General features: G+C 36.8%; 5 protein-coding genes and 1 non-coding gene across 18 annotated transcripts; 4 read left to right on the forward strand and 2 right to left on the reverse strand.

The window, feature by feature from the left end:
- The first annotated feature begins 242 nt into the window (after window positions 1–242).
- LOC105443457 lies at window positions 243–15,099 on the forward strand. The gene is made up of 4 exons (XM_011676618.2): window positions 243–356; window positions 9,948–10,046; window positions 10,933–11,755; window positions 12,181–15,099. The coding sequence occupies exons 2-3, from the start codon at window positions 9,984–9,986 to the stop codon at window positions 11,590–11,592; spliced, it is 723 nt and encodes a 240-aa protein (XP_011674920.2). The 5' UTR covers window positions 243–356; window positions 9,948–9,983; the 3' UTR covers window positions 11,593–11,755; window positions 12,181–15,099.
- On the forward strand, window positions 11,996–32,239 carry LOC590138 (alkaline phosphatase). Its single transcript, XM_030987709.1, has 10 exons — window positions 11,996–12,100; window positions 12,181–12,415; window positions 24,078–24,298; window positions 25,559–25,733; window positions 26,164–26,333; window positions 26,870–27,071; window positions 27,797–27,937; window positions 28,859–29,050; window positions 30,377–30,514; window positions 30,975–32,239. Exons 1-10 carry the CDS (start codon window positions 11,996–11,998, stop codon window positions 31,226–31,228), a joined length of 1,833 nt encoding a protein of 610 aa, XP_030843569.1. The 3' UTR covers window positions 31,229–32,239.
- A 4,031-nt stretch (window positions 32,240–36,270) lies between these two features.
- LOC584498 (alkaline phosphatase) lies at window positions 36,271–49,560 on the forward strand. Its single transcript, XM_030986711.1, has 9 exons — window positions 36,271–36,433; window positions 41,200–41,420; window positions 42,231–42,405; window positions 42,894–43,072; window positions 45,969–46,164; window positions 46,631–46,765; window positions 47,150–47,341; window positions 48,033–48,167; window positions 48,773–49,560. Exons 1-9 carry the CDS (start codon window positions 36,370–36,372, stop codon window positions 49,051–49,053), a joined length of 1,578 nt encoding a protein of 525 aa, XP_030842571.1. The 5' UTR covers window positions 36,271–36,369; the 3' UTR covers window positions 49,054–49,560.
- A 10,936-nt stretch (window positions 49,561–60,496) lies between these two features.
- LOC584464 (intestinal-type alkaline phosphatase 1-like) lies at window positions 60,497–63,217 on the forward strand. Its single transcript, XM_030987710.1, has 4 exons — window positions 60,497–60,560; window positions 61,185–61,376; window positions 61,934–62,071; window positions 62,943–63,217. The coding sequence occupies exons 1-4, from the start codon at window positions 60,497–60,499 to the stop codon at window positions 63,215–63,217; spliced, it is 669 nt and encodes a 222-aa protein (XP_030843570.1).
- Window positions 63,218–63,712: 495 nt separating this feature from the next.
- Window positions 63,713–200,568, reverse strand: LOC576875 (kinesin-like protein KIF1A). 13 transcript variants are annotated; one of them, XM_030986712.1, is made up of 44 exons: window positions 200,451–200,568; window positions 190,596–192,045; window positions 172,670–172,749; window positions 153,162–153,241; window positions 144,074–144,173; window positions 143,206–143,450; window positions 142,576–142,765; window positions 134,120–134,185; window positions 133,235–133,270; window positions 128,376–128,396; window positions 119,855–120,012; window positions 119,206–119,455; window positions 118,748–118,827; window positions 118,085–118,160; window positions 117,595–117,674; window positions 116,846–117,021; window positions 115,799–116,042; window positions 114,153–114,225; window positions 113,420–113,534; window positions 102,382–102,461; window positions 101,428–101,496; window positions 100,425–100,603; window positions 99,173–99,319; window positions 98,362–98,572; window positions 96,894–96,996; window positions 96,211–96,394; window positions 94,145–94,247; window positions 92,637–92,755; window positions 91,608–91,660; window positions 91,243–91,351; window positions 89,955–90,106; window positions 89,173–89,278; window positions 88,631–88,745; window positions 87,959–88,092; window positions 87,010–87,071; window positions 85,160–85,192; window positions 83,021–83,110; window positions 77,883–78,028; window positions 77,086–77,370; window positions 76,352–76,680; window positions 75,329–75,340; window positions 73,083–73,296; window positions 70,230–70,348; window positions 63,713–69,661 (listed from the first exon to the last, which is right to left on the reverse strand). In XM_030986712.1, the coding sequence occupies exons 2-44, from the start codon at window positions 190,693–190,695 to the stop codon at window positions 69,610–69,612; spliced, it is 5,376 nt and encodes a 1,791-aa protein (XP_030842572.1). In that variant the 5' UTR covers window positions 190,696–192,045; window positions 200,451–200,568; the 3' UTR covers window positions 63,713–69,609. The 13 variants fall into 13 exon arrangements, with proteins under 13 accessions (XP_030842572.1, XP_030842574.1, XP_030842578.1 ...); XM_030986714.1 differs by lacking the exon at window positions 94,145–94,247 and adding an exon at window positions 95,508–95,595; XM_030986718.1 differs by lacking the exon at window positions 133,235–133,270.
- Window positions 200,569–218,422: 17,854 nt separating this feature from the next.
- TRNAM-CAU lies at window positions 218,423–218,495 on the reverse strand. The gene has a single exon. It is a non-coding gene; the product is annotated as a tRNA-Met (tRNA).
- Window positions 218,496–222,731: the final 4,236 nt, after the last annotated feature.

Raw genomic sequence — 222,731 nt, forward strand, 5'->3', positions numbered from 1 at the left:
ATTTGAAACTTGAATCGTTTTTTCCCCAATTGTTAAGAAAAATCAAGGCCACAGACCGAATTTTTGTTCTCGATTTCGTTCCGGAGTGCGACCAACAATGAGAATGACCACATTGAGGTGGCTAGGCTCAAAAGTGGGACTTTCCCCAAATATTGATAATAATAACTATGACGTATATGCTTTCATTTTCCTTGCCGCTAATTTCACATTCTCACGCACGCCTACAAAGTAACACTCATAAAATTGTATTCACGGTGCGGAGAGCACCAGTCAAGCGAAGTTGGAATCATCGATTTCCTTGATTTAACATTCGGATTAAGCAACACACACTGGAGGAGGAAGCGATAAAGATCGAGGTAATTTATTTCAAACAGTTTGATATCAGTTTGAGTAATTTATTATTTTTCTGATTGCTGACGCGTCTGTAGCTTTTTAGATGAGATAGACATTGCTTGCTAACAAAATGGAGTAAAAAAAACACTGGAGATCTAAACATTACCAATCTTTTATTTTCTTATCATGTTTTCGCAATAAAACACTCACAGTTGGGATAGAAAGTCAAGAACAAACTTTATGTGAAAGATAACTTTAGCTTAGATGATCAAAGAATAATTGTCTGTTTCACACGTTTTAAATATATTGTGTGTTCGATTACTTTTCTATTTCAGTGTAAATATAATATAAAGTAATTGTTGTGTCATTATAGTACCTCTCACTTTTTTGTTCTACAATGGGATATTTTAGTTTGACTATAACCACATGGTTAAAACAGCATAATGGACGATAATGATAAACTCGCCGTTGTTCTCGCAGACTGATGAAATGCATAATGGAATCAGTTGTTTATCTGTATATAGTAGATTTAATAATTGAGATATTCTAAAAACTCAGAACTGTAAATAATGCAGATGTTATATTAGGTTTGTCCACTTGTAACTTTTAGAAGTGTTGCATATCTTTATTGAGTTTACCAGGGAGGTGAGACAGGGCAAACGGTGTATACTATTAAAGATAAAAGTGAGTTCTTGTCATGCGATTGCATTGTGAAAGAAACGGTGTGGAATCGATCAGAAAAGGTTGATCATCTGGCATATAAGTATGTGTGTGTATGGCAAGGTTCTAGAATCATCAAAATGATAAGAAATTTGGCCAAGTCTTGGTAAAGTTACAAGCACTGTACACAGAAGGATGTACATGGGACGACACGAACACGTGGCGTAAAAATCCGTCCCGATTTTTACGATGTTACATGCCATATTTAGACTATATGAAGGCATTTGAAGAGCCATACTTTTCAGGGAACATGTTTTATCTGATGTTCTTCCACCCTTGCATAAGAACAATGATAACGCTCACAAAGTAATTTTCACCTCTTCCAAGAACTCAACCTTCTCTTTAAACAAGCTAGTACAAGTCCTTCTTTAGATAGCCATACAGACTTACCGTTACCATAAATAGGACGATGAATATTACTCATCTCAAATCAGTGATGAAACACGCGAGGGGGGGGGGGGGGGGTGGTGGTATTAAACAGTTATCGTCCTCACCACAGGTTTGTACAATGGAACAATTTCCTTTCCTCTCAACTATCAACAAGTTAACAAAGGAAAATTTTCCAGCATTTTTATTATGGATGAAGGGTTTGGAGAGGTGATTACCCTTTGATGGTTCGGTCGTCAAGTTATCTCTCTCTCTCTGTGCGTGTCTCTCTCTCTCTCTCTCTCTCTCTCTCTCTCTCTGTCTCTCTCCCTGTCTCTCTCCCTGTCTCTCTACCTGTCTCTCTTTGTCTCTCTCTCTCTCTCTTTGTCTCTCTTTTTCTCTCTATCTCTCTCTCTCCTCTCTCTCTCTCTCTCTCTCTTTCTCTCTCTCTCTCTCTTTCTCTCTCTTTTCTCTTTCTCTTTCTCTCTCTCTACCTCTCCATCTGTATCAATCTTTCTCCGTATACGATATTTTCTATCTCTCTCTCTGTCTCTCTCTCTCTCTCTCTCTCTCTCTCTCTCTCTCTCTCTTACCCTCTTACCATACCCCAGCAAGATTCTACGGGATTTATCTTTCAAGACAGTGATAGAAACGATTTGACTTGAGAACCGTTATTTCTCTCGATTTCCACTTCCTTGGTATTACTATAAAAACCCTCATTGTAAGAAAGTTCCATTGCCCATACGGTTTTCAGATAGCTGACAACAAGCAGCGTGATTCTCAGACAGAAAATGTCTGATATTAATTGGAAACAGTGTTTGCTTACAATACAAAGGGTGTTGGCCTAACTTAATATGAGGAAACTCAAATAAAGCGAATAGTATCGGGATATCTATATTCAATGACACGAAAATTAATTAAATACACTGAGCTGGAGAAACCTAAGGAAGGGGAAAAAAAGTTCATATACGTGTGCTAAATTTTAAGAGCAAATTTCACATATTTCCCGTGGATTTCAGAACAACTACGCCACATACTGATCTTGATTTGAGCCACAGATATAAAAGCAGACAAGAACATATTTTGCTTTTTCTATAGAGCGGTCATAATAAGAATAACAGAATATCATATTTTTTTAATTTTTTTTGGGTAAACTGTTTGACAGAGGAGTTATGATTTACCATATCTATAAATCATTCAATATATTCGTATTATATATAGAAAGATCGGTGCGGTTACATTACTGAAAACGTCATGTCGACGGGATGAATAGAAAACTATTTAGTTCGCACTTTTAATAGGCTCGATCGTTTGACCATGGACCCTAGTTTGACCTAAGAAGAATAAAACCTAATGGGCTGACATAATTAATGATCTGAATAAATGTAGAGGAAGTAAAAAAATATATAATTTCCTACAGCTAGAATGTTTTTCATCCTTTTGCCTTTCGTATTTCGCAACAATAAATACACTTGCTTAAAAGGAAGTAAATGAAAAATAAAATTGCTCCAATAAATTTTGGGGGCTTGTTGGTTTATTGGGAGCGGTGATTTCGACATCATCCAACAACAGACTATGTGAAACGATTTGCTCATTTTCTGGCGCGTGATTGGTCAAACTGCAGGACGGTGCGCAAATACAATTAATGAAGGCAACACGATGCAAGTCGTAATCCTGAAACTATGTCTATTTCATTTTCGACATAATTGTTTCAGACAGCCCGCGCATTTCATTTCCCTGAGAGAGAGGGCAAAGCATGCCAAAGGAAAATTAAGCTCTCTTGTGGGATTCTTTTTTTTTTTTTTTTTTTTTTTTTTTTTATGTGTTTTATTGGTTTTCAAGATACAAATCAACACATGAATCAAAGAAATCAATTTGAAAAAAAAAAAAAAAAAAAAAAAAAAAAAAAAAAAAAAAAAAAAAAAAAAAGCAGCAATACAAAAATGTTAACATAGAATTGTCGCCAGAAGAATAAGACAAAATGATTTTCATTCATAAAAAAAGACATGTTAGGTGTTTTCCGCGTTACTTATATAACAAACATGGTACATAGTACATTGTACAGGGTATTTTTTTTTTTTTTAAAGCATGTTAAAAGCAAAAATACAATTTGCAAAGGAGCTCAAAGGTAACATATTCAAATGTTAAATCTCCATTTCCGAAAATGAATAGGGAGTTTGTTATTTTTTTTGGCAATACAATACTCGAGTTCTTTATTGGCCGTAATATAGCATTTATAACCTTCGAAGTTTGGTGGTTTGCTTTGGAATTTGCATATATAAATATAATATTTAAGTAAAAGAAACAAATATGTAAGGAACCTATCAGATTCGCAACCGAACATTTTTTCAAATGTTGAGACATTTAGAGGTTTATTAGTTTTCTGAATAATAGCTTTAACAGTTTCCTCCCAAATAGGCTTAACATTAGGACATTCAACAAAAATGTGACTATATGTCTCAGGGTCAGTATTACAAAATGAACAATTGGGGGAGACCTTCCTTTTAATTTTATACAAAAACTCATTCAAACCTATAGCTCTATGAAATAACTTAAAGTAGAAAGAGCGAATACGAGTACTTATAGTGCATTTAAAGTTATTCACATGAGTCTTTTCCCAATCAACTTCGTCAGGTTCTTGGAGGTCATTCCAAAATAAGATTTGACGTTCTGGAGAACATGACTCTAGCATTGTACTGTATGCATATTTTGGAATTTTTAGAGTTTTCAAGAGCTTAGTTTTAACGTCATCAAATATTTTGTCAGGGGTTAAGTCAGAAGTGACTAGCAAGTCATTTGGTATATTTCTCAATAAAAAATTGTATTTCCGCCTGTCTTTTTTACCAATATCATAATCCAGAATAAGCTCTTCAAAAAGTTTATTACCTGGGTGGGGAGGGTTGAGTAAATCACTGATATAGACAATTCCTTTGTCCAACCAATCTTCATATAAAAAATAATGTTTTGATTTTGAACAGATATTTCTGTTAAACCAAATACACTGACAAGAGCCAATTGCGGAAAAGACTGTACCGAACTCAGTTTTAGCAAAATTTTCTCTAAATATATACCATGTTTGAAGGGATTCAGCTAATTGACATGAACCTAATTTGTTTAATATACTTTGAGGAGCATATGCTTTCCATAGTATATCCTCTCTGCTACTGAAATTATTTAAAATAGACATTTCAATGGACTTCCACACGCTTTGATATTTATCATCAAGAAGCATTTTGACCCATGACATTTTTTGAGCAATAGAGAATGTGTATGGATCTATCATTTTTAAACCACCCAAAGAGTAATCATTACACATGAGCCTTCTTTTGACCCTATCACTGCCACCATTCCATATAAATTTATACAGTATTGTATTTAACTGTCTAAAAAATTTCTTAGGTATTTTAATACACAACACAGAAAAAAAATAAAGAACTTGTGGCAGCAATAGGGTCTTTACGACACAGATCTTCCCGACCAGAGATAAATTTCTTGCGCGCCAACAATTTAGGGTGTTTTCAATGGATTTGAGTTTTATCTTATGGTTAAGGTCATATAAATGATCTGTGGTCAAAGAAAAGTGAATGCCTAAAGTCTTAAAAGTAAATTTATTCCACTTCAGACCTTTCTCACAAAATGGATACCTTTGACAACCCTTCAAAGAACCAATCCATATTGCCTCTGATTTTGAAATATTAAGTTTACAGCCAGAGCTCTCAGAAAAAAACCCAATAGTGTCGAATAATGATTTAAAAGAGTTATCTGAGCCATCAATAAAGCACGTAGAATCATCTGCTAACAAAGAAATTTTCAGTTCATTTTCTGCAACTGGGATACCTTGAATATTAGGATTTTGTCGAATAGCAAGAGCCATAGATTCAATAACTAGCAAAAATAAATATGGGGATATGGGACACCCTTGGAAAATACCTCTTTCCATATTAAGTGGTCTGGTCAAATTACCATAGTTAGATACATAACTTTTCCTACCGGAGTAAAATACTTTTATCCAATCAATGAATTCATTACTGAAATTGAATTTTCTTAGTACACAACATAGGAAATCATGGGAAACACTATCAAAAGCTTTTTGAATATCAAGGAGAAGGATTGCACCAGGAATTTGTTCTGATTCTGTATATTCAATTATATCAATAATTAATCTCACATTGTTTCCAATATTCCTTCCTTTTAAAAAACCAGATTGGTCTGGATGAATCAAATCTGAAAGGATTTTTTTTACACGGTTTGCTAAAGTTTTGGCTAAAATTTTGTAATCTACTGTTAACAGGGATATAGGTCTGAAATTTTTTAAGTAGGAGGCATCCCTGTCTTTTTTTGGAATCAAGGTAATAACTCCGTTTCTTTGTGAGCTAGACATTAGTCCATTCTGTAAGGAGAATTTAAATGAGTCTATAAGCATATCAGAAATATCTTTCCAAAACACAATATAAAATTCTACAGGTAATCCATCCAAACCTGGTGACTTGTTATGTTTCATTGAAGCAATTGTATCAAATAATTCCTTTTTAGAGATGGGTTTATCAAGAAGAACCTTATCAACTTCATTTAATTGAGGGAATTCAATAGAGTCTAAAAAGTCCTCCATTTCATTATCTGAATTATTGTCACCACAGTGTTTTGTGTAAAGGGTTTGATAAAATGAATTAATTTCCTCCAGTATAGCGTGTTGATTAACAATAATATCATCATCTTCATTCTTTAATTTGAAAATACTTTTCTTCTCTCCAGTTCTTTTTTCTAAATTACAAAAATATTTGGAGCTTTTTTCTCCTTCTTCAGCCCATCGAAGTCGTGAGCGAATAATTAAACCTTTGGTTTCCACATCTAAAATATCATTTAAAGCCTGGGTTAAAAAATCCTTTTCATTAATAAGCTCATTGTTATTTAAATCAGCACTTAATTTTTTCTCTATATCTTCTATTTCCGCCAAAAGGTATTTTTTTGCAAAATCCTTTTCCTTCTTTTTACGTGTACAATATTCTATACAAATGCCAGTAATGGTGCACTTTAAAGAGTCCCATAAAATATTTGGATTGCAATCGCTTTTGGAATGAATTAATTTAAAATCTTCTATTTTGTCAATGATAATTCTACTAAAGTCTGCATCATTATGTAAATATTTGCAATTCAGTTTCCAAAATCCTCGGCCCCTTAGTGGTTGAGCACCTTTAAAATTTAATGTAACAAGGGAATGGTCGGATTGGATTCCTGGGATTATTTTAGATTGCAAACAATTGGTAACAAAATTATCAGAAACAAGAATGAAATCAATCCTGGATAACACTCTAGGTTTTTTTTGATGTCTCGTATATTGCTTCAGGTTTGGATGAAAACTGCGCCAAATGTCACAAAGATTAAATTCATCCATAAGTGTTATTAACATTTCCTTTGATTTGAAATTTGAGTGGGTGTCCCTACCCCCTTGATAATCCATGGGCCCCAAAACAGCATTAAAATCCCCAGCGCATAGAATGGAGGTGTAATCGAGTTTATCCACTTTACTGAAAACTTCAAGAAAAAAATTGGGGTCATCATTATTTGGACCATAGAGATTAACTAAAATCACAGGTACCTCATTAATGGTAACAGATAAAATCAGGTATCTCCCATCGGGGTCAATAAAAGAAGAGTTAAGGACCAATGACACCCGATTTCGAATCAAAATGGCTACACCTCTACTATTTGAAGCGTGGCTAGAAAACCATGCTTTTTCACCCCATTGTTGTTTCCAAAATTGTTCATCTGATTTAGAAGAGTGAGTTTCTTGTAAAAATATTATGTCACTATTAATTGATCTTAAGTAATGAAAAATTTTTCTTCTTTTGACATGATCTTGTATACCCCGACAATTAAAAGTAGCTAACCTAACATTCATGGTATATACACATAAATACACACCAAATCACTACACTTGTAGATGAAGATAACACTGAAATAAAAATTGTGGTCATAAAAACCAGTCCTATGTAACAAAGCTGCAAAATACTGATTGCTGCATGATCATTTGAAATTAAAAAAGTAATTGACATACATGTAGATGTAAGCATCATCAAAACGACAAGATTAAGACAATAAAAAAGAGAAAAAGGTTGCACGAGAACGAACGGCAAAGGCTTCAAATCATAAAACAGCCCAAACCAAAAGTGCAAAGGCATGCAGAACAGTTCTGAGCAGAAAAAAGGGTAAAGTGACTTTTCGAACTCCAAATCTAACTAGGAAAAGAGCATTCTGCAAACATATAACAAAAAATGTCTTGTGTTGTTGGAGTCAGAGGGAGAAACAGTAAGAATTACAGACAAAATGAAAATGGCACAGAACTTTTATACTGTTGTAAATTGTAACTGACCAGGGCCACTTAAACTCCACATCTTGTAAAATAAACTTAAATTACACTCTTATATGTTTAAAAGTTCACCCTCACCAAATAAAGGAGAGTTAGACATCTGTCAATAACATCCAAGTTACTGTCAACTAGCTTGTTAATGCAAGTTCTTTTGTACAGATGACATGAACGTACGGATGTATATTCTCCAAACAAAGTAAGAAACTTTCAAATAATGTGATGAATAAAAAATGTTGAGTGCTGTAGACTCCACGGTGAAATAGCCAGAAGCAATTAATTCACACCTACGTGTATCTCCATAGACCTATATAGGAATTCTTCAGCAGAACGTCATAAAACAAACATAATAATCAGGGATGAAACTGGAATGTCACATGAATGATATTATCCCATAAAAGGAGGACAGCAGAAAGTTAAGCGATGATCATCTTTCCATCTGGATTCCTATGACATAACTTGTCCGGAAAAACGAAAAAAGGCCTTTTGCCCTCTTCCTTGAGACGCTTGAATGAACCAGCCTTAGCTTTTCTGAGTTGGAGAACACGTTGCGAGAGATCCTCCGCAACGAAAACCTTGTGGTCTTGGTATAATGATGTAGTAGCCTTAAGCTTCTTAATGCAGGCTTTTCGGGCCCTCTCTTTCGCAGTGTAGGCGCCAAAACCTAAGTGGATCCTCCTGGGATATTGTTGAGAATTCTCCTTTACCTGGGGCCGAAATGATGGTGTACGGTGACATCGTTGAATATCCTTGATAACATCCTCAGGCACCTCTGCAAAACGCATGAAATCTTGAATCACCTTCCTGCAGTCTTCCTTGTTATCTGATTCCTGGATCCCAAAGACTACGAGATTATTTCTTCTAGAACGATTTTCAAGATCGTCTAACTTGCTTTCCAGCTTTCCATTCTCTATTTGCAAGGCCTGTACAGCATCTTTCATATTATCAACTTCAAAAGACAGACATTTGATCTTCTCTTCATGATCTGCGACTTTAAAAGTAAGGTCACCCAGTTTTTTGTCGAGAAGTGACTCAATACGAGCCTCTTGTCTATTCTCAAAATCAGCAAAGAATTGTACGAACCATTGTGGTGGCTTGTTCATTGATAGGTCGGCTACTGCCGCTGGGGTAGAGTGGGAAACTGATGAGAGAATGTTCCGTTTCGCTGGGGGTCGCACACTGTAACGTTCCCGGCGGTTGCCGGGGAAGCCTGGTGAGGAACTGCTGAGTCCGCGTGCTCATTGTTCAACTTTAGTTTCTTACTGAGTGGCGAGTTATTCTCCATGATTACGCATAAATCTGCTCGTAATATTGACTATAAGTTTAACACAGTATCACAGAAGAGTTGAAATTGATAGAATTTACCGTTTATATAAGTCACACATATTCGTCACCGGTGATAAAATTCTGCTCAAAACTGCTCTCGACGCAAATCACGTCCACATGCGAAACGCGGCCATTTTCCTCCTCCTCTTGTGGGATTCTAATTGCAACGCTTCTTTAATGCGATTGATATACAGTCATGTACTCTTAAACATATCGTTTATTGAATTGTCGAACTTTAACGGAATATCATAATCTGCAAACACGCTCTTCATTTTTCGGCTGTAGCTACAGTAAGTTTGACATGCGGATACGCACTTTATGTTTGGCACAGTTTTGATTTTCATAGTGTTTGACTGATATCATTGATTAACCGTGATATTTTAATGTTTTCAGCTCTTCGCTAGGACTTTACAGGAATATTTACAGATATAAAAGGAGTTTGTAGTTTTCAGCAAGTTTGTTTTAATACAGTGTTTGTGTCTATTTTTCCGAATACACAAACCATTCTTCTAAATTTTGACAAGGATAAGAAAAACCAAGGGCCGGTCTATTATTCGATTTCCTCCCCTGTTAAAAGTATTTAAAAAATCCTGGAGTATTGAAAAGGATAAGCATTGTGAAGGGACGGTATTTCATGTCTTATTCCCCATTTCCACAAAAATAATGCAGACAGAATCTGTCATTGTATTGATGAATTTTACAATGGAATTGAAACGTTACGTGCATGTGTAGTTTATTCATCGCGATAATACATCCACGATACGCGAGGCTATATGATATTAGACTGACCGGCAGCTTACAAGGTTTTCTTCTTCTTCTTCTTCTTAATCATTTTCAGATTAAAGCGCTGTCACTGTGAATTTGGACGAACGCCATGGCTCCAACTTTGTCAATAATGGATACAAACACAAACGGCACGATGAACGGTAGTGATCATGTAAGTACCGGTACTGATGATGATGATGATGATGATGATGATGATGATGATGATGATGATAATGATGCTGCTGGTGATGATAATGATGATGATGATGATGATGATGGTGGTGGTTGTGTTGACGATGGTGGTGGTGGTGAAGGTGATAAAGAAGACGATGGTGGTAGTGTTGATGGTTTGGTAATGATGGTGATGTTGGTGGTGATAAGGGTGGTGGTATTGGTGGTAGTCATTGGTGGTGGTTATAATGATGGTAATTTTGGTGGGGTTGGTGTTGATGGTGGTAGTGGTTCTAGTGGTGAAGGGTGGTGATGTTTGGCGATGCTGCTGCTGTTGGTGGTGATGTTGGTGGCAGTGGTGATGATGTGTAGACGATGCTGGCGGTGGTGAGGATGATGGTGGTAGTGGTATAGTCGTCTTAGTGATGCTGGTGGTGGTGGTGGTGGTGACGATAGCAATAGTGGTGGTGAGTGATAATTATTTGCAGAATTGCTTCCACAACTTTGCTGCATTGCTCAGAGATATCTACCACGTGTCTCAATCTCTCTCTTTCTCTCCCTCTCTCGTTTCTCCCTTCCCCCTCCTCTTCCTTCTCTCCTACCTCGATCTTCCTACGTCCTCTTCCCTGTCCCGTCCCCCTCCCCCTTCTCCTCCCACCCTCCCTCTATTTCAAACTCTCTTTGTCTTGAATATTCTGTCTCTCCGTAATGATAGTGACTTTATTTCTTACTTTTCTTTTCTTTTTATATATCTCTCACTTAGTTTATTTGTTTTCGCATTTCGATCTAATTACCGTCTCTCTCAATTAATCCTCACTGTATACAACAGTAAGATGAATTATTCGCATTTTTAATGATTGTAATATCTTTTTATCTCGACATTTCAGACGTCTGTCCAAATGTGCACCCACCCGGCGCCGTTCAGCGCAACCGAGTTCAGCCCAGTGCTCCTCGCCCACTGCTACATTCTCGGTACAATATTCAACCTCCTCGCTGTTACAGCCGCCTTCTTTCTCTACCGCCTCGTCCAGATCAAGGCACGCCCTCTCGTCCTCTCTGTCAACATCCTCCTCGTCATCATGGCCACGTTACGCTACATCTACCTAGCCGTCGACCCCTACAACGTCCGCATGTACTTCCCGACGTGGTTCATGCAGGCCCTTGAAGACATCGCCATCCCATGCCTGACGTCGGCTTTCGCCCTCATCCAATACGCGCTGTTCCAGCTCTGCAAAGTTCAGCGTCTCAACAAACAGAGCCCGCACGTACTCTGGGGCATCGTGGTGTTCCACTTCGCTTTCGTCATCGTCATCGACATCCTCATCATCTTAGAGGTGGCAGGCTGCTGGCTGCTCACACTCTGTCACGTTCTCACACTCGTCTGGGGACTCGTGCTGTGTATAACCGTCTCGATGGTCGCGCTAAAACTCGTCAGCCGGGACAGGGTAGTAAAGCGGACACTCCGGGCGACCACGAACCCAGGCTCGAAAACGGCAACCCGTCATCGTCGATTCCGAACAACATGCGAGTCGAAGATCCTGCCGTGAAGAAGAAATTCAAAGACCATTTGAGGAAACTAAAGAGGATTTGTGTCTCGGCTAGTATTACAGGATTGATTTGTTTCGCTGTTTCCTTGGTTGGGGTGATTATCCCTGCTGCGGGTTACAACTTCAACAAGGTGGGCTGGATTATGTACCAAACTATGCAAAGGTAAGTAAAGGCCTTGATAATCTTAGGGAAATATGGGACAGAGCAGTTCATTATCAATATAAAAGAAGTATATAAATAAACATGATTAACATTGACAGTAGGCCCAGAACAGCGTCGAATCACATGTTCGTATTTTGTGTGTATAATGTACGTGTTCGAGATATACATGTAACTGTATGGTTGAGATTTATTTAAAAAAAGGATAAATTTGAAATAATTTTGTTGTGAATCAATCATCTAATGTGCAGTAACTTTTCGTCTCCTCTTCCTATTCCTCCTCCTCCTCCTCCTCCACCTCCTCCTCCTCTTCTCGTCTTCCTATCATGCTCCTTACAGCTGACAAAGGTATGCGCATGCAAAGTACACCATCTCTATGCCCCGCCCTCTACGTTCTAACCGAGCTTCTTTGTTTTCTTCGACCACAGGTTGGTGGAGATCGCCTTCGGGTTCATCCTCCTCTACACCTCATGGCAAGAATCGGATGGACCATCGCCATCGGCATGATTGATGACGAAAACCTTCCATCTCTACTTCCCTTATCATCAGCCAATGTCAAACAATCGCATGTACTCGCTGAAAAGGAACCACAGCCCCACGAAATAATCAAATACCTCTACAACGAATGTCGATCAGCAATGGGAAAAACCATCCGTGATCCGTGTGATGAGGAAAAACAATTTTTAATGGCGTTTGTGGGTGTTCAACAATCGCATGTACTCGCTGAGAAGCAATCATAGCATCACGAAAAATATATAGAGACCAAATGAAGTGATGGGGTAGGTTCATATCTGATCCATGCATCTACTTCAAAAAGTGCAAAAGCAGGCAGCAAAGCTAACTTTGATTCATGGCTCGTCAAAATGGCCGTATCACCTCGACGTATCCGCCATTGCATAGTGTTTTAGATCTTGATGCCTCCGTCACACCAACTAAACCGACACCAGACAGAACCAAAGATTACATTACCACAAATGGCCTACAAAACGGTCGCTTATAGAGTCGTTTTGGAGTCGGTTTAGCGGTGTGTCTGAGGTATGTCTGTCATATACAAGCGAAACTCATTTAGATGCATGGCCCATCAGTGATAGCCTGCAAACATGGCTAAACATGTCACTCCTCTGCTGAAGCAATAATTCGTCGCTGCTTTCACGAAGTGACGGTAGTGAAGAAAAAAATTGCATTCACTTTGTGTTACAATTTTCCTCACTACCGTCACTTCGTGAAAACAGCGACGAATTGTCTGCATTGGCTCCCGGCCCATGTCAGCACCCTGCTCATGGTATTCTAGAGCTTGAATACTTGACCATTCAGTTTAGAGTAGGCTAATATTTTACGCGGTCTATATTGAAGCTCAATTTGTTGGGCTCGTCTATATATCAGGGTTAGAAGAGACAATAATAGAATATGATAATTTGATATGATAAAATTGCTGAAATATGAAAAATTGACAATTTATCCTTTGTTCATATGATAATTGTAATACATGTATATATTTCCTTATTTATCATTAATAGTAAGAAAGTACTTCTTGGTATTTTATTTTTGCCATGTTACTAATTTGTTTATATTTATATGGAATGGAGAAGAAAATTAAATATAGCACTGAGTGTCAATGATTAGGGGATTTGCTAGCCCCTGTAACATCACGTACATCATCTATTTTATTACTGGTACACAGCCAACCTATGTATAGTAACAAATCAACAATTTCATATCGTCGCAGCGGTAGGATTCATCGACATGGGGAAGGGGAGGGGCACAAACAGCTGTTGCCCCTTTAGAAATCCAACCGTGCAAATGACAAAAATTGTATCTAATAATATTTTTGGGCCCTTAAAAAATCATGTGACCCAAAAGGCACTGTAATAGATAAGTGTGATAAACCTTTTCATACATGTATAACTTTTTAATGGTGCCCGCCCCCATTTCAATACTTTGCATCCACCCCTGATTTATGTGTGGCCATGAGCAAGGGAGCCCCTAGACCATTGTAAATGGGAAGTTTGAAAACTTTGCCGACCTGTAAGCCTTACATTTTCAAACAAGTATCAGATTTGGTCACTCAAAAGTTTACTGACTAAAATAGTATGTACAGTTTATAGCTACGTATGTATATTTTGTGTTCAACATTTATGTATTTCTCTTTTATTTTTCAAATATCGCAATATTCCAGATATGATTTGCTAAACCTTGGTATGGCAATGTGATCCGAAGAATACAAAGCACAACAAATTGTGTTGAAGTATAAAGCAGTAGCGTAGCCCATTTTTAAATATGGGTGGGGGGGGGGGGCAGCGACCCCATTGTCCGAAGTCTACCAATGACCAAACGCAATCTTGGGTCTAAGATTATATTTAGCAAAGGACATAACCATCCTTTTTTCACATCCTGGAATGAGATGCTGGTAGTAGTGATCATACTCTGTTGCCCATAAACTGGGAATATAATTTGTTTTCTTACCTCTTTTTTTGAAAAGGTTGTGACAATATGATTTATTCTTGACTTATAGAGTTTCTATCTTCTCAAGTATCGATCAATCTATGGAGTCATAGAGATTGATGAATACGATTCTCAGAAGATAGAAACTTTATCTATCTATCAATAGTAAGTCATAATTGGAACAATCATTTCATAAAAAGGGAAAATGTTAGTATGGGCAACAATGTAAAACAGGAATTTATAGTGTACTTCGATTTTTCACCACTTCTGGGTCATCTTTGCTGTAAACAAGGATGTTTACGAGCAACTTCCCAATTAGGCTTACGTTTCTTAACCGATATCAACTTTCCATTTTTTTTTTTGGCGGGATCGGGTGCAGCGAGCGAATTTATATATTTAACTTTCAACGTAATATTACTTATTAGCAAAGGTATCTTTCATCAATAATGGGCCAGAGCTTCGTCTTATTAAAAAGCGTTTGGATTGATTAAAAATAATTTACGATTGACACAAATTGCAACTAGGTAGACCTACTCAAGTGATAGGAGATGCGATTGGTTATCCATTGTAAATTATATGTAATAAATCGAAACTCTTTAACAAGGCGGGGCCCAGGCTATACGTACGTAACAGCACAGACTCTACGCTTTTGTATAAATTCAATTCACCGTGTAACTAGGCTGAGGTGGATAATTGACTAATTAATCTGGGTGCCGCAACGCATCAATATAGAGAAAATGATGTTGACAATCCCAAATCCCAATCTAATTACATTCATGCCTTGACGTACGAGTACTGAAATTCATTGACCCGCTTTTCACCCGCTTTTTTACCAGTCACTTTTAATACGTGATATTTATTTCCTGTTCGAGATATTTATTAAATAGATGTTCTTAAAAGAATAAGTGGTTCGTGTTTTACGACGTGGGTTAGTTTGTTTTGTTTTGTGTTTGTTAGTTTTTTTTCTTCTCTTGCTCAATTTCTCGATTGAAATATCGAAGCATTTGATTTTAGCCATTATATAGCTTTAAAAATTGAAGAGATTTGGGTACCTTTTCCAGCGCAGGATTACGACAATTCAAGAAAAGGGGCAAGAAAACTATAAAACAGAGAGGGAGAAAAGGAAGGATGAAAGGGAAAAAGTTACTGAGCCAGAGAAAGAGAGAATGGCAAAGATAAAGAGAGGAAGAGAGAATGATGAGGGGAGGAGCTAAGAGAGGGAGAGAGAGAGAGAGAGAGAGAGAGAGAAAAAAAAAGTAGATAGAAGACAGACAAACAAACAAACAGAGAAAAGGGAAAATTTGAGAGACAGACAGAGAGAGAGAGAGAGAGAGAGAGAGAGTGGGGGAGTCACTTTTAATACGTGATATTTATTTCCTGTTCGAGATATTTATTAAATAGATGTTCTTAAAAGAATAAGTGGTTCGTGTTTTACGACGTGGGTTAGTTTGTTTTGTTTTGTGTTTGTTAGTTTTTTTTCTTCTCTTGCTCAATTTCTGATGAAAGGGAAAAAGTTACTGAGCCAGAGAAAGAGAGAATGACAAAGATAAAGAGAGGAAGAGAGAATGATGAGGGGAGGAGCTAAGAGAGGGAGAGAGAGAGAGAGAGAGAGAGAGAGGAAAAAAAAAGAAGATAGAAGACAGACAAACAAACAAACAGAGAAAAGGGAAAATTTGAGAGACAGACAGAGAGAGAGAGAGAGAGAGAGAGAGAGAGAGAGAGTGGGGGAGTCACTTTTAATACGTGATATTTATTTCCTGTTCGAGATATTTATTAAATAGATGTTCTTAAAAGAACAGACAAACAAACAAACAGAGAAAAGGGAAAATTTGAGAGAGAGAGAGAGAGAGAGAGAGAGAGAGAGAGAGAGTGGGGGGGGGGGGGGGTACATGCTAACTCCTGGGATGTGATAGCTAGCCCATTAAAATATTGGCACAATTTTGGTATTGTAGAACCCCTGCCGATACATTGTAAAAGTAAATTGAAAGCAGATTTTAAATCTCTTTCGGTAATTATGAAAATCCAATTGACGCCTATCACCGATATTCGCTTATAAATAGGTTCATGGTCAGCTTTCTATTTATACGATGACGTATGAAATCAAATACGTGCTACGTCAGTTACGATTAAGAGAAATTCATTTCATTGATTTCGCCATTATAGGACTGCACGGGGAGGGGGCTTCCCTTGCATGTATATAATTTCCAATTTAATTCTTTTTGTTTGCAATCGACTGCAGGGATAGAGTAAAACATTGTAGGCATATTAGTTGTAATGACATTAATTATTGTTCATGGGTTATGTTTCCCATTTCAGCATTTCAAAATGATTTTGTAATGATAAAGATAGATACAAGAAAAGAAGATCAGAGAGATGGCCCGAATATTGGTATTTGTTTAATTCTTGAGAGGGGGAGGGGGCAATTGGGGGGGGGGGGCAATCCACGCCCTAGGCTCCGATGAGAGCCAGAAGGGAGTAAACTCATCTAACTTAATACATATTTTACTCCTTTCTGGCTCTCAAAAGATGCAGCCATAGTAGGACCATGGAGTTACTAGCCATGGTAAGACCTATCTAGGATTGTTAGGCTTTATTCGTTCTGTTGTATTTCCATAAAAACTAATCGCAAGAATAATTCCATCTCAAAATGATATTGAATGCTTCACATGCTTAGAAATTAGCTCGCTGACACACCATAAAAGACAGTATCTGTATACATACATGTCCCGATTTCGATCCTTCGGTTTAAACAAGCTCCTGTCCAATTTAATAATGATTTTTAACCATCATGACAAACTTATTCGAACGAAACTTAAAGCTAAATTATGTGAAATCACATTCTCATTTGGGAAACATTTTCATGGACTTTAAATGGAAATTGAAATTGTTTTCAAATCTCAGCAATCAATTCCTTGTAGGGCTACCAGCAAATTTGATTGGCCAATATATTACCCGTTTAAACACAATCTAGCATTCACGAACTCAATTCCTTGCTCGTAAGATATCGTCAGTATATATTGCCCATGGAAACGCCCCTGAAGGACAGATCGTTTCCAATGCCGCACCCCCACCTATTCACCCCTCACGCAAAACCTGGAGCCGCCCCTACAAAACATTTTGCTATTTCCTTGTTTGGAATTTTCGGCACCCATCCTTTACAAACAAAATTGATACTCCCTGCAAGTGTTCTAGTAACTTGATGAGAACAATAAATGGTGGCCTAGTTTTCCTTTCAGTAATTTCCGGCCGCCTTCAATAAAGAGGTCTACTTTAAATTGGCTCCTCTCTACTTACAACAGCTTCTCAATGAGTATCATCTAATTACGCAGCTTCGTTCTAGTTCCAAACAGTTGTTTGTCCCCCTTACGGTATCTACAATATCATATGGGTAGCTTTTCAACATCCAGTCACTCAACTTTGGAACAAACTTCCTAGTAATATCAAAGAATATTCTTCTCTTGATCTATGTAAGATTTATGTTAATGTCTTACGTTTTTCAAACGTAGTTTCGTATCATTCTTTATTAAATACAATGTATTGTACATGTATTTTTCAGTTTGGATATGTATCATGCTTTTATGTTCTGATTATTTCAATTCTTCTGTACTCACTTCTTGATTTTTTTTCTATTTCCACAGCGCTTAGAGACTTAATTGTAATTTGCGCTATATAAAAACTCAATATTATTATTATTATTATTATTATTATTATTACTCTGTTAAGAGAGTGATGTCAACCCAATAAACAGAACACCAAAAAGTAACCTCTTTTGGGAGAGTATTTTAAGTGATTTTAAAGTATAGTGCCTTTTGTACTAGATTTAAACGTTATCGACACGTGCCTTCATTTAAACAAAAAAGGTACTCCTGTTCACGTTTTCATCTAACCTAAAAACCACCAGTTTATCACGCGACTGGAGTAACGTGATTCCACTTACCTCTGTAAATCAAGTGTTTATGACCAAATAACCACTTGACCAAGCAACGAGTTTTTTGTCAGTTAACCGATGGTGGCGATAAATACGTAATTATTTGGTCTTGTAAGCACCTTTATTGATTGGTTTCACAGGTTATCCAAGGTTGATGGTAATAATCACGTTACTTACACCGGCTAATCGTCTTATTGTTCTGTCCGTGAATCTCTGGTTATATTCAACTAGTAATTCTGAGGTGTCTTACACACCTCTTTAAAAGGTTTCAAAGTTACCATAAATTTCTTGGTTATGATCACGTGGCTCAAGCTGATTACTAATCTAAGCTGTGAAAACGTGATATGTAGGTGTGAAAATTAGTAATTATTAAGTGTTTTAAAACACCTTTTTAAAATGGTAGTCAAAGTTGCCATAAGTTCCGCGGTGATGATCTCGTGACTCAAACGGATTATTGATCTAAGTTTGTCATACGTGACTTTTAGGAGTGAAAAATTAGTCATTATTAGGTGTCTTAAAACACCTATTTCAATGGTTTCAAAGTTACCATAACTTTCTTGGTGATGATCACGTAGTTAAAACTGATTACTAATCTAAGCTGTGAATCCGTGATATTTAGGTGTGAAAAATTAGTCATTATTAGGTGTATTAAAACACCTATTTAAATGGAAGTCAAAGTTGCCATTAGTTCCGCGGTGATGATCTCGTGACTCAAACGGATTATTAATCTAAGCTGGGCATACGTGACTTTTAGGCGTGAAAAATTAGTCATGATTAGGTGTTTTAAAACACCTATTTAAATCGTAGTCAAAGTTGCCAGCAGTTCCGCGGTGATGATCGCGTGACTCAAACGGATTATTAATATAAGCTGGGTATTCCGTGTTTTCCATGTGTGAAAATGAGTTATTCTTGGGTGTCTTGATGGTTTCACAGTTACTATTTAAGTTCCGTGGTGATAATCCCGTGACTGTTGGCATATTTCTATGTTCACCAGTTGATAACTGACTGTTGGCATATTTTCATTGCACCAGTTGATAACTGGAGTGTGCACATTTCCAGTTGCACCAGTTGATGACTGAGCGTTGGCATATTTCGAGTTGACCCAGCTGACACCAATTTATTTGCATATTGAATATGGGGTGCGTGCAGATCTATGTTTTTTAAACAATTTATCTGAATTTACAGCATATTTCTTAATTACTGATGATTTAGTTATATGCAATTCATTTCGAAAATACTACAAATATAAATTACCAGTTATTAGGACATTTCGCTACTTCGTATAAATAGTTAAACATGAATAAGGGAAACATTAACTGTGAACTAAAATAATTTCAATAAAGTACAAGTATACGAATTTTTTTCTCGATTAATTCAATTATGTAAGTCTACTTATTAACAATGCCCTTACATTGGAAATACAGACGTACCAGTATTGAAGTATTGTTGCTGTTCAACTGGTTGGAAGTTTTACCAAATGGTTCTAATGGCTCAGCTAGACCAGTTGAATTATAACTGGCCTGGATCAACTGGATCATTTAGCCCATTTCAATTTCCAGGGTTACCAGTTGGCATTAAAAATGGTTCATCAACTGGACCAGTTGCAACTAGCTTTCTCTTCTGGGATGTTTGCACCCCCCCCCCTCCACCCAACCCCCTCTAATCCCAAACTGCTTCCGGCGCGCCTGGACGTAATTATGGAAGATCCAAGACACGATGTTCAGAAACAGGATGAGAACGTCATTATTTTGGTTCATTTATTGTGTAACATTCGCGTAATTATTGGGTTGAACGCGGGTTACAGTAACATACTTCCTCTTCGACGTAAATTTCACGTGAATGAAGAACATGATTCATCTCAAGTCAGCCTCGTAATATTCACGTGAATTTCACGCAGATATTTTGACTAAAACTATCATTAACGCTTCACGTGTTTCTGTGACGCGATAATTTCGTGTATGAAGATGTAATTTTATAACCAAACAAACACGGGAGTATTAGGTTTACAAACCATGTCTCAAAGGTAGGGATAATCACGTTATTATAATGGTGATATTGCAGTGACAATTGCGTGATTTAGTGTACGTGTGTTTTAAGTTACCTAGTGCAATAAACGTATTAACACATTTACGTAAATGTACGGTGTTTGAAGAACGTAACTCTCCTCAAGTCGATACCTTGATATTGACGTGATTTTCACGTGATTTTGTTTATTGGGAAGTGGAAAAAAAAAATCCTTGATCCACCTTTGCTAATATTCCGGAGCCAATGGTCAAACACAGTGATAGAATCTTAACTGCGTCTTTAATTAGAGAGAATTATAATTGGGTCTGACTATAACCCCCCCCCCCTCTCTCTCTCTCTCTCTCTCTCTCTCTCTCCTCCCTCCTCCCACCCTTCCTCTCTCTTTCTGCGCGCGGTACAAAGATATTACTATTTATTGTAACTATTCTGATCACCAACAAGCATTAATATTGTCGTCCATAACGATAGGAGTAGCCCCCGAAAATGTTGACATCAAATTACATACTTGACATAAAATGCATTTCCTCCGAGTCAAAGGGGGATTCGAATACTGTCAATACGAGGATGATTCAACAAATCGATGTTCTAAACCATTACGTAACATGTAAACATAAACCACTACAAATAACAGCTATTTGACGAGGGCAGAAACGGGTCGATATACATTTAATTGACCAAATACTATTTCGAACGCGTTTCGAAGGCTTCATTTTTTTCCATTTAGGGTTAATATTAGATGAATATACTATATATAGCGTGAATGAAACGAAGGTTATGGGTGTGTAATCAGTTATGACTGAATCATTGAGTTTCTCTGCTTGTTCATTAAAGGGACCCTGATTTAAGTGTTTGCTCAGGTCATGAGCAGCTGGTTGCCATGACTACAGTAAATGACTAATTATATCCCAATTCATTGCATGGTGACCTAACCAAAATTAGTTAATGGCGTTGTGACGTGCAAATACTAGGCTTACTATATTTACTTGCTGTTGACAACCCCTTCTCTCTCTCTCTCTCTCTCTCTCTCTCTCTCTCTCTCTCTCTCTCTCTCTCTCTCTCTCTCTCTCTCTCTCTCTCTCTCTCTTTTTCTGTCTCTACGTTTCTCTGTATCTCTCGTCATCCGCCATGTAATCTTCTTCCCACATATCTATCATACACTCCCGACCCCCACTCACTCCCCGACCCCCTTTCTCTTTCTGGTCCTAGTCTCTGGGATAAAATAAAACAATATCCTTGACTTATTGAACTGAAATTCTGCAAGATAGGTGAAAATACTCGAGCATAATTGGGGGGTAGACATTAAATTCTCTTCATCTTTATTTATCACGCACGATTCTAATCTTCTCACAAGTGCTTTCAAGAATATCTTTTGTTTACATCCATCGATAAGTTTTCCATTGTAAACCTCAGCTCGGATAATTTACCTTTCTATTCTTTTGTTCAAATGCTAATGAAATTTAGACCAAATACCAAAGTCCGCCATAGATTGCAAATTAATATCATAACTTACCCCCCGCAAACGTTTTTTTCCTTCAATTTGAGCGCCGACTTTATACGCTTGGACCGCAAACAATCCTTTTGGATTCTACTGAAGACAGGTTTGGTGAAGTGGGAAGAAATAAAGGCAACAGAATGAAGATTTTGCTAATAATAGCGGTTTGTATGTACGTACCTATACAGGGCCAATGTAAGTATATAGAATTCAGTTCATTTGAAAAAATAAAATTGTTGACAATTTTTACTCCAGTTAATAAAACTGCTATAATATGTGGAAAATATGTCACCATTTACCATTTTGTGTATCCTGCTTATTTTCGTAAATTGAGTAACAGTTGGTTGCAGTTTCAAGGGGTTGAGTGGAGGAGGATTTTTTTGCAATGAAACAGAGCGACCGAGGGGTGTCCCCTTCCAATTTTTTTCGGAATTTTGGTATTATTAGAATTGAAACGGCCCGATTTTTGTTTCAGAAAATACCTTTTCTCAATATATCATAAGTAAGCAGCAATTATGTATGATATTCCATTTTGCTTTATGTCGGTGTCGTTTGCATAAGAGAACAGTCACATTAAAAACGCAAAGGCTTACAAATATCAACATTTAAGCGCCCTAACTTTGCAAACACGCAGTAGATGGATAACAGAAATTTCTATGAGTTTGGATCTTAAAATCACAAACGCAAATTTCTCACAAAGTATGAAAAAAAAAGAATAGTGAATAAAACTTGTTTAATAGCGCTTTAGTTAAAAATAATACCGGCAATTGCAAAAGGCTTATTGGAAAATGCAGGCCTTTCTATAATTTTCGAATCATTCTACTCAACGCCATAGGCGTATGGGCACATTTTCTAGAGGAAGGGGTGGGTTGGGGCGGGGGCCGACGCTTTTTTTGCCCAAATATCGACGCCTTAATTTTCTAGTAAAACAACTCGCGAGCGAGCCGAGCTCACAAATTGTTCTCACTTTTTGTAGTGAACATTACAACATTAATATATATTCTGGCATCTCAGAGTCTGAATATAAGGATATTAGGGCATCTCGCTACCCGAATATGAAGTTGCGGTTGCTCGAACAAAGGAACTAAAAATAAAAAGTTTTAAAAGGGTCTTTTTAGGAGAAAGATGTGAATATAATTTTGCGACAGTAGTGAGAGCAGCAGTTCTGAATAGAAAAGGGGGAGGGGGGTTGTTACCACCTCCTTGCAATGTTTAAAAAAAAACATTATTATAGTATTTTAGAGAAATAAATAAGAGGGGATTTGCACAGGACCGCGGTTAATAGCATCAATTTATCTACATAATTGTACTATGTGATTTCAAAGTGAATATATCATATTAACAGAATTGACATAATTATTGCAGATATAGCTTGGTGAGTGTTTGTCCAAGTTATCGCTTATGCAAAGTACTTATATATGTTTAAAAGCTCGGATGATTGATAACAAAACAATGGACTGTAATCTTCACCTATGACTGTTCATGAGGCCTTCAAACAGAGGAGGGTTCCTTTAAAAAAAAGAGCAAAATTCAGCAAATAATTGCTCTTCTACAAAGAGATATGCTGAGTACGACACTGATCTTTGATAATGGCAGTACATCACGACGCCAAACATGCCAAAAGAATATGAAACTTTGCAGTTATTCAGATACTGCGCCCCACACTTTGTGACAAATAAAAAGTTTAATTTGATTAGATCACCCTAAAAGCTACGAGAGGTCGCAAAGTCGGAGTTATCCCGGTGGCCGAAAAAATCTGTTATTCCTCTTTAAAATTGACATTATTCTCCTTTGCATTTCCGAAATGTTTTACTATTATTTCATGGGTATTATATCTTGTTCATACCTGTGCAAATGCCTTTATTTATTGATTTACGTTTTTGATGTTCAAAGCAAAGGTGTATAGTGGGCACGATTTCGACCGAAAACCAATGGCATGTTTTGAACATTTAAATAACAATATAAATTATCTACTATCCGGCAAGCAGTAGATGCAGGTTCAAGTCCCGCTGGTTCCAAAATTTGTCTGACTTGTTTTTTAATACAGATCGATCAATCGATCTTATTCATTGGGTGTAAGCCACAAATATGTTTAAATAAACGTAAATCATATCAGCTAATGACAATGCCATTCCCTTCTCGTCAAGTACTGTATGCTTTTATGTTAAAACGTCATTATTTCCCCGGGGTCTACTTAATACATTAAAGTCGATTAATGTCTTGCCATCTTGCCAAAGGACGTTAGTGCTGTGATAGGGAATCGAATCCCGTAACTTCTGATCTACAGTCCGGACATTTTATCCACTAGACTACAGTCACACATAATGAATGAATTCGTATGATTTTATGAATTTCTGGAAATGGAAATTTGACAGTAAAATATAAGGACAACGCAAATACAAAACAAAATCACGCCATAGCTCTCGAAACAATTTCAGCTCCGGACTTCTGGAACTCGCAAGCCCGTTCCAGCATCGAACAAGCTCTCGGGCTCGAGGTCAACACCAAACCGGCCAAGAACGTCATCGTCTTCGTCGGCGATGGCATGGACGTGTCCACCGTGGTCTCCTCCAGGATACGACAGGGGCAACAGGCAGGCGTTGAGGGGGTCAGCAACGTCCTCGCTTGGGATGCCTTTCCCCATGGCGGTCTCGTAAAGGTTTGAACGAAAATCATATTTTTATTTAGTTAATCGTGAATATGAATGAGGACTGTTTTGGTTATTTACAGGGGAGGGGTCCGGTCTCATCATCACCACCCAATGTAATATGATATATTATATTGTGCCCTCTCATGCTTATATACTTTCTAATGCGCATTTCTCTTCTTCTCAACCCCACATACAGCTCATCATTCTGTATTGTTTTCTGTACCCCCGATCTCTCACTTCTTTGTTGGCATTGTCTACTTTTTGTATTATGACAGTGTTCTTCTATCTTTGTCATGGAGAGTACTGTCTTTTCCTGCTCTCATCTTTGTTGACATCCTCCTTTTCCCCTATTTTGTAATTCTTTTTGTAGTTACGGACTTGTTAATCTAATTACTCATTATTCCGAAGTATCTTTTGAGGTGTTCACACTTGTACAAGCAAGTATTTCTACATTTATTGTAAATGTTTATAATTGATTGGTAATGTTTTGTTGGAATCATAAATAAATTGAAATTGAAAATTGAATGGCGTAGTGTAGGATCGGATATATATGATGGGGCACTTGCATACTGGGGGGGGGGGGGGGGGGGGGGGGTCCATCGATGTGACTGTGTGGATGAAATGCGAGTTGAAATGGCTACCGATCAGAGGGAAGGTGTGGGTATGAAGGGAGTCTTTCCTCTTTAATTCTTTCATAGTTCTTTCCCCTTCTGTCTCTGTCTCTCTCTCTCTCTCTCTGTCTCTCTCTCTTTATATATATGTCTTTAACACGGTCGCAACTATTTCCGAAAAAACAACCTAAGGACATTTTGAAAATCGTGCTGTACATCCCATAGATACTGGGTTTAATTAATACGTCATTGTCATGTTTGCATATTTCAATATGTGACGCACCCTTTTATCGATCTCGCCTTCGGTTGATTTTGCAAAGGTAGTTCGATCGTGCTCTCTTTCTTTCTTTCTTTCTTTCTCTCTCACCCTTTCTCTCTCCCTCTCTCTCTCTCTCTCTCTCTTTCTCTCTCTATTTATCTCTCCCCCTCACTCTCTCTCTTTCTCTCTCTCTCTCTCTCTCTCTTTCTCACTTTTTCTTCCTTTTTTCACCATTCGATTGGGTCGGCTATTCCCCCTGTAAAATGAAGGGAAAAAAGGGTTATAAAAATGAATTTAATAATATGAGTACTAAATACTTTTGGCGAAAGAGATCATTGAAAATAAGGAAAATAATGGTTTTCTGCGGCTGCTCTTTTTTTGTTGTCTTACTCTTCATAGACGTATTCTACCGACGCCCAAGCAGCCGACTCTGCAAGCACCTCAACGGCTATCTTCGGCGGCGTGAAGACCAAGGACGGAGTGTTGGGACTCGACGATGACGCTAAACGAGGTGATTGTGCATCGGCTACCGGCAACGAAGTCGCCTCCAACCTACATCTTGCACATGCCGAAGGTATCATATTTTTTGTTAGCTTGTTTGTATTTGTTTGATTGCTTGCTTTCTTGGTGGTAGTGGTTGTCTTTTTTTCCGAAGGGGGAGGGTGATGAAGTCGATGATGGAATAGTTACCAATTGGCTTGGCAACATTCCGTTCGTAACACTAGCACTATAACGAAACAACCCTCATCATCATCATCAACTTCAGGTGGCGCTGTAAAGCGCTGATGTGGTCTTCACGAGAGCACGCCATGCAACTCTTTCACCTGCCATTTGTGTTGCACCTTTCATTCCTTGTCCAGACACTTTCCTACGGATTACAAAATATACCGTTTACCATTAATTTTGCGAAATGCTAATAAAAAAATGCAGTAAATGATTATTTAAATGGTTTCTCTTTCTATCAATGACGAATACAATTGTATTTTTTTCTTCTTTATCTTCAGGAAAAGCTACTGGCTTCGTCACCTCTGACAGCGTCACAGGAGCCACGGTTGCTGCCCTCTACGCTCATTCACCGGAGAGGGATTGGCAGAGCGACGCAGATATACCTCGAAAGCAGGAAGAGTGCAATGACTTGGCTTATCAATTGATCATGGAAAACGACTTCATCAATGTGAGTTTGATCGATTGATTAATTGGTTGGTTGATTGATTAATTGATACATTGAATAATGGATGGATCGATTGATTGATTGATTTTATTTAATGAGAAGTGGTTGATTGATTGATTATGTATCTGACAGATGCCGTTGCTAGTAGATTCTTGTATTTGAGCATGGTTGGTGGATGGTTGGATGAATATTGATAGATCAATTTACTAATTGATTAATGGATGTATAATTCGATTAGTGGAATGATAGAGCCATGATTAATCATGGATGGTCCGATAGATGAACGGATCGATGAATAGATTTACAGATTGTTTGGTATATAAATCAATATATAGGCAGACAGCTTGCATAATCAATCTGTAATATTTTGTCTGTGTTTTCTTCAATGCTCTATACCCTCTCTCTATCTCTCTCTCTCTCTCTCTCTCTCTCTCTCTCTCTCTCTCTCTCCCTCTCTCTCCCCCTCTCTCTCTCTCTCTCTTTCTCTCTCTATATATTTATCTGCCTTTCTCTCCTTCTCACAAACACTCTTTCTAAAGGTCATCCTCGGTGGCGGGAGACAGGAATTTCTTCCAACTCGCGTCGAGGATCCTGAGTATTATGACGTCACAGGCCGACGTGAGGATGGGAACAATCTGATAGGTCAGTGGCAAGGAGAGAAAGAAGCCTCCAGCTCGCACTACGTGTGGAACAAGGAAGATTTTGACAACGTTGAGCCTACCACAACCGACTATCTACTAGGTATGTGAGTGTGTTAACTGTTAAACAAAAGTTGCGATTAATTCTTAAAGTAAAACATTTTTTTTTAAATCGAGTTCCGTCAACCAAATCGAATCACATATTTGAATCTTTTAGTACTTCGTTTAACGTTTGACACCAACTTATTTTAACATAAAAGACACTTTGTTTATTCTATAGGCCCTAGTCAAATCAGGTTTGATGGTTTTTCTTACTGAATGCTAAGAAAGCATGAATACGCTTTTAAGTTAGCAACTAGGGGACCAATGGATTTAACTTCTCTCCGAGGGATTTTACAATGAGGATAGGGTACTTGAACTCGATTTGATTCGAACCCAGGCTCTCCCGGTTACGAGACCACTACGCTACCACTGAGATATCGCGCCTTAAGTTCGCAACCGTCAACTTCCAAAATTGTGCTATACCTTTTTTTAATTGCAAATTTAATCTCATGAATCCATGAAGTAGGAAGTAGGCCTACTGGATATGTGATTGAAAAATCAACGCTAGAGGCGAAAGATGCCCCCCCCCCCAGAAGCATTTAGAAAAAGACATGAAACGTTTATGGGAGGGGGGGGGTGCAATGATGATCATCATCATCACGATTAGGAAGAAGGAAAAACGCAGAACAAGGTTTAGTCATTCTAACAAAAGTACTAATTAATGTCAAATGTTAGCTCATACCATGCAAGTATCTTCACGTTTTACATTAACGCTTTTAAATACAGGTTTGTTTGAACCCGGTCGCATGCAGTACGGAGCCGATCGCGCAGCCGACGGAGCAGGGGAACCTTCCCTGGCAGAAATGACTGAGAAAGCCATCAAAGTCTTGGGGAGAGATGAAGATGGATTCTTTCTCGTGGTTGAAAGTAAGTTAGTTTTTTTGTGCATCAGAGACGACCAATCACAAGCCACTATCAACCGTAATCACTTTACGTTAGCCAATGACAATCAAGGTTACTCGGTAGAAGTTGATTGGCTGATATGAAATAAACATATTGGATGTGGCCTTTGTGATTGGATGGAACTCGATCAGCGTAATCATCACAATCTACTGACGTGCAGCGATCATCACGCTCGTTGCCCATGGCTCCTTTGAAGGAAGAACTTCCAATCAATCACACGCTACTACATCATCTGTAAAAAGCAGTCACACCATGGAGTTAGTGATCATCAGTTCCAACGACTTTGGAAATCTATTAACGGGGGTTGATTACAACATTTTTTCTGTTTTCAAAAAATTTCAACACATCTTTGTTTTCTGCCAATCTAGTTCATTCTTGCAGTGTCATTCTACTCCGGGTAATCCTACTAGTTGATTCTTGGCATCCCTCTAGATGTAGACCATTCTACTTATTACCTTCCAACACATCTTTCGAGAGACACTGATTTCCTTTGATGTTACCAAAGTATTTGTTATCTCTCTTTCTTTTACCAGTGCTATTTGATTATGACAATTAAAATTGTGGCGTAATAATTTGTGTTTGTTTTAGTTTACCTTTACTTTAGTTAAGAAAGTGATATATTTGTGATTATAATAATGTACAGCGTCATGAGCGTCAGAGCCTGGCGGATACCGGCGTTATATAAATATCCATTGAATCCCTGCCACATAAGATATCTATGTTTTTAATTTCATATCATTCCATGATATTCTCATCATACGCCCGTACACCTACATTAAAAAAAAAAAAATCCACCGCTTCATAGAGGAAATTGACCCTGAGATCAAGATAATACCGGGTGAAATATCAAGAAAACATCTTCCTTTAATTTCACATCTGTTTTAGGTGCCTTGATAGACTTCAGTCACCACGCGGGACGAGCTAACGATGCCTTAGCCGAGACCATTGAGCTAGCTGACGCTGTAGACATGGCAACACAGATGACCGATCCCGATTCCACGCTTATTGTCGTCACATCCGACCACGCCCACACCATGGGCATCATGGGATACCCCAGCAAGGATAACCCCATCCTCGGTAATTTGTTAGGCTTTTGTGTTTTTCTGCGTTATAACCATGCATACTGATACCAACCTTGTCCAGAGTCCGTCCGTTTTTTATTATTTTTTAGTTCTTCAATCTTCTTTGCCCCCCCCCCCCCCCCCCCTCCCCCCCCCCCCCCATCCCTTACATGCATCCCACACGGCGCGGTGTATTCTATGGTCTCCACTCTCCACGAAAATAAACCGTCGAAAAAAGAAAAAGGGTAAGAATGGAAGGACTGTCTCCGTTTTATCGTTGAGGGTGTGTTATTTGACCCGGAAACAGTCCAGGCAGTGGACTTTACCTGGGAGTTGTAATGAATCACTACAACTCCCCGACTATACCAACCTATTTCAATGACTGTTGGCAAACTAAACGTATCACATCAGGACAAACTATAGCTATCAATTCAAGATTCTTTAGGCGTAAGAGCAAAAATACTGAAAAGATTATCTCATGCAGTAAATACAAAGTGTCATACTCACGGACGTTTCTTTTGAATAACATTATTGATCAACATTCTGTTGATGGAAATGCTAGTGTTTGCATTGGTTGTTGCTGTATCAGTGGCGGATCCAGGGGGGGGGCCTGGGGGCCCGGGCCCCCCCCCCCCCCTTGAGAAAAAAATCATGTAAAATCACGTGATTTTTACCTTTTTTGGGGGTTGGGCCCCCCCCCCCTGGCTCTCAAGGGGGGGGTGCAAATTGAAATTTTTTTGAGGATCAAAAAAAAAAAATGTGCTCACTACCCCCCCCCCCCCCCCCCCCCCCCCCCCCCCACTGAGCGAATTTTTGGCCGGCGTTTTTTTCAAATTTTCGGGAGCAAAAAAAAAAAAAAAAAAAAAAAAAAAAAATTGTGCTCTGTACCCCCCCCCCTCCCCCCCCCCCCCCCCCCCCACTGAGCGACTTTTCGGCCGGCGCGATTTTCAAATTTTCGGGAGCAAAAAAAAAAAAAATTGGGCCCCCTCCCCTAAGAAATCCTGGATCCGCGCCTGTGCTGTATCGAGTAAGGCTGGATAAATCGTTGGGTGCAGTGTTTGTTTTCCTGGCTGAGTGCGTCAATCAAACAAATTCATTAGAATAAATATTGAACTCCTTGACATCTCTAAGCAAATACAGAACTTGTTGATATTAAATGAAGTATAATGTAAAATAAAGTGTTTCGTGAGAAGTGTAAATACGAACGGGCATGCAGCATAAAACGGAGGAGCCTCAATTTTTATAAGCAAAGCGTGCACATGACTATAGGCCCCAGATTTCAAATTTAGCTACCATCTTAATTATCAAGTGCTATCTAATTTTGTCTGTCATGTGACTATAGGTATCGTTGATGATCAAGAGTCAGCTGACCGCTTGCCCTACACCACATTGACCTATCTGAACGGGCCCGGTGGGGTCAATGTCCAGACCAACTGGGCTAACAACGGCAATAGACGAGATTATAGCGGTGTTGATACAGGTAAAGTCGGAAGAGAAGGAGTGGTGGGAGGGAGAAAGAGAGGGAGAGAGAGAGAGAGAAAGAGAGAGAGGGAGAGAGAGAGAGAAAGAGAGAGAGAATAGGAGAGAGAGAGAGATAGATATATATATAGAGAGAGATAGAGAGAGAGAGGGGGAGAGAGAGAGAGAGAGAGAGAGCACTAGAGAGAAGGGAGAGAGCTGGATAGAGAACGACGGACAAAATGAACATACGATAACAGAGTGAGAAAATGGAGTTTGTCGTGTTGGGTCCCTGATATCTATTGCTCATTAACGTTCAAGATAAATTGATGTCCTGATATGAGACACAAAACTCCTAAACAACCCCCTCCCCCCCCCCCCCCCCCAAAAAAAACAATATAGGCTCACTCAATGTCATAAAATGGGATGGAAAGTTATAAAGCAACATTTTCTGATTCTTTTCTCCTTATATTTCTATACAGAGTCACGAACCTGGCAACAGGACGCCATCATCCCTCTTGAAGCCGAGACTCACGGCGGAGCAGACGTCCCCGTTTACGCTCAGGGACCTTGGTCTCACATCTTTGCTGGCGTTCACGAGCAGAACTACATCGCACACGCCGTGCGTCACGCCGCATGCCTTGACGCAGCTGCCAGCAGCGCTTGCGATTTGAGCGCGACTCAAGATGACGTCATGGAAATGAGAGGAGCTCGCCCCGCCTATCAGAAGCGCTAAGACACGGTACTTGCTTGTTGAACACGATGCGTCATTTCGATTGCGTCATTTACATACGGTAACCAAGCCGATGAAGGCAATGCACCCATACGCCGATAATTCAACGATTTGCTTGCTCCTTTCATTTTCAATCACGTTTTGTTTGTTTTCACTCTCACAGGGTGCCTCAAAAAACCGATTCTACGTCAGGCCATTTGACGTCTTGTGAACAACGGATGGGCCGTTTATTAATCTCATATTTTTCGGATCAAATGCTTTTATTTTTTGCTTGCTCTTCGCTTTTCTTCTCGTTTTCGTTCTTAATAATCTGAGTCTTGAATATCATTCTAGTGTTTCTGAATTGATTTAGTATTCATTATTTGCCCTATAAATCAATTTGCTAAATCTAATGTTTTCTATGAATTATTATGGTGAAATGGGAATATTAATATGAAAATAGATTTGCAAACACTGTCATATCGCAAGAATCACACTTCACTACTAAGCATTCTGGTACAGTTTTTCTTAAGTCGTTTTTCCCCTTCTTTGACAAGCACTTCTGGACGGAATATCACTAAACAAAGTTTACTGTTTTACGAACGACGCATTTATACTGCAGTCAATTTTTCACACTAACCGAGTTCCTAAATTAAATCATAACTTGAAAATTCATTTTGATCCCTAACCCTAACCCGACATCTTTTATGTCTTTGACGGAAGACGGCAAATGTCGGTTCACCATTTCCTCTAATATACTTCTATTTAGCACATTATTCATTTAAGTAGATACATCGTCACGGTGTTTTATTCTCTTATTTTCGTTCGCTTTGCCTTAGATTTGTTCACATTATTAACACTTTATTGTACCTCTTATTGCTCGTGTTTAGATCTGTATGTTGAAAACCTAAATTGATTACAAAAGAGTATCATAAATCTTTTTATCGACTATTGTCTTATTGTGACGCGCCTGCGTGCGCTTGGAGACAAGACTAGTTAATAAAGGGTTCGTGATCGTAGACATCTTGACACATAGACATTTGCCTTCTGACTGTTATGTTCTGGGAGTTATTGTGGCGGTTTTGGGATGTGTAATGCTTGTCTTTGGTGGCGAATCAGATTGTCGTGGTTTTGCGATGTTCATGATCCGTGACAAATTGGGGGCTCGTCCGGGAGTCGAACCCGGGACCTCTCGCACCCCAAGCGAGAATCACACGTTATTTTTTTATTTTCAAACCCGTGAATTTCTTCCTTTCCTTCTCCCTCATTATTACCCTCGTCACTGTCTTCTTGGTCTGTGATCTGTGTTTCTTTACATGACAAAACTCTTTTAAGGCTTCTTCTTGTCAATGTTCCTTAATTAGTTCCTCATGTTGTGATTGTCTGCTTAGTATCTGTATGATCTCATTCTTTTCAACACGGACATCTGCATATGAAAAGTAAATGGGATTAATTCATTTTGTTAAAATAACGAATTTCTCACTTTATACAAATTCAACAAGATAGGGAGAGAAAGATATAGATATAGGAGACAACAGGACATGAAGGATGAGGAGAGAGAGAGAGAGAGAGAGAGAGAGAGGGAGAAGGAAAAAAGATGTTAAAACAGAAAGCATAGAAGATAGAGAGAAAGAGAGATAGAGAGAGAAAGAAGGAGAGAAAGATAGAGAGAGAGAGAAGGAGAGAAGGAGAGAAAGAGAGAATGAGAGAGAGAGAGAGAGAGAGAGAGAGAGAGAGAGAGAGCGCGAGAGATTATCGTAATTAATCGTAATGGAAGAAGATCATATTTGCACACAGACAATAAGACCCTTTGGGTGATGTAATATAAATGACTTGTAACCTTAAATCTTAGATAGGCCAGCAGCCAAACGGGATCAACGAACGATATGCGTTTCACCTTTCAGTTCAAAGTAGGCATACGCGTGTCATATTATCTAGACCAGTGGCGTAATGAGCAAAAACTTCTGGGGGCTCAGATCAAAATCCTCATCACCACCAAGTAGCATAATGAAGTGCGGCGGAGTGTCTTCCAAAATAGGGAGGGGGCACCAACAAAAAAGGGCACTTTCTGGGGGAAAAAAGGGGCACCTACAACGGGAAACATCAACAAAACCTACACAATTTTTAGACATTGGTATATACCCCTACATCGTCATCATTGTAATTTCACCACCAGGGATGATATCAATATTTGTTTCTTTCTTTACGTGGTACAAGATAGATACTTAATTAAGCAATATACTTTGCAGTTAGGTGTCATAGTATGAATACTAATTTTCGAGCGAGCAAAACCAGCGAGTAAAAAATTTAAGATTTCTGAGATTCCATTGCAAAAATTTACATCTTATAAAAAGACCCCCAAAAACCTTCGGTATTAAGCACAATCTAATGAAGAAAGACTGACAATTTCTTTTATAAATGCGAGCGAGCGCAGCGAACGAGCTCTAGGGAAAATTAAAGAAAAAGGGGCTCTAAGTCGCATTGAATTAGGGGTGCATGTTAAGGGGGAAGGAAAAGTAGGCACTTATCAAAAGGGAAAGGACAGTTATTTGAAGAAAAAAAAGGTGCTCGGGTCAAAGTAAAAAAGGGCAATGATCAGAGCCTTCAGAGGTGAAAATGGCACTTCTTGTACCTGAAAAAGGACCCTCAACAGAAATGAAAAGAGAAACTTGTGAGAATGGAAATGGGGAATCTGTCGGAGGAGAAGGGCACCTATCAAATTTTGATAGAGGCATTTAGCAGATGTTAAAACGTGCATTTTTAAAAGGGGGAGGGGCTCATAAAGAAAGGAAAAGGGGCATTTATCCAAAGGAAATATGGTACTTTTTAAAAAGGAAAAGGGGCACGTGTCAAAATAAAAGGAGCACTTGTCAGAGTTGAAAAGTGGCATTTAAGAGAAAGCGAAGGCGATTCTTTTTAAGAAGGGAAAAGTACACTTATTAAAAAGATAAAGGGGCACGAGACAAAGTTTAAAAAAGGGCAAAAATATCAAAGGTGAACAGGGGACTCGCACCTAAAAAGACGTACTCACCACAGATGAAAAGAGAGGAAAAATGACAGTTATTAGAAAAAAGGGGCACTTGTCCTATGTAAAAAAGGGGGTACCTGAAAAGTGGGTGGCACAGTGCCCCCCCCCCCCCCCCGGAGTGCCGCATCTGGCATAATGGGCAAAAATGAGAGAAAAAACCCGGAAAATCATGTCATTTCAGCATCATTTGTAAATCACTGGTATCGAATTAGAAATAAACATAAACTACGTTTGAATTTTATTTGCGGGGTCAATTGCCCCCCCCCCCCCCCCCATCAGTACGCCAACTACTCGAACCATTACATGCAGGACGAAAACTGACCTCGGTCATCCATATTACATGCAGGAAAGTCTACCCAGTGCAGTAGTCCAGGACAGTTACACCTTGGACATATAACAGCCATAGACAACCACATTACATGTAGGTCAAATATTTATCCTCTACACTCACCCCGCACCAAATCATGTAGGACGATAATCGGCCTAGTGCAGTAATCCCGGACGATTACAAGTAGGTCGAATATTAACCATGGACAATCACATTTCATGCAGGACGAATATCTATCCCCGACAAGAACCCCACACAAAATAACGTAGAACGAATATCGACTCAATCATCCACAATACATGCAGGAATATCCACCCTGGACAGTCACCCCGGACGCGAATTTTTTTTCCTACGAACTTTGAGCCCGCGAGGGGAACCTGCGCATGCGCACTCGCGAAGGAAACCAGCGCATGCACACGTGGAATCCGGTAGGGCGGTCAATAGGGTCATAGTAATTATACAAAGCAATCTTTCATCAACTCATCGTTAGCTCAATCGGTAAGGACAGCGTGATACTAATAGAACCTTGGAGTTGCCGTGAGGGTTCAAATCTCAGTTTATTTAGTTTTTTGCCTTTATAAATAGTGAGGCAAAGCAATAAATAATCAAAGTCTAATTGTTTGTGACCTTCTTGAATGCGTGAAGTATAAAAGTTTGTATGTGAGCATGCGCCAGGTATAAAAGTTCGTAGGAAAAAAAAGTTCGCACCCCGGACCATTACACGTACGATGAATACTGACACCGGACACTTGAAGGGCGCTGAGGACAGCCCTAATAATTATGATCCGGGTTGTCGTCACGAAGTATTCATATTGGACAAGAAAAGCTATTTTCGCGAAAAAGCCATACTTATTAGTCAAATTAACATCATATTGCTCCGATTGTCTCGTTTTCGCTCGCGTGAACATTGCCAGCACAAACCACTGACCTCTACCTCCTGAACGGATCATCGCCCATTCCCATTCACTATACGTTACGTACTAAAAGGCTGTATTGTCTGACCGTTCATGAATATTCATGTTTTTGCTAAACTCGGCAAAATGTTTGCTTTTACTAAATGGACAAATTACGGTGGGGGGTTGGATGAAATGGACATAATGAAATAGGCAGAAGTGATCTATGATAATTCATGCTTTTTATGTTTCGTGTGCTCGACCTATAATCTTTAAATCGCTTGGTAAACTGAGTCCAAAGTTAGACTTGTTTCACATGTGTATTATAGGCAATGACGAGCTTGCAACCTATTTTGAAAAATTACGGTGGGTGAACTTTCAAAAGTCAATGAGACATGAGGGCTCCAATGAAAGAGCTAGTGATAATGTACGTCGGGGTGGATATGCTTCGCGTTTAAACAAAAAATGAATTTTTAACGATTTAAAAAAAAAAACGTCTATAGGCTAACATGTTAGGCTGCTGATTCTGATCATGCTCTGACGATAGGGGGCGTTGTGAAATGAGACTAAACGGAGCCATATGGAAATATGTGAGCTTCAATTCCGTTTCCCTTTTACGTTATGTATTGTTTATCCAGCGTATATAGTCATTTCGACGGATCTTCACGATTTGTTTATAAATAGGATAAATAGGTTTTAATAAATTAGGACTCTGATCTCTTTTTATCTCTTCGATATCAAAGATCAAACAAAGCTGAAACCTGCCTGATTTGAACCTTAGGGAACACCCCTCCTTCATCTCTCATGTAAAGCACATTGTCACGGGTACTAGATAGGAATCTATAGCCTGGACAGCCACTTCTTCTGATGTACTTTGAGGTGGTGGGGGAATTCGTTACAAGCAGCTGAAGGAATCATGGAGTTTACTTTTTCGGTATTTATACTTCTGTTGGCATCGCTGAGCCTTGTACTTGGGCAAGGTGAGTTAGATTGTTCAAAAGACCTGAATGATTTTTTTTTAATTGGGCCTTAAAGTAGTCACCCGGAAAATCAAAAGTGTTTTGAATTGATGCAAAATTCATATCGTTGCGAAGGGGAACCTTACTGATCGAACATAACAACTTCCCTCTTCAAAATATGTGTGGGGCCCGCAGTAATCATCTCTTAAAAATGTTAATTTTGAGATCCAGATGTTCTGCTTTCAGCGGTCCTCCTTAGAGCGTCAAGATTCGTGACATCACATGCGAGACACAGCTAGCCACAAAGCATGTTACGTCTTTCCATGATTATATTGATTTTATCAGCAGCTGTCAGAGGTTTTTCACATGCTTTTTCAGTGGTCGATGGATATACACTCAGTCCCATTGCTTTGGAAATCAGCCATTATTTCACCAGTACCAAAAATATCAAAACCAAAAGATTTGAATGATTACCGACCTATAGCATTAACACCAATAATCATGAAATGTCTTGAACGTGTCGTTAAAGGTATCTTGATGGAGGAACAAAGGCATTCACTGACCCACTGCAGTCTGCCTATAAAAAGAATAGGGGAGTTGATGATGCTGTTGCTGTTTTGTCACATACCATTTTAAGTCACCTTGAGAAACCTAAGACATATGTAAGGGTGTTATTCGTTGATTTCTCCTCTGCTTTCAATACGGTTGTGCCCCATATACTTATTAATAAGCTGTATCAGGACATGAATATTAACCCAAACCTGTTGCTTTGGATAGGTGACTTCATGTCAAACAGGTCCCAGAAAGTGAAGTGTAAGGATTTTCTCTCACAAACAAGGATCTTAAACACAGGTACTCAGCAAGGTTGTGTCCTCTCGCCTACATTATTCACAAGTGAAGTAGAAAACCAGACAAATTCCTGTTGGAAAATTATGAAATATGCAGACGAAACTTGCATAATTGGTTTAATTACATATAGGAATGAGGACATGTATAGAACCAAGGTGGACGATTTTGTTATGTGGTGTAAACAAATGTCACTGATCCTTAATATTAAGAAAACGAAAGAAATGATTGTGGATTTCAGGAAAAAGGATAATGTCATCTTGCCGTTGGCTATTGATCAAAAGGATATTGAGATGGTTTCAAACTACAAATATCTTGGAACCCACATTGACAAGGATTTCAGTTGGAACACCAATACTCAAACCATTGTGTCAAAAGTTAACCAAAGGTTATACCTCCTAAGGAAATTGAAAACATTCAATATCAGAAGGGAGACTTTTCTCTTCTTCTATGATAGCATCATCAAACCAATTATCTCCTTCTCCTGTCTTGTCTGGTTCTTTGGTCTCACCTCTCAATATAAAATGAAACTGATGAGGGTAATGAAAACTGCAAGTAAGGCAATTGGCTTACCGGTTAAACAACTCGAAGAGATAGCTGAATCAGCTGTAATCGATAAGTTTAATCACATCACTGAGGATGAAACTCATCCTCTACATAGACATATTTTTTTCAACAAATCAGGACGTGTCCGGCTACCAAAAGTCAAAACAAATAGATTTAGGGGGTCATTTCTCATACGTGCCATGACACTAGACAATGACAGGTGCAAGTGGTAATTGTTGATTATTAATTATTAGTTACAGAATCAGTCATTAATGATAAATTATGTTGATGTATTGCATATCTATTTAAACTCTTGTAATCTACCTATAACCGTATAACGATATCACCAGTAGTGATCTCTGGTTCGTCTATGGTTCATTTCTCATACGTGCCATGACACTAGACAATGACAGGTGCAAGTGGTAATTGTTGATTATTAATTATTAGTTACAGAATCAGTCATTAATGATAAATTATGTTGATGTATTGCATATCTATTTAAACTCTTGTAATCTGCCTATAACCGTATAACGATATCACCAGTAGTGATCTCTGGTTCGTCTATGGTTGTAATTTGTGTGTACTTATGTTTCTATACCAAAGCCCAAACCAGTCTGTACTCATATTCTATTGTGTGTTGTATTTGTTCCCGATTTTGTACTTCGCATAAATTGATAGTACATGTATGTTAATTGATGCTTTATAAATTGAGAAACAGCCGGAAAATGACTTGAACTTGAACTTGAACTTTTTCAGCAAATTATTCGTGCTTTTCAAGAGAAAATCTTTCCATCCATATAATTTGACCATAATTATCAGTTGTCGTGAATGTTCTTCGGGTGACTACCTTAAATAGTAATTCTATCAGCAGCTATAGTGACGTAGCCCCTCTATATAAAAAAAAAATCATTTGCCACACATACAGCATAACAAACGTACGATTATTTTGTTAATTTTTTTAATTTGTGTTTCTATTGGTAAATCAAAGAAATCACAATATTTACAAATAATTAACATAATTAGAAACAAAATCACTAAACGGAATAAAGCAAAAACAATAAAATAAAGTAAATGGTACAAAATACAATTATAATTATGCTGGATTAGCTGAAGAAACGCGATGGCTCCGCGGTAGATTGGTGGTCTCGTAACGGGGTTCGAAACCAAGTCGATGAGCTCGTACCTTTTTGCAAGGCATTGATCCAAATGACAAAGCCCCTTGGAGAGGACTTAAAGCCGTTGGTCTCCTGGCTGCTAATTGTAAGACACACGCATGCTTACTTAGCATTCTGATAAAACAAACCATAAAACCAAACCAGGCGGGTAAAATAATTTCGGAAAATGTCTAAACCTCTTGTGACCATATTTGCTACATTAAAATATATCTATATCTATGATGAGGTCTATAAATTGAATTGCTTGAGTACCTAATGGCCGAAGTGAGACTTATAATAATGACTTGGCAAATTGGCAAGTCTTTGTGTTGTTATTACTATTTTGCAACCGTTGAATTTCATCATTGGGCTGAATCCTCCCCTTCCATCCGTTTGTAAGCTATTGGTTAAATTAAAGCTTTGATTAAAGCAACACTTTATGTTTTATTTCACCCCATTGACGTAGATACTGGGGCACATGCCCCTTCCCCATTTCCGAAAATACAGAAAAGACATAGAGAAATAAGGGGATGCAACATGAGATCATACAATCTTCCCCGACACACGTAGGCCTATTTGGTTTTCATGGGAAGAAAAATGAGTTCATCTATAGCCTCGGATGAAATTAAACGCAGTTTCAAAGAAGACGAATTGGAGGAAAAAGAATTTGGGCACTGATGGGAATTAAGTTTCCCCTGCATCTGAGAAAATTGTAAAACCTGGAAGTTTGAGGGAAAGCGAGGTAGAGGTGGAAAGAAGGCTACAGCTTAAGTCATTTTGATATGGTATATAAACCTGTCCCAGAATACTATCCCTATCCAAATAAGTAGAAGGGTGGGGAAATGGGGAGGGGGATGGGGAAGGGGGAAGGGGGAGGGGGTAAGTCCAAGGAGTCCAAGGAAATAGATAAGAGGGAAGGAAGGGAGAGGGTTTGGGTAGAAGGTGTGTTTTATTGAAGGAAAAACTTATAACTTCTATTCTGTATAATAATATGTTGAGAAATGTGAAACTCAACATTTTCAAAAGTATTCATTTTTTCTGAAAAAAGAGCAATGCTGGTTTAGTTTTTGGGATTAAATGACTGTGCAGTGCGTTAGCATTGTCCTATAAGGTAACTATGATATATTGTGAAATTATGAACACTGAATTATGTTGTATTGGTGTTCGTTTATCAAATGATACAAAAACCTTAGTTATAATTATGTTTCAGATTGTATAAAATAGGACTACCGGTATGGAAAATGTGTTGCTCATATGTTACATACAAAAATAATCACATGATGGGAAAACAAATGTTGTCGAAAGTAGTCGAAAGGCACATGAAAGTATACACGTCCCAATTTTTTTTTCTCGATACATTTACTTTAAAAAACCGCCGCACACAATCACGCACTATAGCAGTACATTAATAATAGATTATACAGTAGCATGCACGTTAGTTTTATTATCCTATTGTTGGCATTCACTGTTATGTATTTTGCTTCCTCTTATATAATTCAAAGTTCGGAACGGTAGTTTTGTTAAAGCAAATATGTTTTATAACCAATCTTTAACATCGACACGCCTCTATTAAGGACCCACGGACCTACTAAGGAACCCTTAGATATTTACTGACTGTGATTAGTCGCTCATGTAAACAAGTGTTACGACTATAATGACTCTAAATCATTTAATTGACAGCACTATAAAACCTTTGGCTGGCATTTAATGCCATGAGGTTCGGTCCATTTATATTGATCGATCATTAAACAAAAAAGTATTTATACCTATATACACAATATATAAATGTAAAGAATCACACGTCTTTAGCCCTAAGGCGCTGAAAGTTCCTGTCGGAGACGCAAAGGCAAATGTTGATTAATGCCTTGCCAAATGACATTAGTGACGGGCTAGGATTTGAACCTTAAACCACGTGTTCAACAATTTGGTGACGTATCCACTAGACCGAAATACGTGTTTAATTTATACAAAAATAATATACAAAGGTCATACATAAACCTACTTCATTATTAAGTCATCAGTTGTATAATCGATTATTACTCATTGCGGATGAATTATTGACCGCCTGTCCACCCGTAGAGTTTAAAACATGCTTGCTTACAATATATTTTATCACCTGAACAAGTGTTGTAGCGGCGCACGAAACGTCGTGATATTTTAGATCCCTTTGTTGACCATACATTGCGAGACAAACGAACATCACTAGCGATAATATTTTCAACAATTTTTTGAATCTCCCAGATGCCGCTTTCTGGAATAACCAGGCTCGAGATTCTATCCAGAAGGCCCTTGAACGGGAGCTCAACATCGGGGAGGCTAAGAACATCATCTTCTTCTTGGGAGATGGGATGAGTGTACCTACGGTGACGGCAGCCCGTATCAGACAAGGACAACTGAAGGGAGAGACCGGAGAGGAGAATATCTTGGCTTGGGAAACGTTTCCACATGTTGGATTGATAAAGGTCAGATTTTAACTATCCAAATGAGGAAAATTTCAAATTAGGATGCAGGAATCTATCATCTATATATTTATTTTCTCATCTATCTATCTATATATTCCTTTACTAAGTTTTGGGGTTTGTTACATTTTTAACGGAGCTAGTAATGAATTGAAAAGTTTGTTCGTAAGCAGAACGGAGATTAGGGGTAACGAGATAGATGAAGAAATCGTAGATATATGAGAGAAAAAGAAAGAGAGATAGAAGTGAGAAAAGGGGGCAGAAAAGGAGTTAGGGGAGAGACAATGAGAAATAAAATAAACTGAAGATACGAGGGAATAAGAAAGGGAGTTAGGTCTTTGTGTTTTTTTCATGGTTGTGACTAATGAAAGAATGATGCCCAATTTTATTATTCATTGTTATTAGAAAGAAAAAACTGCATACTCTCTTTCTCTCTATCTCTCTTTCTCCCTCTCTTTCTTTTTCGTTACTATTTTTTTCTGTCTCTTTGTCTTTTTGCGTTTCTGCTTCTGTATTCCTGTATTTGTAATGCTCCTTTTCCCTCTGGTATCTCTCTTTACCCCCTCGCCCTCGCCCTCTTCTATCTCTCTCACTTACTATTTCTTCCCCTCCGTCTCTCTTTCTTTCTCTCTCTTTTTCGTTACTATTTTCTGTCTCTATGTCTTTTTTCCTTTTCTGCTTCTGTATTCCTGTATTTTTAATGCTCCTTTTCCCTCTGGCATCTCTCTTTACCACCCCTCGCCCTCTTCTCTCTCTCTCTCTCTCTCTCTCTCGCTCTCTCTCTCTGCCTCTTGCCACATCTCTCCGTCACAGACGTACAACACGGATGCCCAGGTGCCCGACTCTGCCGGTACCGCCACGGCCTTCTTCTCCGGTATCAAGACTAAATCAGGAGTTGTCGGCATCGACGACCGTGTCGAGTATGCCGATTGCGAGAGCGGGGTGGGTGGCGAGGTCGACTCGGTTCTCGTTAATGCCCATAATATCGGTAATCATTACATTCTGTGGTCTCTTACTATCCCAAGTATTATTCTCTATCACACGCACAAACACACACCCGCACACACACACACAAACACACACTTTTTTAAAAATCTCTCTCGCCCTCGCCCTCTCCCTCCCTCCTTCCCTCCTTCCATGCCTCCCTCCCTCTCGCCCGCCCACTCAAAATCATGCGAGCAGACTCTCAGTCACGCACACACACACACATACGCACACGCTCACATATACGCACATGCACGCACATACACGCTCACACCTTACTTCATGTAGGTTGTTACTGTATGTTTTATTCCTAGAGGAGACAGTTTTTGCCACAAAAAGGAAGGCAGCAAGGGCAAAATCAATTTTAAAAGTTGCGTGACATTTTTATGTATTTATATAACATAATATGTATATATATATATATATATATATATATATATACGTTTATTTTCTGACTATGATTACTCTATGCTTGAATCTTACTTCGATCAGGGAAAGCAACGGGCGTCATCAGTACAGCTCGCATCACCCACGCCACGCCCGCTGCTACCTACGCACACGTAGCTAAGAGAGGTTGGGAGGTAGACACTGAGATGATCGAAGACGGAGAGGATGGGAAAGGCTGCAAGGATATCGCTCTTCAACTCATCGAAGACAACTCATTTATCAAGGTGATTATAGACCTATTATAAGATGATGACGTGGCTCCCAATCAAATGAGCGTACACATGACCAGACATTTATTTTCCTTAACACGCAATTTTGATAATGACCGGTCATTAGTAAAATCATGTTGTAAAACGCATTTTATAAAAACAAATATAACATAATCTTATAAAACAAATAATGAATGTGAGAAATGGGGATACGAACGAAGACAGAAGAGTAAGGCTCCTTCCCACACCATCAGCAGAGGCCTTGAAAATTAATATATACATTCAAAGTGAGACGGGCGCCCCTCCACTGACCTCTACCAGTGGTAGAGGGTCAGTGGTCCCCTCCTATTGTTAGACTCACGCTCCGTCACGTATCCCTCGAATATTATCTACACAGTAAAAACGCTGCTTAAAAAAGTGATATTCACTTACAGTTGTACACTATCTTAAACAACAGTTGAACAAATTGTAAACAATGTTGCTCGACACGAAAGTAATTTTGTTAAACATTCGCTGTTTAAAATTTAATGACTGCTATATTTACTACACGAGACAGTCAGACCGCAGCGCGCGCGTTAATGAGGCTGAAAGCTGATTTTTATTCAGCGATATCTGGCGATCACATAACATTTACGTCTGCTGAATTTCCATGCGCTTTTCAGTGAGATTTGTAGGGGTGTACATGTAGCTGCGTTTTGGGTCGTTAACTTCATTCAACATGGCAGCATGCAACGGAAAGTCACTCTCGAGATTTTCAGCATCAGTTTGATATGTAATTTGCCATATTTCGCAATTTGTAAACAATAATTTTTCACAACTTTTATTGACGTTATTTTTGTAACATTTCAACTGCTGTTTTGACCCGGGAATTTCACTTTTGGTTCCTGACTTTGGGACAAAATAAATTTGTCCACTTTGAGATTCGTTCGAAAGATGAAAAGTCACTGATCAAAAATATGTCAAAACCTAATTGACGCAAAATCATGTTCTTTTTATAATCATAGTAATTAAGACCCTAAAAACCCGGAATTTACCAATTTGTTCTTTTTATGATAGCGCGAAATTGTGTGATTTCATACTCGTGCACGCTCGCCGTCTGAGCAATGGCAATGCATAACTGATTATTAAACTCCAGGGAGCTCCGCCGCGCCATCGACTAGCCGAAAAAAAAATTAGAAAAATGATTAAAAAAGAATTACAGTATAAAAGAATCTTCCACATGGCAAGTGAAGTCTTTGATCTCGGGTCCTTAGATTGTTGTCAAGACGGCTTGCGCGCACGTGCATTACAGGCGCACGCCACAACGCATAGTTACCAAAATGCGGTAATCAGAATGTTAATAAACCAAAGCGAAACATATGTGACGTAGTTGACGTAGTTGACCAATCAGAACTCTCTATTATCACATCGGCAAAATTTACTACTTTTTTTAATTATTCATGAACATGAGCGTGATCTTTTTTGGTTCCTGACTTTGGGACAGCGTAAAATATAATAATTTTGATATCATTGTAAAGAAAAATATTTATGCTTTATGCTGATTATAACATCTTCTTGACGCAAGAATGATTTCTATGTGAAAATCAGCCCTACTCTTTAGATAGATTTATCGTCGAAAAACCTCATTTTCAAGGCGAAATATCTGTTTCCAAAATATATCTAACATGATTGTCATATAAGTATATAGAGAGTGCAACTTCTTATCTTTAAAATAAGACCCATTTCATGAGAAATGAACAATTATAAAGGCAAAAATTGCCGATCGGCAAGACCGTCTGCACTACTCATTACGTATGCAAGACACGTACATTCTTGCATACGTGCTGAATAAAATAGAGGGTTTTCGCACCGGCTGCGGTCTGACTGGAGAGCTTTTAGACAGTGTTGTTTACATATGACATCATGTGTCACGTGGCAGTAAAGTGCGCGTTGGCTAAAAGCTTTGTTTCACATCATGGCCGACCAAGCTGTAGAGGTGTTGTGGATGAGTGGAAACGTCGCCGGACTGTCGATCACAAGGTCCACGGTTCGAGTCCCGCCGCGGCACTAATGTCTTTTGGCAGCCTAGCATAGCCGGGTTATGTTGGAGCGCATTGAGGACCTTGCAAGGTCGGTACGTGCGCTATATAAGAATCCAATAGTAATATTATTATTTAACAACAGCTCCTTTTTAAACAACTTTCTTTAAACAACCCAGTTGGTGTAAACAACCCCCACTGAACAACAGCTCCTTTTTAAACAACTTTCTTTAAACAACCCAGTTGGTGTAAACAAGCCCCACTGAACAACAGCTCCGTTTTAAACAACTTTCTTTCAACAACCCAGTTGGTGTAAACAACCCCCACTGAACAACAGCTCCGTTTTAAACAACCGTCTTTAAACAACACCGGTTGTTTAAATTGTGATTTTAAACAAGTTGTTCAAAATGTTGATCAACTAAGTGTTTAAACTTTAAACAACTCGAGTTGCTTAACATTTTAAACAACTCTTAGATCAGGTCACCCGTTAATCCAAAGTTGTTTAAACTTTTAAACAACATGTTCACTAAAATTTTAACTGTGTAGATGACTGATAATATCATTCTTTCCTTATAACAAATTTACACAAATGATACAGACACCAGATTGACAATAGATCGCATAAACATTTGATTTACGCCGAATGGCCAAAAATCTGTCGGCTCAGAACCGGTTTGGCGGTGTGACTGAGTATAATTATTGTACAATGCGGACTATATTTGTTCCATTTTTAAAGTCAATATACATGTAGCAATGGGATATCACAACTCTTGAAGATTATCCTTGGCTACCGCAAAGTTACCATGATAGGACATCTTCGCCATTCAGTGATGTATGAACCACAAGGTCCTGGGCACTAAAGAAACTATGAAGAATGATCTATTTATTTCAAGGTCATCCTTGGGGGAGGAAGAAGGATGTTTTATAATAACACTGAACTTGACCCGGAAGATCCAAGCGACAGAGGTAACCGTACAGACGGGAGGAATCTGATCGAGGAGTGGCAAGAGGGCAAGGCCAACGCCTACTACGTTTGGAACAAGGAACAATTTGACGCGATTGACGAGGACACCACCGACTATCTGTTTGGCAAGTCTTTTTTTAATACCCCGCACATTCTTTTCTTTTCTGGTAGTACCATTTGTATTTTCATTTCATTCTTTCTTTCATTGGAATGGTTACCTACTTTTCTTCTTGACTCGTGTTCTGTCGTGTATGTAGGTGTTTGTGCGAGATAGAGAGATAGAGAGAAAGAGACAGAGAGAGAGGGAGAGAGAGGGGGGATTGCACTTTAATGGTAGAATAGCAACCCTTTCTCTCTCTACAGAAAATAAGAAAGAGAACAAATTTAAATCGTAAATTATTTGGTCTTACAGAGGGAGCAAAAGAGAGGGTTAGAGGACAGATAGAAGCACGGTAGGGATTTGTTAAGTCTGTACTTGTATCCCTCTGGACAAAACAACTGCAAAATTAATCAGTTTTATTGAGTCGGGTTGGCCCATCTCTCGTTGGCTTTAAATGCGATTTTGATCATCCTTCTTTCACCCTCTTGCAGGTCTCTTCGAAGATTCCCATATGAGATACGCCAGCGAATCTGAGGAGGGTAATGACCCTAGTTTGGCCAGCATGACCGAGAAAGCTATTAAGATGCTACAAAAAGAAGAAAAGGGGTTCTTTCTCGCTGTCGAAGGTATTTCTTATGGCCCATAATTTCGAAACTGGTTCAAATCTTGATAAAGCAATTGTCTATCTATATATTTAGTGCCATTTAATTGTCAATAACATGATCACATTATTTTCACTAACTGATTTCATAACATAATCAACATGTTCACGGAAAAGAGGTCTCAGTAGTTTTGAACGTTTATTCTCCTATACCTTGCGGCCAAAGTCCCTAAAACACTTCCTTTCTGTCTTCTGTTCCGTTTTCGCCTCTTCAGTCATTCTTCCTCATTCGTTATCTTAATGGTGAATTTATAATTTTGACTTTATCTTCATAGCATCGTTTAATTCTATCCTGCTTTCTTTTTTATAGTGATAACGATATATGAATTAAAATCGTAATTTATTACAGGTGGACGTATAGACCACGCCCACCATGCTGGTAACGCCTACAACGCACTTGGAGATGCCATAGCAATGTCAGACGCCGTTGCTATGGCCTTGGAGATGACGAGTGATAGCGATACACTCATCGTAGTAACTGCAGACCACGCCCACACCATGAGTATTGGTGGATATCCTGACAGAGGGAATAAGATTCTTGGTAAGTAATAATTTACAAACTTTCTTTGTTTCCCTTTAATTGCTTTTGACTTTTTTTTTCTTTCTATTTCGGATGTAATTTTTGCTTTGGATTGTATCCTTTTCTTTTTGTTAAAACTCAATGAGGATCTATTATTGACGTAAACAAATTAATAAAGCATTTTCATTCTATTATTATATTGCTTTTAAGTTCTCCGGTAACAAAGACGGCGAATTGTGGGACATTGAGGGTGGGGGGGGGGGGGTACTCATTTCATAGAGAGGGGGAAAGGGAGGGGTTCGGACTTACTAAGAGATTGACATGCGATGTCACAAGGCGATCGAGTATAAAGGGGAGGGTGTGGAGAGAGAGATTCATAGTTCACGGTCCATTTAATATTTGTTTTTGCGCCGCGGGAGGGGTACGTTGGTAGGTGCCCTCCCCGTCTGTCTCCCGCCACTACACCACTGGGTATGATAACTATTTTTCATTGTTCAATATCTATATCGATGAGTTCTAATAGGCGTTCACATGAAACCAATCCTATGCAAAACTAAAGCACAAGCCGCAAAGGCGTCCCATGTTTTTTACAATTATGTGTGTTTTTACACACACAGCACCTTCATTTCATTTTCAATATTTTGTTTCTATAGCTAATGATAAACAAGAATTGTGCCGATTTAATTCTCAATATTCCCTCTTCCGTCCAAAGGATTAGCTGGATATTTCGGGTCGGACGATCTGCCCTTTACTACCTTGGGTTATTTGAATGGTCCTGGGGCCGAGGAGGTGCGTCAAAGTTACAGTGATACTGGGATGAGGCCCAATCTAACTGAAATAGACACAGGTGAGAATATCATTTACTAACAACAACGATCATTCGAAAAAACAAACATCATTAACCACAACAGCAGCAGTAGCAACAGCGACGGCAAATCAAATAGTACCGATACCACTGCTACAACTGCCACTACTACCACTACTTCTATTACTACCTCTACCACTACTGCTACTACGACTACGACTACTACTACTACTACTACTACTACTACTACTACTACTACTACTACTACTACTACTACTACTACTATGACTACTACTACTAATATAATAATAATAATGATAATATCATTAATTATTGTGATGATAACAATAAAACAATAATAATAATAATAATGAGAATTTAATGATAGCCAAAATATAATGATAATAATAATGACAATAACCATCATCATCATCATCATCATCATAAGCATAAGGAGTAATAATAATGAAAATTCTGCTAGTGCATTTCAACTTTAGCACCTTGACGAATTCATTTCGTCGCGATCATGAGAATTGTCTTCCCTTTCCCCTTCTATCTACTTCTATGATGAATCTCCAGAGCATTTACAAAGCAATTGCTTCTTTCAAGTTTCTATTTACTATTTTAACTTTTATTTTAAATCACAGAGGATAAGGACTACTTACAACAGGCTATCGTCCCACTCTCCTCCGAGAGCCACGGCGGTGACGATGTCGCCATCTACGCCACTGGACCTATGGCCCATCTCTTCCATGGTGTCCAAGAACAGAGTTACATTGCTCACGTGATGCGCAACGCTGGTTGCTATGACGAAACTGACACAATGAACGCTTGCTTAAACTTAAACTCAGCATCGAGTAATATCCCAAGCGCACTTCGTGTGTCACTAATGGCCCTTTTATCCGCCATGATCACTTATTTCTTTTAAGTTTGTCGACACTATCGTAACGCTTAATCTTTAAATCTTTGTGATATTCCTGCAAATGAACCCTCGTGTGCACAACGGGCACTAGGAACCCTGCCATTTTATCTTCTATTTTTTCTCTTAACATATTCTTCACCAACATTTGATTTAATAGGCATATTAAATATTTTCAAAAATTACGTCACATTTGTCAGACTATGATAATTTTCTGATTCTATAGTACTTAATTCATTCGTCCCTATTTTATAGAAAAATCTGAAATGTATAATTTAATTGTATATTATTTTATACGACAACAAGTACATATAAATGTACATGATAACATCACTTTCTACGTTTAATTTTTCTTAAATTAAAGACACAGCTAGGCTACGTCTCTTTTCTCAAGTGTATGATAATGATGCAATAGTTTTTATGATTATCATATGCAATGGTTTTAACAAGTATATATCTGAGCATGTATAGGCCTTTTAATACATTTGGGTAATAAATATTTTATTATATTCCCTACATTTTGCCTATTCTTATTCTCTTCATCGTTTTAATCGGTGCTTGTATACATCCTTAGACATGGTGTTTTACCCGTCTGTCTGTCGAGTCCCAGGGTATTTAAATGAGTCCTGGCAATAGTGGGGTAGTAATACTGACAGGATTAGAAAGAGAGAAAGAGAGAGAGAGATAAAGAGAGAGAGAGAGGGAGAGAGAGAGAGAGAGAGAGTAACAAAGAGATGCAGGAACGAAAGAAAGATACGAAATATTTCGAACAATCTTCTTTACTCTCACGTAATTATTCTATAGGCTTTAAGACTAAATTAACATAACTGTTATACTCATGTCCTTTTTCTCTACTCGTCATGTGATTTAAAGCAGTTCACACACACAGACATACACACACACACACGCACACGCACACACACACACACACACGCACACGCACACACACACACACACACACCCATACTGTGCTTGTGGAGAGAGTTGCACATTCCACAGTGGCTCAGTCTTTATTTATTTTTTTTTGGGGGGGGGGGGGGGGGGAGATTGATTTCCTTACATTCGTTTATGTATATAAACATACATTAATATAACAATATTTATATAGAGATGTATATAGATATATATGTATACACATACAAATACATTGACACAATGATTTTCCTGCATGTTGAGACCTAAATAGGTCTTCCGGGTTCACCTTACACCCCACCCCCCCTCTCTCTCTCTCTCTCTCTCTCTCTCCCTCTCTCCCTTCCCTCTTATCTCTCTCTCTCTGTCCCCTCTTCCTCTCTCCCTTTCCTCTTATATATATATCTCTCTCTCCATCATATCCCTCTATTTCTCTCTCTCTCTCTCTCTCTCTCCCCTCTCCCTCTCTCCCCTCTCCCTCTCTCCCTTCCCTCTTATTTCTCTGTCTCCATCATATTTCTTTCTTTCTCTCTCTCTCTCTCTCTCTCTCCCTCTCTTCCTTCCCTCTTATTTCTCTGTCTCCATCATATTTCTCTGTCTCCATCATATTTCTCTCTCTCTCTCTCTCTCTCTCTCTCTCCTCTCCCTCTCTCCCTTCCCTCTTATTTCTCTGTCTCCATCATATTTCTTTCTTTCTCTCTCTCTCTCTCTCTCTCTCCCTCTCTTCCTTCCCTCTTATTTCTCTGTCTCCATCATATTTCTCTGTCTCCATCATATTTCTCTGTCTCCATCATATTTCTCTCGCTCTCTCTCTCTCTCCTCTCCCTCTCTCCCTTCCCTCTTATTTCTCTGTCTCCATCATATTTCTTTTCTCTCTCTCTCTCTCTCTCTCTCTCCCTCTCTCCCTTCCCTCTTATCTCTCTGTCTCCATCATATTTCTCTATCTCTCTCTCTCTCTGTCCCCCTCTCTCTCTCCCTTTCCTCTTATATCTCTCTCTCTCTCTCCGTCATATCTCTTTATTTTCTCTCTCACTTTCCCATTCTCCATCTCAGTTTCATTTTAATCTTGTCTCTGCTCCTCTATCTAAAGGATCTTTCTACCAAGGATTTACCACAGAGAGAAAGATAGGTCGAGGACACCTGATGAGTAAAACCACTAAAAAAAAGGCTATACTTGTTTCATAATAATCACTACAAAGAGACAAACACTTTAACGTTAAATGTTAGAAACACAGACTCTGGTGATTTTGTGAGGTGCGTCATTTAATGTGTCGAGTATAACACATGATAGTAGTTTCTTCTTATGGCTTTTAACGATAAGCTTACAAAACTGATGAATCAAGTTCTCGATTTATTGCTGAATACTTCATGTTGAAGAGGTGTAGGCTAGATTATTTAGACGTATTCCCAAAATGATCGAACCAGAGGAGATAGTGGCCCTTCATCACGTCGGCCTGCCAGCTCTCTTCGTTGTTCCACGTCTCTCTGACTCTGATACAAGGGTATCATCTGTGATTGTGAGAAGTCGACAAACATAACTTTAATCAACAAAAGGCCCTCTTCTTATTTTGCATTAAAATATTATCTGCTTGAAAGGCCTAACAAAGTATAGGCTGAAATGGATAGGTTGTGTATGAAAAGATCAGTTTGCTTCATTAGGCTTTGTTTGCTTCCTTTGTGAGATAAAACACATTTCCCAAACAGATGCCATGATTATATACCCCCAAAAATCAAAGAAAGGGGAGGGGGGCGGGGCTGTCACCTCACTCATCATCCGTTTACTATTTTCCCATTCATATATTTAACACACTGCTCGTGTGTATTCACTTTTACTGCCATTTTATGAAAATTCCTATCAATTAGCACAATAGTTGTCATAACATTGTTGATATTATGTTTATGAAATGTTATATACTATATTCATAAGGCACATTACGTGAATACTTGGGTTAGCTTCATGACGTTAAACTATGTCACATACTATTCTTACCAAGTTAGTCACTGAAATTCAAACCCGCATATAACACACACGCACATGTATTACATGATCAGCAAATGATTTGTATGGGATTGTGATATTGAAATTAACCTCGCGTTGATTTCGCGATCGTCATTATAATGGCGGTTCTAGTATTGCCTAACTTACCGTTGGGGCATTTGGCGTTATCGTTACAGGGACATGTCATGCCATTGTATGTGCACACTGTAACACAAACAAAATACAGAATGGACCAGTTATTAAGAAAATACCCCAGAACTGACATAAAAACATATGCCAAGATGAGTTAGGTTGCTTTTCAACTTTACTGCTATGATTCGTGTTACTTTCTAACATTATGTCTGTATAGCTACTTTATTACAACTTGCGTGTTGGAAACTTTTCTTTATATACACAATGTGAGTTACAAATTTGTTGGGGAAAAGTCAATTTCACTGGCTTCCCTGAAACAAATTGATTTCGATTTTAAAAATTGATTTTAAGGTCGAATCAATTGAGCTGTTTCATTTTTGTTTAATTCTTCGTTTGCTTCTTGTATTTTGATAAAGAGCACAATCGTGGTATAGTCCGTTCTATAATACTACATTTTGTCCCAGTCCCAGTACCAGTTCTAGGGAGTGGGATAGGTCGAGTGTAAAACAGACTTGAGATATTTAAAACAAAATGACCAGTGTTTACGAAACCTATGGCTTCCGCCACTTTTCGAGCTTCTTTTGTCTCAGTTACACAATCCACGCATCGAACGTTTTACCAAATGAGAGCCCGGATTTGGGAATGATACAATGGATACGCATCAAACAAACTAAATCAAACTAAATTCAAATTACAAATTACAATTCAATAAATGAAATATGTGGCATGCCTTTGTCTTGCAAATAAATGTCATATCATAAAAACCAGGCATATTATTATGGAATCGAAATTGTTCAATGGAATGCTTACCTGCTTCCTCCTTAACGACGATCACACCACCCATGCGAACGCCACTGGTTGCGGCCACAAGAACGACCAGAAGAAACGCGGCAATGATGAGCTTGGATGCCATTTCTATTTCAAACCTAGAACATAATGTTAAATTCATGTTGTAAATATGGCGTGATTTCATCGCGTAATCAGCTGAACTAGTCAAGCATGTAAAATGAGTTTGCTCAAAAGTAATTTCTTGCAAAATTGCACTAATCATTTTTACATTCACTTTTTTTTACGATGCCATTTTTATACATGGCATGTCAAAATCAGTAACGAGCAAATCACAGAATATTAGGCCCTGTACACATAGTCGTCCTTTGCCTTTTGTATGTGTGTGTGTATTGGGTTTTTACAGACGTGTATCAATCAGATATGATTATTTACGTCTGGGACCGACCTTTAAACGTCACCATCCGAAAGACGTGACTCAGTTTCGAACCTGCGTCCTCGGCTGAATCAGTTTGTAACTTCCACTTTTTAGCTGGATTACAGGCGCACGCCACAACGCCTAGTTGCCTTTTCTAAGACGGTGTCGTGACTTATATGGTTGAGGGCAAGCATTGTCAATCCCATTGGCTTTTGCCATAAACATAATCAATTTAATAACAGACTAAATTAGATAATGTGTAGAATATTTTAAAACTAATTAAGTTAATTGTTAGCAGGGTGGGTGATAAGGGTGGGATGGTAGGGGATATTTGAATAGATTTTAATGCTTTTTGTTAGTGTTTTTTGTTTAATTTGATTTAATTTGATTTAGTTAGGTTAAGTACAAGTACAATGTTTTTGTGTTTTTTTTAATTACGACTTACTATTTTGTTATATCATTACTTATTATAGTATCATTATATATATATGTTGGACTCCATGGAAGAACAGAGCCATTAGGTTAATGGCTCTGAAATGGACTATCCAACCGTTTTATCATTCTATCATTGTTATATAAGTCTTTGATTTTGTTATATTGTGTTATTGTTTTTTATAATGATTTTCGGAAATAAAACAAACAAATTGTGATTGTAATAATGAATAATAACAATAAAAAACTGACAGAAACACAGAAACAAAAAAACAATACATGATTACGAAATGAACAGTGGATAGATTGATTTAAATTAGTGACATGTAGATTAGTTGAATTACATGCTGAGAATGCAAGGTTATATATATACATCGAGCGATAACATACTGGATTTTTGTTTTAAAATCTTTATTTCTTCGCTTTCCCTTTCCTACTCCTCAGAAAGCAAGATAATATCAATCATTAACCATCGAAGAACTCTCTGAAACTCTTCTGCACCATAACTGCCTGAGAATGATACATCACTCAGCATTACAACATACAAATCTGAACTGCATGTAGTTTTACCCATTCTCCGAAATTTTAAACATTCTAAAACGCTTTCAATAATTGATCTGGCATATAAACCTAATGAAAAGCACTTACCTGTTAGGTGTTGTCAAATCTAAGGAAATTATCGATGTCTGTAGGTGATCCTCTCTTAAGCTGCTATCAATGCGATTGGAGACATAATGCTTTAATGTTCTAGCTTTATAACATTTTGAGCATCATCTTGTGATCCTGTTCTACTACTAACCACGAATACAATCAGACAAAATATGGTACATGGATTTTAAATTCATGATTAAAAACTAACATATTCTATACCTTCACATTTTGTCTCAATTACATAAACATAATTTCGTTCTTGGCCGCAGACACCAACTCTTCTTCAAACACAAGTGCCATATGTTATTATTTCATTTCACATGCCATTGCGTAACATATGTTCTTTTAAAACCTTTACAGACAACTTTAATTAACTTTCAATACATCTATAATCTGTACATTTTCTCCACCATATGTGTGTGTGTATGGGTGGGGTAGAAATATACACACCGAAACTCTGGCGTGTCTCTATTATCAATATTGTCTATAAGCTTTTCTCCACCATGTGTGTGTGTGTGTGTGTGTGTGCGTGTGTGTGGGTGTGTGGGCGTGTGGTAGAAATATACTTCATGAAACTATGATGTGACTCTATCATCAATATTGTCTATAAGCTTTGAGATTGAATTTCTTTGCCGTTTCGTTGCACTGTTTATCCTGACCGTTATCACCTATCGAAGTGCATCAACCAATTTATCTGCAGTATTTGTTTATATTGCAAAGTGCCAAATGACTATTATAATTGATCTATCTAAGGTGTTTACATCAATAGTATGAACTGTGAGCTATAATTACTCGAGATTGCCAAGGAAATTGAACGACAATATCTATGATGCGCACGCCTGTTCCTTCAAACGTTCTCCAAACGTTCTCCAAATTTCAGCCTCTTTTTGATTCAATAGCTTAAATTTTCATTTTTTAAAATTTCAATTCTAATCCATAAAAACATTTGTATTTGATGTAAGTATAAACTACAGATTATATACTGTATATAGAACACAGAGAACACACACAAATTGGAAACATGTTTACAAATATACCAGAATTATAAAAAAAAAGTTAATCAATAGAAATATCTCTATATATAGGGAGAGAATTCCAAACTAATGGGCCAGTGTGTCTAAAAGTAAATAAAGAACTTGTTGATGGACATTTATCAATGAATTTATCCATAGGCTACTGTGCAAGACATGTACCATACCATACATTACCTTATTCCATCTTCTAATGTATTACTCCTTTCCACCTTTACACTTTCTGTAGACCAATGTTCATATTACTTCTGACTACAGCAGAAGAAGTAGCAGTCGTCGTCGTCGTCGTAGGAGTGGTAGTAGTAGTAGTAGTAGTAGTAGTAGTTGTAGTAGTCAGGGGCGTACGCAGGACTTTTTCGAGGGGGGGGGGTTAAAATTAAAAAATCTCGCCGAAAAAGTCGCAACGACTCAGCCAGCTGCTGAAAAAGCGGGGGGGGGGGGGGGGAATGGGGTAAGAACACTTTTTTTTTTGTCCCGGAATTTGAAAATTTGGCCGACCGATATTTCGTTCAGTTGGGGGGGGGGGGGGGGGGGGTAAGTTCACCTTTTTTGGGTCACCCTTTAGCAATTTTTTAAATTAAAAAAAAAAAAAAAAAAAAAAAATGAGGGGGGGGGGGGGTTTCCTGCAAAATATACACATTCAAACAAAATTGAGAGGGGGGGGGGGGTTCGACTCCCCCCTGCGTACACGCCTGGTAGTAGTAGTAGTAGTAGTAGTAATAGTAGTAGTAGTCAGGGGCGGATCCAGCCGGCGGCGAGGGATTGGGTGGAAGGGGGGGGGGGGGGGGAGGTTGTGAGCACTAAATACATATATATATATATTTAAAATCAACACCTCCCCTATTATTATTATTATTATTATTAACTCCCTTTCGTTGACAATCAGTCATGCATGAAATATTTGGTATATGGCTGATCTTCAACGAAACGAGTTAAGTCTTTTGTCAATACGTTTTGTTGCTACGGCAGGCAGCCAGTGAAAATATTGAAATGCAAGCAATACTTTAAACACATAGAACTTTGTTATTCCTAGCTCATTCCGAGCATATCTTACACTTAACGCAGATTTATGCCCCTCATGTTCCTATGTTATATGACCTCCACTTGCAGTCGGTACACATTCACACACGCACACACGCGCTCACACACACGTGAACACACACACACGCACGCACGCACACACATACTGTGTTTGCGAAGAGAGTTGCACATTCCACAGTGGCTGTGTGTGTTTTTTTTTTTTTTTTTTTTTTTTTGTTTGTTTGTTTGTTTGTTTGTTTTTTTTTTGGGGGGGGGGGGGGTAGTTATTTAGTATTAAGTATTTAGCGTCACCTGTGCCTTAGAGGCGAAAAGTGAACTGAATCACTGTAAACCTCGGGTCTCTCTTCCCAGTATAACTGATCGGGGGTATGCAGGTGGACCCCTACTCTTATACCCCATTCACAGTGGTTTTGAAATTTGTAGCGGCGTTGTAGCGGAGCGGCGACACCGCCATAACACCGCTAAAAATGCATTCACAGTAGAAAAGTTATCCCGCTGCAGCAGCGGGATAAATATCATGTACCCATTCACGCTGCAGCGGGTGATTTTTATTACCTCCGTAACAAACACGCACGGCACGGAAAAACGATGAGGCAAGCTTGCAAAAGGTAAACATGTCAAGTTGCTTTTTGTATCCTCGATCATATTACTTTTTAAAAAACTAGCATTTTTATTGCTTCCAGTCAGAATATTTTAATTTTTTAAAGTGTGAAATATTTTTATTTGGATAATTATAATATCTACATAATAATAAAATCAATTTGAATCCACTGGTTACTTTATTTCTATTTCACTTTATGTTCCCCATTGCTGGAGAAAAGAGGTCAGTGATAGGTAAGTAAACAAATCACACGTGTTTGTCGCGGTGTTATAGCGGAGAGCCTTCACACTGAGTAAACACCGCGACAGCAGCGGGACTGTCCCGCTGCTGTAGCTAGGCGAACCTAGCGATAGTTTGTCGCGGCGTTATCGCGAGGCGGTGTTATCCCGCGATAGTTTATAACGGGTCCGAGCCTTCACACTGAAGACAACACCGCGACAGCAGCGGGACAGTCCCGCTGCTGTCGCGGTGTTTGAGGCCACTGTGAATGGGGTATTATACGAATAACGTACAAAGGTGGTGACTCTCCTCTACACGGGGTCTCAATTTAACGTCCTATCAGAGGGACGGATTGAGTTTGTTGTTGTTGATTTGGAATGTTGTTTTCATTCTTTTTCTCTTAACAAACAAATATATAATACGTTAATGGCACAACTAGGATACAAAATAGTGGACAATTTAATTACATAAGGCTTAGTACAATATACTTATAACCTCATCAATACAATATATGAAATAAATAGCTTACAGTATATTTGATACATGTATTTCAAGTTTCAAGTTTTATTTGTTTCACATTTTACAGAAAATATAAACATACATGTACATATGAAATAAAAAAATTACAATATAATTGTAGTGTAAAAGAGCACATATCAATGATTCTCAATTCATATAATAGATTAAGTAGAATGTGAGGAACTTATTAAAAAGCAATGGTTGTATAATATAGGTTCCTGAAAAACATAAGTAATGTAGATGAAAAACAGTAGCAGTAGAGAAAGACGTAATTTAGAGGAGAGAATTTAAAACACAATGAAATAAGGACTTTTGTATACCAAATAATGCATTAACACCAATACCCAGAGTCACCCGGTTAAAATCCGGGGTCAAAATGCGTCGTCACCCGAGCAATTTAGTAAGCATAGCACAAAGCAATTTGTTTATAAACATTACAAAACCGGAACATGCATCATTAATTTATCAATTAAGATTAGCCTTGAAGAAAAAATACGGTGGGGAGGGCAAACAAATTATATTAGATGTAAGAATCTGAAAGAAAAGCACAGTAGGTCCTATTTCCACAGTGATCTTTTATTACAATTCCTTTACAATAGCCATAGGTAACTTAGGTCATACGATCATGTAGTCGTTAACAAAAAAAATTGTAACTATAATGACAATTAAAAAAAAAAGGAATAAAATGAGATGAGAGATGTATAGTCCCCTCCCCTTTTAGCTTGTCTCACACACCCCCTAACCCCTCAAAATACCTCACACAGATCCACACACACATTTTAAATTAAACATGGTGTTCAATAATACGCTGGCAGATAAGACAATCTAAAATGCAATAGATATGACCTCAGAATATATTGTTTGATTTTTTTTTTTTAATCCACAGTTTTAATCATCGACAATATCATAATTCTAGTACCTCCCTTTTCTATTTACTTTCTTGTCTGTGTATTAACCGCACAGCTAGATTTTGTATTGTTTGATAGATTGAGTGGATATCGTAGCTTGCCGTTCGTAACCGACAAGTCACCACATTCATGTAAAATTGGACGAATCAATCAATGTCAAAGAATTGATTTATGATTGGTTTATAATTAATTATTCCCATTTCAACCTCCCTGCATTCGTATCCATCACAAATGAACCATTAAAAGTTCGTTTTGATAAATTTCCTTGCCATTTCTTTTTAACTGTTTAAAACTGATAAAATGTTCAATCTGTCTTAATCAAGACAAAAGACTATATTCATTTTCTTTATGCTAGAGAGAGAGAGAGAGAATGTGTTAACTGAGAATTGTCGTGTACAACTATGAATTGCATCCTTTTCAATATTATTAAATTCTCCGCCAATAATCAAAATCTGAAATTGGTAAATCCACATGATACACCAACGCTGTCAACCTATGGAAAGATTTCAAAATGAAATTTTAATAAAAATCGAATTTAACATGCACTGTACGGCGTTAGTTGAAATCCTAAATTCTCTGTGACCGGCTTAGCACTAGTTTCTGAGGGACTGAAGTCACTGAAAATCCAGAATTTGACAGGTTCCTCGAAAAGAGGGCATGGTACATTTGATTTATACCCCCAGGGACAGATCTGCGGGGAGGGGTAGGGGGTTTAACCCCCCCTCCATTGGGCTGCCATGTGAAAATATGACGCGCATAGAAAAACGACATCATGTGTCCAGAACCATACAGTATTAGTAGATGTTAGTAAAAAACATCACCTATAGCAACAATAACAAAAATCGCCTCATTGCTACGCGGCTCGGACTTCGTGGCTCGTGGACGATGGTCCGCATCGTCATTGGGTCAACCCTCAACCCCCCCTTAGAAAAAAGCTAGATCCGCCCCTGATCCCTCATCAATGAATGGAAATATAAGAATTAAGTTATAAAGAAATACATCAGAACTCAAGTATCAATTCACACCTTTGTCCAAAATACACACAAATACACACAGTCTGTGCTTGCGAAAAGAGTTGCCCATTCCACAGTTGCTGTTTTCGTTGTTGTTGTAGGGGGGTTGATTTGGTTGTTGTAATTGACTTGGAATGTTATTTTCATTCTTTTTCTTTTAACAAACATAAATCGAATACATTAAAAATAATGCAACATAAGGCTTAATACAATTATACTTATAACCTCATCAATACAATATATAAAATTGATAGCTTATATTTAATACATGTATTAAAGCATAGTAGGTCCTACTTCCACAATGATTTCTTTTTTACATTTCCTTTATAATAGACAAAAAATACCTCTGTTATAATTAGAAAAAAAAATATCATACAATCATGAAGTCGTTAACAAATGAGAAGAACCTAAGTCGTAACTAAAATAACAATTAAAAAAAAAAGAATAAAATGAGACGAGAGATGTATGGTTCCCCTTCCCCCTTTTTTTCACAAACTCCCCTACGGATGGAACGGAGTAAGACGCGCCAATCAAGCCTGTGAAGACAAATTCAACGCAATTTTTGCACTGTTCACTTTGCAATGTTTTGTTGTGGCTAATTCACAAGGTCTCCCCAACATGTTGCCTCAAAGACCGCAGTCAGGCATATAAAGCCTCGTTCGCAACGGACATTAGTTGTTTCCAGTTATATATCTCATCGATTTTCCCGTTTTTATCCAGGTCTGTTTGAACACTCAAATATGAGATTCGCAAGTGAGGAGAAGAGGGTGACGATCCAAGTCTAGCCGATATGACCGAGAAAGCTATCAGAATTCTGCAAAAAGAAGAAAAGGGATTCTTTCTCGCTGTTGAAGGTAAATATTATGGCCCTGTTCTCTAGTATTACGTAATGACATATTTTTCATTTATTCATAAGTGAACAACATTATTGAAAATCACTTTTTGCTACTAGGGCGTTACATACCATGAGAGGAAATATAAAAGACTCAATGACTTACATAATCACGGAAAAGGGGCTCCAAAGTTTGTGAACCCTGTTCTTCTTATACCTAGCAGTCTACGAAATGTTTCTAACTTGCTCATAACAATATGTGGTGTTGAATTTCTTATTTATTTCATTTTTAACCATATTTTGTAATTCAAGTGTCGTGGTCTAGTGGATATGTCACCTGCCTGTGAATAACATCGTCCGCAGTTGAGTCACGCCGCCGCACTAATGTCCTTTGGCAAGACATTGATCTACATTTGCCACACTCGACCCAGGTAAGGTCATGGGTATCTGGCAGGAATTAATTACTTGAAATGCTAGAGCGCTATAATGGCAGCCATGCTAAAGCTGGGAAAATAATTGCGGAGCGTCAGGAGTGTGAAGTCTGACAGACATGAGCGCTATACAAGAAACCACTATTATTAAAATCTTGCTCCCTTTTCATCATGATAACAGAATTGTAAATCAAATCGTGCTTAATTTACTTTAGGCGGACGAATAGACCACGCCCATCATGCTGGTAACGCCTACAACGCCCTTGGAGACACTATAGCAATGTCAGACGCCGTTGCTAAGGCCTTGGAAATAACGGATGATGGGGATACGCTCATCATAGTTACAGCAGATCACGCCCACACCATGGGAATTGCTGGATACCCCGATAGAGGGAACCCCGTTCTTGGTAAGATTCAAGCTTACATGCATTCTACTCAATCAAAAAGTAATAACAATCCACAAGTTATGCAATATAATTATCTCATAGTTACTATACATTAGTTAAAGGACTTTAGTTATAAAATCTGTAAACCCTAGATATAACATTTTTAGAAAGGAGTCGTCCCTCGAAACTGGAAAGTTGTCTTATAAAAATGAATATAAACGCTACCCAAATCCCCATAAGAGAAGAGAGAAGGGGTTGAATAGTAATCTCACACTTTGATTTGATTGAATGATCATAAACGGTCCTGAAGAGCAGATTCCAAGCTGCATAACCAAGGTGTCAATGCGAAACCTTATCACAGCACAATGTAGATACTTCTTATTTCGGGGAAGGGATGCAATATAACCACCCCCTCTCCCATCTTCCCTGCACCTTCTACGGATTAATACCCGAATCGTATGTATTGTGCTCCTGGAGTAAATGGAAGTACATGTACGTGTATAGTTGAGTTCTAAGTGGCACAGTCCTGTCAAAATATTCGACTCATTACACCACTGCTATTCTCATTCTCTTCGCAGGGCTGTCTGGATATGATGGATCTGACAAACTACCTTACACTACGTTGGGTTATTTGAATGGTCCTGGTGGTGATGCAGTCCGAGACAGCTACATAAATACGGGGATGAGGACGATTTTCAATGACAGCATCGATACTGGTAAAAATCCTAATAGTTTCGGGAGGAACAGTGAAGTAAAACCAGTAGAAACCTTTACAAACTAGTAGCGTCTAATGGTAGGAAGACCAGTAGAGTCTAATGGTTTGAAGACCAGTAGAAACCAATATAAACCAGTAAGATATAATGGTTTGAACGTGGGTGTAAAATATAATGTCAAATTACCAGTCAGAAACGTTTACAAACCAGTAGAGTCTAATGGTTTGAGGACCAGTAGAAACCAATAGAAACCAGTAAGATCTAATGGTTTGATGCGTGTAAAAATACTAAGTCAAACTAGTATAAACCTTTGCAAACCAGTAGAGTCTAATGGTTTGAAGACCAGTAGAAACCAATAGAAACCAGTAAGATCTAATCATTTGAACATGGGTGTAAAAATCCTAAGTCAAACCAGTAGAATCATATATAAACCAGTAAGATACAATGGTTTGAACATGCGTGTAAAAATACTAGGTCAACCAGTAGAAACTTTGCAAACCGTGCAGTAGATTATAATGGTTTGAAGACCATGCAGTAGAAACCAGTAAGATCTAACGGTTTGAACATGGGTGTAAAAATATAAGTCAAACCAAGTCAGAAACCTTTACAAACCAGGAGAGTCTAATGGTTTGAAGACCAGTAGAAACCAATAAAAACCAGTAGGATCTAATGGTTTTTACATGGGTGTAAACATAAGATTAAGTCATGCTGAACGAAGGGAAATCTTAAACATCGGTATAACTGCCTTTGTTAAAGTCAACTTAAATCCATTTTTTCCATATTTGTCACATTGTTCTAATAATCAATATCCGGTATTATTGGACGTTTCTTATCCGTTTTAATTATTCCTCTTATTTTTTCTCGATCATCACAGAGAATCGAGACTACAAGCAAGAGGCCATAGTCCCACTCTCCTCCGAGACCCACGGCGGTGACGATGTCGCCATCTACGCCAGTGGACCGAGGGCACATCTTTTCCACGGAGTCCAAGAACAGAATTACATTGCTCACGTGATGCGCAACGCTGGTTGCTATGACGACACTGACATAATGAATGCTTGTTTAAACTCAGCATCATCTGTCTTCCCAAGTAGAGTTCGTGTCTCGTTTATGGTTCTTCTCTCTGCTAGAATCACTTACTTCTTTTAACCCTTTCATTTAGTTGCCCGTTCATCCAGTATCTTCTCCCGAGACAAAACTTTTTTTTCTCTCGAAAAATCTACTGCAGGGCGATTTCACTACCCTGTCGGACATCCCATAGAAATCATGTTCGGGTTACGTAATATCCAAATGATGATAGTGAAATAACTATTCTACGTAACGTACAAGGCTTATGAAATTGCCATTGGCATTGGATTTCAGGTTAGGTTTAGGGCGAGGATTCGGTACATCGGGTCCAGTGTCGGGAGAAATGGGCCTATAAGCCTTATCAGATATTTGTTTTGGTTATTGATACTGAAAACAATACTCGAACCATTCACGCTATCACTAATATTTCACTATTACATTCTCTCTCTTCCATTCTCACTTTCATTTTTTATCATTTGTTATCCCCTTTCTCTCTTGCATAAAACATCTAATTAGGAACAAAAGTGTACAACTACAGTAAACCGACGAAATGAAACAAAAATAATTCTTTCTTCATGTTCTTTCTATGCTCTCAGTTTTTATTTCCGATAGTGTTATCTTTCAGTGCTTGACAGAATAATATAATCCATTTTTTCGTTGATTTTTGTTTTCGAACGCAACAACAATGCACAGGCTTCCTACGGCTACAGTTTATGAGAGACAGACATCTACGTAGTGAAACATATATAGTCAAACTAACGCGCGCGGACACACACACGCACATACATTTCGGCGTTTGACTTAATTTGCACAGTTTTGGCCACCAACATTTTAGGGCTTGATTAATGACACAGTTTCACAAAGGGAGCGAGCTTGGAACAAACACAAATATTTTCGACGTGGGGTGCGGATTTGACTGTAATATTCGGTGATTTCACAACTATAGTTTACTTTCTAATCATACTGGGGTTTCGATACACATTCATGCTTTTATATTACAGCCGTCCTCCGAACTTGGAGGGGGATTAACCAATTTACATATCTCCATCTAGTGTCTTAACTACATTTTTACAGATTTCACAAACGTTGGTCGAGTAACAAAAATAAATTTACTAAACTTCCATTTTCATTATTACATTAATATCTGACATAACTATATGTATATTGTCAAGTTCATTAATCATATAAGCAGACTTCTTACTAAATTTCATATTCGCGTAAGTATACTAGATATACATGTATTTTATGTGCATTCAACAGCGCCATATTATATATCATTTTCTATTAAGTATCTGTACCTTGGTTCTGTATTTTGTCTACACTTTTTTCCAGAAAAAAAAACAGTTGTGAATACATAAACTGTTTCACTTGCAAAAGTTATAACCCAATGACCTTTGCTCTGTATTATAAATAATGTAGTAGACGTTTTCCTTTACAAAATTGATCTTTAAAATAGAACCGAAATTTCAAAGAATTATGAGAGAAAGAGAGAAAGGTAAAGACAATATTTAGGAAAGTTTAAGCCATTCTGACACTGTGCCTTACTCGCTATTGATAAAATCAGATACAATAACCCCAAATTCTTGTGCAAGAACTTTAAACAAGTCAACAAACGAACAAAACAAAATGGTTCAATTCTATCATTTAAAAAATATTCTACAATGCTTGAGTGACAGACATTATATTGCACAATTATTAAAATATATATCGTAGGCTGCTTCCATCTTAGCTTTCAAATGACATAAGATTAAATTTACAAAGCAATGAAATCAACATATTTCTCTTACTGAAAACTCTTTTAGATTGCACTGATGGGAAAATGTAATAGAAAAGCAAAATTTGAATGCAGTCATAAATTATATATTTATCCGGGCAACTTCATTTGAAATGTAACAAACAGCACCGATTACCAAACCCTTTAACAATGTTAATATATATATATATATCAACAAATTAACAGCTAAAGAATGGTAACAAACATAGGAAATATAAAGAGGGTACAAAATACCACTAAATTTGTTTTAACAAATAAAATAATTAGTTCCTCTCTATGATACTTCATTAACACACAATGCTTCCATCTATTACTCACATATATGTTGCATTCTATTTAAGTTTCCCTTTTTAAAAATAAAAGAAGAAATTCAACTAATAAACACTACTTATTTTTCCTACATGTATTTTAAACATCAGAAGAATGTTTATTGAGTTTGTAATGTCCATTCCTATAAAATTTATCTACTGCATTCATATTGCTAACAGTATAGAAAATAATAAAACTTATTATTTGTATGAAAAAGAAAGACAGAATTTGTTGTAAACCTTTGACTTCATCACTCTCTTTGCCTCTGCCATATATGACTCTGACGTCATTCATCTTTTTATGACATCGGAGGTCCTTTTCAAAATTTAGAAAAAGTGCAAACCCGCCATAATTCATAGAATCAAATGGAGAAAAAAAAGATCAACAGATATCTGAAATAGCCAAGATATATATCATATTCCATGTTAGCCTCAGAAAAGTTCAAATCTGGTACCAACCAGGATATTGAATAATTACACACAAAAATATCTAAATATTGTTTAAAATTGCAGCAGATAATTCCATCTCTTCATCAGTCACTTTTCTGTTAATTCACATGAATCATCACTTTTTTGCTACCCTTTCTTCCCTATGATCTAAATAGTTTGATAGATACACTATGATTGGGTAAAAGCAACTGCTAGCTAGCTAGAAATCAATTGACTTTTCAATCGAAAGAGGAAGAGAAAGACACATACATTCTTCTTCAGACATTCAGCATATTTTCATCTACCTAATCATCCCCTCCCTGCATAAATCGAGCAGAATATACATAGTGCATTTGGAATTATTTTACACATAAATTAAAGTTCATGGTGAAATTTATCTGACATTAAATAATATTATACAAAGTCTACAGTTAATATATATATTTATATATTTATCATATTTACATGATACTAAATGTAGCATCCATAAAATTTCAGTTTTTGTCCCGCATGCAAGTGAACATCGAGTCTACTACGACAAATTCATTACTATATCTAACTTGGCCTTAGGACTAGCGATCACACTTACATACAGACAGAAACTTGACTTGGACACCTATCTTATCTGCTTCTTCATCACAAGTTATATTACATGTTTTTGAAAAACATAATTTCCCCTTCTAAAAAAGAGGAAGTCCCAAATTGGCATCAAAATCAAATGATCCTCTTTATGTTTAGCGCTATGCTTTTTTTACTGTGAAAGTCCAAAGGATGAAAATTTACAGCATTCAATCATGTGAACTGCACAGAGAAAACAAAAATGATCACATCCCTGTTTGTCAAAATGATGTATTCCCAGGAGTACAAAATATTTGCTACAGAGGAGTGTAGAATTCAATAAACCAAACAGGTGATTCAAAGATAATGCCCATATCCCACTCCTGACCCCCTAAAATTGCACAACTGTCTCTAGCATGGTAGTTTTCCAATTCAACAAGTTTCCTTGAAGCCTGAAGGTATATACCAGTGTGTGTGTATTTTTTCAGTGGCTATAGGAAAGCTTTATGTAGCAAACACAGAAAAAAGGTTTCTTTAAGACAAATGACTTCAGATTTATGATTGAAATATCATTTCTATAATCCCACAATGCACCGTTTAAAAGCCATTATATCCCAAATGAACATTTCCTGTTGCCAATGCATCAAGCTGTTTCCTAACATGTGGTAAATATCAAACTGAAAAAAAGAAGAAATGAATCCCAACCCTGTCATCAGTTATTGCACAGCTTTTTGAGACTTGCACTATACCTACGAAATAATGGGCTTCACGGCAAGCCAAAAGCAGTTTTTGCTACCCTGAGCCATGATTTACATCTCAGAAAATACAACTCAGAATTGAATGGTCTTTTGCGAACCGGACATGGACAAGCAGAAAGGGATGTTAATGGGTGAAATATGCAAAGTATGAAGAAAGATACACTAGTATTGTAGTGGATTAAATAGTTTGGCACAACCTAACTCCAACTGCACAAGTCTGGTGTAATTCATCCTGTTTGTTTTACGAAAATATTGTCACTGCTGTGGCTGTCATTTCATCCTCAACCCTCTCATTATATATTGTATCAGCAATGATATTAGCTTGTCATATATGATATTTTGCTGTTCTGAAAATAATGCTATAACCATGGACATTGAATATTCCATTGAAAAGTTGCATAGAGATTAACTTATCGGGCAAAACTGATCTGATATCTTAATTCAAAATATGCTCAACAGTACGAAAAATCAGGGTTGGGGCAAACGTTTTATATGCTTTTTCACTTTTATTGTAGTCAGTATTTTATTCGCTATAAAACATTGACATCTTCTGGCATTAAGTAGTAAACCCAAACAAAAATATGTGTACTAGGGATACGTTTAAGAAAAAATGTTAATGCTGGAATAAAAAAATGCATACATAATGACAATTTTGCATAAAAACTGTATAGCACATCTACAGATATCGTGATGGTGGGAAAAGATGAGTTGAAAAGTAGTACCACGTGTGAACAAATGTGAATTTGTAAGAGAATTTGAGCTTGTTTCAGTCTTTGTGCCCTACAATATAAACACTAGTTGTCTGACAACGATGGCCGAATTTTGATATACACGTACAACACTAAGCACACACATGATCTCAAGCTTCCATCGGCAGCACACATAGCATACAATAGGTTAAATGGCTTTTGTCTATTTACATGGCAAAATAGCTGTTTTATGGCATTCATTTCTTTTGTAGTTTCTTTGACATTAACATATCACTTTTTTTAACAATTTTTTTTGATAAGCTCCTTCTGTGACACTTATATTGCATTTCCCACTACTTGTATAATATGTACAGACCCAATTTGGGCATTGCTGGGGTGTCACTGTGGTGTAAAATACACCAAAGGGTTTCTAATGTGGTGTTAGGAAGGTGCTGATTTTAACTGTCAATTAGCACTTGACACAATCATGAGATTTGTACAATCACTACGACTAGCACAACACAAAATGAGAACCTTCATGGAAAGGCTTTAACAAGTATTTCTACATTATATTAATACAGTCAAATCTGCTTTAGCGACCACCTGTATAGAAAGACCACCTGTCTTTAAAGATCACATTATTTAGTTTCCCTTGTAATGTGTTTCCCCATTGAAACATGTTTTAAAGGAACCTGTATATAAAGACCACTTGCTCATGAAGACAGTGTTTCTTGACTCCCTTGAGCAGTCTTTGTATACAGGTTACACTGTACAAATTCTCAGGAAAGTACTGCAGCTTAGTAAATCCTAGGTGTATTTTCATGAACAGCCATTGCTTTTTAGCAAAGGAATGCATCCCGCTACAAAACGTTCATCTTTTCTGCATCTATTACTTTCTAACTTGGTCAGCCATGCCAAGGAGTTTACCTTTCAATTTCTTGTGAATGCCTGCCTGACTAGCTGTATATCTCAGCAAGATGAGAGATCATGATAGATGATAGATTGCCGGCCAGAGGTGGTCTTTTGTTAAAAAGAACATTGAACTTTGATTGGTGGGCTACTCCATTAACTGAGCGAACGGATAGAATTTGTTTTTGTTTCTGAAATATTGGCATATTGTTAATCAATAAGACCACTTCAATTTCAAGTTGTCCTTCAAAACACCTTTGAAGAGACTGAACTACAGTGAATCCTTAGGTTTATAAAGAAATATATTTGTACCAATTGTGCTATAAACCAAAGAGCCCTTGAACAACTTCACGATCCATCATCAACCTGGGTCCTAACACCACACCAATAACCCACTCTTTAAATATACCACATTTAGACCTACATTTATCATACTAACATACAATGTACTGACCATTGATTTAGACCCTTGTTTTACTTATCAGTTTCGGAACTGACCATCATCAATTTTAGGAAAAAATCATACAAGCACCTTCATTTCTCAAGATGGCTTTTAAAAGCATCTCCCAACAAAATGTATGGCAGCTAAAGAGAGAGGGTGGTCAGAGTTTACATGTTTCTCATCCTCAAGGCTCTTGGGCCATAAAACCTTGTTATAAATAATAATTGCTCAATTCGATTTTAAATTTGCTGACAGCGAATCAAATGAGCTGATTTCAGTAGCCTAAGACCAGTTTCATGAAACGGGGCTGTTAACTCTTTACAGGCTTTGGTCGACGAGTGAAACAAGCAGTGGAGTGCCACAGTCAACATTTGTCACACTTGCAGTGTATACTTTTATGTACCTATCAGATAAGCCAAAGACTATGGCATTCTAGTGAATGAAGAGTTTAACAGGTACTCATGTACATTATCCTACACTATTCTCTTTTGATGATGATGATGATGATGATGATGACGATGGTGACCTTGATGATGACGTTGATGACGATGATGACCTTCATTATGATGACTAATTGTTGGGTTGGAAGGACAATGGTCGTTATCCTTAAACTGGTATCTGTGTAGCACCCACTCCTGAACGCCGAGCCAGCTTTGATCTGAGAATGAAAATGGAACAAAAGACTACAGTAATATAACAGATATACAATCATCAATAGTATTATCTCCTACTCATCATAAATGATTTGATATTAGACAGATGGGGAAGAAAAACAAAGATTGAGAGAGAGAGAATGTGATTAGCAATGATATGATGGAAGAAGTAAAAGAATGTTTGAGAAAAATTGACAGAGATACACGAAAAGGAGACAGTGAATTTTAATGAGGAAATAAACATAAATATATGATATGAAAAGCTGAATATGTATAGGAAGAAAGAGATAAACTAAAAATATTTATAAAAAAAAGATAAATAAAGAGAGAGATGGATGTATAGATGATGTACATGTAGGTATAGGGAAATAGAGACTGGATGAGATAGTAAGGTGGATAGACAGAGATACTGCAGAGAGTATAAATAGAAAGACAATAAGAATTAACCAGACATAGAGAGAGGGAGGGAGAGAGAGAGAGAGAGAGAGAGGGGAAGAGAGAGAGACAGAGAGAGGGGGGGGGGGGAATGATAATCATAAACGTATCAATATCATCCACTTAGACAATAATTACCTGATGGAGCCAGCAAGTAGAGGGTTGAAGGCATAGAGCCAGTCGAAGACATCCTTGTCTCCAAGGGTCTGAAGCAGGAAACCTCTGTACTTGGTGCAAACCGAGAATGTGTTTGGTGTCTGTTGGGGTAAAGAGAAGATAGGGAAGGGGTTGATAAGATGACCACAGTAACCAAACATGTTTGTTGTCCATGACTTTATCTTCAAGCACTGTACCCATTGATTATGACCCATAATTATAGGACCTTTGTAAGAATAGAGGCAGCACATGTGGATCGCCCCATGAAACTAGTCCAGATAAACCTGAAAGTTTGTCATTCAAAGAGGGTACAAAATCTCAATGATTGTGTTAAAAGAATCTAAACATTATCACAACCAGATAAACAAAGTAATTTCTTGGCAGTAGGGATCGGGTAGGAGGGTACAAACATGTATCTGCCTAATCCACCTTGGTTTGTTAACTGATGGTGGCAGGGGTTTTAAGCAACCAGCAGCTTTAGTGCCAATGCAGTGTCATTCACAGAATCGCTAAACAATTTGGGCCCTCTTACTTGTCAACTTCTACATCTCTTGAGGGCATGTAGAAAGGCACTGATCATTTCAATCCAACCAGCTTCAAGTCGGCTTATTAATAGCTCAAAACCATCACTGCAGACTAAATTTGATCGAAATTATAAATTCTTCCAATTTTATTCCATGTACTTAGGAGACATGATGGGCACAGAAATACTTGGAGACAGTCACTGAACAGATTAACATAATTATAAACACATTCTTATATATGTTTATGAACTTGTCATTTGCTTGCTTGATTTTTTTCACTGAAGAGTAATGAAGAGAATGATGCGTGATGAGAAAAAAAAAAGTTGCTCAAAGCAAGCGTGGAAAATAACAAATACTAACAAATTCTTGATCTCGATGTGCATGATGGATAGAAATTTTTCTTCTTTACAGAAGTATCAAACAATTAACTTTAAAGGCCTTAGATGTTTAGACTTCTAATTGTTCATAAGACCAAAGCAAAGCACAATATTCTCTTTTTAAATGCCTATTGATATGGCCAGTTTGGTGTGAATTAAAACAAGTTTCAATGCTCATGCATGTGTCAAACTTGATAAGAAACTGTTGATCATAGAATTGTTCAAACTTGTGCTTAATGGCTCAATGCAAAACCTTTCTTTTGTGATGTGAAGTAGAAAACTGGCAAAAGCACATTGCAAGAGAATGATCAATGAAAATCAATGGAAGCATGCAATAGATACAATGACATCCTCTTAACATAATTTAAGATTACATTACATCTTTTGGAGTTTCAATTTTTGTATATGTATAGTTTTTTTGATATTAAATTTATTGCAAAATAAAGAGAAACACTCATTACCAAATAAATTGATTGATGAATCAACAGTATTTCAGGGTGATGGTTAGTATCACTTACTAATTTTAAATTGTGATTCTATCCTGCTTTTTCTTACTAATGGTTTATTGGTTTCATACTGGGCTTTTGAAAAATGTATAGTTCTGAATTTATTTCAATCATTTAACATATTGCTTGCAACAACAGGCAGTGAAACGGGCAATATATTTCATGCAATTTAAGTACACAACATTCAATACACACAAACATGTAGAAATTGGGTATGGAATCACGGGGGATTCATATCACAGAATACCTAATAAAACAAAGTAACAACATGCAATTAGCTTTCATGATGACATTTATATTTTAATTATGATGAAAGAGTTTTCAAAATTTATATCATTAGAATTAGCACCAATTTTTTTTAAAAGCAAGCTCTTCTTACTCTTAAGCAAAAGCTAGCATCGAGGTTGGATAAACCATAAGATAATTCCTATCTAATGCATTTTCTTTTGTTTTCTAGATTTCAATGCATTTTTAGATGGTTCTGAAAATCAAAATGTATTTGACCAAAGTAGCCCAAATGACAAAAATAGACATAGTCTTAGAAATTAAGTTATGAGCAGATTCCAACACTAAAATTTAGTTTTGACATCAGCTTCTCAAATTCTTTAATACCCGAACCGTCTTTATTGCATATCAATTTTGATCTTTATACCCCCAGAGAAGCTACATGTAAAAACACAGATGTCATTAAGAAAATATAATTATATCAGATGCCAAATTGTAATAAAGAATTTGTAAATATTGACATGAGCAAAACAATTTAATTTGTACATGTTTTGTTTTATTTTGTTTGCATTTTCTTTTCTTTTTTTGGTCTGTGTGTGTGCTCTGAGAAAATTTAGACTTTTCATCCTAAGTGACAAGGATTAAAAATAAATCCATGTAGAAATTTTGATAAAAAGCCTGGGAATATATGCCTCAGTTTGCTTTCAAATTCAATAATAATAATAATAATAATAATAATAATAATAATAATAATAATAATAATAATAATTATAATGATAATAATAATATTAATAATAATATTAAAATAAATAATCAAAGACAACCAATGACCAAAAAGCATTTTTTTTTAGTGGGTTTAATAATGTATACTATACATGTAGCTGTAAATTAAAAACATGAGCTTAATACTTAAAACATGACACCGTCCAAGGAGACTCAGTCGGGGCTGAGCTTGCCCAGTCAACACACCCTTATGCCAACCCATGCAAACAGAAGTTAAGCCTGACCTAGCATCTGTGCATGCATTGACATGTAATAATTAACAATTTGAATATCTAATATAGTTTTCCAAGAGGTTATTTCATCTCTTGCGACATAAAAAGTAATTAAGATCTTTTTGGTGATTGGTTGTTCTTCGCAGAGATTAGTGGTCTAAACTACAGGGTGATTAGGATAAGAAACAGTAGGGACATGAAGACTAACGACAATGCTGAGATGTCTTGCCCTAAGCATAGCCTGCTGATCCTCGCTGTATTCTACTCTCGCTGTGGCAAGGTTGATCAGGCCGCGCTCCACCGGGTCCTTCTCGTTGTTGTAGATGTAGACGTACGGGCGGCGCACCACCACGTAGCGCGTCACCCAGCCGGCGGTCTTCTCCTCCAGGAAGTTCAGGTAGCCGCGCCGAGAAACGACCGGACTGCGAAAGAAATGATAATGATAATTAGAAATAGATTCAGTATGAATAAATAACAATTAGAATTGGATTCAGTAATTTTTGCCCCTAAAAAATGATTTACAATTCAATTTAACAATCTTTGCATAACATAACAATTTTGATACAAATCTTAAAGCCTGTCTGTACTAGTTTGGCAAGGGGGATTAAACCTCCCTGCAAGGTCACTGACAAGTGGTTATCCCATCAAATCAGCTCTCAATTAACAAGAAAAAGGGCATCATGGGGATCAACGGATACTGCTTAGGCATTGTTGGTTGTATAGAGGGCGCAAGTAGCTATAAGTAGTGCAGTGGGGCTTGAAAACACATATCAAATTAGAGCTTGTATAAATGAAGTCCCAACAAGGATATTGTAATGAGACATTGCAGGTAAACCCATGATCAGTATCATGCAAGGCAAATGATATAACTATCCTATTCTGTACCTTAACAAATCTTGATCGTATAGATCTATGGATTGCAGACTAAACTTCCATCGGCCTGATTTTGTAGCTGCATTGTCATTCTGATTTCAGCTAGGAGCTGGTTACCAAAAGTTTTAAAAAGCGGTAAAATACTGTCTGCGCTAACACAACACATCAAAGTTTTAGAAGCATTGCCAATTTGATAGGTACAAAAGTGCCCCCTTTGGACCATGATGACAACTAGCTAACGTACCTTTTGTACACTGTTCTTTAATGGCTTCATTATATACTCAAATTCATTTATATGCACTTTTTTAAAGCTTTGTCCAAAATGTGAGGAACCTTATTGTCGATGGGCAAGGTAAACATGTATCTTACTTTGTATTATCTTAGAAACACATCACACTATGACATAAATCACGGCAATGTTAATGTTAGTATATTTGTAGACACTATAATGAAATGAATGATGGCTTTCATGCATAAGTGCCCTTAAAACTTTGTTATCAAACTAGGAAAAAGCGAGCAGCATTGATTAGTTAGAGACAAAAAAAAGCAAATACTGGTACATTATATGTATCAACCAACTAAGCTGTTGTCGGCATGATCAATGAGCTAGATGCAGCTATTTTTATTCCTGTTTTTATTTCATTTGATAAGAAAAGGATGATCCCACATTTTCCTTGCAAATCCCTGAAACAGCATATATAGCTCCTATGTAGGCAATATGTGTACCGGTAGAAAGTGGAATGAAATATGTACATGTACATGTACTTGCAGTTGTTAAAATAACTACAATTACATGTACTTACAACAACAACAACAAAGATGTCTACCTAAAAGTTGAACATCTCTTTCTGTTATAAAGTGTACACTCAAATTAAAAACAAACCATATAACACACAAAGTATGATCAATATTAAGACTAGAGATCAATACTATTAAATCCTATAGCACAGCAGGTAATTAACATATGGCCCAGCAGGGGCAAAGTTTTACATTTTGAGGTTTAGCTCTAGATGTAGAATTTGTTAGTGCCAAAGATTAAACCATATAAAATGTACGTGAGGAAAAAGAGCTTTTGAACAGTTTTTTAACAGTTTCCACTAAGTTTTGCCACATGAGCTGATGTCATATTTATGCTAGAAACTTCAAGGCAGTGAGCAATTTTTTGGGGGCAGTTAATAGCAGTTAATAGCAGTTAATGCTCAAAGTCCAATAGCCAACCAATGTCTTAATTTGTGGTTTTGCTGTAACTACGGTAACCATACTTTGATTTATAGAACTAAATGTTAAACAGTGAACTAGCTAAAGATTAAAATAACTTATGAAAACTTTCAGTTTTCAATATATAGTCATAATGATTACTTTATGTGGCGGTGATTAGGTGCAAATTAAGAAATGGTATTATCATCATGAGCTACATGTATCTTCTAGCACATGCTTTTAATTTCGTTTTTATACGTCACTTTCTAATCTTATTAGAACTTCTACATATTATCATGAATAAAATCAAACAAAACATTCAAAAAAACCAAAATAACTCAAGCACTGCAACAAAATCACTTTTATATTGAGGCTACACTGTACCTTAAGCCAGCGCTAATAACAAGAAGAACAGAGAAAAAAGAATAATCAAATTTTGAAAGTTAAACTTAAAAGACAGATAAAGAAATGAAAATAAATGAAAGCAATTCTATTGAAATAAATAAAATTGACAACAAGAACAGAACAGAACAAAAGCAAGGCCAAAGTTACCCTTTCATGCAAACTACAATTTATATTGTTCAATAGGCGAGATACATAGATATGTAGGTCATACCTAGTATTGTTTCAAACAATTTCTCTTTTCTCTTATACAAAACGAGTGTTTTGTGAAGGCAACAATGTAGTAACTTGCTATAATACTCAGAATAATGTGATTGACTTGAAAGAGTATTTGCAATCGTTCAAATTCAAGCAAAAAAGAAAAATCAGATAAATTAAATCCAAGCTCTGTCCTTGTCATATTTCCAAGTGATTTCTTTCATACGGTATACAACTAACTCTGCATAATTCAAAGTCGCACAAGTCAAAGCAACTTTTTAAAACCAAACTATGTCAAACATGTGATGTTTACACTTCCTAAGTAACACTTCCTATAAACACTGCATATGTCAACTATATTTTGCAGTCCTAACAGATTCAAATTATGCAGAGGCAACTGTACATACACGTATAACAGTTTTATCCAGAGTCTGAATTAGTCAAATTAATAATATCAATCATTGAGTTCTGTTTTTCTTTGATATAACATGCAATCTAAATGAGTTTTTACTGTATGTTGTTAGGCTTGGTCATCAATGTGTTAACTCATTGCCTCCGGGAACAAGTGGATCCTGTATTAAAGCCTGTCTGCACTAGCTTAGCCAGGAGGGATTACACCACCCAGTGTGGTCACTGACAGGTGGTTATTTCATCAACTCAGCTCTCAATTAACATAAGAAACAGAGGATCTTGGGGGACCAATGGACACCGCTTGGGAATTGTTTTCTATGTTAGAGGGAGCAAGTAGCTACAAGTAGTGCAGTGGGGCTTTTAATTCAATTTTAAATGCTGAGAAGTCATCCTTACCTCACTCTGATCTCCTCCACCTCCGGAACGTAAAGAGGGCGGAGTCCGCCCCTCAGCTTCTTCCCGAAGCCGTCTCCGCATCCCGCCCCGCCCGTGGGCGAGGTGCAGTCATCGGCGGAGCTCTGGATGCCCGGGAGCTCGGTGGGGATGGGTATCTTGCGGCTGCTGGTAGGGGAGAGACAGCGGAGGTCCGGGAGGGATGAGGCTAGAGATTTGTTCTGCTCATTGACGTTGCACTTAGAGGGGCTGCGAGGGGTGGGGGTCTCGATCTGGGGCGGGGAGTCGGCCCCTGTCACCTGGAGGGTGACTGGTGGGATGTCGGCCGATTGCTGGATGGGGGAGAGTGAGAGTAAAAGTGAAAGACAGATAGAGGGATGAACAAAATTAGAACCATTCGTTGATAGTCTAAGGGACAGCGCCTTGTATCCCTGGAAAACGCACTATATGGATCCAATTATCATTATTACTATTAATGGCACCATGTTAGTCATCTAGAAAGTAAACTTTAAAATAAACTTTAGAATTTTTTTATCATTGGTTAAATAATGGAAGAAAGAGAGGACTGCCGACCTTTGTCTCATGTAATAATAATAATAATAATAGCTAGTTCTTATATAGCGCTTTTCAGGACAGAAGGCCCTCTCAAAGCGATTTACAGACGGTGTACCCGGTATATGCATGATGCACGTCCCCTTCAAAACAAGTTACACACTGAACCACATCCCATCTAATACCTTCACGGCCGGTGGGCTACGCAAGGGTAGCTGGCTCTGCGTCAGTAGCCTGAGGCACTTGGCGATCAGCTCCTGACCCCTCAGGGGCTCGTTGCTGGCCGCACCTCCTGCCGCCTCGTCCGTAGAGACGGCGCTGTCCATGGATGAGAGCGTGTCGGACTGTGTCATGTTGGAGGCCGCTACGTTGTCCCCGGTGACGGAAGACTCCATGGAGAGGCTGCGAGTGTTGTACTGCTCCTGAGCGATCTTATCGTGGAGGAGGAGCGAATGGCGCGCTTTCTCAACCTGGACACAAATACGAAAGCAGAAGAAAAAGATACTTTGAATTTTGAAAGGAGAATATACTGAAATAAATTAAATTTGCCTCAAGTTACCAATGATGTACATGTATAAAATAAATTTTTACCATGGACTGAAAATACTGGTTAAAAGGGAGCTAATCAAGATGGGACAAGGGTAATTTTTCTGAGCCATATCTTGTCGCCCCCAAAAGCAATTCTTGCATCAATTAATATCCATTGCTTTGTGCAAAGTTGTATATGTTGCAAACAAGCAACCACACAGAGAGACAAAGAAAGCAACCAATGTGTTAATCCCTATACCTCTTCTAATCTTCAGGTTCTACTCCTCACCCACTCTTTAATCTACCACTGCATTAATCCCTACCTCTTCTAATCTGTTGAGATTCTCCAGCTCCCACTGATGGTCTATTAGATGAGGGAGTGGGCCCTGGGTCTCCATCCATTCAGGTTCTCCTCCCCACCCACCCTTTAATCTACCACTGCATTAATCCTTACCTCTTCTAATCTGTTGAGTTTCTCCAGCTCCCACTGATGGTCTAAGATGAGGGAGTCGGCCCTGGGCCTCCATCCCTTCAGGTTCTCCTCCCCTCGGACGTATGTCCCGGATGTGTCAATCACCTTCCTCATCCTTCTCTGAGTGCCTGCAAAGTGCAATGAACCCAATTCAAAAGTTGATAGGTCAATCATCTTTGCTAGTAGAACAGAATGTTTATAATTGTATCTTCGCATTTACGCAACCTTTTGGAAAGCAGGTTCAGTCATTTTTATACAAGCATGTACATGTACATGGAGATAGGTGGTCAATCAGAAGAGGTGAAAATGAGTTATTGGCTTTTTACTAAATAACTGATGAACTCTGACCAATGACCTGTTATTTAAATCAAATTTTCATTAATTTTGGGTTTAAGGTAACAAATTCTGATTTAGATGTGAATAAATTATCTTTGATGATGGGTTATAATTTTGCTTATTATCACTATAAATCTCTACTTCATAAAACGTATGTGTATCAGGTGTATAGACCATTTTTTATATATGATGTACATGTATGGAGCATATGTTACCCATTTTAGATGGTATAAAAATTGTGATTAATCATGGATAAATTTTTTCTGAGCCAAGCAGTCCTGGTAATCTAAGTGATAGAATGAGTCCATAAGCTCGGGTACCAACATGAAATTTTAGCTTTAATTTTAAGCCTCTGTGTTGCTGGCATCAATCAATCAATTAAATTACTAAAGGATGCTATGTTGGGGGAGCTCTAACAAAGCTCTAACAAAGCATTTGCATTATCAACATTGGGTAGCATGAGTGCATTTGAATTCTGCAAACACATATTTTTAAATGGTCTATCTACCCTGCCTTACATAATACATAATTTCTGAAAAATAATTGAAACAAAATGCATAGTGTACAGAAACATTATTGCATGCAATACTTGGTGCTTAAAATCATGTGTTAAACAGGTGTTAGTTTGTACATTATTGTATCCAAACCTAGACCACATCCACAAGTTTTTGTAGAAAATCTTCAAGCAGTTGGACATTTTTTACAACGGAAATACCTCCTGATACATGTATTATTTAACCTTGTTCCTTCAAATGGTACCAAATTATGCATCAGTAAAAGTCTGACAATGAGAAGTGCAATCTTTTATTAAGGTGCTGATATTAATTAATATTATTATTAAGGTTAAGGTTAATCCAAACTTAGCATTAACACCTTAATTGATATTAAGATTAAGGTTTAGGTTAATTCAAACTTAACAATAACACCTTAATTGATATCAAGATTAAGGTTCAGGTTAATTCAGACTTAGCACTAACACCTGAGTTAACACCAAACTTCAAGCACCAATATACATTTAGGTATTCCTCTTGCATGCATTTACAGTACATTACATATTAAATCAAATCAAGTTGACATTCTCATGCACATGCACATGTTGCAGATAAAAACTAGATAATCTACTTGCATTCATCGATCATCACAATCAATAAAATATGAATCATATAACGAGGGTTCAGTGACAAAGACGTAACTCCATATTTTGCCAAAATGAGTATTTGATATCAAACTGTTCAGAAAAATGTGGGCTTTGGAAACACAAAGACTTAACTCCACCCAACACCCCATTGAAGTCAATGGCTAGTGGAACATAGAATTAACTCCTTAAGGCCTAAGTGCTCAGTGACACATAAACCACTTTTTCTCAAAATGAAGTTACGTCTTTGTGCCACTGACTCCTCAATATGTACTGTACTGGAGCATTTCATCAATGGAGAGTCAAGTGAATTGTATGTTTGTATCAAAAATTGTTACAAATATCCTCTAAACTCTCCATCAACATTATCTGCATGTAACATGGTTACCGATAACTTTATTGAATAACAAACTCATGCATGAACAGTGTTCTTTATTCAGCCAGCCACTGCCATTAGAAAATTTGAAACAAAATGCAGGAGGAAAATTTCCATGCAGTAGAAAAAAATAACAGGAAGAAATTAATAAACTTGGAAGAAATCCAATGTCTAGATCTGTGTGTTTAATTTTAATCAGTATGGCAGCAGCAATGTTAGTTTGGTCAATTTTGATTTAATCAAGAAATATCATTAAATGATAACAAAAACATGTACGTGTATTTGAGATCCGTATTCACTGAGCTTTCCAAATTATTTATTTGCAAAATTCTTGCCTATGTAGTGTTCTATATTTCGATAATACCAGTCATCTTTGACTCATATTGTCGACAATAATTTATGCTGTATACATTTGTTTTCATCCATGATTGTGTACCGTACATAAGCTGCAGACATGACAATGTTGAAACAAGTGACATAGCAATGTTGAAACCTTTAAAGCAACATGTATGTGGGTGTGTTCATAATCACATGGGAATGCGATTGTGTGTTGTTGAACAGGGTTTGGGGTGTTCACACTGACAGTGATGATGAGATACAAGGTGTTTCTTGTACAAAACTCTTACAAAAGATTGATTTTTAAAAAAAATAGATATGTGAACATGTGAAATTTGTAGTAAAAAAGTGCAGTGACTGTGTGGTGTGCAAATTTGTGACGTTGGGAGGGGGAGGGGAGGAGGGGGGGGGGGTGTTCATGGTGACTATGATGATGACAGTGTGTTTTGTGTACTAACTCTTACAAATCATTAGACAAGTGAAAATGAAGATTTGTTTAAAGCTATGATTAACTAGTGTTTGTTTTGTCACAGTGTGAACTTGCAAAAATTAAAAGTTTAATATAGTGCTGAACCAAATCTCAATCTCATGAACTTAATTGTCATTGTGGGGATGCAATGTACATTGTATTTTCTCAACCAATTAAGACTTTTAGAAGTCAAGATAGATAATCATATCAAGAAGCAAGATGCATATGTGTCAGAAAGATATAAATATGAATTTGGAAACTGGAAAATTGATTAATTACAAGCTTAAAAGTTCAAAAAGTTCAAAGTTTATGTGCAAGTTGGAAAGAGAAGTCGTAGGACTTCATATATGTCAAGTGCATTTTGATTATTTTTTTTCCTATATAATTTGCTGAAGTTAAATGGGATATGTAATGACACTGTAGGAGGTCCACCTCCCCTTACGTTAAGTCAGTCCAAGATCAAGCACGGGAACAAAAAGAAGCAGAAAGTAAAAGAACATGATTTGCTAAATTGAAAATAAAATAAAAAGCACTATATGTGTTCAAAAAGTTTAAGTGCATCTACATGGACTTTAATTATCACCAGTAGATAATTGATTTTTGGAGAGATTTCTTGGAGAAATTTCATGCTAAAATGAGATGCTTATCTAAAGGTTTGAGAGTTTCAAATTTACACTGATAGAGAAACCGCGAGAGAGGGAAGAGAGAATAAAAGAAAGCAAAAATGATAAGAGAGGGAGAAAGTAATCTGAACAGACAAGTAGAAAAAGTTGGAAAGGCAGATAAGGAAATGTATCAAGAAAAATCACTTAAGAAAGAGATTTCATAAAGATATTAAAAGCAGATCACATGAAGAAATAGAAAATAGATATAAAAGAATAAGGAATATGATTGGTAAAGTAGATGTAATGGTAGATTTAGAACAGCGATAGGAAGAGTATGAAAACAATTATGAAACACAGTGGAGGATCGAAACGGAAAGAATTGAGAGGAAATAGGAAAGGAACTACTAAAAGAAAGCTAAAACAGATCAAAGGAACTAAGGAGAGAGGAGCAGATCAAAATAGAAGATGATGACAAAAGAAAAGAAAAGAAAAAAATGATGAGGAGAGAAAAAGCAAGAAGAATTTTAAAAACAAATGAGCCAAATATCAGAAGAAAATTACAAAAGAACAAAGTAACTCAGAGAAATAGACAGAGATAAAGAAGGCAAATCTAATTCATTAAGATACTGCAGATTGCAATCTTGCAAGAAAAGGAAAGGGAAGGAAAGGAAAATAAGCTCAACAGATAAAAAAAGATAAGCAGAGAAAAGGAAAAAAGAAAATGTCTATCAGAAATAAACAAAAAGAGTTTTTTTTTTTTAATCATTACCAAAACGTAGCAATGGTTTAACAGAAAGAAAAAAAATCATAGAGATATCTTTCAGATAAAACTAGTTTGAAATAAAAGAAATAAATATATATTTGCAGGAAAAAAAAAAACGAAGTCAGGAAATCTCAACAGTATTCCAAAGCTGGAATAAATACAGTCCACCCCTGACTATTCCGATGGCTTCATTAAAAATATATATTTGAACAAGAATAATTTATGTTTTTAAAACACCACTAATATTTACATACTTAGTGCAAACATTTTGTCATTTACACGGTAGATAAACACGAAAGTAATTGAAGAAGAACAAAAATAAAAGACCCCCCCCCCCCCCCAAAAAAAAAAAAAATAAAATAAAATAAAAAAAATATAAAAAAAATAATAAATATTACTTCATAGTTTGGTGCTTTTGTAGAAGGAGAATGACTTGCTAAGTGAGAAATCTTAAAATAAACAGTGAGTGTCACAGAAAATAGAAACATGAAACTAAAACCAACTTGTATACTGTAGCGAGTTCTGGATGAATGTACGCAAACATTTTTATTTTTACTAAACATTTTGATTGCTTTCTTTGCTGAAATTCTACTTTTGAGTGTTTTTTTCTTACACAAGAAGAAGGTAAAAAAAATTCTCTCTAAAATTGCCTTTGTCCATTTTGACTTTAAATATTGTTGAATCATTTACCGCAATAAACTCCTTGAATTTGTTCAAGGTGTAATAACTTATTATGAAAATTATTTGAGTTTATACCTTAATTGTGATGTCACTCATCTTTCTATTTTGTCATGCATATGAAGAATCATGAGTCACACATTACAAAATTATTTTAAATCTTTGTATAAGATTTTTGCTAAATACAAGTTTACTTTGAAAAGGAGACGGAAATGGACAGAAAATAAAGGAATATACAAATATATACCATACCAAACAAATTTGCATCCATATATTGGAATATCTATTGAAATCTTGCAGGAAAGTCTGGTACAAACAAGAAAGCGATTTATAAGAATAAAGAGCTATGTGACACGTAACAGAAAAACACATTGAAGAGTGAGGGTCTGGAAGCAGAAGACTAGCATGGACTTGGATCTTACCACTCATGTTAGGAGGGGACAAGGTCATGTGATGGTGAGGGGAGGTGGACTCCAATAAATCCCGCAGATCATATTGACTGAATGACTTGCCTGCCAAAAGGGGATTCAGTGTGTTTTTGTCATCAAATGGATTTTAACGACACAAAACCAATAAAAAACAAAAACAGAATATATCCAAATGAATCAGAATTTAAATAAAATATGAATCATGAAATTAATATCATTTTGTGTTTAAATGATGGGTCAGCAACATAAACGGGTTAAATTAACATTGAAAAGAATAGATAAAAGCATATGAGGTAACGAAAAGGAAGAGTATTAAAAAGAAATGATGGAGAGAAAAAGAAGACAAATGTATGAGATTGACTGGTCCAATGTTGATACAGCAATAAAAGACCAATAATAAGCCACTTTTGTAATAAATATCACAAATATTATCACTTAATCCACTGTCCTCGAGTCCAATTCATCAACTTTTTCTATCAGCCTCTGGCAACTTCATCCCCAAAATAATAATATTTCAATAAATTTCAATCAAATCTGTACTTTTTGTACATTTTTTTAAAAAGTTGCAATTTAGTCCAGCCAAACAGTATTTTCCTTTTCACACACCAATTATCCCCATTTCTCTTGTTAGCTATCCCAAATAATAATAACGTTTTTAAAGGAAAGGAGTAGTACTTGTACTGAACCTCCGAGAAGCTGATATTCATCAATGAATGAATTTCTACCAGAAGGAATTCAGTTCTCTTGTGAGGAAACAAAATCTGAACATTTTTCTGTTGCAATTTGAAAGAGACGATGTGAAGTTTAGTTTTCATCACAGTTTTCAAGTGATGATAAACTAAGTGACGATGGATTCTCTAGGACAGCGAAAAAATGGAGGACATTCTGGCAAAAATGTAGCAGGCAAAAATACCTTCAAAATCTGACGCTAAGCGAGTGCCTGTCATACACGACAAAACAAGAACATTCCATAAATACTAATTTTTAAAAATATTTTTCAATGAATATCTCGGTGTTAAAGAAAAACAACATAAATATAAAATACAAATCACATTAATAGACATCAGCCCAAAATATAAAGGGGGAAAATTGTGACAAAAAATTGGTTTGACAGACAATGAGAGGGGGAAATGGATGTGTCTAAAGAAACAAGAGATCTATGAATGGTGGATGAAGAAATAACAATGGAAGGAAGAAAGTCGTTCTTAATCAACCCATCTCGAGAGATGTCAATCGTTTCTATGGTAACAAGGGCATCTACGAGGACAGGATGAAATGTGTTTTGGAGCATAGGAATGGGGTATGTCCAAATATCTTTTCATTTTTTACTGATAAGAGTAAAACTTTATCGTACTGTGACCCAAAATATATCCTAGATATATCTTCTCCAAGTATCTAAGTTTATCATTAGAACAATCTACATTTTATATATCAAATGATTGTATAAAAGGAAAGCCATTATATGCTAAGCAGTAAATAGGCAATCGATTGATAATCAATTGATAATCAATTGATAATAAGTCATAGATGCTTTGTTTTTTTTGGACTAAATTTGGTGCCTCTTGTCATTTAAGCAACAAGAACGTGACATCTTTTTAAAATGTTCTGATTTTGGGCTGTCATTTAATCTAAATTGCATGTATTTTCGAATTCTCAAACTTATTTATTCCTAAATTTAACATTGACACTTGTCTCTTTTTATCAAGGTGTTTTTCTGCCACAATATCTTATCTGCATTCATCTGCATTTTATAAAATTATGATCGGGCTAAATATTCAAGTATTTTTCAGAATACAAAGAAAGGAACCTATGATTTTTTTCAAACACACCTTCTTAAAAGATTTTGCAATTACAGCAAAAGTGTATTGGTCTGTATGAAGATTCAACCAAAGAAATGGAGTAAAAGTTTGTGCTACATTCCACAAGTCATTCAAACTCAAGGATTGACTTTGATACGAAAAATATTTATATTTTGTTGATCCGTGAAAGCTTTGACCACGCCCTTGGAAGATATTTGGACACGCCCATTCCTAGAAGTTGCATGCCTAGGCTGAGTGCAGTCTCAATTCTAGATGGGTTCATTAATTCCAAGAGGAGGCTATTAAAGAGGAAGATTAAACTGTCATGTCATACCATTTCTTCCCCAAGTTATCCACTGCCACATGTCTGCATGGCAACGTGGTGAAAATTCATGAGCAAATTTAATCCACGTTTGAACAAAAAATACATTAAAAGAGGGTATTTCACCCTTACTCTATCATGTAAACCCAATAGGTGAATATTTTTGTTAAAAATTTAATAAACACTGTATATTTAAAAATTGTGGTAGAAAAGTTTGGCTCTTTTCTATCATGTAAAACTAGTAATTGAAATTCATTTTAGATAAATTTATCAATATCTAAAATAAATACACTGTTTTAAAGCAATTTTTCTCTAGCAGAGTATCTTTTAAAGTAAATTATGAGACATGAAATGCAGGGTGGAAAATTTAATATAATATTGCAAGGGTGAATAGAATAAGATCAGTAGTGCTATAAAAAAAGAGTAAAAATACCTCTTTGCAGGATTGCAAATTAAATTCAATAATAATATTAGTTAATAATTTTGAAATATATTGCAAAGGATAACAGTGCAGTAAAGACTAATGATAAAAGTTAATATCAATTTGAAACAAATAATGATATCCTTAAACATTTTGAAGAGAATTTTGAAAACGTAATGAACTGATGGAAGTTCAGATAAATATTCAAGGCAGTGAAGTTTAGTAGCATAATTTGAACAATAGTCTTTAATTATACATCTAAGCTTTTGGGGTTAAAATCCATATCAAAACTACGGGTATTTAATAAAAAGGTATTTTCATGACAAGTTAATAGTTATTCAAAAGTAAAGTTGATAATAATGTGCCACAATCCAATAAGAATACAGTAATATTTCCCATCAATAGCTCAGATAATGTGTACACCGTAATCACAGATAAAAAACATAATGCACCTTCATGTACATGTATTACAGCTATAATAAATCTTATTTGAATTAAACATTCTTTCATTTCTTTCACAAATATTAAATGTTTTTAATAGGAACATGCAGTTATCATGGGATGTTAGAGATTAATTGTGCAATTGCAATAAATTCAAACTTGAGTTTAGTGTTTTTAATCTTAGAAAACAAGATGCTTCCCTCTTTCAAATTCAAACAAGCAAGCTCTTTTAGTCTCTGTCTCAATTATGTGCCATACAGTACATATCATGCTGAGTTAAGTCTTTCAAATAGAAAATCTATAACAGTGCAACCTCATTTTGGATTGCAAGACAATACAAAAAAAATAAAGAATTGTTATTTGAACAATGTTAGCTTTAGTTATGACAAAGACCCTTTCACCCTGAATTCAATACAAAATGGCAATATTTTTCTTTTCATTCATAATTATTCCCATGGTGCATATTAACCATTCGGACATCGAGATTAAAACAATTCTTCTCATCTGTGAGATTGACCCAATATTTCAAATTCATGAATTCTTCAAAAGATGATATATATATTTAATCTAGAAATTGTCACAGATGCACTTTAATATTTCATGCATTCTTTGATAATAAAATGAAAAAGACATTAAATAGCCCATTTTGCTAGTACATGTATCTATGCAAATTTTGCAGTGTTTAAAATGCCTCCTTTTATGAAACATAGGTCATAATGACACATGCTCTAGCATCAATTGCTCAGCAGTTGATATCCTATACTAACCATATTCTTAATTTCAACCATAAACCAAAAAATAAACCTGACTTCACCCGCTAACCAAATTCCCAATGGCCTGATCCTAATCCTATCTCTTTGACAAAAAAAAAGACATGGAGCTTATGTTGGAGCAACCGAAGATGCACTTGTTGGTCAATGTATGCCCATTTAACCATGAAAATCTCCAACTCAGGAAGGAGAAGGAAGATGCAAGGTCAGGATACCTTAGGAAACCTTACCTGGACTGAGAGCCTCGGCAGACCTCAAGAGAGAGATCTCATAAACTCCAGTGATGCTGTTGCTATGGTAACAAAATGAAATGAACAATAACGATTGAGAGAGAGAGCAAGCATATAGGTAGGTGAAGCTCCTGTATTCAAATCAGATTTTATTTGTCCATGCCCTAGATTTATCATCCTCTAATAAAAGGTCATGTCAATTTCTTTTACTTTACCCATACCATTCAAATGTATCTGCTTTAGATTTTTGATGCTAGAATTTCAAAGATGTATGTAAAGAAATCTTCACAACACCGGATCTAATTAAAAAAATTGTGTGCATAAAACACATTTGGCTTGACGAAGTTTCATACTGTAATACCAGAATATTTCCCAACATTTATTTTTTGGCAAATTGTATACATCAGCATGTTTCATGACAAGAAACTTTCGTAAATTGCAAAAATTCAGTGTTGTATTGCTGTGATTCATTCTCTTTTTCGCATGAAACTCTCCCAAATCTTAGCCATTCACTATCAAAATTGGAGGAGTATGCATAATCCTGCATGCTGCAATACCATTATCATACATATATCAGTTCTCATTATATCAAACATAATTTTTTACTAGACTTTTTTTTCCTGCTTGTTCTTTGTAAATAGTGTAAATAGTTCACTACAGACCTTTAGGAATTTTATTTGTTATATATTATGTATTTGAAAGGTGTTGTAACGATTCAAGCTCTATTTGCTTATGTTTCATCACCTTTGTGTGTTCATTTTTTAAACTGCATATTAGTTGCAACTTGTCTTTGATAAAACATTGCTATATTCTTTTTCACATGAAGTCAATTCAAATGGATTGTAAAATTGAAAATAATTTGCTATAGTATACTCTTCATGTGATGTTAACTCCAATGAATTGTGAACATACATAAATAAATAAATAAAAAATTAAAACAAATACATACCTGTCTGATGGCTTGTAGAAGCTGCTTCCAAAGAGGCTACGGAGAGAGCGTGAGGGGCTAATGCGAGCGTCTCTCTCATACATCTGAAGGCATATATCCTTGGTGATACAGGCTGACTGGGCACAGTTCTCCAGCTACACGACAAGAAATAGGCAACATCTCAAATGTTTATACAGTGAAACCTGTCTATAGAGACCGCACAAGGGAAACACAAAAAGTGGTCTTTGTAGACAGGGTCCTTTAGTACATGATTCAATGAGAAACTATTTTCAAGGGAAACAAAAAACGTGGTCTCTGTAGACAGGTGGTCTTTCTATACAGGTGGTTGCTAAAGCAGGTTGACTGTACCACTAATAGACATAATGTAACATGTCTAAAAACACCTCTTCCTCTAAAATGTACATTTAAATGTACTTGCACAAAGCAACTACTACACTTAAACCTGAAAAAGACTACTACCATGTATTTATAAGCACGGGAGAGGGAGATTCTGCTCTCCTCCTCTAGGACCTCAGCCATGGAGCGACAACATTCTGAGACCTACATACACATGTACCATGTGATTTCTATTTTTATATTGATATTAATATTTGTTTGTGGTGGCATTAAGATCTAATAGTGGAGGATAAGAGATGCTTGTTACAAGTCAGAGAAGAAGGAACGTTGACTCACCTCAAGGTAGCCTGAGAGGGTGAGATAGACCATCTCACCGTAGGGAGTGACTCGGTTCAGGAGCACTGAGTTGTGAAGGGAACTATCCCATGCTGCCTCAAACCGGAAACAGGTTCTGGATAAATAAGAGTGATTAGAGAATTTAGCGTGATGTAAACATGAATAAATTATAAAACATATATATTCATAGCTAATTGAGTGTTGAGTTAGAATGCTAACTTACAGTACTCTTAAACAAAAAAACTAAAAACAAACAAAAACTATGCACATTTGTTTTACTGTACCAACAAATTATAATCTCTATCTTCAAATTGGCAACACATGTTACCATGTATACACTTCCTTAACAAAATACTATTTGCATGTTCTTGCAGTTATAAATGTATCCATATAAACATATATATCGGTTATATATTATATAGTATACATGTAGATTATATTTACTAGAAGAGTGGAGTTGAGAGAAAACATGACTGTTGCCAGTTTGACCAGTAAAATCTGCTTTAAACTAAGTAGTGATCTTTCTTTGGAGTTATTGATACCTGTCATCTCCTGGTACAGTTGTATGGCTGACTGGTAGAAGGTTTAGAGATAGAACTGTCATCTCATCATCCGGCTCAGTCACTTCCAAAGTGGTACGAATACGCCCTGCACACAAGGAAACATGAGAACATGGTATTACATGTATATGAAATGGAGTTTTGTATGTGGCAGGCACAAATTAAGATTTGCACATAGGTAAATGATTTCATATTTCAAACAATGTTTATTTTACCAGGAACCTAAAACATACAAGCACTGCTTTTTAATAGGTTCCTCACATTCTACTTAATCTATTATATGAATTTGAGAATCATTGAGACGTGCTCATATACATGTATACTACATGTATTGTATAATTTTCTATCTTATATGTTTGTCTATATTTTTTGTAAAATGTGGAACAAATAAAACTTGAACTTGAACTCTTTATTAATGCTCAGATTTATTACAAACTTGAACATTTTGTTTCTCTTACTTTTCTACTTTCATACAAATGAACTCATTTCAAAGGTTGGATTGCCCTGTAACAGATTCAAAGATTCAATATATTTTTTGATTTATTGATTTTCTAAGTATACTTTGTTCAAGATATATTGTGAAACAGCATCTGAGGAACTAACACTTCAACAAGCTTTGCATCTAGTTAGTTCCTCTTTTCTTGTGCTTTTCTATGACATTTGTTGTTTCATTGTATATTTTTTTGGTAATGTACTTATTCATTGTATTATGTTTTGCATGAGAAAAAAAAATCATTTGAATTCAAAGGCTCTTATGAACTCACCTACAACCAGTTCCCTGACGTCCTTCCACAAGAGCTCGTCGGTGGCTTCATGGATGATGGTGATGGCTATTCTTCTCTGGATACCTTGATGTAGGAGGAAGACTCCACTACAAGGCATGTCTTCAGAGTGATCTACATACGATGACAGGTACCTGTAAAGATAATAAGAGTCAAGTTTAGTATTAAGTCTGTAATATCACACTCATTCTTTATTATGATAATAATAGTAGTAATTTGGATTTATATCGGAATACCGTCTCTGAACGCTTTACAGATATTATTACCCCGGTCATCGGATTCAATCATGCACAATGTCCTCATTTGTCTCCTGGGTATGGAGTGACAAATGTAGATTAATGCCTTGCTAAAGGACATTAGTATTATGTACATGACTTGAGAAGGGAAACGACCCTACTACAGCCACATGTTTATTGACTCGGGTGATCTTGAAGGCTATACCAACTTCCCTCACCTTCAGCTTGGGAAGATCATAGCTCGATTATAGCTCGAGATCACCTCTTCAATAATAGTTTGTCCCATCACGTAACCCAACGCCTGGCTGGAATGCTCCCCAGGGAGTGGAGATTGTGCACACAGTGTGTGCAGGCAAGTAATGAATCCAATGACCAGGGTAATAGTATATCTGTAAAGCGCTAAGGGACATTTGTATTAAGTGCTATTTAAGCAGAATATTATTATTATTATTATCAACAGAGTAGTCTGTAATTATTTGCTTTCTGCATATATGTACAACCTTTAGAGTTTCTGAAAGAGGCCAACAAGTATCATTCCTTTTTCCTTGGTGCATGTCTGACCACTGAGATCTTCTGGAACTGCTATAGTCAACCCACTGCCCATGAGAATCCAGTAGTTTCTGTATCAAGCCTAGGGGATTGAAGGAATTCAGTAGGCCTGTCTTCTTCAGCTCGAGATTGCCAAATAGCTCGCTATTTCTGATTTGGGAACTAATCCCGAAGTTACAAATCCCGTCATCATCAGCTCGAGACTTGACCTCGAAACTTGAAACTTGAGCTCAAGAAATTAGCTCAAGATATTTTTCTCAGCGTTCGCGGATAGTGTGAGTCTTCGAGCTGGTGAAGACTCACCGGACAAATAGTGGGATATTTTGCCAACTAGCCCAAGATATCTTGGGATGATTATCTCGACCAAATATACCGCTAATTGAAACTTTGGGCTGATGAAGATGCAAATTAACTGGATAATTTGCGAACGGGATATATCTCGAGCTGATGAAAACAGGCCCAGTGGTCCAAAGGAATGAACTTACTCTCCAGACGGTGCCAGCTCACAGATGTCAAAGTAGACGAGAAGATCGTGCTTGGAATGGAGATGGCTGGTGCATGGTGTACTGATCAGGCCCATCCTAGGGGACGGAACTGCAACGTGAGAGGGAAGAAGAAAGGAATATTCAACATTTAAAAAAAAAATCTGTTTTCGTAGTGTTAAAGATTAAAAAAGACACAGACAGAAGTGGCTATGCTTGCTAACCGTCACCTAGGCCCTGTAACACAGAATTTTATGATTGGTTATATCTCCCCAAAATTAAATGTACCTCCTTTAATCAATCAACACTTTTCAATAATCAATAATCAAAATGTGGAGGAGGAAAGAAATCGATGTTGATGTAGTTACCTGGTGTAGCCATGGGTAGTGTGCATGGGAAACCCCTCTTGAGTGGCCTCAATCTGAAGGAATTCAAAGAAAGGGAGAAAAAAGAACGTAACAAAATAAACATTTGAAAATAATTAGCATTGAAAGAAAGTTGAGAGTAAAAAGAACAAAAGTCCATGAACGCATTGTCACCAACGACAGGTTAAGTGGTTGTTATTTTACATGACTGCTAAATAAGCATAAATGCTTGTTAGTGAGAAACCAGAGGACCATCGGCTTTAGGTCCTCTCCGGGGTTTGTTGATCCCTATCAATAACTATAACAAATGACTCTACAAGTTCTGCGTTTTGAGGCCACCTGCTTCAATTCACTGTAGCCTCCTGTTTCATATTCTCCCTTGATATTGTGAATACATTGTAGGTTTAAATATCATCAATATAGAAATGATTTAAAAAGTAAGTAATCATCTAAAAGTACAAGTAGCATTTCAACTGAATTCTGTTTCTTTCTCTTATCCTGTTGGATGTGAATTGATTAGCTTTTGGTATACCAAACATTAGATGTGGTGCTCTGACTCTATGTGTATAGCGAACAGGTAGTACCTCAGTTAGGCCTAAACAAAAAAGATCTTTTATTGCCCTTTGCTACCGACCCAAAAAACTTGAAATCTAGGGTCAGCTTTTTTTAAAGAGTTTAAAAAAAAACAATTTATCAGAAAAAATATGTATTAAAGCATTAAAAAATGAGAAATATCAGCCCAAAGAGGGAGTAAAGGAAGAAGAAAAAAAATTCTGACCGATCGGACCATGTTTTTTAGGCCTTATGGTGCCATATGGTGCCATATGGTGCTGTGCTAGAGTCATCATCATTCACATCATGATTTTTATCAGAATCATTATAATTATCATCATCATCATCATCATCACCATCATCACCATCATCATCACCAATATCATCATCATCATCATCATCATCATCATCATCATCATCATCATCATCATCATCACCACCACCATTATTCTGATCACCATCATCATACTACAAGCTCACCTAGTGGTGGTCTGGCTCTGCGTGTGAAGGGGATGAGCTTGGTAGTGACCAAACACCTCAAACACGATGGGTGAAGTCCTCAGGTAGTCGATGAATGCCCTTGTCACTGTGGTCGATATCTAAGGGTACCAAGGATAGAAAAATCATATCAGAGAAATAATAGACAATGTGGTTTGAATATTGGAGAAGTCTTTTTAAATTGATAACCTATTCCTGAAATGGTGACTTCATATGTGCTTTATGCCATCAAAGATATTGGGTTAGGATTGCAACTGATACTTAGGTTAGGTTTAGGTTTAGGTTTAGGCTTAGGGTTAGCTTTAGGTATGGTGCTGGCTCAAGTTTGAGGTTAGGAATTCACTAGGAGTTTGAAATTGTCAGAATAGCATTAGAAGCATGTGTCATAGAATCCATTTAATTCTAGAAACTTTAGATGCTTTTGAGTAGAACACAGGGCTGTCCATTTTTTTTTAATGAAACCTTAAACTTTCAGGCATGGCAAGCAATGATTCTTCTAGGTAGTAAATAAATGAATGTACTTTGTCTTCTTAAATGTCCATGTCTTTGATAATTATAACTTACGATTTCAATATCTTAATCATACTTAATCACATACATTGTACATATATCAATAAATTCTTAAAACTTTTGAATATATATAGTGATGATAAGTGTGCATGGGTGAGCATGCAAGCATGCAGATATATGCAGTGCAGCAATGACAGAATGAAATTCAAAATTAAAAAAAAAAAAAGAAAACAGAAAACAGTCTTTGATTGAAAAACATTTTTCCTTCCACCCCTCCCCCTTTACATCTATAGTCTAAATCTGAATAAATTTAGTGTTTGAGATATCAATTTTAGTTACAAATTGAGTTTGCTATCCAAAGAGAAAGAATGTGGAGTAAAAGATAATAATCAGTACTCATTTTCTTATCCCAGAAAGTCAAGTTAATCTGATATTATGTTTTTTTACACAATCATCCACTTTGCAAATCCTTCATGTAGCTGAAGGTATGTTCATTTAAAACAGAATGGGAATGGTCAACCAAGAAGTTTTTAAGTTGAAGAAATCCCTTTGTTTCAGTTATTTCCCTTACATTTGTTAATACATACTGTATATGGGATGCAAAGTTGTAATTTAAATCTTTGCTGAATAAATATGTGCACAGAACCCATTAAATCTTTACAAAATATCATGGAAGATTATGACAGAAAAATTAAACAGTAAAATAAAGATATAAAATTGCACCTAAATCCTATTCACAAAAAAAATTCTTTTGGTTTATTTTTTTCAGACAAAAGATCAAATTCCAGCTGTTTTTAACTCAAGAAAACAGATATTTTGCACATATTATTTCAAAGTAAAAATTATTTGCAAATGGAAAAAGCTATTTGCATATATGGACAAATCAACCAAGCAGCTGCAAAACTGTAAATATCGGGGGAAAAGCCACAAACGGCGTGAACGGCTCTCGCAACTGAACGTAAATGTAAAACCCAACTTACATCTTGAACAAAGTAAAAGCCGAGGGGCATTCCTGACTGTCCCGAATAGTGACTGTGGTTTTCAACCGACTGAGTGACGAACGCCCCCTGACCGTGAAGCAAGCTGTATAGCGAGCGAAAACAGAATGTTTGAAAAGAATACAAAATCAATCTTTTGCTCAAAAACTTTTCAAAAAGAAGCGAAAACGAAGTGAAATGCCACTCTGCTGAAAGAAATAATATCAGGCACAAAATGAAACTGAAATTTTGAAATTTGATGCTTTTGAAGAAAATATAGCAATATGCAAAATGTTGAAGAGAAATGAAAGAAATAAATAATTTTTCACCACAACCTTGCATGTATTTTGAGTACTTATAGGTTCCAACATATGTTAGTTGAAAGGAATTTCTTGAAAGGAATTAAAATCTCTCATTCACAAAAAGATTTTAGACATTTGCTAAAAGTTAATATCTTTTAAACAACTGAGGGCATTTTTGCAAGGATATAAAGTTTATATTCTCTCTTCCAGAAAGTGTCTCATAAGCAAGAGAAAATAGAGTTTGCCAATTGCATAATTAAGCTTCTCTATATCATCAGCCCTATAACTCCCAGAAAAATACAGTAAGAAGTTTTGAGGGAGCACTTGGCATAAATTTGATTCATGGAAATTTCGGGAGCAAAATACAAGCAAGGTGGTGACGTAATATCAGTATTGTGAGCAAAATGCATGTGACATGTCCAATCGATCTGCATACATCTATCGCCAATCAAATGCTTTGATGTAGCTGTGGACAAAATAAATCTGGATTCAAATTTTTTTATATAAGGAAATTATAGATAAAATCAAAGCAAAATGCATAAAAATATAATTGCTCTCATCTCTGTTCAATGATGCTTATGTGACTTTTCTTAAAACCATTCTAACCTTGATTCAAGTGACATTATCGAATACTTTCTGTCTTTAAAAAAAAAAAAAGGAAAGTGGCTTTTACTCAAAGAGTCCACCACAATATCAAAATTTCAAACAAGATTGAAATTAAAAATCAAACAAGTAGTAAAGGTTCAATCATTCCAAAACATTCTTTTTCAATCTGCAAATAAATATTGTTGTTTTTTTCTCTTGGAATAAAAAAATAATTTTTAATGAAAGAAACTAAACAAAAAAAAAGATTAATAGGCATATTTATTTTGCTATCATAAGGTTTAAGAATTTATTTCCTTCATGATTATTCCGTTTCTTCATAAGCATCAAAAAGAGAGAAATGAGAGCTCAAATAGCACAAGACAAACAAAAAAATTTCATAGGCCTGCGTCGCAATGCATGGAGCTTATTGAGTTGCCATGGTGATGGTGGCGGGGTTTGTCTGAAGATGCTCGACTCACATTCTGCGTATGAAAGTAACCTAGGCAACCGCTGCCTGAGTTTTTGAGAGGTTCGGTGGAAAATGCCTCGTCCTTTCCGTGTAGGAATCTTATAAAGGCATGGCATGATGAAATACATTTATTGTGAAAGAAACATGATGATGGAAAATGACATTTCAATTTCAAAGTTTAAATCTATTCAAGATGAAAAGTAAGTACATGTGCATACCGGTATCAAAGATAAAGGTTGCCTTATTGTTTCTTATCAAATAAATGCCAATGAAACTGCCTTTTTGCAAATTTTGCATATGAGTCTTGTAGACAGAGTACAATATTTCCTGCCTAGTTCTATTCTTTCTTTTTTAATACCATTCAAACATCACGAGGTATAATTATCAATATTTTCATGAAAGATAATATCTCCAGCACATATTCATGTGAATGGTGCATAGAGTAATATTTAATCGAGAAATATAAATGAAAACCCTATCGAATTGATTGAAAGGGAGTTAACCGATTCATGCAATCCTTGATTTAAATATATTCTGAGGTCGTTTCGAGGGTATAATGAATAAAAGTTATAAAAATAAGATAATCAATGATTTGTATTTTCACTTGAAAATCAAAAAAGAACACAACCATATCCCAAGCCCCAAAACCAAGGAACGTACTGAAAGAGTTATGAAAATGATTCTGGGGAAGGGGTGGGACATTAAGTGCTCACTTGAACTGGCAGAAGATGTCTGAGTACTCGGTGGATATCCCAGAAGCCTGTAGCACCGTGACCCGGAAGGTAAAGTTTGACCCTATCTTGAGATGGTCTGCATCACAGGCATCAAGAGTAGAGAGAGATGTCATAGATTCGGTGGTGCTCATGGCTTCAATGTCATGGCACTTCTCATCCAATTCTAAGAAGAAAAAAAAAAAGTACTGGTATAGAAAAATAATAAGACAAATGGAGAAGGCATATTATTAAGCAAAATGTCTTATTCTGAAAACTTCAATCTAGTCACTCTGAAAGCTGATAGAGATATTCATTCAATGTGTTATGTGCAACACATAAAGGATACATCATTTTCATACAGTGTACTAATGTCATCACTATTAACTACATGTAAATACATGTATTCTAGAATGTTTATCACAAAATATGTAAAAATGAACTTAGTTCTTCTAAGCTAATGTAAAAAATAAAACTAGTTGATTATTGCTTTCCACTTTCGTATACAAAGAACTGCATACATTTTACTGAAAAAAACTAATGGATCAGACACTGTATTCCAAAGCATTTGTTACACTTAGAAGTTGATGTACCTAGTTCATATATTACTTTTTATTATGTTGACAAATGTAGAAATAAAATGAAACAAACAAACCAATAATAAAGAAAAAATATTCATATCGTACCCATGTCTGAGTTTTCTCTGTGCCCTTCAACGATACGCACATTCTCCTCTGACATGTTGGAACGGCAGATTGCCTTGTTGATGCCGGATGTATTTCTTTTCAGCTGAAATAAATACAAAGAACATTAATACAGGAATTGTATTTACATGGATAGAAGAAGACTCCAAAATAATTAAATTTAGCATGGCAAATAACAGTTGTGAAAGAAAATTTATCAAATATATTTCATCCAAATTTCAATAGAAAATCGTTTTTAGAGGTCCCAATGTCCCCATAATCACTATCAACATAACGATCATTATCATCATCACAATAAAGGCTTCCAATAGAAACATAGAAACGGCACTTCATGTCTCTCCCTCGCCCACGTCATCATCATCCCCACTCAGCCTTAACCCCACTCTCATTCTCAGCCTTATCCCCACCATCACCCTCATCCTTCACCCCGCCCTCATACGCATCCTTGACCCCAGCCTCAAACGCATCCTTAACCCCACCCTCACACTCATCCTTCACCCTACCCACTCCCTCATACACATTCCTAACCCCACCCACTCCCTAATATACTCATCCTTTACCGCACCCTCACCCTCACACTAATCCTTAACCCCACCCTCACATTCATCCTTAACCCCACCCTCACACACATCCTTAACCCCACCCTCACACACATCCTTGACCCCAGCCTCAAACGCATCCTTAACCCCACCCTCACACTCATCCTTCACCCCACCCACTCCCTCATACACATTCTTAACCCCACCCACTCCCTAATATACGCATCCTTTACCACACCCTCACCCTCACACTCTTCCTTCACCCCACCCTCACCCTCACACTCATCCTTTACCACACCCTCACCCTCACACTCTTCCTTCACCCCACCCTCACCCTCACACTCATCCTTTACCACACCCTCACCCTCACACTCATCCTTTACCACACCCTCACCCTCACACTCATCCTTTACCACACCCTCACCCTCACACTCATCCTTAACCCCACCCTCACCCTCACACACATCCTTAACCCCACCCTCACCCTCACACACATCCTTAACCCCACCCTCACCCTCACACTCATCATTAACCTACCCTCACCCTCACACACATCCTTAACCCCACCCTCACCCTCACACACATCCTTAAACCCACCCTCACACTCATCCTTACCTCAGCCTTCACACTCATCCTTACGTCCACCTCACCCTCCACATGACCCCCTACCTACTCTTACCCACACTCTAACCTTCACTATCATCCTAACCCAAAGTACCAGCCTCATCCTCAACAACAAACCAACATATATTTTCATCCACATCCCAATCACCAACCCTATCACCACCATTATTCATATCATCACTGTCATCATCATTAACATCACCATTGTCACCAATGACATGAGTATGTCATCATCACCATCATCATCACAACCACCAATACTGTCCTCCTCCTCCTCCTCTACCCACCTTCCTGTTGAAGTATTCATCATCATTGAACTGTATCTTGGCCATGCCTGACTGTCTGACCCCCGACCCATAGTCTGGAGTTTCATCGTCCGGTAGGACGTGCTGGACAGCGATGCGGAGATAACCTTTGACATCTCCCTTCTCGTTGACGATGGCAACCCGATGGACCAGAGGAACGGGGTAGAGCAGATTGCTCATGTACACAAAGGACCTGAATGTAAAGAGTGTATGTTATGAATGTACAGTCAAACCTGTCTATAGCGACCACCCAAGGGAAAGACAAAAAGTGGTCTTTGTGGACAAGTGCATGGTCTTCGTAGACAGGTTCCTTCAGTGCATGTTTCTATGAGAAACAATTTTCAAGGGAAACAAGAAATGTGGTCTTTGTAGACAGGTAATCACTAAAGCAGGTTTGACTGTACAATGAACTTAATACTAAAGAGCGAATGGTATGCATTCAAGTCTACAACATGAAATACAGAATAAAATTAAATCTCAATATGACCGACAGTCAATTGAAATACAATTTGAATTAGATCTCTACTAATTGTCTACAAACCCATCATTATGTGCCTATCAAATGATTACAATTTGAAGAAAACACATTCCATGGGTATACTGTTGTTTGATTTCATGTATATCTATAAGATACCTTTCAGTCAGAACACCATCCACATTATTAGCAGTGATATCAATTACTTCAGTGATCAAATCTAAAATATTTTGAAAGTTGGAAGAAAAAAAATTGTGTTCACAGACAAACTCACAGACACACAAACATACATACAGACAGGGCAATACATGTACATACCTTCCAACTAGACGGAACCATGGGAACCGATCGTAGAACGGATCCCTGCATGTGCCGCTGTTCTCAAAGCCCATGTTACCATCTGGGCTAGTAGGTGTGGCATCAGCAGCATTGTCATACATCTCTCTCATCAGCTCTAGTCGCTTCCTACCATTGCAAACAAAAAAAGTTTGAAAGGCCATCATGATTTGTGAATGACGGGTTAGGTGCAATATAATTTTAATATTTTCTCAGTTGTTTAGTTAGTTTAGTTTTGTAAGCATTTAAATGTACGAATTTTTAATTTTTTTATTTGACGAGTTTGTTCTTTTAGGACATACTCTTAAACTACTCATGAGGGACCTTAAATCCACAAGCCTTGCTTTCAACCAAGGTCACCTCATCTTTCTATTGTAACGCCATATTCTGTTCACTCCTTTATATTCATGTCATATTTATAATGTGTGTTATGAAAGAAAGATAAATAAACTTGAAACTTGAAACTTGAAAAAAAAATAATGCTATTAAGCCCATCATACTGCAAGTCAATAGAAAAAAAGATGCTTAATTATGTATTTCCCACTAATCAATATCATAGGATCATGATCATGCTAGTACTTGTAACTTATTTTAATAGGTTAAAGCAACAATTAGACTACCGGTAGTTAATGAACACTCACATGCAAGCAAGCATACTAGAAGTTTAATAGCTTCACTTTTAATGTGTACTGGAATGATCTACCACTTATAATTATGCAGTCTCCATCACTTATTACCTTTAGAAAGGCTTTAACAACACATCTTTTTTGCAGTTTGTAGTTGTAAGACTGTTTTTATTATTATATGTATTTATGTAATTCTGATTTTCATTCACTGTAAGGGCTTTGGGCCTTATGGGAAAAGCATGGTTTAACTTTAAGTAATAATAATAATAAATTCTGGCATTAATATTGAATCATTTTTTTCCCTGTTTATCCTTGACCATTCAAATGTTTCACATTACGATAGTCTCTTCTTTGGTCATTTCCTGTCTTACATCGAAAAACAATTGATCGTTTTTCCTTGTGATTGGACACATTATTTTGTAACACTCTAATGTTTGATCTTCTGTTTCATCTCATTTTTATTTTATAATTTATTGAATAAAGAACTGATTTATAATTTGTGTGTTTATTATAAGTTTGGGTTGTTAATTTGTAGTCAGACAATGGTGCGCATAGAAACGACCGTATTAAGCGCCTAATAAATGTTATGTATTATTATTAACACTCACTGTAGTTTCTCCAAGGTCCAGTAGTGCGTTGCCCCGTTCTTCTTGTCCTGCACCTCGACGGCTACCACCGTCCGTGGGAAGGGTCTCTCTGTGACCTCTGCGCTCTCGCTGCTAGGTACTAGCTCCGTGGGGAGGGGCGAGTAGAGGGTGTCAGACAGGAGGACGAATTGGAACTCCACCTGGTAGGACAAAAGGTACATGCAGAGAAGAAAATATTGATTTACATGTACTTTCAAATTATTTTATTGTAGTTGATATTTTGATATGTTATTGAAAGTAGATGTCATTCTTATATTTTACACATAGTTAATCTTCCTTTTTGAATGTGTATCTATGCATTCATGTAGACTCTCCTCTCTCTTCCGTGTGCTTCTTTTCCTTTTCTGCGCATTTCTAGTCTTTTTCTTTGTTTCGTTATCTTTTCAAGCAGACTTTATTCTCTAAGACTTCTGGGATTTAGTTACTATTGTGCCCCTTTTCCAAGTTTTAAAGAATGCTGGTTAAAAAAAAATTGCAATTATTTCTACAGCTGTTCCATTATTCCTTCTCCGCTTGTCTACATGTAGGTACACGTACATGTAAATACATTTATACATCACATGTTGCATATAAAACAATGTAAATATATCAATTTTCTATTGAAACATACCTGTGTGCATGTAGAAAACAAATATATATTAAGTGAGACTACACATACTAACATACAGCTACAAGTCCACTGGTATATGGAAATCATGGACCTTGTGGCAGATTAGTCTTGACCTAACAAATGTATCCAATAAGGTCTACTACTACTGCTGCTACTTCCACCACCACCACCACCACCACCACTGCGACTACTACTATTAAATTAATTTTCTACTAAGCCCTTTTCAGGTATTGATGTAGAATGATTTAATCTGCTGCGAGCCAGAAGGACATGAACTGTATCTTAAATGACATGATTAAATGCCCTTCTGGCTCCGAGCGGATGACTTCGTCTTGAAAATCATCAGCATCTTACCTTCTTCTTGAGTTCCACACTGATAGCGTTAGCCTCCTTCAGGAATATAGCGTTACCCCAAAGATCATCCTGTACACAAAGACAACAAAAATATTTGGAAAAAGTCAATACAAGAAATACTATGACACAATAAGTCTTTGATGGAAGCCTAACATGTAGAGAGATGCTTGCAGGGTGGATATGTGCGCTATATAAATATCCAATAATATTATTATTATTATTATTAAATGTATTTAACATGTTGACACAGTCAAGAAAAGAGCTGAATTACGGTAATTCTGAGAAGTAATGTAAGAAATAAAAAATATTCCAGACAAATTTTACAAAATACCTGATCAATTTCTAATACTGTTGAAAATAGAAAAATTGTCCTTATTTTGAAATTGAACTGTATTTGTAAGGTACATGTATATGTGAAAAATAAAATCACAGTTATCATCATGAATAAAGCGTTTATGTAAAAGAAATTTCCATGATATTGTTACAACTTTAAAAGTTGATTTAAAAGGTTTTTCACAAATTAAAAAAATGCCGCTCAAGAGCTGAAGCAGAGAAAAAGAAAGGAAAATAAGAGATAGAATATATGATGGATGAGAGAGAAAAAGAGAACTGAAGGAACAGAGGAAGACCAGGGGGGGGGGGGGTGTTTCACAAAGATCTACAGTGTAAGTCGAACCTAACTCTAAGTTGGACTTAACAATTATGGAAAGCCGTTAGCATCTTTGAAAATATTTTGTTAAAGTTATTTTTAAAGGCATAAAAAGTTGATTCAAATCATTCATATTTTCTATTATCATGGAGATTTCATGTTCATGATTTTTTGCATTTGAATTCATTTTATTTTAAGGCTACAAATGGCTCTCCATAATGTTTAAGTCCAACTTAGAGTTAAGTTTGACTTAGGATCTTTGTGAAACACCCCCTTATGTATATAACATATATTTTTTATCTTACCCTTATAGAAGTAAATCTATAAAATCTCCATTTTCTCCAGACCCACGTAGCAATCCGGTATTCACTAGCTGTCCATTGACCTAAAGATCACAAGAAAATCAGAATAAAGATTGTAATATTAATTATCATCAATATTACAATATCATTCCTAAAACTGATCTCATTGAATGCGAATAATTGATGAACCAAAAACTTTGCATATGCATGTAAAGTACATGAACATGAGAATTAAACATCAATTGTCAAATATTTCAATAAAGGCATCTGAAATGTACCATGCGTCATAAACTTATATTAAAGAAGGTACACATATCAAACAAATATGCATACATAAATAATGTCAACATTCTATTAAGGCATTGAGGGAACTATTTCATTTCAATCTTCATTACAATCTTTCCTTGTTTCGGAGTAGGTATGTTAGTTGAAGTGACTCATATATATATGTTTAATGAAATTAACAATATCAAAACTTCTTGAAGTTTGGGAATAGAGCCGGTAAAAGCGCCTTAGCAGTACATGGACCTCCAAAGTGCTAGACACAAAGTTATCATGGAGCAAAACGAAAATAGGAAAGATATCTGCAAAATTGAAAGGAGGAGGAGCAGTCAACTTACCTTCCCGATTCCATCATCTTCACTTTCACTTCTCACACTCTCTCAACTCATCCCCAGGGATGGGCGACAAAATATATGGCTTTCATGCAAATTGATCGGTTACCATGGCAACCAAGCAAGGCAAGCTGAGTGCTCCCATTTCTTTCTTGTTTTTTTTATTCTGAACCAAATTCCTTTTGCTCCTGATAACTGACATCTGGGACAGAACTACCCTACAATGGCATAAGGAAGTATGTGACATCTCTTCTCTGATAATCATTAAGTGAGAAAACACTAGGCCATGGACAAATTACGAACCACACCCTGTAAACCATTGTGGAAATGTCTAGCATAAGTCTTTTTTCAATTCATAGTTTACTACATGGCATGAACTCCTTGGAAATCTTCAACAACCTCAAAAAATTTGAAATCCATTTTTTCTCTTTTTAAACAAAAGATTGTCATATACTTCCTTTTTGCCATTGTACAACAGAAAAAGTCACACGATTCTTTGACAGATACAATGTCATCTCTAAAGACCTAGAAGGGTGCCAACTAGCTCTCAGATGACAATATCATTAATTTCGCACAAAATGTCACATACTCTTTCAAATTGATTTCACCCTCATCTGGTGATACTCTTTGATACTCAGTGAAAGAAAGGCACTTGGTGAAGAAAAAAAACTTTTTAACGATACAGTAGCATCTACTCTAAATTTCTGCTCTACTATGAACGGATAATTGGGCACGAATTAGACTTCTTCTCCTTCTAGGTTCAGGCTAGAAACATGCACAATGGAAACACAAGATTGTTGGGAAAACATGGTGTGATTTACAATACAGAATTCATGGCAGTTAGTACACAAATATCAATAGTAATGAATAGAATCACAAAACAAGATAGGTGTTAGTACACAAAACGATACATTGTGAGGTGCATGTACACATTAAAGTCTACACGTACATGTATCTCCATTGTTAAAACTATTTAAGAGAAGAAACGATCATAGACCACCAAATGCCGACAAGAAATTCCCCGCAGAGGAGATAGAGATGTAATATATTGTGCGTTATGAACAACACATGAACTTGTTAGTGGAATCACATTTACATTTACATTAGAAATCATATTAGTGTAGCGTCTTTCCTGACAGGTTAAAAAGTAAGCTATATTCCTAACAAGGGTGATTTCATTTGCATGATAAAATAACATTTTCCCTGTTTCTCTATTAGTCCTTTGTATATTTATTTTCCAGCTACATGTACATGTACACAACGCATGCACATGTACCGGTACATGGTTGATGTTTGGTTTTAATTAAAAATCCCAGGTTCAAAATGCATAATGACAATCTCTCCCCAAAAAGGTTTTGAAAATCTTCCATTTTCCTCCCAAATCAATGGTCAAACATTCCATGAGTTTTAATGTTAAAAGGCAATGAAGTTACTCAAAAGATGTATTTAATCCCCCCCCCCCCCCCCAATAAGATCAATGTTTGATCCAATAATTTGAGAAAAGGAAACAAATAATGTTAATTTCCATGCAAATAAAATTACTCAAGTCATCTGTTAATTTTACTTTGAGACATAGCGGTCAGAAAAAATATTATCGAGCTAATGCACAAAGTACCCTTCAATCACATGATCTATCATCTTAGATTAAAAAAGAATTGCTTTTTAAATTGCAGAATCTGTGCACCCCATTTACAAATAATATACATTTTGGGTCAAGCTTCAATTCATTGTTATTTGTAAGATGCCTTGTTTGTATAATATTATCAATATAAACATCTGAACGAAACCTGTGGCACATTTTTATGGGACTTTTAAACAAAGAAATGCATCTGCTATACAGAATCTAGAAAACATTACATGGATAAAGCCCCATAGGGAGTAATTTACCCAGCATTCAGACTGCCAGAATTCATTGTATAGTTATCCAATAAATTCTAGTACTATAAAAGTTGTATAAAGAAACGTCTTGTAGCAGAACGCCTATTTGAGCGTAGTTTTGAACGAGAATTTGATATAGAATCAGGGTCCCACTTGCGTCTGAACCGCCGTATCATACAAAAATTGTATGAATGGGCAAGGCTTATCACGAGTGTGCCCTGAGGATAGGCCAGCTGTCATGTCAATTCAGCTCTTGAAAATTAGTTTCTCTATACAATGTTATTTTCTAGTCTGAATGCTCCTATTGCTACAAGATGATTCTTCATACAACGTTTCTTTATACAAGATTTGTATGAATCTCCTGTAGTCTGAACTGGCTATCAGACTCCTGTGTGCCTGGCACAGCTAGCAAGATTCTAGACATGCTAAAGACGATTGTGCATTTGTCACGTGCATTTGTCACGTGCATTTCTTTGTTTAAAAGCCACTTGGAAAACATGCCAAAGTTTTAATGAAGATGTATTTCGGAATATATAAAAAAAGTCATCATGGAGCAAAATAATTTGAAGTCAGAATAAGGGAGACACAACCAGCTTTGCTCGTAAATTCAAACTCGATGCAGACATACAAAATATTTGTTAAGTCCATCTTTGTCTGGCACAGCCCCAGGAGATGAGCGAGAGGTTTCCAGGGGTGAGAAATCGATGATACGTGAGCCATCCTTTCTGCTGCGATGTTGGTCTTCACGATGTTTGTCTCGTACAGTCGCAGTGCAGCCTGCCTTGGCATACTTGTACATTGTTGAAACTTTTCATGTTTTATACTACTATTCCTACATGTTATTCTACAACTCTTATGTTTTTAAAATAATAAACTGTCACTCTTGCTTTTTGCCTTCAAACTAAATCGCTACAGTTTGAAACAAATACATACTACTGTAGAAACAACATTTTGCACTCCTACACCTGAAGAAATGTTTCCTTATCAATGCTGATCCCTCTCTTTGCTTCAAGGATCCCTTTATCAATTTCTGACAATATATTTTTACAAGTGGATTACATACTATAAGACTGTTGGTTTTGTTACCTCTACATTACCTTTAAAGTTATTCAAGACATACAATATTAAAGTAAACTGCTATATCAAGACCCTACCATCGTGATTTTATTGAATATGTTTACACGTAATTATGATGATGATGATGATGATGATGTACATTTATGAACTTTGAGAAGAATATTTTTTTGATGAATTGCTTGTATAATATAAGAGGTAGATTCATGGTCTCCTAGAAAAGGAGGGAAGGAGGAGGAGGAGGAGGGAAAGGGGAAGGGGCATAAGTCAAACAAATATCTGACAACAAAAGAGTTTCCCTATTTTGGGAGGGGGGAAGCTGGTTGTGCCCTCTCGAATCTGACCCTGAGTTGTACATACAAATACCCTGCCTGGCACTGTAGGGGTTAAATTGTCACAGCTTGACCAAAGCTGCTGCTCTAGAGGCTGTTCACTCCTATCAACTTGTCTAAAATAAGATGTACCACATCTACCAAGCTAGGCTCCCATCACAGACCCCAATCAACACATCCCTTCTTTTAGCATCAAGTAAATTGCAATAAAGACCATCCGATCTCACTAATTAAACTAGGTTACTACACACAAGGAGAAAAATTGTGGAAAACTAATTGATGTCTAACTTGACCAGCTTGCAGTCTCTCTGCTGACACGATGATGGTTTTATTAACACTAAGATATTAAGCAGAGTCTGCAATTTGCAACTGCAGTTCACATTGATGTCATCTATAATTCCTGTACAACTTTGGTAGACCACAGGAGATTATAAAGTGATTAAATTATCATGTGTGGCAAGAGGAAAGGAATTATTTCATCAGAAAAAATGAGGATATAATTGGAAGGGACATCATCCCACCACACACCGTTCAGGCCAACTGAGGACTTTAAATCGCCCTTACAAAAAGGCAAAGACTGTCATAGTAAAGGGGAGAAATTGAACTTCTAAACTTCTTTCATGGTGAACATATGAAATTTTAAATTGTAAAGCAATCTTTCGTCACCTTTTTTCAAATGTACTGATAACATGCAGCTCAGCATATCACAGAATTTTGTATTGTTTTAAAATTTATTTTTTATAGGAAATGTACAAATCTACTGTTGGTAAAAAAAAAAATCATCATGTCACTTTGAAAATCTGAAAGATAATTATCGAGAATTTTATCCCTCTATGAAGAGACAAACAATTAACTCAGAGTTCTTTCATCAGGACAGCATGAAGCGTGAGACTCCTTTAATTGATACGGACAGATCTTAATTGTCTTGCGTAGAGATGCAGTCGAGTCATACCGTCAATTAGCCGGGCATGCATCAAGCAGCGAGAGTCTCTGGTGTCAAGATCATCATGATGTGTAATAAAAAGGGGGGCCCCAGTGTTAGCTGGCATGACTCATCACACTAAAAATAGCTCATGACTCGTATAAAGGGACAGCACCGTAGAGCCTCCTCTTCTTCTTTCTGGCTTCTTAAATGCAAATGAGTCAGCCCTAGTGCATGCTGGGAAATTCCAGAAACTTTTTGGAAGGGGAGGTGTAAGGTGAGGGGCCCAGAAGGGGGGGGGGGGCGAGATTTGGGGTCGGAAGGGCAAGAGTGGTAGTAATTTCCCGAGGGGAACTATCGCAAATATCCTGACTATTTTCTGGCTCAGCTGGAGCCTATAGAGTGCACAATCTATTGGGGGGGGGGGGGGGGGTGGGGCAAGAAGAAACTGGGAAAGATTAATGCATGTTGTTATCCCTAAATTTCTGGACATAAATCACTGTTAATAAAATAAACTCTTGCACTTTGCAAAGGTAGCAATACGTTTGCAACTGAACACAGTATCATCATTTAATTTTTTTTCTAGATTGCATAGTGAGGGTGATAAAAAAAGTTTATCAATCAATTATCAGTTTGTTAAAAGGATACTGCTAGTTACTAAGAATACGTCTATTCTCCTGTCAATGAAACTGGCCTTGAGTTTGAGAGTGTATTAATTTTTTTTCTTCTTCATTTTGATGTATCTTGTACAGCTTGTATGATTCTATTCCAAGTGTATCGTCAATGCTCGTTTGGTTAATATTTATTTGGTTAAACACCAACCTTCAAGCCTTAATATAAGATCTCAATCATCCCTACAACTATGAAGAAAAAAATCCTGTTCTACATGTATATAGTATGTTCTTCCACCCCTAGTGTCCCCATCTTGCCCCCCTCATCTCCCCCCCCCCCCCCCCACCCTCCCCTGTCAAGTTCACTGGTCCCCTATGGTCCATAATTTTAATGGCCATAGCAGATGTCTAGGCAATCGTTACCTGACGGAGATTAATGACTCTGGATGTTACGGAATGCCGCTACCAGTTAGCAGTCCACTTTTCCGAAGCACCTCCACACATCAAACTTGTTACCTCGTACAGATGTATGCGGTGAGTGTGTGAATGTGTGTCTGTGTTATGATGATATTAATATGTATCAGACCTACAGTAAGAGTGAGACTGGTAACATATTTATGGACTGACCGCATAAGTAGAATAGGTTCAAGGTGAAGAAGGAGTGAGCCGATAAATCATCCCATTCTCATGCCACAAATGAATGCATCAAATGTCAAACATATGTTGAGTGTGTTTCACCATGTAGTAGCCCCCATAAATCACTTTAATCCTTTGGGAAATAAACTTAATCTGAAGGAAAGCATTGGGAATCTATTCACACTACATGTATTACTCATTACCCAAAGATGGAAAGATGTAGCATGTCTACCATTTAAAAATACATGTGAGACAGGTTCCCCCCCCCCCCCAGGGAATAAAAAGGTATATTCAGGGATGGTTACATGTATATCTCAGTAATCTTATGCAATAATTTAAGAAAGAAGCTCTGGGCTTTTTTCTTCACATATAAAGCAAAAATCACTATTTATATTATTTATTTACAACTAAATTCTTGTTACAAACTCTCCTAAACAACTTTAAACACAAGGCACTTTGTTTTATTAGAAAAATTTATTGCATCTCTTAAAAAGTATATTTACAAAGCATGATTACATAGTATATAAAGCTAGACAGTCTTACTATATGGCATAAATTGTTTTACATGTATGTAAGCCAGTACTGTTTTATAGACCGCATTTACAAATGAAAGAAAATACACAACTATCTTAGAATCTATGATCTACATATAACATTTCAGTCTTAGGAATCGCAACTATCTACAGTTTGCTGAGTTTTTGGTGAAGTGGTTTTCAAAAAAGCAATAAATGTTGTGGTACATAGGTTTTTTGTGACTCTGAGTCATCATAACAACAAATATTCATGTCATCTTTCCAGTTCGGAAATTTACGCAGATTTTTGTTGGACTAACAGAACTTGGAATTTCAACAAGGATTGAGAAAACAATAATGAGGGATTAACTGATAAAGCCTTAAATCAGAAGAATCTTCATTTGAGCTAAACTATGGTGATTTTAAGAAAACCCAGCTTTGTTTAGAGTATATAAAACCTGGAGTTGAAGTAGCTTTTTTTTGGCAGAATACGATTATGAATAAAAGCATGAATACTAATGTACATATCACAAGAATACAGCGAGCACATCCCATTATTAATTAGAGTGAATACAACAGAAGTCATTTGTACCTTACCACTATATCTAGACTTCTTAAACACAGATGTCACTATGTGCCTGGCAAATACATTTCAAGTATAACAAATTTAACATCAATTACATAGCAAAAACATTCATCAAACCAGTTCATATGCAAATTAATAAAGTACAAAAAAGTATGAAAACCATGTTAATAACGGAAGCCAGTTTGATTGTCTTTGCAAAAGGAAGTGTTTTTTTAGACACTTTAGCTTTGGGCACAATCACATGTACTATTTTGAAGACAAACTGCAGCATGGACCTACTTTATAAGCTACAGTACTACTGTGTTGCAGTACAATAATGCATTATGGGAAGGCATACATGAACGCTCTACTGACACTTTGTATACCATTGGGAATACAGTTGGGAAATGAATATCAAGTACTTTTTTTTTAGTACATTTTTCCACAAAATCGTGACAAAACGACAAAAATTACTGAATAATACAAAGTGCATAATCATGATATATTGCAACGTCCCGTGAGGTGAGTAACCATGGAAACGGAAATACTCCTGATATCCAATGAATATATATTTCAAAACAAAGTGAATATATAACCTACTCAAATAAATAAATACATAAACTCATATATACCCATAAATGCTGAAGTGATGTAGTACAAAATGTGTAGGTATATATGGAGATGATGATGATATAACTTAAAGTACAACAAAGGTAGTACAAATAGTCTCAATAGAGTCTATTAATTTGAGCCAAAAAGCTTGTTTCTCTAGATGGAGAAGTACTCAGTTTCATATTAGTGCAATTCTTTTAAAGTCACTATGATAAAGGTTTTAAACATATTATCAAAGGTATAGACAAGCATATTAAATAAACTTAAAGTAAATGTATATATGGATGGAATTATAACTCACTGTACATGTATGTAAGTTATTGACAAAAATACAACAGAGTTCAACAAATTTAACATCACATGTTCAAGGCCATAAATAAAAGTCTGATATGAATTTGATAAGCATGATCACCGAGCATGATCAATGATTTCAAAATTAAAAAAGAAATTGTCTGAATTGTAGTTTAACTTTAAAAAATTGATAGAGTATTTTCATCTGAATAAACTGTTATAATGTAATTGAAAACAGGTTTAATGATATTTTTTGTTATTGTTGTAGTTCATCTGAAGTTCAAATTATGAATATAGTGATTAGTTCTGATTATAACCCTTTTTGAAAAAAAAGACAGATTTACATTATTTCGCAAGGGGCAAGTCATTCTGATGAATTACTTTTTCTGGAACATGTAAAATCATAAGACTGTCAATAGAATCTTTTAACAGATAAAGCAAAGAAACCAATATAAGAAAAACTTCAAATGATATATTTTCTTTCAGGAAAATAAATAATTACTGGTATCTACATGTAATTAAGAAAGGACACAAACTAAGGCAGGATTTTTCTAATCACAGAATACATCAAAAACTGGATGGTACACAAAAAGGAAATGAAATATCTATACAAAACAGACATGCACTTGAAAAGGTAAACACCAAGAAAAATTGTCAAAAACAATTCTAAACAAAAAATTACTGTATTTTTCAAAAGCACATCATCATGATGTAGGGAAAATAACAAATAACAGATCATCTATAACTAAAAAACAGTTTGATATATTCTTTGGTCCAAGCATATATACATGTATCATCATCAATTTCCTAACATTAAATGAATATTTTTTTAAACATCATCTAGAAACAAACTGAGCACTTTGTGATAAAATCATTCGAGTCAGTTTCCAATTCATTTGCAATTTATAGTTAAGTGCTGTATCATAAATGTTAACCATTTTTAACTGACTATTTGCAGCCAAAACCGGTTCAAATTTTCAGGTTTAAATTAAGTGTCAATTTAGAACATAGATATTATCTCTTTTCTGTAACTCTCAATTACTGACAATGTGATAAAAGCATGACGATTAAAGATCTGCTCCTATCTACACAGTTCTTACATTTCCAGAGATAATTGTTAGCGATTGCACACGAAGTATTTATTTTATGTAAATTATGTACCAAAGTTATTGTTATTTTTAATATTTGTGAGGTCCATTTTTAACAAGCCATTCTGTGCTTTTCATGATCCTCCCATTTCAGATATTTCATTTTATTATACATATATATATTTTTTTTATCTTGACGTGGAAAGAAATAAATGAAATGAAAATATATATAGGGAAAGAGGTACAGATATTTTATGATGAATGATATTTTTATAAAAGGTTAACCTGTTTTGGAACAACCAGAATTATACAGCACGTTTCATTCAAGTGTCCCTTTAATACTAGCACACCCGCACTCGCACAAGCATGTAAAGAATATTCAATAAACAAGACACAAGCAATTAACAAAATCACCGTTCCTGACACAGACTCAGTGTCCTCTTTCACAGTCATACAGTCATATGAATAACAGACAAACTTCTGCAAATTTAGTAAGAACTCAGCCGAAGGAATACCATCAAACTGACAAACATTGTTCCATGATACAAAATTTTAACATGCAAGAATCATTTTTCAATTTCTAGAAATATATCTATTTCATTCGAGGAAAGGGTGGGGGGGGGGGGGGGTTAAAAGAACTTACATGTAGACACAGCATAGATGGGCATTTGAAACCACCTCTACCAATCTAACTGCATTTGAGGAGTATTACTGTTCAGTTTTTGCAGAAATACCTTTTGAAGTGGACATGTATGGGGATTAAAAACCTTTCAGCAGAACAAAATGTGCCCCCCCCCCAATTATCTTAAATGACTCAGAAACGGAGAAGCTCTCATCAATAATTTGCAGAAATGAAGGTCTGTTTCCATGACAACACACTCCAAGTGTAAACTCAGTGGTAATAGACAAGAATTGATGATTTTTTCCCCTCCAAGATTTGGCACTTTTTGACAAAATAAAGTATAATGAATATGGAACTTAATAAAATGTCTACATGTCCATGTATCATGCATATAGAATCTACACTGCACATGAATCCCTATCTTAAATCTTAAATTCAAATGGGTGGGGATAGAGAAGGCGAAGGGGCGAGGGGGAGGGGTGAGAAGATGATAGAGGGTGCAATAATTTCTCTTTGAAATTTATTTTCACATAATCTGTCTCTTCTTATCTATTCTTGAGGATTGCCTTGAGAGATATATAGAGGCAGGACGTGATATTTGCCAAAGAGATGAATGCATGCTTTTCTTCAAGACTGGAATGCTGAGATGCAAGTGTTTGGAAAATACATATTTCATCTTTCAACTGATCAAATACGTGCTTACACGTGAGGAAGCCGAGCCCCTCAAGTGCCCGTTCACACTTGAGTGGGAAAAAAAACTGCCACATCAAAATGATTTTTTTTGCTTTTGCATACACTGTAAATTAATGGAAAGTTGCAGTCGCTATAAGTAGCTTATGTAAAAAGGTCCCCTAAAAGTACTTTCGCACCCGTGTGTTTAAAGATACAGAAATGAGAAGTGTACTATTCTTGTGTCATTTTATTTTGAAGTGGCAGTTTTTGAGGCAGTTGAGGGTGCCATTAGTGAAACATGGATTAAAAGTTCAGCTGATATTCGCAGCTTAAGATGAAAGCAAGAAATAAATAAATTAGAATCTCATTCAAAATGTTTAAAGGCATCTCTACCATCGGAACATCGAAACCTCCTTTCCCCTCTGCCAATCTGCACCCCTTTCCCTCGGTCCACCCCCTCCCTTGCCTCCTTCCCCTTCCCCCGTCGTCATCTGAGCTCCGTCATGAGCACAAGGTAACAACTCAAGAGGAATAGGAGGGATATGATAAGCATGGAGAAATAGTAGATGTACCAAAATAGGACAGCCAGAAATAAAATGGTCAGCAACTTACTCTCCAGGCCGTCATCGTCGTCGTCATCGCAGCTGAGATCGCCGGACACGCTGCCGGAGAGGAGGCTCTGGGTCTCCATCTGCTTCTGGAGGGCTTGGAGTTTGCTCTCGTAATCCTAGCGGGGAAAGAAGCAGTGTGAAAGTTAAAAGTCAGTCCACATTTTTTTTTTTTTTTTTAAATAATTGCATGAAATTTCACATAAAATCAATTTTACAGAATTGTTTCAAACAAATATAATATGAATATCTACATATTACATGGACATCTTATAAGTGTAATCCAGTGATTTGTCAAAGAAAAAAGAACTTGTGCTGCCATGCACTGCTTTTCTTTCTTATTTCCAAGATATATCTGAAATCTATATAATATCTGCACACATATCCTACACATTTCTTTGCTATTCTATATACAAAAATCAATCCATTGGCTTCATATGACAGAATAAACTGGGGGTGGATTACCCCCCCCCCCCCCCCACAAAAAAAAAAAAAAAAAAAAAAAAAAAATCCAGCAAAAGTGTACATGAAACAAGAAGAAAGACCTTAAGCTGACCGACAGTTTACAAATCCTGGCCATTCTCAGTGATATAATTTGATTGCTCGGTCCATTGTTTATAGTCTTATCAGCTTGACTTGGGTACATGTGTGAACTTCATAACAAAGCTTGGGTTGAGATAGAAATAAAAGAAAGGATAAGTACCAGTCTCTGATAGAAAAAAAGAAAGGATACGTACCAGTCTCTGTTGCTCTAAGAGTTGGTCCACTTCTTCTTTCTCTTTCTTGTACTGCATCTCCATGGCAAGCAGTCTGGTGGCGAAGAAGTGTAGGGAAGAGATCACAGATGGGGGGGGGCAAGAGTGAATGGAAGGGAGTGAGAGAGAGAGAGAGAGAGAGAGAGAAAGGGAGTGAGAGAGAGAGAAAGGGAGAGAGAGAGAGAGGGAGAGAGAGGGAGAGAGAGAAAAAAAGGGAGAGAGGAAGAGAGAGAAGAGACAGAGAGAGGGGGAGAGAGAGAGAGAGAGAGAGAGAGAGAGGGAGAGGGGGGGGGGATGAGGAAATGAATGGGATATGGCAGATGAGATAAATGAAAAGGTAAAGGGAAAAAAGGGATAAAAATGTACAGATATTCGTGAAAGAGAGAGAGGGGGGGGGGAGTGACAGAAAGACAGATGGAGAGACAGAAAGAGAGACATAGATACATGGAAACAGAAAGACAAACAGAGAGAACAGGAGATAGACAAACACACACAGATACAACAAAGACAGAAATAGACAGACAGACCAATACAGGTTGTGGATGATGAGAGGATTTAACAGGACATTACAAGTAAAGGTAGAATGTAAATGAGAGATACAGCAAACACAATTGAAAGTGAAAGAAAAAAGATGAAAAAGTGAAAGTGTATATTTATAGATGCTCATTTATTTCAAATAAAACATGAAAAAAAAAGAGTTCAACATGATTACATGTACTAATCTCATTTCTATGATAAACTCTTTTAATTCATTAATAAAACATGTATACATGTAGTTCACATTAAAAAATCTTGTCATATCAATACCATTTTGTAACTTCAAATCATTTTTTCAAAATGACAAATAATAAGTGAAGATTACCTCTAAATACCACTAAAGTAAAGAAGGGTGATTTTCTGTGATTGATTTCCTTCAATCTATGTTACATATACCTTCTCTCCATTTCTTTCTCGGTATTAATACCATGGTATCACTGTAGCTCTGTGCTAAGGACAAGTTTCTACTATTCAATTTTTGAGTTTGGGCTTGCAACATATTATATACCACCTCCTTCCTGTTATTGTATTTTGTTTAACTTCTCTTACTCTCTTCTTTGATGTCAATGCCCTTGCGTTGCAACAATTCTTTCTGTGTGAAAGATCAGTCCCTTCCCTTCAATCCTGCTAATCAAGCTTGCACTTAATATCACTCCGTTCCCTCTTCCTTTCATCTATCTTTCATTTTCTTACCTTCTCTCCATCTCTTACTTGAAATAAATTCCCTGAACATGCAGCAATCTTTCTGTGTGAAATACCAGTCTCTGCTGACCTGCTGATTGGGCCTTCCCTCCATATCTTCCCATCCCCCTTTCCTTTCATCTATCTTTCATTTTCTTACCATCTCCCCATCTCTTCCTTGGTATAACTTCCCTGATTATGCAGCATTCTTTCTGTATGAAAGACCAGTCTCTGCAGATCAGGGCCCCGTCTTACAAAGAGTTGATCCAAATCAATCTCAAGTCCTCTAATCAATCACAAGTTTGCAATATCCTATCTCTTATGTACATAGTTGTGATTGATATCAACTCTTTGTAAGACAGGGCCCTGGCCTCCCTCCCCTTTCCTTCCACCTATCTTTCATTTCTTACCTTCTCTCCATCTCCTCCTTGATATCAATGCCCTGATGTTTCAGCAGCTCTTTCTGTGCAAAGGACCAGTCTCTACTGTCCGGCTTGCCCTCCGTGTCGCCTCCATCTCCCTGACCTCTCGTATCCTGGACCCCGTCGTTCACCTGTCCTCCTTGGACAGAGGAGGAGAGCTCCCTCTGTTGGCGGATCTGCTCTGGGTTGTTGAAGCGGAACACGTGATGCTTTCCAAGGATGATGCGGTAACCTGTTAAAAGGATCAGAAGGATGTTTAGTGCACTTCCTGAAACAAGATATGGCTAACTACTAGCCCAGGTAATGGCCAAACAAGATTTAATTCTATATGCAACACTAATAATCTTCCTTTGCCATATTGTACTTTAATATTATAAGATAGATATACCTTCTTCAAGAACATTTCATTTTTTCCAGTGCAAGATTAATCTATGTTAAAAGGGTTGTCATGGAAGTTATCAAGACCGGAATAGCGTAATTGTGCAGAGGCATTGTATTACACAAAGCAATTGTTCCATCAATTTGTGCCTATATTTTTGTGCAAAGTTACACGTGTGGCAATGGAGCAACTGTGCAGAAATGCAATAAAGCAGCCCAAGTGCTAAAGGGATGGTCGAGTTCTGGTAAAAAGTGAAGATTATTGGTGGGCTGTCTTATTTGTTTCAATAAGTTGCATGTACATTCACATGTCGTACAATGTTCCAAGACAAATATTGCCCTTTAACTACAGTCAAACCTGCTTTAGTGACCACCTGCCTAAAAAGACCACATTTTTTTGTTTCCCTTGAAAATGGTTTCTCATTGAAACATGTAATAAAGGGACCTGTCTACAAAGACCACTTTTTGTGTTTCCCTTGGGCAGTCGCTATAGACAGGTTTAACTATACATTCATATTCCACATATAACTAGAAATAGATGAACAAAATTTGAACCAATCTACAAGGATGTAAAACTCTATGTAAAATAACCATTTCATAAATAACCAGGAATCGAAAAAATTCTAAAGAAGAATATAATCTAAATTTAAGACTTGCCACTAAAGATTTGCGTAGGTTCTGTTATCTTTGAGCCATTGATGTAGCACATACGACCATCGAAGGGCTTCAGGGTGACCTGACTGTCCTTGTTCTCAAAGATACAATGCTCCTCGTTGATGTACGACCCACTCAGCTGGATATCTTGGGTCACGTTGGCATCTGAGAGCCCCACCCTATAGGATGAACGTTAAAACAAAGAAAATAGATCACAAAGAGTCCGACTATTGTTGTCACAATCATCAACTTTGTTGTTATTATCATCTTCATCATCATCACCACCATTATTATTACCATCAACACCCTCATCATCACTATCATCATTATCAACATCACCATGATCATCACCAACATCATCAGCATCATTATTATCATCATCATCCTAAACACCATCATCACTATTACAATCACAAAACTCATCATAACATGATGATTATCATCACCACCATCATCGTCATCATCATCATCATCCTCATCCTCATTGTCATCATCATCACAACCATTATCATTATTATTATCATCATCATCATCATCATCATCATCATCATCATCATCATCATCATCATCATCATCACAACCATCAATATCATCATTACTCCCATCATCATCATAGAATCATCATAGACCCATCATCATAGAATCATCATAGAGTCATGATCATCAGTACCATCACTACCATCATCATCATCAACACTACCACCACCACCACCACCATCTTCATTTCGGATTTGTATATAAATGATGTGTACCTTGTTATGCCTGGCTTGAGATGGTAGAGCAGACACTCGGACATCAGTGGATCCTCATTAAGATTAACAAGATGAGGAGTCTACGGTCGATATTGAATAGGTAGACAAAAAGTATTTCATTTTTATTGACTCATCAGGATAAAGTGCTTCAAAGCGTTAAGTGAATCAACTACTCACCTACAAATTAGCAATATTCACAGGTTTTCTCATGGTTATGTTAAAAAACAATACAAAAAATGTAATAATATCAAATTTTAGTATAAATGAATGATCTTGCAGTAAAGTTAATACAAATGAGGCCATTGACTTTGGGGAAACAGGGTGTTTAATGTATTACATATAGAAATTAGAGAATTCTGCAGTCATTAGGTTAAGAAGAAGAAGATTGAAGAAGATGGAGAGAAAAAAAGAGGAAGAAAGAAAGAAATAGGAAGAGAGAGAGAAAAAAAAAAGAGAGAGAGAGAGAGAGAGAGAGAGAGAGATAAAATACCTGTTTGGGGGAGAATACTCCAACAGTGATTCCATCTTCTCTCATGACGACACCCATTTCAGCTAACATCTCCTCTCTAAAATAAACAATAAATGTTACAGGATGCACACATCAATTACTATGTATACATGTATCATGTAATTTGTGATATCATATAATTCAATGAAGTTCACAAACTTGCAGCAGCAATTACACTATACGTGTCAATCAAAAGTATTTTATTGAACCAATTGAAAATGGAGAATCATTAACAAATTAAAACTCATATATCAAAATCAAAATCAGGTAAACATAGGTCTACATAACAATGCTAAAATACCACTTCTAGATTGTTTGGTGCTTCCAAATTTCAAAAAATACTTAGGAGAAGCTGCAATATTTCAGGAAATTAAAGAACATGAGATTTGGAAGGGAAAACGAAACTGAACTACTGTACTGTATAAGCAACAGGAGCCTCAATGCATACCTACTAATCTGTGCATAATAAGATGTTGTTTTCATTTTGGTTTCATTTTGGTACAATAATGTTGTTGCTATTTGTGGTTTGTTGTTTGACGTTTCATTGAACCTTCTGGGGTTGGACCCTGTCATACAGGTGGCCACTACATCACAGGTTTAAGTACTGTACATACTTGGAGAAAACAAATTTTCCAGGGGACCTACCTCTGTAACCTGATGGCCTCTGTCTTCTTGAGTTTCTCTTCCCATGTTTCATTCAGCTCGGCTATCAACTTCTCAGATTCCTACACAAACAACACCCAAAACAATGAAAATCACTGAGCTCTGTGTTACAAGATACAGAAATATGAAGCGCAATACACTTTACATCATGAAGACGAAAAAAAAAAAACTCGCCGGTTTTGAAGCGAGATATCTGAACGATCCTTAAGACCCCAATGCAGAAGTCTACAGTCAAACTACATGTATAGTGAGTACAGTAAACCAAGAAAATTTCAAGCACATGAAATTCTAGCCACATTTCCAAAAAGTTACGATTTGGTAGAGTCTCATGCTGCAATAGAATTAATCATAACTTGCTGAGTACTGTATCATTGCGATTCAAGAAAGTTGAAGAATGTCATGAAAGTCTTAGATTTTACAAGTAAAGAGTTAGACATCACCTTTATTCTATCCATCGCATCTTCTTTGACAGGAAGCTGGATCTTCTGGGGCATGGAAAGGTTTGGATTGGTGGCAGCGTTGACGTTGCTCACAAAGTTGTTGAGGTTGTTGGTGTCAACGTCGATGCCCTCCGTCTTGAGGATGACCTTCAGCCGATTGACCTCTTCCTTGAGTTCACGGATGAGACGGGCGTTGGGATCCTCGTTGACGATAGCCTTGCAGACGATGTTCTTGGCCCTGTCTGCATATCTGTGGAAAGTAGCAGGCAAAAAATTGGAGCACAAAGCGCTTTAAATAACTCTTCTAAGCTTAATGGTCTAAATATTAAGAAACTGGCTCAGGTAAACAACTAAAAAGACATTCATCATCTTACAGGGTCCCCTTTTCTCTCTTAGGTATTGAGTGGCAAGTGTAGATTAATGCCTTGCCAAAGGACATTAGTGCTGTGTCAGGGATCTATCCCACAACCTTTGAATTTCAAGTCAAGTGCTTAAACCACTGGATTGCTCTGGAGTAGTCTCCTTGATAAGTAACATTTCTATCAATCCTTTAAAAACATCAAATGAATGTAAAATGTTAATTTCTCTGAAACATAACAAACGGTCCTGAGTCAACAAAAAGAAAAATTGTGGAAAATATCCTCTTTACCTGAGCGTACTTAGTGTCTCATCGTAGTTGATATCGGCCGGACTTAGAGCGGCAATCATGGCCGTCTTGGAATTTCCTCCAAGGTTCTCTCGGAGTAGCCATGTTAGAACGGAATCTCGGTATGGAATGAAGTCTGACTTCTTCTTCTTCTTACTTGCCTGTTTAAAAAGAAAACGAACGTGAGAGCAAAAAAGTTGAGTCAATTTATTGCACAGTGTCATCTTTACCGAGGTTTATGCATTATCTTTCTATCAGGAATGTCATCAATTCCACATGATATATAAGCAGAAAGATAGCAAACTTCACAGAAAATGGGAGTCAATTGCTGTTGCAGTACATCATTCAGGAAAAGAATGATTTACTTGAAAATCAGTATGAAAGTCTTTAAATTGGCAATGCAGATGGGAAATTATAATCACTATATTCATGATCAAGTTGACAATTTTGGTGCATTTTGTAATTTTCAATGAGAAAATGATTGTTCATTGACTGCTCATCTTAATTTGCTACATACATATTTTAGACAGTGTATATGTACCCCGATCAAGACGATCAAGACATTACCAAAATATGTTACCTATTTAGATAACCAACCAAAAGTGAAAAGTGAAATATACATGTTCATGTACATGTACTTACAGTATATTGAAAACTGCTACAATAAGTGCATGTACATGCTGCATGATTGCATAATTGATGTTCTCGTACATTATGAAGTACAATTCCACATGCATCAAATTTCATGCTCATTCAATGTCTTGAATTGAGTGTAAATAGCACAACAATAAAAAAGAAGCAAATAAGCACTTTCAATTAGACAGAAAGCTAATCTTCACATACATGCAACTGTTATAAGTTAGAATGTTTGTGATAAGGCAGGATTCAAACATGAATACACATGCTACATCACAGGCCCTTTATCAAAGCAAAGGCCAAATGCTGTGTATACATTTAGACGCCATCATGCAAAGATTACTTTAAAATGTTTGAGCGGCTTTATAAACCAGCGCCCGATTACCTTCATGCACTCATACAATACACACTGTGCATGTGTGAAGCTAATAATGTCTACCTGTCGTGACACCGTGAGCACCGAGCTAGCTTAACGGCATATAAGCATACCAGGTTCTATACCCATACACACACGCATGGAGTATACATTGATCCAATCATACATGCATCATTCATGCATGCTCGGCGGTGGGTAAATGGCATCGTCGTGGAGAATGCGCCGTGGCAACCAATTAGCTAAAAACGGACGTAATTCTCACGAGGTGAAATAACACGTTTTAAAGTAAGACTGATGATATTAGGATGGCTTAGCTAATCACAGCGGTCATTTGAATTCTTATCAAATGTGTGTTTCCAACATCAGTGGTTGTCCAGAGCAAATGAATACTAGCCCCAAGATGGAAAATACTGAAATAAAAATGCATTCAAAGGATTTATGATCACTCTATCAAAACAAGTAGTCTTCTGACTTTAGATGTAGTCCTTCATATTTGATAATAAGTCCTGTATCTAGCCCTCTTATTCATGATATTAAGATTTTTGGACTACAATATATATCTAAAGTGTTTGGGATATTGATAAAAATAAACAACCGATTTATCTCAAGAAATGACACTTGTTGTTTGACTTCAGTATCACAAAAGCCATTACATAAGGCAATTAAAATTAATCAACAAATGTGAGGGTGTTTGTTTTGGTTTAGCTTACATCATTGTAAATAAACAATGGTATCATTATCACACAGGCCAATCATAATCATTCACAATACTGAGAGCGGTTGACTGTTTTCCTGATTTATGGGAAACTAAGAAGACATAGTTCTTTAATAGATGGGGCCAAAACAATACAGCTGAGGGGGTAAAAAAATAAAACAAAATGAAAAAAGGGCCTGATTTGCACCAAATATCCAAAAGTATTCATCAACTAAAAACAATTGCACATCTTTAGACAAAAAAAAAATGTTGAAAAAAAAAGGGTTGTGCTTATTCCTACAAGTACTTTTGTTACGCACAGTGTAAATCTTAAAATGTATGTGAACATACTCAAATGCATGTGATACATATTTCTATATGGAAAAAAGAAAATTGTATCTTCGTTAATCTTTATACTTCAGGCGTCATACAAAATTTTGGGTGTGTTACGAGCCCTCTATACAGGCCTATATTTTGGTGAAAGCTAGCATATGTAGCTGCCGGAGTTGCCGGCCCTCACGGGTGGCCCCCTGTGCATCATTCAAACCGGTAGAGAGAGGGCAGAATCATAACATATGGAACAGGATTGGCGTACTGCTGGAGGCGATCGCTTTATGGGAGAATTTAAAGGGTAATGAATGCATTATGAGGAAGGAAAGGGACTAATTGTGAATCATAGGGATAACGATAACAGATAAAAAGTAGAGAAGTGGGGAAGAGAGATAGAGAGAGAGGGATAGAGAGAGAGAGAGAGAGAGAGAGAGAGGGGGGGGGGGGGGTAGAGAAAGGTGTAAAGGGAGAAAAGAAAAAGGGGTATAGAGAGAGAAGGTGAGAGAGAGAGAGAGAGTGGATAGAGAGCAAGATAGAGAGAGAAGAAGAGGAGAGAGAAGGGATGAGAGGAGAAAGGAAAATACAGATATGATGAAAAGAGAAAGGGGAATACAAAACTATTAGGAAGAAATATCCTAAATACTACAGAGCTAGGGAGCAACAGGAAATAGAAACACACCATAGAGAGAGAGAGAGAAAGAATGATACAGAGATACATTTAAATGATAAGGGAAATGAAAAAAGGATAGAATTTAAAAAAAATATATAAAAGGAGGGGAGGGAATTAAAGAAGTGGAGAGATTGAAAAGCAAATACAATATACAAGGACAGAAAAAGGAAGAGAGATTTAAGAAATAAGAAAGGGGAAAGAGAAAGAGAGAGCAGAGAGGGAAGAAGAGAGACACATAAAAGAATAAGGTAAATGGATAGGAAAAGACTGAGAATAATTAGATAAGAGAGATAAAGAAATAAATTGAGAAATACAACATAAAGAAAGAGTGTTGAGGGAGAGTATACAAAAGGAAAAAGGAAAAAATAACATGAGAAAGGAGACAGTACCCCAAAAAATAAAAGATAAAGAGCGAAAAAAGAGAGAAAGACACATTTATACTGTATACAGGGACTAAGGGTTGCAGCGTTGAGACTGCCAATGCAGTACGGAGTTGATTCCCTAAATCTAATAAGCTAATCACATTGATTAATGCAATAGAAGCCACAATTCATATTTTTCTCTGGGCAAAGTTAATTTCTAACTTTGTCCCCCTCTTGAGAAATACCTACGTGCATGTTACAACCGTGACTCATGCACGAACACTCTCTACAGGGAATAATATAATATTCAATACTCGGTCAAGTCAAAGGAAAAACATCCAAGATGGCTGCCATATTATGAAATGACACAGAAAATCGGATTGCATGAAAAATTGAGACATTCTCTACATAATTGAATACATTCTCTCCCAATTTCATTTTCTTTTCATCCTGGATATTATTTAAGCATTAAAGCACATATACAATTAAATTGATAACTTGACCTTTATTATAGAGCTTAATAGTGGGTAAAACACAGGGGCATATCTAAAGGGGTGCACACGCCCCCCCCCCTGCCCCCTTATCATATGACCTTTATTATAGAGCTTAAAACACAGGGGCATATATCTAAAGGGGTGCACACCCCCCCCCCCCCCGCCCCCTTATCATATGGTGGAAAAAATAAAAATAAGATAACTAAAATGCAAGACAAAAGAAAAGGGGGAAGGGAGAAAGGAGAAAGGAGTAGGGGGAGAAAAGAGAAAGGGCGAGACAAAACATCTGGACCACCTCTCAAACCACCAATCCATTGCCTTGTGAATTTTCATTTAATTTTCAGAATAATAAGATGAGTGCACCCCACCTCACCCCTCCCCCCTAGTGCAAGTGCCCCCCCCCCCCCCCATGCATGGACCCACATTACACCACTGCTTGAACACCTTGTCCAAGTATGTAAGCTCCAAGCTAGGATAAGATTCAGGACCTTTCTCATGAAAGTCAAGTAAATTCAAATGTTCCCAGACACCCTAAAATTGTTTAACATCTACTCAAGATATGTTGTCCTATAAAATGATGTTTCTATGACATGTCTGTATTAGGTGGCACTCTACCGGTTAAAAAATTGAGTTCTGGTTATGCCACTGTACTTTGAATAGAACCGCCGGGAAGCAGTTGAAAGAGGTTGATTATATAGCACAAGAGAAATTTTCATCACTGTGAAGTGTTGGATGAACTAAAATGATTCTAAATTGCCTCAGTTTGGCTGAAAATCACATAAACTGTACACAGGAATATGCACTGCACAATCATGTGGCATGAAGCTTCGGTCCACATATTTTGACAGTTATTTCTTGTCATACTTTGAATAAGAGGGCATTTGAAGAGCAGTCCTTTTCAGGAGACATTCATTTTTCTATTGAATGCAATTTTTTCTTCTAAAGTTCTGCATTCTGCACCTTATATCCCCTGATATTGTCAAAAGCTTTCATCTCATGGTTCAATTAGCAGTTGTTTTGTACGACTAAGGATATTTTTCAACGATAGAGCTACTCAATGGTCTTCCCTAATTATTGAATAACTCCATGACTAAAAATAAATTGAGAATGGCTTCCATAATTAATGTGTTCTGTACACATGAATGCTAATTGTGCATCGGTTTCAGCTGATTGGAATTCACCACATTAATAGGTGGGAGATAAGAAAAGCCTCCATATGTTGACAAAGTTGTAGCCCACACTTTCATAACCATGCAAAGGCTATGAAATACACTTTGGAGCAAGTGAGATGTCATTACAATAAATATTGTGTATTTCTGTATAATGTATGAGTATGTATTCTTTCAGTTTTTGCAGAGCTAAATCACTCACTGCCCCCTCATTTTTTTCCACCGCTGCAACCTAACTCCTATGCAGGATTAGGGTACCCCCGCAGATTGGTAATGTTATAACCGATAGAGTCGTAAACAGGATTGTGCATTCTGCTGCACCAATAGCCGCTAGAGTCTAGACAGAAACGTGTGAAAAACCCTATCCGATTCCAACTAAACGAACCAAACCGATCGTTTTTGCCTGATTAATTATGATAAAGGCGGTAGAAATCACATCAATTCAAGATGTCATTTCAAGCACACCATGGGTATAGCTTGCATGGTGGCAGACAATTTTAACACAAACCTTTATCCATCATGAATAAAGCAATAGTTATCGCTTCCTTTAATTGAAAATGACTTTTGCTTTTAAAGTTATTCTCAACTGAAATTAAATTCTAGCATGCTATAGGTAGCAAATTCCACATCTGAATACCCATGATGCACTGCATACTGTTTCTACAAACATATATGTACATTTATTGTTGTTTGTTTGTTTGTTTGTTTGTTTTTTGTTTTTCTTGAAACAGAAACAAGTTAATTTGTTGTCAAGTTTGGACATAACAAAGATATTTTGCTTTCACTGTTATCCTCAACAGAATATTGAATAATTCCCGGTCAAGGGTGACAGATACCACCATAAATATATGTGGTGTACTGCATGTTACTTATATTTATTAACTTTCTTTCCTGCAACAGAAACAAATACATCCAAATGTGCTGTGAATTTTTATCCTAAAAAGATATCATTTTAAAGAGAAGTTTGATGTCGGTATGAAAGGCTATCAGAAGTGATCCTTGTAAAGAAAAACAAAGAAAGTTGCTCTATAAATGCTCTCATATTCATAATATAGATGATTCCCAGACCTCCCAGTATACCAGTTTTATGTTCTACAAAATCAACCTATACATCTTAATGTTATTACATGACTAGAACTCAACATTTCCAAAGATAAAAATCCATACTATTTATCTTGCAGTCAATATAGAAGCCTACATGTTCAATAAGGCGTTTTCTCAATGACATCTACAGCACTGTAATTAAATTTCTCGCTGCTAGTACGTTCCTCAAACTTTTCTTATTACAGACACCGGATGACACAATTGGATTTACGCATCTTGCGACACTGAGGCAGGTTGTGTATCACGTTTTTGAGACGGAATTCGCTAACATGGTTTTCATCAACGTACATGGGCCAACCCATCCTGAATTAAATGAATTACTTCTGGTGTATTTGATATGTGTCCTGCCTATGTTGCGATAACATTAACCTTTACACTGTGCAAGCCTGTTTTTAAACATGCATCACAAGTCAAATTTTGTGAGACAAGTTTAATTATGGTTCTGAGGGGGTGGGGGGGGGGGGGTACATATATAGGCCATCTTTGATACAAGCAGGGTATTTCAACTTCACAACATTGCCTTAAATTTCCAACACGTTTCTTGTAAGAAGAGAAAAAATGAGATGGAAATTAATGACTGGATGATATGAACTGTTTGGAACACAATGGGTTAAAGCCTGTCTGCACTAGTTTGGCCAGGAGAGATTAGACCACCCTGCAAGGTCACTGACAGGTGGTTATCTCATCAAATCAGCTCTCAATTAACATAAGAAAAAGAGGATCATGGGGCACCAACGCGTACCGCTTAGGCATTTTTGCTACAAGTAGTGCAGTCCCGCTCTAAGATAAGAGTAAACAGATACGAGACTGTTAACAAGAAGGTTGAGTGGCGGTAAAGGTTAGACATAATTTGTGAGATTTCTAAAGCTCATCGCACACTTTATATGATCTTCCATCGATCCGATTTTCTAAGAAACAGCAATTATATTAGATAGGGAAATCTAAACAAGCATCATCTCCCTGATTTAGGTTCTAATAGTGACAAGAATACTAAGAACTAGCATTTTAGTGCACTGCAATCTAAGCCTGCTAGTAGGAATAACAGCGGAATCAACTAAATCACAGACAATTGCTCTACTGATCTGACGTTGCTATAATTCTGAGCTGATTGAGCTTCACCTCCTCCAAAGAAGCATAAATCCCTTGAAAGTAAGATTTATTAATCATATGAATATTCAGATTAACGATCATCACTATTATACACTGTACAAACGTTCACATCAAATACTGTTGCAAATTCTTCCAACATCGGATCACAGAAAGATCATACAGTTTTTCGATGGGCTTTAGAAATGTTACAAATTATGTCTAACCTTCTTTTCGCGATAGAGTCAATTTGTTGTCATTTTGATGATTTCCAAACTTCACAATATATACCACATAATAATCAACATGATGAGCAAATAATGTACAAAAAGCAGAGTTTACAGTAGGGGAATATTATACAGCGATAATAGCTCAAATAAAAGTTACAAGAAAATAAATATACATCATCTAATTAATCTGCCTTTATAGAGCATACGTCAGAGTTGCGTATTTCAAGTAATGATATTTGTTGTACATTGTCAAAATCAAATCACAGCTTACATCCCACATGAATATACAGAGAAGATGAAACAAAATCTCTCTCTCTCTCTCTCTCCATCCCTCCTACAATCATAAAGCTTACACATTAAATCTTCCAAAGTTGACAACCCACACAGTCATGAATATTGGGCTATACCACAAAGCTTGAGATAAACCAATAAAAAATATGGCATCATGCAATAAGAATAATGTAGCTGGAAGTTAGTGCTGCTATGAATGGATTCGAGGAACATTTATGTTATAAATCTTATGAATATAAAATCAAGGTGTAAGAAAGCCTTGAAGTTCATCTTAAATAAGGTAATGGAATGGTATATGAAGAGAAATGCAATTCCATTGGCTTAAAGTAGTTCTAAATAATCATTCATGCAGTGTATTTTGGATTTGCTGGAAATCACATTCATGGTCCTGTGCTAGACATGCCAATGTATATAGGAGAACTGTATAACTCAATAACAAATAAAATAACAACATTATAAAATGACAGCTTTGAAGACTCAACAGCATAATATACCGCATGCAACACAGCACTGTGTGTATAGAAGTATTGTCCTTGTACACTTTGCAGTGTAGTACTTAAGACTAAAAGCGAATAAATTCCCTCACAAAGGTATAATCTGAGGAAGGAGGAAGATCTCCATATTGTAAATAGAAAGTGCTCGTTACGAAATCGTACAACTAAAATACTGTTTCATGTATTTATCATGCAGCTTAAAAGCATCATGAATGGCTTATAGAGATCCACCCCCCACACACACACACCCACACACCCATCCACACTCCTTCCTACTGAAGGTGGGTATAGTGCTTTAATGCTACATGTGAATATGACTAAAGCAACACTGTAAACTGTTAAATTTGCATACAAATAAAGCTAATTTAATATACAAACACATTTTTTAAAATAGCACAAATCAAGAGGCGTATACATTTAAGCAAAACTATGTGTGGCTACAGCTAAAAGACAAACTATATATCGTAAATTTGCATTCACACAACAAAATACTATTTTATCATATACAGCTTCACAAATGTCACAACACTATACATTCACAATATGCACAACATTAAATCTTTGGATACGAGATGTTACGACTCTCACCTTATCAATGGGCATACTTGACTATTGGTGTGACAATGTTAGTAGCAGAAGGAAGTAAGGAGTAATTAGAGAAAAGGTGGTTAATTGAAATGTTAAAAGGTTAATTATCAATAATATGGTGCTTTTATTAACAGTAGGCAGAGTAAAATACATATTATAATATAAATACACAACATTAAAAAATGTACAATACTTTGCTTCTGTTTATTTCTGAAGCCACCCTGCCATAGCACTGTGTTATGGCCAGGTTTCCACTGAATAATATCGTTACAGAAACTCAGTAATGCTAGCACTTTGAACACATGAGGTGAATTTAAACATGTAGGATTCCCTTCTTATTGAACATTATTTTTTTCACAGTCAAAAGCTAAAACAGAGTTTCTTTTGAACCATTCATCAAATTTATTCATAGGTATTATAAACGATGTTCTGAACATTTCCTATATTAGGTCTTTGAGTCCACCCTCAAACAATGTGGGAGGGATGCATCTCATTGAATATTGCTAAGACTTCGCATATTGTCTTTTTTTTTTAACCAGAAGGGTATTAACTCACTTCATTTTACACAGAGACAGAACTAACACTTTTCTGACTCTAAATAGATGATGTAAGAGTTTCCAAAAATGCAGGATTTCCAGTTTTTCATTGAATGTTGCATATCTTTTTGTGATTTTGGCTACAACCAACAAACGATTCTGACGATCTCTTATTAGTCTACCGAGTCTTCTGTGTAAACAAATTGTGGGGGGGGGCTACTCGACCATGCTGCAAGACAGAGCAGAAGAAAAGAGCGCATATCTTATTATAAACATGACGGAGGTGAAAGAGGAGAAGGGAACAGCCATTATTGGCAAGTGTGAGCGGAAGCTGGCCAACGAGGGCCTCCTTGACATGGTTCGGAAAATGAAAATGACGGAGGGGTAATTAAAGATACCAACATGGCCTAGCTCCAGGGAGGGAGGGCGGAAAATAAGGGCGAGGGCGAGAGCGAGGAAAGGAGAGGAGAAGGCAGACGAATGTAAAAGTAGAGAGAGAAGTAGAAGGAGAAGCGGAAGGAGAAAGAAGAATTAGGAGTGAAATCGAAAGTGAAATGTAGAAGTAGTAGACTTCTAAATGTAAAAGTAGTAGATGTAGAAGTAGTGGAAGTAGATGTAGTAGATGTAGAAGTAGTAGATATAGAAGTAGTAGATGTAGTAGAAGTAGATGTAGTAGACGTAGTAGATGTAGAAGTAGTAGATGTAGAAGTAGTAGATGTAGAAGTAGTAGAAGTAGAAGTAGTATATATAGATGTAGTAGATGTAGGAGTAATAGATGCAAAAGTAGTAAATGTAGAATTAGTGGTTATATGTAATGCAGGAGGACACTAAATTCTCTCCCCTTCCCTCTTTTTCTCCCATCCTACCACCCCCTCCCTCTCCCTTCATCTATTCCTCTCCCTTCCTTCTTTGTTCCCTTCCTCCTTCTTCCCCCCCCCCTCCTTCCTTCCCTCTCTCCCTCTTTGCTCAACCACTCTTCCCACTTTCTCTCCCTCTCTCTCACCCTCCAGAGCTCTATCGAACCACTATCCCTGAGAAGCTCTGTAAACAGAATGAAACAATCTGGTGGGTTTTGATTATCATGCTGAATCATGTCTGGCAGGTAGCCTCAAGACTGCAAGCCAAAATGGGAGGCCTGTGCGCTGGAAAACAAGTGAAATCGCATCCCAAGTAAAATGTCAATACTTTCAAATACAGGCAGCAAATTCAATCTGCCTAGGATGAGCGAATGAGACGGCTGTGGGAAAGGGAGATGGAGAGAGCATGGATTATAAGTAGGGAGGTGGAGGGAGGTGAAGGGAGGTGGATGGAGATGGAGGGAGATGGAGGGAGGAGAGAGGAGAGGAGAGAGAGAAAAGGAGAGAGAAGGAGAGAGAGAGAGGAGAGAGCATGGATTATAAGTAGGGAGGTGGAGGGAGGTGAAGGGAGGTGGATGGAGATGGAGGGAGATGGAGGGAGGAGAGAGAGAGGAGAGGAGAGAGAGAAAAGGAGAGAGAAAAGGAGAGAGAAGGAGAGAGAGAGAGAAGGAGAGAGAGAGAAAAGGAGAGAGGACAGAGAGAAGGACAGAGAGAAGGACAGAGAGAGAAAGAGAAAAGGAGAGAGAGAGAGAGAGAGAAAGAGAGAAGGAAAGAGAGAAAGAGAGAGAATGATGGGTTATGGTAACCACAGATATGTGGAAAGGCTGAGATGAGAATGTAAATTTGGCAGGAACAGTGTACGAAGAGTATGAGAGAGAATTTAAGCAGGGAAGCAAGAGGAGAGATGAGAAACAGCATAAGTATACAGAAAGAAAAATAGAAAGATAGTGAGAAAAGGCTATGGAGAGATAAAGGGGAGGAGTAGCAAGAAGAGAAAAAATGTTGAGGAAAAGGAGAAAATGAGAGAGAGAGATAGACAGAGCGCGACAAAGCAAGAGTGTTAGAGAGATAGGAGTATGAGAACAAGAACCAAAAAGCTCTTGGGAGAGATGGGGAGTATAAGACATACAAGTCAGATTCTAAGGAGTTCTGTTTCTAAGAAGACATAAGAATTGCTGATGAACCATCTCGCTTATCTGAAACTGGCTTATGGGGGATGAACATAATTCTATGCAGCTGCAATAGTACTACTCCAACATTAATCTCTGATTTATTTGCTGCAACCAGTGAACATCCATTTGCATTCCCAGATATAAAATATGGTCTGCTCAGATCCAGAAGGACTTTAGCTCCTAGAGTTAAACGCCCTTCTGGTACTCGATAGGGCCACATTTCACAAAACTTGTCATCGGTGAAAAATGACCGTTTTGTTTTAAGCTAGTGAAAATCCTTGCTTCTGATTGGTTATCAGCAGATTTGTCATTGAAAAAAAGGTTTTGTGAAACGGGTCCCGGATAATTACTATGAACAAGGGCATGCGATGACAAAAGACAATAGTACCCAATTGTTCCATGAATATGAAAATAATTCAAAAACACGAATCAAGAATGAAAGAAAGTGTGCATTAGACTACAAACTTTACAAATATCAAGAAAATTGTTGCGAAAAAAAGAAAAAAGATGGCCTAGGGTCCAAGAGGGGTTTTGGCATATCTTTTATCCTATTAGCAATGCCCTCTTTGCTCTAGGCATACTTTAAAAGGTCCATTCCCCCACATCATCCTTTAATTATAATTTAATCAGAACGAGGCATCTTCTCTGCATGTGGCTATCATCCATTATGTATGAATGCAAGCTGTAGTATGTCATATATAATAATTATTACTACTCATATAGAGCATAAATCCCTCTCATTTTCTCCTAAGACCATCATTATTTGAGTGGGAAGTAAGTTTGTTTTTTTACAATTGTGATGGTAATTGCACATGCAGAATTTCCAAGAAGACAAAATTGATTATGCTTGTTTCAGAGGTTCTCACAACATGTACTGGAAAGAGATGAGGTCATATGTGATGAATAAGAAGGTTTCTTATGAGAAGTAAAAAATAGACAAAATAGAAATGAATACAAGAAGATATTTCTGAAGAGAAAGTGGTTTATTTGGTGAGAGATTGAGACAATTGACCTTTCAAGCAGTTGCTATATAGGTGAAAGTGTAAAAGCACAGAAAATAAAATGTGAATATCACGGTGATAAATACGAAATTTGTCAATACCTAAATAGAGGAATTCTAGATTCTGCAAATAGGTCAAGAATGTTTGATATACTCTATTGAATCCAAATGTCCCTTTTCACAAATGATACATGTATAATGATATGAAGAACATGCAATGAAAGATTATTAAGATTATTACGGAAATAGAAGTATGTAAAACATCTTCTTCTTTTTTTTCTTTCTTTTTTTTTTTTTTTTGGGGGGGGGGGGGGGGGGGGCGAGGATGGAAATTAAGATAATGAGATAATTGACTCTAGTGACCACATAAGCCATTTTAAAATTGTATATTACATGATACTGACATTTAAATACTCTGAACTTCTTATCATTTGTAACATTTCCTTAAATTTTTCCAAAGCAAAATGTTTCCATCTCTAATTTCATGTAAAAATTGAAGAAAAAAATCAACTAAAATCTTTGTTGTTTTCCCCCCATTTTGTCGTTTGCATGCTAGACTTCACAACCTTTCAAAAGATTCATGTAGAAACAAGCTGATATATATAATTTATACTTGATTGATAAAAATGTAATAGCCTATAGTGTTACAGAGAAATGTGAAATGTACATAATTATAGATTGTGCAGAGGTGCCATGAAATATGTGTTTTACCATGCTTTTGAGAAGAATATTTCATGAAAATGGATACAAAGGACGAGAGTTTGATATAAAAGAAAAAGAAAAAATATTCAAGATGGTCTAATCTTCTTTCTTTCCCCTTTTCTCTTTAATACCTTGTTCACATACATGTATGATGTGTTAAACCAATTCTAAAGAAGTTGCCATGGCAAAATAAAGGATGTCAGAGTAATACATTTCACTTATTTGCATCTAACAAAACCCAGAAGTAAGTAAGCTTATGAGACATTGTTATGTGCAGAAATGTACTCTTACATCAACCTACCCTTCATCTACACATAACATGAATTTATTATGCAATGGTGGGTTTTATTTTTAAGTAGTTTAACATGTCAACTGTGAAGATTTTCTCTTAATATGCTGTACCTCATGCATTAAAAGAAGATATATCATGATTATGAAAGCTACACTAGCTTGAGTAGAGCTTGAGTAGTACATGGATATTCATGTTAGAATGATGTGCAATTATTTTCAAGAATGTATTTAATGTCATGCTTTTTACAGAATATAGATTTTGATAAGATGCAAAATGCAGAGAATGTGTTTTTGATCTTACATTCTTAATATTTCTTGGTTTCCCTGACTGTGAAGACTGAAGAAAGCAAAACAAACAAACACACAAATAAACACAAATACACACACACACACACACATGAACACACATGAACAATGTAATAAAAACTGAAAAACATTCAACACAAGTAAAATTCAGAGCTACAAACATTTGCATGGATGAGAAATTATTACATTTTAAATAATTTTACATTTTAATCTCATCAAATTAAGTATATTATTTATATACTGATAATTTAAGGGCTTTGTATGTGCTTTTTTGTATTATTAATATTATGATGTGCATATGATAAAAATAATACTTCAAATATATAAATCTTTGCAGCTAGTTCTAATTAAAACAATATTTAATTTTCAACATATCTATGGATTCACATCATAATGAGAAAGACAAGGATTTTACCTTATCAACTCAATTATTTCTCATATTTCATCCAACAAACTTCAAACAGAATCAGTCAGAATAATATATGTTAGGGTCAAAAAGACTTCTGAAATATCAGGCAATTTGAACAACCCTATCCAACAAATATTAAAGGCCGTCTGTACTAGTTTGGCCAGGGGGATAAGACAAAACAGCGTGGTCTGACTGACAGGTGGCTATCTCATCAACTCAGCTCTCAACTAACATAAGAAAAAGAGGATCATGGGGGACAAACAGTCACGGCATTGTTTTCTATATAGAGGGAGCAAGTAGCTACAAGTAGTACAGTGGGGCTTTAAAAGGTACAAACATCATAATTACCTATTTTTCCTAACACAATTTCTATGGGATGAACAACATAATATTGACATTGCACTTGATTTGTTTTCTGCACTATCTTTGCTATATTCACGACTATATGAAGTAAATCAAAGATATACTTACAAGTTCTGCTAATGCTGAAATAACTTTTCCCAAGGTGGTTAATGATTTGTTGATATTTGCTCCTTCCTGTAAAACAATGAAATGAAATGAAAATTGATTATAATCTACATTTTACCATTCAATTGCCTAGATAATTTCACTACTAGTATATATGTCTAATGTCACCCAGTATTAAAACATATTAGTACAGATAAATCCTGTGAGAAAAGATTTTCAAGCATACTGCCTTCAAGTTGTTAATTGTCTTGATGCAAACATCAAGGAAAACAAGACCTTTCAGCATTTCTTAACCCATTAATACATGAAGTACATAAGAAATTTGGTTCAAACATGTACAGCTATGTATGAGTTGAATATTTCAAGACAAACATCTTCACAAATCTCCCCTGATAAGCTGTCTTTTACTGCTCTTCCGATTACTCTTTTAACATAAATGTTTCATAAACACCTTTTTATTATCAGACTTCTTTGTCCTTTATGGAACTCCAATAGAAAAATCATAATAGCAGTTCATCTTATTTCTAAATTGGGTAATTCCGCAAAGTGGATCCCGTACGACATCCATTTATTTTTTCAAAGATTTATTGAAGAAAAAATGTTTCTATGAACATTGACAATTGAGAGGGAAACCGCTTGGACTAGGACAGCTAGAGACAGAAGAGAATGGAAATGTTATGACTTATGAGGAGGGCTTTGTCCAACGTCTGGATGAACTATAGCCTGATAGATAGATAGATAGGGAAACCAAAAAGATACATTAATATGAAAATATGAAATATGCAGATGAGAGACTCATATTGGATAAGATACATTTCATTGAACCACCTTACTCCTTCAAGATCTTGCTGATACCAATGCTAAGGTTCTTAGTCTCTCTCCAAATATACCGGTCATTCCTTGTTCTAAGCCCCGTCCCCTTCACCTGCTTCCCCCCACCCCCTCCCGCCACCTTTTTTTTCTCTCTCCCTTCCTTCCTCTCTCTATTTATCTCTTTCTCTTTTTTTTTCTCAGTCTGTCTTTTTTTAATATTCTCCCTCTCACATTCTTCTCTTTGTCTGTCTGTCTGTCCCCCTATCTCTCTCTGTCTCTGTCTCTCTCTGTCCGTCTCTCTCTCTCTCTCTCTCTTCTCTCTCTCTCTCTCTCTCTCTCTCTCTCTCTCTCTCTTTTAAAGTCTCTTTTCCTTTCAAATTCTCAAACATCACATGTTTCAGTTGAACGTCACATGTTTTCAGTTGAATGTCAATTTCTCATTTTCAGAATTCCCCAGAAGTACAGCTACTTTTACAAGTGGTTAATGAGGTTTTGTAGAGAGAAAAAAAACATGTCATTCATAATCTCCTAAATGTGGATACCTGACATTTCATAGGCTAAATATAGAGGACAATCGTTTCCAGTATGAGGTTAACTATTTTAGTTAATGGTACAAGTAAAAGACAGCCAATGATTTCTTCCTTTCCGGCCTGGTGCACGTGTCAGCAATTATGCGGCACAAGATGCCCAAAAATAGTATATTATGCAAAGAGTTCAAAATCAGGAAATCTTGTAAGGACGTCAACCCAAATACTAAAAGCATGAAGACATCTGACCAATCTTTTGGATGTGCCTTCACGGAAGAAAAGAAGAAAGAAAATATTGAAGACTTACTGAATGTCAGCTTTTATCACATCTATTAAATTATCAGAGGGGACCCTAATAATTACAAGCTCTGCTTTTACCAGGGTCTCCTCGTCTTTCTTTTAGTTAGCTATGTTTTTTTATCATTATCATAATTTGTTATTTTGCTTTGTAAATGTGTTATGATCCAATGTTATGCTCTGTATGTCATTTGAAAGAAAGACGAATAAAATCTTATCTTATCTTATCTTATCTTATCTTATCAAATCTTCATGTCATTTCTCCAAAGGTCACTGCATTGATTTATATGTATGGGACTACAATGACAGCAGTAATGGCGAGCTAAGGAGCTTTATTTGACGCGGAAGATGAAAGTGGCATCTCCTTCTTCTCCCTCGTCTCTCTAGCGCGATATGAAATGGACGTTAGCACATCAGGGAGTATCAGGTCTGCATACACACAGTGTTTCAACTCATTCAACCCACCAAATGTGACCCATTTTTATCAGTTTGTACATGAATCTGTTTTATAGGATAAGATGTCTTTTGAGGTACCATACATGTTTCACAATTTTCAGCAGACAATTTGCTGTGTTTATTCACAACTCCTGATTTATAAAGTTTTAATCTTAATTTCCTTCCATAAATACATCAAAATGTGCTTTCTTTCACAATATTTTCCAGTCAACTGAATATACATATAGGCTTCCAACAAAAATATTGCTGTGAAAGTTATACAATACTTTTTTGAGTATGAGTCATCCAGATGTAACTTCCTGCATTTGGACAATTTCCTTTTCCATGAAGGCTATATAGCAGGAAGCATTTCAGCTCTATAACAATATCCCATGTTAAGTTTTGATATGAGTCAGAAGGACGTTAACTCTATGTTGGTTGGTAGGAGTTAATGCCCTTCTGGCTCTCAGCAGATACATAGTCATTCTCACGTGTTGACCTTTACCCCCCACAAGATAATACCATACCCATTGCATATGAATGGACAAAAAAGCACTGGCGTAGAAAGGGGGGGGGGCACATGCCACCACATCAATTTCTGGTTCCCACCCACAATAAAAAATGAAAACATATAATGAACAGTGACACTGCATAAAAAATGCATCAAAATGTAACGTTTTAATACGTTACAATACACATTTTTGCCAAGCCTCTACGCTTCCTCAAGACTACTAGATGTAAGCATATGGTTTAATGCTCTTCACCACAACAAAAAATTAAAATTGGTGACCCCCTAGTGCCCCCCGCTGAAAGAGTCCTGGCTATGCCGTTGCAAAACAGCCAGATAGTTTGAAGTATGGAGCCCATGAACTATGTGACCACCTGATGAGTCACATGGTCCATCACATGATCAAGGTGTGAATGGGTCACCTGACTGATGAGGGACAATACTAAAAGGAAATTCTTTGTTCTAGAACTCCATGCACATGTACCAACACCCCCTATTTTTTCACACTGAAATAGAGGTAGAAAGAGAAGCAGAAGGGAAGGAGGAAGGATGGAAGGAGGGAGACAGACAGGCAGAAAAACAACATTGAAATTCAAAGAGCAAGGGAAAAAGATAGCGAGAGAGAGAGGGAGAGAGAGAGGGAGAGAGAGAGGAGAGAGAGAGAGGAGAGAGGAGAGAGAGAGGAGAGGGAGAGAGAGAGGAGAGGGAGAGAGAGAGGAGAGAGAGAGAGAGAGAGGAGAGGGAGAGAGAGAGGGGGAAAGAAAGGCAAGAGGGAGTGGGGGAATAGAGGGAGAAAGAGAGGGATAGGGAGAAAGAGAGGGAGAAAGAGAGAGAGAGAGGGGGAGAAAGAGAAGGAGAGAAAAACAGGAGACTGATAAATAGAGAAAGAGACTACCTGGCAAAGGTATGAAGAAAATAATGATTGGAAAATGAAAGGCTAACCCAAATAAAAGAAGAGATAATTTGCACAGGAGCATGATCGTACCACAATACTCCCCCCCCCCCCCCTAATAAAAAGGCCATTACTCTGGCTATGCTCATACAACTGAATGTCCTTCCATGACTGTAATGAAAGTGAAAAATCTCTACAAGCAGTTTCAGCGATTGTATATTATACAACGGAAGCGATGCATGCAGTACTATCTCTATGGTTTCCTGGTTTTGAAGATCATATCAACATTGCCCCCCCCCCTCCATTTCCATACAAGAGTACCTCAAAATCTCTTTAAAAGCTAAATCACGCTCAAGCATGGACATCTAATATGAATACAGATAATGTCTGTCATTATAATGATCAATACACAATCAATTTTGAGAAAGTACAGTAGTAATTTGAAATATCATCTGTAGTATAGGAATAAAGTTTATACATGTATGATCACATTTGTAATGCATTTAGATTTGACCACCATCATAATGGGCCAAGTAAAGATAATTCCCAATTTCTTGCAAAGATGTTATCATCATTATCATCTCTCCCTCTCTCTATCTCTCTCTCTCACTCTCTCTCTCTCTCTCTCTCTCTCTCTATATATATATATATATATATTTCTGTCTCTCTCTGTTTCTGTCTCTCTGTCTGTATGTCTGTCTGTCTGTTTCTCTCCGTGTATCTCTCTATTTCTTACTCTCTCTCTATCTTGATCTCTTTCTCTCTCTCTCTCTCTCAAATGTTTTATTTAAAAAAACAATGTTTGCAATGTTTAATATTCACATTCATTTGTCCAGTGTGAACATATCCATCAGTTATTGGAACTACAGAGTGTCAAGGAGGGAAAACCAATGGACAACCTTCAGCAAACAGCTGAATGTCAGTGGTTAGGCTTGTGAATATTTTAGAGGTGGAGAGGTAAAAACCGACGATATTATCCCATGAAATAGAGACAGATGACACTAAAAATCCTTGGAGAGAAAATATAATGATGTGAATATTTTTTTGGTTTTTTTACAGCTATCTGGTGACCTAGAGACCATGGTAATGAGAAGTTTCACACTGAATAATGAAGGTTGAGGAAGATGAGAAGAGATAGGAGAAAGAGATGGAGAAAAGGAAGAGAGAGAGAGAGAGAGAGAGAGAGAGAGAGAGAAAAGGAGAGAGAAAGTGAGACAAGAGAGATACAGAAGGCAAAAGACAGAGACTTAAACAAAAAAAAGGAATGACAATTTTGGTGAGGGACAAGAAAATGAAAAGAGGACTGACAAGTAATACCGAAAATAAACCCCCCCAAAAAGAACAGAGAGACAGACTGACAGGCCCAAAATATTCTGAAACCAGGATAAAAACTAAAATACATGTACATTAGATGCAAAAAAATGTGCAATCATTACAACAAAAAGCTTGTTACTGTAACTGTACCTTTACTTGATCTCTGAATATTTTTACATTATGCATCGGCATTTGTGTAACCAGACACAGCTGTATCACACACCAACTAGCCCCAACACAATTAAGAAGAAGAACCATATGATATATTCTTAAGGTTTCAGGAGAGAAATACATCGTGACAGGGTGTTTACTTGTTGCATCCCCAAGCCCCTTTAGCAAGGCGGCAGGAAATAAATCCATGAGATTGAGCCGACAGAGAGGGAACCATGGGGGCCAGGTAAGGCACTCGTTATAAGCCTCTACATCCAGTGATGCAATCCCGTAGGCATGGCAACCTCATCCTTCCACATGACGTGATTTAGTATGATGAAATTCTGTGATCTCTTCATTTCTTTCTCTCTCTCTCTCTCTCTCTCTTGGTCTATCTCCATATCCATATGTCGATCTGTTCCTGTCACCTGCGTGGCTCGCACAGATTCTTTTTAATAATATTTGACCCCAGTCTGTTTTTGGAAGCAATTCCTGATATGAAGAAAAAAAAACATTTCTCAGCAGCAGCAGCAGAATTACAAATTTAATTTAATGTTTTTCCATTTTTATGCTAGCTCTTTTGTTTATTCACTATTGCTCTCTCTCTCTCTCTCTCTCTCTCTCTCTCTCTAGTATTCTTTTCCTGAAATACATTTCTGATCTGTAGGATTACAAAATGAATTTAATGTTTTTTGTTATTCTTCTGCTGGCTCTTTTGTTTATTCTGTCTCTCTGTCTGTCTCTCTGTCTCTCTCTCTCTCTCTAAATATTCTTTTCATGAAATGCATTTCTCTTCTGTAAAATTACAAATTTAATTTAGTTTTTTTTTGTTTTCTTCAGGCTCTTTATCTTATTCTTTCTCTCTCTCTCTCTCTCTCTGTGAAAACTCTTTTAATTTTGCAATCATTACAGTTATCTATGAAGTGCTTTTTTTCCTAAAATACTGTTATAACTGTATTAAATGAAAACTATCACAGACTTTATTTCTGTTGTTTCAATTTTTAAATGGCCACAATCATGATAAAAGATTTTTCTCAACATTTTCTTAAAGGGATCACAGCTAAGGGCTCCCTTTTACTGTCTCCACATTGAATTTCCTCAAACATAAGAGAAAAATGAGAGTGTGCATTAAATGCCTTGCTATATCTTTGGTCACCAGAGACCTTTTAACAGTTGTTTATATTTACAAATACCTCAATTCTATGACAAATTCACAATGCGTTTTGCAACGCTGTAATCATGATCATGCAATCACAGTACATGACCTAATTTCAACTGTTTCAATCTTGCATTTTCCTTGGTGGAATGAGAATTGATTTCTCCTTGAACCCCCCTGGTGCTCACAAACATTATATTTCTATTAGCAAGCCGATTTAATTGTGAATCATTGATTTCCTCCTTGCCTGCAAGGACTCCACTAGGTCAACTTGTTATATAGATGAGATGTGTGGATACATTTTTTTTTTTAATTTGATGAAATACCTAGTTGGAAGGTACAGGTGGTTGGGCTAAAAATAAAAATAAAATAATTATGCCAAACCTCTCCCAATGTATTCTATATAATTGATCAGGATTATGCAACTTTGATTTTGAAATACAATGATTCTTTTTCCCTCAGCTCAAAATGTATTGGATGTCCAGCTAATGTATGAAATGGATTAGAAATCATACAAATGAACTATCTGTAGTTTAAAAATTCCACTTTCTTTCTTAATAACTCTCTCTCTCTCTCTGCCATTATCTTTAAAAGCTGCTTTTAAACTAAGTTATCCCACATTCTAATGACACTTTCTAAAAGACAAAATATGTTTATTATGCTTTTTCCATTATTTCCTCTTCTTAAATTAGCTACAAAATGTGTAAACAATATTATATTAAATACATTTAGAGAGCTTGAGCATATTCAATTTATCATCAGAAAATGATAAATTGAGTTGGCAAATGTCTGACACAACCTTTATTATCAATTTTAGGAACAGAATATCCTGATATTATTTTTTTTACAAATAATTTATTAACTAGAGAGAATGAAAATACTTGGGTAGAAACCCTAAAAAGCATTATCTTAAACAGGATTTCCTACCAACATATGGCCAAAGAAAACAGGCTAATTCCATTCTCCATACGACAGGCCGTTGTCTTGTCTTTAAACACACAGTCCACCACCTCTCTCTCTCTCTCTCTCTCTCCCACACACACTCTCTCTCACACACACACACACACACACAAACCTGCACCCACACACTGCGGACCTTTACCCTTATCAATGCCAACAGGGGCTGACGTGTGTGCCCATGTCTGCGAGGGAATAAGTGTGTCCATGCATAATACACATCGGAGCTCCTTGCATCGTCTGTGTTTACCTTGCCCTACCTGTCTCTTAAACCCTCCACCAAAGTAAAGGTATGGGACACATTATTTGGTTTGTAGGGACAAACCTTGTCTGATGTGTATAAAAGGGTCTGATGTGTATAAAAGGGTCTGAAATGTTGTGGCTGCAGACTAAAAAGCCTTGATTACGCACTAGCTGCTACACTAGGGTCAATATTGTGAAGCCGGTTCACAAAGACTCTGTGTACTTTATGAACATGTAGAGTTACAAGTCTTTTGTTCGAAGCTTCTCTTTAATACTCAAGAGATATATTTCATCCCATTAATTCACACAATGTGGTGAACTCATTTTATTGGTGTCACTCAGTTTATATTCAAAGGATGAATTGCAATGGAAGCTTTATAAGCAATAAAATGTATCAATACATCACTCATGTGCATATGTACGTCATACGCCTATTATAAATGTTTCACCTAATCATCCTATTCTCTCGCTATCTTTCTTGCATTGTCCCCTATCCCCTCAGTTCGCTCTCTCTTTCAAACTTACCTGCTTCATTCCATCCCTCCACCTACATGAGTCTTTTACTTTCACATTTCCTTGCCTTCTGTTAACTCCTTTTTATTCATGTCCCACTTTAAAAGCAATAAAATGCATTAATACATCACACACATGCATGTGTACGTCATAAACCCGTTATAAATGTATTGCCTATAAAAATTCTTCTTTTTCTCTCGATATCCTTCTTGCATCATCCCCCCCCCCCCTTTCCCTCAGCAGGCTCTCACTCGCTATTCTTTCTCTCTCTCTCTCTCTCTCTACCTCACAGGCTTCGTTCGCCCCCTCTACCTTTGCCTATCATTTTGGCTCCACACCAACTATCTTTCACTTTCCCTTGCCTACAGTACATGAATGTTATGACCTTTGACCTTTAACCTTTCAACTGACAGCCTTAGCCCAAGTGTGCTTCTTCTCGTTATCCAATCAAAACATTTTTACAAATCATTTTTCACCAACAATCACTCCTTTAAATTCTGTTCATATGCAAATACCATGCCGCAACATGCACAATTGGCCCCTCACCTTTGACTCCTTCACATACAGTTGTTGTACTTCTTTTTTTTAAAATAAATTTTAAAGATTTCCTCAAAACTTCAATCAACACACAAAGTTAATAATTTGACCTCTTACCTTTAACCTGACACCCTTTGCCCCTGTGGAGTCTGCCCTTTCGCTGCCTGCCAGGTCAACCAGACTGACCTTGCTGACCTTCTCTGTGCACATGTTGGTCTCGACGTCGTGTCGCTTCTGGGTGAAGACGATGGTGAAGACGGCGTGTGATCTACTGCTTGTCTCGTTCATGTTGGTGGAAGCTACAGTTCTGCAAATTTTATGACAAAACAAAATAAGATTGCATTACACACATCCTAAAATATAAAATAATACAACCTGACTGGCTTGACCTCTCAACTTTACCCTGATCTGATAAGAAGAAAAAAACACTATTGTATTTTGTATCTTCAAATGTATTCAAATCTAAGGGGAAAAATAATACACATCACGGCCTGAAACGATACAATAATTTTACCTCACGTTTAACTTCTATGTATTTTACAAAGGTTTTGAGTTTACTCATGAACGGAAGTCGCAATGTCCATATTTGTAGTGCACCTCCTGTATATGAACATGCAATTTGTCAACTTATTGCTTGTTTTGAGCAAACATGTCACATTTAGCTTTCTATACATCCTCATACTATAGGACAGCAGAAAGTCTCAAGTAAGCAACAAATCATTCCTCATTCTCTATTTCTCCTCTCACCTTGCTTTATTTCCCTCGTCCATCAGGTCTGATATATCGCTAAAGGAAGTGACGGCTAGTTTGGAAAGGTCCTCCACGTAGGGTCCTAGAAGGGGGTGTTCCCTCACCCTCAGGTTCTTCTGGTTCTTGGGGTTGAGGAGGTCACGAACCCTCTCACAGTAGATCTCCATGTAACTGACCTCTACCGAGAACTTCAAGTTGGGGTCCGAGTTACAGTTGATGCGGTCGAAGAGCTCCTGGCAGAGCTGCAAAATAGAAGTAAAAATCAAGTACAAATTAAGGAAATCAAATATAAATCAAGTAAAACTCAAGTATAAATCAATTCAAATAAAAATGAATTCAACATATGAATCAAGTACAATACTGAAGTACAAGAATCAATTAAAAATCAAGTAAAAGCAAATGCACGGTTTAATGTAAATGAAGATTTCTGGTCCTAGAGTTAGCCAAAAATAGAAGTCTAAGTATCAGTAGTAGTATTAGTAGTAGTTGTAGTAGAAGTAGTATCAGTAGTAGTTGTAGAATAAAAGTAGTGGTAGCAGTAGCAGTAGCAGTAGCTCAGTGCATAATTGTTGTGAAACGACTTTATACACAACATTGGGTGAATCCCTCCTTACACAGGGGTTGTCTTAAGTTATGTAAAAAAAAATACACAACTTTACACAACAAATTTGCAGGAATGTGTTGTTTATTTTTTATTTTTTACAACTTAACACAACCCCTGTGTAAGGAGTGAACCACCCAAAAATGTGTAAAGTCATTACACAACAAATTTGCAGTGTAGTAGTAGCAATGACAGAAGCAGTATTGGTATCAGCAGCTGCAAGTCAAAAGTGGAAGAAAAAAGAGAAAGGATACAAATTCTTACCTGTGGTATAATACCCTGTTGGCTTGGTTCTTGTTTTCCCATCATGGTATAGGACTTGCCTCCTCCTGTCTGCCCATACGCAAATATACACACGTTGTACCTGGGTAGAAGAGATACAGAAAATAAAGAGCATAATTTTTTTGACTTGAATTTTTTTTTTTAATTTAACTGATCAAAATGACGAATTAGGCGCAAAAGATGCTTAAAGTATTTACCTGAAGAAAATTCATGACAAGTTGACAACTGATAATTATGGACAAATTATATATGGATGGAAAGATTTTCTCTTGAAAAACACGAATAATTTGCTGAAAAATCATATAGATATCATGGGAAGGCTTAAAATACTATTTTGTGGCTAGCTGTGTCTCGCATGTGACGTCACAAATCTTGACGCTCTACGGAGGACCGCTGAAGGCAGAAAATCTCGATTTCAAAATTAACCTTTTTGAGAGATGATTACTGCGGGCCCTAAATATATTTTGAAGAGGGAAGTTGTTATATTTGATCAGTAAGGCTTCCCTTTTGCAATGATATCAATTCAAAGCACTTTTGATTCTTTAGGTGACTACTTTAACAGCCAACCATTCCTAATTTGGAGGAATGATTCCTATTTTTAGCATTCAAACTAATGTTATTAACATTGGTTTCCTTTATTTTCCCAAAACCATCTGTGTAAAGCACATACTAAGTTCTCTATATTCATAACTTTGCCTTTAGAAATTCTTACTTTTCAGCTTTGAAAGTGTGGCACGTAAGTAAATATATATATTTTAATAGGAATGAGAAAGAAAAATAGATAATGAGGAGGAAAACACAGATATAAAACAAAGAGAATAAAATGAGGCATATAACATAAGGAAATTGAAAGAAAGAAAAGAATCTAAATAATGAAGAGCTAATATCATAGAAAATGGAAGAGATGAATGAAGAACAAAAAAGGAAAGGGAAGAGAAAAGATTAGGAACCAAAAGCAATATCCACAAGATGGATAAAAAGGTAAACATCCTGAAAACGACCCAATGCACAGAACCACTCAAAAATTATATTTTGACATATCTACAGTGGAAACTTGTTATAACGAGGTCCCTGAGACCATGGCAATTACCAGGGTAAAAAAAAAAAAGAATATAAGAGCTGGGACCAGTAAAATCACCTTGATACCTGTTATATCAGAGATCTTTATAACAAGTTTCCACTGTATTCCATTTGAATCCATTACCATCTCTCTCCCTCCCTCCCTCTCTTCTATTTCCTTTAGGGAGATATATTCTCAAACAAAATCCAGATCATACAGTAATCATCCCTATGAGGCATGCAGAAAAGCAAAATCAATCATCTACCCAATATTTCCCCAAATTAAATAAGTAATGAAAACACCGTTATCTTCATCAGTGGACCACTCAGCGCTGAATTAGATTTCAGATCTTTAACAAAATCCATTCCAAATGGTCACCATGTATTTCTTGCAGTGAGTGGATTACGTGATTGGAATCCTAGAGGAGATGATTTGTATTGTGCCATAAATCTCTACTATCAATCATATCTGTCAATTGAATCCCCTCTGCACTAGTTTGGCCAGGAGGGATTAGACCTCCCTGCAAGGTCACTGACAGGTGGTTATCTCATCAAATCAGCTCTCAATTAACATAAGAAAAAGTGGATCATGGGAGACCAATGGTCAACCATAAGGCATTGTTTGCTATATAGAGGGCGCAAGTAGCTATAAGTAGGGCAGTGGGGCTTTAAATAACACTCTGGATCAATCAATTGAAGACTACTCGATACATATTGAAATAATAATAATAATAATAATAATAATAATAATTGGATTTATATAGCGCCTTTTCCAAAGGATACAAGGCGCTGTCTCTTAGACTATCAACAATTTAAAAGGGAGTTGTACAGGCAATTTTTCAGTTGTTTTTTGAAGAAATCTAGTGAAGTACTGTTTCTTAAGAATGAGGGGAGTTTGTTCCAGAGATGTGGGGCTAAGGACTGAAAGGATTTAAAACCAGCCTGTTTACCAAAGGTAGGAGCTGATGAAGACCTAAGGGAATAGGATGTTCTCTGTTGCTGAAAGAGTGAGGAAATGTATACAGGAAGGGTAGTCAACATAGATTTGAAATGTGGATCAGTAAATGATTTGTCCTCCTTTGTAACTATTCAAATTTCACACATCTTTTTTATTTTGTTTAAAAAACTGGCTTCCAATTCACCCTTCCATTAAAGATATGTGTGAAAAATAGTTTTATGATTATCTTAACAGATACCTTTAATACAAGAAAGCCTTAAAAACAAGGAAATGTAGATGTAAGAAATTTAACTTGTTGTTAAAATCATTTTAATATGTTTACATTAACTCTAAAATCGATCTGAAAGTACAAAAAATATCTCTCTTGGAGCTACAGCATAAAAAAGGCATGTATGTAGAAAAATGGAAAAAGCTTGTAGGTATGGAAATAATATTTTTGAACATGAATTGATAAAGTGAAATGCAAAAAATCAATAAATACAAAATTTAAAAAAAAGACTTTTAAAACCGTTCAAAATATCAGGTATTTTTAAAAATGAGTAAAAAAAACATCATCCAGTTTGTGTTTATTTAGTTTTGATTTTTGCTTGTTTTTTTCTTCTGTCTTTTGGGGCATTATTTTTGTTGTGGATCTCTGTTTTTATGCAGTTTTCATGCTCTGTTTTGTGGAGCAAAAGATGTATTTATAGATGCTTGATTAAAGTCAGTATCAAATAATGAGCTGCCAGTCAATTGCCCGAATATATTAAAAACAGAAAGTGCCTTGAGAAAGCAAATGCTAGGCTTTTCCTAGCTTTATGTATTCCCAGAGATATGTGCAAGCTTGGAATTTGTCTGGGACTTTTCCTCATAAAGGTCATCTATAAATGTCAGGAGAGAATATGAAATTTACAAGAAGCATGATGACAAAGATGGGAAAGACGTTATTCAGAGAAACACAAATATATGGACGATGAAATACAAGGATTGAGGGAAAAATAATAAGAGGAAACATAAGATAGAGACAGCAACAGAAAAAAAGAAGAATGTAGATCATTAGATCTAGTTAGGCACAGAGGCAACTGGTGACATGTGACATTGACAGTTACAGAATAATCATTCAAACAATTAAAATTCCAGGTTGTAGAATCGATCGGTACAGGGTGATGGAAAACGTATTAAATTCACATATTAAAAGGTCATCTACATTGCATCACAACAAAAAATAATAGGTAAAAGGAATATTGATCTACATGTACGTGGTATCCCGTCTCATTTTCCCTGTGTTTTTCCTTCTATTGATTTAACCTTATTGCACTTAGATGCTGTATTGCAACTGTCGCGGGTCCGACTAGCTCAGATATACACTGTACGCAATTTCATTTGAAGCTCATTACTAATGTACCATGTCTCTATAAGAGTGCCATAGGAGCAGAGCCAATAAATCAAACATCATGTTGTCGTCGTTGTCGTCGGAGCCATCGCAGGCCGACCACGCAGAGCTGTATTTATTGGGTGACTCATCCTCATATGATTGTACTGCGCATGGGCGGAGGAAGGGCAGCTTACTGCCTCTTCTTAGGGGCGGGATGGCATCTCTCTGCCTCTCCATCTCCATCTCACTGACTCTCTCTCTCTCTCTCTCTCTCTCTCTCTCTCTCTCTCTCTCTCTCTTTGTGCCTTTTTCTCATTTTCTCTTTTACCACTCCTTCTTTCAATGTAAACTCCGATTCCTCCCCTTCACCCCCTTTATCTCTTCTCTGCCCCCTCTCTCTCTCTCCCTCTCTTTCCACTATTTACTTCTAAACATGAATCCATCTACATGTATCTGTTTCTCTGCATGCCCCCTCTCTCTCTCTCTCTATCTCTCTTTTCCTCTTTCTAAATTCACCACTATCTCCATCTTTTTTTATTTCCCCCTTTCCTCTTTCTATACCTATCTCCCGGTTTCTCTATGTGTGTCTAATCATGTGCATCTCTAATTTATTGTCACTTAATTCCTCCCTTCAGTTTCTTCCTGTATATCTTCATCTCACTCACATCCCCCCCCCCCCCCCCCACCAAAAATACCAACTTCTCTCTCCATCCCTCTTCCCCACCCCCTCTTACTCTATTTCCCTGTCTTTGCAGAGTTACAACTGTTTGAAGTTGATAGTGATCCTGAGAAAGTTGACAGTTTCATAATAACAAAACAAAAAACATACACCTCAATGCTTACACTGCAATAATCAGTGTTCACATTACTATAAAAATATCCAAGAATAACCTTGTTAGCAGGCTCACACCCTTGTCAGTATTAGTACATGCACGTAATAGTGTCTGCAATGCGAGACTATATTGACTGTATTATGGTCTACTGTACTCTAGCTGCTCCTGACAAGTTGAATCTTATTTGACACACCCAGAGACTGACATAGCTAGGCTCTACTCAAAACTTTAAGAAGTGTAGTCACGAATCAAATTAAAGTCTGTGCCTACAGAATAGAATACACCAGTGTGAATACATCTACTATCACACCGATGTGAACACATCTCATATCACACATTATAACCAGATGAACATGTTTACAGCTAGCAGTAATAACCTTTTCATCCCACTATTGTAAATATTTGGGCCAATGGTCCATCAAATTACAGCTGGGGGAGAGTTGTGGTCTAGAAGGATAATTTTCCTTGTCAACTCCCCGCTATCATATACCTCATATACATGTGTGGTAGGCAGGTGTGATGAATACAAATCTCCTCATTACTGTCTTTTAAAGGGAGTTTGTCATCAAATTTCAAGAGAATTAAGCAATTTAGGAGCACTAATTCAAGTTTTACCATAAAAGGTTCATACACAAAATTGTTTTTAATTAAGCAATTTGAATACCGGTAATAGCATTCTTTGGAGGGAGGCAAATTACATTTACAAATAGCCCATAATACCAATAATAATAATAATAATAAAAATGTTACTTATAAAGCGCTATACAAACAAAATGGACTGATATACAATTACATCTTATACAAAACTAAAAATGCAAATAAACATACAAATTACAATACATACACGTCAAAGTGAACAGAGTTAATTAATCATCGAACGCAATTTTGAATAAATGTGTCTGACAGTTTGACAGTTTTTTACATTTAAAGGTAATCTGTTCCAAAGTTCAGCAAGTCTCAAATGTGGTCAATAGTTTTGATGCAGAGAATATTTTACCAATGCCAATGGGTTATGAAATATCAGGAAAAGATATCGTACAAACTGGGAAGGATTATGTACTACAATATGTAATTAATACATTACATGTGTGTTACAATCAAAAGCAGAATTGATATTAGATGTTGTATGCCAGATCTACATGTAGATGTACGTGTAGGCTCTACACAAATCCAGTATTCATTTGCTACATGTATATGTGTACCAGTATGTGTCCTATACCTTTTGAGAGCTCCATTGCTATTGTACACGTAGTTGCTGCATATATATAGGGCATGAAGAACCAGAGAGTTGAATATTCCTGAAAGTCGGTCAACAGCTCCGTGGCTGTTTGCTATGACAGGTGGTTGGACATGCCCCTACGGGATGATTTTCACGCCCTTTTGCCCCCTTCCCCAAAAAGATTATCACAAATAATGATTAAGCTGTATTTTTCAGAATAATGGATTCTTCTGATATGTACTCCCTCCCCCTACTCTCTGTCTCTCTCTCTGTCTGTCTGTCTCTCTCTCTCTCTCTCTCTATCACACACACACACGCACACATACAAACACACACACAAGTGAGATGAAATGCATCATGGGTATCATTGGATATGGGGCAAAGGATGGAGGGCAAAATAAACAGGTGTAAGAAAAGTAGAACACTCATCATTGACAATGAGTCACATACTTAGCCTTCCAAGAATACACAGAAATCGCAGAATACCATTTCCACTCCTTTACCTGTGTTTGTTTACGAGGTCAGAACGCCTTGTTGCATCTTCCAAACAAGTTATTCAGTTAGTCACTCCTGCACTTTAATCTCTCTCCCTATTTTGCACTCATTTTCTTTAGTGTTTTACAAATACTAATTATTTTGTTGAATCAGATTTATAGGTCAACAGTCAGTGGATGAGATTTAAAAAAAAACACCTCTGAATAAGACTACACATTTTCCTTTTAAGCATATTTTATCATAATTTGTTATATTACCATCCAAAAATTTGATCATTTACAAGGGCTTCTTCCTCTTGTCCTCATATGATCTCCTCATTTTTATCCCTATAATTGAATATAAAAATAAAATATTTACATGTGTGATAAATATGTTATTGGTTGGTTGTTCATTAACCCCAGTACGTTTCATTATGGACTTGCTTTGAGTCATTCCCACTTAGTGATTCATTGACAGTTTCACTGGTAACCTTCATGCCTCACTACAGCATGCTTGTCAACAGCTTTCCATCCTTCCTTCCATCACTTCCGGTGGGGTTTCCTCGGATGTTATCCTCCATCCTTCCCTCCTCTCTTTCTCTCTCTCTCTCTCTCTTTTCCTATCTACCTCTCTCTCTCTCCCTCTGTCACTCTCACCCTTTCTCACTCCCACTTGCCCTCCTGCCTTACGTTCCCTTTCCTCTCTCCCTTCCCTTCCCCTTTCTCTTCCTATACCCACCCCCTGTCCTGTGATCTCTTTGCAATCTATCACACTCCCTCTCTTCTTCTCTCCCTTCCTCCCTCACATCCTTCCTCCTTCATCCACTCCCTCCATCTCTCTCTACATCAAAAGCTTTCTATCTAACAGCAACTCTTCTTGCAGTTTTACTTGCTTTTCATGCTCCATCCATCCATAATGCCTTATGACTATCTCCATGTATCTCTATTTTCCTGCCCCCACAAACTTCTATAATTGCCATCTTACTCTCTCTCTCTCTCTCTCTCTCTCTCTCTCTCTCTCTCTCTCTCTCCCTCTCTCTCTCTCTCTCTCTCTCTCTCTCTCTCTCTCTCTCTCTCTTGCATCCTTTCTCTATTTTGTTTCTCAATCTTTCTGTCTCATCTCTCTACCTATCATATCAGTCTCTCTCCTTCCCTCTTCCATCCCCCATCTTTCTCTCTTCCCTCATTCCCTCTCTGGCTCCATTGACCAATCTTCCTTTCTCTTTTTTCTCTCCCTCCCTCCCTCCCTCCCTCTCACTCTCTCCCCTTCTCTTCCTCTCCCCCCCTCTCTCTCTCTCCTCTCCCTCCCTCTCTCCCTCTCCCACTCTCTCTCGCCTCCCCATCATAAATCAGGTCAGTAGACGTGGGAGCCTGCATAATGGCATAATGGCCCTTTCATCTTGCACATAAATAATGCATGCTTAAAATCCTTTCTCAAGTGTAATGTCTTTGATAACGAGCAGGATTATCAAACATCTTTCTTTCCAAGATGAAAGCAGAATAAACGTCAGTAATCATCATGGGAAGAATAGCTTTATACCACATAAAGAAAAAAAAAAGAATAGGTTTATACATACAGATGTATAATGGCCCTGAGCAAAGAGTACGTATACATTATTTATATTCACTTTCGTAATGACCAATTTCTTCTATGAAACCTTTTTGAGTGATGACGGTCAATCTGTTTCTTTATTTATTCTTCCCTCCCATGCAGCCTCTAATCTTCTGTTCTTCCCTCTCTAGTATTGGCCATTTTTCTTTTCTTTGTTTTACTCTCTATATGACAAACATACAATCTCAATGTGCTACATCATATTTACCATGGGATAGATACTATTACTAAAGTCTTTTAGATTGTTTCACTGTTTCCAAAGCAAGATTAATCTATACCAGAGTTAAAGGCGTTGTCATGGAGCTAATCACGAATGGAAATGAATAATTTTGCAAAGGTATTGTGTTGCACAAAGCAATCTTTTTTTGCAATTCGTGCCCACACGTATTATTTTGTAGGAAATTGCTTGTGTGGTTAATGAATATAGCAAGTACATATAAAGTGTTAAGATTACTTGGGTCTATCCACTTCACTTATTTTCAAAAGCTTATTATATAATAATCTGTTAGGACATTTATATTAACAAATTAAATGTACGAAGATTAAAGCCCTAAAGAAAATGACTGCAAGTGCAGAACTTCAACACTTCAATTATATATCTCCTTAAAAAAACTAATGATTTAGATCTTTTCTACGTGCAAATGGTAAACAAAAATAATTAATTTACTACGGTACTCCAGAAAATAAATCAATTAATGTTTCCCTTCTGGGTTCAAGTTGCATGCTTGATTTCACAGAAATACATCATGCATGGATAACACATTATGTCATTCATGAACATGTGCATAATCGATTATGACATTTCATTTTAAGTTCAGGGTTCCCTCTGAAATTTTTGACCAAAGTCAATGACTTTCCATGACCTATTTTTGACTTTTTACCATGATCAGTATAAGTACCATTTTGGTTTAGGTCGCGGCATATACAAGCTGCGTACAAATACGATGCCCATTGTCAGTTCAAACTGGAAAGATGCCATAGCCACACCCGGCCCCACACCAATGACAATTTCCATGACTTTGGAAGTTATTTTTTTCACTTTGCATTATTGAAGACTTTCCAGCATTTGTTTTAATTTTATTTTTCAGTTAAATCCTGTTTTCAATATGATCACTATTTGTTTTATACTGTTAACATGGAGTTGCTGAAAATCAGTCTTTTTTTAGGGTGATGCAATACAGTGATTAAAGACAAAAACCAGTAATGGTAAAATTGCAGTTCAAGGGTTTTGGGTGCAAAATATCTATTCAATATTGTTCAAATATTACCTTCAGAGGTTTAGATGGCAATACTTCAACTTAATTTTGCAAAAAGGCGGAAATATATGCCCACATGTTTAATGTTGAAGTGCATTCGCGATATCTATCCAGACCGGATCGATATGATAATTTACCAAATATATCAATTAGTAGGTAGTTTCCCAGCAAACTTTATATCATCACGAATAGTCAAAACATATTCTTTCACATGATTGTTATTTCATTTTTTGAGAGGGGGGCGTTTGCAAAACTGGTTTATACCTTTAAATAAAATCAAACAAATGGGAGATCTCAGTAACTCACCCTTCAAACGCATGTTGAAGCATCTCCTGTCCCAGGTCCTCGTAGACTCTCCTTTGAGATGCATACCTGGGGTCTTCAGGCTAGAGGATGAGAGAGAAGAATAAACAAAGAAAGAGAGGAACAATCAGAGCATGTGGACTTCAAATAAACATTGCAGGGTGAAATTTCAAGCAAGCAAGATAGATCCAACTTTAAAGGGTGAGCCCTGGTATTGATCATGATTGAATGATCTGGAGTGTTTGTTTTTCTTAACTCATAAATGAAAGAATTACCGTAGCAGTTACCCATATATTTATTTTCTGATATCTTTTAGGTTTTCTTTTTCTATTTCCTACTTTTCTACTTTCAATACCATTCATTGTACATTGTACATGTACATCATTTTCCTTTATTTCTTTCCAGGGGGGTGTTTCACAAAGATCCTAAGTAGAACTTAACTCTAAGTTGGACTTAAAAGTTATGGACAGCCATTGGAGTCTTTAAATGAAATATATTCAAAAGCAGAAATTCAATTATTTTAGACTTTTTATTAATTCCACATCCAGAACATGAAATCTCCTTGATGATAGAAAATATGAATGATTTCAATAAACAATGAATGCCTTTCAAAATAACTTTTACAAAATATTTTCAAAGATGCTAATGGCTTTCCATATTTTTAAAGTCCAACTTAGAGATAAGTTCAACTTAGGATCTTTGTGAAACACCCCCAAAATTCTCTCTCACTCTACCCCCCCCCCCTTCCTCTCTCTCTCTCTCTCTCTCTCTCTCTACCCCCCTCTCTCTCTCTCCCCCTCTCTCTCTCTCTCTCTCGTTCCTCTTTCACACTCACTTCTCTCCTTCATCTTGATCTCTATCTCATTTATCGCTTCTCTCATTTTTCATCCTCTCCTCCTTCCCTCTCCCTTTAACTTGCTTATTATACCTTGTATACCCCTCTCTCTATCTCTGATCCTTTTACACAGTCTCTCTTTCTCTGCATCTCTGTCTCTTTCTCTTTCTCTCATCATTTGTCTATTTTGTATTTTTTTGAGGAACTTCATATCTACTGTAGATGTATTAGATAAAGCTCAAAAGTAGAAACATATTCAAATAAACATACAGAATTGTTTTTCTTTTAGTGGAGGGAAGATTTAATTGTACTTTGAAGACACACTCAGCCTACAATCAACTAAAACAGATATGTGCAAACAGCGTTCTTGTTTCCTCAAAAGTACAAAACCCTTTGGGAATAAACAATTAAGGAAATTATCATATTATTAGATTACAGACACATAAAGAGATTCTGAAACATCACAAGATGCCTACTGAGCCGAACAAACACAAAAGCAAGTAGGTGGGACACACCTTCATGTAAAAAATAAAATATTCACCAATCTACCCAGGTGTGCATATTTTGTGACAGGTAGAGAGATCAATTACATTCATTGCCCGAGTCCTCATGATTTATTCAAACATCTGATCATCTTACCCATAATGCTTCCTGATATATAGCCCCCTCATGATCTACTTTGGCACATCCTCTCTCCAGGGGCTAGTGGTACCTGGATTGACTCGGCTAATGTTTAACTCTAGAAGAGCCGAGACAGTGGGCTGGTAACTATTCATCGTTTTTTCCTCTCTACCCCCCCCCCCCCACCCCCTCAACAAAAACAGAATTAAAGCAACCTTTTTGATCAAATTTACCAAGTACCTTGGTGAAACTAGTCTTAATGTCACCCTTTTTTTAAACTAAAAGGTGGCCACAGATTTTGACTTTATTATGGGTGTCCATAATTTATTTATTTATTTTATTTTGGGTATCCATGCCGGAAAACTTACCGGTAACCTAGCTTCCAATTAGTACTTCTACATAGATATTGCTATTAAATTCTACTCAAAATAAAAGTAGAACAGATTTCCTGCTGTCTGATTTTCCTTACAAGTAAAAAGCTTTCATCATCATTCAAATCAGGAGTTATTTATCAGATTTCAAGCTAAACACAGAATTTCTTGAGCTGGACTGCCACGGGCGCTTCTCATCATATTATTTTGCATGTGACGCATGCAACCCATTTCTCTCTCTGATTATTTTTCAGTTCTTAACCAACGATACTCCCTTTGCACACAACAGCCACTCCAGAAATTCAACCATTCATCATGTTGATGCCCCATTTTTCTGTGGCTTGCCTCCAATTATCGAGTGTTCCCAGGCAACATCTCCGCCTTGCACTAAGTAACAACACTGAGGTCACTTCAACCTGTTTGGAGGTCATTTAGAAGATGAAGTCAACTTCTTGTCAAGTGATAGCATTAAATGCAATTGGGAAAGGTTGACTGTGTAGGACCTACAAAAGAATAAATGTATGCTTTTTACTTAAAAGGAATTGACTCGATCTTGCTATCTTGATATTACTGATTCATCGGCCCTTCGGGTCATATGAATTGTTAGCCTGTTCATATGTTCCCTCTCAAATTACAAGAAAATCAAAAACTGAAGAAAATAAAAAGAAAAGATTTGAGCAAAATATGGACAAAATTTATATCCTAAAAAGGCTCTTTCAGAATTGAATGAAAATAAAAGAAACAGACGGAAAATGAAACTAACGCATTTACATATTCAAAGGTTCCAACAGTTGTCAAATCCAGTTTAGATAAAGACTTTATTGTAAAGTAATACCAGAAAAGATGCACGTAGCACTTATATGATCAGAATTAAAATGACCATTCACTGCAACGATATTTGACAGAGATACAAAATCAAATTTAACTGTTCAGTACTACTATATTCAGTCAAGACATATTTTAACGGAACAGAAAAGTGGCAACAAAATTAAGCAAACTCCGGCTCACTGAGACATGTAAATGCACCATGCACTCGCCATCCCCCAAAGTGCATATTGACACAGAAGGCATTATGCCCATTTGGATTTGGACCAAGTTAGCAGACGATGACACACATGTAGGAGGGAATGGGATGATATTTTCGGATGCTAAACCTTTATTTGCTGAATGCAACATACAGAACTTCAAACACTTCTTTGTCGTATGGTAGGAATAACATATGGAACACACCAGACAGAAATATGCAATATATAGTGCTTCAGTCGGCCATTTTCGTAATGTAATCAACTCTAATGCATAAATCTTTGATAAGTGCCTCATCACAAATTAATACATTCACCTGTTACAAATAATCAGAATGCAAATTGCATATATTACACGTTATTATGTGGGGAAAGCAATAGTGTTTGTCCTACCTACTGTACATGTAGCAACAACATTATAGTGTTTCAATTGTTTCTTTGTAGTACATGTATTTGATCCCTGAAATACATGTATTGAAACACGCTGCAAGTATTATGCAACATGTAGTGTTTCAAACACTGTTTTTTATTTTATCCATGTAATACATCCCAGAGTAATATGAAAGATAAAGTCCTTCAATCACGATTTTTATACCTGTCTACAGCGACCGCCCAAAGGAAACACAAAAAGTGGTCTTTGTAGACAGGTTCCTTTAGTACATGTTTCAATGAGAAACCATTTTCAAGGGAAACAAAAAATGCGCTTGTTGTAGACAGGTGGTCTTTGTTGACAGGTGGTCACTAAAGTAGGTTTGACTGTAGTATGTTATTTATGAAATATGGGAACACATCCCAAGTAATATGTAATGTGCATATATCGCATTTTAATAATAACCTTGTATTACATTAGGCATGATATATGGAGAGGCACTGCAGGTACTTTGCAACGTATAGTGCTTCAATCACTACTATGTAGTAGGTTATCCATGAAATATGGGAACACACCTTCCAGTAATATAGAATTATGATGATGGCTATTAAGCCTGTCCCAAGCCTATAGCTTTCACAGGTGGTTTTTAAGCACTCGAGGTGGGCCTAATGACTTGTCTGTTAGCTAATTTATCGATGAAGTTTATACAGGCTATGACATCATACTCGACTGCCACATTACACGGTGAAGGAACTCTCATTATTAAAGCGTCATTCGCCATGTTCACACGTGACGTGATAAACCGCCCCCTCAAGAACAAAACGGCAAACTTAAACTAACGTGGAAGGACTACGATCTACTAAGGAAAGACTGCAAACTAGTAGCTGTGTGTAACAACGGCCCCACAGCGCAATTATGCATATGGATCTATGCTGACATTTCATATGAAATAGAAAATTGGGGTGCAGTATGGTTACGTCATTATATTTTGGTACAGATAATTTTTGAGCCAGTTTACGTTCTTGTGTGTGAATGAAGCCAGGTCATATCTGAGTGAGCCCTTACTGTGAAGGAAAGTACATAGCAGCTGTTAAAAGAGTTATCACGCATCCACTCATTCATGATCAAACTATCAAGCTACATGTATGTTAATTTTGGGTGTTTACAACGTCTATCAAATAATCTAATTTTAATCTCTTCTTCAGAATTTAAAATTAGAGTTTGGATTAATGACACGGATCTAATTTTAAACTTTGCATTTGAATTTAATGCATAATTCTCATGGTGATCTTGCTTTACTGAGCTACATGTAATGTTAAAACATGGAACTTTGTTCTATAATTACAGTTAAAAACTTTCATTAACTCTTTATATGCCGCACAAATAATCTCCCTGTGGTAATTTTTTTTATTATCATGGGATAGATATACCAAAGGTTTCAAGATTATTTAACTGTTCCCAATGCAAGGTTAACATAGAACTGTGTTAAAAGGGTTTCCAAGGTACAAATCAAGAGGAGAAATGAGTAAATTTTGCAATGCCTTCCTTCCATCAATTAGTGCCTATTGAAGTGTTGTGGAAAATTGCGTGTGTGGCAAATGTATGACAGTGTAGAGAGGCAACGGAAGCAATCAAAGTGTTAATCTTTTTCATAAGAAGCCTTATATACAAGGACTTGATCAAGAAAGATAGAATAACATTAAATACACTGTATCAGCTTTACTTGTCAATACTAAAATTACTTAAGCTGTAGTATATGAAAAATCAAGGGATTTAGCTTGAAGGAACAGAAAAATGTCTTCATCATGTACATAATTGTTTCTTTTTCAGTGAAAAAGTCGAATAAGTCACTCAAAACATTTCAATAAATTTCAATATTCTTTGGTGGCATAATTTACCCATGGAAGGATTAAAAATGTCAAATTATTTTACTGTCCACCCCCATTGCCCCTTTCTTCCCGTCTCATACTGTGTAAGGACACTTCGGCCACTCTGACTGACCCCCGCTGACCACCTCTTCAAGACCTCTGGACAGCTGACCTTCAGTCAGCACGTTATAGCATCCATGGCATTTAGGTACCAAGGCCCAGAGCAGCAGGGGACATCCCATCTTTCTTAAAGATAAGGTTGAGTTCTGATCAAGTGATTATACTTTGAGAGAAAATGTCTGGTAGCTATTGGGAAAGGTTTATAATGTTGTTCAAAAGAACTACCGGTACAATGCATACAGTGAGGTTTTGGACATTATCAAAGTGATGAGGTATTGTCTTGATATTGCTGGAAAAAAATGCATGCACTGCACCCAGAAATGTGTATATAGGACTACACACATAGGGTATGGATTTGAAAGTTTAGTTCAAACACTTCCATCTGTTTCTCATTATGTCAAATATTATGAGGGCATATGAAGAGCTATTCTTTTCAGGAGACAATTGTCATCCAGATATTCTTACAGTGTCCCACACTAAGATTTTTTAAGAGAATGAAAAGGCTCTAAATTTTGTTCACGTTTTCCAAACTAAATATCTCCTTACAGTCAATAATTTTCCTCTGTCCAGTCTGAGTGCCTCTTTTTTCCAATCTCATACAGCGCAAGGACACTTTGGCCCCCTATCCCTGCTGACCACTTCTTTAAGATCCCTAACAGTTGACCTTGGTCAAGCATGCAGGAGCCATCCATGGCATTAAAATGCCAAGGGCTGGAGACAGCGGGGGATATCATATCCCTATTGAAAATCATGAAAAGGAAAAGACAAGGGAGACGTGACGGATAGATATTGGCAGGAGGAAAAGGGCTGAATTGGATCACTAATTGTATCTGAAAAGGACAATGAAGGATGCAGTTGAGTACTGATTAAGATTTTCCATGTTTTAACATTCATATCCATGCTTTTTGCAATTGTACTAAGATCAGAAGAATCATATTAGTGCGCTGGGCTTTAATTACATTAACAAGCCAAAAAGTCTAAAATTACTTCACATCTTATTTAGATGATGTCTCATCATTAAATTGGCAACAAGATACCTACAGTTTAATTCAGTTTACATTGGTCCTAGAAACGTTTTTGAATTAATTTACTTTACATTTTATTACGATCAAATCTCATCATTAAATTGGCAGCTACAGACCAACAGTTTAATCTAATTCACATTGGTCCTAACAAAAATGTTGAAAAAATAAAATCATTGCAGTAAAACACTGTCATGTAAAAAATAATCTTGCGTTGTATTTTGTATGTTCATTCATTTTCAAATGCTACATACATGTAGTACATAGTATCTGAATACCATGCTGCACCAAACTGGACACACATTGTGCAACAGTTTGAACCTTTTAACTCCTGCACGTTTCATAATTTGCATTTTTCTTCTGTTAGGACAATATAATGGACCAAAACTACAACATACATTAATTTTTTTAAGGAATTGCTCGTCTATGACAGGATAGATAGGTATGCATGTATATACATTACGGGCATACAAATTTTTCATTATAGATTATTTTCTTTACTCTTATGGAGTAAAAATGGGTGATTGAATTAGAACCTGATAAAGCCATGAAAACAAGAATGGTTCTCCTGACCTTACTAGAAAGTGGGTGATATCCTAGGAAGATAAGTAATGCTTCCTGACAGGGCAAATGTTGCAATTACTCTTGTTGCCATTTCCTTTATTGACCACAATATCCATCTTGGAAAAGTAACCTTTGAACAAACTTTTCTGACCTGAAAGACAATCCTGACTACCCAAATGCTAATGATATGTCTCTGTGCGTATATTTTATGCAATGAAATATATTTTTTCATAAAATTTAGTAATGTTCATTCACCCCAACAATGAGTTAAAAATGCAAAAATTTCAAGTGCTCTATCCCCTGTAGTATGATAAATTAATCTTGCAGAATTTTTAATTTAATTTTTTATTAATTTCTAGTTCATTATACTTTTAATACTCCACAGGAGCAGGATATTAAAGTGGCACGTTCCCGCCAGTGTAGTTATCGCTGCTCTAGTCATCGCCATCTTGGTTCCGAAGATCGACTTCTAATTTGCATACAGCTGTCAATCAAAGTACGCGCGGCCTGGCCTGCCTTCGCCAAGACAGCTGATTGCTGACGATCGCGACGTCACGAAAGTGGGCGGAAACAGCAGCCGAATCTTAGAGCCGAACTGCGATTGGCATTACTTCGGCACATGTATGCGATAATCGGTATTGTCCGGGCATTCGGAACATGCCATCTGCGTAAGAGCCGTATTCTGTTGGTGTCAATAGGCAGCTAGCACCGTCCGCCAACGGGTACGTATTTTGAACGCCCTCTGGAATACGGGGAACATGCCTCTTTAAGTTACCAAATTTTCATTTGATCGACTACAACTTTGAAAACAAATTCATGAACTGCTTATTGCTATATTTTTTTTCTGTTTTTAACAAAACCAAATTGATATTTTGCTGGACTTCCCGTTTAAAGCTCTATTTAAAAAATAAAAATAAAATTCCAATCTCAGATACATGTACTATCACAAATCAAACAGAGCTTAGATGTAAATTAAATGAATCTCTGCACTGCCCTGACGTGAATAATTCTTGACTCTGCCTGAACGTCAGACTACTAACTACAATGATTGAAGTTGATTAGTCAATCCTTTCATTCATCCTCCTGGACTAGCCTTTGACATCTTCTTATACCTCCCTAAGCTTCCAATGAAGGAAGATGGTTTGGACATGGGCATGGTGACCATATCCCTCTGCTCAGAGCCAAAAGGGCATTTAGTCATATCATTTAACCCCTTGCTTACTGGAACCAGGTGGCCTCTGTATTAACCCTATTGCAATAAAAACATTCAGCAGTCAGGGGGTTAACACACAGTTAATACCCTTCTGGATATCAACAGATTATGGATGCCATATCACATTATGATGGCAAGCTTACATCTGGGTTTGATACTGGTCCATCTAACGCAATGTGTTGAGGGAGAGGGCAGGTGACAGAAGTGTTGTACTTGTACATGTATTGCTGGGGCTATGGTCAATGTGCTTTCTTTTCTCATGCAAGGGATGGATGGGAGGATGGATGGATGCATGACCTCATGGATTCTTGGATGGTTTAAAGCCTGATCGCACTAGTTTGGCAAGGAGGGATTCTAATTAGACCTCCCTGTATGGTCACTGACAGGTGGTTATCTCATCAAATCAGCTCTCAATTAACATAAGAAAAAGGGAATCATGGGGGACCAACCGGCACAGATTAGGCATTGTTTGCTAAATATAGAGGGCGCAAGTACATGTAGCTAGAAGTAGTGCAGTGGGGCTTTAAGGAAAAGAATACATGGATAAGTGCGATGACAAGCAGATAGATGACTGACTTTCAGGGTAGAAAAAAAAGATTGTATCTATGCCTACATATAGAGTGAGATTTCATGAACTGTCTATGTAAACTGTACATCAATGAATAAATGAATGAAGAGACAATTTAATAAGATCTAAAGGAAAAAGATGAAATATGAATGCATAGATTAACTATTCTCTCGAGGCTGCCATCGATTTCAAGCTTACTGCTCATGATGGCGGTCTCCTGCATTTTCTGTAATTTTTCTTTCTTTCTTTTTTCATTGAAATTATATTTGTGTTTGTATGCATCTTATTCAATGTACTTAAAAATGTATAATTATGTAAAATGAAGAAATATTTGTTACTTTATGTATATGATTATGTTTCATTTTGAAAATGCAGAAATAAAAACAAACAAACAAACAAACAAACAAACAAACTAGTGAAAAGAACGCCTAAGGAAGTTTATTTTCTTCGCAAAAAGAAAGATACATGTTACAAGAGAGTTAGGTAGATGTAAATATAAAACAAACTCACTGAACAACACATCAGTGAAGTTCACACAACAGTATGTCAAATATAAATTTAAGTTGTGTTTTTCAGCTTTTAAGTTATTTTGTAGTTAGGGACCATGCGGACAACCTCAAGGTTAGGAAACTTGAAGTTCAATTGAAGTTGCAGATCACAACAGATCTTAAAGGTTAGCATGATAACTACAAGGAGCATTTAACCCTCAAGGTTACACCAGCTTTTAGTTGAAATAAATGATTTCCCCTGCTTGTTATTACCATTGAATACTAGTTGTTTTGGTCACGTGTGAACCTTCTTCGATGACAGTGGATCGTTGTTTATAACTTTGAGGTTTAAAGCTACGACAATTCCATGTGAACACAACTACTGAAAGGTAATAATCTCCAATGGTCATCGTGGACGTGAATACTCCTGCAACAGGAGATGACCTTCTCTCCTAAAGGTCAATCTACGTCCATCTAAAATTAATCAGGATGATGGACGCCTGGAGGATAGGATGATGATGATGATGACAGTCGTCTCTCTCTCTCGGTTGCTGTCTCTATTTGCAAGGGATACACTGCTTGGGTTGGATGCGGTCCTCGGAATGATATGCATTTGTGGCCTACTTTACGTAAGACAAATTTGGTTTCTCCTAAAAAACTCTTAGGAATTGGATGAATCAGTGATCAGACATCCGTTCCAGCAATATTAGCTCCATTGTTTTATTTTGCAAAAGAGTTAAAGCTTATCTGTACTAGTTTAGGGAAGGGATTGGACCACACTGCGAGGTCACTGTCATGTGGTTATCTCATCAACTCAGCTCTCACTTAACATAAGAAAAAGAGGATCATGGGGGACCAATGGTCACCCATTATGCATTGTTTGCTATATAGAGGGCGCAAGTAGCTATAGTAAAGTGGGGTTTTAAGAATTGGATTTAATTGAATTGGTGATCAGACATCCGTTCCGGTAATATTAGCTTCTAGCTTTGTTTTGCGAAAGTTAGATTATAAGCCACAATTGAGATTTGTAAGGAAAGATCAATTTCTCTTTCAATTCTTCATCTGATTCGGTAATCCCACAAAATGCTCCAGTGATACATGTACTTACTCCTGGCTTTATTTTTCCAAGATAATGGGCTAGGTTTATAGCTGCTATTGAGATGCTTTATTCACCTAGTTGATAGAGTACGTAAGGAAAGATCAGTTTCTTCTCAATCTTTCATCGTAATCAGTGATCAGACATTGGCTCTAGTAACATTTACTCCTGACTAAACTTGACACAGATACACATGTCAGAGTATATTTAGGGATGCAATTGGATTTCAGCTAGGTATTGTGTATTATAGGTTAATAGCCACTTAGTATAGCATTAGATCTAGGGTTGAAATTAGGAATCTACAGTAGTAGTTAGACTAAGAAATCAACCATGTAGCCATTTTTGATAGAGCAAATTATGTGAAAGCTATTTATCTCATCCATTTGGATAGGCTTACATTTATTGCTTCATATCTTATGAAGATCTTTTTTTTTATTGACACTTGTTAAAAGTATGTGTTGGCTCGATATCTCTGTACATGCCACACAAATAATCTTCATGTGCCATATCATTCTGATCATGGGATAGATAGAGTAAAGGCTTCCAGATTAACTAACTGTGTCAGTACAACATTAGTCAATATTGATGTTTAAAAGGGTTGTCATGGACCTAATCAAGATCAGAAATTGGTTATTTTGCAAACCATTGCATTGCACAGAGTAACCCCTCCCTCAATTGGTGCCTCTTATCTTGTGCAAAATTGCATGTGTGGCAAACTAGTGACCATGTAAAGAGGCAGAGGAAACAACCAAAGTGTTTTTATTTCTCTCTCTTTATGTTATGAGTATTATTAATGTGCACTATATATAGAGGAGAATTCGATAACTGAAGGGAACTAAAACAATGAACACTGCATCAATTCTAATGTCAGTGACCGAAAGATGTTGAGTATATCTGTTTCATCAAAGACATATCTGTCTAAAACACATTAGAGAAATTTACATGTATAATTGGAAGTACCTCTGCTGCTCATACATCTATTGGAAATGTATTTGTATGTCCCATTAAAATTCAAAACATGAGGCAGTGGATGTCACTCATTAGATGTACAATGAATGGAACTCATGAAATAGTATTGATTGGTTTGTATCAATATAATTTGGGGAACTAATTGGCATCCATATGTTAAAAACAATTGAATGTGAATGTGAATGTGATTCAATAAAAATTACCTCATAATATTGGGTACCTCTTAAATATTTCAAAGTTGAAAACAAATCCTATCACAAACTCATAGCAAATCTACCACTCACATCAGCAGGATATGACATAGAATCACACCTGTATCATGAAGGCAGAGCTGGGGGGTGTTTCATAAAGCGTAAAGTTACGCATGACTTTACAAATGACTGAAATATGAAGAGATAAACGGGATTCTCAAATCCTTTTAATTGCATAAGCTAAAGTTGAAATTTGCAGATGTAGATTAACCTTTTAAAAACATTTTAATGCAAAGTGTATTTTTGGCTACAATTTAATTGAGATTATAGGAAATACAGTCACACTTTGTTAAAATGTCAGGAAAAATTTTGGGCATCCCATTTGGCTCTTCATATTCAAATCATTTGTATATTCATTCGTAACTTTACGCACAGCTTTTTGAAACACCCCCCAAATAGTAGAATACTAGAGCGAGGTAAATCTGCGTGAAATAGTCAAGATGCCCCTCTAAAAACAAAAACCCTTGCGCAAACAAAAACCAAATCTACATCTCACGTTAGGCCCAGAGCTCATCTCAGCACAGAAGCCTCTACACACTTATCTGTCACGATCACGTTATCCCGCATTCATTTAGCAATCCCAATCCCGCATCGCATCGTATGTCCGCTGTAAAAGTGTACAGTCACTCTCTTTTCTAACCACAACAGAACAAACAGCCATTTTCAGGGCGTCCTTGGCGATATCGGAGGATGAATTTGACCTTTCCCTGTATATATCGTGAGTCAAGGCAGAATTAGCGCACGATGCGTTTGCATGGAGAAATGGAGAGAAAAAGAAGTAATTCATCTGGTTATGGAATCGCCTGCAGCTTATTCATCAGTATGCATTTCATACATTAGCTCTTGAACGTGGTGATTAATTTTCCCTTTTCAGTAAATTGCTGAAAATTACTTGCACCTTTGAATGTTCTTTTGAACAGATATATGGCGCCATACAAATGCTGTTCATCATCATCATCATCATTAGTGTCCAGAATGCAGCGAGAGTTTGAAAGATAAAGCTTCATTTTTATTGGCATTGTCTCAAAAAAGCTTTATTTAATCAGCATTGTCTGAAATTCTGTATTCATTGTTATCCTTTTTAGCTTTTGCACATAAACAGAGTTGTATTGCCTGTTAATTACTGAGAGTATATAGAGCAAGTCAGAGAGAAAAGCAGTCAAACTAATCAAGTGCGATATCATCTAAAACTCTGCTAGTACCATTTTACCTTTTGTATTACGAACAGAGTTATATCCATAACAATTACTTTAGCTAAATAGTGCAGATTGGCGAGTAAAAAATTAAATTAATTTAAACTAAGTTATCTGAAGCTCGATCAGTACCTCTTTTGTTTTTCTATTTGTGCATGTGAAAGGAGTTTGACTGTACTGTAACCGTGCAAACACAAGAGAGAACAAAAATCAATCTACCTGGTAATTCATTTTTTTAAGCTCCATCTTTTGTATTTGTAAAAGAATTGTGTTGCAATTTAAAATATCAAACTGACAAATAGAATTCAATTCTCTGGCCACACATCGTTTTCTGAAGATTCATAGCATTCAGAGCATTTATGAACCCCACTTCATTTTCAGCTTCATTAATCCCCTAATATGGGAAATTTGAGTTTCAGAATTCTGAAGTTTCGGAATGCATCTCAATTTATTATTTTTCATATATACTTTTATTGTACAAAAAATATATCTATCTTCCTTACTTTTCTAAAAATGTGTTCTGTTCTAACATTTCAGAAAAAGTATGAAAAACTGTAAATACTATTTCATCTTTTTCAAAATTGTTATATTATGAAAAATAATCTCATAATTCCAGCAACAAGTATGTCATAGATATGGCATGACTTCCAAAACAAAAGAGCTTTCAAACTTATTTGATCAAAACAACTTTGCATGTATACATAATTTGCAACAACAAAATATTGAAATTCTTATACTACAGCTGAATCTGATTTGTTTTCTTTCTTCATTGCAGTTTTATTCCTTATGATTTAGATTTCCAAGGTTTATAAAAAAGTTCTTGATCAAAATAACAATTAACATGCATGTACACAAGGGCATGACGCAATGATGGCTACATTTACTTAATACAGTAACAACATGATTACATCATGACATTTTTCCTTCAATGTCAAAACATTCATGTTCATTTTATCTATATTTTCTTAATCCCGGGGGAAATAATGACCAGAATTGTTGTGCCTCCAGGGGGAATTTTTCATCAAAATCTGATTCATTTCTCTGTGCCCCCGTCATTGTGCATGTCTCTGTTTATTCTCCCACGCACATTGTCTTTAAACAAAGACACTGGATGACGCCCTTTTAATGGAAAACATGTATTATTCTGCCTGTTATGTTGACTTTTATTCAAGGCAAGGGTGAACTATACTATCCTTTCCATGAACGATTTTAATCAAATGAAAGCATATATCCCTTGTATTCTGGAAAGAGATTTTAATAGTGATCATTTCTGTAAATTATGTTGGCAAGTACTTTGAGAGGTCTGAGCTGGAAGACTACAAGTATAATCCAAATATACCCTGCACAACTGTATTACAGGATTTCTTCCAGTTCGTATTCAAATTAATGCGCGCCGCAGTGACACTGTAAGCTTTAAGTGGCACGGTCCTCAGACAGAGATGACGTCAATGATTTATACGCCCTCCCTCCCCCCCCCCCCCTCAACTTTCCCTCTCTATTTTCCTGTCCTTATGGATATATCTCTCTCTCTATCTCTCCATTTCATTTCAATATTTCCTAAAGTGTTGCCAGATTTGTACAGCTGATGACTCCTATACACAATTTTTTTCTCTCTCTTTCTCCCTCCTCTACATCAATGCCTCTACTCGTCTTTCACAATTACGTCACCCTATCATTCTCTCCCTTTATTCCCCCTCTCTGGCCTCTCTCCCTCTTTCTTCCCCCCCCCCCTCTCTCTCTCTCTCTCTCTCTCCCTCTTGTCTCTCTATCTCAAACAATTTGTATTTGTGTGTATCCAGCCATTTTCTGTGTTTCTCTCTTTAAGTATTCACACTTGCACACACCCTTTCCCCCTTCTCTTTTTCTCTTCCTTCACCTATCTCCTCTCTGCCTGAATATTCCTCCTCCTACTTCTCCCTCCTTCTCCCCCTCATTCTCCCCCTCCCCCCCCCCCCCCCCCATATCCCTCCCACTCCTCTCTATCTCTCTCTCTCTCTCTCTCACTTTCTGTGTCTTTTCTCTATCTCCTCTCTGCCCAGTGCCCACGTCATATCCTTCTCCTCCCACTTAACTTCCCTCCCTCTCTCCCCTCTCTCCCCCTCTCCCCCTCTTTTTCCCTCTCTTCACCCATCTCTTGCTTCCTGCCCTGTTTATGACGACAAACCATTGATCTGCAGGCTACTAACTCAAGAGGACATTCCTCTACACACACTGCATTGCTCAGCCTCCACCAACTCAAGTCCAAACTGTTGCTCGTCATCTTCCCCAAAAACTACCATATGTTACAGATTCCTACACACTAGCAGTGGCAGCCCTGCCCTGTAACCGTGGTATGAGACTCTGAAAACCGTTTCCGATAGCATTCCGACATTCAAATAACGCATCTTAAAGCTGTCTGGAGGGTTATTTGCCAAATTGGCTCAGATTTTCCTCTAGGCTCCTCTGTAATTCATTCTCGGTTCCTCCCTTTTCTGAAAAGTGTGTGCATGTGTCTTTTGCATGTGATTTTCTGTCATACTTTTAATGATTTACATGCATAAAAGTAAACTGTTATAGCTCATGTAATGTTTCACATATGTTTAGAGGATGATACGCTATTTTCACTTCCTAGGAATTGTGCATGTAGATTATCCAAAGAATAAAAGTTCCTAGTTTCTTACATTATAAAGAAAACAAAATATCACACAAACATGCCATTAAGTTCTCATAAAAGAGCATGAAGTGAGATGACACCGATACCTTTAACCACAAAAATCTAAATGAGATGTGAAAACACTATTTGTTATCGGTAATATCAGTAATTTTCTGATTCTTATGATTATGCAAATTTATGGTTTAACTATTCCTCTTCAATACCAAAAATAGTAATTCTTTGGCAGATCAAGGGGTACATGGGGATTTTTAGACAAAAAAGAGCACCTGGAAACAAAGATTGTTTAAGGTTAGATACTGTAAGTAAGGATTTTTGTGGGAGAAACACAAAATTTATATTGTTGTTTGTAAACACAGATGTAGTGATTTCATGTTTCAGACATTCATAACGTCATAAACGTATGATTTATTTCAAACTTCCACTATTCTGATTTTCTGCTTTCATACAAATAAACTTATTACAAAGGTCGGATTGCCCTATTTGGTTTCCTATTCAGTAACTGGGTGGATTTGTTACAGTATAATTTCAACATAATTTGGAAGACAGATAGTAGCCAGATTTTCCCTTTGGCAGAACTGGTGTCCCTCCTTTAAAAGAGGCATTTTTTGTAAATATAATCAGTCAAATGGAGAATTTTGAAAGGCAAAAGGTAAACTAATACCCCATTCACAGTGGCCTCAAACACCGCGACAGCAGCGGGACTGTCCCGCTGCTGTCGCGGTGTTGTCTTCAGTGTGAAGGCTCGGACCCGTTATAAACTATCGCGGGATAACACCGCCTAGCGATAACGCCGACACAAACTATCGCTAGGGACGCCTAGCTACAGCAGCGGGACAGTCCCGCTGCTGTCGCGGTGTTTACTCAGTGTGAAGGCTCTCCGCTATAACACCGCGACAAACACGTGTGATTTGTTTACTTACCTATCACTGACCTCTTTTCTACAGCAATGGGGAACATAAAGTGAAATAGAAATAAAGTAACCAGTGGATTCAAATTGATTTTATTATTATGTAGGTATTATAATTATCCAAATAAAAATATTTCACACTTCAAAAAATTAAAATATTCTGACTGGAAGCAATAAAAATGCTAGTTTTTTAAAAAGTAATATGATCGAGGATACAAAAAGCAACTTGACATGTTTACCGCGCAATTTCAAGCAAGTATTTCCGGTCATATCGGGGTCACTCGCGGGTCATGAGCCATGCATACACGTGTTTGTTACGGAGGTAATAAAAATCACCCGCTGCAGCGTGAATGGGTACATGATATTTATCCCGCTGCTGCAGCGGGATAACTTTTCTACTGTGAATGCATTTGTAGCGGTGTTATGGCGGTGTCGCCGCTCCGCTACAACGCCGCTACAAATTTCAAAACCACTGTGAATGGGGTATTAAACAGATAAACTTATTACAAAGGTGGGGTTGCCTTTTTAGGTTTCCTAGTCAGTAACTGGGTGGAATTTTTACAATATAAATTCAACCTAATTTGGAAGACAGAGAGTAGCCATATTTTTCCTTGACAAAAGTGGCCCTTTCTTTAAAAGGGGCATTTTTTGGGGGTAAATATGATCAGTCAAATGGAGAATTCCTCAAGGCACAATGTAAGAAAGTTAACAAATACTGAAAGATCCCTTAATAGCATAAATAACTATGGGACATCATTTTTTTCCATTAAATACATGTGCATTTCACTCAGATTCTTATTAAAGTTAAATGAAACAAGATCACTGTTAGGATGCCCCCTGTCATTTAATAACTTTGTGTTATTTATTCCTCCTTTTTTTTTCCTTCAGAAAATGATTTCACACCATGTTTATTTTAGGGACAACTCTGATCACCCCTCATCAACTAAATGTAAAAGAAATGATGGTTGGCCACTGACCACTGACCTATATGGTAAATGAAATTCTACAGCCCAAAATTCAACCAATTACATCTTTACAGCTTACTGTTGCTAAAATCAGGTCGCTATACCCCCATCGTAACAGAATTGTGTGAAGAAGCCAGCCATGCACTTAGCTTTAATGAGATGACTTGACAACCTGCCCCTTAAAGCGACAGTCAAGTTCTGATGCGAGTTGAAAAATAAGTTGTGAGTATTCTTGTTCTTTTATACCTCGTAGAGGTGTTGTGGTCTAGTGAATAAGTCACCAGACTGTAGGTATGGGGTTCAAATCCCAGCATGGCACTAATGTCCTTTGGCAAGACGTTAATCTACATTTGCCTCTCTCCACCTAGGTGTTAAATGGCTACCCAGAAGGTTGTGAATGTTAATGAAGCTTGCTTAACATTGTGAGCTTCTGTAAAATGTTGCTTGGGTGTATTAAAAGCGCTATATAAACGCAGGATATTATTATTATCATTACTGTGTAAAAGAATATCATGAAAGCAATGTCATGTGAAAAGAACCGCCATACCGCCATATATTTATTGCTACTGTTTAGATTAAAACTTAGGATTGAATTTTGAAAAGACTAAGTTTGTGTAGTATAATGTTTGGCCAGGAAGGATTATATATTCATACCCATGTGCAAAGGTTTTTTTCCCTGCAAGATTGAGTCAAAAATTTAAAATCAGTTTGATAATCCAAAATCAAACAATGCACAAGTATTCATATCTGCTAGTTTGCTTCATTATCAACCTTTCCCAAAACTTCTAAACGATTATTTTCACAATGCCATCGTATAACCGGTACTGGACTCTACCTTGAAACCTCTTCTTCCCAGAGTCCTTAACGCAAAAAAAGAGAAAAAATTATGGAATTAATTACTTTGCCACATACTGGGTCAGAAGTCACGCTTAGCATCAGAACCTGCCACCTCCATGTTTCATCTCGGAGAGCAGTTGGCTTGGACCAAGGATTCTAATTAAATTTTTCTGGACACGAAGTAGATCATGGAGGATGTTTTTTTCCTTTATATAGACAGTTGGTCTTTAAAGGGAACTATACACCTTTCCTATAGATTGTGATTGCTTTTCAGACCTACGTAGTACAATTATTTTTATTTTAAATTAGGCACAAATCCTCCCAATAATGCCAAAACAAAATATTTTTCAACCACTGTAAAGTCTATAGTACTATCATAAAAATGTACTTAATAATGTGTAAGAATTTCTATGGAGTCTGAGTGGTGGAAATTGTTCATAAACAGCCAAAATCAGTGATAATTATTTCCTATTTTCCATATTATTAATTAAGCACCAGCAGAACCGAATATATAGATCAGCAAAACTACATTTCAGTTGAAATATTTCTGTGACAGTTTGTGGGAGATCTTTTCCGTAAAATGACTATTAAGTAGGCCTATATATCCTTATAAATGTAGTTGCTTTTTCCCATTCATTAATTATTTATGATTGTTAAAAGTAGTTCCCCTTTATTTCCTTTCTTTCTTGCTGTGTCTCATTCCCTCTTTTCAGATATACCACTGTTTCTCTTCCTCTTTCCCTCCATCCCTTTTCCTCTCCCCTCTTCTCATCTCCTCTTTTTTGTTTTCTCTCTCTATTATCATTCTTCCCTCTCTCTCTCTCTCTCTCTCTCTGTGAATATTCACAAAGCTCTCCATCCCCATATGACACATTTTTCTCATCATCCATTTTTATTTTGAAGCATTACATGTATGTTCTCCTTCTTATATTCTTCTATCCAATTTGTTATCTTTCAAATATATATATAATCATCATCAAGGCTTCCTATATGAAACTTGTTCAGATTAAAATATAAACACCCACATAACATTAATATTTTGTTGCTCTATTGTGAAATAGGTAATCTTGTTTACTTACCAATCCCTATCCAATTTCCCCCCTTTCCATCTTTTCTCAAATCATTCTCCACGCTTTCCTTATTTTTCAGACAAATAATCATTTTCCACTTCTCTTTGTCGTCTTCCTCTTAATCCTTTTAAACATAAATAATCTTCATCAAGGCTTCCTACATGAAACCCATTCAGATTAAAATATAAACACCCATATAACATTAATATTTTGTTGCTCTATTGTGAAATAGGTAATCTTGTTTACTTACCAATCCCTATCCAATTCCCCCCCTTTCCATCTTTTCTCAAATCATTCTCCACGCTTTCCTTATTTTTCAGACAAATAATCATTTTCCACTTCTCTTTGTCGTCTTCAGTCCTCCAATCATTCTCTGTCTTTGTAGTTGCATTTGGACTCAGAGTTCACGTTATTCTATGTCACTGGCATGAACTTAATATAGTGAAACCTGAATGAAACAAGGTATCCAATCGAAATGTAATTAGAATCGATTACACTGGAAACTTACCGTTGTCGTAGACCAATAGGAGTGGTCAAAATTGAAGCTCTTTGGTTGTTCTTTGCCTTGGGTTTTGGGGTTTGTGATTGCTGCAGGGGGAAAACAAAGAGAAGTTATAGATAGAAAAGTTATTATCATTCTCTGTGTACATATGTACAACACAAACAATAAAGGCGTGGCATACAACATCTAGATAGAATGTCTCTGTAATTTTATAGATCCAAATCATAAAACCATAGATCCAAATCATAAAACCAATCTACCAAATCTCCCAAAGAATGAGAAAATCAAAAGAAATATTGAGAAAAATATAGGGAAAATAAAGAATTATGAAGGTTTCAAGACGCCAAGACATTCATTCAGATTAGATCGTCAAATGTTTATAGTTTACACATCTTCTTTTTTTTTTTTAACCTTCAGAGAATTTTTAATTTTAATCAAGATTCGCATCTTTACAAACACCAGATTCCACTGGACCGATCATAAACACCAGAAAACGGTTTGATTTACGGCACTCATCTTTTCCCAGGAGAGATGATTGGTTGTGACTCATTGTTTTTAGAGTCTCCTCCGCTTTTTAATGAAGTGCCTACATATTGATCCTTCCTACTACATTAAATCAATGTCCTTTTTTCCCCCGGGATCGGAGCCTGACGTGTCCTGTGCTTCATGCACGTAGCTTTAGGAGATAAATGAGATCATCTTCTACAAAACTAAAATTAACAAACCGTCTGTTGACAGCCAGATGGCCGTTAATTGACTCATAAGTAAATGTTTATCTGTTTTATGCCCTTCTTGCGCTAAAGAACAGATATAACCCTAGTTGAACCCTTAAAATGTTGCCATTACAACATCACAGGTTATAAGAGATGACGCTTTGAGCAATTTTTGCGAAAACTTCGGAATCTAAAATTTTGCTACCACTTGAATGTGCTTTCAAACTTGTAATCCTAGGTATTTAATCCTTTAATTGCATATCATGAATCTTTACAAAGATCGGCTGTGTAAATACAATTTAAAAGGCGATATCACCCCCTAGCAAAAATGTGGGCTCAAAAGTCACAAATAATAGCACTAATTACAAACTGCTGATGACCTTGAATAAATACAAAGCTTAGCAATTGACCTTACGATCAATTTTTGCGATTGATTGCATTTAGTGATCAATGCAGTCAATTGTACGATCAATTGTTATGCTTTGTGGCACGGGGCTCTGGTGTTTTGCTAAAGCTCATCATGTTATCATTCTCATGCCAAAGTTATGGTATACACACAAAAAAGTCCTGAGTCATCACATCATTAAAGTTGATACTCTAAGCAAATAAATGTCCCTTAATTTGTTACCTACGGCAAGTATATGTTATTTTTAAGTTTTTCAATTACTTAGTATATCACAAAAAAATTCTGTCTACTCGAAATCCTCAATTGAAATGTCTAAAATATCCGCCTCTCTTTGCATAGAAAATCAGTCACGACGCTGGTCTACTATTTATGACCTCACGTCCGGGAGAGAGTATATTCACGTACCCGGATGTTCCATAGCAAACATGTGCAGAGTGATACGATTTTCTGCATATTTTTGTTTCAAAGGCTGAAAAGTCTAATAAATCATAATTCTATGTACAATTCTTTACCTTCCCCTAGTACTTCATAGTATTAATATCAATTCCCCTTTTAAAAATTATGACATATACATGCCAACGATGTGCTATTAGTCGATATTTTCACCATGTAATTTTTGTTTTGGTGTTGAAATCGGCCCAGGCACGGAGTGAACAGTAGCTGTCTACCCATGCACAGTTCATTACCATACACTGCAGCGATCTCCCGATGGTTTCTTCTTCCTTTTTCCCATGTCTTTCGCCTTCCTTGGCCCTGAACATCCTTCATCTACCAATTCTGACACCGGTAGTCAGGAGCAAGTCTTTGTTAGTTGTTTTTCTTAGCTGGCAACGTCACTTTCATTCTCTTGCAATTGCCGATAAACATATAACTAGCGCACGTACGTTCCATCACAAGCAAGCAGCGCCTAGAGCAGCGGCTTGGTCTTACCTCCCGATTCTGCTCGCTCCACGAACGTTCATGCAAGAGCCGCATCACTCGCCAAAATATTATAGAGGAAGCGCGCTTGCATGATCTCGTTCAAGTTTGATATTTTACAACATAAAATGTTTAACTGGTACTGTATCCTTTTTTGAGGCAGTCACACACATCTATGATAAGTACTATCATAGTTCTAGACCTATTCGTTTTACAAAACTGCTCATGTACATCTGATGACAATAATTTATAATGCATCCGCCTATTCATAAGTGCACGATTTAACTTTAATTCCTAAGCAGTAAACTCGTCTTAAATCTCTACCAAATAGGTGAATATGAGGATATAAAAAGAAATCAGCGACTGGAAAATGTTGCTTCGTTATTCTTCATTCAAATGAAAACAGAAAATCCATCAAATATACTCCTTAACAACAACAAATCTAAGCTCTGACAGGATAGCATTTACGTAGGGATATCACTGCCTTTCACTCTCACTGAGCCCATGACTCCCGTTCGTGACGTCACGGATAGAGGCCCGACTCTACGTGCACTTCCGGGTTTCAGACTTAGATATTTTGGTAGAGTTTACTCGAATAAATTCATTATTCTAAACTTGTTTTGTCGGGTGGACACCATTTGGTGTTATTATGGGGGTTAAAAGCTTTCTATTTATGTAATTATCTCAGTATTTGGGATTGTCTTAGAGTATCAGCTTTAAAATTTGCAAAAATAAGGATTATTATTTTATCACTAGAGACCATAACTCCTTCATTCATCCTTCGTCAAACGCCTGAACGTACAAAATGAAATGAAATTTTCCACCAGATATGAGTAATATGATGACTGTTTCGTTCACATTGTACAGTCTTGTTCACACTTAGTAAACCGTCATTAAAAAACGTTACAGCAAAGTAAAATGAGTGAGTGTGGTGCACCTCACATTTCTGCATCAAATAGAATGAAGGGCACATTGTATACATGTGTAGCAGCCTTTATTAAATGTGGCTACTCTTTCACCCCAATCACCATTCATTTAAAGCCTGCCTGCACTACTTGAAGCTCCAGTAGTTGCACCCTCTATATAGCAAACAATGCCTTAGTGGTACCCGTTGGTCCCCCATGATCCCCTTTTTCTTATGTTAATTGAGAGCTGATTTGATGAGATAACAGCCTGTCAGTGACCACGCATGGAGGTCTAATCCCTCCTAGCCAAACTAGTGCAGACAGGCTTTAAGTACAACATGATTGCGATGACTTAACATAACTATGAACCTACAGTACATGTAACTCCGTAGTCTGGGGCATTATGTATTGTGTGAACATGATGATGACATGATACATAATCTGAACATGACTTCTAAAGATAACCCGTAGCTTATTAAAATATCCCTCAAGTTGATTGCTTGAAAGGATTTGCAAACGTGGTATGTACAAAAAAAGTGAATATGTTTTGCCTCTACAGTTTTTTTAGTTAGCTGCTGTACATCTCTCATATGAACAAGGCCATACTGAGCATTGTCATTCTAGTACAGTACCTGATCAATTCAATACAAGGGCATCATGAACTGGCCCTGAAGGGAGTATGGATAGGGTTTGTCATTCGGCCGCGATTGCAATTATTATATGAGCCTGCCCGTCACTCAATATCCACAAACAAACTCCTTGAGTAAATGGAAATCATTATCACATTGCGAATGCGATGAAAGCTCATTTACACAAGCATCCTGTTCATTTCACAATGGGCTGCTGAGATGTACATGTAGAAGTACATTAGAGCACCGCTAAAGTGTTGGGAGCCCCAACAATCTGATGACAAAATGTCACGTAAATTGTATCATAGTGTGAAAGAGGATGTCATTTAAAACACATTTCTGCAAGGATTTTTAAATGTGTTAGAAATCAAATATTGATGAAAGAATACAAAATCTAGGTTTTTTATGGACAACAGAAAACCCATTATCAATATTTGTCTTTAAACACATTTGGGGGGAATCCTTGCAGAAGTGTGTCTTTAATGACATCCTCTTTCACATTACGGTACAATTTAAGTGAAATTTTGCCATCAATTTTTTGGCAAATTTGGGGCTCCCAACACTTTAGAGGGGCTTTCACTATTTCATGAGTTTAAGCCCTTCTGGTTCTAAGCGATGATGAAACTTCCATCTTAATAATAAATAGCAACAAAGTGATACTCAAAGTGCACATTTGTTATCAATTATTTAATACCTTAGTGCTGATGCATAATATATGTATATGCAATATTTTTTCCCGTAACGTGAGAGTAATTTTAATAGTTTCATACTATTAATTAAATGTATTGTTAACTGTAACTGTATAATTGTTTTAAATGGGGGCACGCTACAAGAGTCCTATCTCGCACCCCGGGGCAACGTGTCTGACACGGCCGGTTGTAGCAACTACTCCGAAGATCAAGATTACAGTAATCTTGATCTAAGGAGACACGAACGAACGAACGCTGATGCATGTACACGTAGCTTACCTTCAAAAACATATATTTCTTTGTAATAGAATTAAAGTAAATACATTGAATTGTATCAGGCTTAGGCATATAATTTAATATTTTGTAAGTAGTATGTTTACATCTTCCCCAGATGATTTATGCAACTTGCCTTGAGTACAGTGTTCATGTAAGGCTATACATGACAATTTGAAGTAAATACATGTATTTTAATCAGTTACATACAACAAACAATGCTTGTACTTAATAATCTTATGGGGAAATATGACATTAATGAAATATGTTATTTTGAATGAGAAACTCTAGTAAATCTGTTTATGTTTTCATCATCTGGATCATGTGACCACAGTGAGTTTGAATAATACCTACAAGGAAATTCAGTATTTTCTTAGAATATAGAGAAGATCAAACATAATTCTGAACAATATGATGAATGCATGATTATTACTTGATATGTATTTTGCGAATGGTGCTTAATCTGCTACAAGATCTTAAAATTCAATGTTTCCATTAGGTCTATCCTACAATAAGATTATTTAACATAAATAATCAATACAAAAATGAAGCAAAAGATACCAAGCAATTGAAAAAGTTGAATTGATTAGGAGTATGATAATCTTATCAACTTAACAATCTCAGATACGTATTGAAAAGCACAAATCTTGATTTGTATATAAATAGGCCTTCCATATGTTGATGAATAAACAAGCTCAGCTATCAATCTGAGGCAAACATCTTGAATTCCGAATTCCAAATGGACTTACAGCCTACATAGTTTGAAGAGGAGGAGGAAAAAATATGGATGAGACAGAGAATGGAAGGATGAGAGAGAGAATGGAAGGATGAGAGAGAGAATGGAAGGATGAGAGAAGAGGGGGAGACACTACGTCATGGGTAACGTCAGAGCAAGGATGTACCAGCACAAGGACTCAAACATGCCCATCAAGCAGAGCAGATCTCTACCATGTTGGCTGCCAAATATAAGTGTCTTTTTCTGAGTTTCTCCCCATCCAGCATTGTTAGAAAGGAAAGTGGTGTGAGATTTGGAGAGATGAAAGGAGAGATGAAAGAAGAGATTGGGAGAGGGGAAAAGATGTATGGAAAGAGAGAAGTGAATGGAGAGAGAGAGAGAGCAAAAAAGAGATGAGAGGTACGCGATATAAAAGAGGAAAGAGAGAGATAGAAAGAATGTAAAAGAAAAAATGAAAAGAGAGATGGAAGGAAAGAAAGAGGGAGAATAGAAGAGAGGGAGAATAGAAGAGAGAGTGAAAGTAGAGAGAGTGAAAGTAGAGAGAGTGAGAAGAGAGTGAGGAAAGAGTGAGAGGAGAATGAGGAGAGAGTGAGAGAGAGGGAGAGAGAGGGAGAGAGAGAAAAAGAGAGAAAAAGAGAGAAAAAGAGAGAAAGAGAGAGAAAGAGAGAGAAAGAGAGAGAAAGAGAAAGATAGGGAAAGAAATAGAAAGCAAGGGGGTAAGAGGATCAGATGAAAATGGGACAGAGGAGAGAAAAGAGACGAAGGGAAATGGTAAAAACATAAAAAGAGATGAGAGATTAAGATGGATATATAAAAGGGATGGAAGAGAAGAGAATAAAAAGAGAGAACAGGAGAAAGAGAGAGAGAGAAAGAGATGATAGAGGGGTACATGAAGAAGAGATGAGAATGTGACAAAGGGGAGAAAAAAGACAAGGAGAGATGAGAAAAACAAAGAAGAGATGAGGAAGAGAAGAAAAAAGAGATGGAAGAGAAGAAAAAAGAGAAAAGGAGAAAGAATTGAGAAAGAGAGAGAGTAAGTGTAGAGGAATGGCACTTTAAGTGAGGTGATGAGAAGAGAGAAGAAGAGATGAGAAGGGGGAGAAATGAATGAAGGGAAGAGGGTAAGAAGGAAGAAGAGGATAACCGATGTGATCAAAGAGGAAATGAGAGGTAGGTGATGAATATGGATGGGGGCTTCATTTCAAAAGTAAATCCACACAGAGAGCTTTACAATGTAATTAAGTTTTTTTAATGAGGAAATGCACAAAATAGCAAAACAAGACAGTGCAAGTGTTGACCCTAGACCCCTCGAAAATGGAGATTGACAAAAGAAATAATACTTTAATATCTGACATACAAATCCCAGGTATTTCTCATAGAAGATTAAACCAAAATAGCATTAAAATAACTGACTCCAGATAAAATTGAAAATACCAAATTCAAAATATACATGTAGGTTGATGTCATAATATGGACATTTGTCAACAAGACACTTGCAGGAGAGAGAAAAAATATTTAAATAAAACCATTTGGGAATGAGGGTAAAAGCAAGGCAGTATATCTAACTTGACAAGATCTAGTGAAACAGATCATGACTACTAGGGAAACGGTAAGAGGGTTCAACAGAACGGAGAGAATGGAGAAACAAAATTTTATTCAAAAAACAACGCAACGAAGCAAGAACAAGAATGAGAAACAGAGAAAAGGAACGATAGCAAGCTCTGGGGGGAAATAAGACTCAGGAGAGGGGCCCTACCACCAGGCAAGCTTTCAGGGTTTGCACGCCAATATAGACTCATCCTGGAGAGTTCTGACGTTGAAGACAGGGCTCTGGTTGTCATGGCAACAGGCAAGTCGCAGTGCATGAGATCTGAATGCATGGAGAGGAGTGCGCAGCTAGCGCCGGCTCTATTATCTACATGTATGTTATAATATGCATCAGAAAATTGCATTTTTATTGTATTGTGCAAGAATTGCGCGATCAAAACAAATCCCGTCGCAGGAATTAGTCCCCCCAAAATAGACTCTGTTTGCCCATCTACAGACATGCGCCTGCTGGGCAAATTCCATCTATAGAAATTAGACTGATCAGTGATCACTATTAGGGCTTCTTTCACCAAGTCAATCCTTTATGACTTTCTTTTTCTTTTAGATTCTTTAAAGGTAAATCAATTTCACAATTCGATATCTGGCTCTGATCGGACGAGCAAATCCATGGCTTTGAAAAAAGCTTAGCGGGGAGGATACTGGATAGCGATTTATCAAACATATGTTTCTGTAATCCCTGCACTTGTATTGTTCAAAAGTATGTGTCGCTATGTTTCAGGGATTGGTATTGTACGTAAAGCAAAATGCAAATATCAGAATGAGATCATTTTGTACAATTCATCTTTCAATTTTTGTTTTCAATTAGTTTTATTACACCATTTAAAATAAAAAACAGTGTACAAAATCAGGCATGTATGAACATTATTGATACAGTGTAAATGTTCAGGGCGCCCCTAAAAGCCAAGGCTTGATTAATGGGGCACTCAATACATAAAGAAATGTTGGTAGAAAATGTATAGTTGCAGAGTAATGAGCAAAGAAAGATAAAGAAATCAGAGTAAGTTGTAGGCCAGACACTATGTGCTTTAAAACAGTTCACTACAGTATGTGCAAATGGGAGTCGTGTTTTTTATCAAAAATGATGCCCAGTAAGTTTTTGTGCGTTTGTTTTGTTTTTATTTCACTGGACCAAACAACTAATCTTCTGCAGGATATACAATCCAGAATAGATCAGAGCAATTTCCTCTCAAAATGTGATTCCCCAACCAGAGCTCAAGATTAGATTTAATCTCAATATCGGTTCACTTGATCTGAGAAACCTAATTACGCCTTTGACTTAGACTACTAGTGGATCATATATTGTACCACAGGATATACAATGTAGCTCCAATAACACTTGATCTACTAAACCTAATTACGTCTGGGACTTAGACTACTAGCGGATCATATAGTACCACAGGATAAAGCTCCAATAACACTTGTCAGTCTCTATCTAATCAGAACCAAGGCGTACCGGTACTGATGGGCCATGTTGAGTGTCCGCAGACCAACGAGGGCCTTGATGGAAGCGATGAAGATATCTAAACTCCCATTCACACCACGATAATTAATTGTATAGTGATCACAAAAACCCTAGACAGCTGCACAATTATGTATTGTTATGTTTTCTAGTCTAAACGTTGTGTATTACTCTTTAGCTATAGAATGCACCTTTGAGTATTGTTTTGAAAGAAAGAAGTTCAATCAATTATCAGGGTCTTATTCTCATCTGAATGTATTGAACGGAAATCGTGTATCGTAACTTGGTGGGGCTTGTCTTGAGCATGCACTAATGATCAGCCAGCTGTCACCTCAACTGACCTCTTCAAGACTATCTTCTTCACCCGCATATGACGTTTCTTTAAACAAGAAACGCATCAATTTGTCTAGTCTGAAAAGGCTATGACCCTTATCAGTCATCGTAGCACAGTGAGGCGGTAGGAGAGGGAGCCAGGGCTTATCATAATAATGAATCGTTTCCACACTTTGAGTGCATCTATCGGTCGTCGTCGTATCCAGATCCCAGCCTGTTAATACATGGCCGAGTTAAGCGTGATGATCCACGGATTGACGTTGGGCAAATTAAATAAACTGCAAGGTGCAAAAGCATGACGTGAGGAACAGTGGCTCAAAGGTCATTGGAAGGTTGTTTGGAACTGCAGGTCCTGGGTTCAAAATCAATTTGGAGCACTCATGAGCATACTGTGGTAACATATTAATCCTGCATTACAACATTACAAGCCATTGTGTCTCCTGGTTGCTTGCTGAAGTTTAGTAAATTAAATTGCATAAAAGCAAGCATAACAAGAGGCACAATAACTTCAGACAACAGTGCTTGGTCTGAGAACCCGTAGACCTGTTCTAATTCTGCACTTACCCTATTGGACTGAAAAAGAAATAATTCAGTCTTTGAATAACTCCTCTAAAAAGGTGGCCAAATGAATCTAATTGCCCTCGATCTGGAGCTAGTGCACTAAATTTGGCATATTTTTTTCTTACATTTAATACAGGCATGTCAGTTTATCTATAACAGCACTTCTACATGTAGCTTTACATTACATGAAAACATAATACAATTAAATAAAAGGGGTCAATATATGGCTTTTTACAGAAGAGGAGGAGATGAGGAGATAAGTAAATACAAGTGTCAATATGAAATACAAAAATAAAGATTGTGTCTGAACTATTGACACTATAATGAAATGGGAAAATGACAGGTGGTCATACATTGTATATCAAATGTATTAACCTGAATATTATGAAACTTTTGACACATACATTATTCTGAATCTATTATCTAAAAGCACTATTTAAAATCTAACAAAAATCAAAAATATCCTAATGACATGTTTAAGGCACTATTGACTACCCTAATTAAATTCATTATCTCTATCTTCACAGCTGTCTGGCTTTTTCATACTCTATTTTCTTTGTTCCCTTTTCTTTTTATTACATGCATGTTATTCCCACTATGCATGGGTGCACAGGTCTTCTGAACAAGTATTAAGTCTGTACAGACAAAGCAACAAAGTACAAAGAAAATCAATCTGCCACAATACAATTGACATTTTAACTGTAAACTAATTGATTCAGATCAAATGTAGTCCAGATGAAGGCCTGCAGCCAACTTTATTTACATTGTTAAAAAGACAGTAGATTGCATAATTTGCATACAGTCCAATTGTGTACTCTACATTTAATCATGTATCAGTAGACAATACAGTCAAACAGCTGGGTTGACAACGAGCAGAAATGTATGTAGATTATTTGCTTATCAAGTATTCATTGCCACAGTATTTACATACTGTATCTACATAACTAATCACGAATTGATTGATATTCTGCTAGCAATGCTTTGATGCCTTTTTTAATTGAAATTATAAATTCATTTCTGATGTTCATACTGTGACATATCTTTCTTTTAAGCTCTCTCTCCCTCCCCCTTTTAACATGAAATGTTAATGTATCATGTAGTCCTAATGATCAAAACATTATGTAGTTTCTCTATAGTGCATACATGTACATGTACATGTAGGGACTTAAATTTATTTTTGTGAAATGCGCTATATCAGAATGGTTTATAATTATTATTAGTTACACATTCACTGATAAGTAAAAATACAAAACATATTTGTACAAATTGTCTTAATTTATAATCCCATTCTCATCATTTTCCTTGTACATTAAATTTGCATGTAGTCTATTAAAAGCCCACGACACATTATACAACATGACTACAATGAAAAAAAATAATAGTAGTAAATAATAAAATCAGTGAAGGAGGATTTTCAAATCAGTTCAGAATCTTTGTGACGGCATTACAGTCTTGCAATCGTCAATTACTTTAGGCTTTTACACCGACTAGAAGGCTTAAAAGGACTAAAACTGTTATTGTTAGATTTACATCATTTTCAAATCCTCGATCGGGACGATGTTTTGTTTCAATTTCCATATCTAATCAACTGCCATTTCTTTGAGAATTTGATCGTAGAAGGATTGTAAATTATGTTAGGTGGGCTCTAGAGGTAAGCTCAACATGCCAACCTGGGGTGTTTCACAAAGATCCTAAGTTGAACTTAAAATAAAGTATATATTCAAAAGCGAAAATTTAAGTATTTTAGACTTTTTATAGATTCCACATCAAGAACATGAAATCTCCTTGATAACAAAAAACATGAAGGATTTGAATCAACATTTCTTGCCTTTTAAAATAATTTTTACAAAATATGATAGATGCAACGGTTTTCTATAATTGTTAAGTCCAACTTAGAGATGAGTTCAACTTAGGATCTTTGTGAAACACCCCCCTGATCTACATTCATTGTACATTGTACATTGTACATTTAAATATAGCAATGATGTTAGGTGTGTAGAAGACACGGTGTGTAGGAGACAGTGATTAAGGTCACCTTTTGAATTGAGACACTGCCGAGGAGATCATGATGCTAATTACATTCCAATTTCACACCCGAAGAAGGCAATTAATGTAGCCTAGCTCAGCTGCGTAAAATGGCTGAAGACAGTCGCGATCGACAGTGATCACACCACCTACACATCTACACTGCGACTGAGAGCTAATTCGAACATATTGCCATTTCAATTTCAGGTTGCAATACAAAACCCTCTCCAATTTTGCAAAGGTCATGTGATCACAGCGATACACATGTATTGGACATGAATGTAACGAGGTAGAGATTGGCCTCCACACAAGCAAAAGATCTTCACTTGTAAAGTGCATACAGTTATCCTTTATGCATGTATATTCTGTACATGTAGGACTGAATATTGTCTTTGAAATTAAGTTCATGTCAATAATATAAGTAAAGATACATATGACCACTCAATTACTGGTACTGCTCTGAAAATATATATCATGTAGTACAGGTCATTTTACTGTATTTACATGTACAGTACGGTATGTACATGAACATGTATGTATCTAATACAAGCCATGGTTTAAATTCGAGTGGAATATCAATTTGGAGGTAGTAAGTATTATAGTACATCATGTACGTGAACAAATATGTACATGTAGAGCTTTCAGAGTTTGAATACGATATAAGTGTAGAGGTGTTGTTTATTAGGCGTGGAGTTCAAATCCCTTTAGCAGCACTAATGGCATTTGGCAAGACATTAATCTACAAACATACCGGTATACATTTGGCACACTCCACCCAGGTGAGGTGAATGGGTACCTAACATCAATTAATTCCTGAACATGTTTGGGCGCTGTAAAAGCAGCCGTGCTGAACATCCTGCGTAAGGATGATGGAGCGCCAGGAGTGGCAATATGTCCCAGGCATGAGCAGTATACAAGACTCCATAATTTCTAACCACTTTTCTTATTTCAAAATGACTTGCCCGACCAAAGCCAACCATATCATTAAACATTGTTTAGTGACATATAACATAAAACAGTATTTCATAATACCGGTACCATTTTGCCTTACAGGTACAGTACATGTATGTCGGGATTCTCTGGAAAGAACATCACCCGTAACTTCAAATTAAGTCATATCATCCTAAATGACAACTTCAATTGTGCAAACATCGATAAATGACTAATATTAAGCCCGGGGATAATGATGATGATCTTACTAGGATCTGTGTAGAAGAAAGATGCTAATGGGAAGAGGCAGGATCATTTAAAATGCAGAATGGTGGCTGCTGATACGTGGTAACGGTGCTAGAGCAATTCATAATGAAACGTAACGAGCAGTGAGTCAGAGAGAGTGGGTATGCATTATTGATGCACCTACATGTAGGAGGTGCATTGGCGCTAGTCTCAAGGCACAGACCCATGTCAGTCGTACTGCGTAAGAGAGTGTCTGGACTAAGAGACTAGTTGGCGTAATGCATGGTCTAGTGCACACCATAGGCTCTGTTCTTTAGCTTATCAAGCCGGAGACTGACAGGGCTAGGCTCTGCTCAAGGCTTTATGGACTTGCGTTTTATGTGTCGAATTAGGGTCTGTGCTGGCAGACTAATAGAGCATAGGGAGGCAGTGAAATGCTCCAGTGGAGGAAGATGTAGAATAAGATGAAGGAATGGAAGGAAGGAAGGATGGAGGGAGGGATGGAGGGATGAAGGGGTGGATGGATGGATGGATGGATGGATGGATGGATGGATGGATGGATGGAGGGAGGGATGGATGGAGGGATGGATAGATAGTTGGAGGGATGGATGGATGGATGGATGGAGGGATTGATAGATGGATGGATGGATGGATAGATGGATGGGTGGATGGATAGATGGATGGGTGGATGGATGGATGGATGGATGGAGGGATGGAGGGAGGGATGGAGGGAGGGAGGGAGGGAGGGAGGAAGGGATGGATGGATGGATGGATGGACTCTGGATGGATGGATGGATAGATGAACATGTATGTATGGATGGATGGATGGATGGATGGATGGATGGATGGATGGATGGATGGAGGGAGGGATGGATGGAGGGAGGGATGGATAAAGGGATGGTGGATGGAGGGATATAAGACAAATGGCAGACTGAAAGATTAGAAAGGGGATACAAGAAATAGAGATTCATTAGGAAGTAAAAATTAGTGAATGAATGCAATTTGGGGGAAATATGGTAAGAAAGTAAAATGATGAAGCAATAGGAGAAGAGGGAATTAGAAAGAACAGGAAGAGGAAAAAAGAATGAGGAATAAAAAGCACGAGAGGGGAAAAGGAGAGTGCGAGGAAAGGAAAGAGAGGGCAAGATCAGAGAGAAAAGAATACAATGAGAAAGAGAGCTTGAAAGGAGAAAGAACGAAAGAGAAATAGAAAGAGAAAGGGGGTAAGTGATAAAGAAAAAGAGGAGGAAAGAAGAAAGATAACATAAAAGGTAAAGTGACTTAAAAAGAGGGGAAAGAAAAAAACAAAGGGAACGAGATAAAAAAGCAAAAAGGAAATTGAAATAGAAAGGAAGTGAAGAAGGTATAAACTATTAAAGGTACTGTGTCCCTTTTGCAGCCAACCTCAAATTCTGTAGAACTTTGCAGGAATTATGAATATGTCATGTACATGTATGTCCTATCTGTGAAATTTAAACGTTAGCAGTGTCCTCATATTCAAATTATGCAAGGAAACCCGTTTACTTGCGAGACTTCACTGTCAGACACTATTGAGTGACTGACTGGCTTTTTATCTTCTTTGGTAATAACATACTGTACATGACAAGAGTTGTAAAGGGTACATGAGCATTTGTCTACATCAATAACCCACTTCTTGTGATGGCCAAGATTAAACTGATTGAATCTTTGCGCAGCATAAAACGTATGACCATTCGGTACAATTGTCTGAAAATCAAGACTATTACTTTTGGGCTCTATAGCCCTAAAGTCGATTTGACAACTAATAGTCATTATTTTCCCACTTGAAGACATTTTCAAGCCCCACCTTTTTTAGGGAAGTTCTAAATAAGTATTATCTTTCAAATGCAGTTGGAATTGAACTTTTTCATTTTGGGGGCCTGCAAATGGGACATAGTACCTTTAAAGCAAGGAGGAAAAATATATAGAGGAAAGGAGGGAGGAGGGAAACAGAAAAAAGAAAGGGAGAGAGAAAAAAGAAAAAAGAAAATTAAAATTGAAAGGAAGTGAAGAAGGTACAAACTATTAGGAGAGAGATGGGGCAGAAAAGGCAGTGTATAAGGGAAGGTAGAAAAAAGAAAAGAAAGGGGATGTGAGAGAAGGAAGAGAGGGGGGAAGAGAGGGGGGGAAGAGAGGGGGGAAGAGAGGGGGGAAATGAGGAAGAATGAAAAATAGTAGACATAAAGGGAAGAGCAAGGAACAGGAAAGAATCCAAGAAATGGATAGATAAGAATATCATGAGGATGTACATTATACAAGTGCAAAATAGAAGTTGGGATGGGGGAGAAATTTTAAGGAAAAAACACAAATCACATTGAATATTTAATGACATACAGATGTACATGTACATGTACATTAGAAAAATACTTGAATAAAAAAAGGAGATAAATTGAGAAATAATGGAAGAAATTAAGGGGATGATCGAAGAGAAAGATTGTCACGGAACAAGAACTATGGCAATGATGCAGAACTTGTGATAAGCTAATAATTCAGGTGGAGGGGAGGGGTCAACAGAAAACGGCAATGATGCTATTTTTTTACTTTGTTTTATTCTTATCAATATCATGTATTCATACAGTAGAAGGGCTTGCATACACAATGTGGCATGGATTGTTTAAGATGTTGGTTCAGCTTTAAAGACCGTCACCACTACTGGGCAAGAAGGGATTAGACCACACAGCGAGCCATCGAGGTCACTGTGACAGGTGGCTATCTCATTAACTCAGCTCTCATTTAACATAAGAAAAAGAGGATCATGGGGGACCAACAGGCACCGATTGGGGAAGTTTTCTATATAGAGGGAGCAAGTAGCTACAAGTATGGCAGTGTGCCTTTAAATAGTGGTGTTTCCCTGAGAAAATCTGCCTTAAAATTCCTTTCAACAATTCTAAATCCCTATGAAAACAGGACCTGAAAGAAACGGTCTGCAAAACTCTGTATTCTTTCTATTGTTAAACACCGGGTTACTTTCTTCAGCTTCGACCCATGCTACTAGAGTTCCATATTGAAAGATCATGGGGAGGCTACCTATACACATGTGGGTTACGTACATGCAGCAGATGAAAAATTTGTTGTTTGGCCGACAATGGGGCCTAAAAGCGTTGCGCCACTCTGGTAAATGCAGATGCACACTATTGCATTAAAGAGAGCATTGCAATGAATAAACTTTCAAAAGTATGTGTCTATTTGATACAAAAGTAACCAAAATGAGGTAGTTGCCATCCATCTGTTTGTACATACACATTTAGTCTACAAAGAAAGACATCCCTGTGACCCTATCATGTTAGTATTGGTATCAGGGAGCCGCAGCACTAATGTCCTTTGGCAAGACATTGATCTACATTTGTCACTCTCCACCCAGGTGTTAAATGCGTACCCGGTAGGATGCGTAAGCTAATGTGGTTAGATTAGCAAGTGTGCGCATGTAAAAATGACGCCTGGCTGGAATGCTCCCCAGGGAGTGGAGAATGTGCATACATTGTGTGCGGGTAAGCCTGAATCCAATGACCTGGGTAATAATATACTTATCTGTAAAGCGCATTGTGAGGGCCTCCGGTCCTGAAAAGCGCTATATAAGAACGAGCTATTATTATTATTAAGGTCATGAGGAGATTTTTAAAAATCTCAGCTCTCTGATTACACTATAGACCAATCAAAACCATAGAAACAAGCTATTAGAAATGTGCTGTATAAAATGCGCTCATGCCACACTGTCAATCTAGGCTCCAAACGAGTGCCCAGTGCTTGCTTAAAAGTTGTAGAGCAAGACTCAGCCAATAAAATCAATCTGGAACTTTTTTAATGAATAAAGAACTTGAAATGAAAAATAACCGACACAGGTTGACAGAAGGCCAATGAAAATAAAATAATTTCCTGTATGTAGACCTGTATTTGACAAAAATATACAGCCTTCAAGTTTGACCTCTGACAGTATTCAGTGAAATTTTCCCAAGAATTTTTAATTCATTTCTGATTCCATAGTTGAAATTGAAACTAATCTCTTGCAAATTGTTAATCATGCACTAAACATCTACAGTGTAGCAATCAAAATTCCTAGCCAATTCTTTTTTTTAACATTTATGTACATGTATACATGTCTTTTAAAGAAGTCAAAACTTGCTTTAAAATGTAAACAATAACAAAGGTTTGGAGTCTTTGTTTTGCTTTAAATTATAATCATTGATGGTACGTGTAAGATAAGATTGCTTTGCATTTAGGGAGACTTTCCTTAAATTGACATGACATGGATACGACTACTTTTATCCACCGCACCAGAAAACTGCCATAGCGGGGCTGAGTCATACAGGCAAACAAGGCAATAAATGGCTGAATCAAGGGCTCCAATGACATTAGCACAAACTACGGGTCAGAAAATTCTAAAAATGCCCATTAGTCACGCAAATAAAGAATATGAATATAAGAGTCGTCAGTTTTGCATGCGAGCAATCAGTCAGAAAGGACTGGGAGAATTGTTTGATTTTTTGACAGAAAAAAATGGTCCATTAAGCCATATGGAACACTGTACACGTACACGTACAATACTTTACCACAGCAGTAGCAGTACTATAACTATCAGTGACAAATGATGAATCATGCTTTGGTTGTTCCTAATTGGTCACCTTAATTAATCAATTGAAATTGATAGTGTTTACGATTGCAGTATGCACATCGTTATGAAAAATTGCAATGGGAGTGAATTACCTTTTGCTATTAATCTTGTAAAAGGTGCAAAGCCCAAAGTTGTGCGGCTCATATTTTATGCAAAAGCTAGAAATAAACATAATTATGCTGTTATAAATGCATGACTGCAGGTTCATATGAAGGCGATTAGTAGAGCATGCAGATAATTTACGGAATTAATCATTACCGGTACATGAAATTTACATGCACATGAAGAGCTGATCATCCCTAAATCTCTGTTCAAACTTAAATCTCTATTACACTCTTCTCTCTCTCTCTCTCTCTCACTCTCTTTCTCTCTGTCTGTCTCTCTTTCTCTCTCTCTCTGTCTCTCTCTCTATCTCACTCTCTCTCTCTCTTCTTCTTCTTCTAGTTATTTTCTTCTTCTTTTTCCACTTTTCATTTTCAATCAGCTTTCCCTTTCAGGCTTCTCTGCTAAGAATTAAAAGGCATTAACTTTGTCATTTGTCTTCTCCTTTTCATTCATTTCTTTTTCCATTTCTTTTTCTCTATTCAGACTGAAACAGCAAGAGACACAGAGACAGATAAGCAAATATCAAAGAGAAATATATAACGAGAGAGAGGGGGAGAGAGAGAGAGGGAGAGGGAGGATGAAGAGATAGGAAAGAGGGAAAGAGAGAGAGAGAGAGAAAGTGAGTGGGTCGAGAAGAGAAAAACCATGAGAAGGGGGAAAAGGGGGAAATGTCAGAAAAAAGGTGACTTCTTTTAAAAAGCGAGAACAAATTTTAGTGGGAAATTATTATTATTATTATTATTATTAAAAAGAATGGATATAGACTTACTTGTAGTTGTTCCTGTCATAGCAATGATGCAGGCGGCATCCCGTGCCACTTCCCGACTGTTGAAGGGTCGCACCCGGACGGCTACTTTCACAGAAGACATCTTGAGTTTCTTATCTCAAGTCTATAAAAACAGAAAAAGATGATCTGCTCTCCTTAAAGCCGAGACTAACTGGCTTGCTATAGATACATGTACAGGTGGATAATCAGCTGCAACAGTTCCCTAGTGTACAACCGTACTTGCCGCCGTTGCCGAGTATGGATAGTCAATTACTTGTTCCCTGCCTGTTGATAGCTTCGTTTGGAAGAATACACGTTGCTCATCTAATTACTCTGTTCTTTAGTTCTAAGCACCATGGTTTCGGATATCATTTCATTTGTCACATCACGGCAGCAATAAAATCTTCTCGTTTCAAAATAATTTATCTTCTCTTTATTCCCGGGCGCGTAAAGCAGGAATGTCTTAATACGTATTCTCCTTGCTTTGATGACAAATGTACACACAAAAACACACACACTGTTTCAAATTAAATTTAGTTGTCTATGTACACAAGGTGTAAGAGAATCCTCTGGGCAGGCTTTCGTCGTCGTTACGTTCCAGTATTGGATTCCCCGTTGTCTTTTTGCGTCCATGCACATCAGTCTGCCTGCCCAGCTCGGCTTGATGCCCTCAAATGAAAATCAGTGTTCTGAGCCGCCGCCTCCTCTTCGCTCGCTCGCTCACTCTCACTCTCGCTCTCTGTCGCTCTGCACGCACCCTGACCCGAGAATCCTATGCAATCCTCGCACTGCTCGCCCGAATCTCTTGCTATCTCACGCTCAAGATCATCCAATTGCATTACACTGGGCAGCATCCGACTGAATACCCAGAGATGGGGGAGGAGGAGGATGGAAAAAAAATGGTTGAAGAGCGAGGATGCATACGTCAGCTGTGCAACTCCACCGTCCCTTCTACCTCAATGGTTGCTATGGTTACGGCTGGTTTCTCGGAGAATGCATAAATAGAGGAGCGTTTTAGGGAGGCATTTGATGGAGAGAGAGAGAGAGAGTGAGGCAGAGATGAAGTTAAATCAAGCTACCGCAATCAATCCAACAAGGTTGTACAGATTTAAACTCCAGCTTCATTCCAGGAGATTGATAAAAACCTGCAGGGCTAGGCGAGATGGGGGGAGGGTATTAATGTGAGATGGAGGGAGGGGGGATTTTGAGGAGGATATGTCCAAATTTCCCTAAACCAACCAAGCTTTCCTTTTTGTTTCCGTCTTCCACATACAAGCTGGACTGGTTTCCACTCCGCAGGCTACAAAAGATTAATTCTCTTTCACCCGAGGCAGCCTCTGGTCTTCCGTTCACACTCTCCGGTGGACGACGCTCACATGTTGATCTGGGGCATGTTTACATACGACAGGAACAACTTTCAAACGTCAGCCGATTCTCACTTCGTCGGCTTGCCCTGTGTGTGGGGAAGAAGAAAAATAACACCATGTTTTTAATCCAAACAGAAAACAAGCCAAGCTTTCGGAATGCAGGAAGAGGATTCAGGGTGTTCAGGAAACTAGGAAAGTGGACCGGTGCCAGAGGCACAATGTCACAGGATCTAATGGCTCTCTTTTTATTATCGTAATGGAATTTACCATGCAGAGAAAATAGAATTCATTCATGAACTATTATATTGCATGCCTACAGTTGCACATGTACGGTGGTTCAGATATATATCTCAACCAAGACTGACTTTCTTTTAGTCACAATTTAATTAAGCGATAAATCAAACTGATTAAGCAAGTCAAGTTAATACACCAGTTAACTCTTTATTACAATTTATAATCTCTAGTGAAAAGTGAATGATTTTAATTAAATTAGTTTTATTTTAATATCTGGAAGTTCAGGAAAAAGACCAAAAAAAACATTTCTTTTTTCAACAAGGAAATAGGAATTCAATTCCTGATTGTTACATGTAACTCTTTAAAAAGTTTGTCTTATCATAAAACTTCATGCATGTGACTCAAGTTAATAATTAAATCTCTGTTTCATAAATGACACTTTCATTCTCATACTTCCCATATCACCTCATAAAAGATTTGGTGTAAATGTTGAACTGCTTTGTAAATCTGGAAAAATATACCATACTCAAATCAAACAATAGATGATTTGATAAACCGTATGAAGAAGAAAAAATTCAAAATAAACCTCATTATACCAAACAAATGAGCAAACTCCTTTCCAAAATACTTGCAATGCTGAGACCTTATGCAGATTGCAGATACACATGTATACAAGTACCTGGGGTATATATATGCTAACCATTAAGTGTTTCTCATTGTAATCATATACTTGCACATATACATGTACATGTAACTATAACCTTCCTTCTTTGAAAATTTACAAAATAGTAAACATCTCATTTGAGGAAAATCTATGTCAGCTGTGTAGAGTAGTCTTTAATAAACATTGCTTTTAATCTCTTAGTATATCACTACAAAATCATTGTTTTTCACACAATAGTGTCTGATCAGCATATACATTAGGCCTGTTTTCATCAGCACAAGTTTGCCAAATAACCCACTATTTTAACTATCCAAGTATTTTAAATATCCCGATCACAAATTGACCACTTAATTTGCGTTTTCATCAGCCCGCAGTTGCAATTAGCGGTATATTTGATGGAGAAAATATCCAGAAAAATATTGGTCTCGTTTCCAAAATATCCGGCTAATTTGAGCCCGCCCGAGCTACTTTGTGATGAACGTATTGGTCTGGTGAAGACGCAATTTTGAGCTTCGGGATAATACCCCCCGAGTCTGAAAATAGCGGGTTATTTGCAGGGGTGATAATGAGTACTAAAAAAAATTTTTAAATGTTTTCCTTCAACCATGCCCCCCTTGAGTATTAAAACCAAAAAAAAAGAGGATTCGGGGGGAAAATGGCATCTAACAACTTTCCCCCTTGTGAGTCTTTTGAGTAAGAAAAATCGGGGAAAAAAAGAAGAGAAAAAAAAAGAAAATTGGGAAAAAATCGGGAAACCGATTTAAATCAGGTTTTTATCAGGCCTGTATTTGGCAAACTCAAGCTGATGAAAACAGGCCTATGTAGAATCATTTGACCCTCAAAGTGTTTGCATTAGTGCTATCTTTTCCTAATATCACAAACATGAGCTCCCTGTCTATCAAGTTCAGGACAATGCAAATATCTCTTCTTAAAATCAGTGACAGCCACTGACCCCCATTCACACAACAAAAACTGTACAGACATACAAAAAGTATAAATTAAGTTGACCTAGTCTAAATGTTCTATACAGAAACTGTGCATAACGAAACACTGTATGGTGAAACTCAGGTTTAAGCAACGTTTCAAATGAAATCTCAATGAAGGATCAGGGTCCTATTCTCATTTGAATTTTCAACGTAGCATTGTACGAAAACCGTAAAACTGGGCGGAGCTTATCAAGAGCGTGCACTGATGATTGCCCTGCTGTCATGACAACTTGTACCACTAGTTTCTTTTTACAATTTTTTTTAATACAAACTTGTTATCCAGTCTTTAGGCCAAATAAAAAAAAACATGTTGAATGTCCTGCCTTTTTGAAAAATAGGGAGGCCCTTTTTTTTTCTTTCAAAATGGCAGCTCAAAATGGCCGCTCGGTAAATTTTCCCTTACAGTCAGGCTATTTTTCAAGACAGCCGCCAGCATTTTTTTTTTTAAAATCAGAAATAGATCCATTTTAGCAGTGTTTTTCATGTTTTTTTTCTTTAAAAAAAAATTAATTTAAAATTAAAAAAAAAAAAATTAAAAAATGTTCTTACACCCCTTTTCACTATACAATTAATTTTTACATAACGTTTCTTTAAACAAGTTTTGTAAAAGTTTCCATTAGTCTGAACATGCTATGAGCTCACAAACGAAAGTAGCTTATAATGAAGAGGATGGGGAGAGGGCTTGAGTATTTTGTCTGGGTTTAACTGCAAATCAACTAAATTAAGGCACACGGCTGAACATGAGATTGGTGACGCACTTAATAATATTGGATTCATCATGGCAGGCATTTGGTTGAGCTTGAAGTACATAGATGTTAATGTAACATTAGGTAAATGCAGGTAAATGCATCCCCCCCCCCCCCAACCTTCCATCTCTCTCTATGTGCACTAAACATGTTTCTCTCCTTTCCTTTTTTTTCCTGCATCTTCATTGTATTACTTTTTCTCTTTGCATGTAGGTTTGATTTTTTTCCTCACTTCAGTCTTCAGTATGGTTTTTCTCTTGTCTTTATTTAATTCTCCATTCCATGTCTTCTGTGTCTGTTCTCTTTTCTTCTCTACCATTTCATTAACCCAGCCACCCCCCCCCCCCCACATATTCTCTAACTCTCTCTGTGTCTCTTTTTTCCCTTTCTCTTTCTTTTTCTCTCTCTCTTTCTTTCTCTATCTTGCTCTTTATCTAACATTTTTCTCTCTGTGTGTCTCTCTCTCTCTCTCTTTACTCTGTACTGTAAAGCAATTTTAAAGCACTTTGTTCAGCCTTAAAACAAAAACAAAATGTTCTTTGGTATACACTGTAAATGAAACAGGCAAGACCACTTGGCACGGTAAGAGTTAAGAAACACTGCCCTCTGAATTCAAGACGGCTCTAACTCCCACGACGCCCAAGCACTTGACAACATTGCTGCATCCTTTCTCCTACCGCACTCCAAGACGACGAGATAGCACGCAGTTAATACACGCATCACACTCGAGTGTGTACTCTTGGAAACCATATGGTAAGATTCTCTTGTTAAACTACTGTGATACAGCCATTTCACATCTCTGTCTGGTTATTCTGTTGATCACTTCTCTGTTAATTAAATCAATGGGCCCGATAATTGGCTCAATTGATTTACAATTTCTAGTTGGGTCTCTAAGTTGTGTTGTTGTAATGATGCAGGGCTGGGGGGGGGGGGGGGGGGTAGTCTACCTAGAAACAGGTCTGTCTAAAATATATATTCATGAAGGGAATAATACTGACTGTCATACATCATACTGGTACATGTATTCCATCCCTGCTTCATACAACATGTAAAGATTTGGTTTATTCAATTAAAATCGAGGTTTATTAAAATAGATTGGCAATCACAAGCTGAATTGTAAATGTTTTTACAGTGCAAATAAAATACAATATAATACAGAAAACATGTACAAATGTGTAAAGTAGAATGTAAAAGGTACAATTATTCATGAATAAAACAAGTATTATCTTAAATATTACAATTATTTTTTAATCTTGTGTGGGGGAGGGGAATGGTGGACATGCACATTTAAAGGCCCACTGCACTACTTGTAGCTACTTGCACCCTCTATATAACAAACAATGACTAATCGGTGACCATTGGTCCCCCATGATCCTCTTTTTCTTATGTTAACTGAGAGCTGAGTTGATGAGATAACCACCTGTCCAGTGACCTTGCAGGGCAGTCTAATCCCTCCTATAAACTACGGCAGATAAGCTTTAATGTAAACCTGACATGTCTTTACACAAGGTATTTTATCTGTAGTTGCCTCTCTCCACACAGGTCATAACTGGGTAACTGGCATGAAAACAACAGAAAAACAGTTGTATCAACAACAATGATAACAACACAAACAACAACAATAGTAACAACACAACAACAGCTATAATTATCATCATTATCACAATCACCATCCATCATCACCATCATAATCATCATCATCATCGTCGTCGTCATCATCATTATCATCACCACCACCACCACCACCATCACCACCATCATAAAATAATAATACATAATTAACAAACATACACTGTAACAACAACAACCCATGAAGTACATTTAACTATCTTTCATTTACATACATGTAGGTGTATAATTATGTAGATCACTTTTCAGTCTAAAACTCCTTCAAAAGCTATATTTACCCATCCATTTTATATATTGATGAAGGTTTTGACAGTATTTCAGACTTCTTTTGTTACCAATGTAATCTCGCAGGATTATCAGCCGAGGGCGGGCTAAGCCTTCAATTTCCACATCGTTTCCTGTTGCGAAACCGATCACCAGTATAAACTTGTCACCCCTGTTCAGTATTGTTAGATAGTTTTGATGAGTACACTGTACCTAAATTGCTTTAAATCATTATTTTGTGTGCTGATTACAACTTCATTTTTCTCTCAAGTGCTAGATTGGACAATTAACGAAAGCCTATGTACAGTAAGTACATGTACATGTACAAACAAATGTAATTAAAAGAGAATAATCAGTTCCATTTTCATAGCATTTCATGTACCGGTAAATAATTATTGATTCATTTAAACTACTGGAATATACATGTGATGTGCGCACTCTTATATTGGAGAGAGCAAATACACCCTCCCCCTCTCCCCCCCCCCCCCCCCCAAAAAAAAAAAAATAAATATATATTATATATTTATTTTTTTAATCAGAATTTTTGCAATTTACAAATTTTTGATTTTGTACACTGGTTGCATTTTAGGACGATATAAAGTACATATATGCATGATTAAAAAAGTGAAATACTAGATAAACTTTTTTTGACATTAATTTTTTGATATATACATGTACAGTACATGTATATCAAACATCTTATTTCATGGAACATGATCAAATAATTAGTAAAAGATCAAACAATTTTTTTTTAAATATGAATATGCACCTGAATAACCCTAACAAATCATATTAGATATCATCATAACTAGAGTTCTACAGAGTACTGAAGCTGTGACATCATAAAAATCTATTTTTAGAATTTCTCATTTTTTTTCTTTTTCATTTTCCAAAAGAGCATGAAAAACAATGTCCAAATGTCGAGAACCAATTGAATATATACATGTTAAGTATTGGCTGAGATAGGACCATATGAATAAATAGATTTCTATAGGAACTCAGTGTTATTCTGCTCTGGTTCGTAATGTTATGAAGAAATATGAACCAGACATTATAAGTGCTCTTTCGGAAAAAGAAACAAAATTGAGAAATTCAAAAAATAATTTTTTGATGACGTCACACTTCACCACTAAAGTACATGTACCGTAATTTAAAGTGTCATTCTTGCAACCCACTTTACTTCCCATCAAATTTTCAACTTATTTTCAACTCATATAATTTGATACAAATTTAATAGATTTCAGTCTACCGTAAGCATTTTCACAGTCATGAAATCTTTTCCCATAATTATAATAAAATGGCAAAGTCTAAAAAAAAAACCTACATGAAATGTTATTCCTTTCTCACCTGTAGTTGTTGCTAATTTGCTAATTGTGGCCATGAAGCTGATTTTTCTTTCCCTCATATTATTTGGGTGTATAATCAAACTTTTTGCTGATGTCAACAACTCAAATCAAATAACTAGGTGACAAAGGTCACCTTCATGCATATATTATTCAACTCTTGTAGAACTTCCTGTACAGTGTACATGGAGCTACATGTGTATGTAAAAATGTACCCTGCATCTACAGTACATGTACAGGTGTACATGAATGTATAGATTTGGGACAAGCATCACAGATTTCTCACATCAGTGGGAAGAGTCAGCACTAATCATATACAGTCAAACCTGCTTTCGTGACCACCTGTCAGCAAAGACCACATTTGTTGTTTCCCTTGAAAAAGGTTTCTCATTGAAACATACACTAAAGGAACCTGTGTTCAAAGACCACTTTTCATGTTTCCCTTGGTTGGTCACTGTCGACAGGTTTGACTGAAGTATGTACATAACGAGTTAAGGACAGTACATAATTTTCAAAACAATAATACACACCTCAAGAACCTATCTATTATCCATAAGATGTTCCAACTGATATTAAGCACATTTTTCAAAGACATGTTAAATTGTTAATCTCCAAAGAGCAAAGTAAATATTACATCAACAAATGTACCCACCACAATCAATTTGAAAAAAAGAACAATCTACATTATGATTTCTAGGCCAATGAATGCATAATAATATTTGAGATTTCCAACTATATTTTTCTCTTGAAGACACTATAACAAGAACAATATAAATGTGTAATATTATCTACACTGTGGTATCATCGAATGTTTTGGTCTTGACATGACATGAAGAAAAAAATTGTTCAATGCAGTTGAACAATGTTATACTTGTAAGGTACAATTTAAAGATCAAATACATATTGTACATAAAACACCAGGATTTTCTGTATCGTTTCAGTATTTAATGTACACTTTTAAATTATTTTTTGTTTGTCCCTAGACTTTCCTCAAGACTTCCTTGATTTTTTTTTATAATTATATAGTAGAGATCATTAATGGACTCACTGTGGCTTACATGTAAAACATTTAGTGTATTTGTTTTAAAGAATTGCTCATACATGTAAATATCTCTGAGACATGTCTCCAGAAAACATATTTCAAGGGATTGATAGAAACAGGAATCCAGCAGCACATAGACACCCGACAAGTTACTACAGATGTCCCAAATTAATCCTTCAACTACTGTGTTGTGCTAACACATAGGAGCATCACTATCCTGGCTGTGTAGTAAAAGCTGTGTTTTTGATTCTCAACATTTCAAACACCACTGTACAAAATTCAACTGATTTCACTAAAAATCGGTACTTTAGTGACAATTGATGACATCTAAATCGCAGTAAAATACATTTTTTTTAACTTGCTGATGTTAAAAAGAATAATTTAAAAATTAAAATTGTAAGTCTAGTGTCAAGCTTTGCTTACAGCTGCATCGACATGACTGTGTGCAGTCTATGCGATATTGTGTGGTGTGTATGTTTGTGTATAGGTACCTTCCTCACAGCAAGCATGCAGTGCTAGAGGTCATACGCATTAGCATTGACTCTCTATGCTTTGCTGGAGTGGGTTGTGCTCACAAATTCCCCAGTCTCAATCACTCCAAATTTTTGTAATACTCTTTCACCATGGAAACCTACATGTACAGAGAATGTTTATTTGATACAGAGTGAAATCTAGACTGCTTTCATTGTTCGGAGTACATGTATGTATGATATGATCCATACAATACACACTGGACATACAATGTAAACACCTGTATGACAAAATTCAAGTGTACCTGTATTCAACTGTGTGTTCCCCAAGTCGACCATAGGGCGCAACGAGTAAATCATCATCATTATCATCATCATCATTAAAGTCAGTTTTTTCCCTCTTATGATGGGTTACTGACTTTTGCACTATGATTACACATCCTCTGTCAACTTCTTCTTGTCTACTCTAAAGCATCCTCCTCATTTACACTTATCTTGCTTTCTTTCTTCATCTTTCCATAAAATCTTTGGTCTTCCTTTCCCTCTTTAATAATCATGCAATCCAATCTCAAATCCCCCATTCTATTCACAAGTTCGTCATCTTCCCTTCTCAACACATGACCCACACTTCTCTTCACCACTTCTAAGTTCTACAACAGTCTAGTCTAGATCTGCATCACATTAAATTAATTGCAATGACAAGCACAAAGCACGACACAAAAACGATAAACAACTTGAAGCTTATCGCCATTTGGGGACAAATTACTTGGTTTTGTTAGACTGGATTGAAACTAGACCGACACATACTTAATCTAGTCATCAAAGGCATCCAAAATACATTAATAACAAACGGAAAACAGCCGTTCCTCGAACTATAAACCTTAGCTGTCAAAAAAATTATACGACGGCCATTCTTCATTACCCATTCATGTAACCCACGGGTCACGGCTCGGGAACGTTGCGGGCGATTGGCTATTCAACTCACACGACAGGCTCCGTACAACTCGAAGCAGACGTAAATGCATCCCAAACATATGGCTTCAGGACTAAAATCTCAACTGAATCAGGACAGAAAATGCGAACAAATGTTGAATACATTAATAAAATACTGACCTGAAAATTTGGAAAGCTTTCCTTCAAGATAAATGGAGTGTTTTCGTTTCTTTTCAATGACAAATGGCGAAACGGCCTTCCTCTTTTCCTAATGATAATCAATGAATTAATGATCAATGTCAAATTGACAAGAGATGGCGCTCGACGTGTCTCGGAAATAGTGTCCCTTTATATAACTCGGAAATAGCGGATGGAGCCTCGACTCTGCTTGAAAAATATATAATAAATTCTAAAATTCTAAAATTCTAAAAATCTATGATCTTTATGAAATTATCTTTTACGGTATCCCTAAATCCATTTTATTACATGTACATTTTATTACATGTTTAAGGGACCCCACTGGAAATAAGCTCTCGAGCTTTCGTGGGTTATCCTGTTCAAGCTGACTTGTTTTTGATCTGTTATTATTGTATATTGTTGTATGTTTGAAGCTTGTCGAATAAAAATCAATCAATCAATCATCTGGGCTCCGTTCCCTACAAAAAGTTGTTATCAATAAAAAGTTACACTGTTATAAGCTGAAATCATGATTGGCTAAGAGCAAATTTGTCACAGAATTTAGATTTTTTTTTTTCCTTTTCTTTAACAAGCCCTAAATATTTCAATTTCAATTTCGATTGAATTTCCGTTTCCAACAAAATATTACAAATCAATTATAATCATTTACAAAAATTAAGGAATACATATTGGAAACAGAGCGGTCCACTAAAAAGCAATGCTTATACAACTGTAGACCCCTCAAATAATAGTTAGGAATAATGAGTAATTAATTAACAAATTCGTAAAGGAACTAGAAATAGAAAAAAGAGAGGAGGTCAACAAAAACGGAAACGGGACAAGAAAATACTTTACATGATAAAGATAGGAGAACACGGTCACAAAACAGAAAGTAGACCAGGCCAAAAAAAGAGTGAGAGATCGGGGGTATACAGAAAATATTACAAAAAGATGAGCTGCATGTGGGGTTGAGAAGAAGATCATGGGGAAAGAGAATTGCGCATTAGAAAGGAGATGAAAGGGCACAATATAATGAATCACATTACATTTGAGTCAGCGATTTAAAAGATGACCTTGTTTCAAAGAAGTAGAAAAAAGGGAAAAAGTTTAAAAAACAAAGAAAGAAAAACATGAATGCATTAGGACGGGGGAAGAATAAATGGGCGATATAATTCAATAAGGTTTTTAAAATTGTAACAAATACAATTTTTAATTTTGTTCAACTTAAAATATTAATTGAGGGAGCTTTTTTTTTAATAACTTCATTACTTAAAAAATTCCATAACTTTGGGCCTTCATAATTATGTAAAGGTTTTTTGAGCTAAGAGGGTCCGCAAGAAAGGTAAATGAAATTCTCACGAATGCCTTGTTGGGTAATTATGGACTGAGCTTTTTTCCAAAACAAATCTCAAAAAATAGATGCATGGCTACATAACGAGAGTTTATAGGGATTTTTGTCATTTTCTTTGTATGTTTTTTTTCATCTGATTTTCTCTTTCTCTCTCTTTCATTCGTTTCTCTCTCTTTCTCTCTCACTCTCCCTCCTTCTCATTTGTTCAAAGCAGCTTTCCAGTACAGATTTAGATTTACTTTCACATTGTTGTTGTTCATTTTTGTGTGTATTTTCGTGTATTGTAGTTTTTCTTTACCATGCGCCTCGAACACATTGGTCACTCTATATTATTATTATTATTATTTATTTCTCTCTCTCTCTCTCTCTCTCTCCTCCTCCTCCTCTTCCTCCTCCTCCTCCTCCTCCTCCTCCTTTTCCAACTTGTTTTAATTGGATGCCAGAGAGGGTATAGTGCATGGATCTGATAGTAGGCCTATGACCCAAAAGAAGTGAAGACATTATTACTAAACGCTGATAACTTCTAAGCTCTCATTCTCTACCCCTTTTTCACCCTTTTCACTGGGAAGAAAAGGGGAAGAAAACTAATTTGAACACAAAGACTGGTCAGAGTCGTGACATAAGCTTGATATTAATCTTTATTTTGTATCCTAAAATGAGAAAGAGTTTGCCTTAAAAAAAAACTAATATTATATTTGCTCATGTAATAAAACTTTTAGAAAATGAAGATTAAGCAAAACAAACGTTTAGTCTACATAATATTCCCCCCCCCCAAAAAAAAAAAAAAGAGGGGGGGGGGGGTCAGATTGAAATACTAGCCATGTTTTCCTTATCTGTTACTTCATTTTAGATACAATCATAGATTTTTTTATTTTTTTCAAAGAGTTTGATTTAACACAAACAAAAATTACAACCGTTTTAAAACCATATTTTACTCAAATGATACAGCGCTTACACATTCATTAGATTCGGTACTAAAACAAGCTATAATATCACATCAACTAGTCATCACGATATTATTATGGTTATATTTGTCATATCTAACAGCTTTAATAAGCGTGGATTTAAATGCTAACGCGAATAACTTGCAGCGATACTATATATAAAATATTATTAAAAAGTTATACAAGATAAGCAAAACAAAATAATTGTAATGTTTTCTATGAAGCTAAACATGATTAGTGTATGTGAGGTATCTGGATCACACAATTACATAATTACTATCATTATACCAAAGGTAAATGTAATTAATTACATGACGCAGATAATTTTCATCCACAACTTATTGCATGCAATTAATAGCTGTAAATGTTTACAGTGAATACTGTTATTGTCATTATTCCTAAGTTTCATTTGAGGTGTTTACACTTGTACAAGCATTGCTTTTTAGTGGACCCCTCTGTTTCCAACATGTATTTCTTAAATTTGTTTTAAATGCTTATAATTGATTTGTAATGTTTTGTTGGAAACATGAATAAATTTGAATTTGAATTTGAATTTTTTATTTTTAAATAGGACTTGCGATTCATTCAACCAGTAGTTTCATAATCATTATTCCGTTTATCCAAACCAAAATTGACATAGATTTGAAAATATTGGATGGAAGATACTTCATATTGGTCAAGGCGTAAAGTATAACATTGATTTCATAGTAGCCTTTCTACACACGCAAAATAACATAAGCTATATGGAATGGACTTTTTTTTCAAAATCGACGAAAGCAGTGGTACAATAGATCACATGCAAAGACACATAATAAGTGGTTTAGACTAATTAATTTATATAATCAGGAATCAGGATGTAACAAATCAACATGTAACATACGCTAGTATTAAAAACGTTGCATTCATTATTACATCCACCAGATTGGTAAAAGGTGCAATAAAAAAACGTACCCAAATCTGGTTATTTAAAAACGCGAGAACATTTTGGAACCGTCTATTCTGTTTTCTTTTGTTTGATGATGATGATGATGATGAAAAGAAGAAGAAGACGAAGAAGAAGAAGAAGAAGAAGAAGAAGATTATGCTAGAGAAGAAAGAAAATAGAAAGAAGAAGAAAAAGAAAAGGAAGAAAAATAATAGAAGAAGAAGAAGAAGACGAAGGAGAAGAAGAAGAAGAAGAAGAAGAAGAAGAAGAAGAAGAAGAAGAAGACGAAGAAGAAGAAGAGGAAGAAGAAGAAGAATAAGAGGAAGAAGAAGCGGAAAAGATGATGTTGGAGAAGGAAGAAAAGAGAAAAATGAAAAATCGGAATAAAAAGAAGATATAGAAGGAAAACAGAAGAAGAAGAAGAAGAAGAAGAAGAAGAAGAAGAAGGGGAAGAAGGGGACAAAGATGATGTTGGAGAAGGAACATAAGAGAAAGGAAAAAGAGAAGAAATAGAAAGAAAACAGAAGAAGAAAATAAATCAAGAAGAAAAAGAAGAAAGGCCCAATCAAGACTTCTGCAGGCTCTTCTGTCAGATCAGTTAGAGCTCACTTCTCAGATCCTTTTTAACTGTAAACAAAAAAGAAAGAGGAAAAGGAAAGGGTTTCAATTTTTCTTGAGCATTTCAATTATGTTAAATACCAAGCTATATCCTCGGCATCAGTCTCTACTGTGCAGCCGAGTTGACCGAATATCCCTTAAACCAATTGAGATTAGATCACACGATCCGGTATTACTGAACTTGAGATAGATGACATTATGGTCTATTCGTGTCTTATCCCAAAAAGAAAACACCAAGAAAATCCTTTCATTGTGCGTCGTTAGGAGAAACTTTACAATAGATTATAATCAGGTATGCTTGAATCTTTCATTAAATAAATCTAATTGTTTTCACGAAAGAAAAAATACAATGAAATGAACAAAATAACCATTACAGCAGCACGGTTGCAGTCTGAGCATGAGCAGATAAAGGTCATTGCAGAACAAATTGTGAAATATACGGAGACGAAATACTGGATACATGCTCATGAAAGTTATGTAATCATTATTTATGTAACTATGCACTCCCCCGGCCCCCCCCCCCCCCCCCCACTCAGAGGTCGGAATGACCGCATGCGTGTTGCCAAAATGTCCGGTAAAGGGGTACTTTTCGTGCGACAAAATCCGGCCCGAGAATTGTAAAAAAGGGGTGTATTTGAATTTTCACCCAGAGATTTCTTTAAAAAGGGGGTGTTTTTCTTTTTTTCTCTCATCTCTTTGGACTCCTGAGAAATTATTCCGAAATTAGGGGGGTACATTGAGCATTTTTCCTGATTTAGGGGGGTCTCCAAGGCAGGAAAAGCCCGCGAAAGGGGGGTTCGAAAATGTTGGCAGTCCTCAGATAGGGGGTGCTTTCAAAAAGAGGGTACGAGCATATGCGTAACCTAAATAACACTGAGTGGGGGGGGGGGGGGGGGGCGGGTGCACTCCATGATACACAGGTGGACGTATTCTTTGAAAAGGAGAAACAAAGGCTATTTATGTAGCACCTCCATCGCTGTAGGAGTGATTATTTCAAAATGTACAAAGTGGGACCTCTTCATGTTTTGAAGATCTGTGGATATTCGGGGTCATTGCAGACCTGCCAACCCGGAGTTCAAAAACTGTATTCTTTAATCCCAAAAGTTATATTTTGCTGACAAAAGTTGTATTCTTGAAAATAAACACTGACTGTTACGCGGATCAATGCCTCTTATAGTTCCTACATACAGGAAGAATTTTTGTTATGGATCATTGGTTGAATATGCATGATTTCGTCACGACTGGTGTGTTCGATGAACCAATGAACATCCCCAAATTGCCGATGTGAGATGCTTTATAGGACAGAATGGGCATTTTGCCATTGAAAATGGCACACACACACACAAAATACCAACAACAACAAAATTATTATATTTTTTTATTAGGTGATACGTAACGAAGTCTACGTATCACCTTTTGATTTCGTCAAGATTTTTATTTATTTATTTATTTATTTATTTATTCTTCCTCGAATTTGTTCGCAGGATATCTCAAGACTGAAAAGCGCCATTGTCATGAATTTTTCAACGATGATAGATCTTAGTCTAACTTAGAACTGCGTGACTTTTCAAAGACTCAAAACTATCGTGACGTCATCAAGACGCCATTTTGTGAAAATCAACTTATGATCATATCTTCATAATAGAAAGCCATTTCTCATTCATATTTGTCATGATCAAGGTCAATATTTGTCCGGTCAATTCCTGGTCAATAAATGCGCGCAAAAATGCGCGTACGCGTAGGTGCGCGCGTTAACGTTATGTTTGCATACGTTTTAGGCCATTATAAGCATTTCATAAAAAATCGCGCAAAACACGCATTTTTGGACGTTTTTGTTCGTCACGGCCGAACGAAAAATAATTCCTCCGCAAAAACTTTTGACAGGATATTCCTCATAATTTTCCGAACAATTTGATACCAAGTTTATCTCTTTATCACTATTAATAACGGAATGAGCGTCCGTTCAAGATAACCGTCCGCACGCGCGATTTTTGTAATACAAAGCATATACGGGCAAAAACATGCCTATAAAAAGTCCATTGGGATGAATAAGGATTGCCAATTTTTTTTTCATATTTAGATAGAGTATGAGTCGAAGGTATGATTTCATATCTCATTTGGCCATTAAGTACATCTTGACGTCATCATAATGGCCTTGGAAGTCAAACTACAAAAATGCATGTTATGACGTCATTATATTTATGGAAAAATTAGTATATTTCTCTCAATATTCATCAATTTTCTTCTACATTTTAATATATTGTAGTCGAGGCAATTGTCTACAAGATCAATACACATTAATTTTCATTTTAATGACGTCATGATAGTACAAACTTCAATTAAAGGCCACATGTCAGAATTTTCTTAATTTGCGTGTTATGTCTATGGAAGGTGAATTTCGTTCACATCATGAATCTACATCACATCCATCTTTCAGCACTATCTCGCTCATTTGTGCTCTGTTTTCTCCCAAATTTGGATATGTTATAGCTGAGACCATGGGCTATCAAAACGATGTACTTTGTTTTTCGATCAGATGATGGGATCATGTCACAATTTTCAATTGAATGTTGAAATGATGAATTATGTCACGTATGTCCTATTTGTGAAACTTAAACGTTAGTAGTGTCCTTGTATTCAAATTATGAAACACTTCTACTTTCTAGACTTTACTGTCAGACACTAGTGAGTGACTGACTTCTTTTTTTCTCTGGTACTAAAATACATGAAATGAGCGTTATTGGGAACATAAGCATTTGTCTACATTAATAACCCACTCTGTACTCATTCTTCATTTCCTATTCAAGACTTGAATAATGACGAACTTCATTTAATATTTGGTAATACTACTACAGATACTTACACTGATATCAATTATTTAAACTATTTATCCGAAAAAGAATATGAGTTTCATTTCAGTAGGTTTCTGAACTGTAAATATTATATTGATGAGGATTTTACGACTGAATTCAGTAACATTGACTATCATTTTAGTATTTTACATTTTAATTCGCGTAGTTTAAATAACATTGTAATGCTTTATCCAATTTCATCTGTACTTTATGTATAGATTTCTCTGAAACTTGGATTAATGACAGTACGCCACTATTATTCAATGTGTCTGGTTATTCATTTATACATTCTAATCGCCGAGTAGGAAAGAGTGGAGGTGTTGGTCTATTGGTCGCTGACAATTTTGAATATGAAATACGCAATGATATATATTCATATTATACCCATCATACAATTATGAATCACTGTTTATCGAAAGCAACTTGCCGAGACATAAGAATATTATTGTAGGTGTCATATATAGGACACCCCAATCAAATATCAATGATTTCATCCCTGTCTTTGAAAATGTTTTACAGAAAACTTATACTGAACATAAACAGGTTTATAATTATAATGGGAGATTTTAACATTGATCTCGTGAAATTTACTGGCAATGCTGTATGTAATTTCTTGAGCGCAATACATTCAATTTTTTGTATTCCTTTAATTAACAAGCCTTCGAGAAAGACTGACAGATCAATATCCCTCTAATCCACATTCGTTATACAGTGACAGTATATATCCATCCGATATTTAAAGATTTTAATTTCAAGCAACTAGCGAATCTCACGTCGACAACTCAAAATGATCTCTAATGTATTCCCACATTTATTTTGACTTTTCATTTACGCCGGGACATAGTGACGTCATACACTATTCACTTTTAATTATTCAGGCATAAGCTTTTATTTATCAATTACATTTTCATTTCTTTGAATAAGATAAAATCGTCAAAATGCGTTCTTCATGATGTAAATTAGAGTCAAAGGTGTAACTGGTTACTGCACAGAGTCAATGGTCATATATTGTCTCAATCTATCTTCCCTAGATCCATAATGATCAAGGGATCGACACAATTTAAACTTGACATATGGATAGATCATTATGGGAGGAGCATTTTATAAAATAATATGATATCGTGTAATGCATTCTTCGTTATGTAAACCAATATCATACGTATCACCTAAATCGTCTAAGTGACGAATTAAAGTCTAGTTATATTTATTTTTCTTTTGAAAATCGTATTTTATTGAGTAAAATCGTACTGTCGTATTTGCTTCTAAAAATCGTACTAAATACGACTAAATCGTACTGGTTGGCAGGTCTGTGACATTGCAGTAATGTGCTAACCGTGAACTGGTCTATACTCACAGGCACAGCGTATTCTTGGCTTCCAGACCCCGTCTATGCAGAATGACCTCGGTCCGCCCATCCTCACCTTCCCCGGGGTTCCATCACACTCAAACACGTGACTCTTGGTATGTTGAAACACCGCCCCTGCGTTCAACATGTTCTCTGGTGCGGTGCAGTTGTCTGTACAACGAAAAATTCGAAGTCAGTGGCATTACCAAGGGGTCACAGTGGCCGCCCCCATCGTTTATTATAGAGGGGAAGGGAAGAAGGGAACTAAACGAGTCAACATAATGGGAGAGAAATGGGGAGAGGGACACACTCGTCCTGCTCGTTAAAAGAAGAGACTAAGTGCCATTATCTATCTTTAATGGCCTTCCATGGACACTTTATTATCACCCCCCCCCCCAAACAAAAAGAAGAAGATTGGTACAGTGTAGTACCATGGTTTTCATGGTATTATCATGGTATTATCATGGTAATATCATGGTTCAGTACAACCGACATGGTACTACCATGATACGACTAACTACCATGGCTCTATATAATTATGTAATGTACCGTAATAAAGGTAATGGTACTACCATGGTATATGTTCCATGGTAATTTTTATACAACATAATATACACACAGTGTGGACACGTTATTTAGTGTAGATACATTATGTTCACGGTGTGGACACATCATTTTTGCAGTGTGGACAGATTAGGGTCATAGCGTAGATACATCGGTCACATAGTCACAGTGTGGGCACATTTTGTTTTCAGTGGGGACAGAATAAGGTCATAGCATGGACACATTATGGCACAATGTGTAAACATAATGTGCACACTGTGGACACACTATAATCAGAGCGTGGACCGCTTATGTGCACAATGAGGACACACTATGGTCAGAATGTGGACACATTATGTTCACAGTGTGGTTAAATTAAAGATAACATTGAGTTTTCGTAAATATAGAAAATAAATCTCACAGAATTAATCCAGCGAAACGTATACTGAATGTTCAAGATTACAAATAAATGTGCCAAACAATTTTGGTATAAAATGTATAGACCCGAAAAAAGGGGAAGAGGATACTATTTTTTTTGTTTGGTCTCGAAATTTGAAAATTTGACATTTTTCTTCGTTGGGGGGGGGGGGGGGAGTAAGGTCAACTTTTTTAGGTCAGCCATGGGCAATTAAAAAAAAAAAAACCGAAGGGGGGGGGGGGTTTAGGGGGATTTTTCCTAAAAAATACACACATAAAAATACCAAAGGGGGGAGGGGGGGGGGTTCAACCCCCAAACCCTCCCCCCTGCGTACGCGCCTGTATAGGCCTACATATTAAAAGGACATATTACGTAATTCGAGCATGAATCTATCGAGTATAAAATGTTGTGCATAAATTGCCATTTGATTTGATTTTTCCAAAGTTTTTGCGATCGATCATATAAAGGTTTACATTTGTACCTCTGCAAACTGGAAGGTAACCGGCAGTGTCAATGCGCGGAAACCACGTGCCGTTGTGACAGGCAGCCTTCCACGGTCCATCCACGAAGATGCCACCCTCGCATGAGAACCTGATGGTGTCGGTATGGTCGTAGAAGGACTGGCCGGAACTTCCCGTTAGGTGTGACGTGTGTATGATCCTCGGGTCAACGAAGGACGGTGTCGCGCACTGATCTGTTATGGCGAAGTTAAAGGGTACCGATTAACAACACAGAATTTTCTTGCTCTGTCTTGAAGGCCAGTGGCTCCATGCATCTAGCTTTCTTGGCTATCTTCGTATGCTGAGATTGAAGTTAGCCTTCACTCACTTTATACTGCTTAACCGTTTATTCACAATGCACTATACCAAGTACATTTAGCCTACTTTAAAAAATATATTTTATAATCCAGCTGTAGATAAATAGGTTTAAGTCGTTTGGTCTACATGTCGTTTGGTCTACATGCAACTATCATTTGATGAATTTCATTATTTAAATTAAATGATTATTAGACCGTACGGGTAATTACTGGGAATTAGACCGATGGAAATTAGACTAAATAAGTGATAGACCAAATGGGTAGTAGACTTATTGGAGATTAGACAAAATGGAAATGAGACCAAATGGTCCTCGATCACACCAAATGATAAGTAGACGAAATGATCATAAGCCCATGTGGATAGTAGTCGGGCGCTGGTTGTAAACGGCAATTCACCGATTAATTTCATTTCAATAATGTTTTTCTCTGGCCGGTGATTGTTACTCTTTTATAAACGCAACACAAATGAATGGAGGTCCGTTTGACTGAAAGTAGGAAGGGAATTTTAAAATGTCCAAAAGCCTTTGGTCTCGTAAAACTTGCTTTTTGTGGACCTTAGTTTTGGGAACCTTCTGTTTTCTGGGAAGTATTGGCTTTCACCGTCACCAATATGAAATCGAAGTAGACCTCATCATAGAGTTAGAAATTTGTTCACCTTCTAAATTAAAGTTGCACTCATCCGCATTTAAAATGATTGTCCAACATAGCAACAGTAAATTCATGAGAGATTGATTTAGACCATGTGAATTCGATAGCTTTAAAAAAATAAAAAAAAATAAAAAAATATATATAAACGATTCTTACCGCGGCACTTGATTGTCATAGGGTCTGGGTCCCATTGGCCGGTCTCGTTGCAATAGGAGAACCCTGGACCAGACAAGGTCCTGTCACCAATACAGTTCAAGATCACTTGTGAATGTACGTCATACATGTCACTCTGAGATTCCTCGAAAGTCACCTTTGATGGAACAGAGGGTGGGGAACAGCCTGAAATGAAATAGGTGACAGTGATTCCTTTCCTAGAAGTATGGGGGCATTTTCTTTAATTATCGAATTTAACAGTTACAATATGATCACAACGACTTTCTTAATCTCATTTGTGTGGGTGAGATTTGTAATTGTCATGAATTCGCTTATATTCTCACTTTTAAAAAGTGTATTCATATCTTTCTGATCTTCTGAGAAACAATGAGTTGATATTCGGGTAGAAAATGCCAGCTCCCCCTAGCCTTCCCCCTCCTCGGCAAAAGCACATCAGAACTTTTACCGCCCTTCCGCGTCCTTCTAGACGGTGATCAGACTTTGCTTCTGGATTGATAATGGCCTCACCAAATGATTCACAAGTGAATGATGGAGTCCATGCACCATCGTCACAGAATGCAGCTACGGAGTCCCCTCCGGTACTCAGGCTAAACCCCTGAGAGCAAGAGAATGTCACCGCAGAGGTGTGTGCGTAAGAACCAGAGCCATTGCTGTTGGGTTGAGCTTGACAATCACCTCAAGTTCGACGAAGGTAAAGATAAATAAATGAGATGGTCCAAAAACAAATAATAACTCAGCAAAATCAAATTGGCAAACATACAAGTACAATCAAAAATACTATGCAGTCTGTCTGATTTAAATCAGCTTGACTTAAATCACATGCATCTTAAAGAAATATCGATGATTTTATCATTTATCAAAATTTAAAAGCGACGCTAGGTTCAATTTTTTCTTCTTCTTCAAAATGGTTTGACAAAGAAACTTAGTCTGAGATTTAAGTTAATCCTTTATAAAAACCTTTTATATCAGTACACCCAGCATGAAGTTTAACTGAGTTTATTTAATATTATACGGATCATTGTGGATTGCGTCTTGCTGCCATCAATAATGTTAAAAACATTTTCATACTTTATACGGAAAGTCAAAGCTATTCTGTCCCCGTTGAACCCTACAACATCATTTTTTCTTGTTGGTCTTTTTATGATTGCATGAGAGTGATTGTCTACTAGAAGGTTTTATCAGACCAAATATCATTACATTTGATGTCAATTTATGTTCACAACTCCAAGATACTTGGTAACATATCAGACATGACATGACCAAATACCTTGGCAAATGTCACTCCCAAAACATTCTCCCCTACGCACATCCACGCACACATCCCCACACACGCACACAAACACACATACACACACACACCCACACCCACACATGCACACGTGCATGTATGTAAGAACGTGTGTAAGCCTATACGAAAAAGATCGATTTTCTCTTTAAAGAGAAGGTCGAGTTCTAGAGAGAGGTTATTATGTGCGGAAGAACATCAGGGGAAAATGTTCTCTGAAAAACATGGCTCTATAAATGCCTTCATATTCTAAATATGACTCGTAAGTAAAGTTTAAAAATGAGGACCACAGTTTTATGCCACATTTTTGCGTAGTCCCATATAAATCTTTCTGTACGTGAACAGTGGTTGTTACTTTTACCAAGACTGGGACAAATTTCTAATAATTGGGATGATTTCAGAACTTTGCAGTACACACCAATAATTATATGCTACATGATCAACTCTTTCTGATCGATTCCACACCTTTTCTTTCACAATGCAATCGCATGACTAGAACTCAACTTTATCTTTAATTTTAAGGATAGTATTTTTGATTTTGAGAAAAAAGGAAACCGTTTTCATACATACTTCGGCATGATGGCTCTGCTCCAAACTGCCATGTTCCATCTGTCTGACAAGACCCATCAGTACTTCCTACTAATATCCCGCTTGAGCAGGAGGCGGTGATCTTGTCACCCTGATTGTATGAGTCCTTTTCTGGTGTGATCACCACCGCAGGGTCCGTAATATTTGGCTTCGGGCACATTGCTTTTGAGAGAATAGAAAAATGAAGAACAGCGCATTAGGAACGTGAAATTTGAAGAGAAGAACAAAATGAAAAAAGCAAACGCCAAACGCTGTATCGCCGGTTTATTGCCGTTTGGTCTACAACTAGTTCTTCTACCACTCAACTTTTCTATTCCCATGTAGTCTGCACCCATCTATACATATGTTCTAATACAATTTAATCATAAATAATGATAATCATTAAATTATTATATGAATGGTAGAATGAAATGGGCATTACGCAAGTGGATCATCTTTGAAATATTTACCTAAGTTGGCTCTAGATCTTTGACCTCATCACCAAAGCTATTCAATTCAATTCAATTCAATAAAGGTTTATTTGCAGTACAAAGACTGAAGTATACACTGTTAGAAAAAAAATTAAACAAGTTGTTTACAATTTTAAACAACCACAAGTTAACCGGTGAATCGCTCAACGGTTGTTTAAAAATTAAACAACTTAAGGTTGTTTACGTTTTGAACACTTAGTTGTTTAAATATTAGAAAAACTTTTAAACAACAGTTGTTTAGTAATAAAATTGCACAACTCGGTTGTTTAAAGCAAGTTGTGTAAATGTTAAACAATAATGTTTAAATTACTAAGCAACTGTTGTTTATTCAATATTACTGCACAACTGGGTTGTGAGGAGTTGCTTAAATTTTAAACAGAGCTGTTTAATGGTTATTACCTCATTTGTTTAAATTTGTGAAATGACCTACTGGAAACACTCCTGCAATAATCACAAAGATTACACTGTAACATGTATAGCTTGTTGCCAATTAACTTCAACATTTGTTCATTATGTTCATTTAACAGTGACAGACAACATTTATTTGTCTCTTTAACTTCACCTAAACCCCATCGCCGAAGCCGAGAAGAACCAAGTCGTCGCCTTGCCCTTGTTCCGCCATTTTCATCTGCACTGCACTGCATTAGCACTAGCATTGCATGCTGCATGCGCTATGCATGTACTATGTACGTACTTTGTGCATATCGCATTGTGTGCGTGCGCGAAAATTGCAATCGCGTATCGGAAAAATGTCAACGCGAAGTCATGATTGGTTAAATCTATCAGGTGATTTTTCCCCCGGGACTTTTTAAACAACTTTGTTTAATTAAATCTTTTTGTTTTTTAATAAATGGTTGTTTAAGCCAATCGAGCACTGATTTTTCGATTTTGAACAACGTTGTTTACGTTTTTAAACAACATTATTTTAAACAATGATATTTTAAACACCGTTCTAACTGTGTACAAATTATACAAAGATTGAAATACATTATTAATACAAATTGCAATTATGAATGAAACATATCGAATTAAATAGCAAATTAAATAAAATACATTATATTTATAAAAGTGTACGTAATGAATGTCAGATAACATGTTAACATATGTCGTAAAAAGTAATATTAATGCATGACAGATGATTACATTTATGCTATCGATGAAAAATAATGCACGATAAAAAAGTAAGATGTCAAAGAGAAAGAAGAAGAAAGAGTAGGAGAGAGAGAGAGAGAGTGTGTGTGTGTAAGGGAGAAATAAAAATAGGGATTGAGAAAGCGTACAGGATGGTAAACGTATTAACATAAAAAATAGTAAATTGATAGCAACACAATACAAATTTGGAACAGGTCAGAGTATTACAAAAATGATAAATGATTATTACAAGCTTTGATTCGTAGGATGACTGATTATCGAGTATATGTGTGAAATTAGGAAGAGCACTATTTTGGCATCTCTTAGTTCAGCACGTAAATTCTTGATATTTTTTGACATTTCGTAAAATTGAATTTGTTAGTTCTCTTTGGAGGTAACCACGATTGACACAACATATTTGTTTCAAATGAAACAGCCAAATCTTTAGTCAGTTTTTCTCTACGAGTCAAAAGAGATGGTAATTCTAGTCGTGTTAATGCATTGTCATATTAGCTATAGTTTGATCCGAAATTATTCTACGTGCTCTTTTTTTTAATACTTTCTATATCATTAATCTGTCTGATAGTCAAACTTGTAGAAAAAATACATATCCAATATAATGATATGGTTAACAGATCACAAATCATAGGTTGTAAGTTTTTAATCTACTTAGCATGAATACTTTACTATTACTCTTCTTCTCAGTTACATTAGTATTCCACTTAATGTCGCTTTGAATTGTGACACCAAGAATCTTAAACGTATTTACCAAAGGTAATTAAAGGTATACTATAAAAAGTTATGGCATCTTCAATGCTTTACATAAAAAGATTATTGACCTTTTGACGTTGGTAAGGCGTGAACCATCTTCGAACTTGACCTGCGCTTTCAAGAGATGTGCCTGTTGTATAAATTTGGTGATTATACCTCAATGCTACAGAAATGTATTACGAGTACAAGCATGATTGTTGACGACGACAATGACAACTACGACGCCGGAAATAGTGACGCTTACGCCTCACTCCGCTACGCAGGCGAGACTAACATTGTACTTCCCTTCCCCTGGTTAAAACCATGAAGCCATCTCAGACAAGTATCCCTGGCGTTTCTAGAACAATTACCCCCTGGGCAATCACCACCCGGAAAATTACCCCCCGGAAAACTACCCCCAAGGAAAATTACCCCCCGGAGAATTACCCCCCGAGGACAATTACCCCCCGAGGACAACTACCCCCTAGGACAATTACCCTCGAGGACAATTACCCCCTAGGACAATTACCCCCGAGGACAATTATCCCCGAGGACAATTACCCCCTGATGACAACTACCCCCCGATGATAATTACCCCCCGAGGACAATCAGGATTCAATAGCAAAAGACGATCCGACACATTGAGAGATGGCTACGATCCCCTGCATGAACCCATATTCTTCCAAATACTATAGCACGTTGTCTTCCTTATTACTACACATTTCCCTTTTATTATAATTTATGCAACGCCAGTGCGGTTGCTAATTTCCACGAAGGGTGTAAGTTTTAGGTAATCGTCCAGCGCTTTTCAACATGCATAGAAATACATTTCTCTGGAGTAGCGTTATTTTAACTTTTTTTTAGTCACGATACCCTCTTAAGAAATGAAAAGTTTCTCCCAAATCCCAAAGTCTTTGCAGACTATTAATTTTGCATGGCTCTGGCTCTCATCAAGTGCTATGCAAACACGTATGGGCACATTTAAGAATAAAAAGAGAAGACATTTTCAAACTGGTAACAAATTAGTATATAATCCACACACTAGAAACTATTTAAAGTACTGTATGCGGGCACCTTGCCGCCGAATTTACATAAATAAAAAGTGATATATTCGGTCATGACCTTGATACACGAATATGAGGATATTCGGGCCTCTCGTTGCCCTTATTTGCCTTGCTGTCAAAATATTGTCAGCGAGCGAGAAAGGAAGCAGTTTAGTATCTTCAATTTTTAATTTTCTCATGTAATTACATATTTTAACCGTTTCTGGTATTTGATTTTTTTACAAAATCAACGTTTTTCAAATCATTCTCTTGCGGCATCCCGGTTGAAAAACGTTGTGCTGGAGTTAAACAATCAAAAGAGATGAATTACCAGAGAGCGAATATTTATTTTCTTTTGACATGGCACCGTACATACACTGTTGGTCATAATGGTGGAATATTTATTTTTACCCCAGTTTAGGGAAGGATTTTTAAAAATTATTTATTTCTAATAGATCTAAATAATGGCATACATTCTCAGATTTTATTGAATATTAATTTGCGAGTGTTTGTTTTGCGTGACTGCTTAATCATATGTGTGCTACTATGCTAATCAGCTAAGGGACCTACGTCCTTAAGTCATAATTGACAGTAATGAGGATTAATGCCTCACAAAAGGGCACTAATATATAGCTGATCGATACGATTTTTATCCTGGGGCCTCACAGTAACGAGGCCACTGCTTAGCCCCTGAATCATGACTGTACGCAGTGTTTGCTAGGGTACGCGGCCCCTTCCACAAATCCCCCAAAACGAAGAAAATGCAATAAATTGTCAAAAATTCATTGCATTTTCCCCCGGCCCCCTACAGGAAAAATCCTCTGTAGGGCCATGCATTATGGTTCAAGGCATGGCCACACAGAGGAATTTTTCCTGTAGGGGGCCGGGGGAATGCAATGAATGCAATGAATTTTTGACAATTTATTGCATTTTCTTCGTTTTGGGGGATTTGTGGAAGGGGCCGCGTACCCTAGCAAACACTGCGTACAGTCATGATTCAGGGGCTAAGCAATAGCCTCGTTACTGTGAGGCCCCAGGATAAAAATCGTGCTGATCAGCTATATTAGTGCCCTTTTGTGAGGCATTAATCCTCATTACTGTCAATTATGATTTAAGGACGTAGGTTCCCTAGCTGATTAGCATAGTAGCACACATATGATATAGCAGTCACGCAAAACAAACACTCGCAATTTAATATTCAATAAAATCTGAGAATGTATGCCATTATTTAGATCTATTAGAAATAAATAATTTTTAAAAATCCTTCCCTAAACTGGGGTAAAAATAAATATTCCACCATTATGACCAACAGTGTATAACTTGAAGGCAATTTCTATTTCAAAATAATTTAACGTACACAAAAACACATTATACTTCAGCATGACAACAAAAATACATAGATAACGTGAAGAAAACCTTAATTATGCATCATGACATGGATGAGGGCCCATTAACAACACAAAGACAAATACACAATCAGCTGATAAAAAAAGTTACAGAGGATGCATAAATGAAATCTTACATCCTAATTTTGTTGTTGTGCCATTGATGGTTAGAGAGACTGTAACACTGTAGCGCGCAATATATTGTTCAATTTCTAAGAAATGTAATTTCTTTACTCGGTAGCACAACTACAGGGGAATTGGGCAACATCCACCCCCCCCCATATCGAATTGAATAATATGAAAAGACTAAAATGAAGAAAATGAAGGTTTATGCAATTTTCTGTAAATAGCAATTTAGAGAGTAGCTTGCGTTATATGTCACAGTGTTATGAATTCCTTGGGGGTAGTTGTCCTCCGAGGGTTATTTTCCTGGGGGGGGGGGGGAAGTTGTCCTCGGGGGGTAATTGTCCTCGGAGGGGGGGGGGAGGTAGTTTTCCTGGGGGATAGTTGTCCTCGAAGGTAAAAATATTAATAATAATAATAACGTTTTATATACCCACTTCAGTTATTGAAACTGCTCTTCCAGTGGGCCCTGCATAACATAATATGTTATAATACCCTTCTCCAATCTAATATGCTGAGCACCTAGCTAGAAGGCAGAAGGTCACATTGTTATAAGTCTTTGGTATGACTCGGCTGGGGTTCGAACCCACGACCTCCCGTTCATGAGGCGGGCGCTCTAACCACTGAGCCACCATGCCCAGTAGTTTCCATGGGGGGTAATTGTCTTCGGGGGTAGTTGTCCTCGGGGGGTAGTTGTCCTTGGAGGGTAATTGTCCTCGGGGGGTAATTTCCTTGGGGGTAGTTGTCCTCGGGGGGGGGGGGGGTAATTGTCCCCGGGGGGTAGTTGTCCTCGGGGGGTAATTCTCCGAGGGGTAATTTTCCGGGGGTAATTGTCCTTGGGGGGTAATTGTCCTTTGAGGGTAATTCTCCGGTGGGTAATTTTCCGGGGGGTAATCGTCCTACGGGGGTAGTTTTCCGGGGGTAATTTTCCGGGGGTGATTGCCCAGGGGGTAATTGTCCTGATACGCTCCCTGGCAAACTATGATCAACCCTAGATAAGCTTCGGTCACATATCTTCGGATCACTAAATAGTGCCGTTCATGGTTCCCTGGGGCGTCTAGTGACGGTTGGTCTGTGAATATCGAATATGGATCACTATATATATTTATACCGGTCGCTGTACGGTCAAATGTGGCATAACGACGGAAGGTAGGACGGTACGAAAGGGGTCTGCTCGCTATTCGTAAGGATGACTATTCATAAGGACAGCTATTCATAATCGAAGAAGAGGATCGATATTCATAATATGAGAAGAGGGTCGCTATTCATAATGCGAAATCGGGGTCTTTATTCATAACGAGAGCTATTCATAATCGAAGAAGAGGGTCGCTATTTATGAAAATTAAATAAGAAAAACAAATGTAATACGAAAGGGAAATATTGGATGGGGGACACCCCCACAGCTGTGACGTAGCTATGGGGGAAGGGCGACACATTGCTCCAAATATTTGTCGAAATTTTGTTATTGTAAACCTACATTTCGGAACAAATAAAGACAAAAAAGGCGTGCCCCAATCGGTCCGACCACGCTGCGCCATTCGGTCCATCCTCCCCGCAGTATTCCCTTGGTACAAGTACATATTACCTAAAAAAAATAATTAAAAAACATCGAATTTTCCCAACCATTTTTCCATGAAAAAAGACATGCTTTTTAAAATCTTTCAACACTTAATTTTCTGGAATAGTATATAGATCCATGACGACTTACATTCGACTAAAATGTAAATAAATTGAAATAATATAGTTGGGAGAATTAGGAAACGATCAGATCAGTTTTTCCCAATTGTTATCATTATTAAAAATCTGTTTTCACTCAAACTTTCATATTATCTTTATTTGTACATCTAGCATTGAATTCACTACCTTTAATAGCACCAGTTTCTCTCATCTGAACAATGTTACCAAATCCCTTTAAATGGATCGTTTAACAATGTTAAATCTGAGATACACGTTCCTACGTGTTACCAGTGTCTGTGATATAGTGTAATATTGAAGCCCTAAAAAAAAATCGCGCTTTAAAATCATCAAGAAGTGCCTCAAAAAAGTAAAAAAAACTTTGAGTGACCGGTTTTACCATACTTGTTTTCCCCAATAGACTGTAGTGTTATGAAAACCGTTCGGCGAACGGTTTTCAAAATGTGTAATTCCAATCATTAATATCTTGATAATCAAACAGGCGATCAGCTTGTAAAAGTCATGGAGTTCCTGACTGACCTAAAGGTTTATAATTATTATCATTGCATCATGAGCTAAATCAAGGATTATTTCTAAAGGATCTAAGACAAAGTTACCGGATCCCTTTAAAGGGAAGGTTTCTGCCGATTGCAAGAGCGAATGAATACAGATAAAAGGTAAATCAACTACAGAATGTACACTGTCGCTCATATAGTTGGAATATTTTTTTTTTTACCCCAATTTATAGAATTATTTTGACAATGATTTATTCCTAATAGATCTAGATAATAGTATACATTCACAGATTTTATTGAATAATAATTTGCCAGTGTTTGTTTTGCGTGACTGCTAAAGCATGTGTATGCTACTATGCTTATCAACTAGGGAACCTACGCCCTTAAGTCATAAATGACAGTAATGAGGATTAATGCCCCACAAAAGGGGACTAATATGGCACATCGACACGGTTTTGATCCTGGGGCCTCACAGTTACAAGGCCATTGCTTTGCCACTGAGCCATGACTGTACGCAGCGGGGGCTGCCATGCCATGCATTACGGCTCAAGGCATGGGCACACAGAAGATCTTTTCTGTTGGGGACCGGGGGAAATTCAATGAATTTTTGAAAATGTATTGCATTTTTAAAATTTTTTTATAAATATTTGTGGGAACTGCCCCCCTAACCTAGCCCCCGCTGCGTATTAGTGCCCGAGGGCAATAGCCCAATTGTAACCTTCCCGAGAGCGTATAAAAACAACTATTTCTCGAAAATTAAAGCAGTCATTAATACTTTTATATGCCGACAAAAAAAAAGTCAACTTATGACACCACCTTGGCCTTTATCCAGTTTATCTGCACGGTTGTTTTTTATGAGTGTATCTTTGAGAGTAGACTAAAAAATAAAAGAATAAAATATTTTTTTGTCGAGGATGGGATTCGATCTCTTGCGTACCAAAGATGATAAGAATCAAATCACCCCCTTAGACCGCTCGGCCATCGCGCACTCATACCATTCCTGGCAGTTTTCTCTAATATATACATTAAAATGGATTGAAAACGGCTTCGCGTGCTGGATGCTTCGCGGCAGCTCCATTAAACGGGCCCTTTTTTAACTTTTGAAATGCATTGGCACGAACTTAGATCAAGATCTATCGGCAGATGTTGTTTTTGGAAGTTTATTTTCGTCTTCATGTCAACAATGCAAGATAAAATTGTCGGTAAGATCGATCGAGATTCAATTGTATTGAAATTACCGACCAATTCATCGCACACGTACGGTATCCGCAATCGCTCAAACCATTTTTAAACATGTAAACCTATGGGTATTTCACCAAGACTGAACTATTTTCCCGGTAACCATGGTTACTGGGATTTTAGAACTATTTTTTAGAACTATTACATGGGTTTGGAATTTTACCGGGAATTTTACAGGAATAGTTAAAGTTTATGAATGCAATTTCGACCAATCAAATGGCTGGATTTCTTAAGTGAGGTATATAACTAGAATTATATCATGCATCAAAAGCTCGTCACGTGACCATAAATTTTTCAATTATTTTAAGGTTGCCCTGAAAAAGTCATATATGAGAGTACTATTTGGGAGTTATAAACAAAAACGTGATTTTTTTTTTGTTTTTTTGAATAATTTGTTTTCTTCTTCAAATCTTAATTTAATGAAAACAAAATATTTTAGATCTTTTTAGTTAAATATTATTATTATTTTTTTTTTTTGGGGGGGGGGGCTCTAAATTTTTTTTTTCTTTTCCAAAATTGTATTTTTTCTAATAAAAAAAATAAATAAATATTGTTTGATGCAGAATATAAAACAAGTATACCATGCCTTCTATTCGAGGTACTGGTTAAAACTATGGGCCTCGGTGACTCTTTTAAAAGTACCATTTGTGTCACCTCTTGCGCATAGTTTTAACCAGAACCTCTCAAGAGTCAAGACAGTGTATATTTGTATACTATTATTGCTGCTGTTTTTGCTGTTGCTGCTCTTGTTATCATCATTATCATCATCAATACATAGCTTAATTTACAACGGGCTTTTTCCTTAGGATACAAAAGGCCAAACAATATTATAAAAAATGACGACGTGGATCCTAATCTAATAATTGGGTGATGGTAGACATGTGGCTTGTCATTTATTGTTCCCAACATGTAGTTTTATAATGAACTCGACAAGAATCGTTCATTATCCGATTGTGACTAGACTTGCGTGCAGTACATATTCGCTTAAGTACTCACAAACATGATTTATTGATAAACTGTTTTGTTTGCTTACCTGAACAAGACAGAGTCGCATTGCTAGTATCAGTAGGATTCCAGTAATCAGGGCTTCCATCATAGCAATAGTACGTGTCGGGTCCTGACTTACCGTAACCAGTATTGCAGGAAGGAACGAAAGCAGCCCATGTCCCGTATGTTTGCAGGTCAGGATCAATCATGATGTTTGGGTCAAGATTGGTAGGCCTGTCGCAATCTGAAATCGAGAGGAATAATAATACGTCTGTATAATAAACTATTCCAGCAAATCTCATTTTCATGGCTGAAGCAATTGCATTGGCTGTCAATCAGACAACCAATGTTGTTAAAGATCTTGACTATCATATGAAATTGTCTCCTTACCATTCTGCAAGCCCCTGCCTTCGTTCAAGTTCAGACTGCTTCATACTACATGTGCCCAGAATAAATAGT

The sequence above is a fragment of the Strongylocentrotus purpuratus genome, unplaced genomic scaffold (assembly GCF_000002235.5).
Source record: "Strongylocentrotus purpuratus isolate Spur 01 unplaced genomic scaffold, Spur_5.0 spur5_scaffold_16, whole genome shotgun sequence".
Lineage (NCBI taxonomy): Eukaryota > Metazoa > Echinodermata > Echinoidea > Camarodonta > Strongylocentrotidae > Strongylocentrotus > Strongylocentrotus purpuratus.

Bases quoted from the DNA above. Each gene is read 5' to 3' on its own strand.
- LOC105443457 (XM_011676618.2), top strand. From the start codon at position 9,984: ATGGCTCCAACTTTGTCAATAATGGATACAAACACAAACGGCACGATG. The intron at 10,047-10,932 runs GTAAGTACCGGT...TCGACATTTCAG, and splicing joins CGATGAACGGTAGTGATCAT to ACGTCTGTCCAAATGTGCAC.
- LOC590138 (XM_030987709.1), top strand. From the start codon at position 11,996: ATGTGCAGTAACTTTTCGTCTCCTCTTCCTATTCCTCCTCCTCCTCCT. The intron at 27,072-27,796 runs GTATGTGAGTGT...TTTTAAATACAG, and splicing joins CACAACCGACTATCTACTAG to GTTTGTTTGAACCCGGTCGC. The intron at 29,051-30,376 runs GTAATTTGTTAG...ATGTGACTATAG, and splicing joins CAAGGATAACCCCATCCTCG to GTATCGTTGATGATCAAGAG.
- LOC584498 (XM_030986711.1), top strand. From the start codon at position 36,370: ATGGAGTTTACTTTTTCGGTATTTATACTTCTGTTGGCATCGCTGAGC. The intron at 36,434-41,199 runs GTGAGTTAGATT...TGAATCTCCCAG, and splicing joins GAGCCTTGTACTTGGGCAAG to ATGCCGCTTTCTGGAATAAC. The intron at 41,421-42,230 runs GTCAGATTTTAA...TCTCCGTCACAG, and splicing joins CACATGTTGGATTGATAAAG to ACGTACAACACGGATGCCCA.
- LOC584464 (XM_030987710.1), top strand. From the start codon at position 60,497: ATGACCGAGAAAGCTATCAGAATTCTGCAAAAAGAAGAAAAGGGATTC. The intron at 61,377-61,933 runs GTAAGATTCAAG...TTCTCTTCGCAG, and splicing joins TAGAGGGAACCCCGTTCTTG to GGCTGTCTGGATATGATGGA. The intron at 62,072-62,942 runs GTAAAAATCCTA...CGATCATCACAG, and splicing joins CAATGACAGCATCGATACTG to AGAATCGAGACTACAAGCAA.
- LOC576875 (XM_030986712.1), bottom strand. From the start codon at position 190,695: ATGTCTTCTGTGAAAGTAGCCGTCCGGGTGCGACCCTTCAACAGTCGG. The intron at 100,604-101,427 runs GTAAGATGCTGA...TTGTCCTACCAG, and splicing joins GTGTGGAACTCAAGAAGAAG to GTGGAGTTCCAATTCGTCCT. The intron at 96,997-98,361 runs GTGGGTAGAGGA...TATTTATTTCAG, and splicing joins ATGAATACTTCAACAGGAAG to CTGAAAAGAAATACATCCGG.